Source organism: Argopecten irradians, chromosome 10, assembly GCF_041381155.1.
Source record: "Argopecten irradians isolate NY chromosome 10, Ai_NY, whole genome shotgun sequence".
In the NCBI taxonomy this organism is placed as follows: Eukaryota; Metazoa; Mollusca; class Bivalvia; order Pectinida; family Pectinidae; genus Argopecten; species Argopecten irradians.
Window position 1 is genome coordinate 35,411,533 of NC_091143.1, and position 254,819 is coordinate 35,666,351.

The 254,819-nt window shown below is 35.2% G+C and overlaps 6 protein-coding genes across 15 annotated transcripts; 2 read left to right on the forward strand and 4 right to left on the reverse strand.

Moving 5' to 3' along the window:
- Window positions 1–1,823: 1,823 nt before the first annotated feature.
- LOC138333752 (molybdopterin synthase catalytic subunit-like) lies at window positions 1,824–25,997 on the reverse strand. Its single transcript, XM_069282318.1, is given in 6 exon segments — window positions 1,824–4,352; window positions 4,938–5,024; window positions 5,026–5,062; window positions 15,724–15,874; window positions 25,087–25,186; window positions 25,809–25,997. Coding segments are annotated over 5 exon segments (441 nt in total). The 5' UTR covers window positions 25,184–25,186; window positions 25,809–25,997; the 3' UTR covers window positions 1,824–4,283.
- A 34,319-nt stretch (window positions 25,998–60,316) lies between these two features.
- Window positions 60,317–80,889, forward strand: LOC138333753 (DNA-directed RNA polymerase III subunit RPC3-like). Its single transcript, XM_069282319.1, has 16 exons — window positions 60,317–60,500; window positions 63,117–63,378; window positions 63,904–64,083; window positions 65,959–66,047; window positions 66,374–66,470; window positions 70,244–70,251; window positions 70,399–70,491; window positions 70,919–70,999; window positions 71,342–71,393; window positions 71,704–71,764; window positions 72,118–72,184; window positions 76,677–76,760; window positions 77,033–77,134; window positions 77,547–77,596; window positions 79,638–79,775; window positions 80,751–80,889. Exons 1-16 carry the CDS (start codon window positions 60,354–60,356, stop codon window positions 80,860–80,862), a joined length of 1,623 nt encoding a protein of 540 aa, XP_069138420.1. The 5' UTR covers window positions 60,317–60,353; the 3' UTR covers window positions 80,863–80,889.
- Window positions 80,890–84,415: 3,526 nt separating this feature from the next.
- Window positions 84,416–177,247, reverse strand: LOC138333757 (molybdopterin synthase catalytic subunit-like). 2 transcript variants are annotated; one of them, XM_069282332.1, is made up of 7 exons: window positions 177,135–177,247; window positions 139,845–139,966; window positions 114,704–114,856; window positions 113,977–114,076; window positions 98,617–98,767; window positions 87,574–87,697; window positions 84,416–86,860 (listed from the first exon to the last, which is right to left on the reverse strand). In XM_069282332.1, exons 4-7 carry the CDS (start codon window positions 114,071–114,073, stop codon window positions 86,792–86,794), a joined length of 441 nt encoding a protein of 146 aa, XP_069138433.1. In that variant the 5' UTR covers window positions 114,074–114,076; window positions 114,704–114,856; window positions 139,845–139,966; window positions 177,135–177,247; the 3' UTR covers window positions 84,416–86,791. The 2 variants fall into 2 exon arrangements, with proteins under 2 accessions (XP_069138433.1, XP_069138432.1); XM_069282331.1 differs by lacking the exon at window positions 177,135–177,247 and adding an exon at window positions 142,332–142,379.
- On the forward strand, window positions 142,547–234,455 carry LOC138333755 (sodium channel protein 1 brain-like). Of its 9 annotated transcripts, XM_069282322.1 has the most exons (33): window positions 142,547–142,565; window positions 148,820–148,872; window positions 179,916–180,511; window positions 197,140–197,354; window positions 197,951–198,079; window positions 200,497–200,609; window positions 201,091–201,306; window positions 201,791–201,848; window positions 203,617–203,761; window positions 204,186–204,320; window positions 205,171–205,197; window positions 205,718–205,744; window positions 208,778–209,245; window positions 210,791–210,820; window positions 212,743–212,830; window positions 213,367–213,614; window positions 214,071–214,241; window positions 214,570–214,760; window positions 215,116–215,266; window positions 215,564–215,780; window positions 216,126–216,286; window positions 217,927–218,207; window positions 219,000–219,029; window positions 221,328–221,469; window positions 222,169–222,342; window positions 222,586–222,708; window positions 223,220–223,483; window positions 223,925–223,978; window positions 224,228–224,365; window positions 224,570–224,680; window positions 224,835–224,849; window positions 226,591–226,861; window positions 229,231–234,455. In XM_069282322.1, exons 3-33 carry the CDS (start codon window positions 180,092–180,094, stop codon window positions 230,484–230,486), a joined length of 6,069 nt encoding a protein of 2,022 aa, XP_069138423.1. In that variant the 5' UTR covers window positions 142,547–142,565; window positions 148,820–148,872; window positions 179,916–180,091; the 3' UTR covers window positions 230,487–234,455. The 9 variants fall into 9 exon arrangements, with proteins under 9 accessions (XP_069138423.1, XP_069138422.1, XP_069138428.1 ...); XM_069282321.1 differs by lacking the exons at window positions 142,547–142,565; window positions 148,820–148,872 and adding an exon at window positions 178,389–178,693; XM_069282327.1 differs by lacking the exons at window positions 142,547–142,565; window positions 148,820–148,872; window positions 219,000–219,029 and adding an exon at window positions 178,389–178,693.
- A 4,501-nt stretch (window positions 234,456–238,956) lies between these two features.
- On the reverse strand, window positions 238,957–241,538 carry LOC138332814 (melatonin-related receptor-like). Its single transcript, XM_069280772.1, has one exon. The coding sequence runs from the start codon at window positions 240,795–240,797 to the stop codon at window positions 239,757–239,759; it is 1,041 nt and encodes a 346-aa protein (XP_069136873.1). The 5' UTR covers window positions 240,798–241,538; the 3' UTR covers window positions 238,957–239,756.
- Window positions 241,539–252,071: 10,533 nt separating this feature from the next.
- LOC138332676 (trichohyalin-like) lies at window positions 252,072–253,299 on the reverse strand. The gene is made up of 4 exons (XM_069280669.1): window positions 253,142–253,299; window positions 252,617–252,732; window positions 252,377–252,517; window positions 252,072–252,277 (listed from the first exon to the last, which is right to left on the reverse strand). The coding sequence occupies exons 1-4, from the start codon at window positions 253,297–253,299 to the stop codon at window positions 252,072–252,074; spliced, it is 621 nt and encodes a 206-aa protein (XP_069136770.1).
- Between the last annotated feature and the right edge of the window lie 1,520 nt (window positions 253,300–254,819).

The window sequence follows — 254,819 nt, forward strand, 5'->3', positions numbered from 1 at the left end:
TGCTTACTTTATTAGATGCATGTTCTTGTCTAAAAACAATTTCATCAACTCACCAGTGGTTATGTATTGCATTTGTTTAACCAGCCTGACTTTGGCTCGGTTATGGGTATTGTACTGATCAACAATTAGGAATTTCAACGGTATCAATCAAAATACTTAACAATGCCGTGGAATTTGTCAACATTTTTTGTTTTTGTTATTTGTTTCATAAGGAATGTCATATTTTGCTTCATGGTTATGTAACAGAATTAGCCTCAGTGAATTGTGGCTTTAAAAATTCAAGATGGGGACCGGTCAGCTATCTTGTTGATTGATCGGTCCTAAACGTCAGTATATGCACAACTAGGGCCCAAGGGGAACCTACTTATGAAATTTTAGAATGATCCCTTCTGAAATATCTGAGAAATAGCGAAAACAAACTTCAACTATTGAAAACCAAGATTGGCTGCCTGTTGGCCATCTTGTTGACTGATTGGTCTCAAAATGTAATATGCACAACTAGGGCCCTAGGGGAACCTACATGTACTTATGGAATTTGAGAATGATCCCTTCAGTACATTCTGAGAAATGGCGATAACAAACTTCAATTATCAAAATCCAAGATTGGCAGCCATCTTATTGACTGATTGGTCCCAAAATGCAATATACATAACTGAGGCCCTAGGGGAACCTACATATAAAATTTTGTGAAAGATTCCTTCAGCACTTTCTGAGAAATAGCGATAACAAGAACTGTTAACAGACGGATGGACGGATAGATGCCAGACACTGCGGCATGACACCTTTGGGCCAGGTAAGCTAAACAGCTGATATAGCATCTGAATAATTCGGACCAATTTCCATGGAACAGCAAGCATCTGCTGGAATAAGGATACAAGAAATAAGTGTCAAGAGTTATCTCCCCTGTTAAAAACCTTGACTTTGACAACTTTCATAATATTTCTGCCAATATGCAAATGAGTTAATACCACTACTTGAAGTGGAAATGTTCTGATAAATACTTTACTGCAGTAGTAAGTGAAAGCAGTTAAAATAGGCAGGTAACTCTGCTTACCTGGTACAATAGATAATGGACAATGTGGTCAGCAAGCTAAGGCAGTCCTTCTATTGCACACTGATGGGTTCAAGGATTGTATGTAAACTACCACATTGTGATGAGTGATAATTGAATGGTGGATTGGTTAAGTGTGTTACATTGGATCTGGGTCACAAGGGTGCTATATATATATATTTTTTTTTTCAATTATGTCGCACACATGAAATCTATTAATCACATATGTAATAATTTTTTACAAAATAAGGGTAGTATTTCTTGGTATTTTCTCATAGAGCGAGGTCGTCATGAGGTGTCCCACCCTTCCACTAACCCTGCAAAGTTTGGATTTGATTTATAATATTTTGGCAATATCAATTATGTGGTCAAATGTAATTTGCATATGAAGTCATGTTTTAAAAAAGGGGAGGTAACTACAAAGATTCACTATGGTATAATGATGTAAAGTGAAGATAACCATACCTGTTTTTACTTTTGCCATCTTTGGATAATGGGTATGGAGATTAATCTACATAAATACTTATTTCTAAAATGGTATTGAATTTATTAACATTACAAATTACTTAAGGTGTACTTTTGAAAGTCCACTCAATGATAATAAAAATACCACAAAATGTCAAATTTACAAAGGGGAGATAACTATTAAGATGCAATTTGTATATATGCAAGTCAAAAATACGGTGTTGTCTGGTCCGTCATAAAGTTTTGCTTACGATATTTAAACTTACCGGTACTTCTTTTACACTTCATAACAATAACATAAAGACCATTTTCCTGATATGCTGTTTTATTCGACTTTACCCATATTAACATGTCCTTTCCATCTAGAATTTGGGAATTACATAGAATTCTTTGTTTTTTGTGTGATTTCTTTCTTTGAAAAAAAAAATGAGTGTTTTAGTTGATGTGTGATTAGAATTAATGTAAGGATTTAGGTTTATTTTATTTAGCACCCAGAGATAACCTACAATCATTACCCGACAATAACCCAACATAATCGAGGACTTGTGGAAACACTTTCAGTTATTAGTATTTGTATGAAAAGGTCGAACAGGACCCGATATATATGCTTTTGTTAAGTTGAATCTTCACAAACAAGCACTCCTTGTACCAACTATAGACACTTGTAAACAAAGTGGCTTGGCTATTTGGTAACAGAAATATGTGCCAAATCCTGTGGACTTGTTTAAATGAACAATTTGCGTATTTTTTATCAAAACATAAGCAAAAACAATCTACTATCTAAAAACTAGGTACCATGGCCCTAATTTGGCTAGAAACATCCTTTTTGACAGAGTTTCCATGGTAACAGAAAAATTTTCGAAAATGGAAGGTTGCAATAGTAAAAGGCACAGCTAGAACACTTGTCTGATGTATACATGTACAGAAAAATTCAAGGAGATGTGTTGAATGGTTTTTGTGTCATAGCCTGGAAAATTTATCTCGGACAGATCACTGACAAAATGCGATTTTAAAAGCTCACCATCTGATGATGGTGAGTTAAAAAAAAGACATTAATTTGTCTGCTTCAGTTCATTTTTATTCAAATTTTTTAATTCTATATGTTTCCACAACCATGGATCTGTTTATTATACATTGTAAATACAAAATATAACAATGGGGTACATCGCTCTGTCAATATAACATCACAGATAGGCTAAAAATGTCATCATGCTTTAACTTCTCTGTATTCAAACAAAACATAGAATTTTCTCCAGCTGAACTGTACATTATGTAGTAGTAACGACAGTGCATTACCAGAGGAATAACGCCTGGTCCATTAATGAAAGAACTTCAGTCATTATGTTCTCTTTATTAAATTTTCATATTTATTGCCATTACTTACATGTGTTTGAGTGACTTGTATTTTCATTCTTTCCAAATTTGTGTTTAGAATTTTTAATATTTGATTTTTAATATATAAGACAGATTGCATTAAATTGTTCAGTGCTAGTTAAAACATTTCAAAATTATATATTTTTTTATAAATATTAATTAGAATATTATATTTTTCAATAAATTTACCAATTAACATACAGAAATCATATTCTGTATTTGCATATTTAACGAGTTATCTGGACTTGCGGGGGTATCAATTGTTACATCATGCGTTTACGAGTGTAACGCCAAATTTTTGAGAGAAAAAGACCTGAAATGCACTAACAAAATAGTGACGTAACAATCGATACCTACCCGCAAGGAAACTAACTCTGTAATATGCAAAGATGGAATTTCCCTATGATAAAAATCCCACTGTTTGCTTTGATAAAAAAGGATTATATACCCTGTTATTAAAAGAATGTTTCTTATGTAGACCTTCCTGAGAAATTTTATACAATTCATGTAGCATTGTTTTGTTCCTTAGTATTTCATTACTAGCTTTATCATATAAATAACAAACAATCAAATCAACAGCAGGTATTCAAATATTAATTTAAAACATTACTAATATGATATTAATTGATTTAATTTTCTATTATAAATAGCAGGATTTAATTTCATTATTTGTATATAATTAAATGTTCTCAATAAAAAACAATTAGAGGATACACATCACCACTAAACATGGTAGTAAACTTTTCTTCTGATTACATGTATATATATATATATATATATATACTCTGGGGTACATACAGAAATACCTGTTCATAGACTAGTGTACGTAGATATAAAACATCCCAACCTTATGCATACTTAATTACCATTGGTATTATCAATGGGAAGTTTACCATTAAAACCTGCGTAACAAAGAGATCTTTATATATTATGGATTTCAGTAAAATCAACAGTTTAAACATTGTACATCAAATTATTTCCCTCCCAGTCCTGACAGAGTGAAACAAAGGGAAGTAACTGTGATAGATCTAAATGGAATAAAGGGAAGTAACTCTGGTAAATCAGAATATTATTGCAATACAAGAATCACTCCATGACTTTTGTAAGAGTTATGGGACTTTGCACAGGTCTTCCACTTATTTGGTTTGTAGCTCTTCAGCTTTTGGAAACTCTTCTTTCTAGAGCTGGAAGATCTTTTGAGAAGACTTCTCAGAACAGCTAGCACAAATCAAGTTTCGTTGTCCTCTGTTTAGAATATATTCAATACATATACATTTATATAGTTTTTTTCCAGGCTTTTCCCTTGTACTCGATTATAATTGTTCAAATTCTCAACCAGGACCTGATAATATCTATATGGAACCAATTGAATGTAACTAACACATGTCTAATATCAGGAGGGTTCTGTCCATGCACATTCTTTGTTTTCTTTCCAAGCTGTACTTTCATCTTCATAGATTTCCTGCAAAAAAACAAAAAAAAAAATAGATACTGATAATTCAATATGTCCCTACAGTCTGCCAAAACAATAATCTTTCGGGTAAACCATTGTTTCATGCACTGAGATTTTTTTTTTTTTTTTTTTGTAATTAGTAAAATTGATTTCTTGAAGTGAATATACATTGTAAGCAGAACATCCATAATACAATTATCCAGTCAAAAGCTATACAAACATTGCAAAAGTATAAAAACCAATAAAAAAGTTAATGAAAAATGTAAAATATTTTGTATTAATCTAGTTTTGCTAAACTGACACCATAAGGCCTTGGTTGAATTAAGATTATATTAAATTGAAGTCTGATCTAGAACTGTTAAAAGTCAATTGTAATTACAGTTAAACCTGTCTTAGTGACCACCTCTGTATAAAGACCACCTGCTTATTAAGACCACTTTCTTAGGGTCCCAAATGGCCATTTATAACACAATTTGACATGATGCAACTTGGCTATAGTGACCACTTCCCTTTAGTAATCCCTTAGGTGGCCTTATAGACAAGTTTGACTGTACATCTTCAGTGTATTTGTTGGCAGTCACTGCCAGTGGTTACCTTTTTCCATATCGGTACGACAGCCTTGACAGTATCTATAGCGTAGCTGACAGCCTCCAGACTCTCCTTTCTGTGTGGAGACGATACCCGCTATCACAATGCTGGCCTCCTCTACTGGTACAACCCTGTTAAAGATTAGACCTAGGTTAAATTTGACAGAAATATTGATATACAACTGTTTTCCACAGATTCAGACCCAGAGGACATAGAAGGCTAGGGGTAGAATATCCATATATTTGAGACTATGTTAACACCATGGCCCAAAGGTAGAGGGAAAAAGGTACATGTTGGAATCCTTGACTGAAATAACCTTGGTCCAAAAGTGGACATCCTTGATCCCCAGGTTCAATCATATATGCTCTCTGCAAAATGGAGGGCTAGGAGTAGAATGTTTGACATCTTAACACCTAAATCCACTGGCCCAGATGAGAACAGCTAGTATCAGAACATGTTGACACTCTCTTAAAGATAGACTAGTGTATGTGATTGTAACCCAGGTGATTGAGGGTAAAGGTGGAGGGTTAGTGGTAGAATGTTTGACATCTTAACTCCTCAATGCACAGGCCCAGATGAGGATGACTAGTATCAAAAGGCGTGGACACTCTCCTCAAGATATTGTTTGTGATCAATGTAATTGGGGATGGTTAGTGGTAGAATGTTTGACATCTTAACCACTTTAAGCCACCATGACCCAGAGGTGGATGACTAGTGGTAGAATGTCAGAAACCTTACTTGCTCAGCCATCACAGCCCAGAGGAGTAGGGGTAGTGATAGAATGCCAGACACCTTAACTACTTGGCCACCATGACCCAGAAGTGGAGGGCTAGTGTTAGAATGTCAGACACCTTAACCACTTTGCCACTATGTTCAATAGATGTAGGGCTAGTGGTAGAATGCCAGACACCTTAACTACTTGGCCACCATGACCTAGAAGTGGAGGGATAGTTTTAGAATATCAGACACCTTAACCACTTGGCCACCATGTTCCATAGATGAAGGGCTAGTGGTAGATTGTCAGACACCTTAACTAAACAGCCAATATGACCGAGAGGTGGAGGGCTGGTGGTAGAATGTCAGACACCTCAACCACTTGGCCACTATGTTCCATAGATGAAGGGCTAGTGGTAGATTGTCAGACACCTTAACCACTAGGCCACTATGTTCCATAGATGAAGCACAGGTGCTCGTTTCTAATATAAGTATAAGTATAATACTGGGTCAAGGTCTATAACTCGGCCGGCCATATAACACTACCCAATTTCAGAAAAAGTATGATTATTATCCATCCGTATAGAATATGATAATAGGAATACTCTCAATCGACAGCCAGATAATTTATCTTTAATTTGGTATATGATACAATATAAATCACGCCGTATAAATGTCACTAGGTATCCAGAAACATCGGAAAACAGCCAGATTTCAACTGGTCGGACACTGTGGTGTCCTCCGATAAACACGCCAGGGCTCTAATGGGTAGCTCAAAAAAACCACTGCATGTCAACATTTCAGCTTCATAGGAATTAAAGTTTGGTAAAAAACAAACTTACCGGTATGTTAGTGTTTATCTATATACCATCCATTTGCTCAATACAGCCTTTTGAAATTTCCGATTGAAAAAATGTGTGTCTCTAGCCTTCATGTTGATATGTGTGTAGTACATTTGTTTTCTCGGCGTTGATTGGTCAATTAATTTTCGAGAGCCAATCAACGCCGACAAAACAAATCTACTGCACACATACTTACATGGCGGCTAGAGACATAAATTTTTCAATCGGAAATTTCAAAGGGCTACGTTAGGCAAATGGATGGTATTTATCCATGGATTTACTAACCGGTAAGTTTGTTTTCTACCAAACTTTCATTCTTATGACGCTGAAGTGTTGACATGCAGTGGTTTTTGAGCTACGCATTAGAGTCCTGGCGTGTTTATCGGAGGACACCACAGTGTCCGACCAGTTGAAATCTGGCTGTTTTCCGATGTTTCTGGATACCTAGTGACATTTATACGGCATGATATATATTGTATCATATACCAAATTAAAGATAAATTATCTGGCTGTCGATTGAGAGTATTCCTATTATCATATCCTATACGGTTGGTTAATAATCATACTTTTTCTGAAATTGGGTATGTGTTATATGGCCGGCCGAGTTATAGACCTTGACCCAGTATTATACTTATGTTTATATTAGAAACGAACACCTGTGGATGAAGGGCTAGTGGTAGATTGTCAGACACCTTAACTAATTATAATCCGACACAATGACCCAGAGGTGGAAGGCTAGTGGTAAAATGTCAGACACCTTCACCACTCAATTCTGCCGACATGAACCAGAGGTGGAGGAAAAGTGGTAGATTGTCTGACACCTTACCTTAACCACTCAATTCTGCCGACATGAACCAGAGGTGGAGGACTAGCGGTAGAATGACGAGATAAACCACTTTATGAGAAGCTACAAGAACACTATAATATACTGTTTATTATTCTTACCAACTCTACACACACTATTGTTAAGTGATCATCACATACATGTGGACTATACCTATCCCCGATCCCTTGTCTGGCTCTAAAATAAATATTACATGGCAAACGTAGGAGTAGAAAACTTATTATTTCCATAGAGAATTACATTGAGAATTTTCATTGTTAACATACCAGTTAAGAGATGCCTAATTGGTTTAGTTAATGACCTATTGTTTATTTCTGCTGAGTAATAATTCAAAACACTGAAGCTGTCTAGGGACTAAAGGTAGATTACAATATAAATATCATATGAAGTAAACGTATATTATAGAACAACATATATTGCACTTGTAATTTATCATCCGTTAAGGTTAAAACATTTCCACCTTTGAATTTCAAGAAAAATAGCCTTTCCCCCCCAAAAAATCAGGATTTATCAGGCTTCCATGATGAAGGAAACTCAGAGTTCCTGTAAAAAATCATCAACCTACAATCAAAATCTTACAATTATTATTATCTTTATTAAATATCAAACTGTTCTGCTATGGTATTAGCAACAGCAATCTCTTCGTAAGATTTATTTCAATATGGAACATTCATCAGCAGGGATCTTAAGGCAAACTATAGCTACCGCACCGGTAAGAATTGTTCATAAATTCTTTATGAGAATGAGAGGCAATAAAATTGGTACACAAAGCAATCTTTGACACCTAAGTGATTAGAAACAGACCACCATTTTATGAAAATCTACTGAAGATGAATAACAAAACATACCTAGCAAATTACTTGTGCAAGACACCATGCATGGGCTATTTGCTAGATTTATATACCACTATCTCTGACTGACATCAAACAGTCAGACTACCCAGGAAAAAGTGGCACCGATGTCTATGGGGATGTTCCCTAGATCAAGGTTGCTATGTATCGAAGTGTCATAACAGCAGAAGATACTAGTAGGTCACGAGTTTAATTATTGATTACCTCCCTTGTGAACAAACAGTCAGACAGGTACACTATCAATATTCAATAGTTTTATTGCCTTCCAATACAGTAGTGCGGAACCTAGTAAGCAGTCTATAAACCGGGTAATTATGACACCAAAATATGTAATTATAACAGGCATAGTGTACAAGCACTCACTTATATTGATCATAAACGGTAACTGTGGCCGATAGTAAGACAAACTATCATTTCTTTGTTTTTCTGGTCGTGTTTTATAACTATATATGTCTGACTATACTGATCAGGCCATAAAAAGAATATTCCCGGTTTGTGTGGTTGAGAAAAGCCGGAGTTCCATGAAAAACACAACTGTTCTAATTTCAAGTGGCAAATCCCTAAATAAATGTGGGCATCATAAATTAACAAATTTTCTAGAAAGTGGTTGAAATTTGGACACTGTGACCATTTGCCCCCACCAAGCATTCCAATCTATCAAAGTTACTTCCTCATTAGTTTACTATAATGGGTATTAACAGGTAACTGACAGGGTGAAACAAAGGGAAGTAACTCTGGACGGGTATTGACAGGTAACTGACAGGGTGAAACAAAGGGAAGTAACTCTGGACGGGTATTAACAGGTAACTGACAGGGTGAAACAAAGGGAAGTAACTCTGGACGGTATTGACAGGTAACTGACAGGGTGAAACAAAGGGAAGTAACTCTGGACGGGTATTGTAACTGACAGGGTGAAACAAAGGGAAGTAACTCTGGACAGGTATTGACAGGTAACTGACAGGGTGAACAAAGGAAGTAACTCTGGACGGGTATTGACAGGTAACTGACAGGGTGAAACAAAGGGAAGTAACTCTGGACGGGTATTAACAGGTAACTGACAGGGTGAAACAAAGGGAAGTAACTCTGGACAGGTATTGACAGGTAACTGACAGGGTGAAACAAAGGGAAGTAACTCTGGACGGTATTGACAGGTAACTGACAGGGTGAAACAAAGGGAAGTAACTCTGGACGGGTATTGACAGGTAACTGACAGGGTGAAACAAAGGGAAGTAACTCTGGACGGGTATTAACAGGTAACTGACAGGGTGAAACAAAGGGAAGTAACTCTGGACAGGTATTGACAGGTAACGGACAGGGTGAAACAAAGGGAAGTAACTCTGGACGGGTATTGACAGGTAACGGACAGGGTGAAACAAAGGGAAGTAACTCTGGACGGGTATTGACAGGTAACTGACAGGGTGAAACAAAGGGAAGTAACTCTGGACAGGTATTGACAGGTAACTGTCAGGGTGAAACAAAGGGAAGTAACTCTGGACGGGTATTGACAGGTAACGGACAGGGTGAAACAAAGGGAAGTAACTCTGGAAGGGTATTGACAGGTAACTGACAGGGTGAAACAAAGGGAAGTAACTCTGGACAGGTATTGACAGGTAACTGACAGGGTGAAACCAAGGGAAGCAACTCTGGACGGGTATTGACAGGTAAGGTGGCAGTGTACAGTAGATTTGAAAAATTCAGCAAAATGAAGTGCAGGCTTTAATTATGTACACACAGCTTTTTAACCTTAAATAACATCTATATAAAAGTATATATATTTTTAATCTACACAACATTTGCAATAGTTATGGAGAGTTCAATTGTGGACAGGTCCGCTTTTTATGGTTTTGTGAGGCTGTAAAAACCAACATAACCAAATTTGTTTTTTTGAAAAAATGCAAAAAATTGAGATTTTCAACCCAAAATTACACCCCCTCTAGGAGATTTTTTTTTCTTGAACACAGTTTAAAACCAAGCATCACTGCCGTGATAGCGGAACCGAGCCTATTTCGACATAGGTATATCATTAAACTTTTGAGCAATCTTACCTCGTACCCCAGCTATCAATTTCTGCTGCTACAGTATTGAGTTTTTGCATCTTAGACGCACATTCGGATACCCTCTAAACCATTAATCTCGAACCCATTTTGGGGAATTTCTTTATGCAAATGTGAAGCCTGCATATAATTCTCTAGATTGAATTCACCAATTTTAGGACATATACATTTTTTAATTTTTTTATGCATATAATAAAACAGGGGCTTTCTGCTTAATAAAAATCTCACCCATGGCCATTCGGTCTTACTGTACACTGCTACCTTATACAGCATGTTTTGTATTTTTAAGTTTTCCGAAAACCCAAATAATGTCTAAACAAAGTTGTGACGAACAAAATGACCTATCCGGATACTGTGTATCTCTAATAGTCACCGAGTAATGCCAATTTCCCCATAAGGTATATTTTCACCAATATTCCTCCAATACAAGTAACAAGGGGAGGTAATTTGAAAAAATGAAAGTTAAATAACTATGCTGTTTTCTGAAATAAAATTATTCTGAAAATTGAATATGGTATTTGGAGTTTCTCTCTATGCAGAAAAGTGAAAAATACTGGGTTGCTATGAAATCTGACCCTGTTCTGTGACGTCATAGTTACCATGACGTCATAATAATGGTGACGTCATAATCATATGCGCAAATGACGTCATAAATACTTAGTGTTATTATTTCTGACAATACAAATCCTATTATAATTTACCTTAGCACTAAATACACCTATTCTGATAGATAAATCTTAGCATGACATTCAAAATGTCATAATTTCCTGCATATTACATCAAAATATTGAGTTCCCACCCTTGAAATACAGAATATTACATGTAATCATGTAAAACTGTACGTTATTCCCATTTTATTGAAAAAAAGCCCCTTTTCCCTCTTTTCTTAAGAAAATGCCAATATCTGACAATATCGGCTTGACCGAACACTCACTCTTGTACAAAAAATACATATTATAGCCTTACCTTAATTATATGAAAACTGAGAAATCAATGAAAAAAATCCCAAAATTAGCACTTTTGCTCTAAATCTCCATGGATACCGGGTAATTAGCAGAGCAAAATTAATTGGAATTCATATTAAATGGACTGAGAGACACCCGGTTAACTGTTTTCAGCTTGCTGTTCAAGTGTAAAATGATTAATCAATTAACAGTCAAGCATATCATACCATACCTAGGTAGCAAATTACAGAATGGCAAAATGAGCCAATTACCTCCCTTTAGTTGTAACAAATGAAAAATATATGCATTTACACATTTTCAAACTGTTTAATTGTGATTTCTAAGATAAATGAATGAAAATTTAGCAAAATAAATTATAATCAAGGTCATTTTCCAAAAAATGAGAATTTCAGTCACCTATAAGGTGGCAGTGTACAGTAGATTTGAAAAATTCAGCAAAATGAAGTGCAGGCTTTAATTATGTACACACAGCTTTTTAACCTTAAATAACATCTATATAAAAGTATATATATTTTTAATCTACACAACATTTGCAATAGTTATGGAGAGTTCAATTGTGGACAGGTCCGCTTTTTATGGTTTTGTGAGCCTGTAAAAACCATGGTAACCAAATTTGTTTTTTTGAAAAAATGCAAAAAATTGAGATTTTCAACCCAAAATTACACCCCCTCTAGGAGATTTTTTTTTCTTGAACACAGTTTAAAACCAAGCATCACTGCCGTGATAGCGGAACCGAGCCTATTTCGACATAGGTATATCATTAAACTTTTGAGCAATCTTACCTCGTACCCCAGCTATCAATTTCTGCTGCTACAGTATTGAGTTTTTGCATCTTAGACGCACATTCGGATACCCTCTAAACCATTAATCTCGAACCCATTTTGGGGAATTTCTTTATGCAAATGTGAAGCCTGCATATAATTCTCTAGATTGAATTCACCAATTTAAGGACATCTACATTTTTTAATTTTTTATGCATATAATAAAACAGGGGCTTTCTGCTTAATAAAAATCTCACCCATGGCCATTCGGTCTTACTGTACACTGCTACCTAACTGACAGGGTGAAACAAAGGGAAGTAACTCTGGACAGGTATTGACAGGTAACTGACAGGGTGAAACAAAGGGAAGTAACTCTGGACAGGTATTGAGAGGTAACTGACAGGGTGAAACAAAGGGAAGTAACTCTGGACAGGTATTGACAGGTAACTGACAGGGTGAAACAAAGGGAAGTAACTCTGGACGGGTATTGACAGGTAACTGACAGGGTGAAACAAAGGGAAGTAACTCTGGACAGGTATTGACAGGTAACTGACAGGGTGAAACAAAGGGAAGTAACTCTGGACAGGTATTGACAGGTAACTGACAGGGTGAAACAAAGGGAAGTAACTCTGGACAGGTATTGACAGGTAACTGACAGGGTGAAACAAAGGGAAGTAACTCTGGACAGGTATTGACAGGTAACTGACAGGGTGAAACAAAGGGAAGTAACTCTGGACGGGTATTGACAGGTAACTGACAGGGTGAAACAAAGGGAAGTAACTCTGGACAGGTATTGACAGGTAACTGACAGGGTGAAACAAAGGGAAGTAACTCTGGACAGGTATTGACAGGTAACTGACAGGGTGAAACAAAGGGAAGTAACTCTGGACAGGTATTGACAGGTAACTGACAGGGTGAAACAAAGGGAAGTAACTCTGGACAGGTATTGACAGGTAACTGACAGGGTGAAACAAAGGGAAGTAACTCTGGACGGGTATTGACAGGTAACGGACAGGGTGAAACGAAGGGAAGTAACTCTGGACGGGTATTGACAGGTAACTGTCAGGGTGAAACCAAGGGAAGCAACTCTAATAGATCAGAATGTCACTCAGTTTTGGAAAATTTGTGGTAAAATATCTGACACCCAAATTTCTAAATTATCTTAATCACACGACCAAGGTTTTGACCAGTGGTAACACATTTGACATTATTAACAGCTGGTGTCTGTGCTGGACTTGCAGAATTCCCTATCCAACTCTATAATTGAGGCCCCAATCCTTCAAAATTTGCCTTAATAACCCATTAATTGGCAATGTTTTTAACCACAGTCTTTAACTGGGAATAAACAAATATAAGAGTAACTTCAGTAACCCTTATGCATGGTGACCTCGATGCATCATTGCCATCTTAGATTAAGGTAAATGGAGTTACTCTAATATGTTAACCTCCTTGCAGTTTTACCAGTAAAATTATGGCTCAACCGATCATCTACAAGAAGATGAATCGATCAATTCTGTCTGTAGCTGAATTAGCTGAAGTTATAATTACCATACATCTAAACAGCGTCTATAAAGAGGTAAACATGCAATAGACAATGTTATAATATATCTGTTTGTTATTGATTCCGATAAGGACAATGACCTACAGATGTTTACGTGTTTTGAAAAACTTGTCAAGTTTATGTAAATCTTAATAAATCCATATTGGAATCCTAATCACATACAACACATGTATAACAATCAATATTGTTCTTTTGATTGTCTGAGGTCAATGTCTTCAACAAAGCTCAGATTATATAAAGATGTTTTTTTCCCAATAATTCACTAGAATTAGTCTCCTATCTTACTTGTTTCACGTCCAGAAATGTACAAATGTAAACTGCATAAGTTAATAAGGCATTACTTTAGACACTTTCAGGTTCTTCTAAATCAAAGACTAGGCCAGTCCATTATGAAATTTCAGGGGTGCATGAATGAGTTTAAAATGATGCATTAGTCGCCAATAAAAGAAAATAAACACAATGCTATTTCAATATGTTATTTCTTCTAAATAAAAGGTTTCTTTGTGAAAGTTGTCAAGAAATTTATTGGGAATATTTTGCATTAAAAATTGTCACCTTCATACATTGATTTTGGGACTCCATATGCAATGGACATTATTTTTCAAAAAATATTTGATGCACAAAATATATTGATAGTTGATTTTTTTCAACATTTTCAGCTCCAAAAAGTACTTGCACAAAATACCCCCGTGTACACAAATTATACAAGTTTTTATGGTAATTATACTAAGTTATATGACTGTTCGTAAATCACTTGATATAAAACATCAGAAACAAAGAATGAAATTGATTACCTAGACAATACAACATCAAGAAAATCCATAAACAGAATAGTTGATTAGAAATGGCACATTCAACCAGAGGTGAAAAGGTACACACATTTAACGAGACTCTATTGTTTGAAAACACTTGAAATTTGTTTTAAATATTCATAATATCATACCTGGCCAGGCACAATTACAATTTCATTAGCGTTCTGCATCAGGGGGGTTTTATATTGCAGAATCATGATCCTTCTGAAGTGGAAAAACTCCCCTATAAAACAGTATGGTTTGGTCCAAACAGGAAATATGGGACAGCTCATTTAGATATTGAGGTAGCAACAGGGATTGTACGTTTGATATATTTGAAATGATTTTTTTTTGTGTGAATTGATCGTCACGATATATATCTGGATCAACGAAATGTTTGCATGTTATTTTGTTTTAGACAGTACAAGTGACACGTACTAGGCCATGCTTCGTTACTTTTATCGTATACATGTACTCCCTCTATACTGAAACTGTGTATATATAGATATCTATCAGCACATAATATTATATACAACGTACAGTATACCTAGATGATATTAATAATTCATGTTTATTGTATAGATTTGAAGGAACATGCAAGATAATATTTTATATAGTTTTATAAACTTTATTGACTCTCCCCACGTCTGAACCTGTTAATTAAAAGATGAAAAGAAAAGATCGGGTTTTGAACCCAGGACTTTCAAAATCTTGGCAGAGGCTCTATAAATCAAATGAGATATATATACATTGCTGCCTTTTCAGCTACAATCCATTTTACACATTTTTTTTTGTGTGTGGCTCTATTGAAGATAAAAGATTTACAGCACAAATGCTAACTATCGTCCTCCTAAGGGTACAACTGGTTGAACCAGAGGAGGAAATTTTGCCATTTGATCTGTATACCTATACGTGTTATTTTTGAAAATAGGATAAAATAGTATACTCATCAATGGTCCATACACAAATTTCATTTATCATTATCGTATTCATTTTGACATCCTTTCATTTGGTAACCATAGTAACCAAATGAGATCTGCTGTCTTGAAAATTATAACCATTGTTTTTGTCATCCATTAAAACCACTTTATTGCAATTTTTAGTTTCATTTGACAATATCTAAATTTCAAACCATCAGAAGCCTCCATTTTGATTCCTTGGTAACCATGATTAAAAACCATGGCAACCAGAATTTTCGGAAAATAATGCCTATCACTAATGAATCTCAATAAATTGAGCATATTAACGAAGCATGCTCTATCAGTTGAGAGATAGACTATTTTCTAACTTTTAACACTAATATGACTAAGTACAGAGTGCAATGATCTGCTTTTACATCAATTTTTTTCCCCCAAATGAAGCAGTCTTCAGTAAGATATCAAGAATCACACGTAAACCATAGCACTCACCCAATCCGATGTATCATGGCTACTTTGTGTACAGTCCATTTGTCATGAATCTGCTGACAAATTTCCATCATTTTTTTCTTGGCCATTGGGATATACGCTTCATACTCAAGCCGTAAGACTTTCTTCCCATCAAAATTATCTCTTGTTGTACCTGTCACAAACGAAAGAACATTTTAAATGGAACGGTCTTAGACATAAATGCCACCATCTTCACATTGAATCAAGATGTTCCACAACATGTCACAACATGGAAATGAAAAACAAATATAGCAAAAAATAAACCACATACAAAATTTAAGTACAATACAGTATGTCTCCAATATTTAATGATAAGGGTTAAAAATTGTCAACTTTGACCTGAAGATGCTCCACCACTGACATACAGTATTTTTCACCATCAAAATCATGAGCAGACAATTTAGTATTTTTGTTCAGTTAAAAAAGTTACTTACTTTACACCATTACTACATTGAAAAGTTTGAGCTTCTTATTTTACTTTAGGTCAAAAAATATGAAAAATAATAAATTGTATCCCGAAAAAAATCCACGTTGCTATATCCTATATGGAATGAAATACTGATTGCGCATGCACCAAAGGCAAAATGAATTATTTTATTACATTTTTTGTGCTAATAAGACATATATATACATGATTAAACACCAATTACTGTTCAAATGATGAATATCATTTATGCTCTGTTGGAGGTGGAGCATCTTTAATGCCAAACTTTAGCTGGGTAATTATCTTGATCTAGATATTACAGATGCTCCACCGCCGACAGAGCATACATAATATTAATTATTTGAACAATAATCGTTGTTTAATCGTGTATATATATGTCTAATTAACACAAAAAATATTATAAAATAATTTATTTTGCCTTTGGTGCATGCATAATCAGTACTACATTCCATATAGGATATTGTGCCATGGATTTTTTTCGGAATGCAATTAATTATTTTTTATATTTTTAACTATGAAGTTAAATTAAAAGCTAAAACTTTTCAATGGTGGTAATGGTGTAAAGTAAGTAACTTTTGTAACTGAAGAAAAATACTGAATCATCTGCTCCTGTTTTTGATAGTGAAAAAATACCATTAGTCAGCGGTGGAGCATCTTTAACCTTAGCTAATCACCTTGACCTCTGTCAGCCTGAAGTTAACTTTGACCTTACTAATATCTGAAACCATGCGATATGAACCTGATAATAATGTTGATATTCATGTTTATTATCCTTGTGGTAACCTTGACCTTAATATTAACCTAACTGTAACATTGACTTTTCTTTGCAGTTCATTTCAAACAAATTCTACAAACAACATAAAAATATACTTATACAGGGTCTAATGAGCACTTTCAAGTATAGTTTGCAGTTTTTACAAAATTCATAATGCACAAAAATAACATAGCCATGCATTAAAATAGTAACTAGCTCACAGAAAACCACATAAAATATTGGTATCTTATTCACGAGTAATATGCTGGGATATGCAAACGTTATTTGAATTTAATAATTCTCTTTGATAATGGGTGTAAGCTAATCTAAATTGACTTTATCTCCGGAATGGTCTATAGATTTTTCTTCCTACTCTATATATAACTCAGACTTATCTCTAGGTAGGTGTGTTTATCACCTAGTGATCTCGGTACGCGGTAAAAACAATGGATGATTGGTACCGAAACTTGTACAACATTAGAGAGTCTCATCAGGATACAGCTATATCTGTGGATGTCAGACAACCAGAATACTGACAAGTCAGGAAGGGCCCCGCTATTCTGACCAGTCAGTAAGGGCCATACTATACTGACAAGTCAGTAAGGGCCATACTATACTGACAAGTCAGGAAGGGCAACACTATACTGACAAGTCAAGAAGGGCCCCACTATACTGACAAGTCAGGAAGGGCCCCGCTATACTGACAAGTCAGTAAGGGCCCTACTATACTGACAAGTCAGGAAGGGCCCCGCTATACTGACAAGTCAGGAAGGGCCCCGCTATACTGACAAGTCAGGAAGGGCCCCACTATACTGACAAGTCAGAAAGGGCCCCATTATACTGACAAGTCAGGAAGGGCCCCACTATACTAACAAGTCAGGAAGGGCCCCGCTATACTGACAAGTCAGGAAGGGCCCTACTATACTGACAAGTCAGGAAGGGCCCCGCTATACTGACAAGTCAGGAAGGGCCCCACTATACTGACAAGTCAGGAAGGGCCCCACTATACTGACAAGTCAGGAAGGGCCCCACTATACTGACAAGTCAGGAAGGGCCCCGCTATACTGACAAGTCAGGAAGGGCCCCGCTATACTGACAAGTCAGGAAGGCCCCCACTATACTAACAAGTCAGGAAGGGCCCCGCTATACTGACAAGTCAGGATGGGCTACACTATACTGACAAGTCAGGAAGGGCCCCGCTATACTGACAAGTCAGGAAGGGCCTTGCTATACTGACAAGTCAGGAAGGGCCCCACTATACTGACAAGTCAGGAAGGGTCCCACTATACTAACAAATAAGGAAGGGCCCCACTATACTGACAAGTCAGGAAGGGCCCTGCTATACTGACAAGTCAGGAAGGTCCCGCTATACTGACAAGTCAGGAAGGTCCCACTATACTGACAAGTCAGGAAGGGTCCCCCTATACTGACAATTCAGGAAGGGCCCCACTATACTGACAAGTCAGGAAGGGCCCCACTATACTGAAAAGTCTGGAAGGGCCCCACTATACTGACAAGTCAGGAAGGGCCCCACTATACTGACCAGTCAAGAAGGGCCCCGCTATACTTTCCAGTCAGGAAGGACCCCGCTATACTGACAAGTCAGGAAGGGCCCCATTATACTGCTTAGTCAGTAAGGGCCCCATAAATATACTGATGAGTCAGGAAGGGAATTACCTAATTGTTTGGAAGTGAGCTGATTTTTAAGGTTAGAAGCCAGAAAGGTTACAGCTTCTCTAAGTAAAGCTTGTCACTGATTAATGAATTAAACTAACTTCTTTTCTTCACAGCTACTAAATTTTGCAATTTCTGTTTCAAATTTGTTTTTGTAGAGATCAAGGTCATACTGTGGCAACTTTAACTCTGATTCTAGTACAGATACAAATCTGCAACTATCGGTTCTATTAATTAGATAGAAGAAAGATTGAATTCCCCAAACAATTCACCAGAACCATGAATGCTTAAGAGGTGTTTTTATTGAGCATGACAAACATGCAACGTAATAAAGATTCTGGATCAGCACGCACAATGGATGCAATTACCAATGATCTAGGGTAGAACAGGTGTGAAAAGTTCATCAACAAAAACTTGGATCTCTTACTTGATAAAAAGTTTCGTGATCAATGAACTATCAACACAAACAAAATCTTGTAATTTAAAAAAAAAAATGGACGGGTTAATTGAAATAGAAACAAAATCTTGCGATTTCAAACATGGACGGGTTAATAAATAGTTTTAATAACAGTCATGGCCACTTATCATTATGATGTGTTACATAGCTAATTAGGAAGTGAATTAGGAAAGCTGGAATACTCAGAGAAACAAGAGGCCCAAAGGGCCTTAACGGTCATCTGACTACCTTGGCAATAGTAAATTTAATTTCATATGGTGTCACTTTGTCAGGACCATGTCAGGATCATTTTCAATTTCTTTCAACAAATTTTCTTTCAAACAAGAGGCCAAAGGGCCTTAACATGTAGGAAGTTAATTAGATATAGTGTCATGGTAGCCATCTTCGATTTAGGATCAACCAGAGTTGTAACAACACTTTGTCGGGACCATGTCAGGATCATTTCATGCAAGTTTCAGCCAAATCACACTGGTAGAACTTGAGAAGAAGTTCAAAATGTGTTTTCAAGATGGCGGCTGTGGCGGCCATCTTGGTTTTCGGATTGACCTGAAAAATAACAACACTTTGTCGGGACCATGTCAGTATCATTTCATGCAAGTTTCAGCCAAATCGCACCGGTAGAACTTGAGAAGAAGTTCAAAATGTGTTTTCAAGATGGCGGCTGTGGCGGCCATCTTGGATTTCGGATCGACCCGAAAAGTAACAACACTTTGTCGGGACCATGTCAGGATCATTTCATGCAAGTTTCAGCCTAATTGCACTGGTAGAACTTGAGAAGAAGTTCAAAATTTATTTTCAAGATGGCGGCTTTGGCGGCAAACTTGGATTTCGGATTGACCCAAAAAATAACAACACTTTGTCGGGACCATGTCAGGATCAATTCATGCAAGTTTCAGCCTAATCGCACCGGTAGAACTTGAGAAGAAGTTCAAAATGTGTTTTCAAGATGGCGGCTGTGGCGGCCATCTTGGATTTCGGATCGACCCGAAAAATAAACAACACTTTGTCAGGACCATGTCAGGATCATTTCATGCAAGTTTCAGCCCATTTGCACCGGTAGAACTTGAGAAGAAGTTCAAAATGTGTTTTCAAGATGGCGGCTGTGGCGGCCATCTTGGATTTCGGATCGACCCGAAAAATAACAACACTTTGTTGGGACCATGTCAGGATCATTTCATGCAAGTTTCAGCCAAATCGCACTGGTAGAACTTGTGAAGAAGTTCAAAATGTGTTTTAAAGATGGCGGCTGTGGCGGGCCAACATGGTATTCGGATTGACCCGAAAAATAACAACACTTTGTTGGGACCATGTCAGGATCATTTCATGCAAGTTTCAGCCAAATCGCACTGGTAGAACTTGAGAAGAAGTTCAAAATGTGTTTTCAAGATGGCGGCTTTGGCGGCCATCTTGGATTACGGATCGACCCGAAAAATAACAACACTTTGTCGGGACCATATCAGGATCATTTCATGCCAGTTTCAGCCAAACCGCACTGGTAGAACTTGAGAAGAAGTTCAAAATGTGTTTTCAAGATGGCGGCTGTGGCGGCCATCTTGAATTTCAGATCGACCCGAAAAATAACAACACTTTGTCGGGACCATGTCAGGATCATTTCATGCAAGTTTCAGCCAAATCGCACCGGTAGAACTTGAGAAGAAGTTCAAAATGTGCTTTCAAGATGGCGGCTGTGGCGGCCATCTTGGATTTCGGATCGACCCGAAAAATAACACCACTTTGTCGGGACCATGTCAGGATCATTTCATGCAAGTTTCAGCCAAATCGCACTGGTAGAACTTCAAAGTTCAAAATGTGAAAAGTTAACGCACGGCGCACGTTGCACGGCGGACGACGGACGAAACATGACGACTATAGGTCATCCTGACCCTTCGGGTCAGATGACCTAAAAACACTGACCTGTAGCCAGTTATGTGTTTCAAACTCACTACCATGGAATAGGTGAAAGTTATACTGTTGTTGTAATTTGTTCTGCCACCTAGCTTGGTCACGCGACAGCCGTTTAATATAACTTTTCAGATATACATCTGGTTTGGTGTGTTAAAAAATATGTTCTATTATCAGCCAGGATCATGCAAGGATGTGCCAGGTTTAATGGTGGAGGACAATCATAATTAGAGAAAAACCATCGACTAGCGTCCAGTACCTGGCAACTGCCACAGGTGAAGGGCTTGTGGTAATATGTCGGGACACTTTAACCATTGGGCCATCCTGGCCCCCTCAGAAATATGTTATTCATTACTGAACTTTATGGCTAATAATCAGTCCAGAAAGTACAATGTCCTTAAACAGAGGCAATGTACATGAAACATACAACAAAGGCAAATAATTAACAATATAGGAGTATACATAATTACATGTTAATATATATATAGGCATATAGCTGGAACTAGTCCAGAATAGTCGCTCAACAAATAGCTACCCTGTCCCATAAAAACCAGGATTATAAAGTATAAAGTAAGGTGTAAGGCACCCTTATGCTCACTAAACTCCTATCCTCAACCATTCTGCAAAAATTAATTATTAATATACATTGTATACTCATGTTGTAACTGGAGAGGAGAGAATGCCAAAAATAGTTGCCACTTGGATGCAGTACAAGTGAACTACCTGCAGGGTCAATGATGATCGACCCAGTCATTTCTGCTACACTCCTCTCTCTTTTCTCAAAGTCTACCCTTCAAAGGGACAGTAGACCCTATATCACTATCATATCATGTTTTTTTTAACAAGAGGCCCAGAGGGCCTGTATCGCTCACCTGGTTTGTAATGCCAAGTAATGTTCTGAATACAGGTTCATTGTTTCTTTTCTGAAGGAATTCTAATATTAACCTCTAAACCCCCTATTGGGCCCCACCCCTCCTGCCCCCTGAGGGTCAGAGCCAAAATTTATACAAGTTCTGTCCCCCTTCCCCAAAGGATGTTTGTGGCCAAATTTGGTTACAATCCATGCAGAACTCTATGACTAGTAGCGATTTAAAGGATTTACCTCTATTTCCCCTATTGGGCCCCACCCCTTCTGCCCCCGGGGGACCAGAGCCAAAATTTATACAAGTTCTATTCCCCATCCCCCAAGGATGTTTGTGGCTAAATTTGGTTACATTCCATTCAGAACTCTATGACTAGTAGCCATTTAAAGGATTTACCTCTATTTCCCCTATTGGGCCCCACCCCTCCTGCCCCCGGGTGGCCAGAGCCAAAATTTATACAAGTTCTATTCCCCTTTCCCCAAGGATGTTTGTGGCCAAATTTGGTTACAATCCATGCAGAACTCTAGGACAAGTAGCGATTTAAAGGATTTACCTCTATTTCCCCTATTGGGCCCCACCCCTCCTGCCCCCAGGTGGCCAGAGCCAAAATTTATGCAAGTTCTGTTCCCCTTTCCCCAAGGATGTTTGTGGCCGAATTTGGTTACAATCCATGCAGAACTCTAGGACAAGTAGCGATTTATAGGATTTACCTCTATTTCCCCTATTGGGCCCCACCCCTCCTGCCCCCGTGGGGGCCAGAGCCAAAATTTATACAAGTTCTGTTCCCCTTCCCCCAAGGATGTTTGTGGCCAAATTTGGTTACAATCCATGTAGAACTCTATGACTAGTAGCGATTTAAAGGATTTACCTCTATTTCCCCTATTGGGCCCTACCCCTCCTGCCCCCGGGGGACCAGAGGCAAAATTTATACAAGTTCTGTTCCCCTTCCCCCAAGGATGTTTGTGGCCAAATTTGGTTACAATCCATGCAGAACTCTATGACTAGTAGCGATTTAAAGGAAATGTTGACGGACGGACGGACGGACGGACGACGGACGCCGCGCCATGACATAAGCTCACCGGCCCTTCGGGCCAGGTGAGCTAAAAATGGTAGCAATTCTATGATAAGAGAGGAGACAACGTAGTGGAAAGAGCAAGGTTTAAAACTGGAACCTCCAAGCTGTAGTTGAATGCTCAACAAATTGAGCTAACAGTAAACAGAATCAGTTCAACCTCTCTTCATTTGTACAACATATCTTTCCTTTATGCTTCATAAGGTTTTCTCCCATACTTCACAGGGATATCTCATGGTTGCTAGGGAAAAGATAACTCTTTCCTTTATGCTTCATAAGGTTTTCTCCCATACTTCACAGGGATATCTCATGGTTGCTAGGGAAATGATAACTGTTTCCTTTATGCTTCATAAGATTTTCTCCCATACTTCACAGGGATATCTCATGGTTGCTAGGGAAAAGATAACTCTTTCCTTTATGCTTCATAAGATTTTCTCCCATACTTCACAGGGATATCTCATGGTTGCTAGGGAAAAGATAACTCTTTCCTTTATGCTTCATAAGGTTTTCTCCCATACTTCACAGGGATATCTCATGGTTGCTAGGGAAAAGATAACTCTAATGACGATCCTGTGATGCGAGGTAAAAGCAGAAATTTCATATTTTTCCAAATTGGTATTCGAGAAAAAGAATCAAACATGGGTCTGTCAAGTGGACAGGGATATCTTAACCCTCATGATAGATTTTGGTTGACAACCCTTGCCAAGCCACGGGTTGACATGCCAAAATCTTTCACTCGGGTTGAGATATCCCTGTCCACTTGACAGACCCATGTAAGATTCTGTAATTCAAACCCATCGGACAGAGATATCTGCACTTTCATGGAAGTAAGATTTCTCAGTCTTACCCATGGCCAAACAGCCTGCATGCGTATAACATATTCACACGACATCCCGAAAGTTGTAAAATGTAGGCATATAAACATTAACCTGTGGAATCCAATTGGAGAAATTTCTACCATGGAAGGAGATTCTTGAAACACTAAGCCTTGGCAAGCCTCGGGTTAGACAGTTGTGAACCACCTCCGCTGGTAAAGGTTTCTCTGTTCTACTCTCATGGTAGGAAAATATCCTATAATCATTATGTCAATCTCATGAATGCTAGGCAATCATGTCGTACATGACATCATCAGGATCAACCAATATGGTGCAATTGTGGCATAAATTCTCAATAACATCTTCAGATGTATTAGGATATTCCTGTGACGATGACACAATGGAAAAAAAGTTTCATTAAGTTTCATCAAAATATGTAAGACAATATGGTGCTGAATGGTAATGTATATCTACTGCATCCGATTCAGTTGTGCATGTGCTGAATGGCTTAATATCCTCACCAGCGATATTTAAGAATTGAACGTCTTTTAGTTGGCATTCATATATAGCCAATATGAATGGCAACTAGTACTGGACAGGGGAAAATTCCATGAAGCCCCTTAGCGCTTCATGTTGGTCCAGTTGGCATTCATAATGGCCATGAATGCCAACTGAAAGACGTTCAATGCCTATATTTACATTTGGTTACAATTTTATGTTGAAATACCAAAGGATTTTGCATCTATAATGAATTAATCATTCACTATTGCTAAGCATGGAACAGCCATTTGAACAGCCATTTTCCGTGATCGCTGGCACGACAATGGTGACGTCACAATGATAATGACGTCGTGATAAGCCATTGATGTTAATAGCCTATACGACTGCCAACTGCACTTAGTAAGGTTACAAAGTGGGACTGCAGTGAAAATGTAAAGATATTCTAATGCAAACAAGATTATCCTCTAAATAACATCGAAAGTACAGACCATCTCCAATATTTATCACACATCCATAACATTATGCACTAATCAAATTATTCAGTCATTATAGGTATAACATGGACCAGATATTAGGCTAACATGAACACCTGTATTGTGAGGAATTACACAACGTGTATACGTGATTACCAAATATCTGTCTCACCTGGTTCACAGTCTTGGCTCGTTACTCTATGATTTTTTTTTTTTTTTCTCGTTTCCTTTTTATTTTTTTGAAGATATATAGTGGTTACCAGTATCTTATTTAATGACACGAAGCCGTGACTTTTCATGGATTCAAACACACACAGCACAGACCAGTTCATTTCTCATCTTTTTAGAAAGTATTAAATGGCAAATCGTAACTGTAGAGCATGACGTACCAATGAAGACAGAGATGGCGCCACATGACGGTGAGGAGACGAGTTTGGTTGTCTGGTCAGTACTGATCTGGTCCTCTGTTACCTCTACATAGTCCATCTTCTACAAGGCAATAACATTATGTTTATACAAAAGATACATTTTTTTTTTTTTTGCATTCACTTTATAAGTTATAAAAGACAAACATTGATTTAGAAATGTATATATGTGGTGTCTTTGAAGTGCTAATTCATTCACAGCCCGGTAACTTTGTAAAAAGACAAACATTGATTTAGAAATGTATAAATGTGGTGTCTTTGAAGTGCTAATTCATTTACAGCCCTGTCGCTTTGTAAAAGAGTATTTCTGGTTTTGAACCCCCGAAATGAGATAAATATATCTATATCTCAGTGTGTTAATACCTGGTAAGTCATAATTTACAATTTTTCATATTTGCGCAAAATTTTGACTGTTCTATAAAAGCATGTTAAGGAATACAGTGTTTCTATTTTGTTCAACATTTGATAAGGATTTGAATTAAATGTAATGCTCTTGAGTACTCAAAATGGGGGATGGAGTTATAGTAGGGATGGGGGCTAATTACTGAGCTTTGGCCAAATGATGTATGTTGATTTCCTTAAGTTTCCAACGAAGACGAAATTCCTTAATCCAAGTCTTTTATTAGTATACCTGGTGATTATCTCATTGAACCATTTCCACATTTTCATTGCGATTACACACTTACCTGGATTTTTTGCACCTGTTCTCAACCGTCTACCCTCCGCTGATTGGTGGAATTACAGCGATCTCATCTCCTGTATTCAAGTGTACTTCCTGTCCAGTCTCAAGGTAATCCTCGTTAACGGATACCACCAAGTTATCAGCTATTACCTGTAAACTGTAAAAGTCATGCAACCTCGTTAAACAGATACCTGACCAAGTTATCTGTGATTATGCCTCATATTTGGCACTCTAATATTTAATTTATGAAAAAATAAATCTTGCTACCTTAATTTTGCTTTCAGTCAACATCAAAAACAATGGAACAATTTCAATAAGGTATTGACACTAATTTTATCATGGCATTCTGTAAATGTGCAGTATGAAGCAATTTCAAATACAGTCAAACAATCAATTATTCACAGAATTTTTTTTTAAAGTTTAAAAAAAGTCACATCGATATGAATCCATGGAGGTATTGGTTACATAAATACTGACTACATTCTATATACACTAACTATAAGCCAATTGATCTCACTCATGTAATATAAATGTAAACTGATAAAAAATCCCCCTTTTGTACCAGACAACACAGCCTTAAAAGTCATTTTTAAGTGATGAAAATAGCATTTTAAAAAATGAGTATTTAGTATTATATTAATTAGTACAGTTGAGGGCCGTGATGGCCAAGTGGTTATGTACCAAAAGCCCTCCCCCTGTGGGACACAAGTTTGAATCCCATGTGGAGCAGTTGTCAGGGACTGACCACTGATTGATGATTTTTCTCCAGGTACTCCGGCTTTCCTCCACCAACAAACCTGGCACGTCCATAAATGACCCTGACTGTTAATAGGACATTCAACTATTACAAGAGATCCCAGAGGGATCCTGGCGCCCACCAAAGAATAATCAATGTCTGACAAACGAAAGAGGGATCTTTTCTCTGCTTTTCAAACTTTTACTACATATTACTACATAGGAAATTTGAGAAAGATCCTTTGAGTACTTTCTGAGATATATAACAGTAACAAACTTCAATAATAAAATTCCATGATGGCTACCTGTCGGCCATCTTTTCTTGCATATAAAATTTGAGACAGATCACTTCAGTGCTATCTGAGAAATAGTGGTAACCAATATCAATTATCAAATTCCAAGATGGTGGCCTGTCAACCATCTTGTTCACTGATCAGTACCAAAATGCAATATGCTTAACCAGGGACATAAGGTAACCTGTACATGAAATTAGAGACAGATCCCTTCAGTACTTTCTGAGAAATAGTGGTAACAAGCTTCAACTATCAAAATCCAAGATGGCGGCTTGTCGGCAATCTTGTTCACTGATCGGTCCCAAAATGCGATACACACAACAAGACCCCTAGTGGGACCATGCACATCAAATTTGAGACAGCTCCCTTCAGTACTTTCTAAGAAATAGCGATAACAAACTTTAAGTATCAAAATCCAAGATGGCGGCCTGTTGGCCATATTGTTGACTGATTGGTCCCAAAATGCAATATGCACAACAAGGGTCCTAGGGGAACCTGTATATGAAATTTGAGAAAGATCCCTTCAGCACTTTTTGAGAAATAGCGGTAACAAACTTCAACTATCAAAATCCAAGATGGCCGCCTGTCGGCCATCTTGTTCACCGATCGGTCCCAAAATGCAATATGCACAACTAGGGTCCTAGGGGAACCTGTATAGGAAATTTGAGAAAGATCCCTTCAGCACTTTTTGAGAAATAGCGGTAACAAACTTCAACTATCAAAATCCAAGATGGCCGCCTGTCGGCCATCTTGTTCACCGATTGGTCCCAAAATGCAATATGCACAACAAGGACCCTAGGGGAACCTATATATGAAATTTGAGAAAGATCCCTTCTACACATTTTGAGAAATAGCGGTAACAAACTTTAACTATCAAAATCCAAGATGGCCGCCTGTTGACCATCTTGTTCACAGATTGGTCCCAAAATGCAATATGCACAACTAGGGTCCTAGGGGAACCTGTATATGGAATTTGAGAGAAATCCCTTCTGCACTTTTTGAGAAATAGCGGTAACAAACTTCAACTATCAAAATCCAAGATGGCCGACTGTCGGCCATCTTGTTGACCGATCGGTCCCAAAATGCAATATGCACAACTAGGGTCCTAGGGGAACCTACATATGAAATTTGAGAAAGATCCTTTCAGCACTTTCTGAGGAATAGCGGTAACAAGAATTGTTAACGGACGGACGGAAGGAAGGACGGAAGGACGGATGGACGACGGACCACGGACAAAAGGCGATTTGAATAGCCCACCATCTGATGATGGTGGGCTAAAAAAGTAGGAAGTGAGCCTAACCAGCCAAGGGCTTCTATAGACTGACGAATTATCATGTTACACATCAATTTATACCCCGTGTATAATACGGCAAAAGTCTTGTGCAAAAAGCTACGAAATACTCGATCCTGGCATAATGCTTTAGAAAATATCAACCAATGAATTTACGTAATCAAAAATATCGGCCAATGGCTATTAAGTACAAACGGAAGGAGAAACGCGTCTACATCCGGTAAATTGTAAACTATGATTCCTAACACTAAAAATCCATTCCCACTACACAATTTCGAATTCCCACTCCATAAGGATGCTACCATTGCAATATGTATGTTATCCAATGCTTAGATTCAGAGAAGAAGTAATTTATATGGAAATAGCCAAATTGACCCTTTTGGCCCTGCCCCTCAGACCCCCTGGGGGTCAGCCCCACCATTTGTACAATTTTGAATCCCCACCCATAAGGATGTTACCATGTAATATTAGTGCTATCCAATATTTAAATTCCGAGAAGAAGTCATTTATATGGAAATAGCCAAATTGACCCTTTTGACCCTGCTCTTCAAGCCTCCCAGGGGGGTCATGCAGCCCCACCATTTCCCACAATTTGTACAATTTTGAATCCCCCTCCCCTTTTGACCCTTTTGATATAATTTGGTGGTTAATAGAAACCACAAAACAAGGAACGTGTCCAAACAGAGAATCAATGGAAGCTATATAGACTTATGTTTTCAGAGAACATATTATTTGCTATATTTCTCACAACACTGACATTGTCATAAGAATTAATCCATGAAAAGATCAGAAAGGGGTAATTATGCTTAATATTTAATTTTTCTTTGTTTTCATACCAAATCTGGCTTTCTGATTGGCCAATATTTTTTTTGCATACCACTATGAAAAAAAATCGAGAATGGCGCCAAACCCCGATGTTATCCTGACATCACAATAGAGACATTGATTTGGAAAAAAGAATACCTTGAAAAACCACTATAATGTTACATTTAAACATACTTCATTTTATCAAATAGAGTATAAAATTAATTATAAGTACAATGTATTGTTGTCACTATTTTTTTATCGGGTTATGAAAAAAAGATTGTTTGCAAACTTTTGTGAGAATCCGCTATGCGCATTCACACAGTAATTGCAAACAAATTTTTTTTCTTACCCCGATAAAATTGAAAAATAGTGACATCAATGCTTAATAAAATGGTAATTTTTTCTCATTTTAATGAATATTCCCTCACTTTCTGACACATTGACCACACAGTAACTACATCAGTAACCCAATCATGAATTAACATTCAGATGGACATGTGGATTTGGTGATCATTAACAGATCCATAAGATATAAAACACCTGTAAATCTATATCTGACAGGCTGTTTCAGTCATCCTAAGGTTTTTTTTCTCTCCAGATTACTCAAATCATAAACATCATATAACAGATCCATAAGATATTAACACCTGTAAATCTATAAATACCAGTCTGTTTAGTGATCCTAAGGTTTTTTTCTCTCCATATTAATCAAATCATTAAAAATACACTTGGGGAGTTTATTGGTGAGTCATTTTCATTTTTTCTTCTTTTTAGTTACTTGTTTTTGTTTATTTTTTTTTTTTTTTATAATTTAATATTGGATTGGAAGTGTAAAAGGACCCGGGGGTAACAAATATGCAAAAAAATTTTCAGAAACTTAATTACCACCACCCAACCCTCATTTCTATCATATGAAACCCCCCTCAGATTATTTTCACAACCACCATTCCGGCATGTGAACTCCCCTAACCCTCCTGCATCAGTAATGCCCCACTGTTTTATTATAAGTATTTACTCCATACAACATCCTGTCGTAATGGGTAGGGTAAGGGCGGTGAAAATGGATTTTTTTTCATTTTAATGTTGACAGTCTGACAAATTGACTTCATCAATTTCCAATTGTCATTTTGCTGATATATCATCCTGAAATATTAAAACATTTCCTTACAACCAAATGTCATATTATGGTGATAAACATTTAACAGATCCTAAGATTATAAAACAACTGAAAATCTATATCTGTCAGGCTGTTTCGCAAAGTCATCCTATGTTTTTTCTCCAGATTACTCAAATCATAAAATCATTAACACTCGGGATTATCCATAATTAAAAGCATTTTTTTAAATCTGGGAGTAAGACCAGTGTTTAGGATATAATCATTATCGATTTTTTAATCTCCAAATTTATCTGTAAATTTTGCAATACTAATACATTGGAATTCTTATTATGGTGATCATTTTATCCTGATTAGGCCATCAAAGGGGTATTTTTGATTTAGACAGTCGTATTTTTTTCATCAATTAATAATCCAAATTTGAAAAAGAGCTTGAAAGACACACCGGAGGTGGACCTACAAATTCATAGATATAAAGTATCTACATATCTTCAGAATTCTAAACTAAATCAGCCTCCATTAGCTCCTTGAAATGAGAAAATGTGTCATGTCCTACATCCCATATACAACCCAATCCCCATTGTTCTCCCTAGTTACTTGTCTGTTAGTACTGTGTCAGTGACCCTTGTCACATCAAGGCCCTCTTTTACCATATCAAAACACACGACAATTTTGATAAAGGAACAATTTCTGTGTTATGTTTAAGGAATGAACAAGTACTTTTTCTGTGTTAACTCGGATGGGGGGAAAAAGAGCCTTTTAATGACTGTATGATTGATTCATTATGTTTTTGTTCAAATTGGATCGAGTACTTCAAAAAGGACCCGGGGGGTAACCAAATATGCAAAACATTTTCAAGAGAACTTAATTACCAATGCACAATACCCTCGTTTTCCACCTCCTAGACCCCAATTTCAGTCTATAAAGACTTCATTGCAGTAGTATCTCCGGCATTCTGAATTCTACCCTCCTTTTCATTCTATGAAGTTATCCCCCATGTAATTCTAGCAATGCTATAAGTACATAGATGATACTCCATACAACTTTGCTGTGTACATGGGGTAGGGGTAGAATTCATCATGACATGGAGTTTTGTTTCACAATGTTGACAGTCTAAAAAACTTCATCAATTTCCATTAATAGTTACTCATTGAGAAAATCGAGAAAAAATAAAAACAATTTCCTCTATACAATACGTTTTAAGCTGTTGCTTTTCATGATCCAAGGTTTTCCTTCCATACTTTTAATTGCTTTTCACCAATACCAAATTAACATCAATTAATGAAGCTTTTTTTCATGGGAGTTGAAAGAAGGGGTGGGGAGGATATAATCATTATCGATTCATGAGTTAATAGGCAAATTTAGCTATTGCAAAATTTGCAATACTAAAAAATTGAGAATTCTTATTGGTCATGTAAAAATCCTGATTGCCATCAAAGGGGTATTAAACCTTATTACATGGCCAAAAACCAAATTGGCTAGCTATAGCTAATACAGACTACAATTGCAATAAAGTATGTAATCATTCAGAATTCTACTAAATTCCAGTCTATGAATTGGATGTCATGTCGTACATCTGGTGCAATGTTCATTTAGAGTTACTTCCCTTAGCTGTGTCAGTGACAATTCATCATCAAACACACTGACAATTGCGATAAAGAAACAATGTGCGGTGTGTTTTTTTTTTTTGTGAATGTAGCATGGGGGAAAAAGTGACTTTTAATTGATTTTTTTTATTTCGTTTCAAACTTCTTCGAGTACTTACATTTTAGTCCAGTTAAGTCTGTTTCTGGTAAATCCTGACTGGCATTCAATGGTAGAATTTACTAATGCAATACTTTTGCAGACTATTTCTGGGAGACAATAATTGGATAGTTTTAACTAATGCAGACTGCTATTGCACTAGTATTGCATCTGAATTCTACTTGATTCAGACTATGAATTTGGACTTCATATCGTACATCTGGAGCAGTTTTGGTTTTAGAGTTACTTCCCTTTGCTAGTGTCAGTGACAATGAGACTAATTCACATACCACGTGTCGATACCTGTTCACGTTCCATATGATTAAACGTTAACATTTTGTGCAGGACTAGTATCTCTAGTGGTAATTGAATGTAATCTTCCGCTGAAATAACATCAGCGTGGGATATCATCTTTTGACATCATTCCATCACCAATAGAATCATAAGTCCCCTAGAAACGTTATCAGGTATCAGGTGGTATGTGAATATTAGTCCCATTCATGATAAAACAAACTGACATTGAGAACAATGTCAGTATTTGTTTTTGATTGAATAGCATGGGGGAAAAAAGTGACTTTTGATAACAACTGTTAGTCTGTTACCGCATCAAACCTCTACAAGTATTTCATGCAGACTACAATTGCAATAGTATTGTAATGGTATTGCATTCTGAATTCTACTAAATTCCAGTCTATGAATTGGACGTCATGTCGTACATCTGGTGCAATGTTCATTTAGAGTTACTTCCCTTAGCTGTGTCAGTGACAATTCATCATCAAACACACTGACAATTGCGATAAAGAACAATGTCGGTGTTTGTTTTTGAATGAATATAGCATGGGGGAAAAAGTGACTTTTAATTGATAGTTTGTTTTCGTATCAAACTTCTTCGAGTACTTCATTTTAGTCCAGTTAAGTCTGTTTCTGGTAATCCTGACTGGCATTCAATGGTAGAATTTACTAATGCAATACTTTTTTCTATTTCTGGGAGACACTAATTGGGATAGTTTAACTAATGCAGACTGCTATTGCAGTAGTATTGCATTCTGAATTCTACTTGATTCAGACCATGAATTTGACTTCATATCGTACATCTGGAGCAGTTTTGGTTTAGAGTTACTTCCCTTTGCTAGTGTCAGTGACAATGAGACTAATTCACATACCACGTGATACCTGTTCACGTTCCATATGATAAACGTTAACATTTGTGCGGGACTAGTATCTCTAGTGGTAATTGAACGTAATCTTCCGCTGAAATAATGTCAGCGTGGGATATCATCTTTTGACGCCATTCCATCACCATTAGAATCATAAGTCCCCCACAAACGTTATCAGGTATCAGGTGGTATGTGAATATTAGTCCCATTCATGAAAAAACAACTGACATTGAGAACAATGTCAGTAATTGTTTTTGATTGAATAGCATGGGGGAAAAAAGTGACTTTTGATAACAAGTGTTAGTCTGTAACCGTATCAAACCTCTGCAAGTATTTCATGCAGACTGCAATTGCAATAGTATTATAATGGTATTGCATTCTGAATTCTATTCAATTCAGGATATAATAATTATGATTGATTGAGTTAATAGTCAAATTTACTAGTGCAATACTAAAATTGCTAATAGGTTTAAAAATCCTTGTTTAGGCCATCAAAGGGGTATTAAACCTTATTCATGGCCACAAACCCAAATTGGCTAGCTATAGCAACTACAGATTGCAACATAGTATTGCAATCAGTAAAAACATTTTACTAAATTCCCAGTCTATGAATTGGACGGTCATGTCGTACATCTGTGCAAATGTTCATTTAGAGTTACTTCCCTTAGCATGTGTGTCAGTAACAATTCATCATCAAACACACTGACAATTGCGATAAAGAACAATGTGGTGTTTGTTTTTGAATGAATAGCATGGGGGGAAAGTGACTTTATTGAAGTTTGTTTTCGTATCAAACTTCTTTGAGTACTTCATTTTAGTCTTAAGTTGTTTCTGGTAATCCTGACTGGCATTCAATGGTAGGATTTACTAATGCAATACTTTTTTCTATTTCTGGGAGACACTAATTGGGATAGTTTAACTAATGCAGACTGCTATTGCAGTAGTATTGCATTCTGAATTCTACTTGATTCAGACTATGAATTGGACTTCATATCGTACATCTGGAGCAGTTTTGGTTTAGAGTTACTTCCCTTGCTAGTGTCAGTGACAATGAGACTAATTCACATACCACGTGATACCTGTTCACGTTCCATATGATAAACGTTAACATTTGTGCGGGACTAGTATCTCTAGTGGTAATTGAACGTAATCTTCCGCTGAAATAACGTCAGCGTGGGATATCATCTTTTGACGTCATTCCATCACCAATTGAAACATAAGTCCCCCACAAACGTTATCAGGTATCAGGTGGTATGTGAATATTAGTCCCATTCATGATAAAACAAACTGACATTGAGAACAATGTCAGTGTTTGTTTTTGATTGAATAGCATGGGGAAAAGTGACTTTTGATAACAACTGTTAGTCTGTTACCGTATCAAACCTCTGCAAGTATTTCATGCAGACTACAATAGCAATAGTATTGTAATGGTATTGCATTCTGACTTCTACTAAATTTCAGTCTATGAATTGGACGTCATGTCGTACATCTGGTGCAATGTTCATTTAGAGTTACTTCCCTTAGCTGTGTCAGTGACAATTCATCATCAAACACACTGACAATTGCAATAAAGAACAATGTCGGTGTTTGGTTTTTGAATGAATAGCATGGGGGAAAAAGTGACTTTTAATTGATAGTTTGTTTTCGTATCAAACTTCTTCGAGTACTTCATTTTAGTCCAGTTAAGTCTGTTTCTGGTAATCCTGACTGGCATTCAATGGTAGAATTTACTAATGCAATTCTTTTTTTCTATTTCTGGGAGACACTAATTGGGATAGTTTAACTAATGCAGACTGCTATTGCAGTAGTATTGCATTCTGAATTCTACTTGATTCAGACCATGAATTTGACTTCATATCGTACATCTGGAGCAGTTTTGGTTTAGAGTTACTTCCCTTTGCTAGTGTCAGTGACAATGAGACTAATTCACATACCACATGATACTTTACGATGATACATTTGAAATATTAACCTGTAAAAATGAGTTTCGTGATTGTTAAAAAGTGCGCAAAATGTAAATTACACATATCTATTTAGAACAAAATCCTACATAATCAAATCTTGTTATTTGAGTAATTATCAACGTCATATTCTGCACGAAATTTAAAAACGATAAGACGATAAAATAAAGTTAACCCTAAAACATATATAATGGTACAGCAAAACTAGTACACGTACCTCTATCAGATTGATTTGTGCTTGTCATTTCTACTTCCGCTTGGTCCATCATTTTGGCCATTATTTCGTCAGTGGGGAGAAGTTTGCCCATGGCGAAGTGCTGAAACAGATCTGCCAATCAGTAAAATCTACAATATTGCCCAGATCCGTGTCATTTTTCACTCATCGCTTCCTCCATCTTGTAGTGTGTTGGAGACGTTTTGACCTTGTCTAAGAGCCGCTATGGACCGCTGGATAGTTAACCTAGCCAGGTCTTCAGCAGCCTGGTCCATCATTTCATCTGTTTCGGCCTTTCCTGTCATCTTATCGTCCTCTTTCAATTGATTTTTATCCATAATCTACAATACCACAACCCAAAGACTGGAATAAGTTTGTTATCAAATTCCACGATAATCGTTAAAGTCATGTAACAATTAAGGCTACTATTAGTGATCGAACTCGCGACCATTAGTGCTCTTGTCAGTAGTGTATCAACACGAATTCCTACTACATCTTTTATAAGACCAAGTTAATTATATAGAGGGTGATATATACCTAAAAGAAGCAGTCAGGATCAAATTGCTGAAGCTTCAGTTGATAAGTTTTAAATGCTCAATAGAAAGCAACTAGTATAAGAAAAGTATAAGAAAATGTAATAAAAATAACTCATTGCGCACTGGTCTAACATTGAAGCCATCGACTTTTCGAAATTCTTAATTTGCCAGCTCAGGGCGACTTTCTTAGTATGAAAATATTAAGAATCCCCATATGAAATATGTTGTAATTTATTTGGTTATGCCCCGTAATTTTTACTGGACTATATTCATGTCGTTCAAATCGCAGCATAGGTTATCAAGTCTGACTCATCTAAATGAAAGGCGCCTGCGCTCGGTAGTGGTAGGAAACAAGTTGGATTTAAAACATACCGTCTTGGATATTTACAGAGTATATTAACATATAAGATACACATTCAGTACTTACCTGAAGTTCATACAAAACATGAAACATGCGAGTAGCAATTGATAATTAAAGATTAATGTAAAATCCGAATTCGTTTTTCTCAGAGAAGTTTGACCAAGTCTGTTTGTTGCCATGAACAAAGAACAATAGATGGAAAATCTCGCGAGATGTAAAGCATTTGTGACGTTATAGAGTTTGTGACGTCATCCAATTGTGAATTGTCAAAACGTGGTCGTGCGCCTTGGTGGTGTTGAAACATGTTGTTTCCATTTTCCAGTTGCCAGTTAGTTTGCTTTTGTGATATCTGGCAAAATAATTACGTAAAGTCTATGATTAGTATATACATGTACAACGTATAAGCGCATGTGCTATTGTGGATTTCGTATAGAGCTATTTTATGAAGTAAACAAATGTTTTTGTTGTTTGCTCGTCAATATATTACGTGTAAAGTGGTGAAATGTGTGTGTTGGGTGTCTTGGGCAGCATATACTTCAGTAAGATAACACTATAAACAGAACAAGAGTTCCACTATCACAAGGAGACACAACATTAATATGGAGCAGCCTCCCAAAATATTGTAATCATGGAAGGCCGTCCTTAAATAACCCTGGCTGCCAATATATACATGTAGGACATAAACCGTCTGAACCAAACCAAGTCCGTTTTGTATTGTTCAAACCTTTATTAATTACAATATGAATTTTAAAGTTTATTTTTTATCAACATTATATGTCGATCGGTTAATTATCCATGTTTTGCATATGGTTATCTGTTTTAATCAACATACAATGTAATGATAAAAAGTGTTACAGAGCAGGCGTTGTATGTGTTGTTTACATACCAATCTGTTGTGGTAATCACTTTTCAGCTTATAAGTAGTTATAGGCCTAATTGTTACTAAAGATGACGTGATTTGTTTTCAGTATATAAAGAATGTACATATACATTTTGTGGCTGGAATGTTAAAGTAAATTTCTTTTGCAACGCGTTGCAAAATCACAGTATGTGATTCGTTTAATAATAGTAGTTATGAATGGAAAATGTTTAAGATGTTTCGTCTTGCTAAACGTTTGAGGCGAGGACTGTCATCTTGTGCTGAATTCCGCACCAAATATTGACCATAAATTTCATAAAATTGGACTCTTGATTATCTCCGCCTGTCATTAACAGGCATGAAGCATAAAAATAATCTTTACACATTTAACATCTACAGGAATTGCCCAACTCACACATTAAACATTTGAAACTGATGAACCCGGAATACCCAATCAGCTGGCTCCAAAACATTCACCTCTCTATGAAATCTTATGCCCAAAAGGGGATTTCCAGAAATCTACTTTTAGTTTCGTTTTGCGGTAGCCTGGTACCACTGGACTACCCATAAAGCTGCTATGCGGAACAATATGGGCGGGCTGGTGTATCAGGTTAGGTTATTATGACATAGCATGCAAGTATGGTTTTACCGAGATTTGATCAAGACCCCTAAAATGTCTTAAGAGCAAGCTCCAGTATATTGTAGCAACTGTAATTAATTATGCACTATTTTCTCGGATATAAAGAGTGTTGTCTAAGAAAGGAAACAATCAAGAGAGTGAATAGCAGTAAATATCGGAGTACGCCAAGGTTTTGTTCTTGATTCACCTAAGTTGATGTACATGTACAAATGCATGTGCGTCTCATTTGCTGACACACTGCATTATCTAATAGACAAATAGACAATAATGATCAATGAACTTAAAGCAAAATTTATTAAGGTGAATCATCTTTAAGAATTTCTTAAAAATAAAGTCTTAATGCTCCATGTGTCTAATCGCTTACTGTAGTCGATCATTTATACATGTACGTGTCTGTTATCAAATTATTCAGAAAAGATCGTAATCAAGTTCATACATTTCTGAACGTTTTGTTTATACAATCAATGATCTAGAGGTTCGACTGTCGCTGTCTGTCGAGCAAGGCAGCACAGAGAATATGTTTACGAATCAATTCCTTCTGTTGTGAGTCTTTGTTGATTTATTATTTGTTTTCGCACTTAGGACGCTGTCGTTAGGTACTGTGTTCGTAGACTTATTCTTCTCTTTCTGAAATAGAGAAAACACTTTTCAGGTAAGTTAGTTGATATTTTCTGCCCATTTCTGTTTTTCGAGTGTATTTCTTTAGGTAAACAAAATAGAATGAAGCACTTCGAATTTTGATTACCGATAGTAATGTATTAATATACTGACACTGAGATTGTATTATCATAGGACGTTAAACACAGTTTGCGAAGCGGACACCATATTGGCTGGATAATTAATATTAATATTTCTTCTGTCTTACGCCGACTTAAAAATAACAGAGATATGACTCCACCTTGGCATACACCGTATTGAGATTTAAAAACAGATCTTTGACCACTTACTGTAGTAGAGCTAAAATATTCTTTTGAGTTAAATGTACTCACTCTTAAAATTCTGTCAAAATAGCGCTTGAAAAAGTTTTTCTGTGTTTTCCCGCCGTCTTCATTCACAATCGTAGCCACAAGAGGCTGGCCATCATTTTTGTTATCTGAAGCAGAAAGAGTTAGCGTGTTAGAAATTGGATTGATCACTTTACGATGATACATTTGTATATTAACCTGTAAAAATGAGTTTCGTGATTGTTAAAAAGTGCGCTACATATCTATTTAGAACGAAATCCTGAACATAATTTTGCACGAAATTTAAAAACGAAAGACGATAAAATAAAGTTAACCCTAAAACATATATAATTGTACAGCAAAACTAGTACACGTACCTCTATCAGATTGATTTGTGCTTGTCATTTCTACTTCCGATTGGTCCATCATTCTGGCCATTATTTCGTCAGTGGGAGAAGTTTGCCCATGGCGAAGTGCTGAAACAGATCTGCCAATAGTAAATCTACAATATTGCCCAGATCCGTGTCATTTTCACTCATCGCTTCCTCCATCTTGTAGTGTGTTGGAGACGTTTGACCTTGTCTAAGAGCGGCTATGGACCGCTGGATAGTTAACCTAGCCAGGTCTTCAGCGGCCTGGTCCATCATTTCATCTGTTTCGGCCTTTCCTGTCATCTTATCGTCCTCTTTCAATTGATTTTTATCCATAATCTAGAATACCACAACCAAAGACTGGAATAAGTTTGTTATCAAAATTCACGATAATCGTATACATAGTCATGTAACAATTAAGGCTACTATTAGTGATCGAACTCGCGACCATTAGTGCTCTTGTCAGTAGTGTATCAACACGAATTCCTACTACATCTTTTGTAAGACGAAGTTAATTATATAGAGGGTGATCTATACCTAAAGAAGCAGGGATCAAATTGCTGAAGCTTCAGTTGATAAGTTTTAAATGCTCAATAAAGTACTCTAGTTCAGAAAAATAAGAAAATATAATAAAAATAACTCATTGCGCACTGGTGACTAACATTGAAGCCATCGACTTTTCGAAATTCTTAATTTGCCAGCTCAGGGCGACTTTCTTAGTATGAAAATATTAAGAATCTCCATATGAAATATGTTGTAATTATTTGGTTTATGCCCCGTAATTTTACTGGACTATATTCATGTCGTTCAAATTGCAGCATAGGTTATCAAGTCTGACTCATCTAAATGAAAGGCGCCTGCGCTCGGTAATGGTAGGAAACAAGTTGGATTTAAAACATACCGTCTTGGATATTTACAGAGTATATTAACATATATAAGATACACATTCAGTACTTACCTGAAGTTCATACAAAACATGAAACATGCGAGTAGCAATTGATAATTAAAGATTAATGTAAAATCCGAATTCGTTTTTCTCAGAGAAGTTTGACCAAGTCTGTTTGTTGCCATGAACAAAGAACAATAGATGGAAAATCTCGCGAGATGTAAAGCATTTGTGACGTTATAGAGTTTGTGACGTCATCCAATTGTGAATTGTCAAAACGTGGTCGTGCGCCTTGGTGGGTGTTGAAACATGTTGTTTCCATTTTCCAGTTGCCAGTTAGTTTGCTTTTGTGATATCTGGCAAATAATTACGTAAAGTCTATGATTAGTATATACATGTACAACGTATAAGCGCATGTGCTATTGTGGATTTCGTATAGAGCTATTTTATGAAGTAAACAAATGTTTTTGTTGTTTGCTCGTCAATTATACGTGTAAAGTGGTGAAATGTGTGTGTTGGGTGTCTTGGGCAGCATATACTTCAGTAAGATAACACTATAAACAGAACAAGAGTTCCACTATCACAAGGAGACACAACATTAATATGGAGCAGCCTCCCAAAATATTGTAAACATGGAAGGCCGTCCTTAAATAACCCTGGCTGCCAATATATATACATGTAGGACATAAACCGTCTGAACCAAACCAAGTCCGTTTTGTATTGTTCAAACCTTTATTAATTACAATATGTATTTAAAGTTTATTTTTTATCAACATTATATGTCGATCGGTTAATTATCCATGTTTTGCATATGGTTATCTGTTTTAATCAACATACAATGTAAATGATAAAAAGTGTTACAGAGCAGGCGTTGTATGTGTTGTTTACATACCAATCTGTTGTGGTAATCACTTTTCAGCTTATAAGTAGTTATAGGCCTAATTGTTACTAAAGATGACGTGATTTGTTTTCAGTATATAAAGAATGTACATATACATTTTGTGGCTGGAATGTTAAAGTAAATTTCTTTTGCAACGCGTTGCAAAATCACAGTATGTGATTCGTTTAATAATAGTAGTTATGAATGGAAAATGTTTAAGATGTTTCGTCTTGCTAAACGTTTGAGGCGAGGACTGTCATCTTGTGCTGAATTCCGCACCAAATATTGACCATAAATTTCATAAAATTGGACTCTTGATTATCTCCGCCTGTCATTAACAGGCATGAAGCATAAAAATAATCTTTACACATTTAACATCTACAGGAATTGCCCAACTCACACATTAAACATTTGAAACTGATGAACCCGGAATACCCAATCAGCTGGCTCCAAAACATTCACCTCTCTATGAAATCTTATGCCCAAAAGGGGATTTCCAGAAATCTACTTTTAGTTTTCGTATTGCGGTAGCCTGGTACACTGGACTACCCATAAAGCTGCTATGCGGAACAATATGGGCGGGCTGGTGTATCAGGTTAGGTTATTATGACATAGCATGCAAGTATGGTTTTACCGAGATTTGATCAAGACCCCTAAAATGTCTTAAGAGCAAGCTCCAAGTATATTGTAGCAACTGTAATTAATTATGCACTATTTTCTCGGATATAAAGAGTGTTGTCTAAGAAAGGAAACAATCAAGAGAGTGAATAGCAGTAAATATCGGAGTACGCCAAGGTTTTGTTCTTGATTCACCTAAGTTGATGTACATGTACAAATGCATGTGCGTCTCATTTGCTGACACACTGCATTATCTAATAGACAAATAGACAATAATGATCAATGGAACTTAAAGCAAAATTTATTAAGGTGAATCATCTTTAAGAATTTCTTAAAAATAAAGTCTAAATGCTCCATGTGTCCAATCGCTTACTGTGGTCGATCATTTATACATGTACGTGTCTGTTATCAAATTATTCAAGCAAAGATCGTAATCAAGTTCATACATTTCTGAACGTTTTGTTTATACAATCAATGATCTAGAGGTTCGACTGTCGCTGTCTGGCGAGCAAGGCAGCAGAGAATATGTTTACGAATCCAATTCCTTCTGTTGTGAGTCTTTGTTGATTTATTATTTGTTTTTCGCACTTAGGACGCTGTCGTTAGGTACTGTGTTCGTAGACTTATTCTTTCTCTTTCTGAAATAGAGAAAACACTTTTCAGGTAAGTTAGTTGATATTTTCTGCCCATTTCTGTTTTTCGAGTGTATTTCTTTAGGTAAACAAAATAGAATGAAGCACTTCGAATTTTGATTACCGATAGTAATGTATTAATATACTGACACTGAGATTGTTTTATCATATGACGTTAAACACAGTTTGCGAAGCGGACACCATATTGGCTGGATAATTAATATTAATATTTCTTCTGTCTTACGCCGACTTAAAAATAACAGAGATATGACTCCACCTTGGCGTACACCGTATTGAGATTTAAAACAGATATTTGACCACTTACTGTAGTAGAGCTAAAATATTCTTTTGAGTTAAATGTACTCACTCTTAAAATTCTGTCAAAATAGCGCTTGAAAAAGTTTTTTCTGTGTTTTCCCGCCGTCTCCATTCACAATCGTAGCCACAAGAGGCTGGCATCATTTTTGTTATCTGAAGCAGAAAGAGTCAGCGTGTTAGAAATTGGATTGATCACTTTACGATGATACATTTGTATATTAACCTGTAAAAATGAGTTTCGTGATTGTTTAAAAAGTGCGCAAAATGTAAATTACACATATCTATTTAGAACAAAATCCTAAATAATCAAATCATGTTATTTGAGTAATTATCAAAGTCATAATTTTGCACGAAATTTAAAAACGAAAGACGATAAAATAAAGTTACCCCTAAAACATATATAATGGTACAGCAAAACTAGTACACGTACCTCTATCAGATTGATTTGTGTTTGTCATTTCTACTTCCGATTGGTCCATCATTTTGGCCATTATTTCGTCAGTGGGAGAAGTTTGCCCTTGGCGAAGTGCTGAAACAGATCTGCCAATAGTAACATCTACAATATTGCCCAGATCCGTGTCATTTTCACTCATCGCTTCCTCCATCTTGTAGTGTGTTGGAGACGTTTGACCATGTTTAAGAGCCGCTATGGACCGCTGGATAGTTAACCTAGCCAGGTCTTCAGCAGCCTGGTCCATCATTTCATCTGTTTCGGCCTTTTCTGTCATCTTTATCGTCCTCTTTCAATTGATTTTTATCCATAATCTACAATACCACCACAAACGACTGGAATAAGTTTGTATCATAGTCCAGTAATAGTCATGTTAAAGCTACTATTTGTGATCGAACTCGCGACCATTGGTGCTCTTGTCAGTAGTGTATCAACACGAATTCCCTACTACATCTTTTGTAAGGCCAAGCTAATCGTATAGAGGGTGATATATACCTAAAATGGAAGAAGTCAGGATCAAATTGCTGAAGCTTCAGTTGATAAGTTTGAAATGCTCAATAATAGAAAGCACACTATTACTTCTAGTTCAGAAAAGTATAAGAAAATGTAATAAAAATAACTCATTGCGGACTGGTCTAACATTGAAGCCATCGACTTTTCGAAATTCTTAATTTGCCAGCTCAGGGCGACTTTCTTAGTATGAAAATATTAAGAATCCCCATATGAAATATGTTGTAATTATTTGGTTATGCCCCGTAATTTTACTGGACTATATTCATGTCGTTCGAATCGCAGCATAGGTTATCAAGTCTGACTCATCTAAATGAAAGGCGCCTGCGCTCGGTAGTGGTAGGAAACAAGTTGGATTTAAAACATACCGTCTTGGATATTTACAGAGTATATTAACATATAAGATACACATTCAGTACTTACCTGAAGTTCATACAAAAACATGAAACATGCGAGTAGCAATTGATAATTAAAGATTAATGTAAAATCCAAATTCGTTTTTCTCAGAGAAGTTTGACCAAGTCTGTTTGTTGTCATGAACAAAGAACAATAGATGGAAAATCTCGCGAGATGTAAAGCATTTGTGACGTCATAGAGTTTGTGACGTCATCCAATTGTGAATTGTCAAAACGTGGTCGTGCGCCTTGGTGGGTGTTGAAACATGTTGTTTCCATTTTCCAGTTGCCAGTTAGTTTGCTTTTGTGATATCTGGCAAATAATTACGTAAAGTCTATGATTAGTATATACATGTACAACGTATAAGCGCATGTGCTATTGTGGATTTCGTATAGAGCTATTTTATGAAGTAAACAAATGTTTTTTGTTTGCTCGTCAGTATATACGTGTAAAGTGGTGAAATGTGTGTGTTGGGTGTCTTGGGCAGCATATACTTCAGTAAGATAACACTATAAACAGAACAAGAGTTCCACTATCACAAGGAGACACAACATTAATATGGAGCAGCCTCCCAAAATATTGTAAACATGGAAGGCCGTCCTTAAATAACCCTGGCTGCCAATATATACATGTAGGACATAAACCGTCTGAACCAAACCAAGTCCGTTTTGTATTGTTCAAACCTTTATTAATTACAATATGTATTTAAAGTTTATTTTTTATCAACATTATATGTCGATCGGTTAATTATCCATGTTTTGCATATGGTTATCTGTTTTAATCAACATACAATGTAAATGATAAAAAGTGTTACAGAGCAGGCGTTGTATGTGTTGTTTACATACCAATCTGTTGTGGTAATCACTTTTCAGCTTATAAGTAGTTATAGGCCTAATTGTTACTAAAGATGACGTGATTTGTTTTCAGTATATAAAGAATGTACATATACATTTTGTGGCTGGAATGTTAAAGTAAATTTCTTTTGCAACGCGTTGCAAAATCACAGTATGTGATTCGTTTAATAATAGTAGTTATGAATGGAAAATGTTTAAGATGTTTCGTCTTGCTAAACGTTTGAGGCGAGGACTGTCATCTTGTGCTGAATTCCGCACCAAATATTGACCATAAATTTCATAAAATTGGACTCTTGATTATCTCCGCCTGTCATTAACAGGCATGAAGCATTAAAATAATCTTTACACATTTAACATCTACAGGAATTGCCCAACTCACACATTAAACATTTGAAACTGATGAACCCGGAATACCCAATCAGCTGGCTCCAAAACATTCACCTCTCTATGAAATCTTATGCCCAAAAGGGGATTTCCAGAAATCTATATTTAGTTTTGTTTTGCGGTAGCCTGGTACCCTGACCTACCCATAAAGCTGCTATGCGGAACATTATGGGCGGGCTGGTGTATCAGGTTAGGTTGGTTCTGTGGTTTCCTATAACATAGCATGTAAGTGTGGTTTTACCGAGATTTGATCAAGACCCCTAAAATGTCTTAAGAGCGAGCTCCAATATATTGTAGCAACTGTAATTAGATCCTTATGCCTATTTTCTCGGATATAAAGAGTGTTGTCTAAGAAAGAAAAACACTGGTCTTTATCGGAGTACGCCAAGGTTCTGTTCTTGATTCACCTAAGTGGAGATGTACATGTACAAGTGCGTCTCATTTGCTGACACACTGCATTATTTAATAGACAAATAGACAATAATGATCAATGGAACTGAAAGCAAAATTTATTAAAGATGCATCACTTTTAAGAATTTCTTAAAAATAAAGTCTATATGCTCCATGTGTCCAATCGCTTGCTGTAGTCGATCATTTATACATGTACGTGTCTGTTATCAAATTATTCATGAAAACGATCGCGATCAAGTTCCTACATTTCTGAACGTTTTGTGTTCCAATCAATGATCTAGAGGTTCGACTGTTGCTGTCTGTCGAACAAGGCAGCACAGGATATGTTTACGAATCCAATTCCTTCTGTTGTGAGTCTTTGTTGATTTATTATTTGTTTTCGCACTTAGGACGCTGTCGTTAGGTAATGTGTTCGTAGACTTCTTCTTTCTTTCTGAAATAGAGAAACACTTTTCAGGTAAGTTAGTTGATATTTTCTGCCCATTTCTGTTTTTCGTGTGTATTTCTTTAGGTAAACAAAATAGAATGAAGCACTTCGAATTTTGATTACCGATAGTAATGTATTAATATACTGACACTGAGATTGTTTTATCATATGACGTTAAACACAGTTTGCGAAGCGGACACCATATTGGCTGGATAATTAATATTAATATTTCTTCTGTCTTACGCCGACTTAAAAATAACAGAGATATGACTCCACCTTGGCGTACACCGTATTGAGATTTAAAACAGATATTTGACCACTTACTGTAGTAGAGCTAAAATATTCTTTTGAGTTAAATGTAATCACTCTTAAAATTCTGTCAAAGTAGCGCTTGAAAAAAGTTTTTCTGTGTTTTCCCGCCGTCTTCATTCACAATCGTAGCCACAAGAGGCTGGCCATCATTTTTGTTATCTGAAGCAGAAAGAGTTAGCGTGTTAGAAATTGGATTGATCACTTTACGATGATACATTTGTATATTAACCTGTAAAAATGAGTTTCGTGATTGTTAAAAAGTGCGCAAAATGTAAATTACACATATCTATTTAGAACGAAATCCTGAACATAATTTTGCACGAAATTTAAAAACGAAAGACGATAAAATAAAGTTAACCCTAAAACATATATAATTGTACAGCAAAATTAGTACACGTACCTCTATCAGATTGATTTGTGCTTGTCATTTCTACTTCCGATTGGTCCATCATTCTGGCCATTATTTCGTCAGTGGGAGAAGTTTGCCCTTGGCGAAGTGCTGAAACAGATCTGCCAATAGTAACATCTACAATATTGCCCAGATCCGTGTCATTTTCACTCATCGCTTCCTCCATCTTGTAGTGTGTTGGAGACGTTTGACCATGTCTAAGAGCGCTATGGACCGCTGGATAGTTAACCTAGCCAGGTCTTCAGCAGCCTGGTCCATCATTTCATCTGTTTCGGCCTTTCCTGTCATCTTATCGTCCTCTTTCAATTGATTTTTATCCATAATCTAGAATACCACAACAAAGACTGGAATAAGTTTGTTATCAAAATTCACGATAATCGTATACATAGTCATGTAACAATTAAGGCTACTATTAGTGATCGAACTCGCGACCATTAGTGCTCTTGTCAGTAGTGTATCAACACGAATTCCTACTACATCTTTTGTAAGACAAGTTAATTATATAGAGGGTGATCTATACCAAGAAGCAGGATCAAATTGCTGAAGCTTCAGTTGATAAGTTTGAAATGCTCAATAATAGAAAGTATTACTTCTAGAAAAGTGTAAGAAAATGTAATAAAAATAACTCATTGCGCACTGGACTAACATTGAAGCCATCGACTTTTCGAAATTCTTAATTTGCCAGCTCAGGGCGACTTTCTTAGTATGAAAATATTAAGAATCCCCATATGAAATATGTTGTAATTATTTGGTTATGCCCCGTAATTTTACTGGACTATATTCATGTCGTTCAAATCGCAGCGTAGGTTATCAAGTCTGACTCATCTAAATGAAAGGCGCCTGCGCTCGGTAGTGGTAGGAAACAAGTTGGATTTAAAACATACCGTCTTGGATATTTACAGAGTATATTAACATATAAGATACACATTCAGTACTTACCTGAAGTTCATACAAAACATGAAACATGCGAGTAGCAATTGATAATTAAAGATTAATGTAAAATCCGAATTCGTTTTTCTCAGAGAAGTTTGACCAAGTCTGTTTGTTGCCATGAACAAAGAACAATAGATGGAAAATCTCGCGAGATGTAAAGCATTTGTGACGTTATAGAGTTTGTGACGTCATCCAATTGTGAATTGTCAAAACGTGGTCGTGCGCCTTGGTGGGTGTTGAAACATGTTGTTTCCATTTTCCAGTTGCCAGTTAGTTTGCTTTTGTGATATCTGGCAAATAATTACGTAAAGTCTATGATTAGTATATACATGTACAACGTATAAGGCGCATGTGCTATTGTGGATTTCGTATAGAGCTATTTTATGAAGTAAACAAATGTTTTTTGTTTGCTCGTCAGTATATACGTGTAAAGTGGTGAAATGTGTGTGTTGGGTGTCTTGGGCAGCATATACTTCAGTAAGATAACACTATAAACAGAACAAGAGTTCCACTATCACAAGGAGACACAACATTAATATGGAGCAGCCTCCCAAAAATATTGTAAACATGGAAGGCCGTCCTTAAATAACCCTGGCTGCCAATATATACATGTAGGACATAAACCGTCTGAACCAAACCAAGTCCGTTTTGTATTGTTCAAACCTTTATTAATTACAATATGTATTTAAAGTTTATTTTTTTATCAACATTATATGTCGATCGGTTAATTATCCATGTTTTGCATATGGTTATCTGTTTTAATCAACATACAATGTAAATGATAAAAAGTGTTACAGAGCAGGCGTTGTATGTGTTGTTTACATACCAATCTGTTGTGGTAATCACTTTTCAGCTTATAAGTAGTTATAGGCCTAATTGTTACTAAAGATGACGTGATTTGTTTTCAGTATATAAAGAATGTACATATACATTTTGTGGCTGGAATGTTAAAGTAAATTTCTTTTGCAACGCGTTGCAAAATCACAGTATGTGATTCGTTTAATAATAGTAGTTATGAATGGAAAATGTTTAAGATGTTTCGTCTTGCTAAACGTTTGAGGCGAGGACTGTCATCTTGTGCTGAATTCCGCACCAAATATTGACCATAAATTTCATAAAATTGGACTCTTGATTATCTCCGCCTGTCATTAACAGGCATGAAGCATAAAAATAATCTTTACACATTTAACATTTACAGGAATTGCCCAACTCACACATTAAACATTTGAAACTGATGAACCCGGAATACCCAATCAGCTGGCTCCAAAACATTCACCTCTCTATGAAATCTTATGCCCAAAAGGGGATTTCCAGAAATCTATACTTTTAGTTTCGTTTTGCGGTAGCCTGGTACACTGACCTACCCATAAAGCTGCTATGCGGAACATTATGGGCGGGCTGGTGTATCAGGTTAGGTTGGTTCTGTGGTTTCCTATAACATAGCATGTAAGTGTGGTTTTACCGAGATTTGATCAAGACCCCTAAAATGTCTTAAGAGCGAGCTCCCAACTGTAATTAGTTATCAGATCCTTATGCGCTATTTTCTCGGATATAAAGAGTGTTGTCTAAGAAAGAAAAACACTCTCTTTATCGGAGTACGCCAAGGTTCTGTTCTTGATTCACCTAAGTGGAGATGTACATGTACAAAGTGCGTCTCATTTGCTGACACACTGCATTATTTAATAGACAAATAGACAATAATGATCAATGGAACTGAAAGCAAAATTTATTAAAGATGCATCACTTTTAAGAATTTCTTAAAAATAAAGTCTATATGCTCCATGTGTCCAATCGCTTGCTGTAGTCGATCATTTATACATGTACGTGTCTGTTATCAAATTATTCATGAAAACGATCGCGATCAAGTTCCTACATTTCTGAACGTTTTGTGTTCCAATCAATGATCTAGAGGTTCGACTGTTGCTGTCTGTCGAACAAGGCAGCACAGGATATGTTTACGAATCCAATTCCTTCTGTTGTGAGTCTTTGTTGATTTATTATTTGTTTTCGCACTTAGGACGCTGTCGTTAGGTACTGTGTTCGTAGACTTATTCTTCTCTTTCTGAAATAGAGAAACACTTTTCAGGTAAGTTAGTTGATATTTTCTGCCCATTTCTGTTTTTCGAGTGTATTTCTTTAGGTAAACAAAATAGAATGAAGCACTTCGAATTTTGATTACCGATAGTAATGTATTAATATACTGACACTGAGATTGTTTTATCATATGACGTTAAACACAGTTTGCGAAGCGGACACCATATTGGCTGGATAATTAATATTAATATTTCTTCTGTCTTACGCCGACTTAAAAATAACAGAGATATGACTCCACCTTGGCGTACACCGTATTGAGATTTAAAACAGATATTTGACCACTTACTGTAGTAGAGCTAAAATATTCTTTTGAGTTAAATGTACTCACTCTTAAAATTCTGTCAAAATAGCGCTTGAAAAAGTTTTTCTGTTTTTTCCCGCCGTCTCCATTCACAATTGTAGCCACAAGAGGCTGGGCATCATTTTTGTTATCTGAAGCAGAAAGAGTCAGCGTGTTAGAAATTGTATTGATCACTTTACGATGATACATTTGAATATTAACCTGTAAAAATGAGTTTCGTGATTGTTAAAAAGTGCGCAAAATGTAAATTACACATATCTATTTAGAACAAAATCCTACATAATCAAATCATGTTATTTGAGTAATTATCAACGTCATATTTCTGCACGAAATTTAAAAACGAAAGACGATAAAATAAAGTTACCCCTAAAACATATATAATGGTACAGCAAAATTAGTACACGTACCTCTATCAGATTGATTTGTGTTTGTCATTTCTACTTCCGATTGGTACATCATTTTGGCCATTATTTCGTCAGTGGGAGAAGTTTGCCCTTGGCGAAGTGCTGAAACAGATCTGCCAATAGTAACATCTACAATATTGCCCAGATCCGTGTCATTTTCACTCATCGCTTCCTCCATCTTGTAGTGTGTTGGAGACGTTTGACCATGTTTAAGAGCCGCTATGGACCGCTGGATAGTTAACCTAGCCAGGTCTTCAGCAGCCTGGTCCATCATTTCATCTGTTTCGGCCTTTTCTGTCATCTTATCGTCCTCTTTCAATTGATTTTTATCCATAATCTAGAATACCACAACAAAGACTGGAATAAGTTTGTTATCAATAGTCACGATAATCGTATACATAGTCATGTAACAATTAAGGCTACTATTTGTGATCGAACTCGCGACCATTAGTGCTCTTGTCAGTAGTGTATTAACACGAATTCCTACTACATCTTTTGTAAGACAAAGTTAATTATATAGAGGGTGATCTATACCAAGAAGCAGGATCAAATTGCTGAAGCTTCAGTTGATAAGTTTTAAATGCTCAATAATTTAGAAAGCACACTATTACTTCTAGTTCAGTAAAGTATAAGAAAATGTAATAAAAATAACTCATTGCGCACTGGACTAACATTGAAGCCATCGACTTTTCTAAATTATTAACTTGCCAGCTCAGGGCGACTTTCTTAGTATGAAAATATTAAGAATCTCCATATAAAATATGTTGTAATTATTTGGTTATGCCCCGTATTTTACTGGACTATATTCATGTCGTTCGAATCGCAGCATAGGTTATCAAGTCTGACTCATCTAAATGAAAGGCGCCTGCGCTCGGTAGTGGTAGGAAACAAGTTGGATTTAAAACATACCGTCTTGGATATTTACAGAGTATATTAACATATAAGATACACATTCAGTACTTACCTGAAGTTCATACAAAACATGAAACATGCGAGTAGCAATTGATAATTAAAGATTAATGTAAAATCCAAATTCGTTTTTCGCAGAGAAGTTTGACCAAGTCTGTTTGTTGTCATGAACAAAGAACAATAGATGGAAAATCTCGCGAGATGTAAAGCATTTGTGACGTCATAGAGTTTATGACGTCATCCAATTGTGAATTGTCAAAACGTGGTCGTGCGCCTTGGTGGGCGCGGAAACATGTTGTTGTTTCCATTTTCCAGTTGCCAGTTAGTTTGCTTTTGTGATATCTGGTAAATAACTACGTAAAGTCTATGTTTAGTATATACATGTACAACGTATAAGCGCATGTGCTATTGTGGATTTCGTATAAAGCTATTTTATGAAGTAAACAAATGTTTTGTTTGCTCGTCAGTATATACACGTAAACTGGTGGAATGTGTGTGTTGGTTGTCTTGGGCAGCATATGCTTCAGTAAGTACTGTTCCCTGATTGATTGGCCAATCAGAAAAGTTTTGCAAACTGATCGTCGCCGAGCTGTGCAGGAGATCAAAGGAATCCAAACTATTTACCGTTACAAGTTTTGCTAAATAATAAGCGGTATGGCTGTATAATGAAGTTCAGTTCTAGTAGTATGTTTCATTCTGTCTTTCAAACACAAGTGCATAATGCACCAAGGTGTAATCAAAGCTCCCCCTTAACCCTGATTGGCCTTCCCGTATGCTTGCCCAAATGTAAATGTAGTTTGTTACAGTGTACTAATACTACTCTTACATCTATGTTTGTCTGTTTCCTTCGTTGGTGAGTGGCTCGGATGTCCCTAATATGGTACGGCTAGGTGACTTCTCAAATGATACACCTAGCTACCACATAGGATACACCTACCAGCTATTGTGTCCTTGGGGGACCCCTTTTTGTTTTGGCATGTGTGATTAATATGTGGTAAGCTGACAGTGAGCTTGAAGATGATGGGTAATTTAATGCTGAATCGGTGAGTGAACTGAAGAAAGGGGAGTAATGGTGTGGAATAAGTCAGAGAGGGGGTGTCTTATGGTGAGAGTTAAAAGTGAGAGAGATGAAGGGTAAAAGAATAGAAAAATGCAGTAGTGCGATGTGTAATAGACTATTTTGAAAATAAAACTGTACTTATCATCACAGTTGTTGAATAAAAACATTTATTTCTTTACAAATTGTTGATGCTATGGCACGAATTAAATTAACCTTTGAACACACCAACAGTACTAAAAAAGTCCAGATATTCAGGGACAGAAATCTTGATCTAGAGTATTTATTTACATTTTAAATGCTGTCTCATTGTAATATACATGTGTATGAAAAGCTGAGTCGTAGAAATTTGATCCGGTTTCCTGGATTGTTTGAACGGATTCGGCAGGAAATAACTTTGCATCCATATATTGTTTCAATCCTGACGACGCTCCTGAATAGCAATTATTTATTTTTTAAATGGCTAGAGAATAATGAAAATATAAATATTCATAGAATATAGCAGTCTTTAATTTACCGTAGGCCTATATGATATAAAATAATATTTATTCCTGTCAATTTACAGATTGCATACAAATAACGACGCTTGCGCTAATGTGAAATGTCATCACGTAATCAAATAAATTTAAATCGTGTATTTTACTGTCGCCGATATGATATGATTTCATATCGAACAACACTGACAGCGAAATGAAACTACGCCGTTTCTTTATTAAACGACACACTAAAGCGCTTTTAATAGATACATTTATGGATACTCGTTTTTTGACATCAAATCAATTGATTTAGCGAAACTATTATAAAATGATATACACTTGTGTATGAAAACAATTAAGGATTTGTCATCATTCTCAAAAGAAGAGATTATCGCGAGGCGGGTAAATTTCATTTTCATTACCATCTGTATGAAATGAAATTTCGTGTTCGATTTTGCAAACAAAATTTCTGAGTCACCAAAGTTAAATAGTTTTTGGTCTCTTGGTCGTCATCCTTGATACTCCAGGGGTTCCGATCACTTACGATCTCTACATCACTGGAATATGTCATAGTTAAACTGAAGGCAGCTCAGGTGAACCAATCTGAACCTATCACAGGCCTGCAAAAATTGTCTTTGAAGATTACAGAGAGAGCGACGCCTAACATCAAAGCTACACAGTCAACCAGTGTACCGTTATACGGCTCTTTTGATGTACATCAAAGGACTCAAATACATTTTCTTTTCTGTTGTCTTCAGGTTTTTGCTATGGTATAGTCCAGGGGTGTATAGATCGTAAGTGATCGGTACCCCTGGAGTATCGAGGATGCTTGGCTGTATAATGGAAGGACAATTCAAATTAAGTACACGACACCATAGATAATCACAAAAAATACGCTTATAGATTATAGATTAATCCAAGGACGTACACAATGTATATGAGACTTTTACATTTTGCCTGTATCCATTATATACTTAATGTACAACCGGTGTAAGATTGAAAATGGACCCCCGTTGAAAAACTGACCTCGGGTCATTTTTAACGCTGAAAAATGACCCCAAATGCCGTTGCAAACCGTTAAAAATGGCCCCCGTTGAAAAGTGCAGACCCTATAAGAACTCGTTTATCATTACGTACATGTAATCCAACGCTAAAAACTAGATCTTGACAAAAGCTTTCCCAATGACTCGATCTAACTTCATTTTTGTACATTTTCATCGATTTTGTTACGATTATATGAAGCAAATAAAATATAAGTGGAAACTAAACTAAACATGACATATTTATCTACTAGGCATCGATTGTTTGTTGTATAAATGGACGTGTGTCACATTATAATACCGATGTTGTTATTTGTTTAGAAGTTTTAGGTAACATTAACGAATTGACGAAATCGCACTGTCGTGTACATGGTTTACGGCGAATTGGTTGCAACTAATTAACCCGATGATCGTTGCGAGATCATGATATCACGTACAGTGGCTAGGCCTAAACGTTACGGTACGGCGCCGGCGTACTACCGTTATAATGAAACAAATGTGACATGGAATAATTAGAAAGTGTTATCAACTCAGATGTATAGACATAATACAAGTCACGTGCTTATACCTCATTCATGCCATTGGCCGAAATATAGAATTGAATCATGGGTAACTAGTGATCACATGATTGTGTGTTTACTTCCAAATATAGTTATAGATTGCTAGCCAATATTCGGAAAAAATGATTTATTTGAAAATATTTAGACTCCAAAATGTTATTTATATTGCATGCATGTCATTTTTACTTGCACGTGTGTACTGTTTTACTATAAATAATGGACTGGAATGAGTTATAAAACTGCCATTTCTATTTTTTATCTACAAACGATATAATGCGAATTGACAAATTTAATCGGTCTAACCGTCTAATCTAGGATCAGCGAAGATCGGCTTCTCCCGGCAAAATTCGTAGAATTCTAAATTTATGTTTACTTACTTTATGTTTCAGAATAGATAAATATAACACAAAGAAACTATGATCTCCGTCAAAAGGCCAAATTATATACTAGTACTAAATATCGGATAAGAGAAATCAAAGTCAAAGTAAACACACAACAATCATGTGATCACTAGTTACCCCTAAACCAATTCCATATTTCGGCCAATGGCATGAATGAAGTGTAAGCACGTGACTTGTTTTACTACATGTACGTTTTACTACAAAGAACGCGTGTTTTGTACCGTTATGGTCCCCCTCAGATCGTTGTTTGATTTCCAACATTTTAAATTGCTAAGCAATATATTATCATATCAATGTTTAATTTTCATATTCTTTCCAATCAAATGGTTAAGCTTCCACGTAGCCCAATTAGCTTTTTGGGAAGCTACATTATAATTTTACTTGTACAGACAGTACATATATATATACATGTATGTACACGTTATACAAAGCACAGGTGAAATTCACAGGTAAATCCATGTTTATTTCTCGGAAATAGGTAGACTTTAATGCTAGTCACAGCATTCTGCTAATTATAAAAAGAGGGCAACTTATGGAGATACAGCCATTCTACCACAAGCCAGAAACATATATACATATGTAAATATGTTTCTGCACTAGCCCGCTACGTCTGAGTCGCGAATCTCACGTGGGGCAGTTGCATGATACTGGCCGTAGCTCGGTGTTTTTTCTCCGAATACTCTGGTTTTCATCCATCTTCTAAACCTTGCACGTCATTAAATTACCCTGGTTGTTTTAAGGACGTAAAACAAAATTAACCAAACCTTTACAATATAAGATGTATAGATGATAAGATATATGATGTACTAGTTTTTCATACATGTACAACTGTGATTTTAAAATACAATTAAGCCTCTAAACAGTTTTATTTATGTAGAAACAAGTAGTCTTTTCTATTGTTCCAATCATTATTAAACTGTGTAAAATAAGTTACCCCCTTGCGAGGAGAAATGCACCTTTGAGTGTGATATGTGTCATAAGTAGTTTTTACAGCTGATGACTGGGTTTTTTTAACAAAAGTATTCAGGTTAAATCTAAGCCAAACAGCACTAATTTTTACGCGTAAGTTTCGAAAAATAACGCATTGTTTAGCATTACGCGAAAGTTTTGTGAAATTACATGCTGGATTCGCTTTATTCCGCGATTTTTTTCTTTCTTAGAGCTTTGTCAGTTTTTAAGTTTAAATTTCGTTAAAAATCCCCCGTTCTTGTTTATTAAGGAATTAAAATTGATTTAATTAAATATAACTTTTACCCATAGGATGGATTTTCTAGCTCCCATTTATTTCCTTCCCTAGAACGAATATACGTACCCGGCCTACCGCATTTATCTGCCTAAAAGTCTTGAGCTACAATATTGCAGCTATCCCTTCACCAACTTCCTCACTAACCAAGAGAATAACGAAACAATTAACAAAACAATTTTGAATTGGTTACAAACTTACTCTTTCTAACCAGGACGTGGGTTCAAGTGTCTCTATCAGATATGATATGGGTTGTAAATATATCGTCGGCGAAAATATAAAGTAATATGTTTTGTTAACATTAAGAAGCTTATTAATAATATCCCATAATAATAGTTTTGTAACACAATCCACTGGTACTCAGAAGTGAACATAACATACAAACTGCACGTGCATGCAGTAAATAACTACAATTTCTTTTTATTTACTGTGTTACGATAAAAAATTGCGCCACATTAGTGACCTCAGAGTGTGATATCTCAATCAGGTTGTGATAAAGAATTCCGCAGTTTGAGAACACTCACAATTATCTCCACGAACGGACAGAGAGATTACTTAGGAAAAATGAAAACTTTGAAATGCCGTATTTTCCGTAATAAAGCCCAGGTACCTCAAATGTTTAAATGAAATATTTGTTACGATAGCAATACAAAATTTGAATTTAAATCGTGGTGATTCCTTAATTTTGATACCAACACAGAAGAGGCGCCTACAGCATGTACATGTATACGGGGAAAGGCGATAACAGAACTCGTGAATTATGTTTGTGAACAACTCATGGTACCACGATCATTTTCCAACAGACCATCCGTTTAGAGTATGCTACGGTCATTTTTCAACGTTTATTTTTCAACAAAACTGCTATTGAGAAATGACCCTAAAAGGTGTCAATTTTTCAACGGCATGTTCAATTTTCAACGGCATTCGGGGTCACTTTTCAACATTGAAAAATGACCCAAAGTCAATTTTCAACGGAGGTCCATTTTCAACGTTACACTGGCAATTTTCGAGGGGATGATATTTTCGTAATTTCACGGTTCAATTGCTGTAAACGCAAAAATCTTATTAGCGAAATTCTGAGAAATGGTTGAATCATATAATTTAAGCAACCCACATCACGAAATATTTATATAAGTAACACATATTACGCAAAAGTAAAACCGCTTAAATTTAAGTTCTTCTAAAATTTTCACCGCGTAGAAAATATTTGCTTTTAGTCCTGCCCCTAAGGTTTTTAGGGGTCAGCACAGCTATTTATTAAAAAATTAATCCCCACTGCATAATTTAAAGGGTTATATCAGCCAAATTAGGTTCATTATTCTAGAACAAGAAAGACCAATGAAGAAGTACACCGTCACAAAAAAAAAAAAAAAAAAAAAAAAAAAAAACAACAACATGGAAACACTTAAATAGTTTTCGGAACCTAGCATCAAGAAAATTGGTCCAACTCAACTGACTGCAAAAGCAAACCATGATAATTTAGACATTGATTATGAAAGGAAAAGGAAACAGTGTAACATGATTATCCGTATATCCGATTTCATAGAAAATAATCATTTTCCTTTTGATTATCAATAGAGATATATTAATTTCTAATCGAAAAAGACAGTAAAATGGCAATTTTCTAAAAACAGAACGGGAAATCATGTTTCTCGACAAGCAGGTTATTGAACTGATTTCATAAGTGTACGGAGATGAGACATTTACTATCAAAGACAACAGAGGTTGGGTTTCATTCATAAAAAGGAACTCGAACATCGTATGTTGAGAAAACGCATTATCTGAATTTGTATGATTTCTGTATAGACCTAATTAATTTTGTTCTTCCGAAACAAAACAAACTCTAGAACACAATACAAAGAAATGTATTTCTTTATATGCATTATTATCAATTACTATCCGACGGATCATCAATGTGTCAAATATCGATGTTTCTGACGTAGAATACCGGTTTATAGCTAAAAATCATTATACTATTAAAATAAAGGGCGTAAAGATATGAAGGACTGGGAAAGGAAAGTAGTTTAAAGATGCTATGTCGCTGACAAATGGTATTTTTTCTCTATCAAAAACAGGAGCAGAAGAATCAGTATCCTACTTCAGTTACAAAAGTTACTTACTTTACACCAGAGATTTAATATCTGTTTACACCAATTACCAGTTTTAATTCAAGATGAAAATATTAAAGATAATTAAGTGTGTCCCGAAAAAAGGTCCATCGCACAATGCCCTATATGGAATAAAGTACTGATTGCGCATCCACCAAAAGCAAAACAAGTTTTTTTTTAATGTTAATTAGACATAAATTTACATGATTAAAAACACCAATTATTGTTCAAATGATGAGTATCGTTTATGCTTTGTCGGCGGCGGAACATCTTTAATCTTGGCATTGGCAATTATTATAAGGGCATTTTACAACGCGAATACGGTAATGATATGATATAATGACGAAAACGATTATCGACGACGATGACGATTTACGACGATGACGATGGTGATAATGATGACGTTGTTGTTGTTTTTGCTGCTGCTGATGATGATAATGATGATGATGATGATAATGACGATGATAATGACGATGATAATAATGATGATATTGATGACGATGGTGCTGTTGATGTTGATGCTGCTGCTACTGATGATGATGACGATGACAATGATAATGATGATTGTATTGATTATGATGGCTGTAATGTTGATGGTGTTGATTATGATGATGATGATGATGATGATGATGATGATGATGATGATGATGATGATGATGATGATGATGATGATGATATGTTGTGATGATGATGGTTGCGATGATGATGATGTGATGATGATAGTGTTGATATTGATGTTGCCTCTGTTGCTGTTTCTGATGATGTTGCCTTCCTTACTTTTGCCCTTTACAGGACTTGTAAAAGATGGGATTTTATAGGTTGATATTTCAATTTACTCGGTACTGACACTATATACATGTAACCTTACCAAACAAAAACGGAATTTATGAGATCATAATTCTCCTATAACTCCCGTTGGTGGAGTGATATGTTTAACATGTATTGTGACGTCGTTTTGGACGCATTATGACGTAATGACGCAATGCGCTTTTTTGTGTGTGTGTGCGTACTTGCGTGTTACCGGGAAGAAATTAATCACAATTAATCAAATCAATCATAACGCGCTAACGCGCGTTATTCAATTTGTCTGCAATTCTGGGAGAATTATAGGACCATAAACACCCGAAGAAGACAATTTAATGCTTAATGAAACAGAGCACTCACCACTGCAAGGAAATCATCAGAACGTTGCAATGTGCACCGATACAAATGAATCTAACTTTAAGTTTTCTCTTACGTTTGCAATTTTTGAAGAAAAATATTGTTAGTTGAAGTTGGCACACACTAGTACTGTAAGAGTCAGTATATCAAGGTTATATCGATCCCTATCTACATTTTCTGTCCTTCCCACTTGTGACGTAGCTGCGAAGTATTATTACCTACTTCAAATAACCTAGAGTAATTAATTATAAAGTAATTACATGTACATATATATTCCAATTATGGGTTGAACTTTAACAGTCAGTAATTGTTAGTTGCAATTGGATACATATTATTTAGAATATATATTAGGTATTTATTAGTAATAATTTGACAAATTTTTGAGCCGATCTCCCCCTATTTATCAAGAATAACGAACAAAATTGCATGTAAATGAAAGTAATATACTGGTGATATATCTGTGTAATTGCTCTAATAAGAATTCTTATTTTTATTTTCGTAGAGCTGTATCTATATTATAACATGTATAATAGTTGATACGTTCACGCTAATATAATTGTGAAGCCAAGGACACCAAATCCTTGGTGAAACTTGAAGATTGGATTATAAACATATCGTTCAAGATGTGCCGTATATTATCAAACAAGCCTACAAATTCTATTGTATATCTATGATACACCAAAACATTTATATCCGACATAATTTCATTTTTATGTTTAATTTCACTTAAGTACTAAAATAAACTTCGTGATGAATCAAGGCTAGAAAACCTATATCCAGACCATTGATTGGATCATCGTAGGCTTTGTGCTTTCCATTTATTTTGTTTTATTCATTTTTTATTGAGTAAAGAGAATTTAATAATCTGAGAGCTGAGCAGAATGTTTGAATTTACGATCCAAGGACGTACATAAATACAGACATTTAGATAAATTATCTATGTTTCCGGTGAATATAGCATCATATCGTGACGTTATTAAATTTCCCATTTAAATTTTCAAATATATTTAATAAAATAAATGTACAAATATAAAAAGAGGCAAATTAATTCTAACAAAACAATTAAAATAAAAGAAAAAATCAATGTACGTTGTTCATGTATTCAAACATAAAAGTTGAACATTTTAGATTTAAAATAAAGAAAAATCTTTAAATTAAACTTTAGAAATAAATGAATAAAAGACAAAACTGAAAACATAATTTCAAAAATTAAACAATGTCACATTGCTCTCCGGTGCTGTGGTTCGAACCCGTTTATCAAATTGAAGCTTCTTGGTGATTCCGACACAATATTCGAAAGCGTCTAAATGACGTCGCCTCTTGGAAGGATTTCGTGTTTCCAGTGAAGATGTCACAAGACAGAAATGCACTGTGCTGTTTAATTTTACGGGAGCACTTCGGTGAATTAGTGTCTCAGATTGCTAAAGTTTTACTCAAGAAAGGACCATGTATTCTAAGTTACATATTAGCAGAATCTGGACTTGAATTGAAACAGGTAAAAAGTAAAGTTTGGTTTTCTTTTTGACGACACCTAATTCGACGGGTTCGGTTGGACATATTGAATTCCGTTTGGTAATTCACAGAAACGATTGCCACGTTTGTTATTGTCTGTTTAACTTTTATAATTGTTGCTGTGTTATATTTTTACCCAACATATATTATATGAATCGTAAATCTGAATAAATTTAACTTCAGAGTAAACCTTTCGTTCGCATCACCCATTTTGACGGATTATTATTTTTCTTGATTGAGTCATTCACTGTTATGTGGAGGTTGAACCAATCACTCTACTAAATTCTTAATCTCATTTCTGTTCGTTGCTAAGTTCGAAAATCATGCAGAGAACCAGTCGTCCCACTCCCTTTATGTCATCTTAGTATTAATCAGGAACATAAACTAATACAAATATACGTTTGTAACAGGAGAGAAGAAAATGTAGCGGCCAGACCGGGATTCGAACCCGGGACCCTCAGAACACTAGCTGAGTGTTCTACCAACTGAGCTACTTGGTCACCGATGATCAACCCAGCCCAATTCGCTACACTCCTCCATCTTTTTTCGAAGTCTTTGCCCTCGAAGACAAACAAGTCCCTTCAAAACACCCCCACCTTATATATATAGGGTTATTTAGTTTGGGGCCAATTCTGTAACAGCAGATGAGAAAATATAGCGGCTAGACCGGGATTCGAAACCCTGGACCTTCAGAACACTGTATAGCTAGCGGAGTGCTCTACCGACTGAGCTGCATGGTCATGCATGATCGACCCGAGTCTAAACTTAAGTCTTCAGTCTTAACTAGTACTTCTTAGTCAACGTTAGCTGACTGGTACTTATTGTGGTGCATGTTGTTCTTGCTACATTTGTAGTCCGAAATTGTGATTTGAAAGCTAGGATAAAACTTGAACGAAAGAGCTGGAGTCAAGGGATCCAGAGATATTATATATAATTAAGACGGAGAAAGTCATATATCAAGAAAAAAAAGAAAAAGAAAATATTTTTAGATTCAAAACTTAGTTGCCGTTTACAATCATGCAATGGCGGCAGCATGCAGGTATAATTCTAACGCTAGACCTGCATGGCAGATATACCAGACATGTTAACCTTTGGTGAGCAAAAAGAGGTAGATTTTTGACTCAAAAGCGGTAGCATTACACGCGGCATTTTTCGCGACGCGTCAGAGATGTATAAATATCAATAATATGCAAAATAATTGCAAAAACATATTTTGTTAACAAATTATGATTTAACTTTAATTATTACCATAGGCCTTGCATGGTGGCTCATTTTGTATTTTTTAAATGTTAATTAAGGCTTACATTAAATTTAGAAGATGAAAAATGCCAATAAATACATTGTGTATTTTTATTTCAATGCTATTTATCACCTTTTTTAAAGATGCTCCACCGCCGACAGAGCATAAATGATATTCATCATTTGAACAATAATTAGTGTTTAAACGTGTATATAATAGTCTAATTAACACAAAAAATAATATAAAATAATTTATTTTGCCTTTGGGTCATGCGCAATCAGTACTTCATTCCATATAGGATATAGTGCCACGGAATTTTTTCGGGATGCAATTAATTATTTTTCATATTTTTAACTTGAAGTAAAATTAGAAGCTCAAACTTTTCAATGGTGGTAATGGTGTAAAGTAAGTAACTTTTGTAACTGAAGAAAAATACTAAATCGTCTGCTCCTGTTTTTAATAGTGAAAAATACCATTTGTCAGCGGTGGAGCATCTTTAATTATACATTTTGTCTATTTGTTTTGGGTTTTTTTCACTTTTTTTGTTTTGTAATACATACTGGACTCATTTTCTTTTGATTTATGCAAGAAAAAATACAAATATTTGTTTCTAAAATTTACACCAATATTCTAGAGAAATTATCACCCTGAAAAAAATAATAACTTTTTTTTAGTGATATCCTGAAAAAATATACCAAAATCCGGATCCTTTATTAGAATCACCCCATTCCAAAATGGTGGCCATTACGATTGCAAAGTTTATGATTTTCAGCAGACACTGTATGCCTATTTTACATTAAAAACGTGAGTAAATCATTTCAATTATATGTAGTGTTTGTTTTTGAAATGATGCTCACTAGTTTTAAGCACAAAATTTATTGAAAGGCCAGATGATTGTTTCCTTACGGTAGGCCTACTAACACACATCGTTACACTCAGACACAAGTGACACCACCAAGCCAAGGTGGAACTAGCCCCAGGCTGCTAATTAGCACCAGTGGATGTTGGTCAGGGAGTGTTCACACCTCCTTTGTTTACTAAATTATGAAGCAAGTCAGCCTACTTAGTCTGGTATGCATTTTGAAGCCACCAACGCAGCCCCAACCGACTATGAAAATTCAGAAATCGGAAGGGAAAAAAACGAAGACGATGTTTTGCAGAAATCGGAATATTTGGATATTAAAGCGGTAGGCGGAATATCAGTCTCAAAAGCGGTAGACTTCCGCCAGAATCGGTAGGGTTAACATGTCTGGTATATATATATAAATGGCATAAAATGTTTGCTGTTTCTTGTTTACAGATTATGCATGAGTATATAATATGTATAACCTTATCAAGATCTTTCTTTCTTATTTACAGGTAAAGAAACTACTTAGTCTTCTAATACAACACAACATTGTTACTTTTCACACAAATAAAAGAGGAGCGATAGAATACACTATACATTGTGACATAATCCAATGGCGTATCCGCTTTCCTCGCTACATTTACTGTGCCAAGACATTGTACGGGGATGCAGCGGAACTTCTGGTGGAAGACCTGCTCAACAAGGGACAGTGTCTGATGAGTGAAACCGTCATCACTATCACAGACAAACTAAATGAAGCTCTCGACGCCTCAGGTAAGCAACTTACAAAACATATATATAATAATACTTTGGTTTGGTTTCATAAGTTCAATGTCTTCAGGATCATTTAAAGATGCACCAAGATTATTGGTAGAAGAAAGCTGAGGACACAGGGAAAAACCACCAACAGTGGTCATGCAGTACCTGGCAACTGCCCCGCATAGGATTCAAATTTGCAACCCATAGGTGTAGGCCTTGTGGTAATATGTCAGGACATCTTAGAAAGTCGGAGATATATTTGTGAACTTCAAGCATTGTAATTAAGCAATTTTGATTAAGCTATGAAAATTGGATACAATGTTTGGTTAAGATGAATTTTTTTTGAATGGATATCAGAATTGTTGCTTCTTATGTGAAATTTTGCAGCTAATACCTTGTTGCACTTATTTCATACATGTACATATCAGAGCACAAACATGTTCAAAATAATCTTAAATGAAAAAGTTCACAATGTTAGACAATCAATGATGATATTGAATTCTATTTCAATATCTTACATGATTTGTGTTTTCTTTGCAGGACATCCAAGAATAAAAGCTGGGCTAGTGAAAGAGAAATTTGAGAACTTAGCACAAACACACTTCATTCAGCGCTGTCCAAATTGTCTGGAGCATGATGACACAGATGTTGTGGCTGCTGCAGCTGAACAGGCAGGGGACGAGGAGGAGCTGTACATCATTCCTAAGATGGATATTGATGGTAACCTGCAGAAATTAATTTTGCTAACATCTTATATGAATAATTTATACTAATTATATAATTGTATAAACAAAAAAATTGTCAAATTTAAAAAAAAGTTAATTATTCACACCTTTATCAATTAAGACACACATACCATGTTCGACCCAATTAGCGCCCATGTCCCTATAAACGCCCCTCCCTCTTTTTGAGGCCTCAATTTCAATTGCCCACGCATAAAGAAAGACCAAACCTACACATAACTGTATAGATTTGCAATAATTAAGTCTTATTAGCACCTTTTCCATTTTTTGAACGCCCTGGGCGATTATTGGGTCGAATATGGTAATACAAATTAAATGTAGTCATTTAATGTACTAGACATTAACAATAGAAAATATTTGAAGACAAGAGAAACACATTATTATAATGTATGTGCTAAGCTGATGTTATTCATATTTAACAAGGTTACCCATGTGTTGAAATGCAAGGTAGCTAGGTTTCTTTGATGGAGGAGGAATTTTAACTCGTAGCTCTTGAAGAAAATAGTACCATAATGACCTCTATCCAGTATCAGTTCACCTTAAATCAATAATATGATGCAGAGATGAAGGGCTGATGATTGCATGACTCAGGCATTTTTTGGCCTCTGAATACTAATTACTGTATTTGACCTAATAAGCGCCCAGGGTGATTAGAAAATTGAAAAAAAATGAAAAGTTGCTTACTAAGACGAAATTATTGCAAAAACAATAGGGCTGGGTATTGGAAGGTCTAAAACGATATGATACATATTGATAATACACTGAAACAATACACGATACGTATTGACGATACAGTGGACCTCTTTTTCAAATTCAGTTGACCATTGTGTTTTGAAACTGTGACAATAAAAGATAATTTTGATAAAACATTCTATAACCAGGAAAAAAAACCGTTTGATTCGGTTTATCATCTGTGTTAATTAATTTCTGTCAATTCATATTCTTATTTATGAAAAGGCATTTCTAATCCATTTAGGTGACACAGATGCCTTAAACACTTCCTATTGATTGAAATGCTCATACTTGAATGATGTTTTAGAATAAATTTTGTTTGGAATTTCCCTATTTCTATAACGAAAACAGTAGGTTGAGCTGTTAAAACAATACAGCGATATAAAGCATGTTAGCGTATCGATATTCGATACACTGCTGAAAACCAATACATATCAGTATATCGATATATTGATCCAGCCCTAAAAAACAAAGTGCAAACCTATACAATTTTGAGAGTTTAAGTCTTTATTTAGGTCCAGGCAATTGTAATTGAGGAATCAAAAGAGGGAGGGGTGCTAATAGGGAAAAGGGCGCTTATTGGATCAAATACAGTATACATAATCCTAGTGTCCAATGTTCCATCTTTATACCAGCATGATATTCATTCAATGTCAGAGAGGGAGTATGATTATCAGCAATTAAATGCTAATATTGTCTTTACTTGCTGCAAGAAAAGTAAGCATATTTATATTTAAAGATGCTCCACCGCTGACAATTGGTATTTTTTTGCACTATAAAAAACAGGAGCGGACGATTTAGTAATATACAGATACAAAAGTTACTTACTTTACACCATTATACCACCATCTGAGTTTCTGATTTTACTTCAAATTGAAAATATGAAAAATAATTAATTGGATTTCCTATATGGAATGAAGTACTGATTACGCATGCACCAAAGGCAAAATAAATTATTTTATATCATTTTTTTGTGTTAATTAGACATACATTGTATGTATACAAGATTAAACACCAATTATTGTTCTAATGATGAATGCTATTTATGCTCTGTTGGTGGTGGAGCATCTTTAAGACCGCTTTCTAATTTAATTGAAGCATATTTTTTCCCATTTTAAAGGAGAGGTCAGCAGAAAAAGAAAGAGATCCACAGAAGGGGAGGGAACTCCTGCCAAAAAGAGCAGAACAGAATCACAGGAGAAGGCAGAGGTAAATTTCAACTTGTTACAGTTATAATTCTGTGCTTTCATGTTCAAATTAGTTATCACCTTAACTATATATTGCGTATATAACATGAAGGCCATCTAATTATAGACCATTTTTTTGTGTAGGCGATATTCAGATAGCATGACCAATATTTTGAGTGAAAATTTGTGACCTTCATTTCGAGACCAAGATTTGTTGTTTTTATAGTAACATATTAAATAAATCCTTGAATATTTTGCCATATTGTTTTTATTCTTCACAAATATGTTCATTAAATTCTAATGTTAACACAAGTACCTGTATTTGTCTCATATTCTAACATTGTTCAGACTCCAAAAGATGATGGTATATACTGGAGAGTGAATTTTGAACGTTTCCACCAACATTTACGGGACCAGGTCTTGGTAGCCTCAGCTGCCAGCAAAAATAGACACAGTATGTATCAACTTATATATCAAAATCTCTGTGATTTCAGCGATAAAATTTGTGGTATCTTTAGCCAATTTAATTCTTTATCTAGAATCAAATTTCTGTTTCAACTTACTGTATTTGACCCAATATGTGCCCCATCCCCGTAGGCTCCCTTTCCCCTTTTTAGGTCATCTGACCGAAGGTCAGGATGACCTATTGTCATCGTGTTTCGTCCGTCGTCGTGCGCCGTGCGTAAAACTATTTATACAAAAGCCTACTCCGCCTTAATCCTTTGATGGATTTCATCCATATTTGGTGTGAAACATCATTGGGGACGGACAATCATATTTTATATAAATGAGATTGGTCCGACCCCTAGGGGCTGAGGGGTGGGGCCCCAAAAGGGCAAATTTTCTTAATTTTAGCTTTAAAATCCTACTCCTCCTTTATCCTTGGATGAATTTCATCCATATTTGGTGTGAAATATCATTGGGGAAGGACAATCATATTTTATATAAATGAGTCTGGTCTGACCCCTAGGGGCTGAGGGGTGGGGCCCCAAAAGGGCAAATTTTCTTAATTTTAGCTGGCCCACTTCCTGTTTTCAGGTTTCGGTCTCCGATCTCAATGAAAAATTTGTCTATAGGGGTTTTAATTGAAGCCGAACAACATACAACATTTTCGTAATTATTTTTGGTATTCCAAGATGGCCGCTGGCCCACTTCCTGTTTTAAGGTTTCAGTCTCCGATCTCAATGAAAATTGGTCTATAGGGGTTTTAATTGATGCCGAACAACATGAAAACATTTTCGTAAAGATTTTGGTATTCTAAGATGGCCACTGGCCCACTTCCTGTTTTCAGGTTTCAGTCTCCAATCTCAATGAAAATTGGTCTATAGGGGTTTTAATTGATTCAGAAGGGGGAACTTTCGGTGAGGACAATCATATTTTATAAAGGACCGAGCTAAGACCCATGGGGATAGTACGGCGGAGGTCCAAAATGGGAGCTTTGCTGAAATTTGGCTTTAAAATCTGACGACTCCTCATATTAATCCTTGAATGGGTTACAACCATATATGGATGAAGGGCTACCAAGTTTGTTCAACAAATGGCATTTACCTATTTCAGAAACTTACATATTCAACTAAGGAGTTCCTTGTATTGTTTATATTAATCGATCGTTAACCAATACTTTATACTGTGACTTTGTTGTTTTGTGCCATGAGTCAGATGACCGTTAAGGCTCATGGGCCTCTTGTTTGTACCTCAATTTCACTTTGTACACGTACCTTATTACCTTAGGAAAAGATAATCTTTTCTAAATTGGATTTATGAAGCATTCTCATATTTTTTTTCTATTTTTTAGACACTGGAAACTTATTGGGTCGAATATGGTAAATCAACGTCTCTGTGATATCAGCTATATACCTTCAAAAATTTCATTCATTTACTTCATCAATTTTAATTCAACTTTGTGTGGTATGAACAATACAAAGCAATGAGTTTGTTGAATTATTGTTATTTTATTTCAGTTCAATTCTCTCCGGTATCACCAACACAAATCAATAAATGAAAATCACTTTAATATTATCATTTTTAACACAAAGGCATGTATATGCCTTGTGTTTATACAAGCACGTATGGCTGACCTACATTTGTACTCATTTAAATGCGGTTGACCTCTCATTTAAATGCGATTTTTTCTTTATCTTCCTCTTATTCATATCTACCTTCCATAACACATCTTTGAATTAACAAATATCTATAATGATGATTTAATTTGGGAATAAGATACCAAGGACTCATAAAAAAGCACGATAAAGGCGCTATTTACGTAAAATGGTCAAGGCAATTTGCATAAATTATTATGACCGATGACCTTATTTCCGCCTGTCATTTGCATATATGTACGTATCTGCGCAACTTCTGGTTGTAAGAAGGTCACACTAAAGACCAACCTGAACGACATCGGGCATTACACATAATTGATTAATCTCCCCTCGGTAGCTGACATTACAATCAATTCCTACCCGTTAGGGCAGATAACTCTATAATATGCAAATACAGAATATTATTAGTCAATATCTATACTATAAAGTAATGACTGTGCTGTTATATTACAAAATATATATTTTAAATTGAGCATTTAGGGGATAATATGTAGATTGACATGCATGTTGTCCTGTAATTATGGTATTTATTTCTAATTTTTATGTGTACTACCATTCAATATTTTATTTATGAATGTATTTTAAAAAAAGAAAGAAATAAGAATGTATATGAAATACAATAAACTATTATTTAGTTGTCACTTTTGTTATTTTTCAGAAATAAGAGTTATTCCAGTAAAACATCTTTTACAAATCCCTAGACTCCAGATTTGCTTAGATATTCAAACAAAAGCTGTTACAGCAGTTTATTTCTTTTAAGCCAGAAGTTACCAAAGATGAATTTAATGAAATAACTTTTGTTAAGCACCATTTGATTTTTAGACGCTTTAAATCCCCTAAGTGAGACCCCATCAAATCCCCCTAAGGATACCACTTCAAATCCACTGGTGTCCTCATTTACATATTGTAGACGTTTTTAAAAAATGCTCTTTGTGTGACCGCTTCAAATCCCCTTAGCTGGACCACTGCAAACCCCCTTAATGGGGTCAATTCAAATCCCCTTATCGAAACCACTGGATAACCCCTTAAATGGACCACTGCAAATCCCCTTAGCAGAAACACTGGTGAATAATTTAAATATTTTAAATGCTTAAAATCCCCATAGGTGACCCACTTCAAATCCACTTAAATTACCGTAATTACGCGTGAAGCATACATTTTAAATTTTTAGGTCACCTGACCATAGGTCATGATGACCTGTGATATTCTTTTGTCCATTCTTGTGAACACATTAACTTGAGTAAATTTGAACCAACTTAATGAATAAACGAGTTTGAAAATCAGCTTGATTTGACTGTAAGTTACGGAATTATTGCCCTTTGCACTAATAATTATTACTGGACTTTGTTTATACGATAACTTGAGTAAGTATGCACAGAGTTTATTGAAACTTTGTGTGTAAAACAACACCGGAGAAATCCTTGGACGAGTATGAGAATCAGCGAACATTGTGAACACTATGACTTAAGTAAAATACCAAGTGTAATGAAACGTTGTGTGTAGACTAACATTGATAAGATCTCACAGGATTGTGAAAATCAACTTTATTCTACTGTAAGTTACGGAGTTATTGCCCTTTGCACTAATAATTATTTTTGGATCTTGTGAACATGATAACTTGAGTAATAGACCAACATTGGAGAGATCTTTGACAAGTTCGAAAATCAGCGTGATTTGACATTAACTTACATGTTATTAAAGAGTTATTGCCCTTTGAAATAAAATTAATGAACACTTTGAATTGAGTAAATATGCACCGATTTTAATGAAACTTTAAAGGAGACTAACATTAGAAAGATTTCGGACGAGTTCGAAAATCAGCTTGATTCGACTGTAACTTACGTAGTTATTGCCCTTTGAAATAATAATTGTTATTGGACTTTGTCTTTTTATAGAAACTATCCATTTATTTCTTATTTTCACTTTGTTATACCTACTTCAATGCTTTTTCTCTCTTTCTCAATAACTATTAGCATACGGTATGTATAAAATTTGTCTCTATCTAGAATGCAATAATTTCGTGCCAGTCTCGGAAAAGTACATACATTCATGAAAAAATTGTAATCGGCCAATTTACTCCTTTCATAACAATGGTAATGGTATTGCTATTAGAACCGACTTGATCAGGTAGCCTTTGTGTTTCAGTACTTTCAGTACTTTGATTTTAGTTTTTTTTGTGTTTTTTTCTTAGATAAAACTTGTAGTTTAAGCCAATGTGGCAATTCTCTAATAAAAGTTACTTTATACATAATGTATTTGTCTTATTTTTAACAGAAAGCTGGCGAAGTGTTGCGAACCTTTCTGAGACTGAGTGAAACAAAATTCTCATCAGGTGCTACCACCTCTTGTGCAATAAGTGTGAATGAGGTACATTTTATGTTTGTTAAGTAGAAAAGAATTTTCATTTTTGTGTGAAGCATTTGATGCAGAGGAATGCAAAAGGTGTGACTTTCTCATATCTTTCTGTGTGTTATATAGGCCTGTTCAGGACAATAAACCGGTGCATAATATTTCTGTAAGTCAGTTCTCATAAATAGTGTGATATGAGAGGAAAAAATGTTCTTAAATATACTGGCCCATGGATATGAAGAATATGGATTTTCCACCCTTGATACATACCAGTAATTGTTATTTAATGAGGTCACAAAGAGTTGATTGTTGATCTATTGATCAACTATGTAGGTCACTGTTGTTAAAAATAGATATTTTCATTAAAACTTTGGTTTCCAAATTTATAATTGTATACGTGCATATAATTAATAGAATTATATCACTTTTAATTTCCTTTGAACAGGTTTTCCGTGCCCTACCCAAGGAGTTGTCTTTGACCAGGCACGTGTTGGAAATGTACATGACAATGTTGTGTGATGACATGGTAACTCTGCTCTCTGTTTGTCAAATTTCAAAATTAATGTGATAATTGTGCATTTTTATTATGTAGGTGTGTGTATACATGCCTTCCATAATGAGGTTACTTTGGTTTTCATGATCACCGGAACCTATTCCTTGGGAATCCATCGGCAATCTCAGCACATTACTGACTTCAATATTAGGAAATCAAGATAATATTATAATAATAATAAAATAATTATAATATTCAAGTACATATTTGCTCTGAATAACACTCTATTTTTGGCAAAGATCAGTTGTTTTATTAATTTTTTTAAATTCCCTTATATCACTTGGAGCTAAATGTTTCATTTTTTTTGTATTTCAGAATGGATTGTTCTCCAAAGTGGATGAGATGTCTGGTGGATTGTATGTAGTCAGTATCCTTTTAAGTATAGAGAATTTGCTAACAAAGAGTCACTCCTGACCAATTTTTCATGAGTAGATGAATTCTTATCTTGATGATATACCAAAAAAATTGAAACATGCATTTTTTTGGTATATATAATATATTTCATATACATTCCTATGGATTCCTACAGTTAATTTTATGATTTCACCTAAAGATAGATACATTTAAAGATAGCAATAATGTGCAATTTTTCAATATATTGTTTCTTACTTTCTGGCATTAGAACTCATTTCCATTTATTTTCACTGTTTTCTGTTGTTGATTCTTTGACTTCTGAGATTTCTATAAAGGTTTACAAGAGCTTGCAAAGGCACACATAGAGTCTGTCGTCCAGGAAAGGTGAGTTTTAATTGTCTCCCTTTGAGGGCGTATGTTTTTCTCTCCACTTGTCATCTTTTGTGGGAAAATTTGACCTGACTTTCTGAATATTGCCCATATTATTTGTTATTGAATATTTTGAAAGATAAAGCTAATTCATTGAAAAGAATGTAAAATTAACTGTAAGAATATACTTGTTTTAATAAACTTATTAACATAGTGCATAGAGCATATCTTTTCTTTGCTCTTAATTGAGCAAGATTTTTCTTTACTGTAAATTACTGCTATCTGACATATATTTCTTTGTTTTGATTATTTACTTAAGCTTACACATGTGGATAATGTTTTCAACAGAAATATTTAAAATTATTCAGATTTGGATCAAAGTGCTTGAGGATATTCAGAGTTTTGTTGGTGAAGAAACATTCAAAGCAAAAACAGGTAATAAAATATCTTTATTTTTTAAAACAAAGGGAGAAATTTTCAAAGAATTAAGAGATCAAAAGACAATCAAGGGAAGATAACTCTTGTATTCATTTTGGACGTTACCCTTTAACAATACCAACATTCATTTACTCCTTAAAATAAAATTCTCCACAGAAAACTGTTACAGAAGAAGTCAAGAAACTTTCAGGAATCCATTAACAGAGGTCAAGGAAAAATCTGAAGTTAACCAAATGAACTTTCCTTTATTCCCGCAGTGGTTTCTGATTTTAAATTCATGACATTTTTGGCGAGGTAATCACCTCGCCATTGTGATCGTGGTTGCAAAATTCTCTTTCAGTCAATTTCCTCAATATGATTGGCTTAAAACTTGCTCGCAGATACTAGCGCTCCTAACGGCAGTGTATTCAACAACTTTGATTTTACCGGGAATTTTAAATAGCAAATTTTGAATATGAAAGTTACTGAAATAAGCGTATCTGTAATGTTGAAATAAGATTAGTAGATTACTGCTTTCATATCCTTACCATATACATTATCCAAATGATCTTAGGTTGGAAGATTTTCACTTGAATTGTTTACAATGTATCTAGACTTTTCGTCCCGAAAATGTTGTTTACAACGCATGAAGACGTTTCGTCCCGAAAATGCTTCGTTTCGCCCCACGCGTTTAGTCCCTACTATTGACAATTATCCCGCAACGAAAAAATGAAAGCAATATTTCACCTCAAACATCAAAATTGTTACAATAATGATTTTTGTTCTTTGAATCATATTAGTGCGGGAGCAAATAAATTTCAGGACGAAATGGAGATTAGTTTATCACGGCTGCGTTATGCCACATGTACGTGTAAATCCACAATGGAAGAAAGACAACTCTAACAAAATTTAGGATAAACTTTGTCTACTGCTCAAATAGCGCGTGACAGACGATGCACATTTTCTAAATGTGGCGTAATCTTCCAACTTACGGCAGTTAATAAGGTATGAATATTTACCCCATCCATAATTATCGATAATTTTATAAGCACATGTATACATTATCAGATTATATATACATATTAAGCACATTTAGAGGTTGTCACTAAACCATACTTTAAATACATTTTAGCCTCTTTCATCAAATGTAGGCCTACAGGAGCTTGACGTTCTGATAATATATATACAATGTAGCATATTCAGTAAACTACGTAATTAACGAAGTAAATATTTGAACCGAATGACACAAATCATACATAAAATGTTCGTATAACTCGAAGTTAGATTTTTTTGGGCTACTACATTTGTAGATCGATGAAAATGCCGATTTCTTTTTCATAATTCTACCGTAGAACGTCATTAAAAAGCTGTTTCAATCTACAACAAACGTGGAGAAAACTGTTAAATGTTTAGCAATTATCCGGAGTTATATTTTATCAACAATCATCAGAGATTAGCAATTAAAACTTACATAAACATACTCCCGACTCTCACTTGCATTGTGTGATCACTCGAGCGAAACTAATCTCTACCACATGACACAGTCTTACAAATGCACTCACACAAAAGCCTACATGATCACTGTTTTTAGTGCGATTACATCTTTGGGTATGAACAATATATGTTTATTGATTTTTTTACTCGGCAAAAAAGACTTTACGGCTTTCATATTCAGCATCCGCCAGTTTTTAATAACTTATCAACGTGCCCATGCACACCTGCGTATACTTATACTTCTTTGTGCACATTATCAGATACATTATATGACAACTGCTATAATACAATCAATTTATGAAGGACAAAACTCTAAAGAACAGGAGGACTAAAGAACAACGGGAAATAAATTTCAATAATATTTACTCTAAACTGGTATTGATATTTATATAAAAAAATGTTTAATTATATGATATTAGCCTTTTCAGTAATTACTCTGTTAATACAATTATTGTTTCCTTATGTTTTACAGAATGTCTACATGCAAGTATCATTTCAATTGGAACCAGTCCAGGAGAAAAATTGTGTGAACAAAATGAAAGAAATAATGTTCAACTGTGGTAGCTTAATACTTAATTAATACTGTAATAGTTTTTGATCTGAAAATAATTACTAACATCATGTTCAAATTCCATATATACATTTGTATAATACATTTAATGTTGTTTAAACATTTTTGATCCAAATAATTACCATCATCATGACATCTTCATTCCATATATACAATACACATAAGTGTTGTGATTTGTGAATTTTACTTTAATATGATTTAAGCATATACTTGGTATTTGTTTATTTTCTATGACATGTACATGCTTGAAATAAAAAGAATAAATAAAACATTCAATTTATAACACTATATGACATTATTTGTTAATATTTTTAGAAAACATATTTAGATTATCGTTAATAATACACTAATCGTCATCTTCGGCACAATTTATTCAAAATAAATTAAATGTTAATTCGCATAACACAGGTGGTTTTCCCTCCTTGACGATCAATCTGTTTTCCCTCCTTGACGATCAATCTTCTCTGATCACTCTGAAAGTGGTGATTTTACCTTTTCTGCAATTCTGCAAGATCAGCTTACATATTGTTTATTTACCTTGAACATATACATGCACGGTATGGTACCTTATTTATATCTCCTTTCCTATTTTCAATCTACCATGATGACTTGGAATCTTATCTGGTGAAAAAAGAATGTTAATTGTCTGACAACTATTGACAAATTATTTATAGATAATATTGAAATGTATCCCAGACTTTTTATCATTTTATATGCCGATGACACTGTTCTACAACAAATGTTACACGGATTTGAACAACATTGCATTACATAGAAATTATAACCCAATATCAGAAAGATAAAAGTTGTGATATTCTCAAAACGTAAATTGGTCCAACAACACCAGTTTACGTTATGGGATATATAATTATTTTTATAAGAAGGGTACCCGTATACATATCTAGGTATATTTTTAACATTAATGGTAGCGTTTTTAAAGAAAAGGAAGAAACTGCAGAACAAAAAATTAAATCCGTGTTTGCTATATTTAAGAAACTAAGGAAGGAATGTATCCCTTCCTGTTTATTTTTAACTGAAAATATTTTAGTCTCTTGTAATGCCAGTTTTATTATACTCATCAGAAGTACTGGGATTTGAAAATACAAATATTGTAGAAAAATTCATTTGTAATTTCCTCAAGTTAGGAAAGTGTATAAAACAATTCATGGTCTATGGCGAGCTAACAAGATACCCAATTGATATTGAAATAAAATGTAGAATGATTACTTTTTGGCATAACTACATAATATCAAATAAATTATCAAGTAATATTTATGAATTAATGTATACTTTACATGAAAATGGACCAGATGTTTTTTAAATGTCTGTAAGATGTGTAAGATATTTTATCCAGAGCTAGTTTAAATCATGTTTGGATATTATATCAATCAACTTGCTGTTTTACAAAAGAATAATTACAAAAACTTGTTAAAAGTAGACCAATTGACCAATTTATTCAGAAATGGTATGACTGTATTGATAAGTCTTCTAGAGGACTGACATATTCTACATTTAAGACATTTTGGTATAGAAAAATATGCCTCTTGTCTGTCTCTGCTGCAAAACAATACTTGTTAACTGATACTTTGGTGCCAGGAATTTGATGAGAATAGCAATTCAGAATGGATATTTTAATTGACATCAAATTAACAAGGAAAAGGTTAAAGATGCTATAAAATCATTTGGCATATAACATCATAGGAAATATTAGAATGGGCTCCCAAGAGTTTAGTATGTGTTTCTTATTTAACACCTTGGTGTCCAAGAAATCCTCAAAAGTCCAAACTGGAAGGAACACTAGCAAAATTTATTTCTTATTGTCAAAAAAAAAGTGTTGACTTTAGAAATATATTCCTCCAATCATCGAGACCGAGCCATTTAGTACTTTCAGTACTTTGATTTATCCTATATTTTTAGAATGCTCATGAAACTGGACTGTGAAGTTTTCTGGAGGATTAATGTTTTCACTAGAATTGCCTTACATTTAATACAATGCCATGCATTCTGTGTTATCAAATTATCTCATATTTTTGCTACTTTCCTCGATACTCCAGGGGTTCCAATCACATACGATCTCTGCACCGCTTGACTATCTCACAGTAAAACTGGAGGCAACAGAATAGGTAATTTAGTCCTGTGATGTACATTAAAGAGTCATATAACGGTACACTGTGACTATGTTGCATTGATGTTGGGCGTCGCTCTTTCTCTGTAGTCTTCAAAGAAAGTTTTTGCAGGCCTGTGATTGGTTCAGATTTGTTCCCCTGAGCTTCTTTCAATTTTACTATGAGATAGTCCAGGGTGTAGGGATCGTATGAGATTTGAACCCCTGGAGTATCGAGGAAATTTTGCTACGTACACACTATCACAAATTTGAAGAGGTCTTCACTTTGTTGAGTCATTTTGACCTTGTAAATGATTTATGGAATATTATATTTATTTTAGATAGAGGATTATGCTATGATATCATCAAAGGAAGCCAAGGAACTGTTGTATAACATGTTTTCTGAAAACTTCATCACATTAACTGTGAGTATTAATTATAGCACTTCAAAGACAGTGCAAAAATTAAACTCCTGCTAAAATAATTCACTTCAAAGACAGTGCAAAAATTAAACTCCTGCTAAAATAATTATGTTTACAGTATTTCAAAACATGAAAATCCTTCATCTAGTGCATACAGTAATAAAATTAGTAAAAAGATTAATAAGTCTGTTCGAATCCCATCTTTTCAAATGCATCTTAAGATCTAGTAAATGAAATGGATGCACATGTTTAAAAAGTTGATGAACATTTTACAGGAAGTATCCAAAACTCCAGACCATGCTCCGTCCCGAACGTTCTACCTGTTCAATGTGGATGTTCCTCAAGTAGCCCGGATTGTGGAACAGAGATGTTTCAAGGTACAGTACTTATATTTGTATATATTGTACTTATATTCTTATATTGCCTACCCCTAACAATAAAAAAACTTATTTCTAAGAGCAAGACTAGGATATTTTGTTTCTTTAGCTAACAAGACTCTATAATGCAACTTTGATGTCATAAATTGTATAGAATGAGTATTTTGTTTCTGAATCAAGGCTTGAAAAGTCACTTATTTCTAAAACAAAGCAAGAAATGGAAGGTAATTTAACCTATCACTTTAGAAAGAGATCCTGTTTTCCTAGTTGGAACTTTGATAGAAAGCAGGTACATGTATTCAGTTGTGATCTGTCTATATGCCTTGTATTGTAACAGAATCCAGATGTTTTCAAATTATGAACTTATATCACTTTTAATGAAAAATGTTTCTTTGTAAATGTTTCTCCTCAGGCTGTGAAGAATGCCATGGTACGCCGTGAAACAGAAGTGGCAGAGCACAAGTAATATACCAAATATATATCATACATAATCTTCTAGTTCTTTCATATACTGTACTTAGATTCTGTATATCATGCTTCTATAATAATAGTATAAATTACACACATTCACATCATGATCACACCAATTCTAGTAATCCATGCAGTCTTAAATGAACAGTAATGAATATGATACAAAATTCAACTGAAGTGTTCTATAGGTTTTAATATACAAGAGCCAATGTTATTAGCCCACCATCATCAGATGGTGGGCTATTCAAATCGCCTTTCATCCGTGGTCCGTCCGTCCTTCCGTCCGTCCGTCCGTCCGTCCATTAACAATTCTTGTTACCGCTATTTCTCAGAAAGTACAAAAGGGTTCTTTTTCAAATTTCATATGTAGCTTCCCCTAGGACCCTAGTCGTGCATATTACAATTTGAGACTGATCAGTCAGCAAGATGGCCGACCGGCGGCCATCTTGGATTTTGATTGTTAAAGTTTGTTGCCGCTATTTCTCAGAAAGTACTGAAGGGATCTTTCTCAAATTTCATATGTAGGTTCCCCTAGGGCCTTAGTTGTGCATATTGCATTTTGGGACTGATCGGTCAACAAGATGGCCGACCGGCGGCCATCTTGGATTTTGATAGTTAAAGTTTGTTACCGCTATTTCTCAGAAAGTACTGAAGGGATCTTTCTCAAATTTCATATGTAGGTTCCCCTAGGGCCCTAGTTGTGCATATTGCAATTTGAGACTGATCGGTCAACAAGATGGCCGACCGGCGGCCATCTTGGATTTTGATAGTTAAAGTTTGTTACCGCTATTTCTCAGAAAGTACTGAAGGGATCTTTCTCAAATTTCATATGTAGGTTCTCCTAGGGCCTTAGTTGTGCATATAGCAATTTGAGACTGATGGGTCAACAAGATGGCCGACCGGCCGCCATCTTGGATTTTGATAGTTAAAGTTTGTTACCGCTATTTCTCAGAAAGTACTGAAGGGATCTTTCTCAAATTTCATATGTAGGTTCCCCTAGGGCCCTAGTTGTGCATATTGCAATTTGAGACTGATGGGTCAACAAGATGGCCGACCGGCCGCCATCTTGGATTTTGATAGTTAAAGTTTGTTACCGCTATTTCTCAGAAAGTATTGAAGAGATCTCTCTCAAATTCAATAAGTAGGTTTCCCTTAGCCCCTAGTTGGGCATAAAGATTTTGGGACTGATAGGTCAACAAGATGGCCGACAGCCCGCTTCTTGGATTTAGATAACTAAAGTTTGTTACCGCTATTTCTCAGAAAGTACTGAAGGGATCATTCTCAAATTTCACAAGTAGGTTCCCCTAGGGCCCTAGTTGTGCATATTGCATTTATCGGTCAACAAGATGGCCACCTGGCCGCCATCTTGGATTTTGATAGTTACCGCTATTTGTCAGAAATCACTGAAGGGATATCTCTCAAATTCCATGCATAGGTTCCCCTTGGGCCCTAGTTGTGCATAGTACCTTTGGGACTAGTCTGTCAACAAGATGGCCAAGCGGCCACCATCTTGGATTTCACCACTGTTTCTCAGAAAGTAATGAAGCGATCTGTCTTAAATTTCATATGTAGTATGTTTGAAAAAGTTTAAAAAGCAGGGAAAGATCCCTCTTTCCATTATCAAACATAGATCATTCTTTGGTGGGCGCCAAGATCCCTCTGGGATCTCTTGTTAAATTTATACTTGTATTCTGCTCTATCATATGCTCCAATACAAGAGCGTACAGTCAAACCTGTTTATAAAGACCACATAAGGGACAAGGGAAAAATGGTCTTAATAGCCAAGTGGTCTTTATACACGGGTCAAATCGCGTGTTATATATAAATGGCCATTTGGAGCCCTAAAAAGATGTCATTAAGAAAAAAAAATGGTCTTGATACAGAGGTGGTCACTAAGGCAGGTTTCAAGATAATCATAAAACATCACAGTGGAGCGGAATTTTATGTCTAGTTTCTTTAATTAGGTTCAATTGGCATGAGGGCTGACATGGTTAGGGCGTGTTGTGATAAGTTAACGACCTCTTGTTTGTAGGAGAGTACTAGACAAGAAGGAGAGAGTGGACGCCATCGTAGTGACACTGACTGACCCCGAACAGAGGGAGGAGATCGAGCAGACGATTAGTCCGCCGGAAAAGGAGCAGATACAGAAGGTCAAACACACAGTACAGATGTAAGTCCCTGTGAATCATCTTCATTCACAATTATTTCATGTGGAAATTTTTATAAACCGACAATGGTACTAATTTATGTACCACATGATAACGTTTGTGTGGGACTAGTATCTCCAGTGGTGATGGAACTCTTTGTTATTTTCTCTCTGAATTGATGTTTAGTGCGGGATATTGTCTTTAACGTCATTCCATCACCAATAAAAAACAATAGTCTGCACAAACATTATCAAGTATCACATGGTTCGTGAATGGGTCCCATTGTTTAATATTAAATGAAAATTGATGTAATCACTTTAGCAAATACTGTATTACATGTTATGTTTGTGGATATTTTCTTTAGTTGTTAATAGTTTTGAAAATATTTTTTAGATAGAAATTATTTGTGGTTAGTCTTTGTAACAATCATAATATTACAATCGTATACAAAACATATTTCATCAGTTTTACATTATGTACCCAGTAGTTACATAGCAACCATAGCAACCAAGGAAAACATTTCTACAGGATGAAAAATTCGCTTTAAACTGTAATACATATTTAGAGTACAATATTATTGTATACTATCAATGTCCCAAAGTGGGAGTTGTAGTGAAACTTTGTCTTTCTGATTCATGTTTGATGAAAAGATGAACTGTTTATTACTTTATGTCCCAACTACTTTACATCCTAGATTTAAATAAACAGTTCCACTATACAAGAAGACACAACACGGACATACCGCAGTCTCCCAAACACGCACCTCGCACTTCACACATGTTACACACAGCTTACATGGGAGGCAGTCCTTACATAACCATGACTGTTAACAGGACTTTAAAATAATCAAACAAACAAATAAATGGAAAATGTAGAAGAGTTATCTTCCCTTACTTAAAAAATCTTACTCTGATTACAAATTATCTCTCCTTATGAAATATTGTTGATTTTAAGAGTTATCTCCCCTTATGAGTTCTTTTATCTTTGCTGTGTTGTAGGTTAGACCAGTGCGAGACCCAACTAGACGACAGCCTCTTTGTTCTTCAGTCTTATCTACAAGCGTCCACACAACACAATCTAGAGAATGTAGCTGTCAAAAAGAAGCGATGAGGAAAATAAAATTTTATTTAATATGTATCAATGGTTTAATTGTTGTTTGTGTTTGCAGAAATTTGATAGACTTAATGGGCTATTCCATGATTATCTATGGGAAGGATTGCATAATATTTTCTATCAGTAAGACCTATTATCCATTAAATTTTTTGCGTCTCCCCACTTGTAAAGAAAATATTAGAATAGTCCACCTATAAATATGTCTATACTGTATACGTATAGTTTGAAGTAATATCATTTGAGTGATTTTCCATCCTAAAATACAGCATTCTAGTAACGATAAAAATACTGATCATAGAATTGATGTATAATGAATAGTCATCTTGTCATGTCAAGGGTGTTCCATATACAATACTTTTCATCATCACAGGGAAGATGGTACTAGATTGTATTTCTTGTTGAGTAAAGAAGAAGAAATGTAAATATATGATCAGAGGAATATGAAGATTAAGAGTAAAGTGTATAAAACAAGAGATACCAGAGTTATCTTGGCGCTCTATGTCTGACAATTAAAAGAGGGATTTTTTCTCTGCTTAAAGGCCCATTACCTTTCCGGAGCAAAATATAATGGTTACTTAAAAACATTAATAACATCAGAAAATGCATACCGATGATCTAAAATAAGGTTACGACACCAAACATATGCAAGATTTCCTGTGTAATACATGAAAACAGTGGAGAGTCAATTCGCTGTTTTGCCGTCTGGCGCAGTGATTGTCAACTACCGCGCGGTATTTAGGACGACGGCGGGAAACATAAGACGACCCGCGTTATGAAAATAAACGTTTTATTTATTTTAATCAAATTGTTCAGAAGGTGATGATAAATGTAGTATTAACGGTAAGTTAATAATTTTAAGACTCTACAAAATTATCGATCTTGTTTTACATTCTCATTTTAAAAATTGAAAGCCGTTTCGGAAAGGTAGTGGGCCTTTAAACTTCAACAATCAAAATCAAAGATGGCAACCTGTTGTCATCTTGTTCACCAATCGGTCCTGAAAAACAATATGCACCTCAAGGGCCCAATTGGAATTTTCATATGAAATTTTAAAGAGATCCCCTCACTATTTTCTGAGAAATAGCGGTAATAAACTTTAACTATCGAAATCGAAGATGGCTGCCTGGTGGCCATCTTGTCGCCCAATCAGTTCCAAAATGTAATATGCGCAATCGTGGCCTTCGAGGAACATACATATGATATTTGAGAAAGATCCCTTCAGTGCTTTCTGAGAACAAGTCACTATGTTAAAAGACAACCCAGTGGTTTCTGATAAATATTGGTAACAAAATTCAACTTTAAAGGGACAATTCTGTCTAAGAGTACATTAAAATTTGCACATGTTTCGGAAACAAACCAGTTCTAATAGAAATTAATTTAGTTGGTTTTACTGTGATATGCCAGAAAAGCCCACTGTAGTGAAATGTATGTGAAATGTTCAAACTCGCTTACTGTCCGCCATTAAACATAGTTGTCGAATGTTTTGTATGCCGAACCCTTGCCCTTGCTAGTGTAGTAAAGAAATTTTTGTCTAGAACTACTCATATTGCTCTTACAGTAGTGTGTTTACCTTATTAGATGCATATTCTTGTTTAAAAATAATTTCATCAACTCCTCAGTGGTTATGTATTGCATTTGTTTAACCAGCCTGACTTTGGCTCGGTTATGGGTATTGTACTGATCAACAATTAGGAATTTCAACGGTATCAATCAAAATACTTAACAATGCCGTGGAATTTGTCAACATTTTTTGTTTTTGTTATTTGTTTCATAAGGAATGTCATATTTTGCTTCATGGTTATGTAACAGAATTAGCCTCAGTGAATTGTGGCTTTAAAAATTCAAGATGGGGACCGGTCAGCTATCTTGTTGATTGATCGGTCCTAAACGTCAGTATATGCACAACTAGGGCCCAAGGGGAACCTACTTATGAAATTTTAGAATGATCCCTTCTGAAATATCTGAGAAATAGCGAAAACAAACTTCAACTATTGAAAACCAAGATTGGCTGCCTGTTGGCCATCTTGTTGACTGATTGGTCTCAAAATGTAATATGCACAACTAGGGCCCTAGGGGAACCTACATATAAAATTTGTGAAAGATTCCTTCAGCACTTTCTGAGAAATAGCGATAACAAGAACTGTTAACAGACGGATGGACGGATAGATGCCGGACACTGCGGCATGACACCTTTGGGCCAGGTCGGACTAATTTCCATGGAACAGCAAGCATCTGCTGGAATTTCCAAGATACAAGAAATGTGTGTGAAGAGTTATCTCCCCTGTTAAAAACTTTGACAACTTTCATAATATTTCTCTCAATATGCAAATGAGTTAATACCACTACTTGAAGTGGAAATGTTCTGATAACTACTTTACTGCAGTAGTAAGTGAAAGCAGTTAAAATAGGCAGGTAACTCTGCTTACCTGGTACAATAGATAATGGACAATGTGGTCATCAAGGCAGTCCTTTTATTGCACACTGACGGGTTCAAGGGTTGTATGTAAACTACCACATTGTGATGAGTGATAATTAAATGGTGGATTGGTTAAGTGTGTTACATCGGATCTGGGTCACAAAGGTGTTATATATATAACATTTGAAATATGTCGCACACATCTGTATAGTTTTTACAAAATAAGTGTAGTACTTCTTGGTATTTTCTCATAGAGCGAGGTTGTCATGAGGTGCCCCACCCTTCCACTAACCCTGCAAAGCTTGGATTTGATTTATAATATTTTTGGCCATATCAATTATGTGGTACAAAGTAATTTGCATATGAAGTCATGTTTGAAAGAAGGGGAGGTAACTACAAAGATTCACTATGGTATAATGATGTAAAGTGAAGATAATCATACCTGTTTATACTTTTGCCATCTTTGGATAATGGGTATGGAGTTTAATCTACATAAATACTTCTTTATAAATGATATTGAATTTATTATCATTACAAATTTTGAAAGGTGTACTTTTGAGAGTCCACTCAATGATAATAAAAATACGGAAACAATTTAGGAAACAGTTATTTTGTATTTTTGACTAAGTGTTTCCATGGTAACAGAAAAGATCTCAAATATGGAAGGTCCACAACAGCAAAAGGCACAACTAGGGCATTTGTCTGATATATGTATGTATACAGAAAGTTTCAAGGAGTTGCGTTAACGGCTTTGAAGTTATAGACCTTAAACAAAAGGAAACAGTAATTCAGTATTTCTGACTAAGTGTGTCCATGGTAACGGAAAACATTTAAAAAATTAAGGGTCCACAAGAGCAAAATGCACAACTAGGGCATTTGTCTGATGTATAGAGAAAGTGTCAAGGACCTGCATTGGATGGTTTTGGAGTTGTATAGACCAGAAACAAAAGGAAACAGTAATTTGGTATTGACTAAGATCTATGGTAATGGGGAAAAAACAACAGTTTTTGAGTTATAGCCCAAAAAGGATCTCAGACGGACGGATGGACAGTCTTGGACGGACGACGGACAAAATGTGATTTGATTAGTTCACCATATGATGATGGTGGGCTAAAAAATGAAGAAATTGATATGTCTGCTTCAATTCATTTTTATTCAAATTTTTTAATACTATATGTTTCCACAACCATGGATCTGTTTATTATACACAGTGAATACAAAATATGACAATGTGGTACATCGCTCTGTCAAAATAACAACATCACAGATAGGCTAACAATGTCATCATACTTTAACTCCTCTCTTTTCAAACTTAAAAAAAACCCGTCGAATTTTCTACATCTGAACTGTACATTATGTAGTAGTAACAACAGTGCATTACCAGATGAATAAAGCCAAAAAAAAAAAAAAAAAAGAAGTCTGTTTAGGGTTACAATGGCAAAAAAAAAACAAAAACAGGGTCGTAGGTAGAGAGGATATTTTTTACTGTATTTCACTCTTAAATAATGGCCGGAACCTGAGTCTGAGATTGAAATCACAACTTTTTGTTTTTTTTTTGTAGAAAAGTGGGAAAAAAATAAGGGTCTGGGGTAAAAAATTAGGGTACATGTTGGTTGGGTAACCCTAAACAGATATTTTTTTTTTTTTGGTCTAATATTTGTCCATTAACGCAAGACTATTGTCATTATGTTCTCTTTATTAAATGTTTCATATTTGTTACCAGCTACGGCATGCACATGTACATATACTACTTACTTATGTTTGAGTATCTTGTAGGTTCATTCTTAAAATTTATTTATGAAATTTTTAATATTTGACGTTTCAAAATTAGATATTTTTTTTATAAATATTAATGAGAATATGATAAACAATAAATATACCAATTAAACATAGAAATCCTATAGTAAAATGAGAATTTCCTGTGATAAAAATCCCACTGTTTGCTTTGATTTAAAAGATTATACCCTACCATTGAAAGAATGATCCTTATGGAGACCTTCCTGAGAAATTTTTATACAATTCATGTAGCATTGTTTTGTTCCTTTATATTTAATTTCTACTTATTTTCTAGCTTTATCACATGTCAGTAACAAACAATCAAATCAACAGGTATTCAAATATTAGATTAAAAGATTACTAATAAGATAATAAATTGATATAATTTCTTATTATTAGTAGCCACAGGGACCTGGCACGGATTTTTTTAACCAAATATACATACATACATATAATAGTATCTATAATATATGTATGTATACTGTTGGTTCAAAAATTCGTGCCAGGTCCCTGTGTTAGTAGCAGGATTTAATTTGTATATAATCAAATGTACACAGTAAAAACAAAGTTAAAGAATACACATTTCCACTAAACATGTTAGTAAACTTTTCTTCTGATTATATATATACTCTGGGGTACATACAGAAATACTTGTTCATAGACTAGTGTACGTAGATATAAAACATCCAAACCTTATACATGCTTATAATTACCATTGGTATCATCAATGGGAATTTTACCATTAAAACCTGCTTAACAAAGACATCTTTATAATATGGATTTCAGTATAATCAACAATTTAAAACATTGTCCATCAAATTACTTCCCTCCAAGCGGAAACATATATACACAGAGATTGGAAACTCCTTCTTTGTCTTTGTTGACGGCAGAGGGACCTCCGGTTTATAGGCATTTTCCCTTGGCTAACTACTTTTAAGTGTATTCTTTTAAACATGATACTTTTGCATCAACACAAAGTTTAAATTATATATCATGGTTGGATGTAACCAGTTTTACCGATTGATGATATCTAATTTGATTTCTGAAAGCATGAAAATAAGCAATTTCACCTGTTGTTTTTTTTTCTCCCCAAAATCAGACATTCAAAACCGGAAGTACATTTTGTTTTTTAATATATAATACTATTTTTTCTTTCCAAAATCATACTCATACCATCTGAAAATTACTGAACTTTTATAACATATCAAAGTTATTCTGCTGTATCTTACTATTTAAGAGTTTAAATCTAAAAACCCCTAAGCACATACTGAGGTACATCTGCCAATCATAAAAATGGGGGAGTTGCCAATCTCTATGTATATATGTTTCTGCCTCCCAGTTCGTACAGAGTGAAATGAAGGGCAGTCAGTGTGATAATGGAATAAAGGGAAGTAACTCTGGTAAATCTCAGAATATTATTGAAAAACAAGAATCACTCCATGACTTTTGTAAGAGTTATGGGCCTTTGCACAGGTCTTCCACTAAACTTTGTAGCTCTTCGGTTTTTTTTAAACTCATCTTTCTATGAGATGGAAGATCTTTTGAGAAGACTTCTCAGAACAGCTCGCATAAATCAAGTCGTCCTCTGTTTTGAATATAATCAATACATGTACCATTTATATAGCTTTTTCCAGACTTTTCCCCTTGTACTCGATTATAACTGTTCAAATTCTCAACCAGGACCTGATAATATCTATATGGAACCAATTGAATGTAACTAACACATGTCTAATATCAGGAGGGTTCTGTCCATGCACATTCTTTGTTTTCTTTCCAAGCTGTACTTTCATCTTCATAGATTTCCTGCAAAAAAAAAAAAAAAAAAAAAATAGATACTGATACTTCAATAACCTAAGCTTGCTCCTTTTGCCAAAATATGTTTTTGTTATAATTATAATATATTCTTTGATAAACAATACATATGAACATGCTGTATATAGTCTATATATGCTTCTTGTGGTTTGTTTCATTAAAATATGTCACTACAGTCTGCCAAAACAATATCTTTCCGGTAAACCATTGTTTCATGCACTGAGATTTTTTTTTTTTTTTTTTGTAATTAGTAAAATTGATTTCTTGAAGTGAATATACATTGTAAGCAGAACATCCATAATACAATTATCCAGTCAAAAGCTATACAAACATTGCAAAAGTATAAAAACCAATAAAAAAGTTAATGAAAAATGTAAAATATTTTGTATTAATCTAGTTTTGCTAAACTGACACCATAAGGCCTTGGTTGAATTAAGATTATATTAAATTGAAGTCTGATCTAGAACTGTTAAAAGTCAATTGTAATTACAGTTAAACCTGTCTTAGTGACCACCTCTGTATAAAGACCACCTGCTTATTAAGACCACTTTCTTAGGGTCCCAAATGGCCATTTATAACACAATTTGACATGATGCAACTTGGCTATAGTGACCACTTCCCTTAGTAATCCCTTAGGTGGCCTTATAGACAAGTTTGACTGTACATCTTCAGTGTATTTGTTGGCAGTCACTGCCAGTAGTTACCTTTTTCCATATCGGTACGACAGCCTTGACAGTATCTATAGCGTAGCTGACAGCCTCCAGACTCTCCTTTCTGTGTGGGGACGATACTGCTATCACAATGCTGGCCTCCTCTACTGGTACAACCCTGTTAAAGATTAGACCTAGGTTAAATTTGACAGAAATATTGATATACAACTGTTTTCCACAGATTCAAACCCAGAGGAAATAGAAGGCTAGGGATAGAATATTATATATTGGAGGCCATGTAAACACCATGGCCCAAAGGTAGAGGGAAAAGGGTACATGTTCGACTTTGTGACTGAAATAACCTTGGTCCAAAACTGGACATCCTTGATTCCCAGGTTCAATCATATATGCTCTCTGCAAAATGGAGGGCTAGCAGTAGAATGTTTGATATCTTAACCCCTAAATCCACTTGCCCAGATGTGAACAGCTAGTGTCAGAACATGTTGACGCTCTCCTAAAGATAGTGTATGTGATTGTAACCCAGGGTGATTGAGGGTTAAGGTGGAGGTTTAGTGGTAGAATGTTTGACATCTTAACTCCTCAATGCACTGGCCAAGATGAGGATGGCTAGTATTAAAATGCCTGGACACTCTCTTCAAGATAGTGTATGTGATCGATGTAATGCAGGATGGTTAGCGGTAGAATGTTTGATATCTTAACCACTAAGCCACCATGACCCAAAGGTGGATGACTAGTGGTAGAATGTCAGACACCTTACATGCTCAGCCATCACAGCCCAGAGGAGTAGGGGTAGTGATAGAATGCCAGACACCTTAACTACTTGGCCACCATGACCCAGAAGTGGAGGGCTAGTGTTAGAATGTCAGACACCTTAACTTTTCAGCAAAGGTAGAATGTCAGACACCTTAACCACTTTGCCACTATGTTCAATAGATGTAGGGCTAGTGGTAGAATGCCAGACACCTTAACTACTTGGCCACCATGACCTAGAAGTGGAGGGATAGTTTTAGAATATCAGACACCTTAACCACTTGGCCACCATGTTCCATAGATGAAGGGCTAGTGGTAGATTGTCAGACACCTTAACTAAACAGCCAATATGACCGAGAGGTGGAGGGCTGGTGGTAGAATGTCAGACACCTCAACCACTTGGCCACTATGTTCCATAGATGAAGGGCTAGTGGTAGATTGTCAGACACCTTAACCACTAGGCCACATGAACCAGAGGTGGAGGACTAGCGGTAGAATGACGAGATAAACCACTTTATGAGAAGCTACAAGAACACTATAATATACTGTTTATTATTCTTACCAACTCTACACACACTATTGTTAAGTGATCATCACATACATGTGGACTGTACCTATCCCTGATCCCTTGTCTGGCTCTAAAATAAATATTACATGACAAACGTAGGAGTAGCAAACTTATTATTTCCATAGAGAATTACATTGAGAATTTTCATTGTTAACATACCAGTTAAGAGATGCCTAATTGGTTTAGTTAATGACCTATTGTTTATTTCTGCTGAGTAATAATTCAAAACACTGAAGCTGTCTAGGGACTAAAGGTAGATTACAATATTAATATCATATGAAGTAAACGTATATTATAGAACAACATATATTGCACTTGTAATTTATCATCCGTTAAGGTTAAAACATTTCCACCTTTGAATTTCAAGAAAAATAGCCTTTCCCCCACAAAATCAGGATTTATCAGGCTTCCATGATGAAGGAAACTCAGAGTTCCTGTAAAAAATCATCAACCTACAATCAAAATCTTACAATTATTATTATCTTTATTAAATATCAAACTGTTCTGCTATGGTATTAGCAACAGCAATCTCTTCGTAAGATTTATTTCAATATGGAACATTCATCAGCAGGGATCTTAAGGCAAACAATAGCTACCGGTAAGAATTGTTCATCAATTCTTTATGAGAAGGAGAGGCAATAAAATTGGTACAAAGCGATCTTTGACACCTAAGTGATTAGAAACAGACCACCATTTTATGAAAATCTACTGAAGATGAATAACAAAACATACCTAGCAAATTACTTGTGCAAGACACCATGCATGGGCTATTTGCTAGATTTATATACCACTATCTCTGACTGACATCAAACAGTCAGACTACCCAGGAAAAAGTGGCACCGATGTCTATGGGGATGTTCCCTAGATCAAGGTTGCTATGTATCGAAGTGTCATAACAGCAGAAGATACTAGTAGGTCACGAGTTTAATTATTGATTACCTCCCTTGTGAACAAACAGTCAGACAGGTACACTATCAATATTCAATAGTTTTATTGCCTTCCAATACAGTAGTGCGGAACCTAGTAAGCAGTCTATAAACCGGGTAATTATGACACCAAAATATGTAATTATAACAGGCATAGTGTACAAGCACTCACTTATATTGATCATAAACGGTAACTGTGGCCGATAGTAAGACAAACTATCATTTCTTTGTTTTTCTGGTCGTGTTTTATAACTATATATGTCTGACTATACTGATCAGGCCATAAAAAGAATATTCCCGGTTTGTGTGGTTGAGAAAAGCCGGAGTTCCATGAAAAACACAACTGTTCTAATTTCAAGTGGCAAATCCCTAAATAAATGTGGGCATCATAAATTAACAAATTTTCTAGAAAGTGGTTGAAATTTGGACACTGTGACCATTTGCCCCCACCAAGCATTCCAATCTATCAAAGTTACTTCCTCATTAGTTTACTATGATGGGTATTAACAGGTAACTGACAGGGTGAAACAAAGGGAAGTAACTCTGGACGGGTATTGACAGGTAACTGACAGGGTGAAACAAAGGGAAGTAACTCTGAACGGGTATTGACAGGTAACTAACAGGGTGAAACAAAGGGAAGTAACTCTGGACGGGTATTGACAGGTAACTGACAGTGTGAAACAAAGGGAAGTAACTCTGGACGGGTATTGACAGGTAACTGACAGGGTGAAACAAAGGGAAGTAACTCTGGACGGGTATTGACAGGTAACTGACAGGGTGAAACAAAGGGAAGTAACTCTGGACGGGTATTGACAGGTAACTGACAGGGTGAAACAAAGGGAAGTAACTCTGAACGGGTATTGACAGGTAACTAACAGGGTGAAACAAAGGGAAGTAACTCTGGACGGGTATTGACAGGTAACTGACAGGAGTGAAACAAAGGGAAGTAACTCTGGACGGGTATTGACAGGTAACTGACAGGGTGAAACAAAGGGAAGTAACTCTGGACGGGTATTGACAGGTAACTGCAGGGGAAACAAAGGGAAGTAACTCTGGACGGGTATTGACAGGTAACTGACAGGGTGGAAACAAAGGGAAGTAACTCTGGACGGGTATTGACAGGTAACTGGTGAAACAAAGGGAAGTAACTCTGACGGGTATTGACGGTAACTGACAGGGTGAAACAAAGGGAAGTAACTCTGGACGGGTATTGACAGGTAACTGACAGGGTGAAACAAAGGGAAGTAACTCTGACGGGTATTGACAGGTAACTGACAGGGTGAAACAAAGGGAAGTAACTCTGGACGGGTATTGACAGGTAACTGACAGGGTGAAACAAAGGGAAGTAACTCTGGACGGGTATTGACAGGTAACTAACAGGGTGAAACAAAGGGAAGTAACTCTGGACGGGTATTGACAGGTAACTGACAGGGTGAAACAAAGGGAAGTAACTCTGGACGGGTATTGACAGGTAACTGACAGGGTGAAACAAAGGGAAGTAACTCTGGACGGGTATTGACAGGTAACTGACAGGGTGAAACAAAGGGAAGTAACTCTGGACGGGTATTGACAGGTAACTGACAGGGTGAAACAAAGGGAAGTAACTCTGGACGGGTATTGACAGGTAACTGACAGGGTGAAACAAAGGGAAGTAACTCTGGACGGGTATTGACAGGTAACTGACAGGGTGAAACAAAGGGAAGTAACTCTGGACGGGTATTGACAGGTAACTGACAGGGTGAAACAAAGGGAAGTAACTCTGGACGGGTATTGACAGGTAACTGTAGGGGAAACAAAGGGAAGTAACTCTGGACGGGTATTGACAGGTAACTGACAGGGTGAAACAAAGGGAAGTAACTCTGGACGGGTATTGACAGGTAACTGACAGGGTGAAACAAAGGGAAGTAACTCTGGACGGGTATTGACGGTAACTGACAGGGTGAAACAAAGGGAAGTAACTCTGGACGGGTATTGACAGGTAACTGACAGGGTGAAACAAAGGGAAGTAACTCTGGACGGGTATTGACAGGTAACTGACAGGGTGAAACAAAGGGAAGTAACTCTGGACGGGTATTGACAGGTAACTGACAGGGTGAAACAAAGGGAAGTAACTCTGGACGGGTATTGACAGGTAACTGACAGGGTGAAACAAAGGGAAGTAACTCTGGACGGGTATTGACAGGTAACTGACAGGGTGAAACAAAGGGAAGTAACTCTGGACGGGTATTGACAGGTAACTGACAGGGTGAAACAAAGGGAAGTAACTCTGGACGGGTATTGACAGGTAACTGACAGGGTGAAACAAAGGGAAGTAACTCTGGACGGGTATTGACAGGTAACTGACAGGGTGAAACAAAGGGAAGTAACTCTGGACGGGTATTGACAGGTAACTGACAGGGTGAAACAAAGGGAAGTAACTCTGGACGGGTATTGACAGGTAACTGACAGGGTGAAACAAAGGGAAGTAACTCTGGACGGGTATTGACAGGTAACTGACAGGGTGAAACAAAGGGAAGTAACTCTGGACGGGTATTGACAGGTAACTGACAGGGTGAAACAAAGGGAAGTAACTCTGGACGGGTATTGACAGGTAACTGACAGGGTGAAACAAAGGGAAGTAACTCTGGACGGGTATTGACAGGTAACTGACAGGGTGAAACAAAGGGAAGTAACTCTGGACGGGTATTGACAGGTAACTGACAGGGTGAAACAAAGGGAAGTAACTCTGGACGGGTATTGACAGGTAACTGTCAGGGTGAAACAAAGGGAAGTAACTCTGGACGGGTATTGACAGGTAACTGTCAGGGTGAAACAAAGGGAAGTAACTCTGGACGGGTATTGACAGGTAACTGACAGGGTGAAACAAAGGGAAGTAACTCTGGACGGGTATTGACAGGTAACTGACAGGGTGAAACAAAGGGAAGTAACTCTGGACGGGTATTGACAGGTAACTGTCAGGGTGAAACAAAGGGAAGTAACTCTGGACGGGTATTGACAGGTAACTGTCAGGGTGAAACAAAGGGAAGTAACTCTGGACGGGTATTGACAGGTAACTGACAGGGTGAAACAAAGGGAAGTAACTCTGGACGGGTATTGACAGGTAACTGACAGGGTGAAACAAAGGGAAGTAACTCTGGACAGGTATTGACAGGTAACTGTCAGGGTGAAACAAAGGGAAGTAACTCTGGACGGGTATTGACAGGTAACTGACAGGGTGAAACAAAGGGAAGTAACTCTGGACGGGTATTGACAGGTAACTGACAGGGTGAAACAAAGGGAAGTAACTCTGGACGGGTATTGACAGGTAACTGACGGGGAAACAAAGGGAAGTAACTCTGGACGGGTATTGACAGGTAACTGACAGGGTGAAACAAAGGGAAGTAACTCTGGACGGGTATTGACAGGTAACTGACAGGGTGAAACAAAGGGAAGTAACTCTGGACGGGTATTGACAGGTAACTGACAGGGTGAAACAAAGGGAAGTAACTCTGGACGGGTATTGACAGGTAACTGACAGGGTGAAACAAAGGGAAGTAACTCTGGACGGGTATTGACAGGTAACTGACAGGGGAAACAAAGGAAGTAACTCTGGACGGGTATGACGGAATGGAAACAAGGAAGTACTCTGACGGGTAAACAGGTAAAGGTGGGAAGTAACTCTGGACGGGTATTGACAGGTAACTGACAGGGTGAAACAAAGGGAAGTAACTCTGGACGGGTATTGACAGGTAACTGACAGGGTGAAACAAAGGGAAGTAATTCTGGACGGGTATTGACAGGTAACTGTCAGGGTGAAACAAAGGGAAGTAACTCTGGACGGGTATTGACAGGTAACTGACAGGGTGAAACAAAGGGAAGTAACTCTGGACGGGTATTGACAGGTAACTGACAGGGTGAAACAAAGGGAAGTAACTCTGGACGGGTATTGACAGGTAACTGACAGGGTGAAACAAAGGGAAGTAACTCTGGACGGGTATTGACAGGTAACTGTCAGGGTGAAACAAAGGGAAGTAACTCTGGACGGGTATTGACAGGTAACTGACAGGGTGAAACAAAGGGAAGTAACTCTGGACGGGTATTGACAGGTAACTGACAGGGTGAAACAAAGGGAAGTAACTCTGGACGGGTATTGACAGGTAACTGTCAGGGTGAAACAAAGGGAAGTAACTCTGGACGGGTATTGACAGGTAACTGTCAGGGTGAAACAAAGGGAAGTAACTCTGGACGGGTATTGACAGGTAACTGACAGGGTGAAACAAAGGGAAGTAACCCTGGACGGGTATTGACAGGTAACTAACAGGGTGAAACAAAGGGAAGTAACTCTGGATGGGTATTGACAGGTAACTGTCAGGGTGAAACAAAGGGAAGTAACTCTGGACGGGTATTGACAGGTAACTGACAGGGTGAAACAAAGGGAAGTAACTCTGGACGGGTATTGACAGGTAACTGTCAGGTGAAACAAAGGGAAGTAACTCTGGACGGGTATTGACAGGTTACTGTCAGGGTGAAACAAAGGGAAGTAACTCTGGACGGGTATTGACAGGTAACTGACAGGGAGAAACAAAGGGAAGTAACTCTGGACGGGTATTGACGGGTAACTGACAGGGTGAAACAAAGGGAAGTAACTCTGGACGGGTATTGACAGGTAACTGACAGAGTGAAACAAAGGGAAGTAACTCTGGACAGTTATTGACAGGGTGAAACAAAGGGAAGTAACTCTGAACGGGTATTGACAGGGTGAAACAAAGGGAAGTAACTCTGAACGGGTATTGACAGGTAACTGACAGGGTGAAACAAAGGGAAGTAACTCTGGACAGGTATTGACAGGTAACTGACAGGGTGAAACAAAGGGAAGTAACTCTGGACGGGTATTGACAGGTAACGGACAGGGTGAAACGAAGGGAAGTAACTCTGGACGGGTATTGACAGGTAACTGTCAGGGTGAAACCAAGGGAAGCAACTCTAATAGATCAGAATGTCACTCAGTTTTGGAAAATTTGTGGTAAAATATCTGACACCCAAATTTCTAAATTATCTTAATCACACGACCAAGGTTTTGACCAGTGGTAACACATTTGACATTATTAACAGCTGGTGTCTGTGCTGGACTTGCAGAATTCCCTATCCAACTCTATAATTGAGGCCCCAATCCTTCAAAATTTGCCTTAATACCCATTAATTGGCAATGTTTTTAACCACAGTCTTTAACTGGGAATAAACAAATATAAGAGTAACTTCAGTAACCCTTATGCATGGTGACCTCGATGCATCATTGCCATCTTAGATTAAGGTAAATGGAGTTACTCTAATATGTTAACCTCCTTGCAGTTTTACCAGTAAAATTATGGCTCAACCGATCATCTACAAGAAGATGAATCGATCAATTCTGTCTGTAGCTGAATTAGCTGAAGTTATAATTACCATACATCTAAACAGCGTCTATAAAGAGGTAAACATGCAATAGACAATGTTATAATATATCTGTTTGTTATTGATTCCGATAAGGACAATGACCTACAGATGTTTACGTGTTTTGAAAAACTTGTCAAGTTTAAGTAAATCTTAATAAATCTATATTGGAATCCTAATCACATACAACACATGTATAACAATCAATATTGTTCTTTTGATTGTCTGAGGTCAATGTCTTCAACAAAGCTCAGATTATATAAAGATGTTTTTTTCCCAATAATTCACTAGAATTAGTCTCCTATCTTACTTGTTTCACGTCCAGAAATGTACAAATGTAAACTGCATAAGTTAATAAGGCATTACTTTAGACACTTTTAGGTTCTTCTAAATCAAAGACTAGGCCAGTCCATTATGAAATTTCAGGGGTGCATGAATGAGTTTAAAATGATGCATTAGTCGCCAATAAAAGAAAATAAACACAATGCGATTTCAATATGTTATTTCTTCTAAATAAAAGGTTTCTTTGTGAAAGTTGTCAAGAAATTTATTGGGAATATTTTGCACTAAAAATTGTCACCTTCATACATTGATTTTGGGACTCCATATGCAATGGACATTATTTTTCAAAAAATATTTGATGCACAAAATATATTGATAGTTGATTTTTTTCAACATTTTCAGCTCCAAAAAGTACTTGCACAAAATACCCCCGTGTACACAAATTATACAAGTTTTTATGGTAATTATACTAAGTTATATGACTGTTCGTAAATCACTTGATATAAAACATCAGAAACAAAGAATGAAATTGATTACCTAGACAATACAACATCAAGAAAATCCATAAACAGAATAGTTGATTAGAAATGGCACATTCAACCAGAGGTGAAAAGGTACACACATTTAACGAGACTCTATTGTTTGAAAACACTTGAAATTTGTTTTTAAATATTCATAATATCATACCTGGCCAGGCACAATTACAATTTCATTAGCGTTCTGCATCAGGGGGGTTTTATATTGCAGAATCATGATCCTTCTGAAGTGGAAAAACTCCCCTATAAAACAGTATGGTTTGGTCCAAGCAGGAAATATGGGACAGCTCATTTAGATATTGAGGTAGCAACAGGGATTGTACGTTTGATATATTTGAAATGATTTTTTTTTGTGTGAATTGATCGTCACGATATAGATCTGGATCAACGAAATGTTTGCATGTTATGTTGTTTTAGACAGTACAAGTGACACGTACTAGGCCATGCTTCGTTACTTTTATCGTATATATGTACTCCCTCGATAATGAAACTGTATATATATATATATATATATGTAGATATATATCAGCACATAATATTATATACAACAGTATATCTAGATGTAATTCATGTTTATTGTATAGATTTGAAGGAACACGCAAGATAATATTTTATATAGTTTTATAAACTTTATTGACTCTCTCTCCCCACGTCTGAACCTGTTAATTAAAAGATGAAAAGAAAAGATCGGGTTTTGAACCCGGGACTTTCAAAATCTTGGCAGAAGCTCTATAAATCAAATGAGATATATATATATACATTGCTGCCTTTTCAGCTACAATCCACTTTTTCATGTTTTTTTTTTTTTTTTGGCTCTATTGAAACATTTACAGCACAAATGCTAACTATCATCCTCCTAAGGGTACAACTGGTTGAACCAGAGGAGGAAATTTTGCCATTTGATCTGTATACCTATACGTGTTATTTTTGAAAATAGGATAAAATAGTTTCTACCACAATGTCTCGATTTATTCAACTCTCAGGCCATTGGTTATATGTACATACCGTTGATTATATATATTGATATTCCACTAGTGGAATATAACCTTCCAGCGTTTTGATTGTTGGAGAAATTGACCTTTGACTGGTACTACTTTTTCTACCCCACGTGATCAATGTTTACGTCGTCTGCTTTCAACGTCAACATCATGGCTGTGATGGACGAAGATTTGGTCAATATTGGCGACGAGTGAAGCTATGTGACGGGGAAAGGGGAGTAATCAAGTCCATTTCAAAAGCAGACACTAATTATGGTTTCGACCGATTTGAAATTCAGTTTGATTCAGGCAAAATAGCAACTGAAGCCCGGTATCGGTTCGACGTCATACCGTCATGCCCGGGTCACGACGTTACAATATCACAAACTAACGTTAGATCTGTCACGATATCGGAAACCATTCAGAGTACATTAACACCCCCAGTTGATAAGCCCCATGATCCATATTTGTCAGACAAAGATTCATTAGAAGATTTTGATGTTGACAGATTCATTGCTTCAGAGGTCAACAAAAACACTAAGAAAAAAACTGATTTAGATATGAAAAAAGTACGAGATTTTTTTCAGAGTGTTCTCAAGGAAAACAGGCCATTAGAATCGATTCCGCCAGTTCAGCTGAACAAGTTACAAGAAACAATCATGGAAAGGAATATGAACCTGCTACCATTAGAAACATGGCAATGTAGCATTGATCGGTATTTGAAATCAAAAGATTACGGCAAACAACTAACAACAAGTGTAGAGTTTTCTAAGGTAATGGAGGTTATCAAATCTAAGCAAAAAAAGCTAAAACGAGAGGGAAAGGGAAATTTAGAAAAGAGGGCTGATGCTGTTTCAGACAAAGACATAGATAAATTGTATGACGTAGGTCAACTTGGTTCACACAACCCTGACAGTTTGTTAAGAACAGTTTGGTTTCTAAATACTGTGCATTTTGGCATGCGAGGTGTTACTGAACACAGGGATATGTGTTGGGGGGGATGTTAAGCTATGTAAAGATTCAGAGAATAATGAGTACATTGAATTTCGCGAACGGCAAACTAAAACAAGGCCTGGATCAAATCCTAAGAATGTAAGGGCCGTCCCCCCCCGCGCGCCTGGGCTACCCCTAAAACCCCATCACGCTGTTGTGTAACCTCTATATATTCATCAATGATCCATACACAAATTTCATTTATCATCATCATATTCATTTTGACATCCTTTCATTTGGTAACCATAGTAACCAAATGAGATCTGCTGTCTTGAAAATTATAACCATTGTTTTTGTCATCCATTAAAACCACTTTATTGCAATTTTCAGTTTAATTTGACAATATCTAAATTTCAAACAATCAGAAGCCTCCATTTTGATTCCTTGGTAACCATGATCAAAAACCATGGCAACAAGAATTTTTAAAAAAACAATGCCTATCACTAATGAATCTCAATCAATTGAGCATATTAATGAAGCATGCTCTATCAGTTGAGAGACAGACTATTTTCTAACTTTTAACACTAATATGACTAAGTACAGAGTGCAATGATCTGCTTTTACATCATTTTTTTTCCCAAATGAAGCAGTCTTCAGTAAGATATCAAGAATCACTCTTAAACCATAGCACTCACCCAATCCGATGTATCATGGCTACTTTGTGTACAGTCCATTTGTCATGAATCTGCTGACAAATTTCCATCATTTTTTTCTTGGCCATTGGGATATACGCTTCATACTCAAGCCGTAAGACTTTCTTCCCATCAAAGTTATCTCTTGTTGTACCTGTCACAAACGAAAGAATATTTTAAATGGAACTGTCTAAGACATAAATGCCACCATCTTCACATTGAATCAAGATGTTCCACAACATGTCACAACATGGAAATGAAAAACAAATATAGCAAAAAATAAACCACATACAAAATTTAAGTACAATACAGTATGTCTCCAATATTTAATGATAAGGGTTAAAAATTGTCAACTTTGACCTGAAGATGCTCCACCACTGACATACAGTATTTTTCACCATCAAAATCATGAGCAGACAATTTAGTATTTTTGTTCAGTTAAAAAAGTTACTTACTTTACACCATTACTACATTGAAAAGTTTGAGCTTCTTATTTTACTTTAGGTCAAAAAATATGAAAAATAATAAATTGTATCCCGAAAAAAATCCATGTTGCTATATCCTATATGAATGAAATACTGATTGCGCATGGCAAAATGAATTATTTTATTACATTTTTTGTGCTAATAAGACATATATATACACGATTAAACACCAATTACTGTTCAAATGATGAATATCATTTATGCTCTGTTGGAGGTGGAGCATCTTTAACAGTCTGGGGTTTTATGGTAAACCATACCTTTATAAAAGATACGGCTAACAATAACTTTTATCATATAGGTAAAGTTATGGTTTATCGTCGCTTTGACAAAAGTAATGATTATCCATATCTTTTAACATACACACTATCGGGGAGCAGTCATTATTTATATTCTTTCAACTAAGTTATGGTTTTTCATAACTTTTTTTTATAGAAAAAGTTATGATTTTCCATACCTTCATACAGAAGTTATGGTTTTACATAACTTTTATTTTAGAAAGTTATGCTTATTCATTCCTTCATACAAATTGTGGTTTTTAAAAACTTTTAGGATAAAATTCTCAAATCATTTGTGATACGCATATTATAACCTAGATGGATATTGGTCTTGTGTTGCACATGTTGCATGTATATTGCTATACATATATGTTGAATTCATTATACATTTGTGGTAGTTGAGCCAGTCATCTTGATTATCAATATAGTTAAGAGTGATGTACATGCAATCATTCTCTGTACTGTATATGTTATAAAAATCAATATAAAATGAAACTCTTGACCCTTGTTCAATGGTGCGGTTATCATTGATTATCAGATACGACCACTTTATAGGTACACTATAAGATTCATTCTCACTTAGCCAACATTCTGAAATTTACCTGTATTACCTGGCCAACATGTCAAGTTTTACACCTGAGTGAGTTATAGTCTGTTCTTACTTTCTATGATAGGAAATATTAATGAAAAAGATAAGTTGAAGATTAAAATGGATTTGTGTAGGAAAGTTTTAGTTTTAAAACTTACATTTTCAGGTAAAAATATAGAATATATATAATAATTCCATTAAAACTTTTTTTATATTATCAATAACGGAACCTTCATTTCAAGATGGTAAATCTCTACTTTTTTACAAAATGATCAATTTAGAAAAGAAAACAAATAGAATTAATGATTTCCAATTTTGATTTGGTGTCTTCTGTTGATTATGATATTGCTTGATAGCCCGTCTATAGAACTGGTACGTATAAAAATAATTAGATGTTGTTTGCATTAATTACTGTCAATGTTATTTTATCATGGGAAATTAGGCGGTTTGCCCAATAATGGTGCATGTTTTCCTAATATGAGATACATTTAAGTGTTGTTATGATTAATTAATCGAAATAGTATGTTCTTAGGTTATTAGTGTTTTGAGTTATAGATGTGAAATATAGGGATTTCATAAAGCTCCTGAAATTGAAAAGGTACACATCAGCTTCACAAAAAGACTTAGAGTACTTGGTGTGGAGAAAACACTACTAATGCTATGGTATATATTTAATTTGGAAGAGTTTCTTCAATATATACCATAGCATTAGTAGTGTTTTTCTTCTAACTTGATCTATTATCAGGAAAATTAGAAACGGAAGAAAATAATCATAGCTGGATTTTACAGTTGAGATTGGACTCTATAACAAGAGGCCCAGAGGGCCTGTATCGCTCACCTGGTTTTTTGTTAGTAATTATCACAAGATTCCGACAATTAGAAAAATTAGCAAAATTGACTCCCAAAGTTTAATTTTGAATCACAACCAATCAACCATACAATGATGCTATTGATACCATACAAATATGCTATCCAATACATAGGTTCAGAGACAAAGTAATTTATATGAAAATAGTAGCCTAATTGACCTTTTGACCTCGCATCTATTGCCGTCTCAGGCCCCGGGGGTCAGCCCTATCATTTGTACAATTTCAAATCCCAACCCTATAAGGATGCTACCATTGCATTATGAGTGCTCTTCCATTCTTAGTTGCAGAGAAGAAGTTGTTTATATGGAAATAGCTAAATTGACCCCTTTTGACCCCACCATTCAGGCCCCCGGGGGGTCAGCCCCATCATTTGCACAATTTTGAATCCCCACACTATAAGGATACTACCATTGTATTATGGGTGCTATACCGTGCTTAGTTTCAGAGAAAAAGTCGTTTATATGGAAATAGCCAAATTGGCCACTTTCGACCCCGCCCCTCAGGCCCCCTGGGGGTCAGCCCCATCATTTGCACAATTTTGAATCCCCACCCTATAAAGATGCTACCATTGCATTATGGGTGCTATACCATGCTTAGTTTCAGAGAAGAAGTCGTTTATATGAAAATAGCCAAATTGGCCCCTTTTGACCCCGCCCCTCAGGCCCCCGGGGGGTCAGCCCCATCATTTGTACAATTTTGAATCCCCACCCTATAAGGATGCTACCATTGCATTATGGGTGCTATCCCATGCTTGGTTTCAGAGAAGAAGTCGTTTATATGGAAATAGCCAAATTGACCCCTTTTGACCCCGCCCCTCAGGCCCCCCGGGGGTCAGCCACATCATTTGTACAATTTTGAATCCCCAACCTATAAAGATACTACCATTGCATTATGAGTGCTATCTCATGCTTAGTTTCAGAGAAGAAGTCGTTTATATGTAAATAGCCAAATTGACCCCATTTGACCCCGCCCCTCAGGCCCCCGGGGGGTCAGCCCCATCATTTGTACAATTTTGAATCCCCACCCTATAAAGATGCTACCATTGCATTATGGGTGCTATACCATGCTTAGTTTCAGAGAAGAAGTCGTTTATATGAAAATAGCCAAATTGGCCCCTTTTGACCCCGCCCCTCAGGCCCCCGGGGGGTCAGCCACATCATTTGTACAATTTTGAATCCCCACCCTATAAAGATACTACCATTGCATTATGAGTGCTATCTCATGCTTAGTTTCAGAGAAGAAGTCGTTTATATGGAAATAGCCAAATTGACCCCATTTGACCCCGCCCCTCAGGCCCCCGGGGGGTCAGCCCCATCATTTGTACAATTTTGAATCCCCACCCTATAAGGATGCTACCATTGCACTATGGGTGCTATCCCATGCTTGGTTTAGAGAAGAAGTCGTTTATATGGAAATAGCCAAATTGACCCCTTTTGGCCCCGCCCCTCAGGCCCCTGGGGGGTCAGCCCCATCATTTGTACAATTTTCAGTTAGTAGCCCATAAGGATGCTACCAGTCAAATTTTGTTGAAATCCGACCAGCGGTTATGGAGAAGAAGTCGATTGTTGACGGACGGACGGACGGACGGACGACGGACGACGGACGACGGACGACGGACGACGGACGCCGGACGCCACGGTATGGCATAAGCTCACCTTGGTCCTTCGGACCAGGTGAGCTAAAAATGTGGTTTGGGTTATATATATGATTTGGAATCGTTTCTTAAATCTGATTTGAATGCACTATCAAAATGTATCACATATTTCATTCATGGACTGACCATGGCCCTGCATGCAGGTAGGGCGTTATAATTGTACCTGCTGCCCCTATTGCATGATCGTAAAAGGCGACTAGATTTAGGATATTATCTTTTCTCTTCTTCCTAACTGACTTTATCTTTCCTAATGCCTCCCTTGGCACCGCCTCACTTTTGGCCTTGAGATGAGTGTTCGCCCCTGTGAGGAAGGCTTTGGGTTCTGTCCCCTGGCCGAGACACACCAAAGTCTATAAAAGACCTCCGTGAAGATGAAAACTAGGAATCAACTTCATGGAGGTCTATAAAAGTGGTAGTTTCTGTTCCTGCTTAGCGCTCAGCATACAGGGAGTGGGACGAATGGTTCGCCCGTTGTCAGTATAATGTGACCGGGTGGGGTGTGTTGCTTGGTGTCTTCGGCGGCATGCTTCAGTGATGTAGCACTATAAAAAGGGCAACAGTTCCACTATACAAGAAGACACAACACAAACATACCGCAGTCTCCCAAAACACGCACTTCACACAAGCTACACACTGCATACATGGGAGGCCGTCCTTACATGACCCTTGATGTTAATAGGACGTTAAGATAATCAAACAAACAAATCATGGGCTCCATCATTTCTCAACAAGAGATCCAAGAGGGATCTTGGCGCCCACCAAAGAATGATCTACGTCTGACATTGGAAAGAGAGATCTTTTCTCTTCTTTTCAAACTTTTACTACATATTACTACATATGAAATTTGAGAAAGATCCTTTCAGTACTTTTCAATTATCACAAGAGATTCCAGAGGGATCTTGGTGCCCACCACATCCTAATGGTCTACAATAGAGTCAAGACTTGATGTCTTGTTGACTTCTTCAAAATCAACTCAAAGCCTTATCCTTTCTAGTCTGTTATCTTCATTGATTCATGACTTTTTATGAACTTTTCAGGTCATCTGGGATCAGTGTTCTCTGCACAGCATAAATTATTTTCATATGCATATATCTTGCACCTCATGATTGTTTGTCACATGGTCATATCTAGTAGATAAAGTAGCCAAGTTGACCGTCTCTTTTGTGTGAATGAGGAAATAGATTTATTGTCCACGGTCTCGTTGTTTCCATCTTCAATGTTAGTCTTAGTTACTGAATTCATCGTAGTTAGCGCCCCTCCCCTATAAGCGTCCATCCCTTTTCTGGAGAAGGAGTTGAAGTTGTATAAACGTCCCCATCCCATGGATTTAATTATGTTTTACACCATGTGATTCCTCTGACATCAGAATTATATCCCATATCACAGGAACTTGCGAGCGGTTTACATGTAAATAATGACATAATAATGCAACTCAAAGGTAAAAAGGCATATGTATATTAACGGTAACAGATAATGAGTCATTAATACAGAGAGAGTTAATTTATGGCTGACATTTTTCGTCCACAACTTACATTTTGGTTTACTAATAATCACTCCCTTTGTTACAATTTTTAAGCGCCCTGGGCACTAATTACAGTGAATACAGTAAATTTTGGAAGGAGAATACTGCAGTCCAAGCAGATCTTAAAATCTCTGGATTGTTGAATTGTGGCAAGTAATTTGTCAATTGTATCTGATTGTACCATCTTTTTCCTCTGTTAGCTGTTCGAAGATTGCCGTCACATATACCATATATGGTCTATTGGATTGCCTTTAAGTCATCATTCATACTTCCTTCACCTTCAATCAAACCCACCACCAGTTTGTGAACCTTTTGCTGTTGTGAACCATTCTGCTGGATGATAAATTTTACATTCAAACTTCATCTCTGCATCCAACTCCATTGCTGCAACAGCAGTGATCACATATGATTTGATTTTGTCTAGTGGTTTGATACTCCAGATTTTGCCGATCATTTTTGCATTACAATACATTCAAACAATACATCCCCTGATGGTGGTAATGGGGATTGGCATTTCTGATGATGAAGGATTTTTATCTGAACTTCCAATTATGTCTAAAGTATTCTTACCGTTTGTCAAAGAAAAAATTGTCAGATTCATGAGTAAACTTAAAAGTCCTACAAAATGAGAATTCCGCAGTCGGTACAAACTTTCCAGTAGTATCGCTTGTCGAAATGTTATATCACTCTAAAATGTCAATAATTTGTAGATTTTGCGAATGAATTAAAGTAACAAGTGGCTCATTTTGTTCATGCAAGTACTTCGAAATATCACAGTGTGTAAGTTCTAAAATGTTTGAAAATTGCTTTTGATTCCTTTAATTGTCTTTATGAATGTTAGTATATATCGTAAGTTCGTTTTTGTTTTTGTTTCCGTGATATGGATCTTCTTTTGTTTTGTGACAAGTTTTCAGATATTTCCATCAATGAATCCAAATAACTTTTTCTTTGTATATGTTCACAAACTGGTGTTGGTTAAGTAAACCTTTTGAATGTTTGCCATGTTAATTTTCGGTATCAGGTTGACAATATGAACAGTCATTTTGCTTATGTGGCATAAATTCTGTAATTTCCATTGACGTTGAAAAGGATTCATTCCAGCCTGTTGATGCAAGGTACATTGTATATGTACAAAAGAGATGCATTAAATCTGAATACATTTTGAGAGTGTTTGTAAAATAATTTCCTTTTTTAGCCCACCATCATCAGATGGGCTATTTAAATCGCTTTTCATCCTTGTTACCGCTATTTTTCAGAACGGGCGGAAGGGATACTTCTCAAATTTTATCTGTAGTTTCCCCTAGAGCCCTGATTGTGCATATTGCATTTTGGGACCGATCGGTCAACCAAGATGGCCTTCTTGGATTTTGATAATTTTCATTGTTATTGTGAAATATCTCAAACGATCTTTCTCAAATTTCGTATGTAGTTATGTGTAGTAAAAGTTTGAAAAGTAGAGAGAAGATTCTCTTTCCATTGTCAGACATAGATAATTCTTTGGTGGGCGCCAAGATCCATCTGGGATCTCTTGTTGATAAATCATTTCAATTCTAATTTTGATCATAACCTTACTATATGTATTGACTACATGAGTTTGATAAAAGTGAAAAACAATTTTCCTACATATGCTTCCAATGTATATAATTAAATCAGAATAGAAAATTAAATACGGTATTATCACCAAAGTCTTGCTCCTTTTAAAAAAAATCTAAATAAATAAAGCTTACTTGCTTTGAAAAAAATATGTTATGATATTAACAAAGTCAGAATGATGCAATGATGTACGTCATATTATCTTTGTGCAAGCTAACTATGCTTCATTCATGCAATGGCTTACACCCCTTACAGCTATACAAGTGATCCATGGTCAGCAAGTAGTGGTTTAAAATAAACATTTCTCTGTGTAACAAGAACCTTACAATTAATGCTCCCTGATAGCAAAAGTTATGGAAATTCACAACTTACAAAAGTTATGTAAAACCATAACTTTTCTAATCCAAAAGTTATGGTAAATCATAACTTTTTTATAAAAAGTAGTCATATTAGTGGATTTCTTAATTCGTAATATCTCTTTATAAAAACGTAATCATAACACCAAGGACATGTTTGGATACATAAAATCTCACTTTATCAACTGATACCAATTACAGATAGTAGGCAAGACCCACATTTATGATAAAGAGCCTCAAAATTAACCTCTGGAACAGTAACTTTTCCACCTTTTGCAGCCATTTTCTCAGAGACAGAGTAACTATCATGGTCACAAGGATGCTTAGATTCTGGGGAGGGGTCTGTATTTGCATTTTTTTGTAAGGGAGGTGTCATTATTTGACTCAGAAGGCCAAGAAAGAATGACAAGTACCGAAATTTGCTAAAAGAAGAAAGTTATGGTCAGCCATGACTTTAAAAGGGTATGGTTTACCATAAAACCCCAGACTGTTTAATGCCAAACTTTAGCTGGGTAATTATCTTGATCTAGATATTAAAGATGCTCCACCGCCGACAGAGCATACATAATATTAATTATTTGAACAATAATCGTTGTAATCGTGTATATATATGTCTAACTAACACAAAAAATATCATAAAATAATTTATTTTGCCTTTGGTGCATGCATAATCAGTACTACATTCCATATAGGATATTGTGCCAATGATTTTTTTTCGGAATGCAATTAATTATTTTTAACTACAAAGTTAAATTAAAAGCTAAAACTTTTCAATGGTGGTAATGGTGTAAAGTAAGTAACTTGTGTAACTGAAGAAAAATACTGAATCATCTGCTCCTGTTTTTGATAGTGAAAAAATACCATTAGTCAGCAGCGGAGCATCTTTAACCTTAGCTAATCACCTTGACCTCTGTCAGCCTGAAGTTAACTTTGACCTTACTAATATCTGAAACCATGTGATATGAACCTGATAATAATGTTGATATTCATGTTTATTATCCTTGTGGTAACCTTGACCTTAATATTAACCTATAACTGTAACATTGACTTTTTCTTTGCAGTTCATTTCAAACAAATTCTACAAACAACATAAAAATATACTTATACAGGGTCTAATGAACACTTTCAAGTATAGTTTGCAGTTTTTACAAAATTCATAATGCACAAAAATAACATAGCCATGCATTAAAATAGTAACTAGCTCACAGAAAACCACATAAAATATTGGTATCTTATTCACGAGTAATATGCTGGGATATGCAAACGTTATTTGAATTTAATAATTCTCTTTGATAATGGGTGTAAGCTAATCTAAATTGACTTTATCTCCGGAATGGTCTATAGATTTTTCTTCCTACTCTATATATAACTCAGACTTATCTCTAGGTAGGTGTGTTTATCTCCTAGTGATCTCGGCATGCTGTAAAAACAATGGATGATTGGTACCGAAACTTGTACAACATTAGAGAGCCTCATCAGGATACAGCTATATCTGTGGATGTAGGACAACCAGAATACTGACAAGTCAGGAAGGGCCCCGCTATTCTGACCAGTCTGGAAGGACCCCGCTATGCTGACAAGTCAGTAAGGGCCCTACTATACTGACAAGTCAGGAAGGGCAACACTATACTGACAAGTCAGGAAGGGCAACACTATACTGACAAGTCAGGAAGGGCCCCGCTATACTGACAAGTCAGTAAGGGCCCTACTATACTGACAAGTCAGGAAGGGCCCCACTATACTGACAAGTCAGGAAGGGCCCCACTATACTGACAAGTCAGGAAGGGCCCCACTATACTGACAAGTCAGGAGGGCCCCACTATACTGACAAGTCAGGATGGGCTACACTATACTGACAAGTCAGGAAGGGCCCCACTATACTGACAAGTAAGGAAGGGCCCCACTATACTGACAAGTCAGGAAGGGCCCCATTATACTGACAAGTCAGGAAGGGCTACACTATACTGACAAGTCAGGAAGGGCCCCACTATACTGACAAGTCAGGAAGGGTCCCACTATACTAACAAGTAAGGAAGGGTCCCACTATACTGACAAGTCAAGAAGGGCCCCACTATACTGACAAGTCAGGAAGGGCCCCACTATACTGACAAGTCAGGAAGGGTCCCACTATACTGACAAGTCAAGAAGGGCCCCACTATACTGACAAGTCAGGAAGGGCCCCACTATACTGACAAGTCAGGAAGGGCCCCACTATACTGACAAGTCAGGAAGGGCCCCACTATACTGACAAGTCAGGAAGGGCCCCACTATACTGACAAGTCAGGAAGGGCCCCACTATACTGACAAGTCAGGAAGGGCCCCACTATACTGACAAGTCAGGAAGGGTCCCACTATACTGACAAGTCAGGAAGGGCCCCACTATACTGACAAGTCAGGAAGGGTCCCCCTATACTGACAATTCAGGAAGGGCCCCACTATACTGACCAGTCAAGAAGGGCCCCGCTATACTCTCCAGTCAGGAAGGGCCCCGCTATACTGACAAGTCAGGAAGGATCCCACTATACAGCTTAGTCAGTAAGGGCCCCCATAAATATACTGATGAGTCAGGAAGGGAATTACCTAATTGTTTGGAAGTGAGCTGATTTTTAAGGTTAGAAGCCAGAAAGGTTACAGCTTCTCTTAGTAAAGCTTGTCACTGATTAATGAATTAAACTAACTTCTTTTCTTCACAGCTACTAAATTGTGCAATTTCTGTTTCAAAAAAAAATTTGTAGAGATCAAGGTCATACTGTGGCAACTTTAACTCTGATTCTAGTACAGATACAAATCTGCAACTATCGGTTCTATTAATTAGATACAAGAAAGATTGAATTCCCCAAACAATTCACCCGAACCATGAATGCTTCAGAGGTGTTTTTATTGAGCATGACAAACATGCAAAGTAATAAAGATTCTGGATCAGCACGCACAATGGATGCAATTACCATGATCTAGGGTAAAACAGGTGTGAAAAGTTCATCAACAAAAACGTGGATCTCTTACTTGATAAAAAGTTCCGTGATCAATGAACTATCAACACAAACAAAATCTTGTAATTAAAAAAAAAAAAATGGACGGGTTAATTGAAATAGAAACAAAATCTTGCGATTTCAAACATGGACGGGTTAATAGATAGTTTTAATAACAGTCATGGCCACTTATCATTGTGATGTGTTACATAGCTAATTAGGAAGTGAATTAGGAAAGCTGGAATACTCAGAGAAAAAACACTGACCTATGTGTTTCATACTCACTACCATTAGGTGAAAGTTATACTGTCGTTGTAATTTGTTCTGCCACCAAGTTTGGCCACGCGACAGCCGTTTATTGTAACTTTTCAGATATACATCTGGTTTGGTTTGTTTATATGTCCTATTAACAGCCAGGATCATGCAAGGATGTGCCAGGTTTAATTGTGGAGGACAATCATAATTAGAGAACAAGAGGCCCATGGGCCTTAGCGGTCACCTGAGTTCAGACACAGAATGAAACAAAGACATGCATATAAACACTATAAATATATATTGGCCCATCAGGCCCTTGAAGTCAGTCAGTGATTTTATAAATTTTAAATCTATGAAGATTATTTGGTTCCATCAAATCTGTGAATTCAGGAGAAAGATTTTTGAAATGTTATCCATTTTGACCATTTTTTGGCTCCACCCCTCTCGCCCCTGGGGGTCGGCCAGGACCAATATGGATATGATGTTAAATGCTATCTCAGGCTAATAATTCTAACCCAGATTAACTAATTTCCTATGAAAACTAAACATATATAATGTTCCTAAATGTGTTTTCCTATATAAACTATAGTAAATTTGACCCCCTCCCTAGGGGAAAATCTGAGATCCCAGGGCCATGAAATTCACAAATTTTTGTAAAGGGCCTTAAGACCTTCCAATCTATCAAGAGTATCTGGTTCCATCAAATCTGTGAATTCAAAAAGAAGATTTTTGAAATTACCATTTTGACCCTTTTGGCTCTGCCACTCTGGCCCCTGGGGGTCAGCCATGACCAGTATGGATATGATCTTAAAATTCTATTTCAGGCTAATAATTCTAACCCAGTTTGACTAATTTCCTATGAAAAATAGGCAAATAATGTTCATAAATGTGTTTTTCCTTTATAAACTAAAGTAAACTTGACCCCCTCCCCAGAGGGAAACATGAGACCCCAGGGTCATATTATTCACAATTTTTGTAAAGGACTTTAAGACCTTTCCATCTATGCAGAGTATTTGATTCTACCAGTTCCAGAATTTCAGATTTTTGAAGTTTTAGCCTATTTGACCGGTTTTGGGACCGCCCCTAAGGCCCCTGGGGATCAGTCATGGAAAATTTGGTAATAAGATTCAATGGCCATCGCATAGGGATAATTCTGACTACAATTGACTAATTTCCTATTATAATGACTAAATAATGCTCAAAAATGTGTTTTCCATATATAAACTTATATATAGTAAACTTAACCCCCTCCCTAGGGGGAATCCTGAGACCCAAGGGTCATATAATTCACAATTTTCATAAAACACCTTAAGACCTGTCCATCTATGAAGAGTATTTGATTCTATACCATTTCCAGTATTTAAGAAGAAGATTTTTAAAAAGTTTTAGCCTATTTGCCCCTTTTGGCCCCGCCCCTCTGCCCCGAGGGGGTTGACCAGGACCAATATAGATATGATATTAAAATGTTATCTCATGCTTATAATTCTAAACAAGTTTGACTCATTTCGTATTAAAATTTAGCAAAAAATGCTCATAAATGTGTTTTCACTATATAAACTATAGTAAACTTGACCCCCTCCCCAGGGGGAAACGTGAGACCCCAGGGTCATATAATTCACAATTTTGGTAAAGGACCTCAAGACCTTTCCATCTATGAAGAGTATGTGATTCTACCATTTCCAGAATTTCAGAAGAAGATTTTTGAAGATATAGCCTATTTGACCCCTTTTGACCCCGCCCCTAAGGCCCCTGGGGGTCAGTCATGGAAAATTGGTTAATAGGATTCAATGGCAATCTCATACTGATAATTCTGACAATATTTGACTCATTTCCTATTACAAATGATCAAATAATACTCAAAAATGCGTTTTCCCTATATAAACTATAGTAAACTTAACCTCCTCCCCAGGGGGAAACCTGAGACCCCAGGGTCATATAATTCACAATTTTTGTAAAGGACCTTATGACCTCTCTATCTATGAAGAGTATTTAATTCCATCACATCTGTGAGTGGAGAAGAAGATTTTTGAAATTTTAGTCAATTTTACCCCTTTTGGCCCCTCCCATAGCTCCCTGGGGGGTGGGGACCATATAATTCACAATTTTGATTGGCCTTATGCCTTAGAAGGTTTGTGCAAAATTTCATTGAAATTGCTTCAGCAGTTTTGGAGAAGAAGTCGAAAATGTAAATTGTTTACGGACATACGACGCACAACGGACGACGGACAACGACGGACAAAAGGCGATTAGAATAGGTCACTTGAGACTTCGTCTCAGGTGACCTAAAAACTATCGACTAGTGTCCAGTACCTGGCAACTGCCCCGCATGGGATTCAAAATCGCGAGCCACAGGTGAAGGGCTTGTGGTAATATGTCGGGACACTTTAACCATTGGGCCACCCTGGCCCGCCTCAGAAATATGTTATTCATTACCGAACTTTATGGCTAATAATCAGTCCAGAAAGTACAATGTCCTAAAACAGAGGCAATGTACATGAAACATACAACAAAGGCAAATAATTAACAATATAGGAGTATACATAATTACATGTTTATATATATATATAGGCATATAGCTGGAACTAGTCCAGAATAGTCGCTCAACAAATAGCTACCCTGTCCCATAAAAACCAGGATTATAAAGTAAGGTATAAGGCACCCTTATGTTCACTAAACTCTTATCCTCAACCATTCTGCAAAAATTAATTATTAATATACATTGTATACTCATGTTGTAACTGGAGAGGAGAGAATGCCAAAAATAGTTGCCACTTGGATGCAGTACAAGTGAACTACCTGCAGGGTCAATGATGATCGACCCAGTCATTTCTGCTACACTCCTCTCTCTTTTCTCAAAGTCTACCCTTCAAAGGGACAGTAGACCCTATATCACTATCATATTATGGTTTTTTTTTTTAAAATGGTAGCAATTCTATGATAAGAGAGGAGACAACGTAGTGGAAAGAGCAAGGTTTAAAACTGGAACCTCCAAGCTGTAGTTGAATGCTCAACAAATTGAGCTAACAGTAAACAGAATCAGTTCAACCTCTCTTCATTTGTACAACATATCTTTCCTTTATGCGTCATAAGATTTTCTCCCATACTTCACAGGGATATCTCATGGTTGCTAGGGAAAAGATAACTCTTTTCTTTATGCTTCATAAGATTTTCTCCCATACTTCACAGGGAAATCTCATGGTTGCTAGGGAAAAGATAACTCTAACAACGTTCCTGTGATCATGATGCGAGGAAAAAGCAGAAATTTCATATTTTCTCAAATTAGTATTGGGGAAAAAGAATCAAACATGGGTCTGTCAAGTGGACAGGGATATCTTAACCCTCATGATTGATTTTGGTTGAAAACCCTTGGCAAGCCAGGGGTTGACATGCCAAAATCTTTCATTCGGGTTGAGATAATCCCTGTCCACTTGACAGACCCATGTAAGATTCTATAATTCAAACCCATCAGACAGAGATATCTGCACTTTCATGTAAGTAAGATTTCTCAGTCTTACCCATGGCAAAACAGCCTGCATGCGTATAACACAACATCCCGGAAGTTGTAAAATGTAGGCATATAAACATTAACCTGCAGAATCCAATTAGAGAAGTTAAGCCTTAGACAGTTGTGATCCTCCTCCGCTGGTAAAGGTTTCTCTGTTCTAATCTCATGGTAGGAAAATATCCTATTATCATTATGTCAATCTCATGAATGCTAGACAATCATGTCGTACATGACATCATCAGGATCAACCAATATGGTGCAATTGTGGCACCAATTCTCAATAATATCTTCAGATGTATTAGGATATTGCTGTTACGATGACACAATGGAAAAAAAGTTTCATTAAGTTTCATCAAAATATAGAAGACAATATGGTGCTGAATGGTAATATATATCTACTGCATCCGATTCAGTTGTGCATGTGCTGAATGGCTTAATATCCTCACCAGGGATATTTAAGAATGGAACGTCTTTTAGTTGGCATTCATATATAGCCAATATGAATGGCAACTAGTACTGGACAGGGGCAAATTCCATGAAGCCCCCTAGCGCTTCATGTTGGTCCAGTTGGCATTCATATTGGCCGTGAATGCCAACTGAAAGACGTTCAATGCCTATATATACATTTGGTTACAATTTTATGTTGAAATACCAAAGGATTTTGCATCTATAATGAATTAATCATTCACTATTGCTAAGCATGGAACAGCCATTTGAACAGCCATTTTCCGTGATCGCTGGCACGACAATTGTGACGTCACAATGATAATTACGTCGTGATAAGCCATTGATGTTAATAGCCTATACGACTGCCGACTGCACTAGCAAGGTTACAAAGTGGGACTGCAGTGAAAATGTAAAGATATTCTAATGCAAACAAGATTATCCTCTAAATAACATTGAAAGTACAGACCATCTCCAATATCTATCACACATCCATAACATTATGCACTTATCAAATTATTCATTCATTATAGGTATAGCATAAACAAGAGATTAGGCTAACATGAACACCTGTATTGTGAGGAATTACACAACGTGTATACGTGATAACCAAATATCTGTCTCACCTGGTTCACAGTCTTGGCTCGTTACTCTATGATTTTTTCTTTTTTTTCTCTCGTTTCCTTTTTTATTTTTTGAAGATATATAGTGGCTACCAGTATCTTATTAAATGACACGAAGCCGTGATTTTTCATGGATTCAAACACACACACAGCACAGACCAGTTCATTTCTCATCTTTTAATAAAGTATTAAATGGCAAATTGTAACTGTAGAACATGACGTACCAATGAAGACAGAGATGGCGCCACATGACGGTGAGGAGACGAGTTTGGTTGTCTGGTCAGTACTGATCTGGTCCTCTGTTACCTCTACATAGTCCATCCTCTACAAGGTAATAACATTATATTAATACAAAAGATACATTTTTTTTTTTTTTTTTTGCATTCACTTTATAAGTTATAAAAGACAAACATTGATTTAGAAATGTATATATGTGGTGTCTTTGAAGTGCTAATTCATTTACAGCCCGGTAACTTTGTAAAAAGACAAACATTGATTTAGAAATGTATAAATGTGGTGTCTTTGAAGTGCTAATTCATTTACAGCCCTGTAACTTTGTAAAAAAAAAATTCTGGTTTTGAACCACCGAATTTCGATAAATATATATATATCTCAGTGTGTTAGTACCTGGTTAGTCATAATTTACAATTTTTCATATTTGCGCAAAAGTTTGACTGTCCAAAAAAAAGTATGTTTACGAATACAGTATTTCTATTTTTATTCAACATTTGATAAGGATTTGAATTAATGTAATGCTCTTGAGTACTCAAAATGGGGGATGGAGTTATAGTAGGGATGGGGGATAATTACGGAGCTTGGGACAAATGATGTATTTTGATTTCTTTAAGTTTCCAACGAAGACGAAATTCCTTAATCCAAGTCATTTATTAGTATACCTGGTGATTATCTCATTGAACCATTTCCACATTTTCATTGCGATTACACACTTACCTGGATTTTTTGCACCTGTTCTCAACCGTCTACCCTCCGCTAATTGGTGGAATTACAGCGATCTCATCTCCTGTATTCAAGTGTACTTCCTGTCCAGCCTCAAGGTAATCCTCGTTAACGGATACCACCAAGTTATCAGCTATTACCTGTAAACTGTAAAAGTCATGCAACCTCGTTAAACAGATACCTGAGCAAGTTATCTGTGATTATGCCTCATATTTGGCACTCTAATATTTAATTTATGAAAAAATAAATCTTGCTACCTTAATTTTGCTTTCACATTGTCAACATCAACAACATCAAAAACAATGGAACAATTTCAATAAGGTATTGACACTAATTTTATCATGGCATTCTGTAAATGTGCAGTATGAAGCAATTATTCACAGAATTTTTTTTTTTTAAAGTTATATGTGCCGTAACTGGGCGATAATTTTGACATGCTATTTTTTCATCATAAATTAATTAAAAACCATAAGGTTTGATGAATAAAGCTGTAAAAACCATTCAAATGGCTTCAGATGACTTATAAGCGTTAGTTACAACACAGAAATTTTGTACTGAAAAAATTTGTTGTTTTTATGCATTGAATATGTTTAAATGAAAACATACTTGCAGAAGTCACTTTACAATTACTAAAAACATTGTGAAAATGTGTAATGAAATTGTAGACCACAATTTGGCTTCATGGTCTCACCGTATGTACTCATTTCACTTCACTATTGATGTACATAAATGATTTTTGGCAGTACTGCCAAAAATTCATTTTCAGCTCTTATTTGTACATGTAAAATTAAAACCTATGCTTTGAAAGCACTGTAATTTTCAAAAAGTTGGTAATTTTTGGTGATGAATAAAATATTAAAAGCTCATCTTGATTCGTGAGTATGAAAAATACGGCACATATAACTTTAAGTTTAAAAAGTCACATCGATATGAATCCATGGAGGTATTGGTTACATAAATATTGACTACATTCTATATACACTAACTATAAGCCAATTGATCTCACTCATGTAATATAAATGTAAACTGATAAAAAATCCCCCTTTTGTACCAGACAACACAGCCTTAAAAGTCATTTTTAAGTGATGAAAATAGCACTTTAAAAAACGAGTAATTAGTATTATACTAATTAGTACAGTTGGGGGCTGTGATGGCCAAGTGGTTATGTACCAAAAGCCCTCCCCCTGTGGGACACAAGTTTGAATCCCATGTGGAGTAGTTGTCAGGGACTGACCACTGATTGATGATTTTTCTCCAGGTACTCCGGCTTTGCTCCACCAACAAACCTGTGGCATGTCCATAAATGACCCTGACTGTTAATAGGACATTAAACTATTACAAGAGATCCCAGAGGGATCCAGGCGCCCACCAAAGAATAATCAATGTCTGACAAACGAAAGAGGGATCTTTTCTCTGCTTTTCAAACTTTTACTACATATTACTACATATGAAATTTGAGAAAGATCCTTTGAGTACTTTCTGAGATATATAACAGTAACAAACTTCAATGATAAAATTCCGTGATGGCTACCTGTCGGCCACTTTTTCTTACATAGAAAATTTGAGACAGATCACTTCAGTGCTTTCTGAGAAATAATGGTAACCAATATTAATTATCGAATTCCAAGATGGTGGCCTGTCAACCATCTTGTTCACTGATCAGTACCAAAATGCAATATGCTTAACCAGGGACATAAGGTAACCTGTATATGTAATTTGAGACAGATCCCTTCAGTACTTTCTGAGAAATAGTGGTAACAAGCTTCAACTATCAAAATCCAAGATGGCGGCTTGTCAGCCATCTTGTTCACTGATCGGTCCCAAAATGCGATAAGCACAACAAGACCCCTAGTGGGACCATGCACATCAAATTTGAGACAGCTCCCTTCAGTACTTTCTGAGAAATAGTGGTAACAAACTTCAATTATCAAAATCCAAGATGGCGGCCTGTTGGCCATCTTGTGGATTGATCAGTCCAAAAATGCAATATGTATAACTAGGGCCCTAGGGAAACCTACATGTGAAATTTGAGAAGAATCCATTAAATACTTTCTGAGAGATAGCGGTAACAAACTTTGACTATCAAAATCCCAGATGGCTGCCTGTCGGCCATCTTGTTGACTGATTTGGTCCCAAAATGCAATATATGCACAACTAGACCCCTAGGGGAACCTACATGTGAAATTTGAGAGAGATCCCTTCTGTACTTTCTGAGAAATAGTGGTAACAAACTTTAACTATCAAAATTCAAGATGGCTGCCAGGCGGCCATTTTGTTGACCGATTGGTCCCAAAATGCAATATGCACAACTTGGGCCATAGGGGAACCTATGTATGAAATTTGAGAAACATCCCTTCAGTACTTTCTGAAAAATAGTGGTAACAAGAATTGTTAACAGACGGAAGGACGGACGGAAGGACGGAAGGACGGACGGAAGGACGGACGGACGGACGGACGGATGGACGGACCATGGACAAAAAGCGATTTGAATAGCCTACCATCTGTTGATGGTGGGCTAAAATCCATTCTCGCTACACAATTTCGAATTCCCACTCCATAAGGATGCTACCATTGCAATATGTATGTTATCCAATGCATAGATTCAGAGAAGAAGTAATTTATATGGAAATATCCAAATTGACCCTTTTGGCCCTGCCCCTCAGACCCCCTGGGGGTCAGCCCCACCATTTGTACAATTTTGAATCCCCACCCATAAGGATGTTACCATGTAATATTAATGCTATCCAATATTTAAATTCAGAGAAGAAGTCATTTATATGGAAATAGCCAAATTGACCCTTTTGACCCCGCTCTTCTGTGAAGCCTCCCAGGGGGGTCAGCCCCACCATTTCCTACAATTTGTACAATTTTGAATCCCCCCTCCCCTTTTGACCCTGCCCCTCAGGCCCCAGGGTGGTTCAGTCCAATATTTTGTACAATTTTCAGTTAGTGCCCCATAGGAATGTTTTTTCGTTTAATTCTCACCAGTGGTTATGAATAAGAAGTCGATTGTTGACAGATGGAAGGATGACAGACGCCGCGTTGTCGCATTAGCTTACCTTGCATGGTCCTTTGGACCAGATAAGCTAATAAAACCAAAATTCACTGTTTTTTACATAATTTGGTGGTTAATAGAAACCACAAAACAAGGAACGTGTCCAAACAGAGAATCAATGGATGCTATATAGACTTATGTTTTCAGAGAACATATTATTTGCTATATTTCTCACAACACTGACATTGTCATAAGAATTAATCCATGAAAAGATCAGAAATGGGGTAATTATGCTTAATATTTAATTTTTCTTTGTTTTCATACCAAATCTGGCTTTCTGATTGGCCAATATTTTTTTTGCATACCACTATGAAAAAAAATCGAGAATGGCCCGAAACCCCGACGTTATCGTGACGTCACAATAGAGACATTGATGTTGCGTATTGATTCGGAAAAAAGAATCCCTTGAAAAACCACTATAATGTTACATTTAAACATACTTCATTTTATCAAATAGAGTATAAAATTAATTATAAGTACAATGTATTGATGTCACTATTTTTTTATCGGGTTATGAAAAAAAAATTGTTTGCAAACTTTTGTGAGAATCCGCTAAGCGCATTCACACAGTTTGCAAACAAATTTTTTTTCTTACCCCGATAAAATTGAAAAATAGTGACATCAATGCTTAATAAAATGGTAAATTTTTCTCATTTTAATGAATATTCCCTCACTTTCTGACACATTGACCACACAGTAACTACATCAGTAACCCAATCATGAATTAACATTCAGATGGCCATGTGGATTTGGTGATCATTAACAGATCCATAAGATATAAACACCTGTAAATCTATATCTGACAGGCTGTTTCAGTCATCCTAAGGTTTTTTCTCTCCAGATTATTCAAATCATAAACATCATTAACAGATCCATAAGATATTAACACCTGTAAATCTATAAATACCAGTCTGTTTAGTGATCCTAAGGTTTTTTTCTCTCCAGATTACTCAAATCATTAACAATACACTTGGGGAGTTTATTGGTGATCATTTTTTCTTCTTTTTAGTTACTTGTTTTTTTTTTCTTTTATTTTTTTTATAATTTAATATTTGAAAAGAGCCTTGAAGACACTACCATTATCAACATCATAGATATAAAGCATCTATATTTCTTAAAGACAAAATTGTCATGCCTCCATTAGAAATCCTGGACATGAGAAAATGATTCCCTATACAACCCACTCCCCATTGCTCTCCCTCTACCTATTGTCTGTGAGTACTTTTCAGTACCTTGGTTCTAGGCCCACTTGGACTTACCAATAGCTCTATATATACTTGTGAGTACTTTTCTGTGTTAGTCTGCCATTACCCATCGTAAGAAGCACAAGGATTTTTGTTATGGGAAAAGATAATATGACTGTATGACCCAATGGATTCATTATGAAGCTCTGTTCAACGATTGGAAGTGTTAAAGGACCCGGGGGTAAGCAAATATGCAAAAAATTGTCAGAAACTTAATTACCACCACCCAACCCTCATTGTCTCCATCCTACCCCCTTCAGTCTATAAAACTTCACCCACCATCTCCGGCATACCAACTCTCCTGCATCAACATCCCCCACTGTCATTCTATAGCTATAAGTATTATACTCCATACAACTTCCTGGTCGTAATGGGGTAGGGTAGAGGCGGTGACATGGGGTTTTGTTACAATTTATGTTGACAGTCTAAAAAACTTCATCAATTTCCAATTGTCATTTGCTGATATATTCCTGAAATATTAAAACATTTCCTTACAATACTTTTAAGTTGCTTTTCATCTGTCATATTATGTTTTTACCAAATTAACATTAATTAATGAAGCTTTTTTTTACTGGGAGTAAGAAGGGGTGGGGAGGATATAATCATTATCGATTGATTGAGTTAATAGGCAAATTTAGCTATTGCAATACTAAAATTGCTATTCTTATTGGTCATAAAATCCTGATTGGCCATCAAAGGGGTATTAAACTTTATTCATGGCTACATAATCCAAATTGGCTAGCTATAGCTAATACAGACTACAATTGCAATAGTAGAGCATTCAGAATTCTACTAAATTCCAGTCTATGAATTGGATGTCATGTTGTACATCTGGTGCAATGTTCATTTAGAGTTACTTCCCTTAGCTGTGTCAGTGACAATTCATCATCAAACACACTGACAATTGCAATAAAGAACAATGTCGGTGTTTGTTTTTGAATGAATAGCATGGGGGAAAAAGTGACTTTTAATTGATAGTTTGTTTTCGTATCAAACTTCTTCGAGTACTTCATTTTAGTCCAGTTAAGTCTGTTTCTGGTAATCCTGACTGGCATTCAATGGTAGAATTTACTAATGCAATACTTTTTTTCTATTTCTGGGAGACACTAATTGGGATAGTTTAACTAATGCAGACTGCTATTGCAGTAGTATTGCATTCTGAATTCTACTTGATTCAGACTATGAATTGGACTTCATATCGTACATCTGGAGCAGTTTTGGTTTAGAGTTACTTCCCTTGCTAGTGTCAGTGACAATGAGACTAATTCACATACCACGTGATACCTGTTCACGTTCCATATGATAAACGTTAACATTTGTGCGGGACTAGTATCTCTAGTGGTAATTGAACGTAATCTTCCGCTGAAATAACGTCAGCGTGGGATATCATCTTTTGACGTCATTCCATCACCAATAGAAACATAAGTCCCCCACAAATGTTATCAGGTATCAGGTGGTATGTGAATATTAGTCCCATTCATGAAAAAACAAACTGACATTGAGAACAATGTCAGTGTTTGTTTTTGATTGAATAGCATGGGGGGAAAGTGACTTTTGATAACAACTGTTAGTCTGTTACCTCATCAAACCTCTGCAGTTATTTCATGCAGACTACAATTGCAATAGTATTGTAATGGTATTGCATTCTGAATTCTACTAAATTCCAGTCTATGAATTGGACGTCATGTCGTACATCTGGTGCAATGTTCATTTAGAGTTACTTCCCTTAGCTGTGTCAGTGACAATTCATCATCAAACACACTGACAATTGCAATAAAGAACAATATCGGTGTTTGTTTTTGAATGAATAGCATGGGGGGAAAGTGACTTTTAATTGATAGTTTGTTTTCGTATCAAACTTCTTCGAGTACTTCATTTTAGTCCAGTTAAGTCTGTTTCTGGTAATCCTGACTGGCATTCAATGGTAGAATTTACTAATGCAATACTTTTTTCTATTTCTGGGAGACACTAATTGGGATAGTTTAACTAATGCAGACTGCTATTGCAGTAGTATTGCATTCTGAATTCTACTTGATTCAGACTATGAATTGGACTTCATATCGTACATCTGGAGCAGTTTTGGTTTAGAGTTACTTCCCTTGCTAGTGTCAGTGACAATGAGACTAATTCACATACCACGTGATACCTGTTCACGTTCCATATGATAAACGTTAACATTTGTGCGGGACTAGTATCTCTAGTGGTAATTGAACGTAATCTTCCGCTGAAATAACGTCAGCGTGGGATATCATCTTTTGACGTCATTCCATCACCAATTGAAACATAAGTCCCCCACAAACGTTATCAGGTATCAGGTGGTATGTGAATATTAGTCCCATTCATGATAAAACAAACTGACATTGAGAACAATGTCAGTGTTTGTTTTTGATTGAATAGCATGGGGAAGTGACTTTTGATAACAACTGTTAGTCTGTTGCCGTATCAAACCTCTGCAAGTATTTCATGCAGACTACAATAGCAATAGTATTGTAATGGTATTGCATTCTGAATTCTACTAAATTTCAGTCTATGAATTGGACGTCATGTCGTACATCTGGTGCAATGTTCATTTAGAGTTACTTCCCTTAGCTGTGTCAGTGACAATTCATCATCAAACACACTGACAATTGCAATAAAGAACAATGTCGGTGTTTGTTTTTGAATGAATATAGCATGGGGGAAAAAGTGACTTTTAATTGATAGTTTGTTTTCGTATCAAACTTCTTCGAGTACTTCATTTTAGTCCAGTTAAGTCTGTTTCTGGTAATCCTGACTGGCATTCAATGGTAGAATTTACTAATGCAATACTTTTTTCTATTTCTGGGAGACACTAATTGGGATAGTTTAACTAATGCAGACTGCTATTGCAGTAGTATTGCATTCTGAATTCTACTTGATTCAGACTATGAATTGGACTTCATATCGTACATCTGGAGCAGTTTTGGTTTAGAGTTACTTCCCTTTGCTAGTGTCAGTGACAATGAGACTATAATTCACATACCACGTGATACCTGTTCACGTTCCATATGATAAACGTTAACATTTGTGCGGGACTAGTATCTCTAGTGGTAATTGAACGTAATCTTCCGCTGAAATAACGTCAGCGTGGGATATCATCTTTTGACGTCATTCCATCACCAATTGAAACATAAGTCCCCCACAAACGTTATCAGGTATCAGGTGGTATGTGAATATTAGTCCCATTCATGATAAAACAAACTGACATTGAGAACAATGTCAGTGTTTGTTTTTGATTGAATAGCATGGGGGGAAAGTGACTTTTGATAACAACTGTTAGTCTGTTACCGTATCAAACCTCTGCAAGTATTTCATGCAGACTACAATTGCAATAGTATTGTAATGATATTGCATTCTGAATTCTACTAAATTTCAGTCTATGAATTGGACGTCATGTCGTACATCTGGTGCAATGTTCATTTAGAGTTACTTCCCTTAGCTGTGTCAGTGACAATTCATCATCAAACACACTGACAATTGCAATAAAGAACAATGTCGGTGTTTGTTTTTGAATGAATAGCATGGGGGGGGAGTGACTTTTAATTGATAGTTTGTTTTCGTATCAAACTTCTTCGAGTACTTCATTTTAGTCCAGTTAAGTCTGTTTCTGGTAATCCTGACTGGCATTCAATGGTAGAATTTACTAATGCAATTCTTTTTTCTATTTCTGGGAGACACTAATTGGGATAGTTTAACTAATGCAGACTGCTATTGCAGTAGTATTGCATCCTGAATTCTACTTGATTCAGACTATGAATTTGACTTCATATAGTACATCTGGAGCAGTTTTGGTTTAGAGTTACTTCCCTTTGCTAGTGTCAGTGACAATGAGACTATAATTCACATACCACGTGATACCTGTTCACGTTCCATATGATAAACGTTAACATTTGTGCGGGACTAGTATCTCTAGTGGTAATTGAACGTAATCTTCCGCTGAAATAACGTCAGCGTGGGATATCATCTTTTGACGTCATTCCATCACCAATTGAAACATAAGTCCCCCACAAACGTTATCAGGTATCAGGTGGTATGTGAATATTAGTCCCATTCATGATAAAACAAACTGACATTGAGAACAATGTCAGTGTTTGTTTTTGATTGAATAGCATGGGGGAAAAGTGACTTTTGATAACAACTGTTAGTCTGTTACCGTATCAAACCTCTGCAAGTATTTCATGCAGACTACATTACAATAGCAATAGTATTGTAATGGTATTGCATTCTGACTTCTACTAAATTTCAGTCTATGAATTGGACGTCATGTCGTACATCTGGTGCAATGTTCATTTAGAGTTACTTCCCTTAGCTGTGTCAGTGACAATTCATCATCAAACACACTGACAATTGCAATAAAGAACAATGTCGGTGTTTGTTTTTGAATGAATAGCATGGGGGAAAAAGTGACTTTTAATTGATAGTTTGTTTTCGTATCAAACTTCTTCGAGTACTTCATTTTAGTCCAGTTAAGTCTGTTTCTGGTAATCCTGACTGGCATTCAATGGTAGAATTTACTAATGCAATACTTTTTTCTATTTCTGGGAGACACTAATTGGGATAGTTTAACTAATGCAGACTGCTATTGCAGTAGTATTGCATTCTGAATTCTACTTGATTCAGACCATGAATTTGACTTCATATCGTACATCTGGAGCAGTTTTGGTTTAGAGTTACTTCCCTTTGCTAGTGTCAGTGACAATGAGACTAATTCACATACCACGTGATACCTGTTCACGTTCCATATGATAAACGTTAACATTTGTGCGGGACTAGTATCTCTAGTGGTAATTGAACGTAATCTTCCGCTGAAATAACATCAGCGTGGGATATCATCTTTTGACATCATTCCATCACCAATAGAATCATAAGTCCCCCAGAAACGTTATCAGGTATCAGGTGGTATGTGAATATTAGTCCCATTCATGATAAAACAAACTGACATTGAGAACAATGTCAGTGTTTGTTTTTGATTGAATAGCATGGGGGAAAAAAGTGACTTTTGATAACAACTGTTAGTCTGTTACCGTATCAAACCTCTGCAAGTATTTCATGCAGACTACAATAGCAATAGTATTGTAATGGTATTGCATTCTGACTTCTACTAAATTTCAGTCTATGAATTGGACGTCATGTCGTACATCTGGTGCAATATTCATTTAGAGTTACTTCCCTTAGCTGTGTCAGTGACAATTCATCATCAAACACACTGACAATCGAATAAAGAACAATGTCGGTGTTTGTTTTTGAATGAATAGCATGGGGGGAGTGACTTTTAATTGATAGTTTGTTTTCGTATCAAACTTCTTCGAGTACTTCATTTTAGTCCAGTTAAGTCTGTTTCTGGTAATCCTGACTGGCATTCAATCGTGAATTTACTAATGCAATTCTTTTTTCTATTTCTGGGAGACACTAATTGGGATAGTTTAACTAATGCAGACTGCTATTGCAGTAGTATTGCATTCTGAATTCTACTTGATTCAGACTATGAATTGGACTTCATATCGTACATCTGGAGCAGTTTTGGTTTTGAGTTACTTCCCTTTGCTAGTGTCAGTGACAATGAGACTATAATTCACATACCACGTGATACCTGTTCACGTTCCATATGATAAACGTTAACATTTGTGCGGGACTAGTATCTCTAGTGGTAATTGAACGTAATCTTCCGCGGAAATAACGTCAGCGTGGGATATCATCTTTTGACGTCATTCCATCACCAATTGAAACATAAGTACCCCACAAACGTTATCAGGTACCAGGTGATATGTGAATATTAGTCCCATTCATGATAAAACAAACTGACATTGAGAACAATGTCAGTGTTTGTTTTTGATTGAATAGCATGGGGGAAGTGACTTTTGATAACAACTGTTAGTCTGTTACCGTATCAAACCTCTGCAAGTATTTCATGCAGACTACAATAGCAATAGTATTGTAATGGTATTGCATTCTGACTTCTACTAAATTTCAGTCTATGAATTGGACGTCATGTCGTACATCTGGTGCAATGTTCATTTAGAGTTACTTCCCTTAGCTGTGTCAGTGACAATTCATCATCAAACACACTGACAATTGCAATAAAGAACAATGTCGGTGTTTGTTTTTGAATGAATAGCATGGGGGGGGAGTGACTTTTAATTGATAGTTTGTTTTCGTATCAAACTTCTTCGAGTACTTCATTTTAGTCCAGTTAAGTCTGTTTCTGGTAATCCTGACTGACATTCAATGGTAGAATTTACTAATGCAATACTTTTTTCTATTTCTGGGAGACACTAATTGGGATAGTTTAACTAATGCAGACTGCTATTGCAGTAGTATTGCATTCTGAATTCTACTTGATTCAGACTATGAATTGGACTTCATATCGTACATCTGGAGCAGTTTTGGTTTAGAGTTACTTCCCTTGCTAGTGTCAGTGACAATGAGACTAATTCACATACCACGTGATACCTGTTCACGTTCCATATGATAAACGTTAACATTTGTGCGGGACTAGTATCTCTAGTGGTAATTGAACGTAATCTTCCGCTGAAATAACGTCAGCGTGGGATATCATCTTTTGACGTCATTCCATCACCAATTGAAACATAAGTCCCCCACAAACGTTATCAGGTATCAGGTGGTATGTGAATATTAGTCCCATTCATGATAAAACAAACTGACATTGAGAACAATGTCAGTGTTTGTTTTTGATTGAATAGCATGGGGGGGGGAAGTGACTTTTGATAACAACTGTTAGTCTGTTACTGTATCAAACCTCTGCAAGTATTTCATGCAGACTACAATAGCAATAGTATTGTAATGGTATTGCATTCTGACTTCTACTAAATTTCAGTCTATGAATTGGACGTCATGTCGTACATCTGGTGCAATGTTCATTTAGAGTTACTTCCCTTAGCTGTGTCAGTGACAATTCATCATCAAACACACTGACAATTGCAATAAAGAACAATGTCGGTGTTTGTTTTTGAATGAATAGCATGGGGGGAAAAGTGACTTTTAATTGATAGTTTGTTTTCGTATCAAACTTCTTCGAGTACTTCATTTTAGTCCAGTTAAGTCTGTTTCTGGTAATCCTGACTGGCATTCAATGGTAGAATTTACTAATGCAATTCTTTTTTCTATTTCTGGGAGACACTAATTGGGATAGTTTAACTAATGCAGACTGCTATTGCAGTAGTATTGCATTCTGAATTCTACTTGATTCAGACTATGAATTGGACTTCATATCGTACATCTGGAGCAGTTTTGGTTTAGAGTTACTTCCCTTTGCTAGTGTCAGTGACAATGAGACTATAATTCACATACCACGTGATACCTGTTCACGTTCCATATGATAAACGTTAACATTTGTGCGGGACTAGTATCTCTAGTGGTAATTGAACGTAATCTTCCGCGGAAATAACGTCAGCGTGGGATATCATCTTTTGACGTCATTCCATCACCAATTGAAACATAAGTCCCCCACAAACGTTATCAGGTATCAGGTGGTATGTGAATATTAGTCCCATTCATGATAAAACAAACTGACATTGAGAACAATGTCAGTGTTTGTTTTTGATTGAATAGCATGGGGGTGTGACTTTTGGTAACAACTGTTAGTCTGTTACCGTATCAAACCTCTGCAAGTATTTCATGCAGACTACAATTGCAATAGTATTGTAATGATATTGCATTCTGAATTCTACTAAATTTCAGTCTATGAATTGGACGTCATGTCGTACATCTGGCGCAATGTTCATTTAGAGTTACTTCCCTTTGAGAACAATGTCAGTAATTGTTTTTGATTGAATAGCATGGGGAAAAATGACTTTTGATAACAACTGTTAGTCTGTTACCGTATCAAACCTCTACAAGTATTTCATGCAGACTACAATTGCAATAGTAATTGTAATGGTATTGCATTCTGAATTCTATTCAGTTCCAGTCTAAGAATCGGCTGCCATGCTGTAGTTAGTTTAGAGTTCTTTTCTTATCTTATAGAAGTGTTCATAATTTTCTTGGTATTGATAGAATGAGATTATCTACTGAAACTTTGTATGCAGACTTACATTGGCAAGATCTTGGATATATTCGAAAATCAAAATTGTTATTAGAACTTGTGGACTAAAGTAAATATTTTCTGAACTTTATGAAATTTTGTATTTTAGAGTTATTGCCCTTTGCAATAATAACCACTGTTGAGCTAATTAATTGTGCTTCGATTGCAGTTTGAGTGCTATCCCATGCTTAGTTTCAGAGAAGAAGTCCTTCATGTGGAAATAGCCAAATTGACCCCTTTTGGCCCCGCCACTCAGGCCTCCAGGGGGTCAGCCCGACCATTTGTACAATTTTCAGTCAGTACCAATCAAATTTGTTAAAATCCGACAAGCGGTTATCGAGAAGAAGTCAATTGTTGACGGACAGACGACAGACAAGGGACGTCATGGTATCGCATAATCTCACCTTGGTCCTTCGGACCAGGTGAGCTAAAATGACCAATCAAAGGTCTGAGGGGATTATTTTTGAAGACTACAGAGTGTGATGATCAACTTCCAAGACCATACAGTGTACATTTATTTGATCATTTTGATGTGCTTCAAAGGACCAATTCAAACTACCTGTTGTCCATACAGTGTACACTGATCCTTCAGATTTACTATGGCATAGTCCAAAGGGTGGAAACAAGAGGCCAAGAGGGCCTGTATTGCTCAACTGGTTTTTTTTTTAATACTTATCACAAAGACTCTTACAATTAGAACCAGAGGGATCTTGGTGCCCACCAAAGAATGATCTATGTTTGACAATGGAACGAGGGATCTTTTCCCTGCTTTTTAAACTTTTTCAAACATACTACATATAAAATTTCAGAGAGATCCCTTCAGTACTTTCTAAGAAATAGCTGTAACAAACTTCAACAATAAATCCAAGATGGTGGCTGGTTAGGTCATATCGTTGACTGATCAATCCCAAAAGGCATTATGCACAACTAGGGCCCTAGGGGAACCTACATATGAAATTTGAGACAGATCCATTCAGTACTTTTTGAGAAATAGCTATAATAAACTTTAACTATCAAAATCCAAGATGGCTGCCTGGCTGCCATCTTGTTGACAAATCAGTTACAAAACGCAATATATGCACAATTAGGGCCCTAGGGGAACCTACATATAAAATTTGAGAATGATCCATTCAGTACTTTCTGGGAAATAGCAATAACAAACTTTAACTATCAAAATCCAAGATGGCTGTCTGGCGGCCATCTTGTTGACCGATCGGTCACAAAATGCAATATGCACAACTAGGACCTTAGAAGTCCACATATAACATTTGAGAATAATCCCTTCAGTATTATCTGAGAAATAAAGGTAGGGCCCTAGGGGAACCTACATAAGAAATATAAAAAAGATCCATTCAGTACTTTCTGATAAATAGCGGTAACAAACTTTAACTATCAAAATCCAAGATGGCTGCCTGGCGGCCATCTTGTTGACCGATTGATCTCAAAATGCAAAATGCATAACTAGGGCCCTAGGGCAACCTACACATGAAATTTGAAAAAGATACCTTAAGTACTTTCTGAGAAATAGCGATAACAAGAATTGTAAACGGATGGATAGACGGAAGGACAGACGGACGAACTGACGGACAGACGGAAGGACGAACGGAAGACGGACCACGGACAAAAGGCGATTTGAAATGGCCCACCATCTGATGATGGTGGGCTAAAAACTCAACATTTTCATCTGTTATAGAAAATTATGTAAAATCAATTACACTTAAAGAAATCTTTGATGGCGAAGAAGAACATTTTTTATTTTTCTTAAGCCATTATCTACGAACAATGTTGGAACCCAGAAATATCAGTTTTGTAACCATCACAAAATTTTCTGTGGGGTCTGTGCATTGAAATAACATCACAGAGACAGCATTGTTTGTGTCGCATATAAAACATGGAATTTATTGCAGTCGCTGCATCAAATATTCTCAAGGTGAAAGGTAATTACGTGTCACAAACAGAACAGCCCATCCTGTTCTTTCAATTCATTATGGATCCTTTCTACAGGGGAAGTTGTAAAACAAGACATGTCTATTTATAGCCCAGCTTAATTATAGTCATGCATGTGTAAATTCAAATATTCTATAAATAGTAGCAAAATATCGAACTTGCAACAATTACAGACTGTATACATGCAATATAACATATACAAATAAATATAATGAATTTAATGATTGAATGCCGAACCTCAGTGGGCAGTTTATACAGTTCAATTTAGTAATTATATATATATATAAATACATAAAAAGAAAACACAACTATAAAAAACAGTTTTTTCCTCCCTAGCGCTTTCTCGGCTCATGCCGGTCTTCAGGGGTTTGAAATCTTTTATTTGTAAAACATGACGTCATAGTACAATGACGTCATAGTAAGATTTACGTCATGACATGGTACATAAAGATATTGTGAATGGTTCTGGAAGAAACTAACAAAAACATGAGGACACAAGAGATCCCAGAGGGATCTTGGCGCCCACCAAAGAATGATCTATGTCTGATAACAGAAAGAGGGATCTTTTCCCTGCTTTTCAAACTTTTACTACATGCTATATATGAAACTTGAGAAAGATCCTTTCAGTACTTTCTGAGATATGTAACAGTAATAAACTTCAATTATTAAAATCAAAGATGGCTACTAGTCGATCATCTTGCTGACCGTTAAGTCTGAAAATGCACTAGACCCCTTCAGGAACCTGCACATGAAATTTGAGAAAGATCCCTTCAGTACTTTCTGAGAAATAGCGGTAACAAACTTTAACTATCAAAATCCAAGATGGCCGTCGGTCGGCTATCTTGTTGACTGATTGGTCCCAAAATGCAATATGCACAACTAGGGTTCAAGGGGAACATGCATATGAAATTTGAGAAAGATCCCTTCAGTACTTTCTGGAAATAGCGGTAACAAACTTTAACTATCAAAATCCAAGATGGCCGCCGGTCGGCCATCTTGTTGACTGATTGGTCCCAAAATGCAATATGCATAACTAGGGCCCTAGGGAAACCTACATATGAAATTTGAGAAAGATCCCTTCAGTACTTTCTGAGAATGAGAGAAAATAGCGGTAACAAAACTTTAACTATCAAAATCCAAGATGGCCGTCAGTCGGCCATCTTGTTGACCGATTGGTCCCAAAATGCAATATGCACAACTAGGGCCCTAGGAGAACCTACATATGAAATTTGAGAAAGATCCCTTCAGTACTTTCTGAGAAATAGCGGTAAAACAAACTTTAACTATCAAAATCCAAGATGGCCGCCAGTTGGCCATCTTGTTGACCGATTGGTCCCAAAATGCAATATGCACAACTAGGGCCCTAGGGAAACCTACATATGAAATTTGAGAAAAGATCCCTTCAGTACTTTCTGAGAAATAGCGGTAACAAACTTTAACTATCAAAATCCAAGATGGCCGTCAGTCAGTCGGCCATCTTGTTGACTGATTGGTCCCAAAATGCAATATGCATAACTAGGGCCCTAGGGAAACCTACATATGAAATTTGAGAAAGATCCCTTCAGTACTTTCTGAGAAACAGCGGTAACAAACTTTAACTATCAAAATCCAAGATGGCCTCCAGTTGGCCATCTTGTTGACCGATTGGTCCCAAAATGCAATATGCACAACTTGGGCCCTAGGGAAACCTACATTTGAAATTTGAGAAAGATCCCTTCAGTAATTTCTGGAAATAGCGGTAACAAAACTTTAACTATCAAAATCCAAGATGGCCGTCAGTCGGCCATCTTGTTGACCGATTGGTCCCAAAATGCAATATACACAACTAGGGCCCTAGGAGAACCTACATAATGAAATTTGTGAAAGATCCCTTCAGTACTTTCTGAGAAATAGCAGTAACAAACTTTAACTATCAAAATCCAAGATGGCCGTCCAGTCGGCCATCGTCCCAAAATGCAATATGCACAACTAGGGCCCTCATAAGAAATTTGAGAAAGATCCCTTCAGTACTTTCTGAGAAAATAGCGGTAACAAACTTTAACTATCAAAATCCAAGATGGCCGCCAGTTGGCCATCTTGTTTCGTCCCAAAATGCAATATGCAAGGGCCCTAGGGAACCTACATATGAAATTTGAGAAAGATATGCTGAGAACTATTTGGCCTGATGAAGGTGGGCTAGGTCAACATTTTCATCTATTATAGAAATTATCTAAAATCAATTACACTTTAAGAAATCTTCTTTGATGGCGAAAAAGAACATTTTTTATTTGTCCTAAGCGCATTATCTACAAAACAATGTTGGAACCCAGAAATATCAGTTTTGTAATCATCATGCATCGCTCTCTCACAAATTTTAACTGGTGGGGTCTGTGCATTGAAATAAACATCACAGAGACAGCATTGTTTGTTGTCGCTATAAAACATGGAATTTATTGCAGTCGCTGCATCAAATATTCTCAAGGTGAAAGGTGATTACGTGTCACAAACAGAACAGCGCATCCTGTTCTTTCAATTCACTATGGATCCTTTCTACAAGGGAAGTTGTATAACAAGACATGTCTATTTATAGCCCAGCTTAATTATAGTCATGCATGTGTAAATTCAAATATTCTATAAATAGTAACAAAATATCGAACTTGCAACAATTACAGACTGTATACATGCAATATAACATATATAAATAAATATAATGAATTTAATGATTGAATGCCGAACCTCAGTGGGCAGTTTATACAGTTCAATTTAGTAATTATATATATATATATATATATAAGACATGCATGGATCATTTCAATTTTACACATGCAGGGGAAAAAGTTACCATCCGAGAAATCAATAAATTTCTATATCACTAGACCATTTGTCTGGAAATACAAATTGTCCTATTGTAGTGGCCAAGTGGTTAAAATGTCCCGACATATAACCACAAGTCCTCCACCTCTGGATCACGAGTTTGAATCCAATGAGTCAGGCAACATATGTCAGGCTGTTGATGAAGGTCACATTTTATCTCTAAATCTTTTGTTTGAAAAAAGTCTAATTTGAAATTAAAATGATGAATTCTAGATGTTTGAATGAAGTTTTTATAATCTAAGTATTTAAGTTGAAGTCTAATTTGCACTTAATTGACATATCAAAATATACTGCTATTTATGTATAAAAGATATTGTAGATATTTGTAATGGTAATCTATTTTTAATTCTTCTCATTTTTGTACACTAAATTTTGAAGTGATTCATGTAATCTGAAATGCGTCAAGAAATATTTTGACATATGTTTATGGTATTATCACTAGGTTTTAAGAGATTGACATCCATATCCATATAAATAAAGGAAATGTCTGCCAATAATGGTGATTATCTCCCTTCAATTTTATTTTTAAGTAGACACATTTACCAAGATGATGTACTTAGTATGTACTGTACTCAATAGGTACCCAGGTACAAATTGTCCCCATTGTTTCTAGGATGGCATGATATAGTCACGCTCTACTGATGTTACATTTTTTTACTTTAGGCTTCAGTAATTGAATTTCTTAACCCTTTAAATATATTTTTTAAAATTATTCATAATTGTACATTTAAAAAAAAAAAATCTGTTTTGTCTAGTTATTTGAACACCTTCCAATTAACCTTCAAAATTTATCTAGTTTAATCTCACAAAAAATTATCAACGTCTCCATTTGTCTGCCAATTTTGATTACGGCCCCCTGCTAATTGCTAAATGACCTGTGTCAATGACGTACGCGCTGTAAATGATAAAACAATAGAGTGTTCAGGTCGTGTTACAGGGCTGCTCTATACAACGTCCGTCAAAAATAACCAGAGAGGATCTAAATATAAAATTCAATAATTACAACTGTTACAATCAATATATAAAGGAAATATTGGACCATTTTCACCACAAACATGATACAAGAGGCCCAGAGGGCCTGTATCGCTCACCTGGTTTGTAATGCCAAGTAATGTTCTGAATACAGGTTCATTGATTCTTTTCTGAAGGAATTTTAATATTAACCTCTAAATCCCCTATTGGGCCCCACCCCTCCTGCCCCCAGGGGGTCAGAGCCAAACTTTATACAAGTTCTGTTCCCCTTCCCCCAAGGATGTTTATGGCCAAATTTGGTCACAATCCAAGCAAAACTAGGACAAGCAGCGATTTATAGGATTTACCTTGATTTCCTCTATAGGGCCCCACCTCTCCTGCCCCCGGGGGACCAGAGCCAAAATTTATACAAGTTCTGTTCCCCTTCCCCCAAGGATGTTTATGGCCAAATTTGGTTACAACTCATGCAGAACTCTAGGAAAAGTACCGATTTATAGGATTTACCTATAATTCCCCTATTGGGCCCCGCCCCTCCTGCCCCCCGGGACCAGAGCCAAAATTTATACAAACTCGGTTCTTATTCTCCCAAGGATATTTCTGGCCAAATTTGGTTACATTCCATGCAGAACTCTATGACTAGTAGCGATTTAAAGGATTTACCTCTATTTCCCCTATTGGGGCCCCGCCCCTCCTGCCCCCGGGGGACCAGAGCCAAAATTTATACAAGTTCTGTTCCCCTTCCCCCAAGGATGTTTGTGGCCAAATATGGTTAGATTCCATTCAGAACTCTATGACTAGTAGCGATTTAAAGGATTTACCTCTATTTCCCCTATTGGGCCCCGCCCCTCCTGCCCCCGGGGGACCAGAGCCAAAATTTATACAAGTTCTGTTCCCCTTCCCCCAAGGATGTTTGTGGCCAAATATGGTTACATTCCATTCAGAACTCTATGACTAGTAGCGATTTAAAGGATTTACCTCTATTTCCCCTATTGGGCCCCGCCCCTCCTGCCCCGGGGGGACCAGAGCCAAAATTTATACAAATTCTATTCCCCTTCCCCCAAGGATGTTTGTGGCCAAATATGGTTACATTCCATTCAGAACTCTATGACTAGTAGCGATTTAAAGGATTTACCTCTATTTCCCCTATTGGGCCCCGCCCCTCCTGCCCCCAGGGGACCAGAGCCAAAATTTATACAAGTTCTGTTCCCCTTCTACCAAGGATGTTTGTGGCCAAATTTGGTTACATTCCATTCAGAACTCTATGACTAGTAGCGATTTAAAGGATTTACCTCGATTTCCCCTAATGGGCCCCGCCCCTCCTGCCCCCGGGTGGTCAGAGCCAAAATTTATACAAGTTCTGTTCCCCCTTCCCCAAGGATGTTTGTGGCTAATTTTGGTTACAATCCATGCAGAACTCTGGGACAAGTAGCGATTTAAAGGATTTACCTCGATTTCCCCTATTGGGCCCCGCCCCTCCTGCCCCGGGGGGTCAGAGCCAAAATTTATACAAGTTCTGTTCCCCCTGCCCCAAGGATGTTTGTGACCAAATTTGGTTACAATCCATGCAAAACTCTATGACTAGTAGCGATTTAAAGGAAATGTTGACGGACAGACGGACGGACGACGGACAACGGACGCCGCGCCATGACATAAGCTCACCGGCCCTTCGGGCCAGGTGAGCTAATAATAAACAAACAAATGTGACCACATTGAGTGTATACATAGACAGATTCTAATTACCACCACTAATTAAGGAATATTAATTAAAACATCTATATGAACTGAAAGTTTCTTTTAAATCAAATTAATTGTTGTCTACACTTGCTGATATCTAATATATTTTTTTTATTTTCTTTTGGCAAGCATAATTTTTTTGAAGTATTGAAAACTTTTTCTGATTTATCACAAATGTGATAATATTGAGTGCATACATATACAGATCCTAATTAGTAATTAATGCTCCATTTATTAAGGAATATTAATTAAAACATCTATATAATCAACTGGAAGTTACTTTTCTAAATAAATTAATTGTTGTATACTTGCAGACATCTAATATATTTTTTTTAATTTTATTTTGATAAGCATAATTTTTTCAAGTATTGAATTTTTTTTTTTTTTTTGTACTTTTCTCTCACACACCCAGCCACTCCCCCACCCTCATCCTGTAAAAAAAACAACAGAAAAAAACCTATAATGATAAAATCCAACAATGTGACTAACACAATTGACATGTGTGTAAATGTTTATTGCAATAAGTTTTTATATATAACAAAATGGAAGTAACACTGATTGTGGATTAAAATTATTTTTGACATAGAGCCCAACAATATATATCATTATCAAGTTATCAATTCAAAATTAAATCCACCTAAATTTTCAGACTCTGAAATGTTGAATCTATTTTTCATTCAACAGCAAGTTCAGGTGTGTGTGTACATATGTTCTGATGACTATCTAATTCAGATAAATACGCATTAAATCATGTGGTGATGTATAAAATTGGAAAACAAATTAAATGGAAGAAAATCAAAGGCTAAATCGCCTGATCGAATGGCGGTTATGGTCTGTTTACCAGGTATCTTTGATTACGGATCTTGATCGTTCTTCCTGCTTCATACTGATCACAGTGGTGATTCATGCACTGTTGGGGAATCGTTTGAACATTTAAAATTAATGAAAAATTATTAATACCCTACATTACCCACGCACATATTACAATGATTTAAACCGACATGCAGAACGATCATAAGGACAAAAGAAAAATATATTAGTTTCAACATGTCTGTCAGTTACAATGTATATTGTTTTCAGAAGATTATTCAACATTGTTAAGTCTTAGTTTTTTTAGTATTAACTTAAACTACAGTGAAGATACTATGTATAATTATAATTAACTTGAGATTTTAAAAGAAGACATTTATATAATTATAACAATAACCTATCTAATATCTCTGGGACATATTTGTTGTTTGCATAAAGTGCATCTATATAGCAATCACAGGGAAATATTTCACACAAATCATTTTGTTCTGATATATGTAGCTTACAAAAATCTGATTTTTTAAAACTCTTAAATTTTTTAAAAATTTAGTTGATGAAAATTGTTTACTTTGAATATCAGAAATCTTAGCTATATTTTAAGACAAAAAGGACAATCAATTGTAGAAACACAACATTAACTTTGCCTGTCCTTATACAATACTTTTTTTAGGTCGTAATGTAATGGACTATACCTTGACCCGTATTTACCTCCAAGTACCGAAAAACAAATCACGATTAAAATGATATCTTTAGCGTTTCATCCACCTGACTGATTTCCATTGTGCTGTTGAGGGAGCGTGTGAATCTGTCTATTAGACAAGTACAAAACAGAATAGACCCAACGCCAAGATTGCAACATGTATATGTATCATCTTGTCAATGTATTCCACATTATAAAATCAAAATAATATATCAATTAATTAATGCAATCAATGAAGAACCCTTACTGAATTATTATTATAACCAAGTTAGGGGAAAACTTTTTATCACTCTAGCAGGACATCAAAGAATAACTTAATACATATGTATTAATATATGGGTTTTGTTATTCATAATAATTCTGAATAACAAAAAAAAGTATTGTTATATAAATAAAAAAAATTTGAAAAAAAATTAAGTTAGTTTTTTGTCTTATCACTACCAAGGTTATTAACTAAAGGATGTATTAGGTTTAAGTAGGTAAAGGAAAGCCAGAGTACCAGGAGAAAAAAAACACAGTCCAACTGTCAGTACCTTTAGCAACTATCTGATGTTCATTGAAAGAATATAGTCAAACCTGTTTATAAACGGCATCAAAAGGACATCAGCAAAATTGTCCTTAATAGACAGGTGTATTTTATTTAGAGGTGTTCTTTAAAAATAATATATTTAACTGCATTGTCATCGTATTTCTGGTTTTTTCTTAACTTCATGAATTAAAATTCAAATATTCAGTAAAATTGATTGATATCCTGAATTAGCCAGGAGATATTGATTGCTACTCATATCTCATGGTATACAAATGGTCACAAATAATAATTAGTATTTTAAGTCTAATTGAAAGAGGTGGGGGTGTGTGAAAGGGTTAGAATCAACTATTGATTAATTGGCCCATTTATTGGACACCTCATAATTAATATGATGATCGAATTCTTAAAATCAATAACATATTATGATATATACATCATTAAACATATCTTTATTATGATTCAAATCATAACAATGTATCACCAAAGGAAATTCAATACAGATATTGAATTATATCAGCGACAATGCGAACAAAAACAATAACATATATATTTATATCAATTAATCATTTAACAATTCTCCTTGATTGCAGTCGATCGATAGCGCCATCGGTTATGTATGTGACAGGCATAGCTTTTGTTGTAATATGACAAAACTCCAAATAGAATCATATTTCATTCAAGCCAGGGGTCGGTTTCAGATCAGTAAATTTATTCTTACACAACTTAAATAAATACAAATTTTGTTCAGGTTGATAATTGAAAATGTCAGAAGTCATCAGTTCTTCCATGGGACAAATATGGAGCAGTGTTAATAATATGTCAAGCCAGTCAGTTACGGTTGACCGGTATGCGTGGTCCACATAAACCAGTTTTCTACTATGTACATGTAATTTACAGTTTTAAGTAATCAATGACCAATCAGAACTGATTAGTATTTATATGACTCATATTTATCTATTACGGCTCAGTTGAGAGGATACTATTTATCTATTATGGCCTTGTTGAGAGGGCACTATTGCCTCATAGTATTGTTGAGGAATGGAATAGTGCTCGAGCCGAAGGCGAGGGCACTATCCCATCACAAGACAATACTATGAGGCAATAGTGCCCTCTCACCCAGGCCATAATGGGTTTAGTACATCACCCTGACATGAGACCGTTTTTCATGTCATCGCAACAGAAACACGTCAAGCAACACTTCGCAATGATATCTTCATTTCCACACCATGTTGTTACATTAAAAGTATAACATATCAATTGTTGCAGAAAACTGTGTTTCTTTAAAAACAGGATTCAGCTTCATGAACATTAAAAGTATATGAACATGAGTAAACTGGTTTTTGTAGAAAAGCAACATTTGCTTCTATCGCCGCACACAACAGCCTATCTGCTTGTCCGGGCACTATTGCAAATAGCACCCATGGGTGTACAGGGATCAATCTAGGGGAAAAGTTTGGCCAAATATAGGGGAATTGGAAGCTTCTTATTTTGGTTCAAAATTATATTCATTTTGACCAAAAAGTACTGTAAAACAACTAATTTTAATTTTAGATTTCGTAAAGCAAGATTTTAACCTCAATAATGAAAAATTTGAGTTTATCATAAAATATGCAGTAACTGCATGATAGATATGAAGAAATTTGTAAATAAAAGTCTTACAAAATTAATGAAAAATAAGTCACAGGGGAAATTGTTACAAAAACGGTCATTTTTTAGCTTCAAATGGGGAATTTTAGGCCAGAAGGGAATTCATTCCTTGAGGGGAAATTTACCCATAAACGGTAATAAATCAGAGTTAGATTGATCCCTGCAGGTGTAGCCAATCAGAATCAAGTATTCTGTCACGTGATGTACTAATCAGAATTGGGCGGTACTAATGCCTCACTATATTCCATCAAGGGATGGAATAGTGCCTGAGCTGAAGGCAATATCCCTTTTGTTTGTTTGTTTGTTTAGTTTTACGTACTATCAACAGCCAGGGTCATGCTAGGATGTGTCAGGTTTGATGGTGGAGGAAAGTCGTAGTCCCCGGAGAAAAACCACCGACCAATGGTCAGTACCTGGCAACTGCCCCACATGAGATTCAAACTCGTGACCCAGAGGTAGAGGGGTTTTGGTAAAACATCAGGACATCATCGCTCTGCCACTGCGGCCCCATCATTATCCCATCAAGAAACAATATATCAGGCATTCATAAACATTGAGAGTACAACTAGTTTACTTTTTCTGGTTTTTCTTTCCCCTCAACCACAGCCCATGTACATCATCATTTTGACAACCTACATCACAATTTTATACATGTAGTGATGTATAGTTGTGATGTCACAACAGATTAATGTTCAATAGTATCCAGGGATTTAGCAGTAGCTATAGTTCCTGATTAGGGATGATTCTATTATGCATCTTGTTGTGTTTTTTGCGGTTCTATGATTCAAGAACTATGCACCACTGCAAGTATTATCTTGATGTTTAACAACGTAACAACAACATTACACATGCATAGTAGACCAAAAGGAATCATTGATAATCATTGCTGATATGACCAGATCTGATATGAACATAGCACATCTCCCAAACGGCATCCCTTGCATACAATGTGTTATGTTTGGTACTTACCACCCTCGATACTCAAAGGGTTACTATTACTGTCATTATATCCACCCCTGGAGTATCAAGGATGCGTGCTTACTTGTTCTTGACCATCTTAAAGTGCTATCTCACTGAAGCATACTTTCAAAGACATAGAACAGCTCACCATACTTACAACTTAAAGGAAAACCAATTGTCGCACTCCCTTTATGCTCAATGTTAACAATTTAAGCCTCTACGTATTTATCTTTTATGAGCATGAGAACTATCTTTTGTTAACAGTTAATACAATATGTAAACCCTACAAAAACCTAAAGGCCACAAGCATCTAATAATCAGCACCGACAACCTGCCCCAAACTAAAAGATGAAGAAGTGTGTATAGATTGTAACAAAATAGCACCTTGCAAAAAATGAGTTGCAACAAAATAGCACCTTGCAAAAAATGAGTTGCAGAATAACTTTGAACTCATTCACCCCTGAAATTTCATAATGAATTGTTCTAGCCTTTGAATTGGAAGTGTTCAAATGTGTCTTCAAGGGGTGAATGAATTTTTACACTACTATACTCAAGTGCAATTTGAATATACACATATACTATCTTATGTTACATGTAAAAACTTTTCAGTCTTTAAGATTCTTACCTGGGAAATTGGTTAACAATAACACCGACCAATTGCTGAAGATTTGTTGGACTTTCAACCCGGATTTGTGCTGTCTTTTGTCCAGCTAACTCACGACTTTTGGCAAAAAACAGCACTGAAACCTGAAAATACAAACATATAATAATACTTTTCTGCTTTTCATCATAATCTGCAAACACCCTATAGGCTACAAAAACCTGGTCTGGGCGAAGTATCCTTGGTCAATAGGTCAGATCATTGGTAAGGAAAATTGTTCACAGCTGATCAAATTTCACACAGAAGAGGAGAAAATTGTAAGAGTTCCTTTTGAACCCCCCCAACCCCCCCTCTAGATTTTTATGACAAAACAAACTTTTGGTGAGAAAACAAATGAATACTCCTCTCCATTCATTTTCAAATGTATTCAATAAACAAAAACACTTCATATTTATCATTGTATTAATTAAGCAGGATTAATTTTAAAGCCATAGTTATGTACATAATTTTTTACCTTTTTGCCAACTAACCTGGTGGTGTAGTGGTTAAGACGATAGACTTCAGAGCTGATGGTAAGTGTCAAGTATGTGGGTTCAAATCTCGCCGAGAGCAAATATATATATATCAATAAGATTATATCCGCTTGTTATAACTTTCATATCACCTAAATAAGCAATGTGTATGAGTGTTGTATGAATGCGACAAAGGAAAGTAGATATACAAGTAGTTTTAAAATATCTTTTTCTGGATTTTAATTTGTTTTTCTCATTTTAAACCCAAAAACACCATGTCCCAATTTCTATTGGTATCCATTAAAAACAACCCTTTTCAGACACTGCACTAAAGCAAGAATAAATTTTTTTTTTGAGGGGGGTTCAAAAGGAACTCTTTCCGAGAAAATGAAGCAGCCAAACCAGCATATGGATCCCCAGACCTATAAACACTACATTGTAGCTGGATGCTAGATCTAACAATTGAGCTACCTGCATGGTCACTGATGATTGGCGCAGTTCAATTCTGCTACACTCCCCCTACTTTTTTCACGTCTTTGCTATAGAAGACACAACAATTTAACTTACCAATTTGCATATCCCCATTTATAAGTGAACTCTCAATACTTGAAGCTAGGGTTTACAAGCTTACTAAATATTTACAGGAAATATGCAGCAGTCAGACCAGAGTTTGACCCAGAACCTCTGAATATATAGTGAATACTAGCTTGATGCTCTACTTATTGAGCTACCTAGTCAACAATAACCTTGGTAGACCACTGGAATCTATACATCCTTAGAGCTTTACAAATGTTTATGTTTAAAGTCAATAAAGATTAAAAAAAAAAAAAACACATAAACATACTTATTTTTGTACCAGGAGCAAAAGTAGTGTGCAGGTAGCTGTATGGGATCAAACCTGTAATCCTGGGCTTACTAATTTGCTGCTTTACCGCCTTAGTTGAAGAAATATGCCCTATCTAAGCACTAAAAGGTGATCATATTATGATTTACAATTTATATAACGTGTTAACGATATATGCTGCAGATCTTCATTAAAATACCCAGTAAAGAATTTTCGAAAGGTACTGAATGAAGTCCTTTGATAGTTTAGATATAATTATAATCTACATTGTATGTAACAGTTCTGGATTGGATCAATCGTCTGAGACCAGGACTGATGGAGGTAGCTCAATCAGGCTATAGCTAGCATATTAAAAGAGGGTCCCAACTTCCAAGTTTGAACCCTTACTGATTGTGCATTTTTAGGCTCTCGTACTACAATTGGTGCTGTGATCTACTATCTTATTTCAAGTCAGGTGAATCCTCAACAAGATACCCGTACCTGGGTTTATGTGCAAGTCTTGTGGTTAATGGGTTTGACTTGGGTTGACTATCGGCACACCTAGTTATATGCAGCTCAATAGATAGATCTTCCTGCTAGTGTTCAGATGGTCCCAGGATCGAACTCCTGGCCTTGCATTTTTCTGCTCCTACTGTCCTATATTTAATATATAACATAATACATGTGGGCGTGTTGAGTATCAAGCTAAATGGAGTGTATGCGTAGAAGTGTGCATGTGCTGAAACAAAGACCTGTATATATTGTATGTTATCACGTTATGAAAAGTACATGCCCATAAAGATTGAATTGAAAAGGGAGATAAATGTACATTTACAGATGTACAAAAATGCACAGTGTACACGTATATCATTTGCATGATTATCAGATCATCAACTTAAATTGTAACGTAAATAGTCTTTATTTCCTGCATAATAAAAAGTAAATGTACATAATACACATCTGTTTACACTACAGCATGCAGTGGTGCAAATGATACCATCAGGATACGTTTGTTTATTCACGGTATTTAAATACCTAAATAAAGCCTTGGTGTTTCGGATCTCATATTCATTTAGATTAACTAAATAAGATATCCATCGCATGGCAAAAATACCCTGACAACGGTTTTAAAGACTCAAAAACAAAACATAATATGTTATGGGAAACACCTCTCACCTCTATATCAGCCATGTGTACACGAATCAGTGTTAATGGGACGCTTTGCTCACAAGTACCCACCCCAGCATTTCAAGCATTTCTATGACTCTAGTTTCGTTTTGCACTGCGCATGTTTGGAATAGGAAAAGCAGTCGACACATTTTGCTGGAAGAATCTGTGCTAAAACTTCGACGATCTTGCTTAACTGAAATTACAGGAAAGGCTAAGAAGACTCATTGACAACTTCAGAATGTATGTGTTGGTATATCAAACATTAACTTGATTTCCTTATGAAGAAAAACACTTCAGGTAGCGTTTTATCGAAAACTTACTGTAGCGGGAAATTCAATTTCGGTCGATTTTGTAAACAATGATTATTTTTTTATTTGACGTTTGAAAGAAGATGTTGTGCACCTCCAACTTATTTCTATGCATGCTTCAAACGTCATACTCTAAATCTTAACTCAGAATTATCTTTTTTTTCTTATTTAGCAATGATAATACACCACTGCATGTAACGTTACTTCTTTGAATGTTTCTTCAGAGGACTCCAAAAGTAAAGTTCTATTACTGATCTGTTGCACCCATTAATTACATGTTTCTTCATGATCATTGTCTACAATTTGCTCTTCTGCACTGCAATTATCTTAAGACAGATAGATCGTCACAATTAAACCTAGTAAGTCTTTTTTCAGTGAGATGTCTACTGGATATATTGTTACCTTGAGGGTAAAAATCAACATGAAAAACATTTATCCCAACTTAATAAAAAAATCTATTACCAATCTTTCTGTCAGGGTATCTATTCACTGATTCTTTTATAGTTTTGCTAATTAAAGCAACAAAACACTTTAAAATACCACTGATCTCCATAATCAAATAAATTAGACCAGATAATTTACATCAATTTGCACATAATTGTACATGATGGGATTGCTGCGTCTGTCCAAGGTTAGAATTGCTTGAATGAATCTAATTGGCTGGATTATTGACTGTACAGTTTTTCCATAATTTATTTATCAAGGTTGTGGATTGCTGATGTGATCTTAGACTGATGATTAGGGCGATTAATTCAGGTAAACAATGATTATAAACATCATCCATATCACAACGTTCATGATAAAGCTAAGTTCAGTTGTAATCAGTTAACATCGTCGGCAGAGAGAGCACCGTAATGCCGTACCAATGACCATGTGTAGCATGATCACCGATACTGTAACGTCAGCATACTACATGTAGATGAGCATATATAATGGTACATATAATTAACAATTATAATAAATAACAACACTTTTATTAGTTCTAAAAAAACATTTTTTAATTTTTGTTAAAATGCTATTGAAACAGTTTCGTTTTTTGAACAATGTCTTTTCAACACACTGAGACAAAAACATGACACCTGACAATATGCACATCGGTCATGGAGGGTAAAAACCCATCTCCGCCTATTCAAATACTCCGGTTATTTGCATATTTTCTTCTCGAAAATGACATATTCAAATTAGCGAAATCCTCTGTATAAACAAAAAAAAATCATTTCTGTGAAGGTTTCATTCATATAATAGAATTAGAAATCTGAATTATACTATAAATACATGGCAGTTTGAATTGAGCTCTATCTTAACTACTTGCAAAACCTGGCAAGTAGATATCTTCAGAACACCTTAATATTATATCTATTTGATCCACTTTAGAAAGCAAATTGATAAAAGGAGTGGTCTTTTATAGAGTTCATATCTACGAGTGTGTATGCACATGCACTCTGGCATATTATATGGAATTATGGATATCATGTAAAGAATTGACCATTTATATAGAGATCATGTGTAAGATTGATCATTTGTATGGTGATCATGTGTAGGATTTTCCATTTGTATGGTGATCATGCGTAGGATTGACCATTTGTATGGTGATCATGTGTAGGATTGTTCATTTATATAGAGATCATGTGTAGGATTTTCCATTTGTATGGTGATCATGCGTAGGATTGACCATTTGTATGGTGATCATGTGTAGGATTGTTCATTTATATAGAGATCATGTGTAGGATTGACCATTTGTATGGTGATCATGTGTAAGATTGACCATTTGTATGGTGATCATGTGTAAGATTGACCATTTGTATGGTGATCATGTGTTAGATTGTCCATTTGTATGGAGATCATGTGTAAGATTGTCCATTTGTATGGAGATCATGTGTAAGATTGACCATTTGTATGGAGATCATGTGTAGGATTGACCATTTGTATGGTGATCATGTGTAGGATTGACCATTTGTATGGTGATCATGTGTAGGATTGACCATTTGTATGGAGATCATGTGTAGGATTGACCATTTGTATGGAGATCATGTGTAGGATTGTCCATTTGTATGGAGATCATGTGTAAGATTGACCATTTGTATGGTGATCATGTGTAAGATTGTCCATTGATAAAGAGATCATGTGTAAGATTGTCCATTTGTATGGAGATCATGTGTAGGATTGACCATTTGTATGGAGATCATGTGTAGGATTGACCATTTGTATGATGATCATGTGTAGGATTGACCATTTTGTTTAGAGATCATGTGTAGGAATGTCAATTTGTATGTAGATCATGTGTTAGTTTGACCATTTGTATGGAGATGATCATGTGTAAGATTGTCCATTGATAAAGAGGTCATGTGTAAGAGTGTCCATTTGTATGGAGATCATGTGTAAGATTGTCCATTTGTATGGAGATCATGTGTAGGATTGTCCATTTGTATGGAGATCGTGTGTAAGATTGACCATTTGTATGGAGATCATGTGTAAGTTTGACCATTTGTATGGAGATTATGTGTAATATTGTCCATTTGTATGGAGATCGTGTGTAAGATTGACCATTTGTATGGAGATCATGTGTAAGATTGTCCATTTGTATGGAGATCATGTGTAAGTTTGACCATTTGTATTGAGATCATGTGTAAGATTGTCCATTGCCAAAAAGGTCATGTGTAAGAGTGTCCATTTGTATGGAGATCATGTGTAAGATTGTCCATTTGTATGGAGATCGTGTGTAAGGATGTCCATTTGTATAGAGGTCATGTGTAGGGTTGTCAATTTGTATGGAGATCTTGTGTAGGGTTGTCAGTTTATATGGATATCATGATATGAGGGATTGTCCAGTTGTATGGAAATCATGTGTTAAAATGGTCAGTTCTATTGTCCAATTGTATAGATATCATGTGTAGAGGTGACCATTGGTATGGAGATCATGTGTAAAGGGGTGACCATTTATATAGAGATTTTGTGTGGAATTGTCCATTTGTATTGAAATCATGTGTAGGATTGTCAATTTGTATGTAGATCTTGTGTAAAGTTGACCATTTTTATAGAGGTCATGTGCAGGAGTGACCATTGGCATTTGTATGGAGATCGTGTGTAAGGATGTCCATTTGTATGGAGATCATGTGTAGGATTGATCATTTCATGTGTAGGAGCGGCCAGTTGAATACTGTATAGAGATCATTTGAAGAAGTAGCCAGATGTATGGGGAGTATGTGAAGGAGTAGTCAGTTCTAGTCAGATGATCACGTGTAGAAAGTTTGCCAGTTGTTTAAAGATGCTCCACCGCTGACAAATGGTATTTTTTCTCTATCAAAAAACAGCAGCAGACGATTGAGTAATTTTCATCAGTTACCAAAGTAACTTAACTTTACACCATTACTAACATTAAAATGTTTGAGCTTCTAAATTTACGTCAAGATAAAAATATTAAAAATGATTGATTGCAGCCCGAATAAAATTCCATGGCACTATGTCCTATATGGAATGAAATACTGATTGATTATATCAGTGTCATTTATGCTCTGTCGGCGGTGGATCATCTTTAAAGATCTTGTGTACGAGTGTTAAGTTGAAGTGAGATCATGTGTAAAAGTGGCCAATCGTATGGTTACCTAACTAGAACTGTGTTGGTATGTTGCAGAACCGCCTACATGCTCAGCCGATACCATTTCTCATTGTGTGTTTCGACCCCTTATTCTCAAAATGGTCGTTCTCAGTGTTGATTCGTCACTGCTCGGTGGTGGGTTTCCAGCTACTGATGTCCTTCTTGTATCCACATTCCGCATAAAGATCTTTCTGCTGCCATGACCATTTTGTGTATCGCTGGCTGGGCTCACATTAGCTTTCCAGTTTGCTTAGCAAAAGTTGAGAAAATGAGTCTGTTCTCTATAGCAAATAAGAACGATGTTGGAGCTCGTGTCAGTATGATTGGATATTGGGCGAGTGAAGGCAAACTTAAGTATTTTTTTCCTACGAATTGATGAATTTATTTTCGCAATTAGCCAGATAGATTCGCTATAACCAAAATGCGAATGGATAGCGTGAGCACAGGAGCCTGGTTTTCTGGTTCTGCCCGACAGATCTAATGCAGATAACATTATGCAAACTTTACAGGGAAGCCTCTGCATGTAATCTCAATGGGTAGTTCAATGCCTCATACTTTGCCCCCTTTCTTTCGTGGGCTCCACAGTACCTTTCTTTCCATGGGACTGTTTGTTCGATGACAATAATCTTCTTTGTCCTTGGTTGGGACAATATCCGGAAAGGCTAATCTCAGGTCAATGTCCATATCCAGCTTTCAGTTTCCTGTTTGACTTATCTCTCTTGTCTAGACTGACCTTGGTTGGGCGGTCGTTTTTCCTAAACGTCTCCAAGAACGTGGTTGTAGCGTCATGTATACCTCCTCTGTGCTATGATCACATGACAAGTGATAAGAGTTCCTCTTTGTCGACACCGAGGGCAATCCGGTGTTTGCTTGTGTTGGTAGCACATCATACAAATATCGTCAGTGAAACTGAAGTTGGAATTAAGGGTACTTCTATATCGCATAAATTATAACATACGTGGTCTGTATCCCACTTTGTTTAGGTCCCTTTTAACGCCCTGTTACTCTGAATTATTCGGGTTTTTTCTTCTTCGCTACTAACATCGTTTTGACTGATATGGTCATTTAAAAACGACCTCCCATGTATGCGTGTGTAAGGTGCGTGTATGTTTTGGAATATTGCAGCATGTTCATGATGTGTCTGTAATAACGGGGTTCTTGTACTATTCATAGTCCTTGCCCACAGAAGTATGCTGACGAAGACACAGAACAAAACAATCAACCCGATCATCTTATACTAACAACGGACAAACCAATCATCCCACTCCCTTCTTGCTGAGGTTTAAGGTGAAGCAGAAACTACCACTTTTTATAGACTAAATGGTGTGTCTCGACCAGGGGACATAACCCAGAGCCTTCCCCACCAAAGCGAACGCTCAGGGCCTCGATAGCCAAAAGTGAGGCGATGTCAAAGGGGCGTTAAGAATTAAAATCAGAACTATTTCAATAAAGGATCAGGAACAACTGTCATGTGATCTGATCATAAGATAGCACAATCGATTGACTCTCCTAAGAATACATATACACCCTCTCATGGATTATGAATGATTATCATATCAACTAGATACAGTAAACAGTTTACACAATAAATGGTTTCTTAGTATATTTTTCTCTTTCAGTCTTTTGCAGCAACAATAACACTGAACTACCTGTACATATTGGATATTAATCACTCTTAGATTATAAACACTTTATGAAAAGACCCTGAACAAAAGAGAGTTTGGTTTTCCAATGCAAATTGTATAGTCCAATCTGTCACAACGATTTGACATGAAAGATGTCGTGCGCTGATCTCAATACCAATAATGTCACCACCTTCTCTTAGCACTATTTGTTGTTGGTTTCTATTATGAAATGCCATGCATGGTTTAGCAAACTCGATAGCGAACAGTTACCTGATAAAGCGTACATTGACAAGGTATACACATATCTATTAGCAGTATGTTAAATTATGTAGTGCAATTTTATATGTGTTTGTGCCGTCATGTGCATGCATAATCACTTTCAGTGTGGTAGAACATAGAAAATTTGTCAATACAAAGGGACCCACTTTTCCTGTGTAAATTTGTCATCTTTAATATTGGATCTATAGCATTTAAGTGTAGATTTGTTTTGTTCTTTAAAATAGCTGCTTAAAAGGAAAAGACTGGAATATTAAATTGGTATATAAAAGAAATAATAGGTTGATTCTGGATGTTTAAAAGTCCTGAGCTATTATGTGGGGCGCAAGTTTGAATTCAATAAGCTTGTGTATCGCGTTATGTTCGCGACTCTGCTATGACAATGAATAGAACACAGCATATATTTTTATGATTGGGACTTATACACAGACCATATGAACCAATGCTTGTGAGCTGTAATTCCATGTGTACCGGGTCGTTGGCATTGTGAATGGTTTACTTTCATTGTCCGTGGTGTGACTGGACGGATATACTGATTTAGAATAAGTATTGAAAGTGAATCGTCTGCTCTTTTTCTTTATCTTCTTTTTTGTTTGCAGTTCGTTGTGTGAAACTCATTTTAAAGAGAACTTGTTTTGTCTAAGGTGTTGAAAGCAACTGAATTTGGTTTGATTGAAACTTCATTTTTAGACTTGAGGATCCGTAACTTGGAGATATCTGCTTATCATTCGGGCCATTCATAGGTAAGTCAACATTATTCCTTGTTAGTTTTGATAAATTACACTGTCTACCACAAACATTGGCGTTATTAGTTGTTTCAAACGTTGTTTCAAACTCGTCACATTTGTTTCGTGTTATGTATTGTTTTTGTTATGAATGTTTCCTAATTTTTATTTAAAAATTTATATTTTCTGTTACGAAATTTCTAACAAAGTTTGTCGTCTCTAAAGCAATTTATTGTTAATTCAAGGGAAGAGGACAACATATTTCAGCGCAGCCATATTAGAGAATATTCTATACAAAGTAAATTGCACGAGACGACGAAATATGATCGGTAATTAGTATGCATGCCTAAGAAATTAGGGAATGATTATTAAAATACAATGTATTCGTCGAAAAAGGCTCCGTAGCTGTTTCAACACGAAATTGGAACTAGTTATGAATTGCAAATTTCAAGGAAAATGTCGTCGAGTTTATTTCGAAATCATTCACTGTATCAAATAGCGTGATAGCAGAGATAATCGATGTGGACGATAAGAGGAAGTTGTTTATTCTGTACACAGATCGGAGTCTGTGAAGGTATATCTTTGTCTAGGTGGCATGTGTGAGAAGCTGTTTGTTTTTGCATAATCTTTCCCCGGTTAAGGATGAACTCTATAGAAAAGGAGTTCCTATGCTTTATATGTGTTTTGTATGATTTTTGAGAAAGAGGCTTATTTGTCTCCTTTTCACAAAATTTTATAATATCACATTACCAAATACATGTAGTACTGCCCGCTATATATGAGCTTAACTATAGGAACAAAGCAATGATATGCATGTGTTTCACATTTTTATTCGTCAATAGCCCATTTTCGTTTTGTCCAGCCTCTTCTAGATAAAAGTCACATTCTATTTTCTCGGGAAGGTAGATATTTCTTAAATTGTTCAAACTTTTGATTTCCTACCACATTAGATCATCCAGTAGGCCATATTGACGGGTAATATCTTCGTTCATTAGTTTTCTTATGTTAAGTTTGATTTATATTTGTTTAACGTCCCATGCCAGTAACGCCAGTGTTCATACCACAGTTTTTTTAAGATAGAAGTTAAAGCTGGAGTTCCCGGAGAAAAAACACCTTGGCCATTACCTGGCAATTTTTCAATGTTGGTTCCGAATTCTCAACCCTGAGGTAGATGACTAGTGATAGAAAGTCGGAAAACATTAACTGTTGTCACCTCTGTCTTTGTGTTACGTACATTGTAAGCCTATTGCATGTATATATATGTTATATTCCAATGTTATTTTAGCCTCATTGTTTACCGTAATGTACGGCCAATACCAAACGTACACTGTACAATGTTCATGATATTCATCGGGGCTTAAGAAGTTTATTCAATATTCATTTAGTTAGAAGAAAGGTCACCCTGACCAATATTTCACTTTTTGTTTTGCTCAAATGATTATTGCTATTTTTCATATTTAGATTTATCTAAATGTTTAATGATTTTGTAGTTTTAGTTCTCACAGGATACCCATACAAGTACACAAAAACTTTTCAATTATCCTCAACTCTAGTGTGCCGTTGCCTTTTATATTTCATTTTGTGTTTTCTTTCCCACTTCGTGACGAGAAATTTACCACTTTCAGTGTTTGCCATAATCAAGAACTTTTTTTATTTGAAAGTGTATAGCAATATAACTTTTATTTTTGTTTACTTGTTTAATGATCAGCGGTGTTACGCGATGCCTGTTCCATTGAAGTCCTGATTTTAATGGATTGCATTTTCTATTATTTGCATTATTTTATTGTTTAGATAATACTGATACTCAAGTATGAAGTGATAGTTACAGGAGCTGTGTTGTCAATGACACTAAAACCCCCTCGTGTGTTAACAGAAGACATTTAAAGTGTGGATTGGTAACGACTTCGGAGAGCTGTAGCGGAAAGTGTATTACCTCTCCTGGGAGTTACTCTCTGAAGTTATTATTGGTGTCATACTGTCCGGTTTTACGACTGTGCTTTGTAAGCCTGTACATTAAAATCAAATAAAATGTCCACGTTTCACAAAGACTTCACACATACTTAACGGCACATCGGCCCAATATCCAATAACTAAGTTTGTATTTCACAGAGATAGTGAACTGGGAAGGTGGATCTCAGCAAATACATTTGTATTGATCCTTGCTCTTCACTACACAGAAAATTTAGTTCATTTTACACTCCCCTTCACCTGATAAATACATCACAGCAAATAAACATGTAGTAGTCAGTTCACTTTATATCTACACCTACCGGGATGACAAAAAGAGTATATGTCAATAGTGGCTGATTATTTCTACGCCATCGCAGTTGAACTTTTCAATGTAAATATAACAAGTAAAGATATAGTCCTACAGGTATCATATCATATTTCAAGGTCTACTTTTCTGCGTGATTTCTGAAATGGCGTGCAATATAAGTTTATAATTTATTTAGTACACGGCGTCTCAATTACTCGGTGAAGACTACCGTGTTTGAACAAGCGTAGGCGAGACATTAATTTTATATATTAAAGTACGAGACTATTCATTAGTAAGGATGTATTCAGTAAACAAATCACATTCCTTGGAATGTATATCACAGGCGTGATTTCTTATGTTACATTGTCTGGTTTCACTCTTTATCATATATGCAATTATATGTGTGTGCTGTAATAAGATGCAGATTCGTATCAAATACCTAACGTAACCCCAATGTTATTTGGAAACATGTATTTGCTATCTATGCAGTTTATCCCATCCATGTTAATAGTTATCTGGGTTTTTTAATGTAGAAGCCTTGTCAAAATAGAGATGATCACGAACAATTATCTCAAAAAGTTCATATTTGCAATGCAAGAATATGCCAATGTAGTAGATACCAGGTATGATAGCTATAGCAAATTCCCATGTCTGATCCAAACTCAAATATCAAATGAGTTATGAATATAACATTTTAATTTGTATAGAAACTTTTGTATAAAGTACACATTTAGCAGAACCAGATGTTCCAATTGATTGTCGACTCTCGACTAAGAAATCTAGGTCCAGTTCTGATCAAATCAGAAAATATCAAATGATAATGATGAAGAAGTTGAAATGGAATCGACTTCATCATTAAGGTCTTCCCGAGATTTCAATTATTTATTCCGAATGTCTTTGCTTTCTTGCTGATAAGATAATTATGAATATTGTATAAGGTAATATTGGCCTATAGATCTCGTTTCCATACAAAATGATTCCATCTCCAATAAAATCTCTTAACCAATAAAACCAATCACCCGTCCGTCTACCAAGCATGAATATTGTTTTCAGGAAGTATTTTCTTTGAGACAGAAACAAAAGGGAGAAAATGTAATAGTGTTTGGACCATATATCAAAGTCCTCTCTTCCCATGTCCTCAACACTCATTAGTTCTTCTGAACTTGGTCCCCAGACAGGTTGACTTTTAAGCAAGGTTTCCATCACATCGTATTGTTGAAATCTATCACAGGTCTGCCTTCTATCTCAGTCCTCTAGTGTTTATTTTTAAACTCACCAGACAGACCCTCCATTTGATTTACTACATTGTATATTTGATATTCTTGGTAAAGGTTGTTCAATTTCAATTTATTTCATTTACGTGAAGTTGAAAATAGTATGAATTGCCTTGAGAAATCAAAAACCTTACTAGATAAGGAAGTCACTCAAATATGTAAATGTATTTAATGTTTAAATGAAAGTTCTTGAATTTCAACGAAAAAAACCTTCGTGTTGGCTATTAGATTCGCTAGTTTATAATTTGTTTTGTTTCTGAGGTAACAAAGAAGGCATGTATGAAAGATTAGATTCTTTATTCCTACTAATATGGAACCATGCTAGTTGACGTAAAAAAATATCAAGAAGGTATTTGTCACTGTGAAGTCACAATCGTATTATATGTATAGCAGATAAGAAGAACATCCACATGTACTGTGTCTCTGGTTCCAGGAAACACCGATCAATGCGCGATAATATCATAATAACTCAGCATTTTTTCCAGGCCGTTGTAAACGAAAGGGAATCTAGAGATAATTCCACATGCAATATGTCATTCATTATGCACATAATCGCTATGATATAATTTGCTATGCATAAGCAAATAAATAAACCTGTTATTTTAGTTACGATGTGGACAGAATCGATAGATTGACTACCCTTTGGTCGCTGCACAAGACACCAAGAGACTTGCCGTTGTATATTAGATTCCATACAGGTGTTCTTTTAATAATACATAAGCATCGATTATTGAACTTAACAACCGAAGCTGCTGTTATGATAGGGGATCAGCATGCATCGAGAATAATGAAAGCTAACATGATTTCTAAAGACTTATTTACATATAGTGTATATGGACCCATACATTGTAAGCTCAAGTTTTCTTTGAATCCAGAATTAATTCCAATGAAAACGAAATATTAATTCACATTTAGAAAAAAAAGTATTCAGACATGACGTTATATTCAAATAAAGATAATGTATTGTTACATTGATAGTACATTTGAACTTAAAAGATACAGTATGTAGTAACTATGAACCAATATTTTTGGCAAATAAGTATTTACGTCATTCCCCTACCACTTGAGCACAATAGAAAGGGTGTCTTAACTCACAAACGTGGCCGTAATTGATTAGCTATTCCAGTCACTTTTCACACATCAATAAAACTATCTTCGATATGCTTTGGTCTACTTTGAACAATGGTTTCTATATGCATTGCATATCAAATGTTTGGTTGCTTGAATCAAAAAGGTAAATTGATTCAGTGCCTGCTAGCGCCAGATAAAAAATTATATTGCAATGTTCATCCATGATTTTTGATGTTGTAGCAGATTTGACTCTTAATGTCACGATTAAACTAATATGCTAATATTGGACATCAATCTTTTTGAGATATGAGCATTTGAAGTCGAGTTTATTTTATTATAATTTTCAATGAATCAATGTCTGACAATCACCAATTGCAAAATGTTAAATAGCACAAAAATGTGAATGTTTCTTTTAAGACCGAGTTGTGAACAAGTAAATTAGTAAAACTGATCAAAGCATCGGCTATTATTAAGACTTGTTTTAACCCGGGAAGCTTATTTCTGGGTATAAATAAAAGGAAGATTTCTTCATGAATGAAATTAGTTATCTGGTTGTATATTCTATTAAAAGAATAAAACATGTGGGCATGACACATATTGGTAATTTTGTGAAGATACATGAGGTTAAGTCTTCGTTTATCAACTTTTGGAACCTATAACTCAGTAAACGTGAATATAGAACACAAGCATACAAATGAAATTGTAACCCTACATCTATAAAAAGGAATAATTAGGTTGACGTAGATACCATATAAAGTAAATGGGGTGTAAACCGGACGTCAGGATTTTAACACAATTGCGTTAACATTGTAAACCGTTTCAAGGCTACAAGGGTAACGAGTATCTGTGATGTAATTGGTGCCAAGTTATAAACTATATATAACCTGTATCATGATCATATTACAGACATTTTAATTACATCCAGTCACTGTAAACTGTTCCAGATGTCGATATAGCATGATAATATTTATTCTGCATCACTTGAGAAACATAGTTGGCTGTTGTCTCGAATTATCTGTTGTTAAAGTTGCTATGATGTTAATCTCACTGTTTGTCTTACTTTAACATATTAATTTATAATTCTGTTGTACAATGTACATCTTTTTTCAAGGTTTTAAACAAGTAAACCATATCCGTGGTATAATGTTTCAAGATTTATTGATACCCGTTTTGGGGTGGTGGTGTCATTACTAATACGAAGGTTGAAATGTCTACCTTGTCTGCAAACATGGCGTATTTTAAAACAAAGACGAGCCATTTCACAATTTCTACTTCATGGCAATGTATTTTATGACCTGTTCACTGATCATGCCCCATCTAGTACCTAGTAACATACAATAATCATTGAGAAATGACTCGCCTTTTCCCAACAGATACCTAAATTGGATTTCAGTAAATGGTTGCAAAAATATGGGAACAACTAATTTTTTCTAGGCATGAGGCTATAACACCAGCACGACTTTCCCCTAATGATATTATTTATGATGCATCCATGTACCCCTGAATGGTTTTCTATTCTCCATTGACGTTGCCATATATTTAAAATGATATTCATTTACGTAGCTTAGCTTATTAATGGTTTGTCTATGTCGTGTTTAGTTAAAAAAAAACATACCTTAGTCCAAAAGTCAAGCATTTTCTAATAATTTTGATATACGTGCACGTTCCTAATCAGAGGCTTTTAATTATAATCATCTTGATAAAATTATCTTTCCACATTAGGCAGCTGTAAAGTACTTGACATATTAATTCGGTGATATTTTCTCCGGGTACACTAGTTTTCATCCACTGTCAAAACTGTTCATAGTTACAAGTTTTTTTATATATAAATTGAAGCGTATTAAACGGAAAAAGGATGGCATTGGGAATTCTGTATAAAAAGCGATTAGGTTACAAGAAAAAAATAGCACTTGTAAATAATGTTAACATCTCGTTCCATAACCGCATTTTCAGAAACATTATATACAGTCATTAATAACTGGATCTTTTATTATAAAACCCAATGATGCCACGTCAAGTTTTTTAATATACAGACCACACAACTAGTGAGCAATAGGCCCATTTCGTATGTGTGAATGCCATATGTTGCATAAATACAATAGGGATGGATGGTAGGATTTGTAACCAGGGTGCACCATTATCCGGATATAATAAAGGAAATGACGAAGGATTTCTTTGAGCGTGTTGCTGAACAAATCATCGATTTGCTATGTCATATACACCACAAGGTTAAAACGAGATGACTTCTTTTATGATAAAAGACCTTCATAATGTATATAACACTGTCCTGCTGGTCCTGATTATTTACTCATTCAGATAAGAAATTCAATGTTGCGCAATGATTTTTATTTCCGATGTGATGGTACGTCTTAAATTCTTTGTCAGTCCAAACCTAAGTGCGGTCTTTGTATTTGAAGGTGTAATAGTTGCAAATGTTTGTTTTTGTGTATAATGAATATGTTTGTCAATTGAAATCGCGAAGAATACGTATACCATTGAGAAATACCATTCTGTTAACACATTGAGTTTATTTTTATTGATTATTTTGGCTATACACCCATGCAAGGACATACCATGTAATAATTAACATACAGTTCCCTGTCCAACTTGGTGTTGGCCTTAAAACCGAAGTGGACCAAACCTGTGAAATGAAATCTGATAGCAATTCGAGTTGACTTCCTGTTTTCGAAATTCGCTATGTGACGTTAAGAAATTACTGAATATAGTGGGTTTTGGGTTAATTTTCAAGATTCTTTCCCTTAAATCATTTTGGTTTTATTAGTTTAACGTCCTATTAACAGCCAGGGTCATTTAAGAACGTGCCAGGTTTGTTAATAGAGGAAGCCGGAGTACCCGGAGAAAACCACCTATCAGCGGTCAGTACCTACCAACTGCCCCACATAGGAACTGCTTTTCTACTCTGATTTTTTTTATATATACAAATATACAATGTATTTAATTGTAAAGTAAAAATAACTAGTTTTTTATGTAAGCTACTTGCTTTGGTCATATTAAACGTTTAACGACGGTCGTGATTTCATGTTTGTTACGGTCGAGGGCTATCGAATTTGTTCAAATGTGTGTCACACATTATGAAAAGTATAATCAATAAATTCAGTGTTACTTAATCAGTTGTCAGAATTGATATTCATGTCTCAGATCAGTTAAATTATTTGTCGAGTAGATTACATTATGGCCGTTATCTTACGTATATTTACTTTCTGTAACAGTTGATTGGTCTATGATAATAAAGTCATTGATCAGAATTAACTATGCAACAAAAATAGAAAACACTGCTTATAGTTGACAAGGTTGTGTTGTTACCTTTTGTTCGGATGCTAGAAAGAAAAGAAATACATCAAACAAACCACGAAGACTCATTCAAAGAGGAGTTTTTCGTTTGAGTGTGTCTTTAAATTTAATGGTTACTTTAGTACCAAAAATGAGTTGCGCAGATTTGATTCATTTATTCTCAATTTACTTCATAAGAAACTAAGAAAGAATAATGTTACTTCAGTTACCAATTTCAATATAAAAAACGTGATGTAACTTTCAGATGAATGGTCTTTGTTGCTAATCACGACCTGCATGGATACCTGATTATTTCGAAAGACCACAATAAAAATGTCTGGTACCACTTCACTGCTAATGTATTTGTTCAAACTCACGCTTGGTGTGAATGGGTGTTTGCCCTTTAACAAACCATACACCCACAAACTACTAATCTTTAGAATAAACGTTTAATTTATACGGATAATTAAGCCAAAGTTGACTAAGAGGTCGCGTACATGTGTGTTAAGATCTGGACATACAACTGTTGTAAAAGGTCGTTTTAGAATCCGGACTGGCGTAAGACATATTTTGCCTCACCTTACCACAGAAACGGATTACTTACTGCTGTGTCCCTCTTGTTTTCAATTCATGCTAAAACCGTGACTATAATTTTGCACTTGGCATAGTCGTTTTAGAATTAGATCTGGCGTGAGGAAGATTTTTACCACACCTTAATATTGAAGCCGATTACTCTCTTATGAACTCGTGTTTTCATTTCATACTTAATCCGTGACTATTTTTTTTCCTGGTCAAGACGATACCTTTTTTTCCTCGGGCGAAGCATCTATACATTCATTGAAAACATGAATCATTAAAGACAGTACTTCGTTCGGCAAAGTGTTGAAATTCTCATTATAAAATGAATCGAAGAAAATTGATGACACCTATTATAATGTGTCAATAAAGCAATTATCGAGTGATTCCCTTATTTTGTCGTATAAACGAAATTCGCCATAATTAATGGACACCTTGGGCCGAATTTATTAACTGATATGAAACTTAATGTTTAAGAACTTTCAGTGGCAGTGAATGTATCATTTTAGTAATCCTATTAGAATAATTGTTTTCATTGTTCAGGATAACCCCATTTAGCTTTATTCCGACAACCTGAAATCTCTTTAAAAGTTGCCAATATATTGTACTGATTTGAGTTTATTGGTAATATAATTCTTCTTTCAGCTCCGATGACAAAGATTATTTATCACTGTTATTGTACGTGATTTAGATTGTTCATCAATGATTTGAAGCATAAATAACAAATCTGACATTTAATCATAATGCGTTCTATATGCTAATTATTAAATACAGATTCATACGTATTGCTCATGTTTAGTGCATGCTGTAATTATTGTTCTGACACAATGACTATGTAATGTACCCATAATATTGAGAGTTATTGCATCGTTATTATGATGCAGGGAAGCAATAACGGTTTTTGTCAAGACCAAATTGCTTTTCGCTTATCCCTGTTTCAAAAATCTGAAAACGATTTTTATGATCGATGCGCTTTATTATCCGTTTGAGCCGTGCATCTTGGACTTTGTGGCGCACTTAAATCCAATGATTGTCTATTTATTCTGCAAACTTTCAAAGACATTCACTCGATAGGCGATAAGCAGGTCTTACCATTTGACATTTGAGTTTGGAATTCTTGCGCACCTTGCACCATAACACGGGCAATCATTCCCATTCCAACACTCTGACTGCCATTAGGGATAAAATGCCACTGAGCCAAGTGAAGAATACCTAAAACTGGCCGTAAACCATGCATGCATGCCTCAGTTATCAATACTATAGCGCATTACAACCAAGCGATTTCTCAATTATTAATGTGTGAATATAACGCACCAACAATGACTTTGACGGTGATGGTAGTTTCTGATATATACCTGTGAACGGCATATGCATATGAGTATTAACCGTAACGAAAGGTAATGAGTTTTCACCGTACGTATTGTTTTATTGATAAAATGTCCCGATTGTTGAGCGTATAGATTTGCTAGATAAACGTCATTTCCTATATAGCTATTAGGCCGGCATCCACTTTAGCCAGCTCTGCACTTAACAAGTTTCATAATTGAAGGAGACGTTTGCGTCATTGTTTCCATTCATTCTCCAAGAATATCCTGTCGAGATTAACTGACGGAAGTATACCATCCAAACTGCACAAACCAACAATTTACCCAATGACATCTATGAAAGCACAATTTCTGTGTGAGCTTCACCGACAGGCTGAATATTAGCAGAGGCGATATACTTCATCTAGGTGATCGATGGTTTCCACAGGCACATATATACCTGTATACTTGTCACCTGCCATTGTTTGGGCTCCTGATATGAATATGTAGGGCCTATATCTAAGCATTAAGATCGATATCGTTTTATTTTGTTTTACATACCATTTATGTTCCTGCATCAATTTGCTTCCAATAAGCCACCAAGAGCTTTATGGGACACTCATCACACTAGAGTCAAAATGACCGATTTCGTTCCACCTGGAAACCATGTTTGTGCCTTCAGTTAACGGTGTTTTAAGGACGGACAGACGTTTCGGAAATAACTATCACAGAAAATATGCATTTATTCGTGAAACTGTGATAGATGGTACAAATCCTGTGGAAAAATTGTACTTTTAAAGGTACTGTTTTTAAATGTTGCCAAGTATACACAACGCATCAACGTGTGGGTAAGCATCTGCATCCTGTCTTCTACCTTTTTTTAATTCCTTTGACAGAATTATTTTAAAGATTGTTAATGTTAAAAATCATATATTTTCATTGATTAAAATTGATCTTAATCCGAAATATATTTAAAACGTTTGAATGACTTAGTAGAAATACTGATTTGTCGGAAATTGTTTGACGATTAAGGATTTTCTGAAATATGAAGTTCAATGTGTGACATTTTAAATTTCGGTACATTTGTATTTCCTTGATTATATGTACAATTGTCTGATTTTTTGTGGTATTTCCTGAATTCTATATTTACTAACGATGTAAAGTAATTTTACTATTGCAATTGATTGATATTAACTATTGACGAATAGATATTTCATTACTATGGAATATTATGTATCCCTCGTTGGTATGTACAGTAGCCATGGATGACAGAAATTCTTTGTTCCACCCCCGACATACCGATGCCATCGCATGCCGCTACAGCGGTTGAGAGCACCTGTAATGGCGCTTGTCAATCAGCAGTACAAATCAATGAACAAATGAGTTCTCTTTTTTATTTCCATCTATGCGACATTCTATTGCATTTATCTGATGTAATTAGCTAGATCACTCTGTCGTGTGGTCAACCATTCATTGATGTCTAACAATAGTGATTTCTGGTAAATAATTCATTAAATTAGAGAGTCTTAATACCCTTGCACGTTTTCGCATTGCGGTAAATATTTTCTTTACATATGGAATAATTTAGTTTTTAACAATACAATGTTAAAGTTCTTTTGACACATTGCATCTCAATGTTTTATTTATGAAGGCACGACATATAGTCGATGTACATACCAGAACTATTTAAGGGAAGAACTGATAATTCTGGCATCTCTGTCAAATATTGCTTTCAAGAACAAGAGGCCCATGGGCCTTAACGGTCACCCAAGTTCAGATACAGAATGACACAAAGACATGCATATAAACACTAAATATTGGCCCATCAGGCCCTTGAAGTCGGTCAGTGATTTTATAAATTTGACTTTTTAATCTATGAAGATTATTTGGTTCCATCAAATCTGTGGATTCAGAAGAAAGATTTTTGAAATGTTATTCATTTTGACCCATTTTGGCCCCACCCCTCTGGCCCCTTGGGGGTCGGCCAGGACCAATATGGATATGACGTTAAAATGATATCTCAGGCTAATAATTATAACCCAGATTGACTAATTTCCTATGAAAACTAAGCAAATAATGGTCCTAAATATGTTTTTCCTATATAAACTATAGTAAATTTGACTCCCTCCCCAGGGGAAAATCGGAGATCCCAGGGCCATGAAATTCACATTTTTTTGTAAAGGGCCTTAAGTCCTTCCGATTTATCAAGAGTATCTGATGTCATCAAATCAGTGAATTCAAAAAGAAGATTTTTGAAATAACCATTTTGACCCCTTTTGGCTCCGCCCCTCTGCCCCCTTGGGGTTGGCCATGACCAATAGGGATATGATGTTAAAATGCTATTTCAGGCTAATAATTCTAACCCAGTTTGACTAATTTCCTATGAAAAATAGGCAAATAATGTTCATAAATGTGTTTTTCCTATACACTAAAGTAAACTTGACCCCCTCCCCCGGGGGAAACATGAGACCCCAGGGTCATATAATTCACAATTTTTGTAAAGGACTTTAAGATCTTTCCATCTATGTAGAGTATTTGATTCTACCAGTTCCAGAATTTCAGAAGAAGATTTTTGAAGTTTTAGCCTATTTGACCCGTTTTGACCCCGCCCCTAAGGCCCCTGGGGATCAGTCACGGAAAATTTGGTAATAAGATTCAATGGCCATCCAAATACTAATAATTCTAACTACAATTGACTAATTTCCTATTATGATGACTAAATAATGCTCAAAGATGTGTTTTCCCTATATAAACTATAGTAAACTTAACCCCCTCCCCAGGGGGAAACATGAGACCCAAGGGTCATATAACTCACAATTTTCATAAAACACCTTAAGACCTGTCAATCTATGACGAGTATTTGATTCTACCATTTCCAGTATTTAAGAAGAAGATTTTTAAAGTTTTAGCCTATTTGCCCCTTTTGGCTCCGCCCCTCTGCCCCGAGGGGGTTGACCAGGACCAATATAAGATATGATATTAATATGTTATCTCAGGCTAATAATTCCAAACAAGTTTGACTCATTTCCTATGAAAATTGAGCAAAAAATGCTCATAAATGTGTTTTCCCTATATAAACTATAATTAACTTAACCCCCTCCCCAGGGGGAAACCTGAGACCCCAGGGTCATATCATATACATTTTTTGTAAAGGACCTCAAGACCTTTCCATCTATGAAGAGTATGTGATTCTACCAGTTCCAGAATTTCGAAAGAAGATTTTTGAAGTTATAGCCTATTTGACCAATTTGACCCCGCCCCTAAAGCCCCTGGGGGTCAGTCAGGGAAAATTGGTTAATAGGATTCAATGGCCATCACACACTGATAATTCTGACAATATTTGACTCATTTCCTGTTACAAATGATCAAATAATACTCAAAAATGTGTTTTCCCTATATAAACTATAGTAAACTTAACCCCCTCCCCAGGGGGAAACCTGAGACCCCAGGGTCATATTATTCACAATGTTTGTAAAGGACCATAGGACCTTTCTATCTATGAAGAGTATTTAATTCCATCACATCTGTGAATGGAGAAGAAGATTTTTGAAATTTTAGTCAATTTTACACCTTTTGGCCCCTCCCATAGCTCCCTGGGGGGTGGGGACCATATAATTTACAATTTGATTGACCTTATGCCTTAGAAGGTTTGTGCAAAATTTTATTGAAATTGCTTCAGCAGTTTTGGAGAAGAAGTCGAAAATGTCAATTGTTTACGGAAATACGACGGACGACGCACGACGACGGACAAGAAGCGATTTAGAAAAGGTCACTTGAGACTTCGTCTCAGGCGACCTAAAATGAATTTCTGTACACAAAAGGTAGCACATCAGCAAAATTATCACTGCTGAATACTTTCCTGCAGTTCATATTGAAACATCGCACCAATGTTTTAGTAAGATTAACTAGAGAAAAGTCAGTGTAATGGCTTTGATAATGCAAAATGGTACATTGTAATTCAGTCCAAGGGGATTATAATGATGATGATAATGATAATAATGATAATGAGGATGATGATGATGATGATGATGATGATGATGATGATGATGACCATGATAGTGATGATGTGGACGAGGAAAAGAGGATAATGACGATGACAATCATGATATCATCGACTTAAAACTTTCCAACGATCTTAAGGCATCATAATTTTAATAAAGTTAATAAATACCGTGTAATATAACCATCAGAAATTTATTCCATCTACATTAATCTGCATTCTGTCAATTATTGTGACAAATGTGAGTTAAAATTAATACCTTAATATCGTGATATCGAGAAAGACTTATTGGTCTTTTTATTTTATATATTTTTAACGTTGACTGAAAATATGAATCCTATTAAACTCTTTTATTTATAGACGTATCAAATGTCATACGTTCTTTCTTCAGTATATTAAGCACTTATCAGTAGCTATGCCTCGTCACACGAATCTAATGTGGCTTATTGGTAACAGAACGGACTACGTAAAAGGGATATTATAGATGTCTTACACTGACTTACATGTACAATGTAGATCATTTGGTTTACAGAGACTAAAACTAAAAAGGAACTCGAACGTATCGAGGGTGGAGTACGTCAGTTTAAATCTTTAAACCCCATATCATAATCGCTCGTCCTTGTTCTACATATCTGAATAGATCATTACCACAAATCTTTTAAAAAGATCATTTCGTCTGAGTGTCCGCCTTCTAATGTCGCATATTTTAGACACATGTACATGTTAGACTGGTGCCATTTTTGTCTCTTTAACCTTAATAAGTTCTCACCTAGTGGAACATTGCCACGCGGGTGGATACGAGAAGTATTATGGATTGTTTACCCTAGAAGCAAGTTCAAGTGAGAGAGTACTTATACGCTACCTATATATTTTATTGATTGATACACCTTATTTCAAAACACTTACCTGTTTTTTGTGAAATTTGTTCTCACCTCGAACTCCGTGCTTTACATGAACTGAGATGAATTGAAATCACTTCATTCATTATACTTTATTTGTACAGCCTATTATACATGAGATCCATAATTATTTTAATCAAACTTGTAATATTATCATATTTTAATTATTGTTAATTTGAAATATGTTGTATCTATTGCTGTCAGTGTATGTTACAAATCACATTGAAAGAAAACATTACTTTGATAAAAAGTCAAAGTGCGTTTAAAAGGGTATTTAAATGCCCCGCTATTTACTTTTGTACTTTTAGACTTACTTTGTAAGGAAGGTATTAGTTTTACGTTTTTTGTTTGGGGTTAAATATCGTATTGTCTTTCCCTGAAAAATTCACCGTTTTGCTCACAAACACTATGACGTAACAGCGAATACCTCCTTAAGATCAAATGAGATTGTTGTACGCTGTGAATGCGGAGTTAGTTTTTCTTGGCACCTTTCGTTCAAATCTCAATTTAACAATAGCTTACCTTTAATGTCAACTTTAATTTTCTACTCATGATAAATGATGCAAGACAATTATATGAAGTTCAAAACATTAGGACTACACATGTAATTTGTTGTTGAAATATGCATTTTCACTCACTGGAATGTAAAAAATGAAACATCTCAGCCGTGTCATACAGGCGTAACATTTATTACTCAATACGAATCATATTAAACTACGTTCTATGACTTCAACAGCATGTAGCCCGAACAACCCTCATCCAAACTACTCACCAATGTCCCCATGATAATGTGTATTACGAAGTTTACTGTCGTTTAACGACACTTTAAATTCTGAAAGTTTAACCATTAGGAATGTGTGTTTCATATCAATCTTTCGTATACTTTAACTTTTATTACATTTGATAAATACCATGTTTTACATATTTCCATTATATATCACAGGCAATGTTTTTTCTCTCTCTGATAATGGCGAATAAATATACTAATATACGGCGGGTTATCTTTTAGAGCATTTTCAATATTTTCAACATAAATGAATTGGCGAAAAAGATATGATATCTCGAATGCTTATCACATTTAAGATAGTTACAAAACAATCTCCAAAGCATCTAGGCTAGTACTATTTGTAAATCGGAAGAAAATGTGCCTTCACTTATTTTTGCTCTCTTTTAATCAATTTAGAGATTGAATTTTTCTATCGTAATCAGGTCGGTATTCTTTGTTACGCTTTAACGCAAGAAGGATTTTAGCTTGAAAAATAATTGAACTCTCTGTAGGCATTATTATTCCATACTGTTCGCTATTTCAGATCGTACGTAAATAGTGTGAAACCTTCTTTGTTAGTTTGTTTTGTTCTGTTTATTCAGCTTTATAAACCAGCTATGTACTGGGAATGAACTTTTCTGATAGTCGATTCGTCGTAACTCTGTGGAATCGATTATAAAGAATAGCATACGTCATTCGACCGTCTGGAATAGAGGTGACTAGAATCTACTTATGGGTCCCTGAGAGGATATCCATGTCTACCTATGTAGCCTGATCTATCGTCAGCCCTAATTATATGTATGCGATTTATATACAGTTACTGGAATCAAATGACGTTCTTATTTACTTTCCCTGATCCCATTGTCACTTATTGTCTTCCACGACTCCATATCTTATTTATTCTTAACGAAGGAAACGTGCAGTGATTGGGAAACAAAAAGATCAACTTTATGTGCTCATAGCACTTTTTTGAATTCCAAAAATAGTAATCGAATGTAATGCACCTTGCAATTTCCTCCAGTACATTATATAAAAACTCGAAAGATCAGTCACATATATATTCCATATAACTGAAGTAGTATCGAAACCAACTTGCGTAGGGGAAACCGTTATATTATACATTGTTTTCTAGGATTATTCGTCCTGGAACTACATTATCGAACTCATTTTAAAAGTGCAGGAAAAAATGTCCGTTGTTTTGTAAAACCTAATTAAAATTGGTCCCTTATCTACTAGACTGGTTTAGTGACGTTCTATTCAATTTCTACAATTATGCTAATGGGCACGGTATAGATTTCAGAACGTTGAATAATCTTTTGTTGTTTTCTCCTGAAAGATGCAATTTGCAAGCGCTTTCACGATTAAGAATTTACCTGACATACAACAGCACGTCCTGGATCAGGCCTCTGTCATCTGAACCACAAAAGACATTGCCCAGACCTTTCAACGCTTCGATTAGCATGACATACATCACTCAGACTATTGGCGATACTATCTCCCGCTTCAGTCTCTTCAGCTAATTGCATGATAGCTTTATTTCCTTGGAACTCAACGATTTTCCTATAAATGAGTACGAACGTGACGCTCTGGTGCAATATCTCCTAGGAAAACGTCTGTTCTGTATTACTTTCCAAATTGTCTCCCTATCGTTATCTTTTCTGGTTAGATCCCACATAATATATGCAAAACCAATATGACATTGAGATCAGACTACAAGCATTTCCAGACGACTGGAACAGATCTTAGTAGATTAAGTAAAAATGTCACACAATGTATACGACTTGTGATGAAATCATAAAATAAAACCACTGTATGAAAACCAGGATTTGAATTACCTTTGCCCGTACGTTTATATTTATGAACTGCACAATTATCGTTAATAATGTATAAATTAATAATTTGCATGCTCGAAGGCGAAACATTACACCAATTTTGAACATTCGGCAGCAAGGATCCAATTGATAATTTGAGCGATTCTGAACTTAGAAAACGTTCATTTGGCAGTCTGGTGAATTTGTTCAAATTACATTTAAATCGGTTATTATTCGATACATAGTCATTTTATTTTGGCGCTTTCAACCTACTCCATTGATCCACTATATCTGAACGTGCCATAGTAACATTACCTCTTACAATATGAAGAAATGTCTATGCATAATTCATTACTCAAAAGATTCAATCATGTATATCAACATAACCATTATAGCGCGACTGAATGTTCTCTCTATCCTCTGGGCGCGTTCGATTAACATTGATGTATCGTCGGTGTAGACATTCATTACATATATCTGTATATCGAGCTCTTTAACACTGATTCGGTTGAATGATTTGTCTATTTACATGTAAAATAACACTTATACTATTTCTCGATGTTCGTATAATTCCTGCTTTTACTGACTATGAATTTTCCACTTTTTTATTTTATGAAGATTTTGCTTTGTGGTTTTACAGGTACAGTAAAACACTGTTGTAACGAACCTCTTGGTTATAGGCATAGTTCTCATTTAATAAGAAACATTTAATAAGGACTTTGTTGGGGAATGACAATTATTACGCTAAAACCACGAATGTGTTGTGAGCGCGTTCGTTATAAAAATGTTTTTACTGTAATAAGCATATTATGAATTTAAAATTACTTTATTAGGTATATTGATAATATTATAAGTCGATTTTCATAAAGATCTCAAAAGTTCATTTGAAAAGTAATTCCATAGTATTTCACTTGATAAAAAGATAACATGTACACTATATTTAGAAAGATATGTTAAGATGAATTACTCTCAAAAGGAATATGCCTGATAATGATTACTTTTCACTTAGTTGACAGATTTCTTCAAAGAAGAAGTTGTTTAGAATGAAATTATCTTACACTGTCTCCTGTGAGTTTTCCCCATCCGTTTTATAGTACTACTTAGGCCTAAGTATGATATTGACAATTTACTATGATAAGTTAACGCTATTCTTGGCGAAACATAAACCCATTACCAAGATAGTGTCCACGGCACATATTGTGCTCCATAGATTCAATTAACAGAACTACTGTCATAAATTGATTTTCGTTTTATGGCTTTAATATACGGTTGTAGATCGCGGAAAGATCCCCATGAGTCTTTGTCACAATCATACTGTACATACTGCGGGCTTTGTTGTCGGTACATATGATCCATCGCCCCGCAGCCCGTGTAGAATTAAGCAAGATAAACTTTGGCATTGTTTTGAATCAAGTAGGCTTATCGAACATATGTATAATACAAATCTCGCACACTTTATGATTCTATCTATTCTTTGTGTAACGGGCAGACGCACATGCTTACTGGACGGTGTGACGATGACAAATTTAATTAAAACGTTCAAGTTGGCTGATTGATCTTGGAGTATGTACTTACTGAACGATATCTTTATCTGACCAAATCGAAGGACTATTATCGACTTCATGACGTCAATAACCATATACTGAACATGTAGGACAATATGGACTTGCAATGGGTTTTTTTTGTAACTTGAAAATAAGGCAGATACATGTTACCTTTCCATTGGAGTCCCTTGTGACTTATGCTGCCCCACTCACCCACTCATTCAGAACTGTATTGCTTGCATCGACTGATATGGGTATTATGTTCATGCATTTTGTTATTATGACATATTGCGAAATGATTTCCTCTAATTTTTTCACCATAATTTAACCTAGAATTGATTGTTTAAGCATCTACTGTATAGATGCATCTCTTAGTTTAAGAGGTTTTGAAATTCGGTCGTTTGCTTTATTCACCTAAAATTGTTAAAAAGTTTTCACGTCTGAAATATATAGTGTATTAAGTTTTTTACTATCATACTTTTTTTATCATTAAGAAAACCAGTTTTGAAAAAAAATCATCTTTTCATTTTAGTACATCAAATGTGTTCTTCCAAATGAACAGGACTGATTTTTGAATAAGTTTAACTTAACAAGTAAAAAAGAACCATGAGAAAGCGCTAGGGCGGAAAAAACTGTTCTATAGTTGTGTTTTCGTTTTATATATATATTCATATTAGTATTTAGTTGTGTAGTAAGAAGAAGACCAGAATAGAATATGAATGATGTCCAATCCTATTGACATTTACTGTTTTAACAATGAAATATTAATATTTAAAAATTGAAAATGAAGTTATGTGGTAAACATACATTTGATATGAAATAATAATAACAGTCAGCTGACCCGACTTAATCACATGTCTCATACGAGGGAAGCCATCTTAAAGGTCGTAGTTGCTGATAGGACGTTAATAAGACTAAAACCAAATATTACATTGATTTAACCTGATGAGTGATGCGTCTAGTATAATTAATACTTAACAACGTATTAATCCAGGTCTTTGTTTAACGTTTTGTATACATTTCTATTATTCATGTTGCGTGACCAGACAGAGGTTACCTTCTGACTATCAGAGTAGGAGACCTATAGAACACACATGGCCATCAAATGATTATTTTTATACAAATTAACCGATTAATATATTTATAGTAATAAAGAACGAGTATTGTTCAACTCGACTTAGATACACATTTATTTGAAGGAATTTCAATGATGTGTTTTAACAATTTGATTTTTAACCGAGAATATATATAATATAGTACATGTATATGTGGGATAGCGTTGCCTGAGAGTTAATGTGTTTGTAATATATTCCACTAGTTCTCTGTATCACAAGATTCATGTGCACGTGGAACAGTTACTGGGTACTAGCCACTGGGTGCACGTATGACTGTTACTGCAAAACCAATTCGGTTAGTAGTTTTTGCTCCTAATCTAGCAAGCGTTATAAGATCAGATGTCCGTAACTCAACAACAACAAACCATAACTAGCAAGCGTTAAGATCACTTGTAACGAACAGATGTGGGTGTACAACTCGCAGCTCGATTTAAGGACAACCAGGAATAGCCATTAAGAAACAGATTATGGACACTGTCTGCTGGAATAAAATCATAATCCTATTTCTTTTTAGGTTAAAGAACTTTAAAAAATAAGTATATCGCTGGCTCTCCGCATGAGAATGCGATTGATGTAATCCGCGGATATATTTATGGAAACATTTATATAGTCTCGCATGTTAATGGCAGTTAAATTATTGGTGGAAATAGTATCGTTAATTGTTCAATTAAAAGTCGACCTCTGTGCTATATAGTTGTTCCAAACATTGATATTTGAAACACAATACAGTATTGTTGATGACAATACACATATTAAATGATTCCATTCTTGCCCAGGGCGGAGCACTCCGTGATCAGGCTTGCTCTGAGGGGAAAAAACCTTTCAATCGAGGGACACAGCACTACCTGAGTTTGAGTAAGGCCTGGGTCAATATCATTATTGGTGTGTCGGGCCATAGAGTTCCTATCGTGTTGATCTATGCACCTGAGATCGATCATGTTGATAATCGTAGAGGAGGTCTTTGTGGTTGCTCTGATCATTGCCTGAACTCTAGTTAGTCCGATACAGTGTTATTTAATTGTTTCAATGAGCTCGCCATTAGCGCTGTCCTCCCACCACGAATTCTCATAAGTTATCTAATAACTTCCAGCTATGCATCACTGATATACAAATGTTCCGCCGTTGTCTTGTTCATGGCTATTCACCGGAATTTTACCAATAGCTCATGATGTTTATTCAGAAGACATATGTGGATGCTCCCATGGGGCTCTTGGTGATCATTAGACCAAATGCTTCCAGCACAGAATAGTTATCGTCTAGCACTACCCTTTCTGTATATATTATAATGCATTTTTATTGTGCATCACAATACCATTACGAAGTTATACCATAGTGTTTCTGTACCCAGAACTCCCGGATTTCTTTTATAATTGACCCAGTATTTCCAATACAGAAGAAATTCCATCAAATGTCGATTTGATACATTTCTTACTGCTGTGACATTTTCTCGTGAAATACAGTTTGACAGTATATTTATTGTACTTAACGTTTTTAGTTATAGCACAATATACAAATGGTCGATCATAATGTTGAAAATGAATGTGCATAAAAATGTGCATTCGTTAGCAATACATGAAATATTCTAAACTTGTATATAGATATATTGTTTCTATCCACATGACAATATTTCAACGCCTTAACTAGACCAGACCAAATCGTATGTCCGTGAGAGATTTTGATTGAACAATGCGTAAAATTAAAAAAAGAATTGTTTTCTGCAGTACTAAAGGTAAAATTTTCTTCACAGGGGTGACAGCTATATATTCAGATAGATTTACATGGTAAGTGTTAATAAAGGGGTATTTTCTTTATATATGTAGTTTTGTATAGCGCTGTTAAGAATTTATTTGCATAATTCCCTTTCATAAGCGTTGTTGTGAACCGAGATAGGGCTTAGAACATAATGATTTTTATGACTTAAGTCCTTCGTGAACTCCGGGTCACATTAAGTGAAAGTGGTTTCTGCTACACGAAAGGCTATAGAGCTTTCTGGATTGTTATGTAACTGGTTTAAATGTCATAATGAACCATTGACTTAGGAGGTCAATATACATGTATATGCGTTGTACGTAGCTAAGTGAAAATATATAAAGATTGACCTGGTCAGGTTTATGTAAAATGTAAACGTATTATTCTTACAATTTGACCGTAAAACGCGTTAATTGAACTTGTTTTGAACTCTCATCAGTCCAACATCATTGGAAAGCCATATTTGTCTTATATAGATATATGGTAATATTTATATAAATGGTTAAAAGTTACTGTTGAGTCAATCTTATTAAAATCAGCTGTTTGGTCCTCCGCTAACTTCGTGGTTCGCTACAGTATGTAGCGGAGTATCAAACAGCTGATTTTAATCAGATTGACTCAGCGGAGTATCAAACAGCTGATTTTAATCAGATTGCTGTTGAGTCTTTCTTTGAGAAGGTTAACTGGAATTCCCTTTATCAGTCATGCTATTCCTGATCACTGTTGCAACTTCAGGAATGATAAATAAAATCCATGAAATTGTCAAGAAAATGACTGCTTTAGCATCGCTGACAACACTGGATAGGCACAGAAAGGACTATATTGAAATTAATATCCGTCAAAACGAAGTCTCAAGTGACCTATTCTAGTCGCCTTTTGTCCGTCGTCGTCCGTCGTACGACGATAAACAATTTACATTTTCGACTTCTTCTCAATGAAATGTTGCACGAACATTTTAAGGCATAAGGCCAACCAAAATTGTGAATTATATGGTCTCCATCCCCCCAGGAGGCTGTGGGAGGGGTCAAAAGCGGTAAAATCCACTAGAATTTAAAAAAAAATCTTCTCCACTCACAGATGTGGTAGAATCAAATACTCTTCATATATAGAAAGGTTTTAAGGTCCTTTATAAAAATTGTGAATTATATGACCCTGAGGTTTTCCCCGGGGAGGGGTTCAAATTTACTATAGTTTATAAAGGTAAAAACTCATTTATGATCATTATTTGCACAATTTTCATAGGAAATGAGTCGAACTGGATCAGAATCATTATCCAGGGATAGTATTTTAACATCACATCCATATTTGTCCTGGCTGACCCCTTCTGAATTCACAGATTTGATGGAACCAAATACTCTTCATAGATTATAAAGTCAAACTTATAAAATCACTGGCCAACTTCAAGGGCCTGATGAGCCAATGTATAATGTTTAAATATCTTTGTTTCATTCTGTATCCTAACTCAGGTGACCGTTAATGCCCTTGGGCCTCCTTTTGTTAATAGCCTCAGTGTACTTCATTTCAAATTCAGTAGTATTTTAAGACACTCGACGTCAAATATAGTGGGTCAAATTATAATTCATAAAAAATGTAATTTTTATTGAACTTCCCTACCAAATTTATTGAAAACTGAATAAATTATTAGCAGTTTTCGATTCTCCAACGATTTCATAACGAACAGGCTTAACTGTTATTGATTTTTTAGGGAATAATTCGGACCAAGTACTAGTAGTAATGTAATTCTTGAATATTATAACCAAAATGAAGGCACTGTGTTTGCGATTAGATTCCGGATTAACTAGATTCTATAAGTGTATGTTATAAAGGTTGTTTCAGACATACTATGTGGGTATTGTTTGATTGACAGAGGTATACGCTTTCGCCGGAAACGCCTGGAATCGGATGTCTAAATGATAGTTGATCCTGGTGTCGGGCACCATTGATCAATACCTGATATATAATAGTTGAGTTTTACATGTGCCCATTGTTGGTTTAGCTTATATTATTTATTTTACCCAACACACAAACCTGCCATCGTTGTTGGGTCCGGGTAGGTCGATCATGTAGAACAGGCTATACTCGGATGGCATTGTAGATTAGTATATATATATACCCATAGTGTCCTGTGTAACGCTGAAAATCGAAGACTTATTTGGCTGGAACATTGAGCTGTAGATGTGAACAGCGGAACAAACAAAACGGGACGCTGAGTACATTCTCTATTGCTAGACTAGATCTCTCTCGGGTATTGAACACATTCTTTTATCCTCTCTAGGGTATAGTACATATTCTTTTAACGTAGACACCAAGGGCAATATCCCTCTGTTCGATTTGGTCATCAGCATTAAAACTGTCATTGCATGTCTGATAAAACGGAAGGCTAGTGGTAAGTTTTGTTACCGATAATTATACATATACCATCAACGTGTGCATAAATCTATTGCTGATGATAACATTCAAAAGCCAGATTCTATTTTTCAGTTTTAAATCAAAATGTTTTTGCCCAAGTAATGAGAGCAATGCATTTCTAACGATTGCATCAGGCATAATTGTGAAAAGAAGAGTAAACGTATGTAGTATTACAGAATGTCGAAACAACTATGGTAAATGCATTTCGATTTATAAAAAAAGTTGCTGAAATCCTAAGGAAAAAATTATTGAAGTGTATGGAATTTATGTTCAAAATACACATTTGTATTCATGGAGCAAGGTTGCACTTGCTGTGTCCCAATGTCTGATGGGTTGCATTTTTCTGATAGTCAGAAAGTAAACAATTCTATTTACAACATTGAAATACCCCCAAGGCTTTCTAAACGTGGAAGTGAAGATTATTTATTAAAATGTCTAGACCTTAATGCGAGTTATGCATAGCAACATACTACATTCCTTTCTACTTGCTATGAAAGGCTACAAAAGAATGATTGGAGATTGGCGATCGACTTCTCAGGCAAGGTCTGTATCAAGTACGCAGTGCATGTGGAATCAGTGCGCGAGTTGACATATAAAGAATATCTTAAAATGGATTAAAAATAAACAGGTTTGTGTTGGAGGTAATTGGCTGATAGGCACTAAGCTGGAGTTATTGTATTTTAATAGCCATATAGAATTCAACAAATACAAGACAAGAAATACTCCAGTCTGTCGTGAGCGTGGAACAAATTTTCATATTTGTACCAACTACATGATTTATGTACACGCTAACATGCACCAGAAAGCCCATTGAGTTCCTTTGTCTGAGGAATCTTGAACTTCATTTCGATTTTCTTTTCAAAACAACAGCGGAAAGTCGACCAAGTCTCGTATCAGCTATGCACATCAGAAACGCCATATACTTTGTCAGCAGGTCCAGTTTGCTTAGCTCTCGGCGAGCTGGATCCTGCTTACTGTGCACTTTTATTTGAAAATTATACGATAAAAGGAAACGTTGCGTGCTTAATGAGATGAACCCCGATGACAGGTCAGCACATCGAACAGATTGCTGAGCTATTTTGCTGATTACATTCGCGTCATTAAGCCAGATTAACTGATAGAATTCCTGAATGCAATGACGTGTAATTTTGTGAGATACTCAAAAAAATTGTCACACTGTCGACAGGTGATTTGTAATGTTCTGACAACCTGTCTATGGTGGAGAAACAAAAATGAATATGCTTTTATACGTGTCTGTATCATCAGACATAGTAAAATATTAAGGTACATTCATAGTCAAACTTATTGATTTCTCAAATAGTATGGATAGATATTTTAAGTCATATAATATTATAATAATGAATGACCAATATATAAAAGCGCCGTTTGGAGTGTGTATTTATAGAAACATTCACGATGGCCTTGAAATCGGGATTGATGCTCCTCTCGATTTTATCACACACAAAAAACACACAAAAAAACAAACAACAAATTAACAAACAAACAAACAAAAACACAAAATTCCTCATGAATGTAATTTACATAATATTGAATAATCGATATTCAAACTCGCGTTTTAATACACTCTAATGCGGATGACGAAGTAGAAAACGCTTTCTCTTAGGGCATGTCTGATTCTATTCGGGAGTACCTTATTATATTCGTGAGTACATGATAATATTCGGGAGTATCTTATATTAGTCGGGAGTACCTTACTATATTCGGGAGAATCGTATTCTATTCAGGAGTGCATGTATCTATTCGGAAGTACTGGATCATGTTCTAAATACAATGTATCATGGATTGTCTAGTTTTATCTGTGTATGTTGTATTCGTGAAATCGATGCTATGTCAGAGTATGGATACTGTACATTATTTGCGTATTATAATTGGTGTTTTTACTAAACAGGAAATTGTCTAAGTGCATTCCATTGCATAAAAAGACAATGATAAATTGAAAGAATAAGTGATCGATTTATTAACTACTATCATATTTAACAGTAACGACGTTATTACTTCAACAATGTGAGAGATGAAAAAAAGACAATCGCTACCACCATGCAATAGACTATAATGGGCAAGGTTTAACAAAAAGAGTATTATTACGGTATAACATATTTATCTCCCTTTGACATATGTTTACCTCCCTTTAATACCGTTGACAATATAACGATAAATTTGACCTGTATTATTATGTATTAGAGGCCACGGGATATACTTATGTAACAGAGATTTGATTGACATCTTAAAGCGAACAAGTCCAGGTCTAATCCATGGACTCTTTATCCCAATGTAGGGTGTACAATCGGATTATCCCCGATTAGTAGTACTGGTACAATTCCCTCTTTATTAATTAATACCTTATAATTATACAATAGGAAAAAACCACAAAATAAGGGTTTAAACTTAAATAAAACATTATCGCTATCCTTTTACTAAAATGTTAACATAAATATCTCTGAATATCGGTGTTATTTAAGCGATGTCTTTTTTTTGTTTGTTTGTTTTTTTTTTTTTTTTTTTTTTGTTATTTTTTTTTTTTATTTTTTTTTTTTGGTTGTTGTTGATATGCTGCACATTATCTAAAATTGCACTTGATACAATGAATATAGTGCTTGCTAACCTTAGAGTTACAGACAAATTTCAATTATTCATTATGATGCAGGCATATATTATTCAACATTTTAGCATGTATAAAGCTTAGTATAACGCGGGAAAAAAGTTTATATTTATTTTAGTATCATTGTTGGAGACCCATTGTTGATTGCATAACGCCGAGCTGCACTGGTCACAGCGAAAGTGACAAGTGGAGCGTAGCAATAAAGAAGTGCATCCAACCGTAAGGGATAAGTGCAGCGTAGCATTGTTTAATCAAGCATTGGTCTCCGAAAATATCTCAGTATTCGCTATAACATTTACTATATTATCTACTTACAATTTACAATATATGTTGTGTATCAATTTATACAATGCAGTATTCAACTGTGAAATCTAATAAATAAATTACATTTAATGTTGTTTTCACCTGTATATAAGGTGAGTAATTACATGTACTTTACCAGATTGATCACACTTATCACATATTGTATCTGTATATATGTACTCTCTAATGGAGTAAATGGATCATCAGAGAATGCCAACGACCAGCAATGTTACTTGACATTAATTTGTCCATTGATTACAGCGCCTGGACTACTAATTGACCATCGTAATGATATACAGTATCAACATTCTGTGACAGAATGGTGTTATACATTCTATATATGTGTATTAATTAAAGCTTAAAATGACCATACCACCTATTTCAAATTTCATAACGTATATAACGCCATCGGTTCTACAGTGTTAAAATCGCACAGGTGACAGCAATTGGTGTATATATAAAGTGGACTTCATGAAGAAACTTGGCCATGTCATGCTTGATAGATAAGAGTGCTACGAGAGGGAATCGTATTCGGTAAGATTTAAATAGATATCAAATTATGCATCATGATGTACATCGGTTACATTCGGCTTGTCAAAAAAAAGAACGAACAAAAAATAAAGACAAAAAAATATAAAAATATGTCAACTTAAACTTCATATGTGTTTCGTAGAACTTGTTTATAATTCTTAATCTGTTACATATGTATTCACTCTTAGCACTAACACGAAAAGCAAACAAAATTAAAACAAATACATATGAGAGATCAGACGGACTCATTTAGAAAACTGATATCAGGCCTTGTACATATGGTGGACGGAAACATTTTAATTGAACCATTCTGGACGACCAGAATGACAAGTATTTGTGCATATCAATTGCATGTAAAGTATTTAACAGCGAAGGGCTTATAATGCGATTTAAGAGGGGCCAACACGGACTCCTATTGTGCCCAGGGTGTTAAGCCTTAAGGTCAGCAGGAGTCCTCAGTTGGTTCTGACAGGGAATCGAAGGGTACGGGTTTCTTAATTCGGCAGATTAACACACAAACAATATCCACATGTGTTGTCCGTGTTAATTCATTGTAGGGATCGGATTGTAAAATGACAATTTAACACCCTTTAGGGCATTGCAAACCGGCAATGAAAAACTCATATACAAGATTTTTTTTTCAGTTGCATTTTTGGAATACTCAGTTTTAGTATCGCCAATCCTTGCACGCATTTCATGTATAGTAGCGCAGCATTCATCGGATGTTGGATACAAGTGTCAATAAGAAAACTATACTTACTCACGTTCTTCAACCGTTGACATATACAAATTAAATGACCCACATTTCTCCCTGTCTATGGTCATCCCTCGTTGGGTTTTCTCCATCTCTTCATTCATGTCCCATAATTGTTCTGTGGACAAGAAAACTTGATGTATATATTTAAAAACAGCGTCGCAATGCGACTTTGAATATTTGGCATATTTGATGATGATGGCGAGGCCTTTGACAATTTTCTGTATCGTATTTTACCCAATGACTTATGATTAATTAAGACATATGTTACCGTACAATCATCACAATTGTATGTGAAAGCGCAATTTCTAGAATTGAAAAGACGCTCAAGTAGATTAAATATTTAATTGATTATTTTCATCTCACTACTATTTGGTTCACGATTCTATCAGAATTAATGGTTATATTTATTTGTACATTGAAGTGTTGTTTGTATTATCATTATTTAGGTGTGGTAAAAATGATAAAGTATAGTTGTTTATGGAGTGGTCGGGACTGAGGTGAGTCCTACATTTTGGATATGTAACTTAATGACATTCAAACGAATTACAACCAATGAAACAATCGTCACTTGTCGTCATCTAGAACATTTCGTATCATTTCAAAAGATGTCATATTTTGTTTAATCCGATAACACATTCAATAAGTTTAGAAGACAGTACATTTAATAATTACCAATATACTGTATGCGTACGGTAAAACTAAAGTCCCTTATTCCTTTACATGGTAATTATACATAGCGTTTAATGACAAGCAGTCATATAACGGTACAGGGAGTTAATTGGGGAACATTTATGCTTATAAATGACAGTTAACACGCTAGCGTTGAAGGGTTCCTTGGTCTTTTTTTTATTTGTTTGGTTACATGTCAAGTTAAATAGTGTTCTGTATTGTGACCTTCTTAATATTTGTTAAGAACCATACATACAATATATATATGTGTGGTTTTCTATATACACGTTTTATATAAATAGTTCTAACCGCCTCGATTTGACCTATAGCTATATCTTCCCGAGTGTTTAATACCAGATCATAACAAAGTTAGTAAATCTTCGGTATCCAAAAGCACTGTACATGATTATTGCATGGGTATGACATAAAGAAATAACGGTTTTGGGACGTGCTCAGTGGACCATTTAATTTTATATACAATTCTCTGTGACGTGTCCACCACTGGGGCTCGGGGTACGACAAGCCTAAACCTTTTATTAAACGTCTCAATACAAGCTTATTGTGAAACACAACCTGATATACAAACCTATAGCGGCTTTACACAATGGGAACAATCCGTTTGTCACTGGTCGGGTCGTGCGCATTAAGCTCGCCTCACTGTTGGTATTAGAATGTAAGAGAAGTCTCCTTACTGGATTTGTTTAGTGAACGTTGGTGTGGAGAGTTTTTATTATTCTCAGACACAATTTCTGACAGAAAAAGGGAAACTAGAAAATATTTCTGGTTATGTGAATCGCTATAGAGTTGGAAGTACTATCGGACCATACAAGTGACGTCATTTTCCAATTAACGGTCCTAAGAAGAAAGCAGTCAGGATTAAGTCAATATTGCCAGTAGGTATCGAATGGAGACCGACTTATAGCTTTTCTGCCCCAGGTTTTGGTGTGTTATGAAATGTGGAGAGTTTTGTTCGTGGGATGTGCCTAGACATTTGTGTGTTTTCTGTCGAGAATTTATTTTATTTTCCTGTCGGAATTTGTGATTTTCTAGACGCGTATTTTCTTTTGGACATGTCCGTTCCAAACTTAGTTTGTTGATTCTTCCAGTGGAATTATCTGTGTTTTCAATATTGGTTTTAAGGAATGACAGAACACAGGTTAAATATTTTCAGGCTGTTTGAATTTCGAGGGTATAGTAATGTATAGTGTGGTAGTTGCATAAATTAAGAATTTTAACATTTTTTTTGAAGAAGACAAGTTCAATGTTCTACATGTATGTTGACCTCAACAATTACGTTTCGTCTTCATTCCGAAAACGTATCTGATAGTGCTATAATTGATAAATTTAATTTAATTAATATTCAATTAGACTCGTCTTAAAATTGAGGTTCGTCAGTTCTTTTAACAATTATGTTTTTGATATTTTACAGAAATAAACATGTACATATTATACATATTGACATTTTGTTAGATTGTTCATGTATATCTGAGTACTATAAGACAAACTAAATTGTTTTAGCAATACAAATGGACAACATTGACTATTCTTCAGAAGAACAGATTTGACATTTTACGTCGTACAAATGACAAACCCAATTGAATACCAATGCAAAACTTTTCTTGTCCTGATTACGTATAAAATTAATTTCAGTTTTTAAAACCTTAAACCTTTATGATCCAAAAGTGTCATTTTGTACAGATTTAGTTGAATTTATCAAGTGGCATTGACAGTGTCCTTAACAACATGTTAGAGACAAATTGACATTGTTTGACAATGTAACCAAATTCGTAACAAACTTTGTCTTGACGTTTCGTATAACCATTTCATACACCAGATTAATTGTCTGTGCGTAGTTTAATTCATTTAGTTACTTCATTATTCAGTATTTTGATATTGATATTTCTACTTACTAATCATGATAATTCCGGATTAATATAATCTAATGGATTGATAAGGTGGAACAGATTGATTTGTCTAAGACTTTTATATAATTGGAATGGATTTGACATGGTCATATACTCATATCACATGTAGCTCTTAACTGTTAAAACTTATCTTGCATTTGACTGTAAATGTTCTGTATTTCTTATATTTTTTTTTTCAATTTTGTTTCAGAAATGTCGACAGATATCTACTAAGAATAACACGATGACTTGAGCATGAGGTGGAGAGGCACCTCGCGTTTTTCTTTACCCGGCAGCTTAAATGCTTGTGTGTGTTTCGACAAATTCCAAACGGATTATTATATCTGGCGACACCCGAGGACCGTGTGTTCACTTAAAGTTGGATAAATGAGTGAAATGAAGGGAAATGATGATAAAAATCATCTCAGTCCCTACGAGAATGGCGTGGCCCCAGCAGTTGCTGAGGATGGCACCGATATCAAAAGTGTGCTGTCTTCACGGCCGACGTCAGCCATCAGCGATGTTTCGTCGCGGATCAAATTCCGTCTGTTCACTGACGAATCTTGGACTAAACAGCTCAAGAAGGAAGAAGAAAAGCGAAAGAAGGAGGAGAAAACAGGAGGCATCGCAGAAGCTCATCTTGTTGACGGAGAGTTAAGATTCGATGACGATGAGGAAGAAGCGAAGAAGGAGTGTGATCCAAAACTCAAGGAGGGAGATCTACTTCCTCCGGATCTGGGGGACATTTTCCGGACAGACTACTACGGTAAACCGCTCGAAGAGATCGATCGGTTTATCAAAGACAAGGTAAAATTGTCAAGTTATTACCGAGTGTGATTCTGTCAATGATTCCATAATTTGGATTTATACAAATTTCAGTCTTAAAAGTGTTTTGGGATTATAAGGAAAACGGTAAGTGCGTTTTTTATACTTTAGCAAGAGGACTGGAGATTTGCAGGTAAGTGCGTTGTTTGATAAATATTTTATTTTTTTAGATTTATATTTCTTCAAAACGAATGGTGTATTATTTTCTATGCATACAAAATATCTTGAAACAGGGACATTAATGGTTAAATTAGAATAGGCAACACAGGAGATTTCTAAATCTCGGGAAACGTTATATCTAAAAGATTATAAATAGGCTACATATAAAAATACGTTATTTAGGCATATAACATCTTTAGATGATCAAAATTAGGTGATATTGTCCATCTGTGACTTTCAAGTAGGAAAATAGATGTAATATGTATATGGCTGTATATAATCTGCATGAATATAACAGTAAAGAACAAAAGTTATCTCCCTTTACAAGAACTACAAGGTTTACTAAGTTGGAAGAAACAGACGTTTTCAAATATTTCACTTGTTAAATCTACCAAAACATAATATTTACTTTTTTTTATAAATAACATCACATAAAAGTTGAAGAACCATAAAACATACTTCTAAATTTTGACAATCTTATAATATCATGTACTTGCCAAAAGAAAGTTTATTAAAGTCTATTTCCTCAAATGTCTAAAAAAAAATATGGAATGTTATAAGACATCAAGTAACACTGTGCACCAATATCTAAATCATTTACTTTTGTGATTTTTAAGATGTAAAATGTCAACCTTTCCTAGAGTCTGAAAATTTGTGATAAGAAAATATCAAAATATTTGATTTATAAGTTAAATTCTGTTTAAAAGTATCACATATTTTTGGAAACATAATCAAGTCTTGTCAATCTCTGCTATAGTCTATATGAGCTGTAATTTCCATCCTTCAGAAAATTTATGATAAGAAAATATCACAGTATTTGATTTATAAGTCAAATTTGAACCCTTATTGTATATATGGGTAACTCATATTTTGTGGTGAAAACCCAATCAGATGAAGTGACCCAGATAAGGGTGTTTGGTGACCCTGATAAACCCCTCATTATTGGTTTTGAATAGGGGTCATTGTTTGAAGACTCCATAATGGAAAAGATTGAATGTGTTACATGAAGTTGTGGTGGGGGATTTAAATTTCACACCTGTTGAAGTGACCAGATAAAATAATCTTTGGAAACTGTACACACTTGTATAGATTTTTGATTAGGAATATTTGAAACCTTAACATGTAAGGTCTGAAAATGACACTTTTTAACTGCTATTAATGTAAAACATATGATATGATATATATCATTGTCTATATATAGCAGGGCACTCAGACAGGAAAAGTCTGGTTTGCTTTTTTTTAGTTGTTGCTATTTAACTTATTACATGTTGAAATTAAACTTATTACATGTTCAAATTAGGGAAATTTACTTGGAACTTTAATTGGCAAATTAAACTTGAAGTCTAAACATTCTTAAAACTTCTGTGTTTTTATCATGTTAATTTAACACTTTACAATGAACAAATTTTACATTTCCAAACAGTTTCCCATAATTATTGTTTCCAAATAATGTAATTCTTGATATTAAGGGCTTTAAATAGCAAGTCAGCAAATTAAATTTCATGCTAATTAATATATTACCATTATCAAATATATACGATGTAATACGCTAGCTAATAATAATTAGTCTATTATAGTATTGTACATTAAAGATGCTCCACTGCTGACAAATCGTATTTTTTCACAATCAAAAAGAGGAGCAGACGATTTAGTATTTTTCTTCAGTTACAAAAGTTACTTACTTTACACCATTACCACCATTGAAATGTTTGAACTTTATCTAAAATTAAAAATATAAAAAGTAATTAATTGCAACCCAAAAAAGTTCCTACATCCTATATGGAATGAAGTACTGATTGCGCATGCAACAAAGGCAAAATAAATTATTTTATATTAATTTTTGTGTTAATTAGACATATATATACATGGTTAAACAACAATTATTGTTCAAATGATTAATAGCATTTATGCTCTGTCGGCGGTGGAGCATCTTTAAACAAACCTACTATTAGCAGACGATTACAAAATATATTATACTGGTATTACTACTAGAAGACTATAATACCTTATAATTGACGAGTATATATACCTAACACCAATCAGCACATTTCTTTTATCAGAAAGGATTTCTAATCCAGATTTATAACCCTAATATTATGTCACTGCCAGTCTATGTAACATTATCAATATCATTACTAAATGATGATCCTTAGATGTCAGTATAGGTTGTGATGTCATATTACCACTTTATTGTGTCTTGAACCACATTACTTCATATTGTACCATCATGACCATCAATCTGTCAGCAGGAATTTTTTATAAAGCACCTTATTTGACCCAATAACTGGCAATAAGTGCCCAGGGCACTTAAAAATTGAGGAAAAAAACCAGGCTTTAAATTTGGGCTAACATTTCACAAAAAATATTGCACAGAGTAAGCCATTAATTAATTTGCAAAATAAATCAAATAGAGAAACATACACAGTTTGTAGTTTCAGTCTGTATTTCAAATCAGTTTCTTTAAGTGAAATTGAGGCCTCAAATGAGGGAGGTCTGGGGTTTATAGGGATTAGGCGCTTATTTATTTGATTGAATATGGTAAAAGTGTACCAGTAAACATCACCTAAATGGTAATATCGTATTTGACCACACCAGCACCCAGCATGCTTAAAAAACTGAAAAAATGAAGGGGACGCTTAATAGAACGCTTTGTGCTGTGTTAGGGAGCGCTTTGGGCTGTGTTAGGGAGCATTTTATTCTAAAAAAAAAAAAAAAAAAAAAAAAAAAAAAATTCATAGGTAGATTTTGTTTTTCTATATCATATTATCATACCTACAATTATAGTCACCATAAATTCAAAGAAAAAAATCTTTGTTGTTTAAGTTTTGGGAGAAAATTTTAAGTTTTAGAGAAAGGTAATGTATTTCACTGTTGTTTAATCCAAGTCATTTAAAGAATTTCAATAAAATTGTCAGATTAGTAACCAATCTCCTTCTTTACTTATATTGATTACTGAATTACATACAAATCTGTATACTCAAGGAGCTAATTGCAACTTTGCAGAAATTTTCAAATTTTCTCTCAAACCTTATTCAAGTGTTTAAAAGGTTTTAAATAATTTTGTTCCTTCTATGCTCACAACTTTCCCCCCTAATTGATTAAGATTAAACAGCATGTATTGGTTATAAATTGATATTACGATAAAATTATCTCCCTTTACATGCACCCATTTTAACCCTGCTAGCTGTTTAGCCGTAAAATTCATGCTAATATAAACAAAAAAAAGATCTCAACATTGACTTAACATTAGCATACCAGGTAAATTGTTAATTACAGGTAACTTGTGATAGGGGTCACAACAGCGTACACCTATGTGCCTGCTACAGATAGACGTAACTCCGGAATATTCAGGATCATGTGTACTATTGAACAATAACATGTGATTTAACCGAAACCTAAATCCCAGTGGCATGTTTATAGAAACAACAGCGAGAACTTAAACCGATGAAATCCTGAAGTGAATAAAGCATTTAAATCTCCCATGGATTACATATATATGGTTGTGTTAGCGATAGATTGGCTCCATATTTCTTAAATATACTGCAAAAATGTTCTCGGTAATGTTTATTGGCATGAACGGTTATGATGTGTTATGATCCTCAATGATTTATTAAAATGTGGTGGTTTTTTAATTTGAAATTGGAACAGGATGTGAATTCAAGTCTTAAATATTTAAATATGTTGGTTATATTTCAATAGAGTTATATGCAAATTTTTTATTTTAAAAAGAAAACAAATTTTAAAATTTGATATTTCATCTGGATGATCTGCTGTGATAAAAAGGTCCTTTAATTTTATGCATCAATCATGATTTTCATGCAATAAAACTGTATGAAAATAAAATATCTGTGGGTTTTCGTGGTTTCGTAGGTTAAGGTTCTGATAACTCAATATTGGTAGAAATAGGTACACATGCACTTGTATAACAAGTTAGATCTAACTAAGGTGGAATTTTATCGTTCATTTCTTATTTTACTAATCACATCCTTCTTGATGATGGCTATAGAAAAAGTACACTAATGTAGTTAAGGTGCTCACTGCTCAAAATTCTACCACTAGCCCTAGCTTAGCTTCCTTCTGGATCAGTTATATATAGGCCTCAGCAACATCACTTCTGTGTGTATTAGTTGTCAGGTATGCTCCAAAAGTTGTTGGTTTTTCTCTAGAACTCTGACTTTCCTTAACCTAACAATTTGCCTATCTGGTTTCTGGTTTTCTCAAAGGAACTCTTGATTTTTCTCAGCTAACATTGAATAAAACCTGTAACGTGTTACCTTCGTGATTGCAGGCTGTCTCTTGGGAACTCAGGTTTTATTCCATGATTTCATCACCCAACTATGCATGCATAGCTAAATGATACCATCTGGTACAATTCAACAGCAGCTCTTGATCTATCTGCCTGCTATGATTTTTAATAACACAGACATAATATTAGCAAACGTTGTAAACAAACGTTTTTGTGGCCAAGTGATGACATTTACAAATGTCAAATTTTCAGCCTTGACAAAGGACCATTTTTCTATAATTGATGAGTTTACTACTGGTAAAAGTGTATGCATGTGTGAACTGTTCATGCAAGAGGAAATCAGATAATTGTATACAAATAAACAACAATATGGATAGGAGTGCATACACTTTAAATCTATTATACTACAAGTGTATATAGAAACAGGATATGAAAACATACGTTTGAAATTTTATTTCTTCTGACAAGGAACTTCTTTTTTTTGAATTTAGTACAAGTGTAAAAAGCAATTAAACCTATTAACCCCTGTTCTGAGAAAATTTAAAAATGAGATAAAAGCTTAGTCTACTTTTGTATCTTTGTTTAAATAAAAAGTTTTCAACATGGGAGATAATTTGATCATTGACACTGGACCTGAAGTGTTTCATTAAATTCTGTTATCTAAAAAAAATAATGACAGTCACATACAGCTAGTACATTTTATTTACACCAATCAAAATATCGCAGTTTGTTCTTAAACCTAATTTATTATCTTCTACTTATATCATGTACAATAAATTGATACTCATTACTCAATAATTATATGTTTTCAAAAAACTGTCTGGATATAGACTCAGACATTAAGCTATTTCAGCATTATAGTCTCAACTATGTCAGTAATTTGTAGAAAACAATTTAGAGTGATCCTATTTCGTAACTTGGTCGCGGATCAAAGGAAGTCTAATAACATATTTATTTTAATGATTATTAGAACTATTTGTCGCTCGGTATGTTAAATTGAATATGATGTAATGGGAGAATTAGCTGTTAATTGTTTGAATTCTCTGTACTGTCTGACAAAGAACAGCCCTGTAGAATTCATGCAGACATGCTAAAATAGTACAATATGGCATCATAATACGACACCTGTTTTTGCTTACATAATAAACATTGAAATATGAATTACCATGTAATCTTTTAGGTTTGATTGAAAATGCAACATATGTATGATGTATAGCACAAAATCAATTAACGCAACAAATGATCAGCACCATTAATCTGATTGGCTGAATGATAAGATAATAATATAGCTGATTGGTCAATCAATTGAAGGTGTCTGAGTGGTCATCAGATCAGTAGAAAGAATCTAATTGGTTTTAAAGCTTGATTATCTCCCCCTAGATTGAAACTGAGATCAGAGAAGTTGTCCTAATTTTATGAAGTTGTATCATGTTAGGCAGTTTATATCATTGATTTGAAGGACAGTCTATTTTATTAGAAAATAAACTTAAATATTCTTCATACATCCAATTAAAAAGGGAATGTCTGCCACATACAGAGATTAACATTTGGTTATAATTTGAATGTGCTATTATTTTGTACATTTGCATTCACTAAGATATACAAAAGAAATGGTAACTATTCTTATACATTGACATATATTATGGTAAGTGTAAATTTACTTTAATATATCTAGAAGATGAATAAACTTTTAAATTTTCTAAAAGGTTTATTCATAATAACGTATGGCACTATTCATAAATACTGTTTACAATGTCTGTGATGTTTACTCTTGATGCTTGTATCAATATTTTAAAAATGTTCCCTATAAACATCTAAAGGTGAACATTTTGCCACTAGCTAGCTATGTAAAGTTCAAAATCTTATAAATGTCTTCTGAAAATTGATCATGTTCCATTTACACAGGACAAATTCAAATAAACTGATAAGGCATTAAAGATAAATGTTGATCCCATCCCTAACATTATAACATGTAGTAGAAGGAAATTTAAAGAAAAATGCCATAAAAATAAAATTAACATCATTCCCATTCAATTTTGTTTGCCATGAACATATTAGAGTATAATTTATAACTGCCAGAGGACTTAGAACTTAAGGTAAAATGGGATCCACAAGCATGAAGGTGTAATAAAAATACTATTATCTGTTTTTAATTGCACTTTCAATTAAAGATACATTAATTGTTTTCTTTTTATGTTTCTTGCAATTTGTGAACTTATACCGATAAGGTCAAACCATTAACTTACTAAATTTCAATTTTGATACATCTTCCAATTCTTTGAACTTCAAATACACCTGATTATACTGTGTGTTTAATGTATTTTATGTTTTTTCAGCTTAAAGTTGCTACTTTTTTAGCTTTAAATTTCTGACAATTATGTATAGATTATCTCCCCTTAATTTGAATCTTAATAAGGCTATAGAACCCAAGATAAAATAAAAAATCAAGTATTTAATGTTCTAAATGATAGGACCAAATATAGGGGCACTTAATGTCTTAAAGATTCTGTTTAAAATATGTCTTTCTTTTCTGATGACAGGCTTATATATATCATTACCAATATTATTTATCACAATAGATACATTTTGTATAATGCCAACATGAATTTGTAAACAACAGTGAAAAACATATTTTCAATCTTCTGTATAGTTTTTAACACTAACTAACAGGATGTAACAAACTGTATTATACTTCGGCGATATTTTGTCCTACTCTTTGTCGTTCGTATTTGATCACATGACTGTGATCAAGGTAGAGGCTTGCATTATATACATGTTTGTCACTGCATGTTACCATTCTTCAATATGAACAAATATACATAAATACACGACGGCTGGTTTATTGGTCCAAAATAAGTCAAACATGTCATTTCATATGAACAGATTTAAACTATTGTACAGTCGATACGCTAACAGTAGTCGTGTTTAAAACTTTCATAGGAGTCGACTGATGATTTACTCATATGTAAATCGCCATTACATAATGAAGAGACGTCCTAGTAACAATGCGAAGGCTGTTTGCTATAGATGCAGTTGCATTTGTTACTATGAATGCGAGACTATAGGTGATAGAGCTAGTTTTGTGGGGTTTTAAAGCACAGGGGAAAAGCCGTAATGGAACGGCGGCTTGTATCCCGGCCTCAAGAATTTCCCGGTATCAACATCCAACAACATACTTTTGTTATCACTATTTGCATCCTGAACAACCGTTGTTGTATTGTACATTGAATGTCTAACCCAGCCTGTTCCTTTGCTGTCATTCGACCAGCAATAAATTTGTGACACACAGATCATATGCACATCCCAAATCTTTGTTGTAGTTTTAATGATGGGGAGCCAATGGTTTCATTTGATGTGCTGCATATTTTTACGACATGTGGAATAAGCTTGGCAGGTCATTTAAATCATATGTTTATCAGGTATAAGAAAAATTCTATTAGGGAATTGTAAATAGCTTCATTTCTCAGGTTTAAATTGTAGAATAAATGTTAAGATACCAGTAATACAAATTAATAATGTTCATAATCATAATGTGCAAAACTATATACTATAATTTGGCAAAGTGACTTTATTGAATTTAATCTAATTGCTGGGTCTTTTTTTGCCCTGTATATAACTGTTTGCTATCTTGATGAACAATTAATCTATATAAGATTTATGCTACTATAATAGTACTCAAAAACAATTTAAAATGCAAGAGAACTCAATTTACTTTTAATTTTTAAATTTAAGCTTCTCTTAACAAGAACCTGACAGATGTTGTTGCAGCTGCAGCCCTCATAAATTCAAAAGTGCAAAGGCACCAAGGTTTAAATCTGAAAATTTTTAAAATTTAAGTCAACCACTATGGAGTTTAAGAGTTCACAACATTTGCATGTTACTCAGGTTGTAGGTCAATAGTTTTCCTCTGGATACTCCAGATTTCCTCAACCTCTGACATAATCCTGCTATGACAGGATACATTAGCTTTAAAAAAGATTATTAATCAAACCAATTAAATATTCATAAACTTCTTCCTGGATGGTTTTGAAGTTGTTCCTAGAGAAAATCTATAACCTGTTGTAAAGCAATTTCAAAGTTGAATTATAAAAAATTAAACTCATAATCTGACTTAGCATGTTAATCTGATGGTCATGTTTAAAATCAACATCATATATTTTATCGTTACATTTCCAAAGCTCAGGCATACATGCTTTATACCATAAAATCCTCTTTAAATCCGATTGCCAAAGGCTTGATTATAAACTTCTAATACATAATTAGCTCAACTAACTCACGTAATAGGTCAAGCTTACCTCAGGGAAACTGTATCTACAACATATATACAAAACAAATAACTTCCCTCAGGACAAAAGAACTTATACTGTTTATATAAATTATGATGTGTATTCAATACACAAACAAATACTTCAAATATGTTTACAATATTTAATATTATTCATATTAAAAACCAATAATATCATTACCTAATTACAATATAAACACTTTTCAATGTAGTCAAACTACAGTATTGTAGACCACCAATGAAATGATAACAAAGAAAAATATTGTCTCTATAGCCAGGTGGTCTCAATAGTCAGGTGGTGTCTGTAGCCAGGTGGTCTCTATAGTCAGGTGGTCTCTGTAGCCAGGTGGTCTCTATAGTCAGAAGGTCTCTATAGTCAGAAGGTCTCTATAGTCAGGTGGTCTTTATAGCCAGGTGGTCTCTATAGTCAGGTGGTCTATATAGTCAGGTGGTCTCTATAGTCAGGTGGTCTATATAGCCAGATGGTCTCTATAGTCAGGTGGTCTATATAGTCAGGTGGTCTATATAGTCAGGTGGTCTCTAAAGCCAGGTGGTCTCTATAGTCAGAAGGTCTCTATAGCCAGGTGGTCTATATAGTCAGAAGGTCTCTATAGCCAGGTGGTCTATATGGCCAGGTGTTCTCTATGGCCAGGTGCTCTCTATGGCCAGGTGTTCTCTATGGCCAGGTGTTCTCTATGGTCAGGTGGTCTCTAGCCAGGTGGTCTCTATAGCCAGGTGGTCTATATAGCCAGGTGGTCTCTATAGTCAGGTGGTCTATATAGTCAGGTGGTCTTTCAACACAGGTCAATGAAATTAGCTACAATTGTATTTTAGAAAGTGGTTGCATTAACTTATTAACCCTTGAAATTTCATAATGGACTAGTATAGTCTTTGATTTAAAAGAGTCTAAATGTGTTTTAAGGGGTTAGTGAGTTAATGGTTGTTATAGAGAGGTTGTCTCTAAGGCAAGTTTTATGGTACAGCATGTGCATAATTATGACAGTTTCTAATTGCAATATTGATTAATACACAGCTAGCAAATAGAAAAAAAATGTGTACTAGTCAAGAACAAAATTTTCACTCACTGAAAATGCTTTCATTATAGCTTCATAAATCTAGTTATGTCTCCTTCGGGTGGCCATTTACAATTTTTGTTCATGTTTGTATGAAACTAGTTTTATGGACTTGCTTATGAATGTCAAGGGCATTCCCACAAACAATTTTACATTTTGTTATTCAATGCTTCATGACAATTTGTTAATGTATGTCTATTCAGTATTTTAACACAACATCAATGCTATTTAGTAGCCCAAAGAACATAAAGTTTCTTGATTTTACATCCATGCAGTGATAATATTTAGGCAATAAAATTTCTACGCCGCGCTCTCATTACTTGTTTCTGTCAAGGTTGCACTCACAAACACTCTGAATACATCTCCCCTCATGTCACTTTGACAGTTAACCAATAACATTGATTAAAAGCTACACTTTTTTGCATGGAAAGCAGAATTTATTTGAAAGAGCTGTATTTTTGAGTGATGACTGTTTTCAGATTGCGCAATTTCAGATTTCATAAAACAATAAAATATGGTTTTGAACCCATTACACATCTTAAACATTAGCAAGGCTTAGATAAAAAGATAACATACAAGAATATCAAATCAGAAACAAAATTTGAACATTTAATTTGGTATATGAAAGATAGGAATTGAAGCAATTTATCAAAATTATTTGAGCTTTTTTATCATGGTATGCAGAAATCTTTGAGCTGAAAGAAAAGAAAGAATACAGTTATAGTGATATTTATATTCAGAAAGAACTTGGGGAAAAAAATTATGAAAATTTTAGAAATTTTCTATTTAATGCTTATAAGGATTTGTTCTGAAATCATTTCTTTAAAAAAAAGTTTAATATAGATTGTGTTTTTTTTTTTCACAAACAAATAATTAACGTTTAAGCTATGTCATGTACCAGTTTAATGTACGTGCTAATGAAGTGTGAATTTTAAAACCTCACAATATATTCTATGACGGATTATAATGGCCTAATACCAGTGGGTTAGATCGGCTTAATTTAAACCTGATAACAGATCATTCTCATGTACCAGTGTTCCCTTTGAAATCTGATATTTTCCAGTGTAGTCTTTTGATAAAAAGAAGGCTCATAACAAGGACTAAAAGGAGTGTTTGTTTACCCAGCCCTACCGTATAGATCATGAAGTGTTGCCATAATTAACTTGACCTTCCGATTTCGGTGTTTCGAGCAGGAACTGTCCTTCAGAGATCAAATGTAAATAATTCTTATTTGTTAGTATAAATAGTGATAGATATTTGGACTAGAAAATTTATTATTTTTCTATGTAAATAAGCAATTTGACAAAGGGAACTACAAAGATGTAATTTAGCACAGGTTGCTTTTTAAATTTTAAAACTTTACTAAAAATAAATAATGTTTCTTGCTGTTTTCATACACAATTCTGTTTCTCTTTGATCTGAAACTTACATAATTTGCATTTATTTCACATATTTTTTTTTTTTTTTTTTTTCTGAAAAATGAAACTTTGTTCCAATAACCATATCCACTGGGACCAGATTATTTGGCCAGTATGGCTGCCAGGATTCAGGATTATATAAGTTATTATGGAAAATGCCACACAATTATACCGCAATACACAGGTATCTATAGATAAGACAAGGATCAATTTAGAGTACTAAGTTACATACTATACCTTGAAATTGGTACATGTATGTAAATACTGAATAAGTCTATGTATACCTTAGTAATATGAAGAGTCTGTTTTCTCAAGATCAAAACCTTGTCTTATTTTTAGATTTCTTGATAGAGACATAAGCAAAAATAGTCTTCATAAATTGATATGTATATTCATAATAATTTATTCCATTCTCAATGGTTATAGTGTAAAATTAATATTGCCCTTGATAAAGTCCCCTGAACAGCACCACATGCCCAGGACTATTATATATCAATTTCTTATCTATGTTCAGGCTTAAAATCATGTATAGATTCAAAATCGTTCCGAATAATCGTTGCTCCATTGTTTATAAATTTGTATTATTTCCAACAAAAGACATATATGTAACTACAAAAATGGGCAACCCACCAGAGGCCAAATGGAGTTAAATACAGAATTCATGCTAATAGTTTTTAACAAATCATTCGGAACGAAAAGCATGGATAAGTCTAAACAATTTACCTCATGGTTAGATAGACTTTGTAGAAGTTTTAAAACTCCATTTATACTGCATTTAGCTATGAACTGAACCAGATCTTAAGTCTCTGTTACATGTACATGAGGTAATTATAGGGAAGGTTAATGTCCTCAATATTGATAGTACAAAGCATTTGTTACCTAATTGTCAAGTGTAACACCTTTCATTGTCACGATCATTCACATAATCAGCATGTACAATTAACATACCAGTCATTCAAAGAAGTTACTGAATTTAGGTCTGTTTAAAAGTTGACCTGTTAAACAAGATAAAGAATTGTTTGTATCATTTCAACAGTTATATCAGTCATCATTTTTAGTTAAAATAATTATAACTGAAAAAAAAACCAGACTTTGTTGTGTTATCAGGTTTGTGGAATACCTATAGCTAAATAGTCACACATCATATGTGCACATTTCATTGTATGTTTAATGTCATGTTATATTCAGTAATGACTTTAAAATTCAGATCCGCAGATTATCTCTGATGTATTGAAGTCATCTGAGCATTGATGACCATAAATTCATAGTTTTGGTGACCTTAAATTCAAAGTTTTGGTGACCTTAAATTCATAGTTTTGGTGACCTTAAATTCATAGTATTGGTGACCTTGAATTCATTAAAAGCAGGCACATTGCATAAACTTTTATTTATTTTTTTTGTAATGTTCACAGAGCATAGAAAAAATTCTATTTGCAAAAGAGGATCCAGAATCATTTTGTAATCTTTCTACTATATACCACTACAGAAATTCCAACAAAAACAAAATAATATCACTTGAATTGTCTCCCTTTTTTGGAGGCCCTAGGGCCCTATTTTTGCCTATTGCATTAAATGATTATGGCACCAACCATGAACACTATGACTGACAGGTACATATAGCCATCTTGGATTTGAAAAGTTGAAGTTGGTTACTTAAGCTAGCTAAAGAAATTATATTCCAACCCGAGGGAATTATTCTGTCAAGGTTGAAACACTGCCCATTTTTAGGCTTAAAAAGAATTTTGCCGGAGGGAAATAATTTGCTATTGTTATCATATAAAAGAAAGGTTTAAATCTCATTCATGGTATATAGCATTACTTTGTAATTATACAACATAAAGATATTGCATTAGCTGTGACTACATACTGAAGTAATCCACGAGATAATGTGTAGTATTATATACCATCATGCATTAGATATATTAATGAGAAATAATTAATCTCCTTTATTTGATCTATGATGATTATGGTCAAAGATTTCAAAAACAAAATATCCATTGTAATTACAATGTAATAATATTGAACCAAGAACTGAAAATTTGTTAAATGACCATACAGTTTAGGATGTGGGGAAAAGCCAAAGTAACTGAGGAAAAACTCCAGACCTTTGGTCAGTACCTAGCAACTATCCCATATAAAGATTTCAAACTTGGAACCCAGAGATGAAGGGCCAAGGATAATGTGTCGAAACACCGCAACCACTTGCTACTAACTGGCCTCCTGTAGGACTAAAAGAAAATTTATTTGTCAGATAGCAGCATATCAAAATAATGATTTTAAAATTCAAAATGATTTTGGTAACAATATCTCAGAAGGCTACAATCTCTGCATGTTGATATTGTTTAACAAGCAACAAAACAATTATACATGACTGTCAGTTCTATTTTGGCTGAACTTCTGGACTGTCTCACTCTGAGACCGATGCCTTAGGTGGCCGGACTGATTGATTATATAGAGAAACAAGAGCCTTATGTGTTGTCCATGATATTGACCAGAGAAACAGATCATTAAAGTCAGAAACATTGATTAGAGTAGGGTAATTACTGACCTCACATTTTTGACCACCTGTATAACTGTTCCCAGGTATATAAGTGACTGCATCTGTCCGCAGGGAGATGTTTATTGTTCTCTGGTTCACCAACCAACATCACTACATCAATCATTTACATAATCTTAGGGGTGAGTGTGCTACAAGCTTACGTTAGCTTTCACCTCAGATTTTCTTGATAATACCCTGTTCAATTAATTCCTTGTTAGATAAATATATACATTATTACATTACAATTGTGTATCCATAATCACAGGCTTTTGGCTCGATGTATAAATATATGGAAACCTCCATATAATGTGTAATACACAGCACTACAAGGTGTCCATTATCTATAGAGCCAATGGCCTGTGCTGTAACTATCTTAATAAGTATAATTTTGGAACAATTTGTCATGCACATGCTATTATATGGAGGGGTGGTATAGTCATGTAATTTTGACGATGCTCATTTGCATTCTGCTCCATCACATCCTAGTGTGTCCCATCCCATCATATCCCTTCCCATTTGTCAAATATCAGATGGAGTCAGATCATGTTATGTTCAACAGAAATTTCTACGTATTGCTTAACAGACATTTCTAATAACCAGCATTCAAAATTAACGCCTGTCCGTCTGCCCGTGACCAGCAAGTTTATAGTTGGGCAGACAATTTTTGCCATGTAGCTGGTCCTTTGACCGGGAACTTTTGGTCCAGATATAGAGGATATACAAAACAAAAATGGCAGTAGAATTGTAGAAAGGTGGAAGATCATATACTGTACAAAACAAATTTTTGTAGTAGATTCTATTCTGGTTTTCAGTCAACTTTGTTAAGAGGCTACAATACTAAAGCGAATATGCAGATCATATTTTGGTAGTAAAACTATAACTTTGTATTAAAACTATAAGGATGAACTGTAACTTCGTAAGGACCAGTAACTTTCAGTTAGGACCAGTAACTTTTAGGGTCAGCCAGTCCTTAGGACCAGCAGGAAAAAATCCTTAAGGGAGAACACTGCTAATAACTGGTACTTTTGTCATTTGTGAATTAATTTTTTTCTTAAAATTTTTTCTCCATTTTGCTGTTTTGATGAATTACTTCTTTTGCAATATCATTATTTCACATTTTTGCAATAGTTTAGAAGAAGAAATATTTCCCACAGCGGTCTGATTAGTGTGTCCATGATCCAGATCTCCTGATAAAGGCCTACATACATCTCTGCATGTTAGCAAAGTTTATGTTTTAGATCCATTAATTATACATGACAACAGATTCCTAATCGCCTTTGTATTGATAAAGAGTTTACTTATTCTAGTACATTTGGAGGTTATTGAAGTCTAAACATCTGCTAGTGACTATAGGAAATAGGTTCAGTTTGTAAAGCATTATAAACCAGTTTCAATATATTTTGAAAGTATCTTCCATTTATAATGTGTAAGGAATTCATTTATATGTACTATTTCTACTATCCATTATCTTTTTAAATCAAAATTTAAAAAAGACAAAGATAAAAACTACCACAATTAGGGCTGAAGACGACAATCTGGTAGTTACGAAATAGCCAATTTGTGAGCAGATATGTTTTGTAGAGAGACTAGCTATGTTTACATTTCATCTAAACAAATAAAAAAATTGTTTCATTTTGAGAGACACAGTTAAAAATTATTGAATTCATACAATGTTTGTTCAAATTGATAAAATATTTCAAAGTAATTTCAAAATATAAAAACTTTTATTTTAAACAAAATATAAGAATAAAAAGACAATAGTAGTGTTTATAGATATGATACTGTTAGGAATCTGACATAATGGCCATCAAGGAATATATAGGTAAGTCAGTAGTGACATGTTCAATGGTAAGTATTCTGTAGTTGCATATCACAGAGTTATCTGCCCTTGTTGGTAGGTATTGATTGTGACGTCATGTGTTTGCGGACGCAATCTGATTGAAATACAGATTCTTATAACCACTTTGTTCAATAGAGGATCTGACAACATTCCATAAGGGGTCATGTTTGGATGACCTTTGTACCACGTGTACTTCAGATCCAATGCATTTTCTACACATTGCTACATCAATTGATGTTATTTCATCCCATATACAGTATACAGTAAGCTTTGTTGTGCTGTTTGGGCGAATTGACTACGTACACAAACATAATCCAGACAGCTTTTTCAAGCTATTTCGTCCCCTTAAAGTCGCATTCAAGATTCTGGCAGCAGTAATTTAATTTGGCCATTTCCAAAGGTCACCAGGACATGATCCCTAACGGGATGTTGTCAAATATTCATATCTAACTCAGTGATAATAAGGATCTGTATTTTAATGAGATTCTTGCGGGCGTAATGTCATACTTTTCAAAGAAAGCGACGTGAATTTTGCACACAAAATAATGACATCACAATGGACACCTACCCCCAAGGGAGGTAACTCTATAATAGCAAAGATGGAAAACTGACCAGTCTCATCTCATCTCGCAAACGAAGGTGTGCCAGGTGTAATAGCCACACCACATGCTCATAAATGCATATGTGCTAGGTGTAATAGCTACATGCACCACATGCTTGCAAACACACATGTGCCAGGTGTAATTGCCATTGCTATTAAATATTCCCAGAAAAAATGAGATTGCACCTTGCATGACCAATTTAAATTTTTAAAGACATGTAAATTATAATATAAATCTATATATGTTTTATTTGTGGATACATGTAAAAGTTCTTCAGTAATCTCCTATTTGGAATCTTTCTTTTTTTCTCTTTTATCCTACTGCCCTTTAAAATCTTAAATTATTGTATAAATAACAAAAAACTTTGGTCTTTGATACTCCTGGTTGAGAATTCTAGCTTATGCTTAATTAATTCCAATATTTCATGTGATATTATTTTGTTTTACAGACTTTCGTTGCAATAGCTCCGAGATTTGGGAAGAAGTTCATCTACAGGTTCACCTCGACGAAGGCGTTCTATATCCTTTCTCCTTGGAACCCCCTACGGAAGCTAGCTGTGTATATAGCTACCAATCAATACTTTGATTACCTAGTCATTACCACCATTCTATTGAACTGTATCTTTCTAGCCATGCATAAGTCACCTGCTGCTGAAACTGCAGAGTAAGTTTTACAATGGGATAACTCAATTTATTATATTGCATTAGGTATATATATTTTGGTCAAAAAGATTTAAGATCCTCCTTTAAGGGCACTATGAGTAAAGTTTCAATTTATTTCATTGCATTAGAAATATATATTTTTGGTCAATTTTTTTTTAATTATTCTTAAGTAAAGTTTCCAGTGAAATAATTCAATTTCTTCCTTTTCACCCTCCATCATCATTTTGTTAAAATAAATAAAATTAATTTTTAAAAAAATGTGAAAATAGTTTTCAGATTATAAACAAAATCACAGACCTATAATTTATTCAACAGAAACCTTCAATTGTTATTGTTTTTAAAGAAAAACATAAAATATAATAATATGATATTGATACATGTCAGTTTGTATATAACATAGCTTTCATTACTCATTCACCCCTGAAATTGCATAATGGACTGATCTTGTCCTTGATTAAGGAGAGTCTAAATGTATCTTTAGGGGAGAATGAGTTAACTATTTGTGATTTTGATAAGACAACCTTATTGCTTATTTATCAAAAGATGTTGAAATTCCCCAATAATTTATTAACAATCTTTTCTTGTTTTTTCTTTCAGATTTGTTTTTCTAGGCATCTACACCATTGAAATGATTGTGAAAAATTTAGCCAGAGGTTTTATATTGTATAGGTTCACATATTTACGAGATCCTTGGAACTGGCTAGATTTTATAGTCATAGTTTCTGCGTAAGTATCACTTTCTAAATCAAGACAAGCAATCCCTTATATAATATTAAATCCTTTTGATGTAAAGCATCTTAAAAGTTTAAAAGGGAGATAACTTTAATAAGCTTTTGAGTTGAATATATGCATGATGTATTTAGTCCAGAAGCCTACCGTATGATTTTACTCATTTGCCCCTGAAGACACATTTAGACTCTTCTAAATCAAAGACTAGAGCAGTCCATTGTGAAATTTCAGGTGAAATCTAAGGGGTGAATGAGTTTAAGTAAACACACTTAACTTTTCATCCTACAGTATGTGCTATAAGCATGGAAACAACATCATTTTTCCTATTGGAGTCAGCTTTTTCATCTTTATTGAAATTTTGATTTTACTGGGGTTTGTCATTCAATAGCAGAAAGATTTTACCGGATAAAAGAAAAAGTTTGAATTTCCTTTTGATAAAAAAATTATTTTTTGTCTATAATCTAATTTTTAAACCGTTTTAGAATATATATATATATATAACTTATGACATCATTTCTTTCTTTGCCCTTCCAAAATTACGTCAACAAAATTTAACCTTTATCTTCAAAATATGACATCTTTGCAATCAATTAACTGGAAAATATTATCTACTACATATCAAAATAAACTTAAGGATTTTTATCTTAAACCATAGCAATTTTTTTTGCTATCAGATATGGCAAACCTCATCAAAGTTACAACAACGAAAAATGTAAAAAAAGAAAAAGCACTTGAGCCAATTCCAAAATTACGTTGTTTCCATACTTATTGCATGGTACTGTATATAAACATAGAACATGGTCTACATGGCTATATAATGTATTAATCCTATACATATATATACAGTAAATTATTGTGTATATTGATCTGACTGTTTAATGTGTGGAAATTATTGATGCCCGTTTGGTTGGCTAACGTAGACATTAAGTGATGAAAATCGAAAGTTATGGCAGAATTCGCATGAATAATTAGTGACGGCTACTTTAGGGCAGACAGTAGTTTTATAACATTGTTATGTTTGTGACTCAATACTCCACAGAAAAAAAACCAACATAACCTGCCATGCATTTGCAATATCCAATTGCACTAGAGCTATAGCATGCTTATATATATAATTATCATTTCTATGTTATTCAGATATACATTTTTTGTCATACTGAAAACCAAACACAATGTAGTTTATATTGCCCAAATATCATATTACATCCTCATTTCTATATCCCAAATATTTTGACAGTCCTTTTACATCAGAATACATTATATCCTAGTCAATATTTGGACAGTCCTTTAATTACTCCAGAACCTTAAATCAAAACTTTTATTTCTCAAATGATTTGGCCATCCTTTACTGTAAAACTTAATTCTGTCAAAATCATAACTTTTATTTCTTCAATTTCTGGGTATATCTTTTACCCCAGAACCATAAATCCTTGTTATAATGTCCCCAATACTTTGACATGAGCAGGAATTGAATATGGAAGAATTGCTTAGCCAGCAATAAATAGTGATTGTGTCGATACAGTTAACATTTACCTGTCGGACTATTTTTTGACTGCCAAGCTTTATTATTAATTCTAGTTTGAGTATTCGTTACCTCGGGTAATGAATCAGAGGAGTAGAGTGTCAGGGTAGCCTAACACCTAGCTGACACTGACAAATGTGTATATATACAGGAATCTCAGTAATTCCTATTACATGTATAAAGGCCTTTTAAGAGTTGTAATGAGAGATAAGTGTCGTTAATGAATAAACAATGAGCTTGTGTATTCTCTTTAATGATTCCAATGTCCGTATAAATATATGGTTAATTCGTGGTCAACAAGATCATCTTCCTGTTTACATTTCCTAAAACACAAAACAAAAATCACATTGAAATACACACCACCTATTATGTATATGTCTATTTGTACCTATAATCTATTCTCCGTTGTATATATAATGAATTGAAGTGTTGCCAAATTAGCTAAACTCAATGGTTAACCAAACTTTACTTCAAAGAGACTTTTATAAACATGCACTTAGATAATAAAATTCAATAAAAAAGGATATTTTCTTTTTGCCATTTTTTCAAATTGTATATCCTATGATATCATTCAATTAAGATAAAATTTGAATTAAGAATCATCAATTTCTTAAGTTAAATAACTAAAATCACATTATCGCAGTACAGAATCATTTTGAAATATTTATGATAGTTTTGATAGTAGGATTACAGAAATCGGTTTACATTTGATATGATTAATTTTTGACAGTGATAGCAAAAAAATACTGTCTATAAAATGAAAAAAACAGTTTATTAGGGTTGAAGAAAAGTATCTAATTTACGATATTTAATGGTTTGAAAAGGGGATTCTTGCTACACAGCCTAAACAGTTGGGATAATAACTAATGGGTGCCTTCTTTCTTTTTTTCAGCTATGTAACAATTATGATTGAAGCTGCATCGCCTGGAGGAGGAGCGGCAAATCTTCAGGGGCTTCGGACATTCCGTGTGTTTAGGGCTCTAAAAACGGTTTCCATTGTTCCTGGTTAGTATATTACATGAAAATGGACATTTAAGTCTTCATGGAAATTCATAGTAGATACTCCTCAAGCCTTGTCAGTCTCTCCAATTAGCTCAAAACGTTGAATGAAATTGCTGTCCACAACATACCATGTTTGTCTCTGAGAAAAGCTCTGCACGAATAGTTAGATTTTTGATTGATTGATAAAGAATAAAAGAATTTATTCAGATCATTAACTTATGTGTCAATGGCAGAATTTTTGATGGGTATTCAAAGTGTTTTTTACAATTTAGACAAAAGATCATCAAATTCAATCCAAGTTTTAGGTCACACTTTGCTCCAGACCAATTTGAATTTTTATTCCCTTCGACATCAAGAAAGTCTCATGAAACTCAAGTTGACATCATAAAACCACTTTCGCTTTTGATGTTGCCATCTACATTAAGATCACACCTGATGAAGTACTGATCAACCCATTAATAATATGTGTTTTTGTCCATTTCAGGGCTAAAAACTATAGTGAATGCACTACTGAGAGCTTTCAAACTACTCCTTGAAGTAATAATGTTGACAACCTTTTGTCTGATGGTGTTTGCTCTATTTGGGCTTCAAATCTACAAGGGAGTGTTACGACAGAAATGTGTCATCAATTTGCCAGAATTTGTAGCAACAAGCTCCATGAGTGTAGAAGCTCAATATGACGCCTGGATCAAGAATACATGTAAGTGGGAAAAAAAGAAACAAAAAGTCTGATAGCACGTGTAACCTTGGTTTTCTTAATAATAACAACAAGAAAGAAAGCAAGCATACAACATTTTTGATATCGTTTTTTTTCTCCATTTTTCTACCATGTTGTTGCATTGGTCAAACAATGTCAGACATTGTAAGATATTTATTGTAAGATAATTTATAGTACCAATTAAGGTAGAAATCAAGGAAATAAAACGTTTGGAAACACTGATCAGAAAATGCAATGGACAGATCCATCCTTTTTTCATCCGTAATTAACTTTGGCAAACGGCAGGAGCCAGACCATGTGAAAAACTTCGTCTTAGGATAACTTCATACTATCATGTTGTTCTTCCACTGCTAAGTTGCTGACATATATTTCCGTCCCTTTCCATCATTTTCTATCTCGATTTAAAAACGGGAGTAGGCTCTTGTCTTACAGAAATTTTTAGTTTTTTGTTGTTGTTCTTTTTCAGCGAATTGGTACGAGTCAGATGGTGACTATGTGATATGTGGTAACGCATCCGGTTCAGGGTGAGTGCACAAATATCATTCAAATATTTTATCCTGTCTCTGAAAATTTGTTTGAGGTAGCTGTTATCTATGTGCTATCAAGTTGTCATCTGGTAGAATATTTAAGTTGATGCTGTTGGTATTTTAACTCAGTCTTTCCAGTGTCCCTGTCCTATACAGAACGAGATTTTATTTCATCACCACTGACCATACATTTATGCTGTCTTAGATCAAGTATTAGAACAGTCTATTATGAAATATCAGTGGTGAATATGTTAAATGACCATGATTGAACATAAAACGTTTTTATATCCACTTATTATCCATACAGAGCTATTGTAAGATATATTACTGGTTTATGTTCTTTTATCCATTAACCCACGTGATATGCAAATTGGAAGAATGTCAGGTTCAAGTTTTATAATACTTTATTATTTTACTCAGTCTTTCTAACCTTCAAAGACTGTAATTTACATATATACTAAATTTGTCTTTCAAAATCCAAATATAGTTTACGCTCTTCATTATAGTCTGCTGTGAAGGTCATATACCTGCTTCACCTCATTGCAGCCTTGAGATAAAACATTGCTTTGGAATCTATGGCAGTGATTTTATAAGAATACTTAAGTTGAATCAAGAGGCTCGTATCCTCAATATCCCAATAGAGTATGATATTGATTTGCCCCACCTGTGTAGAAAAGCATTATGCAAAGGACAAATGCTGTGTCTTCACGTATTGCCATATATAGTACATAAGGTTATAACCAATAAAAAAAATCCTAATTGTTTAATTAGTGACGGCTTCTACAATTGATTTATTGGATTTCTTTATATTGTCTTTAGTAAAAATAATTCTCTGGGGACATAAATAGAATGGCAGACTTTATAAAGCCAAGAACGCACATGCAGTTTTGCTATTTACTGATATCTGATACATACATTGCATATGTTCCAGCATTACTGTTGCCATAGGAATTTTATCATTGATTTCTTTTTGTCTTTGCCACTACCAAGAAATTATGCCTATTGTTAAAGAAAGCTTGCAACATAATTTAGAAAATCACATATCATCTACAACATAACGTTATATAAAATGCTTACAATGAAACGTTCCATGTTATCATAAGAGTGAATGAGCATGGTAATGCACTTGCGATGGCTTTATCTGCATGATATTGTATCTCTGGAATATACCTCATTAATGAGTTTTGTTGAAGCAAAAACCAGCTGCATTTACTTGTATACAAAATGGAAAAAAAACCTTAGCAAGCAACTGTAAGGATATAAGTATAAAGGGGTTTATACAATTCGATCATAATTAGTAATATTACGTTTGAGTAAGATGTCTTGCTAAATGATGTTGATTTGAAAATTACACTAGAGTTGAGCTACAAAACCCCATCTTTTAAAAGGAATTCTTTATTTAATATCTGTATTTTTCTATAGTTCGTCTCATATTGCAATATAGAACACACTACATATGGCACTAGCAATATTCTTAATATAGTAATTTAAGGTTGCTTTTTAAAACAAACACACAATCACAATTCCTGGTATACAATTGTGTACTCTAATGAAGCATGGCAGTAGTCAAATCTATCATTTGTGAGAAATCAAGCTTGTTTTGAGTGTCATTCCCTGATATTTGGAAGATTAGATTATATCTGTCTATATCTGTTCGTCTTCATTCTGTTGAATATTCTATAAACTGGTGTCCTTTCATATGTTATCGGGAGATCAATATAATATCACATTGAAAATAATATAATTTAAAAAAAAATCTCTTCAGGAAATGTCCAGACAACTATACTTGTATGGTTGACATCGGCGAGAACCCAAACTTCGGCTACACCAACTTCGATCACTTTGGTTGGGCCATGCTCTCATCCTTCCAGCTGATTACACTGGACTTTTGGGAGGATTGTTACAACAAGGTAAAACTTCACTAGAACTGGCTTAGTTTGTTAGTTACAATCATAGTTTTAGTTGTCAAACGGCAAAGTGTAACACATTAACCTAGCTATCATTGTTTGATAAAGTAAATTGTTGTATCTATAGTTTACCCATGCTCCCCAATAAAATAATCATTGTTTCCATTTGAAAAATGATCTCAATATTTATTTTTACATTTTTGAGTAATGCAATGGAATTTCAATTCTTAGATAATTCATTTGCTAATTATTGTTATTAGTTACTTAAACCTAGATGAAAGTTTTCCGTATCAATCTGAATTATTTATTTTCAACCTTTGCATATTTCGTCAATATTTTATCGTATCTACAGCATATTTCATTTCAAATCGGATATGATAAGTTTACCTTAGACCTTGAAAGACATTGAACTTTGTTTTCCCTGTAGGTGATACGAGCATCCGGACCCTTCAACGTGGCTTTCTTCATAGTGGTTGTGTTTTTTGGTTCCTTCTATCTCATTAATCTAATGTTGGCCGTCGTGGCCATGGCATATGAAGAAGAGGCGGTCACCACAGAAGCGGTATTGTATTATTTTACTATTTTTTTTTCTATGACCAATTTCATTTTCGATATTGTAGTTTGCAAGTAATAGACTTGTTTTCATGAAAGGAACTTTGGGAAAATGGCTGCTCCTTTTATTTAGCTTTTACAATTAAATAAATATGTGTTATGTTGCTTAATAGTTAGTAGATTACAGCCATTAAATGTTTTTCGTGTTTATCAAGTTTTAGAGAATACACTATTCGATCATGGACTGCAAAGTTTTTTAGATTACACATTTATAGTTCTTTCCACTGAACTTTAGATAAATTGCACTTTCGTGATCATCATTCACTCTCTTCTCCAAGCAGTTTCATACATCTCAGGAATATATATTATCAAAACATTTCTAGGTTATAGTAATATACCTTATCAAATCTGCAACAATTCTAGGTTGATAGAATTTTTTTGTTATTCTGTACATATAGATAATTGGCAATGCATGTGTACATATCGTCTTTTGTTTGTTTTTTATATAATATCTATTGGATATTATTGCCAAGTGAATATATAAAGGTCTATGTTAGTGATATCAGCAAAATTAACATATCAATAAATTGATTGAATCAATTTTTCGAGGAGTTCTGACACAAAACAGGTGATACAAAAATTCATGTTTGAAGCTCACAAAACGTTTTTAAATGTATATTATATGTAAACAAGGAAGCTTTTTGGATTATATATAGATATTAAAGCTTCAGACATGAAATATTGCGAAATCGCGAAATTAGTACCCGCGAAAGTATATATATATTGGTCTACAGGACCTTTGTGGTCGATTGTACATTTGGCAAATAGATCATATTTGTTCTTATTTTGCTTTATTCTAGCTTTTAAAATCGCATGCCAAACGAAAGGTTTGTTTATGAAGACATATTTTACTAAAACTTATTAAGCTAAAGCACTGAGCTTTCTGGGTGCCACCTATAAATTAAAATTCCTCTAATTTACATATTATATGCATGTATATCTAAAGATGAACTTGAATAGATTTTTGATGTTATGGAAATATGACACAAGAATCTGAGCGTACTCTGAGTACTTTATAAACCGCAAAGCAGTTTGCGTTGATAGAACACTCGGATTATTGTTTTATATTGCCGTAACATGAAAATATCTATTCCAATAAATCCTTATAATTCGATTCACTACAGCTAATCAATTCAAAATTCATTTTGAGACTCTTTTTTTCTCCTATTAAGTTGTTACGTCGTTTTCTCAGTCAATCAGAAGAAACATTACAAACGGCGGCGACGCCATTTCATTTGTTCCTTTATTGCATGGCAAAGTAAAATTTAAGCCAATGAAAGTGCTTCTTACAAGCATAATTGAATTATATGCCAAGGGATTAACTTCTAGCTGGTGATTATTTCACAGAGAAGAGTATGGGGTAGACATAGGATGGTGAGTAGAGTCCCTTTATCGTGACTCTCTCTGTCTCTCTACATTGTGTATCAAACAATGGCGCTCATTTTAATAGACTAATATACATATTTCGTCTTATATCGTGAATTTGCCTAAATTTCGATAGAATACTTACTGAGGATTACGTCTAGGCTTTAGATAATGTTTCATGAAAAATCATAGAAAACTAGAATAGAGAAATGTTAAAGATGCTCCACCGCCGACAAATGGTATTTTTTCACTATCAAAATTAGGAGAAGACTATTTAGTATTTTTCTTCAGTTACAAAAGTTACTTACTTTACACCATTACCAACATTGAAAAGTTTGAGCTTCTAATTTTACTTCAAGTTAAAAATAAGAAAAATAACTAATTGCATCCCGAAAAAATTCCGTGGCACTATATCCTATATGGAATGAAGTACTGATTGCGCATGCACCAAAGACAAAATAAATTATTTCATATTGTTTTTGTGTTAATTAGACATACATATACACGAGTATACACAAATTATTGTTTAAATAATGAATATCATTTATGCTCTGTCGGCGGTGGAGCATCTTTAATATGTTCCATTGAAAAATTTATATTCCCATAAAGCAATTCAAATTGTACTTTTACAATGTTCTTTAAATTAAAACGTATTTAAGTCCTGGCCTATCGATAGAACCATTTTAAGAATGATATTTATTGCATAACGTATAACATATTTTCTAAATTAATTGTTACTGCTTTTCTACATCAAACGTTTTATATCTGACTTTGTTTAACGCGTGGTGAAAATTCAGCAAAAAAGCAAAGAAATACAAACTTAAACATTATAGTTGTAAGATATCAATTCTGTTAAAATGAGCGCCACATCATATTAGGTCTTCCTAAAGCATGCCCAAACTCTGAAACAACTGAGAGATGGAAAATTCAAAATAGGATTGAATTTAACTATCTTTAGATGTTAATATTGATATCTGTATGCATTAAATATTGACCATAATCGTTAACCAAAATAGAAAAATATCGAACATGAATCAGAAATCGTTCATTCCATTAGACCAATACGTTACATAGTTGATGTAGTTTGAATACAACTTTTGTAATATGTAACATTGTAGATACGCTTTATTACTCTGCCTGCATTTTGCCTGTTACTTATAGATATATGTTTTGCTTGATTCAACATACTATAATTTAGCTGCATTATTTTATTTCATTAATTTATATTATCAATAAATTATGACTTAATGTAGATACGATATCCCATATAGGACTTTAGTATTTTTGTTTTCCCTTGGCCTTTTATGATATAATAGTGGCTTGTATATGAAGGTTTTTTTATTGATACTTAATCATATATCATAGTTTAATCATAAGCACTTGCATTATCTATCGATTAATGCACTAACATATTGACTAAGCTATGCTTTCAATATAAGGTCAATGCTTACATTATAGATACATTATTAGTCGTTTTGAAGGCAATAAATGATTCGTCTTTTTGAAGGCAGTATACCATTCTGACAATTATCACAAACAATACATTTGAAATTCAGAATATTATAAAATTACTACCATGACACAAAATATAAAAAATATTATAACAGAAATAGTAATGTTACAACAACTCATTCACCCCTATAGACACATTTAGACTCTTCTAAATCAAAGACTAGACCAGTCCATTATGAAATTTCAGAGAAAGAAGGAGTTCGATATGAGACAATGTGAGTCCCAGTGGTATTTTTCCGCTATTCATTATTTTATGAATGATTTAAACATTCTTCATTCATAACCCAAAGTTTAGATGTAGTAATATATTTCTTAGGTTTATTGACATTTTATCAGATATATTAAAAGGCCATGGAAAACAAGTGATACATGATATGTACCTACTTTAGCAGCCTCTTCATTGAATCATGGAATTTTACCTGATGAATTTCGGATAATTCATTAATTAGTGCATCTGCAATATATAAAATCAGAAAAGATATACAATTAAACTATTTCAAATTTTCAAAATTAAATACATATTTTGTATAATTTGCATTCTCTCTTGGTTTAATTTTCAGGAAAATTGACCAATAGAAAATTGAAATTCGGAACACCTTTAGGGCAATATATGTTTATATCTAAATGATTCGTCTTATATGTTTAAAAAGAACTGCTAAAAGATGTGCATGTTATACAATTGTAATGCTTAACTTTGTTCAGTAATTATACATTCTGTAGATACATTATGTAATTTAGATATTTATATTGTAGTGAAAATCTTCAACCATTTTGTGAATACTATGATATATATTGTTTTCGTTTTTATTTGTTATCCTTAATTAAGACGTAATTAATTATATGCGTGTACATTTTTATGTTTTGTAATAAAATAAATTTTGAAGTCTTATATATATGAGGTAAATTTCAAGAGTATCATACCATAATCAATCATTTTGATAGTAAACATCATTTTCATAACTAAGTGAATATTACGTTCCTTAAAGTTTGAATGATATGCAATGATCAATGCAAACAAGGACAAAAATATTTAATACTTTTGTAGAAATAAAACAAAAGTTAAATGTTTTTATTTTGGATGTATCATTACTTCAATTTATACTAACATAATTAAATAATAATTGATACTCACATATAGAAAGCATAATTCAGTCATTATTACTATTGGTTTAAAGAAATGAAATATTCCCATTTTATGTTCTTGGTGTCTTCATGGTTACCATCAAATAATTTTCAAAAGTCACAACTCAAGTTCTATATTCTATGCCGAATATGTACGCAGTAAAAGTTTTGAAAGGTAGATATTGTTTCTATCCATTACTATGCATCTATAAATCATGTTGTTTCATCTCAAATATCATCTGGGGTTTTTTTTCGTAATCGTTAATCATTTCATCTAATATAGCAAATATATGCAATCCTTTACGATATCGAGTTACACATGGTTTCCTAATTGAGAGCATACTTGTATTGAATCAATATTCTGACATCAGATACTTCTCTTCACAATTCTTTCATTATAATTTACAGGAAAGTGAAGAACAAGAAAAAAGAAAACAAGAAAAAGATCCGTTAAAAGAATTAGCCAATGCAACGAAAGCGGCAGCAAAATGGAAACCACCAGGGAAGGAGAAATCGGACCTTGGAGACGACAATAAAAAGGATGGAGGGGCTGTACAACCCAATGGAAAACTTCCAGATGGAGATGTAGAATCTGGGAAAGTGGCGCCAGGCACCGACCAATCCCTGGTAAAATATGGCAAAGGGAGGAAACCCATGGTGAAAATGCCAAGCAAGGATAGCGGATATTCTGTACAGAGTTCACAATCTGGAGGCTCTAAGGAAAAGGATGGGGATACGACCAGCTGGGATAGTATAACTAATAAAACTGCTGATTCAGGCACAGGGTCTATCAGTCATGGTCTTCTCGGAGATCTGCCGGAACTACCGTCCAGCGCAAAAAGACAGAATTTGGTCAAACAGCAAAGCACTGACAATGTAAGTTTGTGCACTAAATTTTATCATATAAAAAGAAACTAAACCTTATTTATCAACATATATCCAAAATATATATAATCAGCACTTGTAGTAGCGTTCTCGTGTGGAGAGGGGAGATAACTCTTACCTCACCACCGGGATGGATTCACCGCTTTCTTCCTAAATCTACCTGCGAACTCTGTACAGGAAATCCGTCTGAGACCGCCTTCTATCCTAACCCAACACCTACCATGGGCTTCTCCTGAAACTTGGTACCACCGTTTTCTCGTGTTTGCATGAAAATGATTGTTTCCTTATTAAAGTTTCTCTCATTTGATTTTTGGTTCTTTGATGCGAGTTCATCTCATTGAAATTTTTATGAAAACAAAATGTTGGTAAATATGATAAAAGTGTTGCAAGTTCCTTTTACACTAAAATAAATCATTATCTAAACAAAATCTTCATCAAAAATTAAAAGAGAGAAACAAGTTTTATTGTTGAATGCTTTAAAACAGAGCAAGAACTTTTCGTTTGTTGTTTGTATGTCATTTGGTGGTTCTAGAATTTCTGAATCTATAACTGTTGGGTTTTATTTAATTCGGTAAAAGGTATATTTACCTGAATATGAATTCAATAATTCAAGCTTTCAATCTAACAAGATTTTAATAGCGCATGGATGGATGCCTTTGAGTGCATAACAAATGTAAATTTGATTATCAGTTATTACTATTTTGCTGTTAAAGTGAATTACTTACAATAATTGAGAAAAAAAAACTGTTTTGTTGAAAATGTTGTCCATGTATTTTAATTGCAGCCTTCAGTGAGTTTGTTATATTTTTAAGCACATCATCTTGGTTAACAACATTTTGGTGAGATGACCGCCGAACGTCATGTAAATACTTAGTCCATATACATGTACCTAAAACAACTGAGAATTGTACTTTGTATGGAAAACTAATCGTTTGGAGGTCTTATTTCAGAAATACATCTTTCTATAAAGAAATATATACCGTATAAAGAGTCTTTTAGATTGATGCCTTTGATTAATGATTCAAATGAGCTAGATTTCATTTTCAGATGTTTCTAATCGATCACGTAGTAAGAAAAATAATGCAATATGCACAAATTAAGTCATTTTTTTCAAAAATTACATATAAACATAGCAACCAAAGCTATACGTCTCAACTGATAAACATTTTTTAAACATTATTGAGACCAGTTTGATATTCCAATATATTATTTTTTATAATATCTATTGATCGACTACAGTGTGATTTTTTTAATAATAATTTCCCGGAGTGAAGGAAAACGCCATTCAATTAAAATGTTAAATTCGATATAAGATAGTTATAGATAGCTGAGAATTTTCAAGTGAACAATTTTATTTTTGGAAATATTCAAGAGAAATTCTTGAAGACAGCTCCATCTTTTAAGGTAATCTTAAGATCATTTCAACACTGAACACAACGTGTGAAGGTACTTTTTATTAGGCTAGCTGAGGGAAATAACTCAAATTAATGCAGGGTATCGTTTTAAAAGTTTGTATGAAATGGTTGTACATTACAGAGATATGTGTCGGTCAAACGTCCATACAAAGTAAGTAAAAGTGCATGATGCACCTGCTGCACTACCCCCTGTCTATATGTTTAACCTTATGTACACACCTTTTGCTACACTTTTAAGTAAATTTTTGAAAAACAAAATGTATTTTGATCTTGGTTATAATTTATATTATTGTCTCATGAAAATAAAGATATTTCGCTGAACAAAAAGAATGCATGCATAATGCTTCATTAAAGAAAGGAAATTGAAGAAAAGTTGATATAAAATCGTACTGTCTGTATCAATAGTTATGTATATGTATGCATGTTTTTAAGGCTTAATTGTCCTTTGTAAAACCGTAACGTTAAATGGCTGGATTGTGTTGTTCGTCCAATGTTGTCATTTGGCCACTTGTTGACACCTGATTGTGTACTTCACTCTTTGTCACATAAAATTATTACAAAAATTCTCTCGGAACAGTTATTGTGTAAATGAGCATACGCAAATAAATATATATACACATGTATATATTTGTATTAAAAATGATTGTAGAAATGAAATATACATCTATATAAATGTTATTTTATAATTTAAAAAACGATTGCGCTTCTGAGTGATAAAATCGGTTTTGATCGAGATCAGTCTATTGGTTTTGATCAAGATTTTTTAAATAAAAATTATATATAAATATTCACGCAAAACTTTAAGGCTATGCCATTAAATTTACATTAAACTTTAAATGGTTTCAACCATTGAAAATTATCACGTGTGCACGCTGGAATTCTTATAATAGACAAGTGATTACAATTGAGAGAGTAAAATGTCAAGGTTTATAGATCACATGCATCGAACGTTAAATTATATTTCTATTGCACTAAAGTATTATCTGGATGTTATTTTATGGGCTTTGCATGCCTGGTATTTTAGTCTTACATAATAGTGACCTATATTTATGTATTCATGTCAAAATAAGAAGGATTTATATGATGCATGTTACTAGGTTACTGTCAGTTTTCTGATAACAATGTACTGATGCAAGTCTAGCCCTGGTATAACAATAGTCACACATCTATGTACCGTGATACGTGATGAAATATTATAGATATATACTGATATTGAAAAACATTTAAAATCTAGCTGGTTTATTATACCATTGACAGTTCATTATTATAAATTAAGAATCTTAAACTAAACTATGCATTTAATTTTTAAGTATAACAAGAAAGTATAAAAAAAAATAGAAGAAGAAAAAAGAAGAAAAAAAGATCGATTAGTCTCCTACCTATTCTCCAATGAAGGTTTACATGCATCACTACATCCATGCCAAGTACCTGCTGTTTGTGTAGTATTAATTCAGATTTAATATCTCTTATTTTATATTTATTGATTATTTTTATTAGTGATTAGTTAGTTAATTGAAATGTTTCCTCTTTTTGATAATGCATACGAACCTGGTTTTAGATATATCGTTAATAGAATGATCGATCATTTTAATTATGGACGTTGGGAACTTTTATTTTCTTTTTTTTATATATATTTATGCATCCCTTTTTTAAGTAGATGTTAGCTTTGCATGGGCTTAAAACCTATATAAGAATAATTTGGATCTATACACAAGAGTTCTGCTATATACTAGGTTATTTATGACTATTGATAGATATTCTGGAATTGTTTCCAATTTCGTGTAGAAATGTTTGCTTTTAATAAAAACACGGATTTGACTCAAAATATATTTCCTTGTTATGTATTTCTATATAGTTTGACTCAAAATATATTTCCCTGTTATGTATTTCTATATAGTTATAGGTTCAAATCTAATAAATGCAATTGATTAAGGAGAATTTTTTACCGGCACCTCTAAGCATAACAAATAATATTACCAGCAATTGTTACTTTCATTTCGAGACTTCATTGTACTTTGTCAGATTTAGATTCCAAGTCAGAGAACTCTTAATACTCACTCATTTTTTTTATAGATATCTTCCTCTGCGATTCATCTGGAGAAAGCTGGGAATGAAGACTATCCAGTGAAAAAGAAGAAAGCTGGTCCAGAGATTATACTTGGTATGTTTAAGTAAAAGAACATTATTATGTTATGTAAAATATATCTGAAACGGTGAATGACTTTGATATTTTGATGCATTCTTTCCCTCGGTAAGCCCTTAGCAAATGGAAAAGCAATGCTTTGAACGCTTTAAAAGCTCAAATGAAAAACGACAAGAGCAATATCTCTAGAGGTGAAGTGAAGTGATTCATCTATTGGAATCTTTGGTTCTATGCGAAAAATGTTAGACACGAACTTTCATTCCACTTTAGCCTTCGATGGTTGGTCTTGATATTACTTGTATTGATTTATTTCACAATCATTGCTACTTCTAAATGAAATACCGAGTATTTGGTCAGAACAAATTTTTGTATTTTGTGAGCAATTAAACTTTTTGATTTCGTAAAATAACAATTGGTGCGAACACAATTTGACTACAATTCAAACGGGTCTGTGTATTGCGGAATTCCGAATAGACTTATTACACCTTGACAATAAAGGCTTGTTCTCAATTTAATATTATATCTTGTTATGCATAATATATCTTTGTGTACAGCTTATGGTGATGGCTACAAACCCGAGAGACAGAAGGGCCAGTTGATAGACCGGAACTGTGCCTGTTGTACTGGGACAAGCATCTATACCTACTGGCTCTATGTCCAGAATGGTGTAATGGCCATTGCCTCCGATCCCTTACTCGACCTGTTCATCACTATCTGTATTGTCCTCAATACTGCCTTTATGGCGGCAGAGCATCATGGCATGTCAGACGATCTCAAGGAGTTGTTGCGGATAGCTAATTACGTAAGCTACAAAATATGTTATCATAAATAAAATAAATGAATAATAAAAATGATGAATATGTTGATTATGATAACTCTAATGAAAAAATAAGATTATCAGAAATAGACGTAAACATGTTATTATATGACTATATTGATAAAAATATGACACTGAGATTTTTCTCCAAAGCAGGTTTTAATCTCGAGCATGTACAATAAATTATAACGACTGAGCCCGATCATTTAAAACAAAAAATGGATTAAAGATTTTTATCTTTAAAAAACCCGAATAAAGAATAAAGATGACTGGAAGAAGAAATAATTAGAAATATTTTATAACATTATTATGGGAAATTAGAAATTGGGGTTTTCCTTCAAAGCAGGTTTTAGTCCCGCATGAAACAATAACTTCCATAAGTTGACATGACCGAAGTTTGCATTTAACACATTATCTGAATTAATCGTTTATGTATTCTAGGTCTTCACCAGTATTTTCACCTTTGAATGTATTGTCAAACTGACATCACTCAGCAAGTTTTACTTCGGCAACGGTTGGAACGTATTTGACTTTATCATTGTGATAGCTAGTCTTGTGGATCTTGGTTTGGAAGATGTTGATGGCTTGAGTGTTTTCCGATCATTCAGATTGGTAAGTAACAACAATTTCCGTATGTCCATAAATTATAGAATGATTTCTATGTAATTTGAAAGTTCATATCAAAATACAAACATATTACATTCAAAGTTGTTGTTTTTTTCAAAAAAGGATATATGTTTCAGATCGAAAGCAAAAGCGAAAACAAATTCAACTTCAAATAAAATCTGCTAATCAAATAAAACTATTTTACGGAATTAATTGTAAGAGATACATACCAAAATCAAAATCAGTCAGAATCAAAATTAAAGATGAATTCAGTTATTTCTTTAACAAGGTTTTATTTGAGTAGTATTTGGTATAATATTTCTTTCCATTACAGCTCAGAGTCTTCAAACTTGCTCAGTCCTGGCCAACCCTGAAACTGCTATTGACAATCATCTTAAGTACTTTAGGAGCGCTTGGCTATTTAACTATAGTCCTGGTGATTGTCATCTACATCTTTGCAGTCATAGGTCTGCAGCTGTTCTCTGAATCCTATACAGAAAGTGTATTTGGTGATGATATACCCAGGTAAAATAATGCAGAAACCACGCAAAGTTAAGATTTCAATGACTATGTTATGTTGTTTGTTTAAAAGTAACTATGTACCTCTATTATAGAAAATAAATTTTGCTTTAAATTCATTTTGAACAACTAGCTCCAAAATAGTTAGTTTATTACAGAACAGAGAGGTGAATAGAAATTATTTCTGTTTTTAAGGTGAATGATTAATAGCTGCTTCTAATAAAGTAAACTATAAATATAATTTAAGAAAAAAAGAGAATCATTTTCTAGCACTTAAATACAATCACTGATAATTGTACGTTTACAATAATTAACTTGAATATAGAACAGAGATATTAAGGGAAGTAATTTCTATTTCAAGGTGGAATTTTAACGACTTTTTCCACGCTATGTTGATGGTATTCCGCGTGCTATGTGGAGAGTGGATTGAACCCCTATGGGACTGTATGCGAGCTGCAGACGAACTGTGCATGGTTGTTTTCCTACCTACTCTGGTTCTCGGAAATTTCATCGTATGTATATTTTATAAATGAATGAATCGACAACCACTTTATTTTGTCATATTTTTCATTCCTAAAAAATTGAAACTTAAATTGTGAATTGGTTAGCTACTTATTATCTAATGATAAACAAGTTGCTAGTCAGAGCTTACACACTAGGATGATATGTCGTTAAAATCTATCTAACTGATTGGGTGAAACATGCAAGTTGTTTCTTGGTATACATTGTCACTTACATGTACACCATGCATATATAGCGGAAGATCTTTTGCAACCATTGATTGTATTATCTCTAACATTTCTTTTCAGGTATTGAACCTTTTCCTTGCCCTCTTGCTAAATGCATTTGCAAGTGACACACTGGATCAAGAACCGAGTGACGAAGACAATCGACTGAAATTGGCATTCACCAGGATAAGAGAACTCTGTTGCTGTTGTATAAAGCCTAAGAGATCAGCATCTGTTGGACCGAATGATAAAGAGGAGGATGGAGAAGCCAGCACCGCCACAGACAAGGAGAGCAAGGGTTAGTGCCGCCGTATTCACGTGATACCAATATTATTCTCACTGTCTAAATCTAAAATAAGGCAAACTTAATACAAAAAGATGCATCGGTTACATTTCAAAGTATACAAGAAGTAAGTCAATATCAAAGAGTATGCATTAGGATACTTGTCGTGGAATTAATGAATTGAGTATACGTAAAGGTGCGTTTAGATTCCTATACATATATCAAACAATAAGTGAATCTTTGAAGCCATTTGATTATGATTGTATACACTCTGTATATACACATGCAGTTATTTCCAGTTGGAATGATATATAATGGAAATAAGAAGTGAATGTACTCATATAGCTGCTCATTTCACAGACAAAGATGCAAAGAATAAGGGAAAAGCTGAAGATAAGATAGCTCTCACAAATGGTCGAGCAAGCACTACAAAGAAGACCGACACAGCCAAAACCGGCACAGACGCCAAGAACAAACCTCAAGCAAATGGAACCGTAGCAAATAAGGATGATAAAAATAAGGTAACGTTAATTCTATATTGGATGAAATAAGCATCATGATTCATAATCACTATGTTTTATTCACATGAAAACCTTATGTAAATGAATGGGATATAGAATTGTTTTATTTTACTTTGACACTATTTCACAGTTTCAATGTTAATGAAAGCACCTTAGTTATAAATTGAATCAAAAAGCACCAACTGAAAATGATGATGTTAAGATCAAAGATTCATTCAGAGATTTTGTTCTTTATTAAGGGCAAAAAGCGTAGGAAAAATCGCAAAGCAGCTGGTTCTTTAAGTCTAAATGCACCACTTAAGGTGTTACCAGAAATTGTACCTGTACAGGTAATGAGCACACCTAATCGTCTCGTTATCAATATTAGAGCACCAGTATGTGTTGTGGCTTTCAATTTTCAACCAATCTACCTCTTGTCAAATCTGGATCATCGAATCTTTTCAAAATATTGTATTCTAAGATACATATGATTCAAATGGAATTAAGCAATACCAAGAAATCCTTTGAACCTTTTCCAATTTCTATTTTCTTTAATACATTTTCTTGTACATTAGATTTTTAAAAATTGCATTTTTTGAATTTTTAATTAGTTGTTCCGTGGATAACAAAATGTTGTTTTTTAATTATCAGTAAAAACCAAGATCAAATTAAGATTCTCAATTCTAGTTTATTTCCAATTGTTCTTTACAACCCAACCAGAAATGATGAATGTGGATTTGACAAGAATTTAAGTTTATATATCTACCACTAGAATCAATTAACGATGTATAATTAAGTAAATCTTGCATGATTTTTGTCTTCAGTTAAATGGTTCGATTTGTAACTTAATTTTTATATTGGGATTGGTTTTATATCAAATTTGGTATTGGTTTTGTTTATGTTGTATCCAATACTTATTATTTTAATAAAATTGTACCTGCTATCAAATTTATCAAATTATTTATATTGCAAAGAAACATTGCCCTATGCACATTTAACAATATGAATAAAGGGGTATAACTCTTACCAAATACAAAGGTAGAATGGGAAATGCACTGCATTGGTTTAATGCACCATATATTGTTTAATATTCGTTATTAAAAGTGTAAAGCCTACTTCTCAGAAGTCCCTTATTATTTTTCAACCAAAAAGGAAACTGTGTACTAAACCTGCATGATCAGTTAGCTGGTATTGTTATGTAAAATGTTCATGAATTTCCTATAAATGTCATCTACTGTATTATAGCCGTACAATGTTTTCCAGATCCTACTTAGATGCAGAAATGGGTCACCTTGCCAATTGTTATTGCAAAATACTTTAATCTGTTAATTGGTTACTTTAAAGTTTATTTTAGTGAATAATACTTTTATTTCTTGACTCATTAGTACAGAGACATTTTACAGTTAAAATTTAAGTTAAATGTGACAAAAAGATTACAAAATAATTCTTTTAATCTTAAATCTATTTTTTAAGTATCGATTAACCATTTGCTTATTTTCAAATATTAGTCTCATTTCATTTTCTAAATTCTTCTTTATCGTCATACAATTTATCAATCATGTAGCATTTCTCTTTGGAGTTTTAGATACGATTTTCCTTGATGATAACAAATTTATTTCATAACCTCATATGGTTTAAAGTATTTTTTAAACATTGAACAGAACAAAGTTGATGCAGCCTTCAGCACACAGAGAGAAGAATTCTCTAGTTTTAATGCCGCCATGAAAGCTAATGCCAATGATTCAAAAGGTGAAGGGGCTAAAGCGGATGGTAAGAAAGGCAACAAGAAAGACGACAAAAAAGATAAGGAAGATGACAAAGATGATGATGACCTTGCGTTGGGTGCTGAGGCTTCGACCATGAAGAAAAAGGAAAAGGAAGATGAAGAAGAGGTGAAAGAGATTGTGGTCGAAGACTGCTTTCCCGAGGCCTTCTATAAACGGTAAGTAAAATATGATTATACTATAATGCTACAAAAGTATTGTGTAACTTGTGTAAAATTACCATCATTTCGATATCTATATACATATAAACTTTCATTGTACCTTTCTTTTTATGTAATGTTACGTCTTCAAATGGAAAGACGGGGAAAGATCGATTGTCAAAATATTTATGTTGAAGAAAATTTTTGGTTACATAACTTATCATTTTGTATGGTATGGTTTGTTTAAAGATGCTCCACCGCCGACAGAGTATAAATGATATTCATCATTGAACAATAATTGGTGTTTAATGATGTATATATATATATGCTTAATTAACACAGAAAGTAACAAAAAATAATTTATTTCGCCGTTTGTGCATGTGCAATCATTACTTCATTCCATATAAGATTTAGTGCCACGGATTTTTTTCGGGATGCAATTAATTATTTTCCAAGTATTTAACTTGAAGTAAAATTAGAAGCTCAAACTTTTCAATGGTGGTAATGGTGTAAAGTAAGTAACTTTTGTAACTGAAGAAAAATACTAAATAGTCTGCTCTTATTTATGATAGTGAAAAAATACCATTTGTCAGCGGTGGAGCATATTTAAGTTTATGAAATAAATTATTTAAAAAACAAATATAGAATAAATGCGAGTGTTTTGTGAAGGGTATGGCATTGACGGTTGTTATGAGAAAGACACTATAAGGATGGGGGAAATGAATCAAATATTGATTCATACACTTTTATATACAAAACCTATGTACTGTATATCTGATGATGTTGGTTTCTTACCACCGATACATACAGTTGTATCAGCCTGCAAAAATGGATACCTTGGTAAGAATCGACAGTACCGACCAACCCTAGAATCACAGGTTTACATTCAGGTGGTACAACTCTCACACATAAGTATCACAGGAGACGTTCCGTTCACCTGGTCTCGTATCTATTTCAACTTTGTTTTAGGTGTCTATATAAGCAATAATAAAAATCCTATAGACGATTTTTTTTCAGAAGTATTAAAACAAATGTCATGATCGTCTTCACACAGGTTAACATTGTACATGAATGAGATATTTAAGATATTTCCTTTTCAAGACGATTTTGCGATGAAAGACCATACATAGATAGCATGCATATCGTTTGGTAGATAAAATATAAAATGTCGTAAATAGTTTGGCAACTGTAACGATTTAACATAGCACATTAGGCAAAATGGTCTAAATGGTCCAGTTTTCTTCATTTTTTCATTTTATAACTTCAAATGCAGGAGTATGGGGGTGACCAGGATAGATATAATGTTTAAGAGATAGGAAATATTTAAGTTATTACTCAAAAACAGGCCAGGTGAAATATTGTTCCTGCTGGTGTGAGAATTGAACAGAATGAAGTCTTGTGTATAGGATAGATTTAGTTTTAATTGTAGTCTGCAATCATCCTTATATCTTCAAAAGTCATTTGTCCGAGTGTTTTATTTACAATTGTAGTATGTGATGATGTTGTGATTTCATATATATCCAGTTATCTTACGTGCGTTCTATTTTTTTTTTTAATATTTGATAGATTCGCACTCAAACTGTCCTTATAAAAAAATAAACGAAAAACTAAACATGCCTACAAAGACATGAAGCTGCTTAGGAATATTTAAAGGATTTTTCTAATTTGAATGAAACATCTTTGTCAATATTATCACGCAATGCGATTTTTTCCAAGGACTTACCTTTAATTTAGGGGAAAAGGGTTTCTTAATTTAGATTTATTTCTGATCTATCAGTTACTTTCATTCATTTCAGACCTGACAGAGTGAAAGGAAGAGAAGTAACTCGAGAGATCAGAATTATATAGATTCGGGGGAATGATAACATCAAACTACAAAAATGTGTTTTATAACGATATTAAACAATTTAATTTTCATCATTTAACGAATTCTTCCTCATTTCTGCTAAAAACGATTACTGAAGATTCTTCAATAATATTCTATATAACAAGATTAATTTATGAAGTAATGCCTTAGGCTTACAGAGAACGATGGTTTCAGAAATTGATTGTCATTTAATGAGTGGAGCTTTTCATTTGTGTGTGTGGTAGTATCATATAAATTCGTTTTGAGTCTTTCCTATCAGTAAGTATATATTAGTTCAATAAGATTCATTCATTATACCTATCATTCTTGGTGATTTATTCCATGTTTAGAATATTGATATACCAGCCCCCAGTTTAATTGATCTTATCAACATCATTTTATTATTTTACCAGAGATACTGTCTTTATCATGTTTTCATAAAATGGTTGTGTTTTGAATATGTAGATGTGTAAAATGTTAATCTATTATTGCACTGTGAGCATGGCTTTTAGTGGCAGTTAAAAGAATCATGATAATTTCTGCACGTATTTTTTTCGATAGAGATTTCATTTTAATTAGTGTTTCTCTCTTAATTTCCTGTTGAATAATTTTAGATGTACTTTTTATTAATGTATATTATAAAAGCACATGACTTGATCATTAATATAGGGTTTATTTAACAAATTAGTCTTGTAAGAATTAAAATTCTTGCGTTACACAGAGTCAATGTCAACTTAATCAAATTTCATTAACGATAATACGCTGTAAAGTGTAAAAAGTATCAAAAACATTTGGTGATACATAAATACCACAATCTGAAGTAAAAACTAAAGCTGAAATATTATCTATAGGATAGCGAAATGAAATGCCAATAATATCGAAAATGTATTCTAAAATAGACATATAATTATACTTACCTCTTTACAGAAGTCATTTGCGTTCAAATAATTTTCTGCACGGTTCTTTGTTTTATTTACTTAAAACATGTATTATAGAAAGAATACCAAGTATCAAAGTACAATGTCATAAATATCAATACTGTTAATAATGAGTTTCAAGGTAAGGAATTGATATATTTTTCAAAGAAAAGTTACTAAAATTGCATATATAACGCATGCAAATTGAAATCATTAATATGTTTATTACATGGTTTTTCCACCATCGTATCTTTATACGTTCCAAAACATTTGCACATTTCTTTGTTTTTATTTATTGTATATAACTATGTTTGCATTGTAGTCTTATTTTGTTAAAGCAAAAATTATTAAGTAAATATTTACTTATGTATACAGGTGCAGCTGCTGGGAGACGTTCGATGAATCCGCAATTGGAAAGAAGTGGTATACCTTCAGAAAGATTATGGCTACAGTTATCGAGAACAAAATATTTGAGGGGATCATTCTTTTCCTCATCGCCGTGAGCAGTCTCACTCTGGTATGATAGTATGATAATGGTTTGGTGGTTGATGAAATTTGCCTTAAATGTGTTTCATATCCAAGATCAATAGAATTTCAATATTTCAATTAAACCGTATTTCAACCTTAAATAAAAGAGGGAAAAAATAAGATTCTTGAAAAATAAAATCGAAGAATTACCAGATGATTAAGATTTTATTTAAATAATTGGTAGCATCTGCTTCATAAGTTTAAGTCGCATTCAGCACTTGTTATCATAATTTACTAAATATTTAACCGTGTAAGTAAAAAAATTAAACAGAATTTATACAGAGATTCACATAAAAGATGTAAACAGCTTTTTAAAACACTACCTTAGAAATGCTTATTATCACCTTTGGGAACCAGAGCGGGTTTTCATGGCCCAGAACTACTGTCTTTTGCTTTTCATGACGTAGCGCCTGTTTCAAATGGCGGTCGAAGTGAAGGGACACCAAAATAAACAACAATGTCGATGTGATGCCTATGCCATGTCATTGAGGATATTTTACATATAGTCAAATTGTGATGCTAATTTCTACAAAATATATATATCACATGGAGCAAATTACATGTAATTTACTTAACTTTTATATTGTTATATTTATAAATTCAAGGGAATCTTATTTTTGTTTTAATGTATACTTTTGCCGATGTGTTTTGATGTGATTTATTGTACTGTGCTTGATTTAACTCCCAGGCTTTTGAAGATGTGTACTTGTATCAAAACCCAACGATGGAATTGGCTTTGGATTGGCTAAACATTATCTTCTGCGTTCTCTTCTCACTTGAAATGGTGATGAAATGGTTTGGAATGGGATTCAAGAAATACTTTACTCAATTTTGGACATTACTCGACTTCGCCATTGTAGTTGTAAGTAAAAAGAAGAAGAGTTGTGAATTCTGATTATAGGCATGACTAAAGGAATCGATTCTTAACTTTGCTTTAAAAAAAAAAAAAAAAAAAAAAAAACAACAAAAAACCATGGCTTTAGTTTACCTGTAGCCATACTAAGGTATACATTCTGGAATATTTCTCACACATTTCACTGTTCTAATTGGACAAATATGATCATTCAAAAAATATCTTCAAGTATGAAAAAAAATTCCTCTTCAGGTATCGATAGCTAGTTTAGCAGCAAAGGCAGCAGGAGTTGACAACATTTCCGCTTTCCGGTCATTACGTACTCTCAGAGCTTTCAGACCACTTCGAGCGATTTCACGATGGCAGGGGATGAAGGTAAAAAAACTCATGGGTTACAATTTAATACTAAATAAAAAAATAAATATTGAAAGATATACTCTCGAATTAGTTCAACATCAAAACATCATATTATGTTGTGTAATTAATACACAGTTGGGCTATTAGTAAAACGGGTTTTTTTAAATATCTATTGTAATTGGACAATTAGAAATATGCCATTCCTATAAATCATGATGCTATAAATAGATTCAATTTTTATTCTGAATTTTGGTTATAAGATGAAATCTGAAATCGTATATCCGGTTCTTTTCGTAGGGTTGATGTTTTTGCGGGACATTTCTATAGTCGCGAATATTTGATCCGCGGAAATGAGAAATAGATGAATTATAAGTACCCTATTGGTCAAATCGTTTCAAATTGTTAAAATTATTTTCCAAATCGCGAAAATCTCGATCCACGAAAATAACCGATTATACAGTATGAAAAAGGTAATGGTTACTTGTTGTGCATGCAGTTTTTATATAACTATATATTTTTTTAATTACAGATTGTTGTGAATGCTCTAATGTTGGCTATCCCTGCTATCTGTAACGTGCTGGTAGTGTGTCTGGTCTTCTGGCTTATATTTAGTATCATGGGCGTCCAATTCTTCAGTGGGAAATTTTTCAAATGTGTGGATGAAGATGGCGAAAGATTGGATTTTACTGTGACTGCAAATATGACAGAGTGTTTAGCCAAAAATTACACCTGGGTCAATTCCAAAATCAATTTTGATAATGTGATCAGTGGATATTTAGCCCTATTTCAGGTCGTAAGTATTTTCTCATATTCTGAAGCTTTCCAAAGCGGTTGATTTTATGTCAAACAATAAGAGAAGTGCTGTATTCATATTAGATTTTGTCTTTTTCATGACGTAATTGCGTTTTCCGAACAGAAATCAAATTATTCAAGTAATGAAATATTTTGGTAGGTGAAACTAATGTATGAGTACCCCGATCAATATAAGGGCACTTAAGTGTATGTCTAATCATTTATTTGAAAAAAATGTGTTTATTGACTGATAAAACATTTTGACATTCTGATATTCTAAAATTCTAAAATCAAAGAAAAAGGTATGTTATCACTACTTGCTATCGATCCCCATCTTGGCAAGGTTGATAAGATTAAAGTCTGATACTTATTTTTTTATATAAGCGTATGATATATAAATGTTTCATTTACATGCATGTACATTTCAAGTATAACTTTTCAGGCAACATTTGAAGGCTGGATGGAGGTGATGATTGACGCTGTAGATGCTACTGATGTAAGCTTGTGTTCAAGTTGACTGGATTAATTTCACCATATAAGATTTGTTTATCTGTAATACTATTCATTTGTATACAGATTTTTGGTTTAAGACAATGAGAGGAAAGTTAAAAGGAAAAATTGTTAATGGACTGAAGCACAAAAGCAAGATTTCATTTAATCTTTAAGAGAAAAGACAAAATGTGTTTTTTTTTCTTTAATGAACTTGAGTTGATAAAATAGATAAAATGTATGCCTTTATTTTCAGGTGGACGAACAACCAAGATATGAGGCTGGACTCTACTACTACCTATACTTCGTGGCATTCATCATCTTCGGGGCATTCTTCACTTTAAATCTCTTTATTGGTGTCATCATAGAAAACTTCAACGCGCTGAAGAAAAAGGTTAGCATTTGATTTGTCATAAAATAAGATAATTAACTTTTAGAGTAAGTCGCATTTCATGGAAACCAAAACAATTACTTTAAAACCTGTATGGAAATTATAACGATTGTGCATTTAATTAAAAAAGTAGGGTTAATTCAGTTGTTACTATTGCAAGGAATTGTATCTTTTGATATTGTTTCAAACTGTTGTTTTATTTTCCAGTATGAAGGTAGCTACTTGGACATGTTTCTAACACAAGGACAAAGAAATTACATGAATACTCTGAAGAAATTAGCCAATAAAAAGCCTCAGAAAACAGTCAAGAGACCAAAGGTAACCACATATTACTGAAGAGGATTGCTTTAAATTAGATAATACAAACACAAATTCTATTACTACCTTATATATAATGACGAGTTTTTCTATATAGCTATGAATATCACATGAAGGTCATTAATATGCAATCCAAAGATATAAATTATTTCAGGGGCCAAGTTTCTGGGTAAGTTATTTGTTAGTTTTGTAGCGCATGAGTTAATGTTTAAGCAACGCATAACCAGAGTCAATGAAAGTTACCGCTTTATTGCCCTATCATGATATTCGAAAGAGAGTGCTAATGCTCTTGTCTTGTGTCCTTATTCCGTCGCAAGGGGCGGATATTTCCGTTGATCAGACATTAAAAATTTAATATAAAACCCAAATTACAAAGCATTATTATGCATAATAGATTTTTTTTTAAGAAATAGAAACCGATATATCAGCCTGTTTTTGTTTTTTTTTTTTGTTTTTTTTTCTGGGTCTAAATAATGTATAATGGCCATACATAAAGAACTCGATAATAAAAAAACAAATCGTCAAGAAAAAATGTCAAAAGGCTTTAATTATTTCATTTCAAAATATTGTATTGTCAACAACAATAGTACCACATTCATTCATACAAGATGATATATTACATATTCACACACTGGATTGGACAACAGGCTAGGCCTATTATAGTCTTTTCCATGATAAAGTATGGAATAGTTTTATTTCTCATTTTGAAGCTTATGATTTACCAACTTCATTAGAAGTTATAAATAGTTTAAATAGCTACAATTTATTCACTTAATGCCAATATATATATACTGTATATGCTATTCACTTACTGAAACTAACCATTTCATTGCTTGAAAAAATCACGATTTCATACATGCTGTTTATAATTTTACTTAAAGTCAATGGTGGTGAGAAATGTCACATTTTTTTACAAATATGTTTTTAAGATTATTGTATTTTTTTATCAAAATATTTTTCTTTCATATTGTGTTACGAAATTCTCCATATCACAATTGTTAGCTATAATAATATCAGTACTTTTGTTGTTTACTCTTTTCACTCATACATGAAGTATTCAGGTCCGATGATTCGTTACAAGATTTCTTCTATAAAAATTAAGCATAAATACATTATCCGATACATTCCCATTTGAGACGACCAGTCTTCCGATCTTGCTAGTGTTTAATAAAATTGAACTTTATTTTTTTTTTTTTTTTTTTTTCATTATTTACGATTTTTTTTTTTTTTTTTTTTTTTTTTTTCTTTTTTAATTTCATATTTGTTGTTTCGTTTTCCGGTCATTTTCATCGTAAAGTGTTGTTGATGTACTGCAGATTGTTAATGTCATCGGTCTTTTTGTCTTCAGAATAAATTAGCGTACGTCTCTATATGAGCAGTTCATTACAAATTAACGTAAATACCTATTGCGCATGTCCTGTTATAGTATGCATGAATTTCATGGCTATTATTTGTTGTATGTATTTTTTTTATATAAGATATCTTTACTACTTTTTTACTTCTTTTTTTTCAAACATTTTATCGTTAAACTTTTGGTATCATTTTCTTAATGTAATATAAAAAAAATCATTAAGTATACAATTTCAACAATTGATGTGTATATAAAACATTACTGCAAACACTTGGTAATTGTGATGAAATGAAAGTTTGGTCTCATAGGTATCATGCATGTTTTAAGTTTTCATGTAAGCACCATTCATGTTTAAGTTCTCATTTAGGCATCATACATGTTTAAGTTCTCATTTAAGCATAATACATGATTAATTTTCATATAGCCTTCACGCATGTTCCAATATGAGTCACCGATGATTTACAAATGTGACAAAGTGACGCAGCGAAAGTCACCATCAAATCATTTACAATATCGCTTTTCACTACAAAAATGATCAAAATTTTAATTTCTATTTCAGAATTCCTTTCAAGCTGTCTTTTATGACGTGTCTGTAAGCAGTAAGTTTGACATGGCGATCATTGTTTTCATATTCCTGAACATGATCATTATGGCTGTTGACCACTACAAAATGTCGGACCTAGTTACAGACGTTCTGGACATCATGAACATTGTTTTCACTACAGTATTCACTATGGAGGCGGTGGTCAAAATCATCGGTCTAAGACTGCACTACTTCAGGCAGCCATGGAATGTATTTGACTTTGTAGTGGTTGTTTTGTCATTGGGAGGTAAGTTATTAAGCACAAACTCTGGGAATAAACTGTTTTTCTAAATCACGATGAGATATGGGTTATGGTATCTGAACTAATTGCTAGTACTAGGAACACTGTGGAAATGTGCATGTGTATAGTTTTTGCATAATCTAATGAGATTGTTCAGGCATAGCATGTACCACTGTACCGCAAGATGATACAGAAAACGTCAGCAAAGCTTCCTCATAATCTCGTTTTGAATTTGTTTTATTTATTTATGAGCTATCTGGTGGCATATAGGGTGTCCAGTTATTTGACTATAAAGAGAATATTTAATATTCAATTATTTCATCAAGAAAACAATATTCCCCTAGAAGCACTGACGTTTATCATTATTTGCAGATGGTACATGTTCAAAAATCACAAAAACTAACAAAATTGTTATTTGTTGGCGACTTAAACCTAATTAGAGTCTAAAACTAACATGTTATGAACTATTACTAATTGGAATGTGTCTATTTTGCATGTATTGGAACTTTTTTATATAACACTTTATAATTATATATTCATATATGGGCCAAAATTAAACATAGTTTGTTTCCCCGTTTACCGTTGGACACTCGCCCATGTCTATATTCTCCACTTAGAAACAGTTCCTCCTGAAATAACGTCAACCATTCCCTGTGTTTAATGTTTTATCTAACTATTGTAATATTCGATTTCACTCATTTCATTGCTAAATTTTAGTGGTGATTTTGGACGCAGCAGGTAACATTAATTCTAATGTTAAATGTTTGGAGTGAATATATTACACCCTCTTGGCTTCTTGTCAAACATTTGAACAAAGTAGCTTTAAATTATTTATACTATATTGCGGCCGCGACATTAGAAAGGTATTTCACTGTAACTTTTTTTAGTGATAATTTATATATTTAACGAAATTGACAAGAAAATGTTTTGAAAAAAAATCCTGATAATTCTGAGTTGTGACAGAAAAAACGAACAACTAATTAAATTTTGTAGATTTATAAAGTTTGACACATGAAATTCTATTGCCTCGAACATCTAAATTAAATATATGAAAAAAATACATTTCTATAAAATATCATCTTCTAATGTTCATTTTAAAATGTTTCATTGTATAATGTTGACAGAAGCCACGGGTTTGATAGTAGAATACAGTAGCAATTATGCAAGTCTCAATTGTAACCCAGACCCTCAACTCAATGCCACAATAAAACTTGTTTGTTCTGTGAACAGGACCAACAAGTATGCGGCAAGATGAGTGAGGTCTGAATATCTGAGTGAAGTAGATACTGTAGATCAGCAATTAGGGCTGTTTAGATCATGTTCAGATTACTAGCAGTAACTTTGAATTATCCGATATACATGTAACTTAACCGGTTTGTATATATATGTTTATATATCAGTTGCTTGGTAATAAAACATTGATGAGTAGGTGATGCAATGTAAACCGCATATTAACGCCATAAATTTATAAAATTTATGAAAGCATAATTTCATTTGCAAAATATTGAATTTTATTGGATCGCAAGAGTGTTGAGGAATGCAAGCCAACACATGAACAAACTTTTGGAATGATTTCTCCCACCAAATTATTTAAATCTAAATTCTTGAATGCATGTTTGACTGAGTGAAAATACTCCACAAATTTTGAATGAATTCCTCTGCTGCATCCAGCATCAACCAGCTTATGTTTGTCATTTTCTTTGCTCTGCCAGATTAATGTAATGTTGCTTAATATCCAGGTGGGTTTTGAAATGTATGAACTATGCTGCACAAATGTAGTTTGAGATATCACGCTAGATTGAACATGTCACAATAGGTTGAAATAATGAAAAGTGCACTCAGCTTCTCTATATCAAATACGACTAACTACTTGTGTTAGGGTTTAAAAATAGACGTGCTAGCTCTGATAAACGTTATGTGCTTCGTTGTGCGATATGTTGTAAGAATATTACTAAAATAAGAAATAGCATGCTGCACAATGCAACTGTGTTGGATGATACCTTAAATATTTAGACATTGCAACAGTGTATTTGTATAAAATATATATAACAGAAGTGCGGAACATGTCAGACGATTTTCCTTGTTATTTCTAACCTACATGCAACGCTAGTTAAGGATTCTTTTTATTTATCCAGTGATATTTTCCTATTATACATTGATTATTGAAGCTGAAACTGCTGAGTATCAGATTGATTAAACAGTTGTACGTTAAAGATACTTGTTATACCCACAAAAAATTAAGAATTTATCTTTACATTTCACATTGTATAGAAAATTGGCGAAATCGAAATAGCTTGGTAACGCATTTTTAGATGTCTTGTTTACATGAAGTACAGACTAGTTTATTAATTCGTGCATTATTTTCTTTTTCTTAGGTATATTATTGGATCAGCTCCTGGACGGACTCATTGTCTCTCCAACACTTCTCAGGGTCGTTCGTGTGTTTAGGATTGGTCGAGTCTTGCGACTCATCAAGGCGGCTAAAGGTATACGAAAGCTACTGTTTGCTTTGATCATATCCCTGCCAGCTCTCCTCAACATCGGAGCACTGCTGTTCTTGGTCATGTACATATTCGCTATCATCGGAATGTCCTCCTTTGGAAATGTGAAAATCGAATCTCCTTTGGATGATACTGTAAATTTCCAGACGTTTGGTAATAGTTTTGTGCTACTGCTGCGTTTGTCAACGTCAGCTGGTTGGAATGATATCCTTGAGCCGCTGCTAATAGAACCGCCGGATTGTGACCCTGATTACATTATCCGGTCGGACGGGTCAAGAGTGGAGTCAACCAATGGCGACTGTGGTACTCCGTGGCTCGCCTACTTCTTCATGGTCGCTTACATCATTGTGATATTCTTAATTGTGATAAACATGTACATTGCTGTGATCTTGGAGAACTTTAACCAGGCTCACGAACAAGAAGAGGTTGGTGTGACTGAAGATGACTTTGATGAATTTTATGTTGTCTGGGAAAAATATGACCCCTTAGCCACTCAGTATATTAAGTATGAACAGCTGTCAACTTTTGTGGCTGACCTCGATCCTCCGTTAGGTATTCCTAAACCGAATGAAATAGCTCTAGTGGCGTGTGACTTACCAATCATGGAAGGAGACAAAATCCACTGTTTAGACGTGCTCATAGCGCTTGTGAAAAATGTCTTGGGACGTGTTGAAGAAACAGAGGAATTTAAGGAATTGCGTGGTCAAATGGAGGAAAAGTTTGAGGAGACATTCCCAACGCGTGTCAATAATGGCAAAATGTCCAGCACGATGCAGAAAAAGAAGGAAGATGTGGCCGCGAAAACATTACAAAGAGCATGGCGCAGCTTCAAAACACAGAAACAGCTTCGCAACATTACAAAAATGGCCATGGACAAAAGCAAGGATGACGAAGACAAAAAATCCAAAGGTGGAGCACTCGCTGCGCTTGGACAGCGTCTTTCTACTGCTCTTACAAACTTCTTCAGCGGCTCTTCACGTCCTGGTAGTGCTGCAAGTTCACGCAGTGTGAAAAGTACTGATCCGGACGCAGGAAAAACAAAAGTAAATACGAACACACTGCAGACTCCGTCCGTCGGGGCTCTGTACAACAACCACAAAGATGACAATAATAAAGATGTGGAATTGTGATAATACTTTTAATGTTAATTTACAAACTCTTCAGATTTGAAAATAGTGATTGTAATTGGTATATGTATATTATATATATCTTAAATGACAAGTGGTTGAAATAGTTGTTGAACTTTGTGCACCAGAGGTCGTGTTATATAGAAGCGTGAATTATTCCAAGCTCCATAAAAGGACAGGGTGATCAAGAGTTGTCCGAAACCGAAGAAACGAAATCGTACCCTGAATGATCCCAGCTTGATACGATGACCTTCGTCTTGCATGTAGACTCGCCCTGCACATCTGAAGTGATTGACGAACAAACTATAAAAAGCACTGTAAACTCGTCTAAAGGAAACATGGATTTCGGAGGTGATCACCTCATCAAATTTCTGTGATAGTCGTCAGTCTTTGATTAGCGACGGTTTCTATTGATAATGTACATACACATACAAAAGTATTAATGATTTGTTAGTAGGAAAGATTCGATGCAAAAAGTTCTTCGAAACTCTAAAGACCGACAAACGGATTGTCTTCATCCGACAACCAGATCGATTTTATAGTTGTTTTTTTAATTATTTAAAATGCATGTGAATGAAGAATTTGACTGTGGTAATTGCTGATTGTCGTTGTTCAAGAGATAAATGTTTGTTCCTTAAATGTAATTTTAAGATGAAAATGAAATGTGAAGTCAGTTTCGTGTACAATTATTTCTTCATTTTTTGTAATTTTGATGTTAATTTACATCTTACATATTTTTTTTTAATATATAAAGAACTGAAAACTGGTTATATGAAGATTTGAATTGATATGAAGACTGTATTATACAAATATTCTACGAGTACTAATTTTAATCCTTCAAATATATATATTAAAAAAACGAAAAATATAACTATGGCAAAAAAAATTATTGTTAATTTAAATAACTTTGATTCGACGACATATGAAACAAAAGTCTTTTAAATAAGCAATGAATCTCGTTAATCAAATTTATTTGACGACCCTTTAGCTGAGATAGAAGACGAATTAGTTTTAAACATAACCTTTCAGTATTATTTCAGGATATTATGATATGTTCTTATACATTTTCAGCTCTCTTGGTATCCAATAATTAATCATATTGTTATGAATCTGAATGTTTCTTAATCATCTTGATTAGAGATTGGCTTCATTACGCCTAAATGTAAACATTTAGCAATTTGCACCACTGCTTTGCTTTGTGATAAAAAAAATGTACACCGTATACAAATCATTTTAGACATAGCGTATATTTTTATTGTAACAACGCGATCGTTGGACAGATTTTTTGTTTTCATTTTGTTACATTGTATTATTTCATTGTGACTGTTTTGTAAATTACTGATTGTCAAAAGTTCACAGTTGCCAAAAACTAAATGTAGATCTGATCGAACACGTTTTATGATAATGTCACAATGTTCATCGTGTTACTTTATGTAGGTTCGTTCAGATTACTTTTCTTTTTGCCTTACAAATGTCCCTTTCATAATGTTCTATCTAAGTTCACTAGTCATTAAAACGCTCTAGTATCATTTGAATAGTATCATCATGAATGCGTCCGTTTTGTTTCGTTGTAAGTTTCTCGTAGAAATCTTTTCAATCGGCAATTTTCGTTATCAAGCCTCTACTTTGATTATTAACATAGTCATTTACTAATGATACATTTATTTAAATATATTATTTAGATATTTGCATACTCCTAGTTTGAAAATCATTTTTGATTCCGAAAAACAATATTTGTTTAAAGCGTTGTTTGAGTATAATTGGGATATAACGATAGATTAACCATTTGGGCTATTTTGCTCTTTACTTACTTTACATCAAACATATTTGCAGAAATTTTAATATAAAACAGAAAATTATTTCGATGAAAGATAACATTTTTCCTTGCTAGTACATGTGTCTTAATATTTACGCTGCGAACAAAGTTGTTTTATAGGTTTTCTGATATGCATTATGCAATCGTCTTTGTGAAAGTGAAAAAGATTCATATTTTTGGTTTAAGATCTTGTTTCACGTGAAGAATACTGATTTGGTTCCGATTTGAAGAGGTCTTGTAGACATTGTTTTATATCAAGTTGTATTTCGTTTTGAGATATTGTCTTTCTTTTCTAAATGAAATATTGGAATATGAATGCGTTATTGTCTGTTAAAACAGTAAGTGCTAAACATGTAATTATTATGCAATTAAAAGTAATATCTCCTTGAGTCTGCTCATGTGCCAATATAACCTACAGTACAAAGATCTCTCTGAATCACAGTTGTTACTCCGGGGTAAAAATTTCCACATTGAATTTCACTTTTCGATATATTTACTTCTTTTTTCAAATCGCCAGCTATGTTAGATAAAACAGGTTGTTTAAGTGTTTCATACCACAAACTCATATTTTTTTTATCTTTCAACCTATCGTTCACAGTATGGCGGTTTCGGTTACTTCCTTTGCTTCCTTTAATTATTTGATTGGTAATATATGCCAATGCAGTATTGTTGTGGTCAATATAATTAATTTCTATTAGGAATTACTAATGAACATTCTTAAATATTGATTGTACGTCATATAAGAAAAGATTTTATTTTTACTTTATTTTTCCCCAATGTCCTGACACTTTCGATTTCATTCATTTCTGCCTTCTTTTATTGCAATTGTCTCAAATATTTGACATTCATAGAATGTAACTCCAGCGTAGAAACTAAGAATACATTGAACGTTGTTTATTTTATCTTATTTTTTTTCATTATTTTTAAAATCAAGTTTTGGCGTTAATTTTTGATGTTTGAAACGTTAGAATCAAATAGTTCTTGTGATTTATTTCTGTAGTAGGCAAAGTAATTTATTTCACTATTACATTCATTCATTCATAAAAGTTAGTTTTGTTAAGGGCTGGCGAAGGAAAAGAAGTGATTTCACATTTTATTGAAAAGACACAGCTCGACAGATTGTTTATTTATCATTTCTATAAAACTCTTAGTTGAAATTAAAACCTAAATATCAGTTGTTTTTTTCTGCTAATATCTGCGTTATCATTGAGATTTACAATTTCGTTGTAACATGATATATAATTGTAAATAAGTCTTGTACATATTCAATAATATTATTATCATCATCATCATCATCATCATCATTTCGAAACGAAGAATTTTGAAGATTTAATAAAGTATTTTTATAAAACACAATATGGCTTGCAAATTTGCCCCAGCGTGTAGATCCATAATAATGATATATCGGTGGCTTCGAAGGGTAGTTATATAGCTCGACCACCCTATATCCACGCCCCCGATCACTTTACCATTCGCACACTGTATCAAGCTGGTGGACACCAGCATTTCAAGCTAACTGGCGTTCCTGAAGATTTCCTTTGAATAATAAACTTTTTGCAAAAAAGGAGCTGTTTTCTTTTTTATCTTTTATTTATAAGCTGTGTGGTTAGTATAATCATAATATATATTCAATGGTTTCTCTCTTTTAACCAATTCACCCCTAAATTACGATGAATTTAGATTCTTCCATTTGAAAGGCGGGAATAGTCTTTTTGGAATTTCAGGAGTAAACGAGAATTAACAAATATCCACACTTTCAAGCATGGATTGCATAAATGATAAGAAAACATGTTTACAATCAAACTAACGGTCTCGTGAACAATTTTCGAAAATATCGAAGAAACTAGAAATATGTCTGTTAGACATTAAGTGCTCGCTAAATACTTCCTAACCTTAATTTCCGGTATGAAATCATCCTCTGCAACAGGTGTACGTAGCACTTTCGCTCATTATCCTTGGGACTATTGCAAGGAGATGGTTTACGCCTTTGGTGCATTGTAATAAATAATTCCTTTACTTCATCAGAACTTTAAATGTGAAATTACTTTGAAGTTCTTTGTTACATAAAAGTGTGTTTATTATATTGATACGATAGACTTGTTTCGTTGTTCAAAACAGTCGTCCGCTAGAATACCGTTCAGTCTCTGTGCACGTGCGCATGGTAACATACCTGTGTCATGCTTGAACGCCTTTCTGAAGTACATTAGATCTAGAGTTCAGACACTCTGACTGATGTTTTATAATGTGTTTTTTTTTATTCTGTTTCTCTCATGCAATTAGCTGTGTAATTTTATAAATATTAATTAGAACTGCGGCAAATGCGGTTTATGGTCACAGGGTTTAGTAAGCGATAGTGCAACGTACACATAGTACCTATGATGATGTGAAATCAATTAAACATGTGGCCGGTACTAAAAGTTATCCGTTTCGCCACTTTATTTTATTGACTATATAAACCTGAATTGCATTACATTTTTCCGAAAGTTCCCAAAGTCGATCAGATGCTTAGAATATCGTGACTGATGCAAGAGTTTGTATTCGCGTAACGTTGGAAGAATAACTCTCTCTCAAGATGGCTGTCACATAACTGATTTATTGCATTTACGCGGGAGTCGCTTATGAACACAAAACAAAACAATGACAGGGCCGCTTAGGCGCTTAAAAATACAAGTCAATATGTTACATCTCCCTTTTTAGCACTTCAGTCTGTAATTAAACATTTAACCATAAATGCAATTGCTTAATACACTTGTGAATCATTTAAGGAACATTTGAGCTCTTTAAGAACCCTTTTAACACAATTATAACTTTAACGAGAAAAAAAAGAAAACACTTTTTCTTAACACTGTCAGTCAGTTAGCAAGATCATAGCCATCCAGGTGCTTGGCGTGTGGATAACCCTTCCAGATCTAGTCGTCCTGGTGGGAGGTCCTTGGGGTGCCGGTGCTGGTGGTTCACAGCATTGATCATCAGATTCGAACTGACATTCCGGAGTGTTAGAGTCAATGTTCGGATTTTTGGACACAATTGGAGTGTTGGTGTCCAAATACGCTTCAGAGTCATTAGAGACTTGCGGCGTGATGCTGACGTTAGACTTCCGCAGGAATTTACGATTGCGACGGAATACTTTCCCGCGTGGCGTTTTTACCAGATATGACCGTGGTGTCTTATCAACACCTTCGACGATTGCCGGCGACCATCCTTCGTCGGTTTTCAACTGAATCGTCTCCCCTGGTTTTAGCTCGGGTAACACTTTCGACTGACGATCATAATATTTCTTCTGAGTCATTTGTCGTTGCATTAGGGACGACTGTTGATTTGTAGGTTTGACCGATGGATCTAGAATGTTCGTGGCCATGGGGATGGTTCCCCGTAATTGACGATTCATCGCCAGTTGAGCTGGCGACAAGCCTATTCCCTCGATCGGTGAAGCGCGGTAGTCCAAAAGTGCAAGACTCATGTCAATCTTACTGTCCTCTGCCTTTTTCATAAGATTTTGATGGTTTGGACACATTGTTCAGCTTGACCGTTTGATTGGGGTTATTTAGGACTTGAGGTCCTGTGTTCAAATCCCCAGTCCGTGGCGAAATCTGCGAATGTTCGTGATGAAAATTGAGGACCATTGTCGGAGAATACGATTTCCGGGATTCCGTGCCTTGCGAATATGGACTTGAGAGCGGCAACTGTAGCACTGCTCTGTAGGCTATGTAGATGAACAACCTCCGGAAACTTAGAATAGTAGTCCACACAGAGGAGATAGTTCTTCTCGTGAAACTCAAACAGATCTACACCAACCTTCATGAATGGACGTGATGGTGGTTCATGAGGGATAAGTGGTTCCTTCGTGTTCGCCTCTTGGTATTTGGCGCAAATTTCACATCGCGACACAATATCTTCGATTTCGGAGTTGAGTCCGGGCCAGAATACTAACTCGCGAGCACGCTGTTTGCATTTCACAACACCTAGGTGTGATTCGTGAATTTTCAGTAACGTCTCGCGTCGTAGGGTTTTTGGAATGACAATTCGCTGTCCTCGGTACACTAATCCATCGATTACGCTCAACTCGTCGCTGAATGTTGAATATGGCGACAGCTCGGGCTGTTTCGTTTCCGGCCATCCGTGTTCTATTGCAAGTATAAGTCTCTGGAGACGTTGTGCGGATTTCGAGTGTTGCGACTTCGAGTTCCTCGTCAATGAGGTTTTCAGGCATTTCTGGGAGGTAAGCTCTACTGAGAGCATCAGAGATGTACATTTCTCTGCCAGGCTTGTAGACTAGTTCTATGTCGTACCGTTGCAGGCGCATAAGCATGCGTTGCAGACGAGGCGTTGTCATATGAATCGGCTTTTTATGTATCGCGACGAGGGGCTTGTGGTCTGTTTCGACTGTCACTTTTCGACCAAAGATGTAGTGATGAAATTTTTCGCATCCGTATACAACCGCTAACATTTCACGCTCTATCTGTGCATAACGTGTTTGTGTTTTAGTGAGGGCTCGAGATCCATACGCGACCGGTTGACCTGACTGAAGTAGGACTGCGCCAAGCCCTTTTGAGCTGGCGTCGACATTGACGGTGACCTCTTCTCTGACATCGTAGAATTTAAGAACAGGTGCCTGTGTAACGAGAGTTTTTAAGTGTTTATAGGCTTTTTCCTGCTCTGGGCCCCAGTTTAATTCAATGTCGTTTCGGAGTAGAATCCTCAATGGCGCGGAAACTTCGGATTGGTTAGGAATAAATTTTCCAAGATATTGCACCGCTCCTAAGAATCGCCTTACACCATTTTTGTCGACTGGTCTGGGCATTTCTCTTATTGCCATGACCTTCTCGGGATCAACTTTCAAGCCGTCCTTACTGATTGTGTGTCCCACATACCTCACCTCGGTTTTACGGAGTTCACATTTCTGTTTGTTGAGTTTTAAGTTACGTTCACGTGCTCGTTGTAACATTAAACGTACGCGTTTGTCGTGTTGTTTGTCATCCTCGCCCCATACCAGGATATCATCAACAACGCACTCTACACCTGGGATACCTTCGAAGATTTCTTTCATTTTCTTGCAGAAAACTTCACTAGAACTGTTAATGCCGAAAGGCAGGCGGCAGTTTCTGTAACGCCCAAAAGGAGTGTTAAATGTTAATAGCTTTGAGCTCTCCTCATCAAGCTCGATTTGCCAGAAACCGTTTGTCGCAACAAATTTGGAGAAAACCTTCGCGTTAGGTAGTCGGGCTACCACATCTTCGATAGTCTCCATGGGGTAATGTTCCCTCTTAATAGCCATGTTCAAATCACGTGGATCTATGCACACACGTGTTTTTTCAGGTTTGAGAACGACAACCATACTGTGAACCCAATCAGTGGGCTCATCTTCCTTAACGAGAACACCTAAACCCTCCATGCGTTCTAGTTCGGTTTTTACTCTCTGACGGAGTGGCTCTGCTACTTTCCTCGGTGGGTGTACACTTGGTGTAACTTTTGGGTCAGTTTTTATGTGATATTTACCCGCGATCTTTCCAAGACCTTCGAAAACATCTCCAAACTCATCCAAAATGTCATTTTTGGAAAGTGGTGCGCTTACAGGTTTCGATTCGACTGTGTGAATTCGTTGAACCGTACCGAGAGAACAACATGCCTTTTTGCCGAGTATAGCCGGACAGTCATTATCGACGACATGGAATTTCAGCGAAAATTCCTGCTCGCGAAACCTTACTGGTAATTGCGCTGTACCGAGTACGTCGTTTTATACGATGACCTCCAAAACCGACTAAACCGTCCCGAGTGGGCTTTAACGGCGTTTTCACAGTTCATTTTGTCCATCACGCGTTTAGGTATGACGTTGGCGTCCGCCCCTGTGTCCAACTTGAATTTTACAAACTGATCACCAAACTGTAGTGTTTCGAACCACTCATTGTCACATGCCCCTGTGCTCGAGATTGTGCCTAAGAATAAATCCTCTGAATAACTTTCGTCACAACCAACAGTGTGTAGTTTCTTCTGTCGAGTGTTATTGTGGCTATTATTGCCAGACCTACATAAGTTGGCGAAATGGTTCATACGGCCACACGTGTGACATTCTTTACCGAAAGCTGGGCAAACGGCAGAGCTACGTTCATGTTCATGTCCACAGTTTCGACAATCAACGAGCGAAAGTTTGTTTTGTCGTGCTTGTGGTTGTTTGTTGTTGGGCTGGGGTTGGGGTTGTTTTGTCTTTTTATTTCCATACCGTTTACGGCGAGGGCCAGATTGTTTATGTACTGTGTGTACGGAAGCTTCATCCGCTTGTGGATTTTTAAGCATGCTGACCTGGGCACTGCTTATTTCCTGAGCTCTACAGAAATCAACGGCTTTTGTGAGTGGAAGATCAGTCTCACGAAGTAATCTGACACGTGTGCCTTCGTCTCGGATGCCACAAACGATCCTATCCCTAATGAGACTGTCTGTAAGCTCGTTGAAATCACAGTTCTTGGCCTTGTTTTTGAGATCTGTGACGAACGAGTCAATCGTTTCATTTACACCTTGAGATCGAGTGAAAAACAAATGTCTGAGGTATGTTAAGTTTTTGCGAGGTTCACAATACTCATAAAACTTTGTTTTTAGTACATCTAGTTTTTCTTTGTCACCTTCAGCGATCGTGAAAGTGTTATATACACGGCGGGCTTCACTTCCAGCTACGTGGAGGAATGTCGCGACCTGGACTTTACCCGACTTTTCCTCTATACCTGAGGCAGTCATGTATAATTCAAACCCTTGTACTCATTCTCTCCAATTTTCGGACAAATTTCCTTCTAAATTTATGGCTCCTGGAGGCTTAAGTTGCTCCATATTTCTTCTTTGACACCATGTAACGTTGGAAGAATAACTCTCTCAAGATGGCTGTCACATAACTGATTTATTGCATTTACGCGGGAGTCGCTTATGAACACAAAACAAAACAATGACAGGGCCGCTTAGGCGCTTAAAAGTCAATATGTTACATGATACGCCGCTTGAAGTTTAAACAAAACAAATGAGTTTTGCACTGTGAAATGTCACTGTAGCTAATTTATAGTAGATTATCGCTGACAAGTATATCTTAATATAAGTTTTTGAAAGTTTGGTGTCACTAAATCATGGCGAAATCGATTAAACGCTATAAGAAACTGAATTCTGGTATCGCGTGCGCAGTTGGAATCTTCGCATAGCGGATGTACACAGACTCTACACTCGACAAGGAAAATAATAGTACGAGTACACTCGCACTAAAAAGTTATAGTTCATTTCAGAAAACTGCACTTGTTTAATATTTAGTAATGAGGAAATAGTTGTTTAACAAAAATAATAGTGATACCTTTTTTATAATGCTTTTCAGAGAATGTGTTGTAACACATGCTACATAATGTCTGAATATGAATCCGTAGTAGAATTATAGCTGCATATGAGCCACTATTACCGGTGTCATTACCTCTGTCTTCAGTACGTTAGCATTAGATATAATATCTACCCTCGGAGTCGGGTAATGTGTTTCCAGTCACAGGATAAATTTTGTTGGTTAAGCTCACTGTCTGGCTTCGTCCTGGAATTCCAGATGAACTATTTTCGTTTCGGCGTGATCCAAGACATGTAAATAACTCCTTGTAGGCTTTCCTGATATTTGAATTCAGAACTCCGTATACAAAAGTATTTACACAACTGTTTGTATAGCATAAATACATTACAATAAGATGCACAGTGTCAGGAACATCATCTTCATCCTCTAACATTGCCACAATTCCAAATGGCATCAATAGAATAAAATAGGCGGTGAATACCGCAAAATGCGCCCGGCAAATGGCATTCTCATGTTTCAGTCGCGCTTGCGCAAGACCATTATTCCAGTTCCGGTACAAACGTCTCTTTGATTTGACAAGATATCGATAGATTCTCTGATAGCACAATACCGTTAGTGAAATGGGCACCATTAGACACAGAAACATATATACTACACTATACGCTCTGTATTTATAACGGTTAAATATGCAAATTTGAAGAGTCAAGTCCAGCACAAATCCGTCTTCGAGGATCACCAACGGTATTGTGAAAATGAATCCAATTAACCAAATACAGATACAAGATAAACATATTGATTTCTTGTTAAAAATTCTGTTGTAGCATTTACTCTTGCAAATCTTGATGTACCTATCGAAGGATATGAACATCAGTGTACTTACAGAGCCAGTGAAACAAGTATGTGACAATATGGCTGCGAATAGACAAGCGTCCGGTGAAAGGGGGTAATTTCCAGTGGCCGATGTCACAAACGTAATCGGAAGGAGAATGCCGATTATCAATGTATCATATACGGCCAAATTCACTGTGAACACATTGTGTCTAACCCGTAGACGTTTCAGTCGAGTGCAAGTCACTATCAATAAAATGTTTGCTGGTAGTCCAAATATGTACAGTATCACTCCGAATACAGCAGCTCCAACCGACTGTAGTACCACAGATTCATTATCGTCGTCAAATGAATAGCTGTCATTTAACATTTTCTTATAGAAAACTTCATATGAATCACCTATATCAGCTTATAATAATATTCGGAAGAATATATGTTGAAATAAACACAAAAAAATCGTTTCAAACGTGCATGCAGACACTTTGAATGAAAACTCCGTACTCGAACTCGTCCACTTTCTAAAATCCTTTGCACTAAGGTTTTTCAAACAAAAGAATTCAAAACTCCAGTTGGATACTTAATACTGACAAATAATTGTATCTGATTTCTGGCAATCAAGTTTGTTCACATATACAGATATTTGATGCAAACAGTTCTTTAAATGTGATTATCCCGAGTGTGTTTGTTTTCCAAATTGGTAGTTAGTAAATGGATTTCAACCGAGCATCTAAGTTTGATCAATCATGTCAGTCTCCGAGGGACGTGGATAATATCATATATCTGTAAGCTCATCAATTTCATCAGCAATCAGAATATTAATAAATAATAGGATTTCCACTTTATGGTGTACCCGGAACAGCACACGGAAAATGCACCAATTTCATATTGTAGAAACACAACTATTAAAGATGTTTTTGGGGTCCCGTATGTTCTTAAAACAGTTAGCATATCCTGATGCTGTGTATGTAGAAAACCAGTTCTGGCTAAGAACTTGCGGAAATTAACCTTTTTGAAGCATCCTTGTCTATCAAATGGATTCAGTGTGTCTGTTGGTGACCATAGAAGACGGGAAATGCAAGCTATTAGGAGGCTGCACTGATGGAAGATAGCAAAGACCAATCGATGTCGACTCGTATATCTACACCTAGGTAAGGCACTAATTGACACGCCAAATTTGATATTAATGGGATAGAATCTCTAGCTCTTCACCTATTAACACACTTTGCTATCGCCACGCATGGATATATTATTTATATATATAGTATAGTCTGTGTCCATTAACGTATTTTACAATATCATTCACTAGACATGTCTACGTGGTAACTTCCTTGTAGTTCTTTCCATTATCTGAAGTGCAATCGATTTGATAAATGCCACGCTTATTTGTTCCAGGAAAGTCATATATGCATTATTAGCTCAATTCCCGGTCTTGGTAGATGAAAGATGAATAGTTAGTTGTGATAAAGAGTGAACTTGTAAATGATCCTGCATTAGATTTAACTTATCACATAAGAGTACACTCGCCTAAACGATTTGTCTGGGTTGATGCACAAAAAATGTCTTTATGAGAAAATGTATCATCATGCTAAAAATCATCCAATCATTTAATCACTTTATCTAGGTAAAATACTCTATGCCTTCGTGACCTTGAAAGCAAGTTTTAACGAAACATCCTCTCTTGAGCTTCTGTTTAAAGATGCTCCATCACCGACGGCCAATAACCGATACTCTTCATTTGAACTCTAATTGGTGTTTAATCGTGTATATACATATGTCTAATTAACACAAAAATAGTATAAAATAATTCATTTTTAACTCCATTCCATATAGAATATAGTGCCACGGATTTTTTTCGGGATGCAATTAAATATTTTCAATATCTTTATCTTAAAAAATTAGAAACTCAAACTTTGCAATGGTGGTGATGGTGTAAATTAAGTAGCTTTTGTAACTGAAAATAAATACTAAATCGCCTGCTCCTGTATTTGATTGAGGATAAATACCGTTTGTCAGCAAATGATCAACTTTAAGTATAGAGTTAGTCGATCATTTCTTGAAGAAAGATTATCATTTTCACTTTATATTTATTCCTTTCCTTTTAATTTTAATTCAGATTTTTCTTCAGCATGGCATGACAAGTTCTAGTTATAACGTTCTTTCGTGCTCGTTGACATCCACTCCTTCCTTTAAAATCGGATGAAACATTTTTGTACCGATCTTTCCTCTTCCGCAGAAAGATACATGTCATGTTTTAAGGACATACACATGAAACAAAATCATTTAACTTAGCTAGTCCTCCTTACACATGGCTGGAAATGCTAAAATGTTCAATCGCCTTTAGATCAAGCAAGAAAACACATGTTTACATAGAGAGTCGTGAATACTTGCGATAGTCTCCAATAACTTGTTGTTCACTCTAGGACAGTTAAACAATTTGAATATGAACTTTATTCACATTTGAAAAATCAGCCACAAAAGTATTCTTATATTGAAAAAAAAGCAATTCTGTAAATTTGTAAGAGCTGACTATTTTATAGGATTATATATCCTGTAATTTTTCGTAACTATCCATATGGCAATATATTAAATTGACGTCGATTCCACGCCGGGATCATATCTGGCTTTAGTTAGTAATATCCAATGCATTGCTATGGACTATAGCGCAACTGTCCTAACTGGCACTCCGTAATATCACAATGAAGTATAGATTGATCGATATACACAGATTTGTATTTTACATACCTTGAAATGGGCGAGACATCAATAGACAGTTTCCCATTTCTGAAATTAGTTTGGCTCTGATGACAATGAAAACGACCTACAAGGTTCAATTAGTATATACGTGTAATTTGTCTATGAGTCACATAATCCCCAAAGAAAGGGTGCAATCGAGAGCTTTATTAACTATCGATTTGATCGTTGTTAATATTTTACAATATCGATTTTTATGAAGATTAAAGAAAAAAATGTTCTTCGAACCGAAGACTACAAGTAGGGCATGCTCCATTTAATCAACTCCCGTGTGTTGCGTAAGGTAGACAATGTGTATACGGATAAATTCAAATTGCACTGAATAAATTATGCTATTCCACCCAAGAGAACTATTTGATGACTTGCCCTTGGTGACTCGCATTACTGACCAACTTGACCTCAATGAAATTCAGACCATCAAGAGCTGGACATCATTGGTGTTCTATGACAGAAATAACATGGTGTTTTTGACCAAACATCCTTTTTACATTTTACAACAAATTTTGGTCTGTTACAATGAATAAATAAATCAATAAATGTTTCATTGTGTATCTAGGCTGCTGAGAAGAAATAAGTGCACACAATGACACAATCTTACTCATATCTCATTTCATTTATTATCGATTTTTTGATCGATCAATAATAGAGAGAAATACGGACACAACTTTGATATAAACGGCCATCTTGGATTAAAATAAGAATCAAATTATTGATGTATCAAACACTACAAAAGTATCAATACTCTCACTATATTTACAGGTGTTTATTTGCTTCAAGTCAGCTTAGTTTTCGAACATGAAAAATTCGCGACTTCTCTTTATTGTAGTTTGGAATTTTTCAAATCATTTCGTGAGCAGAAACATTTGTGGTTTATCTTTGTATCAATTACTATTGTTTTAGATAAAATTTGTTAATTTTGGGATTGTGATTCCATAACAACTTATAAAACAACATTTTCTACACTATGAAAATCCCAAGCTACAAGTATTAGGAATTTGTCATAATGTATATACTGAACGTCAAAAAAACCTATACACTTTTAAAAATTATATATTTTTGTTCACTCGAAAACTTTATTCAACACATCAAGTAACAGTATTGTGAATAACATTTTGACATTTCAGAAAAAAAAATTCATATTGGTTTATGACGTTTTACGTCTTCCATAGTTTTTAACCCTTCGATCGCCAACGCGACAGAGCGTGCACGAAATCACGTGCAAAGCAGTATACGGGTAGTCGATGTAGTGAGTAACAAAAGGCCACTCTATTTGTGCGTGATTTCAAGATGGCTCGGCTGTCAATGGCCGATCGAAATCGAGCAATTGGGATGTTGGAGGCAGGTGATACCCAAAGACATGTCTCAAGAATTATGCAATGCACGAGAGCCACTATACGCCATCTGTGGGATCGTTACAATTGAAATGGACATGTTAGAGACCGTAAGAGAACTGGTCGCCCGCGCGTAACGACGGCAACACAAGATCGGTATACATGTATACAGGTCAGTCACGCGCGACGTCGTTTTGAGCCAGCAACCGTTACAGCTAGGGCAACAAATGGTACGCATAATCGACCAGTCAGTGCCCACACAGTACGACGTCGTCTTTCCGAAGCCGGATTAAGAGCTAGACGTCCGTACGTAGTTCCCATCTTAACTCAACGTCATCGCCAGCAACGTCTTGCTTGGGCGATAGCGCACCAGCGATGGACGCGCCAACGGTGGCGAGGCGTCCTCTTTTCGGACGAAAGTAAGTTCAACGTGAACAATGCTGACGGTAGACTTCGTGTTTATCGACGTCGAGGTGAGCGTTATGCTCGAAACTGTGTTCTGGAGACCAACAAATGGGGAGGTGGAAGTGTGATGGTTTGGGCAGGAATTTCGGAGGAACGCAGGACTGATCTGCATGTTGTCCGAGGTAGAGTCAACGCCGTTAACTACCGTGACAATATTCTACGTCCTATTGTGATATCGTTCATCAGAATCAACGGTCTGGCAGTCTTTCAACAAGACAATGTTCGCCCTCATACAGCAAGGGTATCTATGGACTACCTGCAGCAGCAAGGCATCAATGTGATGCCTTGGCCATCTTTGAGTGCGGATCTAAACCCCATCGAGCATCTCTGGGACGAGCTCGGGCGTCGTGTACGGGCACGACAACCTCAGGCGATTAACGTCGCTCAGCTGGAAGCTGCTCTGCACCAGGAATGGCGTCGGATGCCCCAGGCCATCATCCGACGCTTCGTACAGTCCATGAGGAGACGTTGCATAGCGGTACGTAACAACAATGGAGGACACACGAAATATTGAACGTTTATGTGATCTTTGTGATATCTCAACAGTGCCTTGTTTAGCTGTGAAAACAGAAAATTACCCCTAGTCACTTTGGAACTCCATGACGTCATCATACTGAGGCTGATTTGAATATTTGATGTGCCGAATAATTCCAGAGATCGAATGTGTTTTTCGTAATGATTTCCCCGAGCAAAATCCAATAAGAAATTCAATATTTGAGATTAACCCCCATGTATAGTTTTTTTTGGCGTTCAGTATATATTAAAGTAACACGTCATCCTCGATATTCCAAGGTTTACTATCACTGACGTTATATCCACCCTTGTCTATCTCATAGTAAAACTGGAGGCAGTTCAAGAGAAAAAAATCTAAATAATCACTTTTTGTTTTGCCTAATGCATTGTGTATATACATTTATATATTAGACAAAAAATGAAGAATAAAAAAAATATAAAAAAATACACAATCAAATCACCTGTGTCTTCTTTTGTCTTCTTTTAGTTTTACTATGAAATAGTTCAGGTGTGGATACAACGTAAGTAATAATAACCCCTGAAGTATCAAGGATGGATACACTGATGATATTTGTTTGTCAAACTTTTGGGTTGTGTTAACGAGAAGGTACCCTATATGTGATGTATTTTATATATGTATCTACATTCAAATCTGTCAATACAGGACGCCAAATGGACAAAGAAAAATGCTATTTATAGACAGGTATCCTTTATACATATGTCAATTATATAATAAGTTGCACCCAACGAACTTGATGAGTTTGTCCGTTATTGACATGTGTCCTTTATATCAGGTTTTACTATAAAACAAACAAACAATCATAGTAATGGTAAACTTACCGTGATGAAGTCTGTCTCTAATTTGCCTTTAATCTTCTATTCAAGTTATCACATCAACTTCACTTATCCTGAAAAAAATGCATTACAAATAAGGTTTTCGTTAAACATCACATTTAGCGTTTATTACATATATCAAATTCAAATTTCGTGACTTTGGTATGTTTAGAAATGATGTTAAGATTAAGCAACTGTAGTCTTTGCCAAAGACAGTTACGGCAGCACAAAAAAAACCTTTTATAGCTACTTACGTCAGCGAACTATATTTTCATAAACTATCGATACTACAAAAACATAGAAATACCGGTTTCCCATATGTGTCTCGTCTAAAATCTAAATCCAAACATATTAATAAATTACGAAGTACATATTTTGTATTGCGTCTTTTCTAATGGGTTTGGATTAATATTTTAGACTAGACAATCCATGAGTTCACTGTTTCGAATAGATATATGATGTGTCCGTGATTTTTACAGTAAACGCCAAGAGCAGGGGCGTCGTCAGGGTTGAAACAATTTAGATGCAAAGTTACTCCCTGTCGGCTCCCCTTCATAGCAACTTGTCCCGGAGCAGTTCAAAGAATCTAGGAAACCAGATCAAATTTTTACGACTCAGATTTTGATATATTTTACAATGAGGCAGTATAAAATCTGATACTGAAAAAGAGGATATCTGTCCCTGCATTTCTGGACACTTTAAGTATTATAGGTGTATTCAGAATATAATTTAATTCGTAACTTAGCATAACCATTTTTAAAGACATAAATGTTGGTGATAAATACATTGATATTTTTAAGATAGCCTATACATTACACATCGAGCGACTACATTTGTCTACTCATTTACCTTTCATTATCTCTCACAAGACATCCTTTCTATTGCTCATTCCACACCATCACTCCCATTTTTCCAGCTCACTCACCGATTCAGCATCACCCATCATACCACAACAAAAAAGGGGTCACAAGGAAATAATCGGTGGTAGGTGTATCCTATGAAAAGTCACCAAACCAAATTAGGGACTTCCGACCCACTTACTAACCAATGAAATGTAGATGGAAGAGTATAGTTTTATACTGTATCACTCTACATTTGCATCAGGGCAAACCTACGGGAAGGCCAATCAGGGTTTAGGGCAGCTTTGATTACACATTGGTACATTATGCACCTGTGTTGGAAAGAAGAAAGAAACTTACTACCAGAATTGAATTTCATTATATACAGCAATTAAAATCGATCTTTCTAAAGATTAATATTATTAATATTCATATATTTTTGCATCTATGTCTAAAATTAATGATTTATCATATAACAGAACACCCTGAAGTAAGTTTATAACATTCATAAATCAACTTCGATTTATATCGTCACTTAAAACGAGAGCTGGGATTTTTTTTGATTTTTTTTTTTTTTTTTTTCATTTTATATTATTTCTCTGTAAAGGCAATCCCGGTAACTCGGGTTTCTTTCCATTATATCTACATAAATGTACAAATGATAACTACTATTAACCCCTGTAATTACCGTCACCGAGAGCGGCGACAGTGGATAAACACAGGGATCTGAGAATTAGTCACAGATTATATAATCATGGACCCACCAGATGTTCATCTGAGGACTTTTTATAGCCGTAAGGTAGGCGGGTTAGAAATTTGGAGCCTACGTCTTGCCGCCCTTCTCTTATATAGTACCATCAAGGGCGTTTAAATCCTTGGTACCACGTAGAGTATGATTTTTATCGTTTTTTTTAATCTAGAGCTCTAAAACGTCTAAAATGGTCTTAGGGCACTCTGGTGGGTCCATGATTATATAATCTGTAACTAATTTTCAGATCCCTGCGATATTGATGACAATTGATACTTTTTTCTTGTACATATACATGTATATGATATATGGAGAGATAACGTAAAACCTGGATTTACATGATACATATACACCAAGCATTGCATCTACACTGTTGATACACGTAAACACACAGAAGTCTAAGTAGTGAAATATAAATCAGTTATAGTATAAATATGATAAAACAATTATATAATATACCAAAGACATCAATCACCACCAACAGGGATGATAAATGTGGTTGGTAATGTCTGGAACGGTTTGCCAGAATCGGTCGTGAACGCAGAAATCACGAAATACTTTGAAATCCTACTGGAAAACCATCTAAAGGGCAATATGTATAGTAGTTACTGATGCTCTTTTGGACCTCAGATGTATTTTTCCATCGACCGAAAAAATTGTACGTCAAGACGTATAATGACATCAAATACACATAAAGTTTTCGCGCGATATTTTAAAATCTGCACATTCATGGGCCAAACTGAACTATTGGACAAGATATCGGTGCGCCACAACTCAATTTGTTTTACTGTAAAACCACGAAAACTTATGTCTAAACAGTACCCGATTTAGTTATCTAAATCAAATTATAATAATTATCCTCAATATATTTTGGGTTTATGAAGTCATGGATAAAACAACCGGACGAACATTCTTAATGAATTAACAATCTCCGCCTGCTTTTTGTCTGTGACTTCAAAAGCCCAAAAGATATTGAGATTAACCTTAAATAACTTTTAGCGAATCCATCCAATTTGTTCTTTATGACTGCATTTGATTTGGTATACAACTATATGGCACTATAATTTGCGATACAGGTAAAAAATATTTCTCATAGATTTTGTGTATAAACCTTATCTGGCTCAGTTTCAACATGAAAATGATGTGAATGCACGGGAGTCTATGTGCCTGAAGAAGGTATCAGTTTTGTTTCATTCTGCAAATGATGAAACTGGTCTTACCATATAACACACAGGGGACTGGCACGAATTCCTAACCAACAGTATATATAAAATATGTGTATAATATATGTAATGTTGGTCGGAAATTCCTGTCATGTCCCTGTAATATAACACAGTATGGAATTTGAATCTGAACTGCACTTACCTGCACGTCGATTGATGGTCAGCTGGCCATGGTACGATGTGTAGTTGTGTCTCCGTGTAAATAGAAAACGGCGAGAAAATCGTGCTGTCGGTACATGTACTTGTCGGACGCAGACAGTGTCCACAGGGATCTGAGAATTAGTTACAGTTTATGTAATAACGGACCCACAAGTGTGGCCTAGGACCACTTTTTCACGTTTTAGGGCTTAAATAAAAAAATCGGTTAAAATCATACTGTACAATACTAAATTTTACTACAGTAAAGTTTGATTTTTTCCGATTTTTTATCCACATCTCAAAAACATCTGAATTCTGTGTGCATTAATGTCAGAACAATTTATCAGGTCTGTCTGAGTAGCCCAAACGGTTGAGATGAACGTTCAGTGTTCAATCATCGCCAGGTCTGCTTCTTTTTTCCTAATTTGACAAGCAATCTTTATCTTTTATTTTGTAATATCAAATATTTATTGTGAATTATATACTGTATGGTCTCAAATTGATAGGTACTAACATCTGCAGGTAGATAACTCTGTAACCAATTCCTGCTCACAAGGGTAAATAACTATGTATCTAGCTCCTACTCACATGGCTAGAAAACTCTGTAACCAACTCCTCCAAACAAGGGTCAATAACTCTTCATCTTACTCCTACTCACTAGGGTAGATAACTCTGTATCTAACTCCTACTCACAAGGGTAAATAACTCTGTAACCAAACTCCTCGAAACAAGGGTCAATAACTCTTCATCTAACTCCTACTCACTAGGGTAGATAACTCTGTATCTATCTCCTACTCACTAGGGTAGATAACTCTGTATCTAACTCCTACTCACTAGGGTAGATAACTCTGTATCTAACTCCTACTCACTAGGGTAGATAACTCTGTATCTAACTCCTACTCACTAGGGTAGATAACTCTGTATCTAACTCCTACTCACTAGGGTAGATAACTCTGTATCTAACTCCTACTCACTAGGGTAGATAACTCTGTATCTAACTCCTACTCACTAGGGTAGATAACTCTGTATCTAACTCCTACTCACTAGGTTAGATAACTCTGTATCTAACTCCTACTCACTAGGGTAGATAACTCTGTATCTAACTCCTACTCACTAGGGAAGATAACTCTGTATCTAACTCCTACCACAAGGGTAGATAACTCTGTATCTTACTCCTACTCACTAGGGTAGATAACTCTGTATCTAACTCCTACTCACTAGGGTAGATAACTCTGTATCTAACTCCTACTCACTAGGGTAGATAACTCTGTATCTAACTCCTACTCACTAGGGTAGATAACTCTGTATCTAACTCCTACTCACAAGGTAGATAACTCTGTATCTAACTCCTACTCACTAGGGTAGATAACTCTGTATCTAACTCCTACTCACTAGGGTAGATAACTCTGTATCTAACTCCTACTCACTAGGGTAGATAACTCTGTATCTAACTCCTACTCACTAGGGTAGATAACTCTGTATCTATCCTAACAAGGTAAAGTAATCTAACTCCTACTCACAAGGTTAGATAACTCTGTAACCAATTCCTCCTAACAAGGGTCAATAACTCTGTATCTAACTCCTACTCACTAGGGTAGATAACTCTGTATCTAACTCCTACTCACTAGGGTAGATAACTCTGTATCTAACTCCTACTCACAAGGGTAGATAACTCTGTAACCAATTCCTCCTAAGAAGGGTCAATAACTCTGTATCTAACTCCTACTCACTAGGGTAGATAACTCTGTATCTAACTCCTACTCACTAGGGTAGATAACTCTGTATCTAACTCCTACTCACTAGGGTAGATAACTCTGTATCTAACTCCTACTCACTAGGGTAGATAACTCTGTATCTAACTCCTACTCACTAGGGTAGATAACTCTGTATCTAACTCCTACTCACTAGGGTAGATAACTCTGTATCTAACTCCTACTCACTAGGGTAGATAACTCTGTATCTAACTCCTACTCACTAGGGTAGATAACTCTGTATCTAACTCCTACTCACTAGGGTAGATAACTCTGTATCTAACTCCTACTCACTAGGGTAGATATCTCTGTATCTAACTCCTACTCACTAGGGTAGATAACTATGTATCTAACTCCTACTCACTAGGGTAGATAACTCTGTATCTAACTCCTACTCACTAGGGTAGATAAGTCTGTATCTAACTCCTACTCACTAGGGTAGATAACTCTGTATCTAACTCCTACTCACTAGGGTAGAAGATAACTCTGTATCTAACTCCTACTCACTAGGGTAGATAACTCTGTATCTAACTCCTACTCACTAGGGTAGATATCTCTGTATCTAACTCCTACTCACTAGGGTAGATAACTCTGTATATAACTCCTACTCACTAGGGTAGATAACTCTGTATCTAAACTCCTACTCACTAGGGTAGATAACTCTGTATCTAACTCCTACTCACTAGGGTAGATAAATCTGTATCTAACTCCTACTCACTAGGGTATCTAACTCTGTATCTAACTCCTCCTAACTAGGGTAGATAACTCTGTATCTAACTCCTACTCACAAGGGTAGATAACTCTGTAACCAATTCCTCCTAACAACGGGTCAATAACTCTGTATCTAGCTCCTACTAACAAGGGTCAATAACTCTGTATCTAACTCCTATTCACAAGGGTAGATAACTCTGTAACCAATTCCTCCTAAGAAGGGTCAATAACTCTGTATCTAACTCCTATTTACAAGTGTTGATAACTGCATCTAACTCCTACTCACAAGGGTCAATAACACTATATCTAACTCGTTCTCATTAAGGTCTATAACTCCTGTCTAACTCCTGCTACCAAGGATTGATAACTCTGCATCTAACTCGTACTCACAAGCAATAATTCTGTCAATAATTCTGTTCATCAGTAAATTCCTACGCTTCTCTGTCATCAGTAGCTTCTCTGTCATCCATTGGAGATATGCTTCTCTGTCATCAGCATACGCTTCTCTGTCATCAGCATACGCTTCTCTGACATCAGCATACGCTTCTGTCATCAGCATACGCTTCTCTGTCATCAGCATACGCTTCTCTGTCATCAGCATACGCTTCTCTGTCATCAGCATACGCTTCTCTGTCATCAGCATACGCTTCTCTGTCATCAGCATATGCTTCTCTGTCATCAGCATACGCTTCTCGCTAGCTTCTGTCATCAGCATACGCTTCTCTGTCATCAGCATACGCTTCTCTGTCATCAGCATACGCTTCTCTGTCATCAGCATATGCTTCTCTGTCATCAGCATACGCTTCTCTGTCATCAGCATACGCTTCTCTGTCATCAGCATACGCTTCTCTGTCATCAGCATACGCTTCTCTGTCATCAGCATACGCTTCTCTGTCATCAGCATACGCTTCTCTGTCATCAGCATATGCTTCTCTGTCATCAGCATACGCTCTCTGTCTCTGACATCAGCATATGCTTCTCTGTCATCAGCATACGCTTCTCTGTCATCAGCATACGCTTTCTGTCATCAGCATACGCTTCTCTGTCATCAGCATACGCTTCTCTGTCATCAGCATACGCTTCTGTCATCAGCATACGCTTCTCTGTCATCAGCATACGCTTCTCTGTCATCAGCATACGCTTCTCTGTCATCAGCATACGCTTCTCTGTCATCAGCATACGCTTCTCTGTCATCAGCATTTGCTTCTCTGTCATCAGCATATGCTTCTCTGTCATCAGCATACGCTTCTCTGTCATCAGCATACGCTTCTCTGTCATCAGCATATGCTTCTCTGTCATCAGCATATGCTTCTGTCATCAGCATACGCTTCTCTGTCATCAGCATACGCTTCTCTGTCATCAGCATACACTTCTCTGTCATCAGCATACGCTTCTCTGTCATCAGCATACGCTTCTCTGTCATCAGCATACGCTTCTCTGTCATCAGCATACGCTTCTCTGTCATCAGCATACGCTTCTCTGTCATCAGCATATGCTTCTGTCATCAGCATATGCTTCTCTGTCATCAGCATACGCTTCTCTGTCATCAGCATATGCTTTCCTGTCATCAGCATACACTTCTGTCATCAGCATACGCTTCTCTTGTCATCAGCATACGCTTCTCTGTCATCAGCATAGCTTTCTGTCATCAGCATACGCTTCTCTGTCATCAGCATACCTTCTCTGTCATCAGCATACGCTTCTCTGTCATCAGCATACGCTTCTCTGACATCAGCATACGCTTCTCTGTCATCAGCATACGCTTCTCTGTCATCAGCATATGCTTCTCTGTCATCAGCATACGCTTCTGTCATCAGCATACGCTTCTCTGTCATCAGCATACGCTTCTCTGTCATCGCATACGCTTCTGTCATCAGCATACGCTTCTCTGATCAGTCTTTCGTCATAGCATACGCTTCTCTGTCATCAGCATACGCTTCTCTGTCATCAGCATACGCTTCTCTGTCATCAGCATATGCTTCTCTGTCATCAGCATACGCTTCTCTGTCATCAGCATACGCTTCTCTGTCATCAGCATACGCTTCTCTGTCATCAGCATACGCTTCTCTGTCATCAGCATACGCTTCTCTGTCATCAGCATACGCTTCTCTGTCATCAGCATACGCTTCTCTGTCATCAGCATACGCTTCTCTGTCATCAGCATACGCTTCTCTGTCATCAGCATACGCTTCTCTGTCATCAGCATACGCTTCTCTGTCATCAGCATACGCTTCTCTGTCATCAGCATACGCTTCTGTCATCAGCATACGCTTCTGTCATCAGCATACGCTTCTTCTCTGTCATCAGCATACGCTTCTCTGTCATCAGCATACGCTTCTCTGTCATCAGCATACGCTTCTCTGTCATCAGCATACGCTTCTCTGTCATCAGCATACGCTTCTCTGTCATCAGCATACGCTTCTCTGTCATCAGCATACGCTTCTCTGTCATCAGCATACGCTTCTCTGTCATCAGCATACGCTTCTCTGTCATCAGCATATTCTTCTCTGTCATCAGCATACGCTTCTCTGTCATCAGCATACGCTTCTCTGTCATCAGCATACGCTTCTGTCATCAGCATACGCTTCTCTGTCATCAGCATACGCTTCTCTGTCATCAGCATACGCTTCTCTGTCATCAGCATACGCTTCTCTGTCATCAGCATATGCTTCTCTGTCATCAGCATACGCTTCTCTGTCATCAGCATATGCTTCTCTGTCATCAGCATACGCTTCTCTGTCATCAGCATACGCTTCTCTGTCATCAGCATACGCTTCTCTGTCATCAGCATACGCTTCTCTGTCATCAGCATACGCTTCTCTGTCATCAGCATACGCTTCTCTGTCATCAGCATACGCTTCTCTGTCATCAGCATACGCTTCTGTCATCATTTCTGTATCAGCATACGCTTCTCTGTCATCAGCATACGCTTCTCTGTCATCAGCATAGCTTCTCTGTCATCAGCATACGCTTCTCTGTCATCAGCATACGCTTCTCTGTCATCAGCATACATATGCTTCTCTGTCATCAGCATACGCTTCTCTGTCATCAGCATACGCTTCTCTGTCATCAGCATACGCTTCTCTGT

Excerpts from the sequence above, each read along its gene's own strand:
- LOC138333753 (XM_069282319.1), top strand. The coding sequence starts at position 60,354 with ATGTCACAAGACAGAAATGCACTGTGCTGTTTAATTTTACGGGAGCAC. Across the intron at positions 66,048-66,373 it reads AATCACAGGAGAAGGCAGAG|ACTCCAAAAGATGATGGTAT; the intron begins GTAAATTTCAAC and ends AACATTGTTCAG. Across the intron at positions 79,776-80,750 it reads GTCAAACACACAGTACAGAT|GTTAGACCAGTGCGAGACCC; the intron begins GTAAGTCCCTGT and ends GCTGTGTTGTAG.
- LOC138333757 (XM_069282332.1), bottom strand. The coding sequence starts at position 114,073 with ATGGACTATGTAGAGGTAACAGAGGACCAGATCAGTACTGACCAGACA. Across the intron at positions 87,698-98,616 it reads GCCATGATACATCGGATTGG|GGTTGTACCAGTAGAGGAGG; the intron begins GTGAGTGCTATG and ends AATCTTTAACAG. Across the intron at positions 86,861-87,573 it reads TCGTACCGATATGGAAAAAG|GAAATCTATGAAGATGAAAG; the intron begins GTAACTACTGGC and ends TTTTTTTTGCAG.
- LOC138333755 (XM_069282322.1), top strand. The coding sequence starts at position 180,092 with ATGAGTGAAATGAAGGGAAATGATGATAAAAATCATCTCAGTCCCTAC. Across the intron at positions 205,745-208,777 it reads TATGGGGTAGACATAGGATG|GAAAGTGAAGAACAAGAAAA; the intron begins GTGAGTAGAGTC and ends TATAATTTACAG. Across the intron at positions 214,242-214,569 it reads TTTTCCGATCATTCAGATTG|CTCAGAGTCTTCAAACTTGC; the intron begins GTAAGTAACAAC and ends TTTCCATTACAG.
- LOC138332814 (XM_069280772.1), bottom strand. The coding sequence starts at position 240,797 with ATGTTAAATGACAGCTATTCATTTGACGACGATAATGAATCTGTGGTA.
- LOC138332676 (XM_069280669.1), bottom strand. The coding sequence starts at position 253,299 with ATGACAGGAAAGCATATGCTGATGACAGAGAAGCGTATGCTGATGACA. Across the intron at positions 252,733-253,141 it reads TATGCTGATGACAGAGAAGC|AGAAGCGTATGCTGATGACA; the intron begins GTATGCTGATGA and ends TGCTGATGACAG. Across the intron at positions 252,518-252,616 it reads TATGCTGATGACAGAGAAGC|AGAAGCATATGCTGATGACA; the intron begins GTATGCTGATGA and ends TGCTGATGACAG.